At 45.8% G+C, this 288,358-nt stretch overlaps 2 protein-coding genes across 5 annotated transcripts; one reads left to right on the top strand and one right to left on the bottom strand.

Moving 5' to 3' along the window:
- Positions 1 to 77,462: 77,462 nt before the first annotated feature.
- On the top strand, positions 77,463 to 210,213 carry FGFR1 (fibroblast growth factor receptor 1). Of its 2 annotated transcripts, none has more exons than XM_084804050.1 (18): positions 77,463 to 77,924; positions 117,311 to 117,545; positions 153,092 to 153,355; positions 159,528 to 159,611; positions 160,501 to 160,676; positions 165,113 to 165,236; positions 172,876 to 173,066; positions 176,792 to 176,936; positions 186,668 to 186,864; positions 188,606 to 188,751; positions 189,847 to 189,968; positions 192,918 to 193,028; positions 194,126 to 194,316; positions 195,818 to 195,940; positions 198,732 to 198,802; positions 201,054 to 201,191; positions 206,726 to 206,831; positions 207,565 to 210,213. In XM_084804050.1, exons 2-18 carry the CDS (start codon positions 117,455 to 117,457, stop codon positions 207,739 to 207,741), a joined length of 2,457 nt encoding a protein of 818 aa, XP_084660176.1. In that variant the 5' UTR covers positions 77,463 to 77,924; positions 117,311 to 117,454; the 3' UTR covers positions 207,742 to 210,213. The 2 variants fall into 2 exon arrangements, with proteins under 2 accessions (XP_084660176.1, XP_084660175.1); XM_084804049.1 differs by lacking the exon at positions 176,792 to 176,936 and adding an exon at positions 175,569 to 175,719 and having other exon boundaries at positions 77,516 to 77,924.
- Positions 210,214 to 256,345: 46,132 nt separating this feature from the next.
- Positions 256,346 to 275,954, bottom strand: LETM2 (leucine zipper and EF-hand containing transmembrane protein 2). 3 transcript variants are annotated; one of them, XM_084804045.1, is made up of 11 exons: positions 275,797 to 275,954; positions 273,932 to 274,011; positions 272,536 to 272,983; positions 270,326 to 270,469; positions 269,490 to 269,627; positions 265,265 to 265,468; positions 263,715 to 263,834; positions 262,091 to 262,201; positions 261,355 to 261,441; positions 260,138 to 260,212; positions 256,346 to 258,021 (listed from the first exon to the last, which is right to left on the bottom strand). In XM_084804045.1, the coding sequence occupies exons 2-11, from the start codon at positions 273,976 to 273,978 to the stop codon at positions 257,971 to 257,973; spliced, it is 1,425 nt and encodes a 474-aa protein (XP_084660171.1). In that variant the 5' UTR covers positions 273,979 to 274,011; positions 275,797 to 275,954; the 3' UTR covers positions 256,346 to 257,970. The 3 variants fall into 3 exon arrangements, with proteins under 3 accessions (XP_084660171.1, XP_084660172.1, XP_084660173.1); XM_084804046.1 differs by having other exon boundaries at positions 275,849 to 275,954; XM_084804047.1 differs by lacking the exons at positions 273,932 to 274,011; positions 275,797 to 275,954 and adding an exon at positions 273,749 to 273,805.
- Between the last annotated feature and the right edge of the window lie 12,404 nt (positions 275,955 to 288,358).

Raw genomic sequence — 288,358 nt, 5'->3', positions numbered from 1 at the left:
GGGATTGTTTAGCTTGGAAAAAAAGAGGGTCAGGGGAGACCTGAGAGAGGTGTACAAAAGTATGCATGGTGTGGAGAATGAGGACAGGAAGGCATTTCTCTCGATCTCTCATAATACTAGAATGAGTATTATGACCATTATGACCATTCTTCATGGTCATCCCATGAAGCTGATTGGTGGGAGATTCAGGACAGATAAAAGGAAGAACTTCTTCACACAGCGCAGAGTTAAACTATGGAACTCACTACCACAGGATGCAGTGATGGCCACCAATTTGGATGGATTTAAAAGGGGGTTGGACAAATTCCTGGAGGAGAAGGCTATCAATGGCTACTGGTCCTGATGGCTGTGTGCTACCTCCAGTACCCAAGGTGGTGGGCCTGTGTACACCAGTTGCTGTGGAACATGGGCGGGAGGGTGCTGTTGTGCTCGTGTCCTGCTTGTGGGTTTCCCATGGGCAGCTGGTTGGCCACTGTGTGAACAGAATGCCAGACTAGATGGACTGATCCAGCAGGGCTCTTCTGATGTTCTTATGTTCTAAAGAGATACGATGCACAAGTGGGTAGAACGTTCCAGAGGGAGAGGGCAGATGAGCCATTGGAGTGAGCGGCTACCATCACTTGCCCAGTTCTTCCTGCTGAGAGAAGGAGAAGCTGAGTGACTGTATGAAGGCAGCAGCTGCTCCTGCAGGAAACAGCTACTGCCTCTCTGCAAGGCACGCTTTGGGGGGCCGGCAGGAAAGTGTGCAAGCAGGGGAAGGTAGAGGCTGCTCCCCCCGCCCCCCGGTCTTTGAGCACTATGGCAGGGTGGATTGGGCCTGTGGTACTGCCTTTGGAGACAGCACAAGCAGCCACCTCTGCCAGCTCCCCCCTCAGGGTGTGTGGCGTGCACACGCGTGTGCAGTGTACAGGATTGCAGTGGGGCCTGGGGGCTCCTATGTTAGTCGGATGGTGAATCTGCTCCGGGTTTCAGTCAGAACCAGTCAGAACTCTAAAGGAGCTCTCCAAGGTGACTTTATACAAACAGACAAGAGAATGTGGTTTTCTCCTTCTCACCCAGGTCTTTGAGAAAAGCGGGTTCACATGGTTGCAGCAATAGGAAGGGCCATAGCTCAGTGGCAGAGCATCTGCTTGCCATGCAGAAGGCCCCAGATTTGATCCCTGGCTTCTCCAGGCAGGGCTGGGAAAAATCCCTGCCTGAAACTCTAGAGAGCTGCTGCCAGTCCGTGTCAGCGGTCTCTGACTCAGTAGAAGGCAGCTTCCTATGTTCCTATGAACAGAAAACTCTAATAAAAATAGGAGTTAAATTTTGTGGGGTGTTGGAAGCGAGATAAATCCTGCTCACTTGTACAATCCTCTGTATGTATACTCAGAAGTAAATCCCATTATGTTCAATGTACTCCCAGGGAAGAGTACATAGGATTTCAGCACAAGTTACTTTTGCAGAGAGGTTTGCTGCCTGATCTTCTGCATGTTTACTCAGAAATAAGTCCTGAGTTGTGAACGTGATACTGCAGGCTTAATAAACTGCCCACCTGATTCCAATCCATGAAACTGACCACCCTCAGCTCAATCCTATGCATGTTTTGTCATTTCTGTTTTTTCCCCCCTTTTCTAATGGACTCTAGTTTCAGTGATGAGGAAAAGGCACTTAGTACATGCTCAGAGTTTCTCCATAATTTAGCCCTAGTTTTGAAAACAGACTCCGCTGAATCCTGGTGGAGTCTTGGCACAAATTAAGTTATGGGGAGGAGGAAACAATAAGAGCTTGCACATAACAAAGAGGAAGTATAGGAGAGTTTCACAAAACAAAAAAATCTGTTTTTATAATGAGTTTCTGGAGGATGGAAGAATGAGGGATTGTTGTGTGGAGAGGAACAGAATGGGGAGGGGGAGGCTGTTAGGGCTCACTGGTGAAAGAAACGCATTCTGCATATGCTCAGCAGCACTCTTTATTTTACTTCTATTTTGCTAAGATTGGTGAAATGGAAATAAATTCTAGTAATTCTAAATTTGCATGCAGATATATAATATTAGGGATGGGCACTGAATCTGGACAAAGTCTGAAGCCTAAGCAGAATTGGGCAGACTTTATGTCTCAAAATAACACATTTTGGTTTAGTTTCGCTGCAGGAGAGGAGTGCCAGGCCCCCATCAGAAGATTCGGAGGAGGAGGAAGCGTTAGTGGCCCCAATGGAGGAGGATGCACAGGCCCTGCCAGGGCCTGTTCCACAACAGGGGCCCGAGCCCAGCCTGCTCAGAAGGCACGCCCCCCAAGTCCCAGGGGTCTCCAGCACCAGAGGAGCCAGGCCTAACTCAGAGAACCTTGAAGAAGGGCCAGGCTCCAGAAGAAGTCTACTCAGGAGGAAAGGGACTCTCATGAGGAGAGGGCCTTCCTCACGAGAAGGGCTCTCTGCAAGAGACATTTCTTTTCTTTTCTTTTTTTATTTTTATTTTATTTTTCTTTTTTCCCATATGTGCCTGCCCGGACCTTAAGATCATCATCAGCGGCCCTTCTCTGTGAACCCCTGCCAAAGGAAGTGAGGCGGGTGGCTACTAGGAGGAGGGCTTTTTCTGCTGTGGCGCCCCGGCTCTGGAATGAGCTCCCTACTGAGGTTCGCCTGGCGCCTACATTGTATTCCTTTCGGCGCCAGGTGAAGAGCTTTTTATTTTCCCAGGCATTTTAGCTTTCTAAATTTTTATCTTTGCTGTTTTAAATCTGTATTTTAAACTCCTGTACTTCTGCTAGGTTTTATTGTGGTTGTATTGTTATATTGTGGTTTTAATGTTCTGTATATTTTAAATTGTTTTATTGTGTGTTGCTTGGATTTAATTTTTGTGAACCGCCCAGAGAGCTTTGGCTATTGGGCGGTATAGAAATGAAATAAATAAATAAATATTGTGGTTGTTTTATTGTGGTTGTATTGTTATATTGTGGTTTTGATGTTCTATATATTTTAAATTGTTTTATTGTGTGCTGTTTGGTTTTAATTTTTGTGAACCGCCCAGAGAGCTTTGGCTATTGGGCGGTATAGAAATGAAATGAATGAATGAATGAATAAATAAATAAATAAATGGACTGCAGCTGAGGCTCCGTCAGCTCAGGGATAAAAAGCCCAGTAGAAGCTTATAGAAGCTTCTGTGGAAACAACGTCTGTAAGTGGGATAAAACATAATTGTCAAGATGACCTGGATGGTATCCAAAGAGACAATGCTTAGTTAAAGCCCCTTGACTTGGGCCAAAGATCTGAGTAATGAACAGGTGCGAAACTGTATTATTCCAGGTCAGATGTGTATGTCTGTTTTTAAATGTTTTTAAAATCTTTCTCTCAGTGCCTCTAAGCATGTAAAGTGTGTCTTTCCTTCAATCAAATGCAAAACTGCATATGGCCAGTATTTCTGTTAAATAATAATGCAAAAAATAATTTGTAAACTGGTTTTTGTTTGTTTTCTGCTAACATACCGGGATGGGGTGTATTAGCTGTTGCATAGCATGGAAGAGGGGGGAATGGAGCACGTCCACATTCCTGGCTTTGTTACTTTCTTTAGACAGGCTCTCATCTCCCATATCTTTTGTTTCCTTGTTTGTGAAGGCCTGGTTGTTTCTTGGCTGGAATCTTATGCACAGACTTCAGAATAAGCTCTATTGAATACAGTGGGAGACTTACTTCTGAGTAAATGTGCATAGGATCCAGTAATACACATTACTGTTTAAGAGGAGGGCCTTGAACGACCTTTAGCGGGGACTAAAATTACCTAGCTGCACTATTGAGGCAGGAGGTTTCTTTTATGTTCCCCCATGTAAAAACAAAAAACCTTGTACGTAAAAAAAGTAGTGCATCAGGAAAGTTTTAATCTAGCCCTAAACCTGCTTTACTAGTTTTCTACTTGCATGGATGTTTGTTTTATTTAGGGCTTCATAGAGCACGGCTCGTGCTGTTCTATTTTTTGTATGTTGGTCGGTCAGCTAATACATTTGGATGATGATGATGACGATACTTAGGGCTTCTGCATGAATCACTGATCTAGATGTTTCTTCAGGAGAGGGACTGCAGCTGTGTGGTAGAGCACATCTGCTTTGAATGTAGAAGACCACAGGTCCAGTCACTGCCATCTTCAGTTAAATGGATCAGCATGCGTACATTTGAAAAATGTGCATTTAAAAAATCACACTCTTGAAAAATGTATACAAATACACTTTAATCAATGGGAGAGGAATGCATTCATTTCAAAGATGTGCACAGTTGATGCATACATTTGGGAAAAAATGCATGAATACGTATGGATTTTCATGTGAAAAGAAAAAAGAACAGCTTGCAATTTGATATGGACTCGAGTTGGAACAAGCTCTGAGATGGAATTCAGAGAACTTGGGCAAGCTGCTGATTTGCACATCCCTACAGGTAGAGCATGTAGTCTAAAAGTAAACCTTTAGCGGTATAAAAACAAACTGTCTCCAGTTTTAATTTCTGACGTTCTGGTAGGGAAGAGTGTTCTTCAGTTATCAGAGTATGGAGTAAACTGGCATTATTGGGGGAGGGGTCTAGAAACCTGTGCAGGTGATGGTACCCAGGCACTGCCCCTGTCCTGAGACGTCCCCTTGTGATTTATGGGGAGCTTTACAACAGCTGTAAAAAGGCTGTAAAATACAGAAAGGGAATGAATTAGGCACGGACCCCTTCACTGACCATAAAGATCTAAGGCCCCCATTTCATGAGGCGGAGAGGAGGGGGCACCCAGACTAATTCAGTGAGCATTTAATAAATGAGTCCTTTATCTAAATGGGGCTAGCTCTCAGGGAAGACCAGAATTAGGACAGGACAGCGGAGCCTGGGGGGATGCTAGAGAAGATGGGGAGCTGCCTTATACAGAATCTGACCTTTGGTCCACCTAGGTCAGTATTAGGCTGGCCACTTATGGAAAGCTAAAAAAGAGGAAACACTTCTCCAAAAAAAGGAGGACAAAAAGAAGATAGAGACAGATGACAGATGCAAATGTATAAATCATGACTATAATTTAAATAGATCTACAGTACATCTCGCCATCGTGGGGAATACAGTGGCCAGGTGAGATCTGTCTAGTTTGGTCTGCTGTCCAGGTGGTAAATATTGATGAGCAGCACTTCTTACGGTTCTTGATCTTTAAACCAGAATTGGCCAGGACAGCCCTTCACATAGGAGATGGTCCTCTGGCAGCTCTTCCAATGTAAAAGGGGACACTTGGCCACTCAAGTTCAGAAGCTGACTGGCAGCCCCTCTATAAGATTTCTGGCAGGGGTCTTTTCTGGTTCTATCTGGAGATGACAGAGATTGAACCTGGGATCTTTTCCACGCAGAGCAAGGAAGTCTGCCAACAAAGTGCCCTCTGTTTGGACTCCTCCTATGTTGGTGGGGCCATGGCCTAACCAGGAGCAGTGGTGGATAGATACAAGTCACCATTTTGAATTTTCCACAATGCCCTTGATGTAGTATTGCTCTGAAGTATCATGAGAATTTAAAATGGTGCACACACACACACACCCATTGTGGGAAATTAACCTGGGATTTCTTGGTTCACAGCCAGTCGCAGTCGCATAGCCAGAAATGTTGTGGTGAGAAGGCTAACAAGGCTGGGGAATCCTTGCAATACAGCAGAATGAAATGCAGGTGGCATACATTTAAAGTTATTTAGGGAGCAATCGTATGCCTGTTTAGGCAGAAAAAAAGTCCTACAACTCCCAGCATTCCCCAGCTATCATAGCTGGCTGAAGAATCCTGGGAGTTGTAGGACTTCTTTTCTGTCTAAACTTGCATAGGATTGTGCCCTTAAGGCTGCAATCCTACTTAATAGAGAGTAAGGCCCATTGAAAACAATGGGTCTTACTTGTGGATAAATATGCAAAGGATCTGCACTGCACTTGTATTACTTCTTAGTAAGCATTTGGGTAGAACACTCCTTATGTGCTTCCCCTTATATCGCCAGAACTAAAAGGGCTAGAATAGTTTTCCCCAACCTAGAGGTCTCCAGATGTGTTGGATTACAGCTCCCATCATCTCACCTCCCTGGGGATGATGGGGGTTGTAATCCAACATATCTGGCTCCACTCACAGCTCCTATTAGCCCAATCTAGGAATGGGTGAATCTTTCTATTTCCAGTCCATGTCATTTTCGCATGAAAATGCAAACAGAATTACTCATAATTCCACTCTGTATTGTTTTGCATTAACTTATGATTTTTAGCCCTCCCCAAATACATAGTTCAGTATGTATTTCAGTAGTTTTTACATGTGTTTTTCTCTCCAAATACATATTTGAATGTGTATTTTCTCTGAAAATGGGCATTAAAATGCATATTTTTATACATTTTCAACTGCTGAGAACTCCATTGCAAAATTCAGGGAAGTGCAACATTTGCTGAATAGCCGAGTTCCAATCTGCTCCTTAGCCCAAGAGAAGCAAATCAGGTCGTTTCATATCGGGATTTGCAAAGCTTGAATTCTTCAAATACCCCTAACTTGGTTGTTTTCAAATTCTGTGACAGAGCTTGATAGTGTGCCATGAGAGAGAAATGAAATAATTACAGCAACACAGAGGGTTTTGCCTCCTTAAAGACGAACATATTTATTATGGCATCTTTGCAGTGCATCGGATAAACTGGATTATAGTCCATGGAAACTTATGCCATAATAAATGTATTAATTTTAAGGTGCCACAAGACCCTTTGGGTCACTTCTATGTACGTTTAGACAGAAAAAGTCCTACAAGTCCCAGCATTGCTGGCTGAGGCATGCTGGGAGTTGAGGGACTTTTTTTCTGTCTAAACATGCATAGGATTGCGCCGACTAATGTGGCTACCCCTTTGGTAAATATTTATTTATTTATTTCATATCCCACCGTTTTTCCTCCAAGGAACCCAAGGCAGCATACATAATCCTCCCCTCCATTTTATTCTCACAACAACAACCCTGTGAGGTAGGTTGGGCTGAGAGTCTGTGACTGGCCCAAAGTCACCGAGTGGGGATTAGAACCTGATCTCCCGGCTCCCAGGGCTGATCTACATTGCACCCGCCATTGCAATGAATTCAGTGTCCTGTCGGGTTAACCGCTCTCACATTAAAACGTGATTATCCATGCTCACCCATTTTCCCCATTGCGGTGCTTCATCGATTGCGTGAGCTCAGTTCACACTCGAGTGCTGTGCTGTTTTCCTGCTCTTAAAGATGGAGGCTCTCATTGGAGGATCAGAAACTCTTCTTGTTTCTGCTGATTCCACGCCCACCACGCTCACAGCTCTCAACGGCCCCATGTCGTCTTCCGGCTACTGATTGCATAGCTTCCTGAGCACTCAGTGTTTCCTCAGCAACAAGCAAAGGGCTGGATGTGCATGCACTTGTCTGATCTTGGAAGCTAAGCAGGGTCGGCGCCTGTCATTAGTTGGATGGGCAACCGCCTGGGAATCAGGCTTCCTGCATTGAGCAGGGGGTTGTTCTATCCCTTCAAATGAGACTAAGTTTTACCCCCTTCTATCCCCCGCTTCGGCTGTTTTATTTTTAATTGAGGAGTTACCTTCGGTGAATCGTGGCTTCTCCGCGATTTTTTTTTCTAATTCAGGCATGATCTTCGAAGATTCAAAAATTTGAAGAGTTGAAGCTTCAAATCTTTGAATTTTCGAATCTTCAAAGATCATGCCTGAATTGGGGAGGGGGAGTAAAAAAATTTTTTATTATTTTTTAATTTAAAAAAAAAAAACAGCTGAAGCTGAGGATAGAAGGGGATGAAACTTAGTCTCATTTAAAGGGATGGAACAACCCTCTGCTCAGTGCAGGAAGCCTGATTCCCAGGTGGTCGCCCATCCATCTACTGACCAGGGCCGACCCTGCTTAGCTTCCGAGATCAAACAAGCATGCGCACATCCAGCCCTTTGCTTGTCGCTGAGGAAACACTGAGTGTTCAGGAAGCTATGCGATCAGTAGCCGGAAGATGATATGGGTCCATCGAGAGCTGTGAAATACAAACAGCGCTGTATATAGACAGGCAGGGGAGAGGGCTATGGCCAGATACGGTAGCGAAGGCGGAAAATTAGAGCACATTAAGAGGAAATACTGGGATATCAGGGTATTGAAGGCGGGAGCACGGAAGTGGGAAATTCCGGTTCCAATTCGAGGCGGGTACTACATAGTGCGAAAGACGGGCGGTGAAACCTCATTGGAAGCGAAAAAACCCGTTAAGTGTAGATCAGCCTCCAGTGTAACACTCTAGCCACTACACCACGCTGGCTCTCATAATCAAAGGCTTCCATGTTTTACTCCTTCCAGTCAAAGGCTTCCTGAGGGTCAAACTGGGTGACCGCTTATGCATTGCCAGAAAGAGGACAAAAGGGGACACCGATTTAGATAAAATGTGCATGTGCTAATTTATATATAGAGATGCAAATGTAGAAAGAATTGCTATAAATTAAATAGTTTCTCTAATAGCAAAAACTGTGACCAGGTGAGCTGGGTGCTGCCTTCTCAGTCTGCTGTCCAGGTCTTAACTGTTGATGAGCAACTTCAAGGCCAATGTTCTCCTTTTTTGGGATTCTTTGTCTTTAAACTGAACTTGGATTGGACAACCCTTCTAATAGAGGGCAAATTCAAAACAGAGGACTGTCCTCAGAGGCTTCAAATAAAGGACTGTCGTCTGTAAAATAAGATACATGGCCAACGTAGGGCCAATGTCAGCACCTGACATCCTTGGGCAGCTGTCAGGGTCCAAGCACCCAAGGAGGATCCACTAATGAGGCTTGCTTTGGGCTCCCCTTTAATAAAGCAAAAAGACCCACCCTAGTGCTACAAGCAGTCCCAGGAAGCTGGGCCTAGCCACCATTAAAATTTCCCACAATGCCTCCAAAGTTGCATCACTCTGGGGCCCTGTGAGAAATTAAAAGGGAACCTGTCCTCAGAGGAGACCTTGAATGTGCCTCTTTCTAATAGCCTTTAATTACTGTTCTTTCTTGTTTGTTGCCTACCTTCTACCTTCTTTCCCAATACCCTCTTTCTCTGTTACCTCTGCATACAGAATGTCCACATTTTGAGCAACAGGCTGTTAAACTGTATACATGAGAATCCATTAAAGAACAGTTTGACCCTAAAACAGAAATGAAGACATTATATTTGTTTTAGCCAAACAAATAGACAAGACTCAGTTCTTATGGGGGGGATATCCTGTACGGTAAACAGAGGTAGAACACACATGACTTATTTATGCCTCTCTTTAATGAGTTACCCGTTACAGTAGCATTGTAATCTATACTCTGGGGGGCTTATAGACAAGGTGGACTTTTAAGGGGAGTCCAAATGATGATGTCTTCAATTTGTAGTCCTCCCATGTTTTCCCACCATTTCTTCGGTCTTTTTGTAAGATGGTAAAATGCACTGCTGGACCCTGTAGCTACCTGAACTTCCCCTGTTAGTGTAGAGTTCAGGAGGATTCCCAGGCTACACACTTTGTCTTTTAGGGAGAGTGCAACCCCATCTAAGACCAGTTGTAAATCTCCGTCCAGGGTAGTTGGTTTCCCAACCCACAGTACTTCCATCTTGTCCGGATTAAGCCTCAGTTTGTTCCCGCACATCCACCCCAAAACAACCTCCAGAAACTGGCTCAAGAGTTCTACAGCCTTCCTAGGATGTGTAGTTAGAAACTAGAGGTAGAGCTGAGTAGCATCTGTATACGGAGTATACAGTTCTACTCAGAGGTAGAACTCAGTATCTTCAGCATACTGATGACACTTCAGCCCAAACCTCCGGATGACTTCCCCAGTGGTTTCATGGGGGGCGGGCAGGATGGAACCTTGTGGTGCCATACAGACTAATGGCCATGGGGTGGAAAGTTAAGTCCCCTAGTACCACTTTCTGAGAGTGCTTCTCCGGGAAGGACCAGAACCACGTTAACACCATGCCTCCTAAGCCCAACAAGATAAGAGATCCAGAAGAATGCCATAGTTGATTGTATTGAAAGCTGCTAAGAGGTCCCAAGGAACCAACAGAGTTGCATTCCTCCCATCCATTCCCTGGTGTAAGTAATTAGCCAAGGTGACCACGGCCGTTTCTGTCCCATAACTACCTCTGAAACCTGATTGGAATGGATCATAGAGTCATAAAATCATAGAAGAGTAGGGTCGAAGTGGCCTATAAGACCATCAAGTCCAACCCCCTGCTCAATGCAGGAATCTAAGTCATCCCTGACGGCTGTCCAGCTTCATCTTGAATGTCTCCAGTGTGGGAGAGCCCACTAGCTCCCTAGGTAATTGCTTCCATTGTCATATTGCTCTAACAGTCAAGACATTTTTCCTGATGTTCAGCCAGAATCTGGCTTCCTGTACCTTGAGCCTATTATTCCATGTCCTGCACTCTGGGATGATCGAGAAGAGATCCTGGCCTTCCTCTCTGTGACAACCTTCAAGTACTCGAAGAGTGCTATCATAACTCCCCTCCTCTTCTCAAGGCTAAACATGCCCAGTTCTTTCAGTCTCTCTTCATAGGGCTTTGTTTCCAGTCCCCTTATCATCTTCATTGCCCTCCTCTGAACCTTTTCCAGTTTGTCTTCATCCTTCTTAAAGTGTGGTGCCCAGAACTGGACACAGTACTCAAGATGAGGCCTAGCCAGTGCTGAGTAGAGGGGAACTAGTACTTCATGGGATTTGGAAGCTGTGCTTCTATTAATGCAGCCCCAAATAGCATTTGCCTTTTTTTCAGCGACATCACATTGTTAGCTCATATTCAGCTTGTGATCTACAACAATTCCAAGATCCTTCTCACTTGTAGTGTTGTTGAGCCATGTATCCCCCATCTTGTAACTGTGTTTTTTGGTTTCTTTTTCCTAGGTGCAGAACTTGGCATTTATCCCTATTAAATGTCATTCTGTTGTTTTCTGGCCAGCACTCCAATCTATCAAGATCCCTTTGAATTTTGTTTCTGTCTTCCAAAGTATTAGCTATCCCGCCCAATTTTGTGTCATCTGCAAATTTGATCAGCATTCCCTGCACCTCCTCCTCCAAGTCATTAATAAAAATGTTGAAGAGCACTGGGCCCAGGACTAAGCCCTGCGGTACCCCACTCGTTACCTCTCCCCACTTGAGAAGAACCCATTGAGAAGCACTCTTTGAATCCGATTCTGTAGCCGACTGTGGATCTACCGGATCGTTGTTTCATCTAGCCCACTGTGAGCTAGTTTACTAATCAGGATATCATGGGGCACTTTGTCGAAAGCTTTGCTGAAGTCTAGGTATATGATGTCCACAGCATTCCCACAGCCCACAAGGGAGGTTACCTGATCAAAAAGTGAGATCAAATTAGTCTGGCAGGATTTGTTCTTGACAAATCCATGTTGGCTTCGAGGAATCACTGCATTGTTTTCAAGGTGCTTACAGATGGATTGCTTTATCATCTGCTCCAGAATTTTCCCAGGGGTTGATGTCAGACTGACTGGTCTGTAGTTCTCAGGTTTCCCCTTTTTGCCCTTTTTTGAAGAAGTGACAATGTTAGCCCTCCTCCAGTCATCTGGCACTTTACCCATCCTCCATGATTTCTCAAAGATAATAGACAGTGGTTCTGAGAGTTCTTCTGCCAGTTCCTTTTTTACTTTAGGATGTAGTTCATCTGGTGCTGGAGCTTTGAACACATTCAAAGTAATTAGGTGTTCCTTGACCATATGCCTATCGATCTCAAGCTGCAATTCTGCCCCTTCAGCCTGTGCTTTGCCTTTGCCAGGGGGGTCATAGACCGTCTTTTAGGAGAAGACTGAGCCGGAATTGAGCACTTCTGCCTTTTCTTTGTCATCTGTTATCATTTTGCCATCCTCATTTAATAGCTGAACCACCATTTCTTTCCTCTGTCTTTTACTATGCACGTAGCTGAAGAAAGCCTTTTTGTTGCTTTTAGCATCTCTCGCTAGCCTCAGCTTGTTCTCAGCTTTAGTCTTCCTGATGCTATCCCTGCAATTCTGTGCTACCTGCCTGTATTCTTCCATTGTAGCTTGACCTTCCTTCCACTTCCTGTCTGTGTCCTTTTTTTTTGTTTTCAGAGCATCTCTAAGCTTTTTATAAAGTCACATTGACTTCTTCTGATGTCTTCCACCTTTTTTCTTGTTGGAATTGTTTGTAATTGTGCCTTTATTTAGATTTTTTTAAAGGAAATTCTAATCAGTGTCATCCATCAGTTCCCAGATGCAGTGGTGGTGGAGAACTACCACTGCATGGTAGTGGTAGTCACTCTGGGTGGGGCCCTGTGAGAAAATAAATGGTGGGTACATCCAGCTGCCCAATGCTATTGGGGGTTCTGCTTCCTACCGCCAGGTAAATTATCAGGGTCCACCAATGGAGGAGAGGGCCTTAGCCCAGGGCCCTTTAAACCTGGAGTCAGCCATAAGCCCCCTACAGGGGCAAGTCATTCCGCTGGGTCCCTACAGGGGAATTCACTACATGATCTGATGGTGTACAAACATACCAGAATTACCCACTGTCAAAGATAGCCAGTTCCTGCCTCTGCATGAGTTCCTGATCTGATCTCGCCACCTTCCAATCAGGAAGCACGGCCAGAACAGCAAGCCACACAGTGACATGATAGGTGGTCTCTTTCATTCGATCACTTCCAACGCAGAACCCTGGCAGAATTACCTGTCCTCAGAGGAGACCTTGAATGTGCCTCCTTCCAATAGCCTTTAATTATTTTCTTGTTTGTTGCCTGTCTTCTACCTTCTTTCCCAACATCCTCTTTCTCTGTTACCTCTGCATACAGAACGCCCACATCTTGAGCAACAGGCTGTTGAACTGTATTCATGAGAATCTATTAAAGAGCAGTTTGACCCAAAAATGGAAATGAAGACATAGTATTTGTTTTAGCAGAACAAATAGACAAGACACAGCACCATGGACTCTGCTCTTATAGGGGGATATCCTGTACAGTAAACAGAGGTAGAACACACATGGGTTATTTACTCCTCTCTTTAATGAGTTACCAGTTAACAGTAGCTTTGTAATTGACAAGGGGGGGGGCTTAAAGCCAAGGTTTTTATTATGCAGTTGCAGAGTTTTACAGGGAGTCCAAATGACGATGTCTTCAGTTTGTAGCCCCAACCATCTCAGACTCTTGTCAAAACAATGACATCCAAGTTGGCACGAGTGACTTTATCTGCAAAATGTCCAGCCAATTGTTCACAGTAGGCCACTGAGGGCTCACGCTGTTGTGTTCTTGAGCCTATACCCAAGAGGTCTTTAACCACCCCAAAAAAGCTCCACTGGATGACATTGAACAGATGCAGTGGTGGTGGTGAACTAAGATATTTAAATGAAGTATTTTATTGCATTTTCATATGAGCAATACAAATTCAAACAACAACAAGGAAACACAGAGGAGTAAGATTTCTTCACCACCTTCACTGCCACAGACTAAGATTGCAAATGGGTTCTTATCTATGTTTGATCATATTCATTACAAGTCTTCTGCCATTTGTGCTGTTTTGTCAACTATTTGACAATTGCTGTCAGGGAACTGATGTGGTTCTATGTCAGGATCAAGGGTATTTGGGAGTGATCATATCGATAGCCCGGGTTATCCCTCATTCCAAACAGACACAAGAGCCTCAGCAAGACCGCCAATGAAGCCTGCTGGAAAATCCCCAAGAGACCCTGGAAATCACCATCTGGGGGTGGACTATCAAACCTGGTCCCCCACCCCTGCAGAGGTTACTGATCTGTCCACACCAATGGAGTCACCACTGGCTCAACCACCCACAGATAATTTTCTCCCAATCCAGTACAGAACATCAGGTCCAAAGTGTGCCCTGCCACATGTTGGGCCAGATATTATCTGAGACAAGCCCATGGCTGACATGAAATCTTGAGCCGTTCCTGATGTAGCTTTGGCATGAATATTAAAGTCCCCCAGGACCACAAGCCTTGGGGTCGTCATAACCACACTGAGGACCACCTCAGTCAGCTCAGGCATGGAGACTGTTAGGCAACTGGGTGGCGGTATAGCAACAGAATCCCAATCCTGTCTCAGGTGTCCAACACCAGCTACAGGCACTCAAAACTGGCTCACTGTTGAATGGGGTATCTGTAGAGCTGTGCACAAATGGCCCCTCGAAATTCTCCAGCTTATTTGTGGGCAGAAAAATTTGGGAGACAATTTCACTGAATTTCACCAGGGAGAGGAGAAATTCTCAAGAGTTTCTCACAGGTAAGGCTCCCCAGTGGCAGGCTTGTAGCACAGTTTCGTTTTTGGTAAGTGTTTTGGGGGGGTTTGTGCTGCAACAAATCAGTTGTCTTGGTAGGCTGGCCCCCAGTTTGCATCCACCACAATGCAAGTGGACTGGGGGCGGGGGGTGGAGGAGGCTGTTGTGTCTAGCTTCAGGGATGAGGTGGAGTTAGTGCTCTGCCAAATCTGTCCTCCAATTTCCTGAAAGTTTTCTTCCCCCATGAAAGGGGCTTCCATTGTTTCGCCTCATCCAGGATGTTTTAGAATATATTCTTTGTGATGCTTTTGAGCTTACGTAATCACAGCTAGAGGGAGAAAACGTGGAGGCAGTGACAGACTTTGTCTTTCTAGGCGCAAAGATTACTGCAGACGCTGACTGCAGCCAGGAAATCAGAAGACGTTTACTTCTTGGGAGGACAGCAATGACAAATCTTGATAAAATAGTTAAGAGCAGAGACATCACACTGACAACAAAGGTCCGCATTGTTCAAGCAATGGTATTCCCCGTAGTAACCTATGGCTGCGAGAGTTGGACCATAAGGAAGGCTGAGCGAAGGAAGATAGATGCTTTTGAACTGTGGTGCTGGAGGAAAATTCTGAGAGTGCCTTGGACTGCAAGAAGATCAAACCAGTCCATACTCCAGGAAATAAAGCCAGACTGCTCACTTGAGGGAAGGATATGAAAGGCAAAACTGAAGTACTTTGGCGACATCATGAGAAGACAGGATACCCTGGAGAAGATGCTGATGCTAGGGAAAGTGGAAGGCAAAAGGAAGAGGGGCCGACCAAGGGAAAGATGGATGGATGATATTCTGGAGGTGACGGACTCGACCTTGGGGGAGCTGGGGGTGGCGACGGCCAACAGGAAGCTCTGGTGTGGGCTGGTCCATGAAGTCACGAAGAGACGGAAGCAACTGAATGAATAAACAACAACAAATCACAGCTAGCCTCCAAACCCAGCCCATGAGAATTTCTCCAAATTTTCTTCAACATGGAATTTCTTTTCAAAAGAAATTTATTTTCTATCAAATTGAATGAGAATGGTCGAAAAAAATGTGGGAGAAATTTTCGGCACAACACTAGGTATCTGACTAGGGAAATGGATACCTCCTGGTTGAGTTTGGTACTGCACAAAAAACCCTGGTAGACAGGGAGAGGTTAACTTCTCCCCCTTCATCCAGCCAGGTTTTGGTGACACAAACCAGGTTGGCATGCTCTTCAACTATTAGGTCCGAGATGACACAACCTTTCCCATTAACTGACCTGGCATTCTTCAACGGTACCTGCAGACAAGCCACTCTGATTATTGAGGTTGGGAGATAGACCAGAAGAGGATACAGCATGCAGATATCTCAGTCCTTTCCCCCTCAACCAATGTCATCACTTTCCATCACCATAACACCCCCTGCCCTGTACTTCATTTGTAGCAGTCCCAACTTCCTCTGCACCATGAACATGCTGCAAGCCTTAATTGACTCCAGAAAACTCACCAAAAATGCAACCTCACCCAGCTGAACTAATAGAAATATTGACCAGCAGCTTCACGCACTGCCTAGATATTACAGGAGAAAACCCTTAAATACACACCCTCTCTGTCCTACTATTTTACCAGAGGCTCCATCTTCCAAAATCTTGGCCCATGGTCCTCCCCAAAGAGACAACCCCTTTTGTGCTTCCTCTGTCCTACAGCAGCGTTTGCATCCTGGAAGAGGCTAAATGGCAATATCTCCAGCCAGGAGTAGAAACATGGGAAAGCTGCAACTTCAGCAGCAGGAACATCTGCTTCCCTGTTTTCCCATGGCTTCTTCCATCTATTTCCTTAGGAGAAAAAGTCTGTTAAGGAAGAAAAATGGAATGGCTACACAGTGCCTTTGAACTGACTCTCCACCTACACTGGAAATGCAATCTTTGTAGTAAACTATAGCTGGATTCAGGCATTGACCAAAAGTAGTAAATGCATCATGTGAGTAGCACCGTCCCTTATGTCACATGTGCCATGCTGCTCTGCCCTCAGGCACCTGAGTATACAGCATGGATGTCAGCAGTGGGCCCGAGGGCGGAGTTATACAATACGTGCAATGTCAGGGGCAGGGCTCCTTGGTATGGCCTCATTCCTGTTAACTACAGGCACTTACTACTTTTAGTTGAGACCTGAATACAGCTTATGTCAATAAACTAATGTAATTGTTCAACACCCCTGCTCCAATGCCTCTCTCAAGGCACCCCTAACTCCCAGTTTAATGACGACTGGCCTAGAATCTTTGGGAGATAAGACCTGCTTAGGCACAATCCTATGCATGTTTAGGCAGAAAAATAGTCCTACAACTCCTGCATGCCCCAGCCAGACATGCTGGGCATGATGGGAATTGCAGGACTTCTTTCTGACTAAGCATGCTTAGTATTGTGCCCTAAGAGATGGAAACTTCCCTCCTGATGCACATAGCATGGGGGGGGGGTGGCAGAGGGGTTCCCCCTACACCATGTTCCTGATGCAGACTAGGGGCTCTCTTAGCTGCTATTGACTAAAACAAACCCCGCAAACCATGGCATTTACTAAGGGTGCAATCCTATGCATGTTTAGACAGAAAAAAGCCCTAAACCTCCCAGCATTCCCCAGCCATAGGATTGCACACTAATTGTGAGAATAACATCATGACTGTTTTGGCCCTCGGGTGGGGCATAGGTGCTTGGTAATCATGCCTTTGGGTTGCTTAGCAGCATACTGCTTCCAGCAAAGGGTGGCAGCCATGTTGTCTGAGAGCAGCAGCCAAAGTTAGAGCAGGCGCCATAAAGGAACAGGGTGGAGAGGGGCAGAAAGCCCAAGTCCGGCGTGTACCAGGCTGACTCTGATGAGGCAATGTGTGTATCCACAATGCTGATGTAAAACTGGAACTGCTCAAATTTAAATGCAAAACAAAAACTGTCTAGCCAATCAAAGGAACGGCCCAAACTATTGTTTTTGTTTCCATTATTAGATATCTGACAGCATCCCATCAGGAGACCCATCTCTTTCCAAAGTGAGGCGGGGTGCAGTGAGACGTGGAGTGAGGGGGTGGAAGGAAGGGAGGGAGGGAAGGAGGGAGGGAGGGAGGATGTGATTTATCTCAGGGCAGGAAGGGTGGTGAGGTTCCTTGGTCCTGAAGCTATAAATATTTCAAGCAGGGAGCAAATCTCTTGGCACCTGACCAGAGGCGCATTTACACACAAATGGATGCCGATGAGGCAGGCTTCTGTCTGCTCCTCAAAACCATTTGAGTTGATTGTTTGAGGCACAAGAGTCCATCAGTGGATCATTCAGAGCCATAAACTCTGGCAGTGAGTTCCATTAAATATGAAGTGTAGTTTGCATTGAAGAGGAGAGAGGGAGTGGGGAAGGGATGGTGTGCTCAGAGACTGTGGAATTTGCTAGTCTCACAAGCGGGGTAGACAACAGTCCCCCTGGGAACACACAGGGAAACCAAAACGGTGTACACACACACACAGACCCACACATTTAAAATTGTGGGGGATTATAAGTGACAGCCTACAGATTCTGAATTTTCCCACATATAGAAACAGATTGACACAGTGAGCAGAGTACTGGAAAAACCTGGAAAACCTAGGTTTTTTAATCCCCACTCAGGTACAAAGCTCACTCCCTTGTGCAGAGCCACTTTTTTTTCAGGCTAGCCAACCTCCCTGGGTTGTTGTGAGGATAAAATGGTGGAGAGGACAATGTTCACTGACCTGAGCTTCTGGGACGAAGGGTAGTATAAAAATGTGATAAATAAATAAAGGTTCCTGTGGCAACCCAGTTGTGGAATGCCCTCCCCTTGGAGGCCTGATTGGCATAGACGCTGGTTTCATTTCGGCACAGAGTTAAAAGATGGCATTTTACCAAAGCCTTTGAGGGCTAATTGGATTCCCTGAGTTTGCACACTGTTTTAACTGTTTTATTGTGTTAGATTTTAAATTGGTATTAGCTCACTTAATGATTTAGTATCTTTTAGGTATTTAAATTATTTATTATTTTACACTGTTTAAACTGATTTTATCTGTACATTGCCCTGAGATCCTAATGATATAGGGCGGGATACAAATGTTTTCAATAAATAAATAATATTCAAATATTATGTCCTGCACATGGATGCAAAGCAGGCCCAAAGATGGGTAGGTGTGCCCATGGTCTTCCTTCCTCTTGTGGACATGTGAAGGCAGAAGGTGGCAGGAGGAGGCTACATGTAAGAAGAGGAAGAGAACCTGGATGATTACTCATGGGGAAGGGAAAGAACAAGTGGGTGTGACTTGGGAATCATTGACACAAGGGAGAGACAAGAAGAATTTATTTGCAGCTCTGCCTTTAGCTGAAAGAGGACTATGTCAAAGTGTAGTTTGCAGCCCTCTTCCCAATATCAGAGGCCACACAGATGTCATGATGGTTCCGGATGGTGAGATAATAATTGGCAGTTGCTCCCAACCATCTCCACCCACACCCACATCCACTGCACATATATTCTGTGGACCTCAAGACATATATGAATAGAACTTAAGGTTGCACTGAGTACAGTTGCCCCTTTGTATCGTCATTGTGACCTTGATTTTTTTTTCTCCAACAAGCCACCTTGAGAATCCATGAATTGTTGTTCAGGGTGGTTCAGGGTGGTTACCCTGCATGGTTAATAAGCCACCCTGCAGAAAATGGCCTGAGTTCAGACAACACACTATCCCACAGTTCAAGAAACAACCCACGCTCAATCACTGTATGTGGGTTAGCATGTTGTGTGAACAGCCCAACTGCCTGTTCATCTGCCCTCTCTGAGCACACAAACAGTGACAAGAGTGAGGAGATACAGCCGCTTCCAACATTTGCTTTCTGCTCTCCCTCTGGGTGGTGGTGGTACAGACTGGGCTCAGAGGAAGAGGTAGGGATGTACGAAAGTCACTTACCTTTTCGCGGATTGATTCACAGTGAGGGGGGAGGCGCTCTGTCCCTCCCCCCGGAATCCTTGACGGGGGGGGGAGGCAATCCGGTCCTCCCCCCCGGAATCCTGCCCGGCCGGCTCTGCTCCGCAGAAGCTCCGCGGAGCAGCTGGCCAGGGCCATCCGCAGCCGGAGTTCTGGCCGCGGACTGGCTGCTGCAGACACAAATGGCAGCCGCCGTAGCGGCCGCCATTTGCATCCAGCTAGGCTGCCGTGATAGGCTACGTAAGTATTTACGTAGCCTATCATGGCAGACAAACAAACAAACAAAAAACAGCGTACGCAAATGGCGGTGTCTACGGCGGCCGCCATTTGCGTTCCATATTTTTCGCCCTTTTAGCCTACGTAAATATTTACGTAGGCTATTACGGCAAAAAAAAAAGGGGGGAACGCAAGTAGCGTACTGGGCGCTATTTGCGTTCCTTTTTTCCCCGCTGTTTTAGCCTATGTAAATATTTACGTTAGCTATTACGGCAAAAAAAAAGGAATGCAAATAGCGTCCACTACGCTATTTGCGTTCCCTTTTTTGTGTGTGCCATAATTGCCTACGTAAATATTTACGTAGGCTAAAATGGCAAAAAATAGGGAACGCAAATGGCGGCCGCCGTAGCCGCAGCCATTTGCGTACGCTGTGTTTTGCTTGCTGTGATTGGCTACATAAATACTTCCATAGCCTATCATGGCAAACAGCAGATGCAAATGGCAGCCGTGGCAGCCGGTCGAAAGACCAACCGCCGCCGGAGCCGCCGCTGGAACATCCGCCCCAGGTAAGCTTCGTCCTGGGGGGAATCCGCGGGGGGGCGGGAGGCCATTCTGCCACAGATTTCGGGGGGCCGAATGCCAGTGCATTTGGCCTCACTGAAATCCGTGGCGGAATTCTCCGCCATCCCTAGGAAGAGGGTAAGTGAATAGGCAGCATGGACAGAAGTGAGGAGGAAGTGAATCCATTGAGGGCATCTTGCCCAAGCCCCCCTAAAAAGCCTGGTAGCTGGTACTGCCACTCCACTAAATAGGGATAGGTAACATCACACCTTTGATTGGCAGGCAGTACGAACTCCCTGGATTGGCCAGGGCAGGTATAAATAGACTCCAGCAGCTATCTATGGTTACCCTGGACAAGAGAACATATAATCTCTGGGTCTGGCTTCTACTATGGCTGCTCATTACCCTAACCTGGACTCGACCTTGGTTGGCCGTGCATCTCACTTTACAGAGGACAGCCCTCTGTTTGAGGGGCTGTCCAGCCTCAAGTCTGGTTTACAGATAAAGAGCGATCAGAAGGGACAGCGCCAGGTGCCTTGAAATTACCCAGCCACAGTTAGCAACTGGACAGCAGACTGAGCAGGCACACAGCTCACCGTCTTCCCGACTAGGATGAGAGGCATGTATTTCCATTTAAATTATAATAAATGTGCATCTCTACATATCCATTAGAATATGCACATGTTATGCCAATCTCTGTTGTCTTTCATTCTCTGTTTTCAAGATGCATTTCCTCTTTTTTGGAGATGCGTAAGTGGCCACCCTAACTTGGGCATTCCAAGTGCCAGCATTTTTAAATGGGGGTGAAAGGATGACATGTCTTATCCATCAACCACGGTAGGACCCAACAGCTCCTTTACAATACAAGGGGCTCAGCCTCCTCTGAAAACTACATAGGGCAGATACCCTTATAGGAATTCCTAGCTCTATGTTTACTAGACAGCTTTCAGGACCTTTGAGAGGATCTTCTCTCCCAGACCTGGTGCCAGCACTTGACATCCTCAAGCATTCCCAGTGGCCCAGCAGTCTGGGCAGGTCCAGTGTTGCACTGATGCCTGCCCTAGGGGCCCCTCTGTGCTGGGTCTGGGAGCTGCCCATTATTTAAATTTCCCACAATGCTCCAGCAATGTAGAGTTGCTCCGGGCCAATGTGCGAAAGCACCTCTCTAAACCACCTTGTTCTTATTGTAGCACTGCTGCTGCCTCCTCAGCTTGCCATGGCTCATTGACATAGGAGGGGAACTTCTAGAAGGTACTTTGGATCTCATCAAATGTGAAACCACCCCAAGGAACATAGGAAGCTGCCTTATACAGAGGCTTTCTTCACACGGAGCTTTTATCCTGCGATTTGAGATAGCTCCTTCACAGAAGTTTGCGGGCTCTTTACGTGATGCTGTGATCATCCAAGGCGTCTCCTGCACTAAATGCCCTTTGTTCCGTTTTAAATAGATTGCAGATAATGAGCTATCAAATATCCCCGTTGTGTTCCGCTTGAGTTCCCTCTGTGAAAAGAGGAAAAGCGGCAAGAAGAGGAGCGAGATCAATGAAAGATCATGGAAGACTCAGATACGGGGAGAAGGAGGGGGAAAGGGGAGGGGGGAAAGGAAGTGGGTGAAAAAGGGAGTCGTTGTGATCCTGCATTTACAGCGGAAGCAGAAAGCCCTGTTTTAAATGCAGGATTTTAGGCTGGTGTGGAGATGCCCAGTGTCAGACCATGAGTCCATCTAGCCCAGTATGTCAACACTAACTGGCCATGGCTCTCCTGTGTTTCAGGCAGGAGTTTTTTTAGCCCTACCTGGAGATGCTGGAGATTGAACCTGTGACCTTCTGCATGCCAAGCACATGCTCAGCCACTGAGCTGCAGCCTTGCCCTCTCCCACCCCACCAAAGCTTTTAAAAGGGCTCGGGGGGGGGGGAGATTCTGGCTAACAGGGGCTGCTGCAGTATCTACTTCCATCCAACCTTCCTTTTCCCAACCCCACAATATTCTTCTCTATTGATCATGGGAAGAGCCATAACTCAGTGGTAAAACACATGCTTTGCACACAGAATGTCCCAGGTTCATTTCCTGGCGTTTTCTACAGAGGAAGGGTCCCTATCAGCAAGGCAGAGGAAACCCTGCCTCAGGCTGGCCACAATACACAGCACTGGGTTAGATGAACCCATGTGTCACTGTAGGATAAGACATGTTCATATGGGTTTCAACGCTGTGTAACTTTTAAAACTCTGTTGGGCTACATGGAACTTGCTAGAAACCTAAAAGCATATATCATCTGATGGACATGTTCTTCCTCATTTGAGCATTTTTTATATAAAGAATGGCAGGTGAGTAAATCTTCCAGTGCCCTTCCCAATTCGTGTGGCAACTTGAACTCGTGCTGTTCTGGGGGATATTAGAAATGATCCTGCCTGGAAGCATCCCAATCGTTCTTAGCTCATATAGTCTCTGCTGGTTCTGGTTCCTCAGCCCAGTGCTATTCAGTCTTTGCGGGGGGGGGGGGCATTGTTTCCTGCATTGCAGGCAAAACCAGGGAAGCTTCTCCATGAAAAAATATCCTCTTTTGAAATTAATGCCATTCCCAGAAAACCACAGGGTTATAATTTATGATGATGATGTCTATGTCACCTGGATAACTAGTCATTGTATATTAATTTCCTTTTTATTTTCCCAGGCATTTTTAGCATTTTAGCATTCCAGTTTTTTAGCTCTGCTGTCTTAAATCTGCTATTGTGTTTTAAATATCTGCAATTATATTTTGTATCGTATTTTCTGTTGTATTTTGTGGTTTTAATGTTGTGAACTGCTCAGAGAGCTTTGGCTATTGAGGGGTATAAAAATGAAATTCATACATACATACATACATACATACATAAAAACAAAAACAGAAGACCTGCCGTCACAGTTACAGTATAAGGGCCAAACTAACAACAGTGGGGCCAGCCATGTGTGTGTGTTCATACTGTCAGGGCCAGAAATATTGGAACAAGGATAACTGTTTTGGCAGTTGGCCTCTGTACACCACCATATTGAAGTTGAAAGGAAACATACCCAGATGGGAGCGAAGTCAGGACTTTCAGCTGTAATTCAAGGGGTCTGACAAAAGTAGGGCACTAACCATTCAGGAAGTACAGCCAGTGGCATACACACACACACCCATCGTTGATGGCTCATAAGTAATGGAACAAACCAACATCATTTCAAACATAAGGATCGCCTTTAATACCTGGATGAAAATCCTTTGCAGTCAATGACTGCCTGAAGTCTGGAACCCATGGATATGACCAAATGCGGAGTTCCCTTCCTCGAGATGCTTTGCCAGGCCTTCACTGCAGCTGCCTTCAGCTGCTGCTTGTTTGTGGGTCTTTCTGCCTTCAGTCTTGTCTTCAGTAAGTGAGAAGCATGCTGTATTGGGTTGAGATCAGGTGACTGACTTGGCCATTGAAGAACATCCCACTTCTTTGCCTTGAGAAACTCTTGGGTAGCTTTTGCTGAATGTTGGGTCATTCTCCATCTGCAATATGAAGTGGCATCCTATCAGTTTGGCAGCATTGGGTTGAATCTGAGCAGAAAGTATAGCCCTATACACTTCAGAATTCATCCTGCTGCTTTGATCAGCAGTCAGGTCATCAATAAACACCAGTGACCTGGTTCCATTGGCAGCCATACACGCCCATGCCATAACACTGCCTCCACCATGTTTGACAGATGATGTGGTATGCTTTGGATCATGAGCTGTTCCTTTCCTTCTCCATACTTTTCTCTTCCCATAATTCTGGTACAAGTTAATCTTGGTTTCATCAGTCTAAAGAATCTTATTCCAGAACTGGGCAGGCTTTTTTAGGTGCTTGCTGGCAAAGGCTAATCTGGCCTTTCTCTTCTTGAGCGTAACCAGTGGTTTGCACCTTGTTGTGAAGCCTCTGTATTTACATTCATAAAGCCGTCTCTTGACTATAGATGTTGACAATGACATGCCCACCTCCGCAGGAGCGTTCTTGCCCTGGCTAGATGTTATGAAAGGGTTCCTCTTCACCATGAGCAGAATTCTACAGTCATCCGCTTTAGTTGTCTTCTGTGGTCTTCCAGGCCTTTAGCTGTTGCTGAGCTTGCCAGTTAATTCCTTCTTTTTCAGGATGTTCCAGACTGTTGTGTTGGCCACTCCCACTGTTTTTGCTATCTCTCTGATGGGTTTATTTTGTTTCCTCAGCCTAACGATGGCCTCCTTCACTCGCATGGACACCTCTTTGGGCCTCATGTTGGGGGTTCCAGTGAACAGCTACCAAATGCAAATGTAACACTCAGAACCACCTCCAGGCCTCTTATCTGCTTGATTGGTCATGGGGTTCCCAGGAAACAGGCCACACCTGGCCATGCAGATGCTTGTCAGCCATTCGTTCCATTACTTATGAGCCACCAACGATGGGGGGGGGGATGTCTATGCCACTGGCTGTCCTTCCTGAATGGTTAGTGCCCCACTTTTGTCAAACCCCTTGAATTACAGCTGAAAGTCCTGGCTTTGCTCCCATCTGGGTGTGTTTCCTTTCAACTTCAATGTGGTGGTGTACAGAGGCCAACTGCCAAAACAGTTATCCTTGTTCCAATCTTTCTGGCCCTGACTGTGTATCTACTGCACAAAGCGGTACAGGGTCAGCCATGTTGAGAGGAAAGTGCCTGGAATAAGGGAGCATGGGGAGATATATGGGGGGATTCAGCTCCCTTTGCCCACATTCCCTTTTTCATGGAACAATCAACCCTGTTAAACAGAATCAGCTCCAGGTTGGGTGGGAGGGCTGGACAAGGTGCCCTCCAGAGCCCCCCTCTTCCATTAGTGGGCCCTGGAGCACTTACTTGATGGCAGCAGTTGACAGTGGCAGCTGCAGCCCTCCAAGCAGCACTGAGCAGCTGGGTCTAGACACCATTTTACTTTCCCAGAATTCCACAGAGTGACACAGTAGGGGCATTGTGGGAAATTTAAATGGTGCCTGGAACCAGCTGGAAACCCATTTTAATAGGAAGGCCCAGGGCCTTGTTAGCAATGGGCCTTGTCAGGGTGGTTGGACTCGGACGGTTGCTTGAAGATGCTAGGTGATGACACTGGCCCTGCCTTGATACTTGAATGAGAGAGACATATGAGGAACAAACATGCCTACCCTCATCATGTCTAGTTTGGCCCTCAGAGACCAGACACAAAAGGGAACGTCAAACAGGTGCAAAAGATAGAAGGAGATTATTTTGAGAATGCCAAAGTGCCCTTTTAACAGGTATTTAAGCCCAGTCCCTCAAAAGCTACACACCTGAAGCGAACAAGACTGGTGTCTAGAAGACTGGGGAGGGAAGCTTTACAAGTGTTCACCCCCCTCTTCTAATATGCCACAAATTTTTATTTTGTTTTCATTTCATTACATTTCTTTACCGCCCAATAGCTGAAGCTCTCTGGAGGTTCACAAATATTAAAAACCTTAAAATACAATATTATACATAGTATAAAAGCTATTTATATACAGACATATAAACAGACAGTGCACAGACACATATAAGAAATTTTAAACAATCAATAATAAGAAAAATCCAGGACCTAATTAAAACCCCATCATGTGATGCCGGATGTGTGAGAGTACAGGATGGTCTTAACTTGGCACTGGAAAGATAACAATGTTGGCACCAGGTGGACCTTGTTGGGGAGATCATTCCATAATTGGGGGTAACCACCAAGAAGGCCCTCTCCCTTGTTACCCCCCCTCTGAGCCTCCCTTGGAGGAGGCACATGGAAGAGGGCCTTAGATGATAAACATAGTGTATGGGTGGGTTCATGCCACGAGAGGTGCTCCATCAGGCATTGCAGTCCTGAGCCATGTAAGGTTTTATAGGTCAAAACCAGCACCTTGAATTGGACTCAGAAACATACAGGCAGCCAATGCAAGCAGGCCAGAATTGGTGTTATATGTTCGGACCTTCTTGTTCCTATTATCAATCTGACCACTGAGTGACTGATATACGTGGGTAGGAAGGCTAGTAGTTTTTGTGTGCTTATTTGCAAGGCTGATTTAAACATATAGCAGAGTCCTATCTGGGAGAAGCCAACTCCCTGAAGCTGTAGGTCTTCTGATTGCTGCCTGGGGATGAGGGAGCATTCTGTTTCCACCTTGATAAGAAATGACCAAATCCACATTTCCCAAATCAGTACGCAAACCAGAACACAGTTATCCTTTGGTATTTACACTTCTCAGAATGTTGTGATCCAAATAAAAAATGCATACAAAAATGCATATATTTGCAGAGAGTGTGCTGAAAAAAGAGCATATTTTACTGGGGGAAGGTACCTCCAAAAAATTATACGGGGAAAATGTTTGGAAAAAAATGCATATATTAGGAAAATGTGCCTGAAAACGCAAATACATTTTCTTGCACAGTTTTATTTTTAAGTTGCAGATTGATGTGGAAATAGAAGGAAATGAACTGAAGTTGGAAAAATGAGGATGGACAGAAACTGAAATTGAGACTTGTCCATCCCTTGCCGGAACCAGGCTGATCTAATCCCCTTGCTGGATGTTCTTATGGGAAGGGAGTACAATCTTCCCAAACTGTTTGATCATAAGAACATAAGAAGAGCCATGCTGGATCAGACCAAGGGCCTTTCTAATCCAGTATTCTGTTCCCTTTGTTCTGTAGTCACAAGGCAACTGATTATAGTGAGGAAAGGAGTGGGTTACACACCCTGGGAGTTCCCTTGGTGTGTAAACTAAGTGGGTGTTGATTCAGAACAGTAGTCCTTGAACCTGTATTTCAACTCAATGCCAGACCTGAGTTGGGAAACTCATGGGTCTGAAGATACCTCATAAAAGGTCTATGCTGGGCACCTATAAGAAAGCAATGTTGGAACCAGGCATTCGTTTTTATTGTGGTTTTGGCTTTGGGTTTATTTTATGTATATTTTATTGTTATAAGGCACTTTTGGTGGTGGCAGGGGAAAGCAGGATATAAGTTTTGAAAATAAAATGAAAAATAAATAAGCTAGCAAGCAAGATGCTCAGGACAGTGTATGCTTATGCCCTAGACAGAGACATCTACAGCCAAAGAATGGAATAAGTGCAACATCATCTCCAGTGATTGGCAGGCAGTATGAGACTGCTGGATTGGCCAACTCTGATCTAAAAGCTTAGTCAATAGAGCCTGCCTGTGGCACCCCAATGCCAGCCACTGGCTGCAGAGACCCTGGACTGTAGTGTATATACTACAGGTCTGCTTCCTGGTACAGCTCCCCTGAGCCATTGTCCCGGTTCACACAATCATGGTGTAGTTAACAAGCCACGGTGTCTTGTTAACCCTGCCGTGCATGACAGCTGGATTACCCTTGTGGGTGTCGCTTGCCATCTCGTCCGAACCCAGACAGCATGGCTTGTTTGACGGGGCAGCAACCCGTAAATAATCCATGGGCTGTTGTTGGGTTATTTGAGGGTTACTGCTCCTCCCCGCCCCAAAACAAGCAAAATTATAACAGATGACAAAGAAAAGTCAGAAGTACTCAGTTCCTACTTTGTCTTCTCCCAAAAGAGGGTCTACGACCCCCCTGGCAAAGGTGAAGTACAGGCTGAAGGGGCAGGATTGCAGCTTGAGATCAACAGGCATATGGTCAAGGAAGACCTCATTACTTTGAATGAGTTCAAATCTCCAGGGCCCGATGAACTGCACCCTAGAGTAATAAAGGAACTGGCAGAAGAACTCTCAGAACCACTGTCTATTCACTTTGAGAAATCATGGAGGACGGGTGAAGTACCAGAAGACTGGAGGAGGGCTAATTTTGTCCCTATCTTCAAAAAGGGTATAAAGGAGGAAGCTGGGAACCAGTCAGTCTGACATCAACCCCTGGGAAAATTCTGGAGCAGATGATAAAGCAATCCATCTGTAAGCACCTTGAAAACAATGCAGTGATTCCTCAAAGCCAACATGGATTTGTCAAGAACAAATCATGCCAGCTGAACCTGATCTCATTTTTTGATCAAGTAACCTCCCTTGTGGACTGTGGGAATGCTGTAGACATAATATACCTCGACTTCAGCAAAGTTTTCGACAAAGTGCCCCATGGTATCCTGATGAGCAAACTAGCTCACAGTGAGCTAGATGAAACAACGATCCCGTGGATCCACAGTTGGCTACAGAATCGGACTCAAAGAGTGCTTATCAATGGGATCTTCTCAAACTGGGGAGAGGTAACGAGTGGGGTACTGCAGGGCTCGAAGAGGTAGAGGAACTAGAGATCAAATCGCCAACATTCGCTGGATCATGGAGAAAGCAAGAGAATTCCAGAAAAACATCCATTTCTGCTTCATTGACTACGCTAAAGCCTTTGATTGTGTGGATCACAACAAACTGTGGCAAATTCTTAAAGTGATGGGAGTACCAGACCACCTTACCTGTCTCCTGAGAAACCTGTACAAGGGTCAAGAAGCAACAGTAAGAACCGGACATGGAACAATCGATTGGTTCAAAATTGGGAAAGGAGTACGACAAGGCTGCATATTGTCACCCTGCTTATTTAACTTATATGCAGAGTACATCATGAGAAACGCCGGGTTGGATGAATCACAGGTCGGAATTAAGATTGCCGGGAGAATTATGAACAACCTCCGATATGCAGACGATACCACCCTAATGGCAGAAAGCGAAGAGGATCTCAAGAGCCTCTTGTTGAGGGTGAAAGAGGAGAGTGCAAAAGCTGGTTTGAAACTCAACATTAAAAAAACTAAGATCATGGCATCTGGCCCCATCACTTCCTGGCATATAGAAGGGGAAGAAATGGAAGCAGTGACAGATTTTACTTTCTTGGGCTCCAAGATCACCGCAGACGGTGACTGTAGCCATGAAATTAAAAGACGCTTGCTCCTTGGGAGGAAAGCTATGGCAAACCTAGACAGCATAGTAAGAAGCAGAGACATCACCTTGCTAACAAAGGTCCGTCTAATCAAAGCTATGGTTTTCCCAGTAGTAATGTGTGGCTGTGAGAGCTGGACTATAAGGAAGGCTGAGCGCTGAAGAATTGATGCTTTCGAACTGTGGTGCTGGAGAAGACTCTTACGGGTCCCCTGGACTGCAAGGAGGTCAGATCAGTCAATCCTAAAGGAAATCAACCCTGACTGCTCATTGGAAGGACAGATAGTGAAGCTGAAGCTCAAATATTTTGGCCACCTAATGCAAAGAGAAAACTCTCTGGAAAAGACCCTGATGCTGGGAAAGACTGAAGGCAAAAGGAGAAGGGGATGACAGAGGATGAGATGGCTAGATAGCATCACCAATGCAATGAATATGAACTTGAGCACACTCTGGGAGAGAGCGCAGGACAGGAAGGCCTGGCGTGCTATGGTCCATGGGGTCACGAAGAGTCGGACACGACTGAACGACTGAACAATAACAACTGCAGGGCTCAGTCCTGAGCCCAGTGCTCTTCAACATTTTTATTAATGACTTGGAAGAGGAGGTGCAGGGAATGCTGATCAAATCTGTAGATGAACCAAAATTGGGCGGGATAGCTAATACCTTGGCAGACAGAAACAAAATTCAAAGTGATCTGGATAGACTGGAGCGCTGGGCAGAAAACAATCGAATGATATTTAATAGGGATAAATGCCAAGTTCTGCATCTAGGAAAAAGAAACCAAAAGCATAGTTACAAGATGGGAGATACGTGGCTCAACAAAACTACAAGCGAGAAGGATCTTGGAATTGTTGTTGATCACAAGCTGAATATGAGCCAACAATGTGATGTGGCTGCAAAAAAGGCAAATGATCTTTTGGGCTGCATTAATAGAAGCACAGCTTTCAAATCCCGAGAAGTGCTAGTTCCCCTCTACTCAGCACTAGTTAGGCCTCATCTTGAGTACTGTGTCCAGTTCTGGGCACCACATTTTAAGAAGGATGCAGACAAACTGGAGAGGGTTCAGAGGAGGGGAACAAAGATGATCAGGGGACTGGAAACAAAGCCCTATGAAGAGAGACGGAAAGAACTGGGCATGTTTAGCCTTGAGAAGAGAAGACTGAGGGGAGACAGGATAGCGCTCTTCAAGTACTTGAAAGGTTGTCATAGAGAGGAAGGCCAGGATCTCTTCTTGATCAGCCCAGAGTGCAGGACACGGAATAATGGGCTCAAGTGACAGGAAGCCAGATTCCGGCTGAACATCAGGAAAAGCTTCCTGACTGTTCGAGCAATACAACAATGGAAGCAATTACCTAGGGAAGTGATGGGCTCTCCCACACTGGAGGCGTTCAAGACAAGGCTGGACAGCCATCTGTCAGGGATGCTATGACCTGGATTCCTGCATTGAGCAGGGGGTTGGACTTGATGGCCTTGTAAGCCCCTTCCAGCCCTAGTATTCTGTGATTCTAAGCCATGCTGGCTGGGTTCAGGAAACATGGCAAGCTGCACCAGAGAGGGTAATTAGGGAAAGCTGGGCAGCACGTGACCAGCACATGTGGTGGGGGGAAATAAGCCACCACAGCTTAGTTCCCTCATTGGAATCATGCAAAACGACTGTGAAATAACCTCAGGCATATACACATTACAAAAAACTCCTCTGTGGTATGAGATCAGTGAGCCCTATCCTGGTTCCTCTGCCTTCTCTCTAAAGCTGTTTATTAGAGGGTTATTGCTCGCTGGTGTGTGTTTATTTATAGAGTACAATCAATATGGAAACAACAAATGGGAAGAATATGTGATTATTTCAGGAACATCTACTTAGCTTAGTTATAGTAAGGCATTGGTTCCCTCGCCACCTTACACAAAAGAGACAAAAATTACTTTAATACTATTATTACTTCATTTGAAGGCAAGTCCATTTTTCAATTCCCCATTGTCATTTTTAAAAGGAAGAATAAATGCACCCAAATGCACACATACGTGGTGCACACATATGAAAGAGAGCGAATCCATTTAAAATCAATTAAATGGCAACCTTAAAAGTAGTCCTGCTGGCGGAGGAATTAACAGATGCTCAGTATTTCCTGCTGATATAGGATGCGGCTAGCCAAGTGGCACACTGCTGAAAGGGAGTAATGAATAACTTGAGAGGGTATGCAACTAAGCGTTCCAGGCAAGGACTTCAAAGTGCATGTGGGCCATTTGGAAAACATAATGGATTTCCGGCTCCACCCATAATCCTGCAAAGTAGCTTCGAGACCTCATTCCAGAGCACTGTGGCAGCAGAGCACTGTGGCAGCAAGTCATGCAAACTGGCGATATCTTCTGCATCCTGAGCCAGCTCCCATTGACAGCACATGAACTCACAGTTCTGCCAAGATGTGTTCCTTCCCATGTAATCTAGATGCCTCCACCCCAAGCCATGCTTGAAGTAAAAAAAATAAAGCAACAAAATTAAGATCTGGTATTGTTATGGATGGATTTATTGAAATAAACATCCTAATGCAATTCTAAACACAATGTGGTATCCTTGCAGAGGGCCACTTCATACATCACATTTTCAGGAGTACCCCCGGGGGGTTCTTTCTGAGTCTGCAAACACATGCATCGAACATATACACTCATGAAAGAGCTGTGATTTGGCAACTGAGGCCACACCTGACACTGAACCGAGGTTGATCTTTGTGTAATCTGGAAATTAATGAACTGAGGGGCTGGTGTCAAGGGTCAGCATTGTCGGGCATTGGTTGCAGCCCAAGTCACAGCAGGGGCCCCCTCTGGCAATCCCCAGAGCCCCCTGCTCCTCATTGTCACTGTCTGTTCACCTGCCCTCTCCAAGCAGCGACGACCACAAGGAGAAGCAACTTCCAATCATCTTGCCCTCTCCTTCAGGGCCAGCTGGATATTGGGGCGGAGGTCCAGGACACCACAGTCCTGGGGGGCCCAAATCACCACCCAGAGAGCAGGGCAGCAGCAAACAGATCAGCACCTGGGCTGGCCAACTGCATTTTATTCCTGTAGTCATGGTGGTGCCATGATTTAAGCGAGATTAATATGTGAAACTGAACACGCTCAGAGTCTTTTTTTTCTTTTTTAATCAGGGTTGGCAAACAGTTTCTTGCAGTTGTTTTGCTCTAACAAATCAGGAATGTAGACTCACTTGTAAAGTATGGAATGGCAGACGGGGTTGGTGTGTGTGTGGGGAGAAATGTTAATTGTGTGCTTCACAACTGATGTAATACACGTGGCTTTCTAAAGGTGCACCCCCCTTCCCTAAGACCATTAAGTCCAGGGTCTAAAGTTACCTACCTGCACCACTGCTCTGGGCATTCATGCAAATTGGGCTCAGAAGGATAGGGCAAGTAAGAGGGCAACAGCAATGGCAAAGGGGAGGAGGTGGGTGTACTGAAGGTGCCCCCCAAAAGGTATCTTGCCCAAGGGGCTCCCAAAACCTGGAGCCAATACGGAATGAACAATGCATTATTAATTATCTCTTCTTAATTTGTGTGTGTGTGGTGGGGGGAGTGTGTGGAAGAGGGAGATGTGCCTGGCTGAAGGCTCCCTGGAAGTTTTAGTCTCTGGCCGAGAAATCTTGTCACATAATCCCAGGTGTGTAAAGATGAGATGTGGTTACTCATCAGCAGTAAGAGAAGGACACTCTTTATACTCTTAGAAATAGTCTGGGGCTGTGTTTCCACCAGCGATTTACTCCAGCCTGGCTGCGTGGTGAGGTCTCTGTGTTTCCATGAAGTTGTAGCCGTTCAGCACCAGCCCCACATTTTAACACAGAAAAACTGCTTCTTCTGAGACTGGTTATAGTCTGACTTTTCCTGCTTACTTTGGCTCCATCACTGACCTGTTTTCACGACTACATTGGGTTCTGTATCCTGGTCCTGCCCATGGGGCATGTAGCCCGGCCTCTGTGGGTGTGTCACTCTGACCTCAGTGACCCAACCCTTTCCCTCTCTGTTTTCCGGAAGTTTCATCACTGTTTTGGAGCAGGAGCAACTTTTAAAACATCATTGAAAATAAGCACCAGAACACAGCCCTTGACCCCAGTCAAGGGGTGTTTCCTCCCATTGTGCTGAATGAGGCTTGCCCTCTCAATGACCACAGAAAAAACAGAGAAGCCCCTCAATTGACAGGCATATATCAAAGCCCAATTCCTTAAATGCGATTAAGTGTGATCTCGAGGCTCCAGTCCATTGTTTTAGGTCATAACTCCTTCACAGCTTCCATATAGAGATCATGTGCATTAAAATGGCTGCTGGTTTCCATCTCTTTCCCCCAAGAAACCCATTAGTGTCTCCTCAGAAGTAACTCCCATTGCGGTCGACGAGGCTTGCCTTTGAATGCCCTCATCAGAACTTACAGAGATTCCCCCTCAATTGAAATAGCACACTTTAAAGCTCAATTTCTTCAGTGCAATTAAGCAACCACGCAGGACGAGGCTCCAATGAATTGCCTTAGGAAGATAGTACTTCACAGCTTTCGTTATAGAGATCCTGCAGGTTGCAGTGGGGGCTGGTTTCTGTCTTTGTGTTTACTGCTCTCTTTCCCCCAACAAATCCATTACTATCTTGTCAGAAGTAATTCCCATTGTGGTCAGTGAGGTCCTCTGGGTTAAAATGGGGGCTGGTTTCCCTCTTTGTGTTCTCCCCTCCCCTCCCCTTCCCAGCACAAGCATATGTGTGCCTACTCAGAAATAACCCCCACTGTGCTCAATGAGGCTTGCTCTTGAAATGCAGGTGCATCTGGACTTTCAGGGGAAAGGAGAAAGTGGGGAGAGGGGGGAAGCCTCTCTTCACAGCAAAGCTGATTCCTTTTTAAAAATCCAGTAGTCCTCCATTAGCTTCTCCTTCCGTTGTCCTAGAAACACAGCCGAGGAGGCAGGAACACTGATGAGGTAATCAGACCCAACCCAGACTCTACCCAGCCATCAAGAAAATAATTCCATTATTGCTCAGTGGAAACAGTGCAGAGCCCCAAGCTACAGCAATGATAACCCGGGTCATTAAGGGCTGTGGAAACAGGAAAAGGAGAAGATGTGATTGGGGAACATCACAACAAAGTTGCAAACAAAGTGAAGCGGATAGCATGGAAACAAACCCTGGGTTACTTCACAGACTGAGCTCTGGCAGATATTGTGTTTGAGCTCCAGCTAAAATTTAAGTTTCTGTGTTATATTAATTAACTTGCTCAGCAGTGAATTCTTTCAAGGAGCTTGGCTTGAGTCTGGCTGGTCAGGTTTGGCAAAGCTTGCAAAAAAGATGGTTTCCTGGCAATAGTTAGTCTTGTTGTCGTTATTTCAAAAGTGAAAAAAAGAGCAAGTCCTCGTGGAGATGGGTCCCCAGGGAAGTACAAAGTTTGCAGAAAATACACAGCGGGGTGCCTCATACTAAACATGAAGGATGAAGGACTGGACCTCCTGTATTATACTGTGAAAATGGGCAGGAAGATACTTGGCTAGGCACGGAGTATCGGTGAAGCATGTGCAATCTCAAAAAAGGAAATGTAGCAGTGGTACCCAGCTACCATATTCGTGGTATCAGCATTAGGGATGTTAGAGAATTCCACCACAGATCCCAGGGGGGCCGAATTCCAGTGAATTCGCCCCCCACGGAATCCATAGCGGAACAGAGCCCCCCACCCCTCCACCCCGTGAAATCCCTGCGAAACAGAGCCTCCCTGGCTACAGCTACGGCGGTGGCGGCAGCTCCAGCCGCTGCCAGGCTGCTGCAGCCGCAAAGGGCAGCCGTCGTACTGGCCGCCATTTGCGTCCCTACGCCGGCCCCATGATAGGCTACATATATATTTACGTAGCCTATCACGGCTAAAGCAGGGACGCAATGGCGTCCTCTACGCCATTTGCGTCCCTGCTTTAGCCATGATAGGCTACGTAAATATTTACGTAGCCTATCATGGGCTACCATAGGGACGCAAATAGCAAACCCTACTCAGGATGCCATTTGCATCCGCACCAGCCCGGCAGCAGCTGGCAGCCCCGCTGTGGGTTGGCCCGGCCGGTGGCTCCGTGGCCTGGCCATGGAGCGGAGCTGGCCAGGCAGGATTCCGGGGGGGAGGAACAGATCGCCTCCCCCCCCCGTCGAGGATTCCGGGGGGAGAAACGGATCGCCTCCCCCCACCTGCGGAACCCGGCAGAGCCAGGTAAGCGGGGTTTCGTACACCCCTAACATAGCAGTTTGGGAGAGAGGAAAGCTGCTGGCTTGTCTTTGCTATGCTACAGAGCCATCACTGCAGATGGAAAGGGGTGGTACTGCAGTTATTAGCTCAGCAGCAATCAGGTGACCCAGGGGGCCAACGGGGTTTTACCTGCCCATATAAAACTGCTGACTCTGGCCTGACTCCACATTCTGAGTAATATGTCACTCAGGGTCAAGCTGTATGTTACGTTACCGACATAGAGTGCAGCTGCCCCTTCTCTTGCTTTCTTATTTCAGAGTAACTTCATGAGTCCCTGATTCAGATTGGGACCAGCATGCACCAGGATAGGATTAAACCTCCCTGCCCAGCTGTTTGCTTTCCAAAATCACCTCCCACCCTCATTGCTTGTGCAGGGGTTTTAAAAAGGGGGAAAGTCTCCATTGAAGCCACAGCAGACAATTGTGTACTACATGGAGTTTGATCCAGTATAAGACAGCTCCCTATGTTCCTAACTTCTACTCCAGAGATCCACAAACTTATTCCATCACCCCCAAACCAAATTTCTAATTTTTCTCCCTTCTCTCTGAATCCAAGAATCTATTCATCATTTTAAACTGTCAAATAGGCCTTCCACATACGCTTTTAAAATTATTTTAACCCCATTTAATTTCTATTATGTCCTATTTTTAGGGCTCAGGGCCTTAAAACAAACAAAAAATGAAATATCTGTTTGCCTACAAAACATTGACCTGGTTTGCACGATCATTTTCAGCCACAGAACCCATGGGCTTGCTAACCACGTCAACAATACCCACCCTCACCAGGTTTGGATGATATGACAACCGAGGAGTGGCGGTTGGATTATGGAATGGGTGCCTGGCATATGCCACAAACCACACTGGCTTATTTAAGCCGCGATGGCTGAAAATTATTGTGCGAACCCACCCACTGTGTGCAAAAATATGTTAAAATCCTCTACAGTGCCATTTTCTGGCTTTCCCTGGGGTTTGCAACAGCACTGAAAGAAAAGTTCCAGAGAGGTTTCTTCCTGGCAGACCACAGGACCAGGTTAAAACACATTGGTCCCCAAATTTAAACAGGAACATCTGCCCAACCCCAGAGTTCTTGGTTCTCTCAGCTGCACAGCTGTGAGCTCCTAAGGAAATGGTGTTCCCCAACTCTTGGTTTCAAAGGGCCTAGTGCCAAACAAGAAAACATGGTGACGCTGTAGCCTTGAAGCTGTTGTTTCTGTCAACATGCTGCACTTTAAATCACCATGGGCCTGCTGCCTGTGGTGGGAAGGGGGAGTCATTTTAGGATTGCCAAGTAGCTAGAATTTCACTGGCCCGGACAGAATTTCAAACTCCCAGCCAGTTGCAATGAGAACAGGAGGATGTAAAGCTAGAGTGGGGAAAAAAACACAACCCCACAGACACACAGTTGTGTGCTCAATGTTTTCATTACCTCTCTACTTTGAAGAAGGAGCATTAAAAGGAAAATGATATAAAATGAAGGAACCCTTTGGCCTTAAAAGTTGCCCACCCTCTGGAAAACACGTCCCCATGCATTTTGGGAGGTAGAAAATGTATGTTTCAAACGCCTCCTGAAAATGCACTTGTTCACCGTGGCCTTGCCTGGCTTGTAAATAATTGCAATTAATCATATGCTGCTCCATCTTCCTGCGCCTTGTACTGATCCGTATTACTATTGTAGTTTTAAACCGTTTTAATAGTGTCTTTAAATGTATTTTTAAAGATTTCTATGCTATCTGCATAGAGACGTTTTTATGTTAAGCAGTATAAAAGCTGTATAAATAAATAAATAATGCTGTTGCTCAAAGTAAAGGCACTTCGTACATGCTCTTTGAAGTACTCAGCTTGAGAGAACCAGGATTTTTAAAAATGAAATGGAACCAGGCCAAAGGTAGCTGCTGCTGTTACTAGCCTGGGCCCCACAACCGCCTCACCTTGGCTTCATGGTGTGTCAGAAGTGGAGGGAAACGGTAGTATGAAAAGGGCATAATTTGCAGGGGGCAGAAAACATGTGTGGTTCAGGCCTATGACACCAGCAGTAGGCCTCAACCAGGCTAGGCCTCTCTCACCAACTTGCGGCATGAAGAAAAAGGATTGGCTGCCCATTTAGAGAAGGGGTGGATGAGTTGTGAGTGTTTTTAAAAAAGGTTTTATTAAGATCAGGTATATCTAATTGTTTATGAAACGTTTATAATTTCATGTTTTACACAGCCTTTGGGAACTGAGGCGGTGCTGTCTGTTATATGACTGCAAGGGCCTACTGAGGTGAGATGTTTTGTAATGTTGTAAATTAATGTGAGGATTTGATTGTGCTGGGTTTTAAACGGCTTATTCCTTTTTAAAAATTTGATTTATAGCCCACTCCATCTCATAGTCTATTGGCTGATAACAATTAATCACAAAAGTCCAAATTACACTGAGTAAACACTCCACGTCCTACCAGGTCACCAGACCTGATGAAATAAAACGGTTTTACCCTGCTTCCAGAAGACAATCCTACCCATGTCTACTCAGATGTAGGGTGGCCACTTTCCTGTCACCAAAAAAGAGGAATTGCCTCACCCAAAAAGAGAACAAAAGAGGGTACAGATTTGCATTAAATTTGCATGTGCTAATTTATATAGAGAAGTGCAAATTGAGAAATATTTGCTATAATTTAAATAGTAATGCAATACATATCAGCAGAGTAGGGGAAACAATGGCCAGGTGAGCTGTGTGTCTGCTCAGTCTTCTGTCCAGGTAATAGCTGCTGATGGGCAATTTCAAGGCCGCTGCTTTCCCTACTTAGAATTCATTATCTTTAAACTGGACTTGGACTAGACAGCCCTTCAAGTAGAGGACAACTTTAAATAGAGGACTGTCCTCTGTAAAATAGGGCATATGGCCACCTACGTAAGGCCCATTGAGTTCAGTGGGATGTACTGTAACTCGGGTAAGTGAGCATGCACACATTCTACGGCAGGTGTGGACAACTTGTGGCCCCCCAGATGTTGTTGGACTGCAACTCCCATGATCCCTCACTACTGGCTATGCTAGCTAGGGCAGATGGAAGCGGCAGTCCAGCAACATTTGGAGGGCCACAGCTTGGCCACCCTTGTTCTAGGGAGTAATTAGACATGGGGAGCTGTTTTAAACCAAGTCTTCTAAGGCTGCAATCCTATGCACACTTATGTGGGAGTAGAGCGCTATAGAACACAGTGGAACGTACTTCCATGTAAACAATCATAGGATTGTGCTGCACGGCTGTAATACTAGGCACAGTTAAGTGAGAGTAATTTCCATTGAATACAACAGGGCTCCCAAAGGAAACATGCACAGGATTGCATCTTTCTTTCTTTCTTTCTTTCTTTCTTTCTTTCTTTTCATGGTATCATGAGCCTGGTTGGACAGAAAGAGAAAGAGTCTAAAAGTATTTTGAATAAATATAAGGAAGTGCTTTATTTAGCATGTATTTATTCATCCAGCAATGACGCCATTAAAGGCACAAACAGGGCTGTTGCTATTCCTGCTTGGCTGTACAAGGAAGCCTGTTGCTCCCTTGGAATGATCTTGCTAAACCCTACAGCTTCGTCATCTTATCTCTGCCCTAGATCACACTCCTCATCCACCTTGAGAATGAGGACAGGTGTCTTGTGTTGCTGGCTGCATTCCAGTTTATGGCTAGACTCTGCGGCTTAAGTGGCAGATATCTTGGATTCTGCCTGCTAGCTAAGTAAGTGACAACTGTTTTCAGCTGGTGCCTAGTGGACAAACATTGTCATTATGATATGAGTGACAGAAAGAGGCATCCCCCGTACTTGCACAGCCTGGAATGGCAGGGAGTGTGGTTGAGCTTTCAAATTTCTTCTGGATAATACTAGCCCTATTTTCTTATTTAATCATAATTGTGTCAGTCTCCACCTTCCTGTGCTGCTGCTGACTAATAGGAACAATCCAGCACCCTCTATTAAGCCTCCCTGCACATAGAAAACTAGCATGTGAGAGAAAGGGGGGTTGGTTTATCTCTGACAAGCTATATTTCTGCATGCATGGAGCTGTTGTTTTTCTCCCTGCAGAAAAGCAGAAGCCTTACCCCTAGATTCTGGTGAATGTATAAACTGGCCCGTAGGGAAAGACAGGTAGGGGACAGAACAACCTACCCCCCCCCCCATGTTGGGAGACTGGGAGCTCTGAGGCCTACTGTCTGAGGTGTCCAGAAGAGAGGGCACTAAGCAATCAGTCAGGGCTGGCCCAAGACATTTTGCTGCCTGAAGCAGAGCAGCAAATGGTGCCCCCACTCAAAGTCAAGGTTCATAGTGCCTCTGAACATGTACAAAACTGACTTTAAAGGAACATTTTATTTTAGATCAGTAGAAAGAGCAAACATAATCCATACTACTATGCATCTTGCCTCCTCTTTCCATAGAGCTAAAGATATTGCCCTGCTGCCTCAAATCCAAAGAACTCAGGCAAGGCCAGAGATAAATATTTACAAAAAAGGTACAGGTTATCCTATGGGGTTAGGGACATAGGAGGAAGCTGTCTTATACCATTGTTAAGTATAACAATGGTCTTATACCATTAGACCATTGTTCCATCTAGCCCAGTATTGTCTACGCTGACTGGCAGCAGCTCTTCGGGGTTTCTGGTGGGATTCTTTTCTAGCCCTACCTGGAGAAGCCAGGGATTGTACCTGGCTTTGTCATCCCCCACCCCCTTTTTTGCTGCATTTACCCATGAGGAATTATTTCTACAGCCTGATCCTAGCCATATCAGGTCGGGGGTGGGGTTCAGGAGGAATGGCTGGTCGGGGTTGCTGCCGCTGCCACCATCCTTAGAATCTACCACCTGAGGCAGCTGCCTCACTTTGCCCAATGATAGGGCCAGCCCTGCAGTCATTCCCTCAGGAGGAGAAGAAGGAGGCTGTGAAGATTTAGGGGTTTTTAAAACGAGATTCCACTTTGTAGCATATAACATATTGTCAGAAGCACACCTTCTGAGGAGTAGGGAAATATTAGTTATTGTTGTTACCTTGAGTGTGCTGCCCTAAACTTTCCTCCTTTTTTTCATAAATCCTGAGTTGCAAAAAGCTATTGAAAGGGCACCACGTTTTGTCAGTTGTAATGCTTTAAAAAGAGAGAGAGAGAGCAAAATAGAGCAGCAAGCCAGCATAAAGGCCTGAGAACGTATATCAAGGAGGACGAAATCAACAAATGACAAAAGAGGGCAAGGGCAGATTCACAACACACAGAGCACAACTTTATCTCACAAAAAGTGTTGTTGATCATGATAAACACAGAGCAGGCTCACACACCTCCCTTGCACCGGATGGAAGCCCAGGCGGGGACTTTGTCCTGACCAAGGCTGCTAGGATGCAAGAACTGAGGCAGATACAACAGCCCACCCTGTTACAAACAACCTGTTCTGAGGTAAGCAGAGACTGCATGCAGAGCTGTCCCTTGCCATCCGCATCTGCAGCTGGCATTCAGGTCTCCCAGTTCCTATCCAAGACAGCAGCAGTAAATCTGGGATCTTTGCAGGAGACGCGGAGGAGTACATCTGAAGATCATTTTCAAAGTGAACTCCAGTAAAAAGGGCACCATCCCTATAAATCTGTCAACAGGAGCTTCCTGAAAATCCTGTATTGGCTTTTCTTCCCCTTCCATTCTCTTTGGAGAGACTCTCTGCTGCCACAATAGAAGCCAAAGAACATTTTTAATGCAGGTCCCAGCGATTCGTCAGCTCATGCCCCAAGATCCTTCTCTGTACAGTTCAAATGCCAAAATAAATAAATAAAAACTTTCTCCACCAGAAGTCTCAAACTAGAGAGAGACTGATGCTTTAAATAAAACTTCTGAAATTTCCACCAAATGTGGATGGCAAACGTCTGATAGCTACGAAATATCCCACCCCCCATTAAAATCAGAGGAGCGCTTCACCCTCTATGCCCAAAAGGTTTACTTTTAGAAGCATGAATAGTTAAGCATTCGTACCTTCATAGGAATCTACCTCCTATGTTTCTGCGTGAGTCACTTTTCTAATCAAAAGGAGACGTGCACACAGCAATGACTCATGTAGAGATGCTACGAGCAGCCTCCTTTGGGGATGGGTAATACCGTTGCATCTCTGTACAGGAAACTATGGAATAATCAAACCATGCCCAATATTCAGTTATCTTGAGAGCTTCCTGTCTTAAGGGAGGGACTATAGCTTAGGGGTAGAGCATATGCTTTACATGTAGGAGGTCTCAGGATCAGTTCCTGGCATCTCCAGTTAAAAAGATCCATTCACAGGTGATGTGAAAGGCGTGGAGAGCAATTGCAACTCAGAATAGTCTCTCCCACTGTCAAAATGTAGATTGTAGGCTTCTTGGGGCAGAGACTTGTCTTCTTTTTGTTTATGTTACTCTGCGAGGTACCATGTACATTAATAACATTGCATGTTCGTTTGTACATGTGAGTCCATGCTCCTGTCATGTGTGAGGACATAGAGACTTTCTACATACATTCCAACTGTCCCTATTTAGCGCAGACGGTGCTAAATAGTATTCTGAAAAATCACTGTCCAAATTTTGCTAATGCAGTGCTTTGTGAAGATTTTGTTTGTGTTTGTTTCCAGCATTGTGAGTCTTCAGGGCTCAGCAGCCTTCCCAGGGTCTCTAGAAACAACATCCTTGTGAATGGATGGGTGGATCCATGCGCTTGGACATTAAGGCACCATGCAGTGCACAGCCTGCTGTTGCAGCTGCTGAGGTATATTTTGAACACTTGATAATATATTGTAGGACAGTTATGTTTTTCTAGTATATTTTTTGCCTTTAAATCAATGGAAGACAGGGTTATTGCAGAGCAAACAAACTCATATAGCATATAGCGGGCAGTCAAGAGGCTTCAGCAACATGTAAAAGTGAACGTGGAAATTGTGAAGGGATCTTGATAAGGATGTTTATAAGGATATCCGTATTTTCATCGGTGAAATGTTGGTGGGGTTGTTTGTAATGCTGGAACACACATGTCAAGAAGCAAACGTGGGGCTCATCATACTCAGCTTTGAACTTGCTTCCCCAAAACATAATGTGGGAAATATTTGGCATGTTGGAGGCCAAAAAATCTACAACATTAGTTGTTGAATGCTTTAAAACTTGCCATCATGCCTCCCCTGGAGGTATCCTCATTGAAGGATGAAGTGCAGGTCCCTGAGCCGAATGTCCCAGACAAGCAGACTGTTTCTGGAAACCCTGGGGATAATCAGGAGGACCCTGCACCCTCAGGAGTAACGGTAATAGATCCGTCTCAGGATGATGAGAGCTCCCCTTCTGATTTTTTCCAGCCCTACCCGGGGATGTCAGGGATTGAACCTGGGACCTTCCACATGCAAAGCAGGCACTCTCCTACCATGCCTCGGCCCCTCCCACCATGACATTCTTACATGGCCAACCAGATGCCTGTGGGAAGCCCACAAGCAGGACATGAGTGCAATGGCCAACTTCCTGTATTCCTAAGCGGAAGCATGAGATGTTGCTCATTTATCTAGCTGTGACTCTGCTAAGAATAACTCATAAGATGGATAAATACAGAAAATGTACCCCTTAAGACCTTTCTTCCCTGACATCTTCCATATTATCATTTTTAGCACAAAAATGTGCAGCTGTTGGTTCAGTTGTTGTGGAGGATCCAGACATCTGCCCTCAAAGCAGCACAGCTGTTGGCTCAGTTGTTGCAGAAAATCCAAATGCCTTCCCCCAAGGTAGTGCTTCTGTTGCAGGGAAATAGCCTTTCCACAGCATGCAGACTGCAAAATGTTGGTGCTGGGAATATGCGATTTCCTGCCCAGAGCGAGAGTGCTGCAACTGTCAGTCCATTGTAAGCTTTTGTCATGGGGACTTCTTGAATTCCAGGGTAGGCAGACCTGTCTGTATGCCATGATACTGCAAGAGAGCAGAAAAAAAACTCCGAAATGTTATAGTGGGTGCAAAAGGCAGCTTCCTGAGAACCTATCACTGAACAAAATTCTAGCCCTTATGACTGGGAAAATATGCTTGAGGATGTAAGGACAATAGGGCTCATCACACAAGGCTGAAATCCCACATCCTTACTGGGTCTTTCTGCTTCCGGATTCTTTGCGGGATGAAGATCAGCTCCTTTATACCGGCTGACACATGCTTTGAATTGAGGACTTCCTTTCTTGACAAGTTCTATATGTCTGTATATTTAATTTTACAGCCACTAGATGGCGCTGTGGTCATTGCTCAACACTGTCATTACACACAGCTGATAGGATTAACATCCCTTATTGCGTTATCTCCAATCTCTTTAAAAGCAGGACAAAAGTCATAAACCACAGGAGGGTCTCTGGAGGTTGATGACATCATGTAAAGCACTCACAAACTTCCATGAGCAGCCAGTCTTGATCTCCATGATATAAGCACCGTGTGAAGAAGCTCAGTGTCTGCTGAAGTCTCATCAGTCCTCAAGGAGGTGGTGTAAGACCACTGTTAAAGAAACCCTCCTGCATCCCTAAGACTTGAACAAATTTTGCCTGGTCTCAAATCTGCCGTTTGGGGGCAAGGTGATTGAGTGGGTGGTGGCTTTGCTGTTGCAGGCACACTTTGAAGAAGCCGATTATCTGGATCCATTTCAATCGGACTTCAGGCCTGAGTTCAGGCCCTGGGTTCAGGCTGGGTTCAGACCACTGAGCAATGCTCCCTTTCCATGAGTGTGTTTGTTTACTTGTTTACTTTTAATGTATTTCTTAGCCACCTTTCAAGACTACTGTTTTATGTAATAACATCTTTAAATTAAAACCCAAAGAAAAATAAGTTGAAGAAAACTATGTTTTTATTCCAGACGACTAGCCATGTTAGTCTGTTGCAGTAAGAACAACAAAGATTCTTGTGGCATCTTAAAGACTAGCACATTGCCACTCTAACTGCTATACTACACTGGCTTTACCCAGGACAGACCTCTGTTTGAAGGACTATCTGGTCCAACTCCGGTTTAAAGTTCAAGAACCATCAGAAGGGAGAGCAGGAGCCTTGAATTTGCTCAGTTACCGTTAGCACCTGGGCAGCAGAGTGAGCACACAGGTCACCTTTTCACAGTCTTGCCCACTATGGTGAGATGCATTGTATTTCTGTCAGGATTCCATCCTTAACTGGGACCTCTTGAAAACGACTTAAAGATCTCTTGCCTCCTTAAGAGTCCCACCTTCCTTCTTTTACCTTCCCCTTTCCAATAATGTGGGGTTTCGGCTGTCGGCATGGGGTGATTGACACTCCAGACACCACACCAGTTTACTGGTAACTCGAAGCAAGCAAATTACAACTAAAGGTATTTACACTATAGGGCTGAGTGATACACAAGGCATTAAAAGAAAATAAAGTTGCAACACGCAAGTTCCTTTACCCTAGCTGTACTTAATCTTCTCCAAGCTGCTTTTTCCTGCTCCCTCTTCAGGCTCTGGTCTCCCCAGCTCTGCTCTTACTGGCTCTCCTGCTCTCTTTATATACCCTCCTCCCTCAAAACTGAAAGTACTGCTTCAAACCTGAAGAAATGAAACTTAACTGTGGGACTGAAAATGAAACTTAACTGGGGAAATGAAACTGCTTCTCTCAGGGATACCCCCTTCCAACAACAACAGCAAAAAAAACCCAGGCCTCTAAGCCTGACATTTCCCCCCCTTTGTCTCTGTAGGCCTCAAACCTTCACAATTTCTATTGAAATTATCTAAATTTGCACCTGTACATACAAATTTGCACATGTAAATTTATGCAGATCTGTTTCCTCTTTTCTTATTGTGTATTTCCTCTTTTTTGGCAATGCATAAGTGCCCACTCTACCAAGAACACTTCTCAGAATCCACAGTGATGCTTCGGGAGCTCCCTTGCAGACATGGAGATGTTCCTCAGCAGATGAGTTATTGTGGGAAGGATTCCCTGAAGGTTGTAAGTGAAAACCACTCCCTTATCTTATTCCATCAGCCTCCTCATCCCTCTTCTCTGTTTTTTTAATGTTCCAGTATGAATGGGAAACAGGATTCCTGAGTCACATCCCAACCCCCACTCTCAACACGCTTACTCTCCACTAGCCTCACTCAGTCCCAAGAACAGGTTGGGCTGCTGCAGTCACTGCAGGGAATGTTGGACATTCCTGAGCGGGCAGGGCTGCCATATTGAGTGACATACAATTGCTCAACTGTCACTCCCCCAGGCCAATTGCTGGGCCACAGAGCTTGGGTTACACTGGACAAGGGATCTTGGACACACAGAACTAGCACCTGAAAGCTTTCAGCAACAGCAGCTGAAAAGGAATCAGTTGCTGGCAGATGGAGGGATGGAGAAGCCAATTTATGGATAGTAAGTAATCTCTACCTTTCCTTTTCAAACCAGAAAAAAGAATAGTGTGTGTGGCCTCCTCAGCCTGTGCAACTTTTGTGCCTTTTAACACCTGCTTGATCTGCAGAAATCAGCAGGTGATGCTGCTTGGAGAAAAATATCATCACTTGCTAACACTTGCTGATGAAGGCACAGCTTACAGAGGCCAGTTCTAAAGTTTGCAATCCAACATTTGAGTCGATACACTCCCAAATCTTTAAGCACAAGGTCATTGCCCTATAAGACAGTCTGGGAAGGACTGCAGTATCTTTCTGAAAACTGAGTGAAACTTGGTTTGAGTGAGGTCGTGTCAGGTTGCGGGGGAGTATTGGGAACTTACCTCCTCACTACGTGTTCATCTGATTGTCTCTGTACAGAACCTATGTGCATTCAGCTGGTACATGTTCGGCTTTGTACCAGTGGTGACAGCAGGGCAGGACTTTGGAGCAGAAGCCCGGGGACCCACTTAGAACAATGAGCAGGGGCTTGTCTGAAATCTCTAGATCTCTGCTCCTGCACCAATCACCAAACTACAATTCCCAGGAGTCTCTGAAGGAGGCCATTTTTTTTTTTTTTTTTTTGCCACAGCCTGGTCTGTGACAGATTGGGATCTACTGATAGATGTCTGGGTGATTTGCAGTACATCAGGAAGGGTTTCTGATTCCCAATTGTTTAACAGTAGCAACAACAATAATACTTTCCCCACTAAAATTAGGCTGCTGGAATGCAGAATCCTTGGGGTAACCAGGAATGGACTTTTGCATGAAAGGACTGGGACCCAGTTCACGTCTGATACCAAAAGCAAACTCCTAGGCTCAGGATATGTGCGCACTCTAAAGCATCCTTTAATTCTAAGTCTTTTACACTTCCTAGTAGACTTCCTAGTAGATCGTGTCCTGTGTTAATTGGTGGGAGCGGAGATGCCATTTGGATTTTTCCACATCTGGGAGCAAAAATGTCTTAGGCCAGCTTAGTTGCTGATGAATGAAAAGCACAAAAACAAATTCCTAGGCTCAGTATATGTGCTCACTCTGAAGCATCCTGTTATTTAATTCTTTTGCACCTGGCTCTGCTTGATGGATCTTGGGGTTCTACTAAAACGACAACAACAACAAAGTAAATCCAGTAAGCCTAAGGTCTGCCCACCCCTGAGTTAAAGGCGCAGAAGGCTGTGTCTGAAAAGAAGTTGGCAACAGTTGCTCTGACAGGTTGCTCTGCACAGCTCATCTCTAATTAATATAGCTCATAATCACTGGAGTACTCATCTGGGCCAACTGTGGAACCTCACCTGCCAGGTTTCTGAAGTTCCTAAAGCCATCAAGTCCCGCAGCAAAGACTCCAGAATTCTTCGCTGTTTGTTTTTGTCTTGTTGTCATTTTAACCTTCAAGAAGAAGGTCCTTCCTCCAGTTGTTTGATTGCTTAGCTGTGGTTTTTCCTCTATAAATATCCGAGGGTGGTTAGAAAGAAAAGAAGGAAAAAAGCCCACTCTCCCGCCAGTGGGAGAGAAATCATAGCCCAGGGGCAAAGACACATAATTACAGTCTTTCTCCTGATGAAAGGAGCAGCCAGTTGAACTCTGAAATGACAGTGTGCAGAAAAGGCTATTATCAGATTATCGCGCAATGAAATCTTTGCAACTGCAGGAAAATAGTAGGATGCTTCCATTATCTGAATTCCAGAACTCAGCAAATGAGTTTCTCTCCATGGTCGACAATGTTGACTTCTGAGGCCTTTAACACTGGTCCCCTGGCATGATCTGTGCTCAGCTTCCAAGTTTCCAGTCCTCACTGTTAAAACTTTCTGACTTTGACCAATCATCTCTTGGCTGGCTCTCCTTAAACATAAAGAGAACTGCTGGATTGGACAAATGGTCCATCTAGTCCAACATCCTGTTTCCACAGTGACCAGCCACATGATACCAGGAAGCCCAGAAGCTTCCTGAAGGCAATAGCCAAGGCTGGCACCAAAGGTAGGCACCTGCTGAGGGCCCACACCCCAGCAGGGGGCCACTGACAAGAGCCCCCTTGGATTTGCTTCTCCTCTTTACCATTGCAACCTGCTTGTTCACCTCTCTCTGTCTCTGTCTCTCGCTGGCGCAGTCAACAGTTGTGGTCAACTCCTCTGCCTGCTTGCCCCCTGGCTCTCTGTCTGCCAAGCAAGCAAGTGGTAGCAACGAGGAGAAAGAGGATGAGGAGAAAGAGCAGCTGGTGACAATGGTGGTGAGAAGGTGGACTCACTGAGAGACAGGAGCCACTGAGGGTGTCTTGCCTTGTTGTTGTTCAGTTGTTCAGTCGTGTCCGACTCTTCGTGACCCCGTGGACCGTAGCACGCCAGGCCTTCCTGTCCTCAGCTCTCTCCCGGAGCGTGCTCAAGTTCATTGTCTTGCCTAGGGAGCCTAAAAAAAAACAAAAACCTGGAGCAGCCACTGGCAATAATTCTCCTCCACTGTTGCCCCCAGCAACTGGTACTCAGTGGCATAATGCCTCTGAAACTGGAGAGACAATACCTCTTTCTGTGCCCTCCACTAACCCTCTGTTCATCCACATCCACCCACTCTGCCTCCTTCCTCCACTCCCAGGGCCAGATCAGGCTATAATGCAGCCCTAGCTGGCTAAAAATGAATGTGGCTACCCCCTCTCCACATCTTGCTTTCTGCACAAGTGGAGGGGAGGGTTTATATTATTATTATTATTATTATTATTATTATTATTATTATTATTATTACTTTGCCCTCCCTTTCTGCTGGTCCATAAGTGAACAAAGCAGGGGGAAGGAACTACATTTGGGGAAACTGTGCAGAGTGGGATACACCTGCCTTGGATGGCGTGTTTCAGCTAGGAGGCAACTGTGCCAAAGCCCACTCCTTGTGGGTTTTTCAGAGTAGACTGGCACCTCTTGAATTCTGACACCCCAAGCAGCTGTCCGTACTGCTTATTGCAGCCTGGTGCCCTCCAGATAGTTAGATTACAATTCCCAGCATGCCCCCACCAGGACAGATGGCGGGGGCATGCTCGGAGTTGTAGTCCAACACATCTGGAGGGTGCCGAGCTGGGCAAGTCTGGCTTATTGGGTGGAGCTGGCCCCGCCCACTTCTCTATTATGCTGATCCTTATACCTAGGAACACATGGAGCTTCCTTCACCAGATTAAGATATTTGTCCATCTCCTCCAGGATTGTCTACTCCAGCTGCATGCAGCCTTTTCAGCCCTGAGGGCCACCTGTGATGCCAGCTCAGGCAGGGAGTATGCACACACACGCACACTTCCCAGCAATCCCTGTGAGGATCTCTCGGGGATGGAGTAGAGAGCCTTCTCTCCACTCCCTTCCCTAGTGATCCTGATGCAGGTGTCTCTTTCTGATCCTGATACAAGTGTCTCTTTCTTCGCTTCTAGTAGCGGTGGGAAAGACCGCAGAGGAGGCTTGTGGGTCTGATGTCAGTGAAGCAGTGAATCTGCTCCAGGTTTCAGTCACCAGAACTCTAAACGAGCTATCCAAGGTGCAAAGCTATCCTATAGAGTTGTGACTGAAAGCCGGAGCAGATTCACTGCCTCACGGACATCGGAGCCACCAGCCTCCACTGGGAAAGAGTGATCCATGTGAGGATTTTGGTGGGAGGGCATGGAGAGTACAGGCAGTGGGAAATTTGGCAGTGGTGGTGGGGTCAGGGCACCCTTTGGGCTTTGCATTAAAGGCCTTGGGTGGATGCAGGTTATGCACCCTGGCAGTAGCTCTCCAGAGTCCCAGGCAGAGATCTTCCCCATCACTTGCAGCCTGATCCTCCTAAATCAGAGATGGCAGGGACATAACCAGGGAGCTTCTCTAAGCAAAGCATACATTCTTCTACCACTGGTCCCTACCCTAGGACCGTTTCCTCAGGCCCAGCATCAGCATCCAGCATGCTCAGGCACTTGCTGGGGCCCATGCACTGTGGCAGGGCCTGCCAGGGCTGATGCTTTGCATGGCTCCAACAGCCACTGCTGCATAGGCCCACCCAATGGCACTCCTGTAGCCACTAGCCTTAAGGTGGCCACTTATGTATCGCCCCCAAAGAGGGAACATATCACCAAAAAAAGAGGACAAAAGAGGGCAGCGATTTGCATAAAATGTGCATATGCTAATTTATGCGTATAGATGTAAATTTAGTAACAACTATTATCAAAATTTAAATATAAATACAGGATATCTCACCATAGTGTGATAGACTGTGACCAGGTGAGTTGTGTGCCTGCCTGTTGAGTCTGCTGTCCAGGTGCTAACTGTGGATGGGTAACAATTCTTATGGTTCTTTAAACCAGAATTGGACAGGACAGCCCTTCAAAGAGAGGACTGTCCTCTGTAACAGAGGACACCTGGCCACCCCAGCAGCCCCCTGCTTGCCTCACTGCTACAGCATTGCTGTGATTGGGTAATCATGCACACAAGTGTGACGGTAAGGCTGGCGGCTGTCCCACTTCCTCCCTTTAGCACTCCCAAGCAGGCTTTCCTGGTAGCAGTAGCACTGTAATGAGCCTCTGCTGCCACCAGGTAAGCTCACTCAGGAGGGGGATGTTAGAGGCTGCTGCAGCAGCAGCACGACTGGGGGCTGAAGTAGTGGCAGGTTCAGAGGGCGTGGTCAGCACTAGGGGGAACCACCGAGGGCAGCCTGCCACGGGCATCCTGAAAGCTGGACCCAGGCCTGCACTTCCTGCTCATCTTTTACATCTTTGATCAAAATGTCAGAACTGCTTCTCGACCTGACCAAGGACCATCTAGCCCAGTATCCTGTCCCCAGTAGAGGCCAACCAGATGCCATCTACAAAGTTCACAGGCTTAGCAAGATGGAGAGAGGCCCCCTCCCCCAAAGGTGCAATTACAAACCAACAAACAAAAGATGTAATCCCGTTTCACAAATTATCTCATTTGGCCCACAGTCTCCTGCAGTGGAGGCTGGTGGCTCTGATGTCCGTGGGGTGTTGAATCTGCTCCAGGTTTCAGTCTGAACCAGGGTGCTTCACAGCCTGGATAGCTCCTTTAGAGTTTTGACTGGTTCTAACTGAAACCCGGAACGGACGCACCACCCCACGGATATCGGAGCCACCAGCTTCCACTGGTCTCCTGTAGTTTTCCTCCTTTTTCTTTCTTTCTTGTCCAGGGTTCAGCCATGGAGGGCAGCAATCTGCAACACTACTGGTGCCAGGGTGCCGTGGGGAGCGTCTTAACCCTTTCCCCCCTGACAGCTTTTCTGCTAAAATCTGTCCAGCTGCTTCTCCTCTGTAGGATCCACCACAATATCCTCTCACTTCTTCCACTCCTGTCAAGATTTTATGTATGCCTTGAGGAGGGATGGGGAAGAAATTTGTTTGGTTTGCTTTTTAATACAAACCAACCTGATTTGCACTTTCCAAACTAATACGGCAACGAGAGTGCAATTATCCTTTGGTTTCCGCACTTGTCTGAATTTTGTGATGGAGTTCCGAATGCATTCAAAATTGTGCCCACTGTGGAAAATTGTGTACAAAACTGTGTCAGTTAGGGAAAATATATAAAAGAAAGCATATATCAGGGGAAACTGCTGGCAAAAAAATGTGTGTTCATGGGAAAACTGGGGTGGGGTGTGGGAATGCATACAAATGTTTGTGTGAACTTAAAAACAAACAAATAAATGGAACAAACTTGTGCTTGAGAAATTGTGAACATTCTAGAAAGCAGAGTGGATAGATTCTTCCATCCCTGGTCTTGAGCGGGTCAAGGGACTGGCGCTACCTTGCCATCCTGAACAGAGAGAGCGATGTGGCTCACCACTTCTGTTGCCTGAAACTGCTGATGTGTCATTGGACCATTCCCCGATTTTTGCAGTGGTATTTGCTATTTGTATCCCTTTTCCATTAGTGTCCCTGGCCTCATGCCTGGGACAAGAGTGAGCAGTGCCAGCCAAATAATTTTTGAGTTCATCCACTGCCATTAATTTCAATGGAGCTAAATTGACTGAAGTTAAAGCACTTTGGCTTCTGTGAAATGTAGAACGGGGTTAATAATAATTTCCTTTTCTTATTGGCTGGCTCAAATATATATACAGAAAAAAATGACCATACAAAGAGTTTTAAACACTTTTGTTTTAAGCCTGAATGTATTTTATTATTAAAAACAAAAGCAGGATAGTGGAGCTCCAAGTGGAACGAGAAGAGCGCCAAAGGCATCTCTCTGCACTGGGTGAATGAACGACAAAATGGCAAATTAGATTCAGTGTACGTACGTGTAAAGTGGTGCACATTGGAGCAAAAACACATACATGCTGATGGAGTTTCAACTGGTGGTGACTGACCACAAGAGAGACCTTGGGGTTGTGATGAACAGCTGAATGGAAACATAGACTGAGTGTGCAGCAGCTGTGAAAAAGGCAAGTCCCATGCAAGGGATTATTAGGAAAGGGGTAGAAAATAACCATTCCACAAGTGGGACATGCAACAAAATGTTGCAGTGTGGAGCACTCCTGCCTTCCTGGATCAGACCAATATATTCCAGTGTTCTAGCTCCAATTATCAGCCATCCAGATTTATTTTTATTACATTTCTATCCCACCATTTTTCCTCTTGCAAGGAACCCAAGGTGGCTTACATGGTCCTCCTCCTCTCCATGTTATCTTCAAAACAACCCTGTGAGGTAGGTTAGGCTGAGAGTCAGCGACTGGCCCCAGGTCACCCAGTGAGCTTCATGGCCGAGTGGGGACTAGAACCCGGATCTCCCGAGTCCCAGTCCAGTACTCTAACCACTACACCACACTGGCTCTTCCCAGATGCTTCTGTGAATCTCATATGCTTGGACTGAAGGCAATGTTCTTCTCTTGTCATTTGTCTCCAGCATGTGGTATGCCAGCCTGGGGGGAACATAGTCATGGAAAGAGGACTTGGTCAGATGGAAAAAGGCTGAGCTTCTTCTCTTGTGCCTCTTTGATCAATGCTTCCACCCAAACAAGCATTGTGCAAGGTGGAATTATGAGGAAGAAGTGAAGGGAGTGCATGACACTCAGGCATCCAAGCCGATTCTTGCCATAATTAATTTCCTTCTGCAAATCAATGAGAGGCCAGAAGTCAGGTTCATCTCGAGCAGAAAGTACACTGCAGTGAATAATTATCCCCAGGGATTCAAGCCATGGAACATGTATCCAAGAGTTCACTGCTAACCTCAGAGTAAATTAAAAAGACTCCTTCGGTGCTCAATATGGATGGGGCCTGGAGAGGGCTGGGCTGAGGCAATGAATTGTTTGTTACAGTAATGAGGCAGGATATATTCAATTGTCCAGAGGAGGCTAGGGGAGCCTTTGAATGCCACCCACCCTGTTCTTTTGGATCAGATCTTTCACATGCTGATAACTACTACAATTGTAGATTGGTATTGCTGAACTGGTTGCAAATCTCATCCTGGTACAGAGCCCACTATGGGCACATCCACATTACAGACTGAAACTGGTTTAACTATAATATCCTCTCCCCACCCCACCACTTCCCAGAGCCACAGGAATTATCATCCTGTAAAGCTGGGAGCAAGGGATTTCTAATAGACAATCCTTAACACATCTCCAAACTACAGTCTCTCTTGATTCCTTGGAAAAAGCTGCTTCAGTTAAAGTGATAGAAAACTTATATAACTTTGTAGCATCAACAGGGTCCAAGACAGGGCTGACCCCACCATTAGGCAGAGTGAGGTGGTCACCTCAGGTGGCAGATGCTGGGAGGTGGCAGCAAGGTGTAGGTGGAGAGAACTGGGGCCCACGTGGCTAAGCTAGCCTGCTGCCTTCCGGTGTGGTGGAGGACGCTGTCCCTTTGCTGGTGTTGAAGAAAGATTCAAACGCCAGTCCAGTTGGTATTTTTGTACATGAAATGGGAGGGGGCGCCATCTTGTCATTCACCTCAGGCAGCAAAATGTCTTAAGCCAGCCCTGGTCCAAGATGAGCCACTTCTATCAATCATCTCTTGCTGGCTGTTTCTCTGCTTTCTGTTTTCTCAACTCCTACCAGAATCTCAGTAATGTCATTGCTGGAACTCTTCCACAGAAACAACAGATTTTATTGGCCAGGAGAAGGGAAAGTAGCGTGGTGAATGAAAAGACCTAGCCTAACTCACTGTGCATTAGAGGACCTATCTGCACAGCATGCAAAATTCAAAGCCCAGCCTTTCAGATGAGTGTGCATGGTCATTTTCAGAACGTCGGTGCACATGCTCATGATCTGTGTGTGGGGGAAATGCAGCTGGACAGGGCGAGCAAGTCTTTCCCCCATCTGCTCATCCTTCCAAAGAGTTGTCAGGCAGTTCTGAACTAGACTTTGCCTTGTTGGGACTGATGGAGGCCCGCACACCTGATGATCTCAAAACAATGCAATGGAATAAGGAAGATAAAAATGTGTGGGTCTGGTCAGCAGCAGCAGCAACAGCAGGCTGGTTTCAAGTGTGGGCTGGAGTGCTAAATCAACCCCCTGCCCAGAGCCTGAACGCCATCTTGATGGGTCCAAAGAGGGATAATGAACATTTAACACTGCTGCGGGAGAGGCAAACAGCAGTGTAATAAGTGGCTCCCCTCTTGGGCACTTTAGACTGGGAGAAGAGCATTAAGTGTTGGTCTGGCTACAAACACCGCCGTGTAACTGTCTGGCCTGATTGTTGTCTGCAGACAATAAACCATCATGTGATGTTACTTAATGAGCTCCTTGGTATGTGACAATTGCAGGCTAGCAGCTCTATGCCGAGCGGGCACCCCGTCTCCCGCCTGGCCAAGCTGATTCCTGTTCTCTCTTTGCATTGTTTGCTTTTGCTCTGAGGCCAGTGGTTATACCTGGCTATTTTCTTCCCCCTTCCACAGGCAGATCCTTCTAGAACACACTACAGTAATCTAAGCTAGAGGTTTCCATGGCATTTATCATGGTGGCAACGTCTCTCAAGAGGCTGTTGTCTGTCTTGTTCTTAGAGATGGGAGGGAAATTCATTCAGTTCACATTTTAATGTGAACCTACTTAATGTTGCACTTTTGAACCAGTTTGTGAACTGAAACTCAGTTATCCTTCGAAATCCACTCTTTTCTGAATTTTGCAATGGAGTTCTCCAATCAAAAAACGTATGCACAGATGTCTATATTAGGGGAAAGTGCACCCAAAGATGTCTATATTAGTGAAAATACCATTCAAAAATGCATCATATTAGGAATACTGCTTACAGAAATATGTATATTAAGCAAAATTGTGTATAGAAGTATATGCATTAGGAGAGATGTGCACAAAATGCATAGAACTGTTCATCAGAACTTTTAAAAAATCTCAGTGTTTGGGATGAACTGAACATAAGATTGGAAATAATCCTAAAATTTGGGATGAACTGAATTTAAGACTGGAAAAATGAGAAACAGAGAGAAACTGAAACTGACAGATACTTCTACCCCTCCTTGTCCTATCAGGCCTAGTGTCAGCACCCTGCACCCATGGGCAGCTGCCAGTGTTCCAAATCTGGCAGTGCCCACTGGCACTGATGCCTGCTGTGAGCCCCCCCCCCCCAGCTGCAAGCCTAGCTGGAGGCAGACAGCCATTTCCATTTCTAACAAAGCCCTGGCATAGGCTCACTCTAGGGCAGGGTTAAGCAACCCGGTGCCCTCCAGTTATTTGGGACTACAACTCCCATCAGCCTCAGCCAGCATGGCCAATGGGAGGTATAGCCCAAAACTTCTTGGAGATCCCAGGTTGGCTATCCCTGTTCTAGAGCACTGTGGGAAATTAAAACGCCCCCAGCCACAGAAGACCTCTTTTTAAATTTCCCACAGTGCCTCGGACAGATGCTCTGTGGGAAATTTAAAAAGCTGTGCACAGCTCTCCCTGCCTGGTAAAGCCATGGCTGGGGAGCCACTGATGTAGGAAAGAGCACACCAGAAGGCACTTTGTCAAGGCCCCCCTCAAACCTGGAACCAGTCCTGTGAGAAAGAGAAAAACTTATCTGCTGCTTCTTTGAATTTCTGATCAGGTCCAGAAATGTGGGAAGATTTTCCCTCTCACTTGGCAGGGTGATAGAGATGACTGGCTTAAATGATCAAATGCCTACATGCACACAGCGGTAAGTTGCTGCCTATATTTATTCTTTCTCCTTCAAGTAGGTGACATTTCTAAATGGATTTTTAAAATCCAGCTTCATTCTACAATGTTTGGATTCTATTCCCCTTCTTTCTGGGTATCAGAATGACTTGGAGTTGGATCCAGCCTTAGTCATACTTAGAGTAGACCCATTTAAATTAATGAGCCTTAAGTTAGGCATGACTAACTTCAGTCCCATTGATTTCAATGGGTCTGTTCTAAGTAGGCCTACAGCTGGATCCAACCCTAGCATATTCTGGATCATCCTATACTTCTAATCCTAGATTTGTGGGGACTTACCCAGTGGGGAGAGTGCATGTGGGAGAACCATGTATTCTACCCAAGGTGTCCATGCGTCCTAATTTACAGAGGACAAAGGCATCCTCTGTTTGATGGGCTGTTCATTCCAAGTCCAGTTTAAAGCTAAAGAACCATAAAAATGGAGAGCAGGGGCCTTGAAGTTGCCCATACAGAGTTAGACTAAACAGCAGCAGACTGAGACAGCACACAGCTCACCTGCTCACAGTCTTCCACAGTATAGTAAGATATACTGTATTTGTATCTATATTATAATAATGATTTCTAAATTTGCATCTATGCATATCCAAATGTTATGTAAGTCTCCATCCTCTTTTGTCCTACCTTTTGGTGATGCATTTCCTCTTTTTTAGTTACCCATTAGGTCACCCTAATGTTGCCTTGAGCTACTTGAAGGAACTCTGGGACATACACAGACACACATTTACACACAGCTGCAATAGAACAGGTATTGTTCCTGATGAATAGCCACACAGCGATATGGTGGCTGCTTATGAATTGCCAAAGAAAGAGGACATGCCTCACCCCCAAAAAGGACAAAAGAATACAGTGATTTGTATATGGTAATGTACATGTATAGGTGTGTCAAGGTTCCCCATATGACCTGGACCCCCTGAGCAACTCCTTAAGGATCTCTTGCCTCCTTAAGAGTCCCACCTTCCTTCTGTTAAACTTCCCCTTCCCAGTAACGTGGGGTTTAGGCTGTAGACATGGGGTGACTGACACTCTAGACATAGGGTTTAACCACAATGGTTTATTAGTAGATTTAAAGCAAACAAATTACAGCTAAAGATATTTACACAATAGCATGATACAAAAGGCATTAAAAGAAAATAAAAGTTGCAAAACACAAGTTTCTTTATCCTAGCTGTCCTTAGACTTTCCTAGGCTTCTACTTCCTGCTCACTCTTTAACCTCTGCTCTCACTTCAGGCTCTGGCTGTCTCTGCTCTTGCTCTGGCTGCAGCCTGTTCCTTTACCCTAGCTATTCTTTCTGATTCTCACTGGCTCTCTCCCTCTCTTTATATACACTCTGCCCTCAAACCTGAGTCTGCTGTCCAGGTGCTCACTGTGGATGGTCAACAGCTCTTGTGAATGAATGAATGAATGAATGAATCCTTTATTTATAATCAACTGACCACAAGCAAAAGATACAAAAGTACATAACAGTAAAATATATTGATCTACATCATAAAATTAAGTCACAGTGCCATAGAGGCTCTGGTTAAAATAGCGACCTAAATCATATCCCTTATGAATATACAGTGGAGGTGATGAATAGATTTAAGGGATTAGACATGATAGACAGAGTGCCTGAGGAACTATGGACGGAGGTCCGTAACATTGTTCAGGAGGCAGCAACGAAATCCATCCCAAAGAAAAAGAAATGCAAGAAAGCCAAGTGGCTGTCTGATGAGGCTTTACAAGTAGCCGAGGAAAGAAGGGAAGCGAAAAGCAAGGGAGAAAGGGGAAGATATATCCAACTGAATGCAGAGTTGCAGAGAATAGCAAGGAGAGACAAGAAGGCCTTCTTAAAAGAACAATGAAAAGAAATCGAGGAAAACAACAGAATGGGAAAGACTAGAGATCTTTTCAAGAAAATTGGAGATATCAAGGGAACATTTTGTACAAAGATGGGCATGATAAAGGACAAAGAAGGCAGGGACCGAACAGAAACAGATGAGATTAAGAAGAGGTGGAAAGAATACACAGAAGAACTATACAGGAAAGATCTTCATGTCCCTGATAGCCATGATAGTGCAGTCACTGAACTTGAGCCAGACATCCTAGAGAGTAAAGTCAAGTGGGCCTTAGGAAGCATTACTAACAACAAAGCTAGCGGAGATGACAGTATTCCAGCTGAACTATTTAAGATCCTAAAAGATGATGCTGTTAAAGTGCTGCATTCAATATGCCAACAAATTTGGAACACTCAACAATGGCCACAAGACTGGAAAAGGTCAGTTTACATTCCAATTCCAAAGAAAGGCAATGCCAAAGAGTGTTCAAACTATCATACAATTGTGCTCATTTCACATGGCAGCAAGGTTATGCTCAAAATTCTACAAGCTAGGCTTCAGCAGTCTGTGAACCAAGAACTACCGGAAGTACAAGCTGGGTTTCGAAGAGGCAGAGGAACTAGAGATCAAATCGCCAACATTCGCTGGATCATGGAGAAAGCAAGAGAATCCAGAAAAACGTCTATTTCTGCTTCATTGACTACGCTAAAGCCTTTGATTGTGTGGATCACAAAAAACTGTGACACATTCTTAAAGAGTTGGAAGTACCAGACCACCTTACCTGTCTCCTGAGAAACCTGTACGAGGGTCAAGAAGCGACAGTAAGAACCAGACATGGAACAACCGATTGGTTCAAAATTGGGAAAGGGGTACGACAAGGCTGTATATTGTCACCCTGCTTATTTAATTTATATACAGAGTACATCATGAGAAACGCTGGGTTGGATGAATCACAGGTCGGAATTAAGATTGCCAGGAGAATTATCAACAACCTCAGATACGCAGATACCACCCTAATGGCAGAAAGCGAAGAGGATCTAAAGAGCCTCTTGTTGAGGGTGAAAGTGGAGAGTGCAAAAGCTGGTTTGAAACTCAACATTAAAAAAACCAAGATCATGGCATCTGGCCCCATCACGTCCTGGCATATAGAAGGGGAAGAAATGGAAGCAGTGACAGATTTTATTTTCTTGCGCTCCAAGATCACCACAGACGGTGAGTGTAGCCATGAAATTAAAAGACGCTTGCTCCTTGGGAGGAAAGCTATGGCAAACCTAGACAGTATAGTAAGAAGCAGAGACATCACCTTGCCGACAAAGGTCTGTATAATCAAAGCTATGGTTTTCCCAGTAGCAACATATGGCTGTGAGAGTTGGACTATAAGGAAGGCTGGGCGCCGAAGAATTGATGCTTTCGAACTGTGGTGCTGGAGAAGACTCTTACGAGTCCCCTGGTCTGCAAGGAGGTCAAATCAGTCCATCCTAAAGGAAATCAACCCTGACTGCTCATTGGAAGGACAGATACTGAAGCTGAAGCTCAAATATTTTGGCCACCTAATGTGAAGACAAAACTCCCTGGAAAAGACCCTGATGCTGGGAAAGATTGAAGGCAAAAGGAGAAGGGGACGGCAGAGGATGAGATGGCTAGATGGCATCACTGATGCAATGAATATGAACTTGAGCACACTGCGGGAGAGAGCGCAGGACAGGAAGGCCTGGCGTACTGGGGTCACGAAGAGTCGGACATGACTTAATGACTGAACAACAACAAAAATTTAGCAATTTGCTTGGTGATTAATATGTTGGATCCTTTGAGTAAGATACACATAAGAGATTCTAAAGACCAACCTGGAAAAGACTGAGTAATTGGAAGTATCAGGCCATCTGTGACCCCCTGATAGTAATGGCAATTAAACAACACATGTATTACAGATTCCATTTCAGTATTGTTACAAGGGCAACATCCCTCATTTACTGGTGTTTTGGAATATCTTCCAGCTAAGAGCTTAGAGGGTAAAACAATAAGCCAGGCCAAAGAGGATGTGTTCCCATATTTAGGAATGGATAGCCAGTTTAAATAAGCCATTCTGTCTTTGGAGAAGGAGCCTGCGAAACCCCAAAATATGGGGGAACACGGGCCCTGCGCTGCACAATAGAGTTCTTGGAGGTCAATATCTTGCAACCTCTGTTTAGTTAGAAATTTTGCGCTATCCCAGTCGAAACTAAGTAGGAAGGGGACAGCCCGATTGAATTAACTTTCTGCACCACTTCCTTTCTCCAAAGTAAGGTACAGGAATCAGTTACTGCCAATGATGCAAAGGGGGTTGAAGGGAGCACAAGGCAGCAATGGAGCCAGAAATGAATGGAATATGTCCATGCCAGACACTTCAAAGAATTAAGGCCAGCCTCCAAATTAAGAACAGCTCCCACAACACTCCTGGGCACGCCAAATATAGATCTGAGAAAATAGGATTGTACATCTTCTAGAGAGCATTTATCAGTCAGAGACCAAATTGGTGTCCCAAAGAGTGTCTGAAAGACAATTTTAGCTTTATAAACCTGGATGGCTGATGGAATGTGTTTTCCACATTTAGTAAAGAAAAAACAGACTATAATATTCACATTTTGTTCGGCTTCGGCCTTAACAGATTTCCCTTACACTCTCCAATTTACAGTTTCATAAAACCAGATACCTATATATGTATATGAATCTGCTTGCTCAAATCTGTTATTATTTAGAGTCAAGGAGTATCCTTGACCTTCCTTTAGACAAGACTAAAACTTTAGATTTTGGATAATTAATAGTTAGAAGGTTTTTCTGATAATAATCAATGAACCCAATCATCAATCTCTGACGGCCCAAGCGTGTCTGAGAAATCGGAACTGCTTCATCAGCATACAAAAGGACAAAGATCTTTGTGGATCCAAGCTTAGGTGGATGGGAAGGTAATGAACCTAACACAGAGGGAAGGTGGGCCAAATATACATTAAATAAAATCGGGGCAAGAACACACCCCTGCCTAACTCTGCTGGTAGAGGCAATATCCTTTGAGAGATGGCCAACATTACTACATCGTACATTTGCAGACGTATTATAGTACAATGTAACAGTTCGTGTGGTTTTTGATCTTTAAACCAGAATTGGGCAGGACAGGTCTTCGGACAGAGGATGCCTTCAAATAGAGAACAGTCCCCTGTAAAAAAGGACACAGGGCCACACTGCTCAGTGAGCTGCTTTGTAGCTGAACTGCGATTTAAACCCCAGAATCCTGATCCAAGACCAATATTTTGTCCACTGTGCCAGAGAACCAGTGTGGTGCATAGACACTGTCTCTCAGCCCAACCTACCTCAGAGGGTTGTTGTGAGGATAAAATGGTGGACGGAAGCATGTATGTTGCCTTGAGGTGCTTGAAGGAAGGGTGGGACAAAATTATAACTAATAAATATGTGACTTTGTATTCGAAGACCTTTGAACCCTCCACAGGGCAATACAATGGGGTGTTATTGTTCTCGCTGGTTTCTAAATGCAGCTTGGAGTCACCTGGGCTCATTCCTTCTGCTTTCCCTGCGACAGGCTCCTGCATGCAACTGGGCACTCTTGGAATGAGGCCAGAGTTAAACCAAGGAACCAGCCAGCTGTTTAAGGGGATGCCCTGCACACTGACGGCCCCAGCCTTTTCGAGGAAGCAGCAAGCTGACTGTCTCTTTTGTCATTCTGATCTTGGGCATGTGGGGAGGCTTTTGTCGCCTGCTGCCCCCTCTTCCAAAATGATCCTCCATTTGTCCGCTTTTGTTTTTTAAATTCCAAATTAGGGGATTTGAAAAGAGCCTTCTAGCAGAACCCTTCCCTGGGCAACTTAAGGTCAGGGAGGAGGAGGAGGAGGAGGGGAAAGCAGTTCTATTGTCCTGGGATTCTCCTCTTCTTTGCAGCTGCTGCCTTGTTCTTCCAGGGAAAGGGTGTTGTTGGGAGTGAGGATCCTTCATGCTGCATGGTCTTCTCAGCAGAGTGGTTTGGGGACTGGGGGAGATGATGACATTAGGGGGCGAGCAGAGTGAGACAGTTTTGTGTCAGGCAGCCCACGAAGCCTTGTAAAAAGAAGAAGCAAGCATTACAGGGGTATAACACTATATCCCTATAATGCTATAATGCTGATTTAAAAAAAAAAACACCATTAAAATTAAAACCCTTTCTAGCCACCACCATTTATCACCTGGCTAAAGTGTCGGTGACTGGAAAGGGTCCTCCTGCCTAGATCTATATCTATCTATATATCTATGTCTATATCAGAAAGACAGACTAACAGAGTAATTTCAAAATTTATTTCAAAATATTCTAAATATATTTTGAAATTACCCTGGGCCCCATCTACATGGCACCGCTTCGCCCCCCCATCACAACTGCGCAACAATGCGGCTTCTAATCACCATGCCCTGCGATACACTCACGAAGTACTGTGTGCTTCCCTAAGAGACTCGCCGTGCCCTTTCTTTTTGCCATTATACTGAAATGCGCAGCTGTGCAGTCCCATGACTGTGGGTGTGTGACACTTCAGTGGCTGTTTTATATCTGAGGGGCTCTGCTGTGTCTTTCTGATCCTGTTTTAGGTAAAAAATTGGTATTTTGTGCTCCTTCATTTCCGCAGCATCAGTTTTTCAGTTCCCCAGCCCGAGACTCTCACGATGGTTTGCACTCACAAGCATGAGCCCTATGTGCCTAGCCATCACTCCGAAATGGTGACTGGAGTGATGTTGGTCCTCTCCCAAGACACAGACACACACCCCCAGCCCTTGGGTACTGAGTCCACAACCATTGCGAAGATACGAAGCTGCAAAAATGTGTGAAAGTGTGATTAAATAAATTAAAACGCCCCTCTGTGCCTCTGTAACTGCGCAGCTGCAAAGGGATGGGGGAGCAAAGGGGTGTCACAGAGTGATGCAGGCACTATGCACGCCTACACCACACCCACTGTAAGATGCAAAGTCAGTTCAGGGAAGGAACAGATGGCCCGCAACCGTGGGGAACCTGCAGCAACCCCCCAAAATCGCAGTACAACGACTCCTTGGAACTCCGCTTTTTCTGGGTGAAAACCACGGATGTCTGTGAAGTCACAACTGTTTCATCTATCACAAGGGACCTCAACTAGCCCCCACCCCAGAGTAAAAGCCCGGTGTAGATGGGGCCCTGGTGTTAGTCTATCTGACTTTCTTAGATATTTTAGCTTAAGACTGACGGCATCCACAGTGGATCTAGAGCCTCCCTGTTGCTTTTCTTTTGTGCTACTTTATACCGCTGTCTTTCTTCTCTCTCCTCTCTCTCTCTGTCTCTCTATACAAAGACAAGGGAGGTGTAGGGTATCACACTATAGCACCTTTTAAGTGGTATTTTCCTATTTTTTAAAAAATTAAAATATAGCTAGAAAAGTGTTTTAGCACTACTTAAATTATGTGTGTGTGTGTGTGTATACACACACACACACATTTCATAAGAGTTAGTTGGTCATCCCTTTTTGACTGCCTTCCCATTGACTGATTCTAATGAAACACACTTCATTGGAAAGCTTTTGACACACAGATTCCACGAATAACAATTTTCACTATCATTCAAAGTCAGGAGTTTATTAATGTCCATAAAGCCAACTGCTTTAGTTAGTTTTGCTTTTTCTCTGTGCACTGTGTTTGTGGGTAAGCAACTGCTTGTGTGTGTCTGGGGTGTGTGTGTGTGATTAAAATGGCACCCACTACAAAGCGTATTGTGTGTGCTCAGCTGTGATGCATCTGCCTGATAAGTCACTACCCACATCAAACCCCTGTTCCTTAAAAAAAAAAGACAGAAGAGCAGTGCTAAGGGCACAGGTGTGGATGGAACATACCTGGATGTACACACAGACAATGCACACTATCCCCCGCTGGTGTGGAAAGTCCATTGCAATTCCACTTGTAGCTTCCTAGTGCTAGCAATCATCTGCACCCTTGGAGCCAAGGACTTATGCGGCTTCAACCACGTTCTGACAAAGTTGGCCCCACCAGTAGGTAAGGTGGATATGTGGAACTTTTAAGGGTGGCAGAGTGGAAAAGTCATCCAGATTTAATTGACAGGGCACAATCCATTGGAAAGACCTCCTGTGCAAGCCTGGTTGAAATGAATAAGAGCTGCACAAGACCAGTGCTGTACCCATTCATTTCAATGGAGCTTGTGCAGAAGGACGTCCTAGTAGATCGTGCCCTGAGTTAATTGGTGGGAGTGGAGGCGCCATTTGAATTCTTCCTTCTCTGGGAGCAAAAATGTCTTAGGCCAGCCCTGGTTGCAGGTGGCACTGAATGAAAAGTGTAGGCTTGCTCCCATTCAGTAAATCAGTAACCATGATAATTAGCTGTCATATAAATAATGTGCCAAATTAGTATTATACCCACATCAAAGGAGGAGGATATGGCTGGAGGCCATTTCCCTGCGCAGTGTTTACTTTTTCCAGAGTTGAACGTGGTTTGAAAAGAGGGACAGCCAAACTGGACTTTGAGAGCCCTTACAGTTGATACAAAGAGAATCAGACTTCAAGCCTGGAAGGATAAACACCCACCACCCATCTATCAGTCAGTGGTCCAAAGATCTTATTGCTCTTGCTGGATTTGAGTGCATATCCTACACTCGTCAGTTTCATTTGGGTGCTTATTTAGATATATGGATGGCTTATATTAATGTATATGTTTTAAATAAAAATGTCAACTCTTTCTTTTTATCAATGGTGTTGGGAATCGTTATTGTCAATGGATATGCTGTTATGTCAATGTTCTTTTTTCTTTCTTTTGTTACTGTTTTCTCCCTTTTTTGTTATATTGCAAATAAAAACAAGAAAAAAAAGTGTGCTTTTGGTGCGAACTCCCATCCCACTTTTGCTTCAGATCAAACAGATTGTGAGGGTTTTGCATTGTTTCAAAAACATGCAAAACCCATTTGACCATAGGCAAGAGTAGAAGAAAATAAATATATGTGAACACACTGAGAAGTGAAACCTCCTTCAAACCACATTCAATGCTCTTATGAACGATTCCTTTTCTCCAGCCTAAGATCATTTCATTCAGCCTAAATTCTTCAAAGAATGATCCCTTCCCTCATTTCATATCATTTATTATATTTCTTTACCTCCCCATCGCTGAAGCTCTCTGGGCGGTTCACAAAAATTAATAAACCGTTAAAATATATTATACAAAGTACAAAAAAGCATTTACATAAAACATATAAACAGCATTCACAGAGACAACATATGTCTAAAAACAATTTTTAAACAATCAGCCAAAGACGAACCAAGATCTGATTAAAACCTCATTATATGCTGCCAAATGTCTGAGAGAAGAGGGCTGTTTTAACCTGGCGCCAAAAAGATAACAATGTTGGCACCAGGCTGGCCTTGTTGAGGAGATCATTGCATGATGGGGGGGGGGGGCACCACTGAGAAGGCCCTCTCTTTTTTTGCTGCCCTGCAAGCCTCCCTTGGAGGAGGCACCTGGAGGAGGGCCTTGGATTCTGAACATAGTGTACGAATCAGTGCATGCCAGGAGAGGCCCTCCATCACCAAGGCAAGACCACAGTAGATTTAAAGTAAATTTTAAGAGCAACTGTTATCAGCCAGAGGCTTAGCAAATCTCTCTCTCTCACACACACACACACACACACTTTGTCAAAATATCTCAAACAAAACATGAGCAAACCAGACAATATGACTAATGGAATTAATGAAGACTACAGTACAGAGGTGTTAACTGACCAGAAAAAAATGTCCTGGTTTGCTGCTGAGCCTTTAACAGCAACTTGATGTGCAGGAACTAACAGCGGAGCTTCTCACAGCATGGTGGTGAGCATTATTTCCTGCTAATATCTGCAGATCAAACTTCTCCTAAAGGCACAGGAGCAACAACTGGCAAAACAGTGGGCAACGCTACTGCAGTACTGTAAGGGAAACAGCAGTGCAGAAGATAAGTAGTCTGAACAGAGACAGCCCTACCACAAGGTAAGCTGAGGCAGCTGGCTGGCTCAGATGGCAGAGGTTGGGTGCTATGAAGGATGGCAGAATGGGTGAGTTTGACCAAGAGAGTTGACCGATGGGTCACAAACCATGCAGAATAAGATGGTTTTTGCTGCATTTCTGTATTGTGTGTAATGCCATTTGGACTTTGGGCCAAAATGACTTCTGGCTGGCCTCAAGTCAGGTAGGTAGATATGCAGGTCAGCAGCCCTTCATTTGTGCTGGGGGTCCAGAGCTCCGTTTGCCAGCATATAACTGGAAGATTCACGTTAAGCCCTCGTAATTCCTAATGAAGTGGGAGATGAAGCCTGGGGGTTCGTTTCCTGCTGGTTCTTCTTTCATGCTTTTGTCCAACATACTCTCCCGCCTCAGTGCTGGCTCCAGGTTTTTGAGGGCCTTTGGGCAAGATATCCTCAACAGGCCCTACCTTCAGTGAGTCTATCTTCTCACCACCATTGTTACCAGCTGCTCTTGCTCTGCATCCTCTCTTTCATCATTGCTACCACTTGCTTGCTTGACAGGCAGAGAGCCAGTGAGCAACTAGGCAGGGGCATCTCCTGTTCCTCCCTCTCACTACCTCTGTTATCTAGGCTGGCATGAGAGGCAGGTGAACAAGCAGGTTGCAAGGGTGAAGAGGAGAAACAACTCTGGGGGGCTCTGGGCAGTGGGCCCCTGCTGGGGTGTGGGGCCTCAGCAGGTACCCAACCATGCCTACCCTTAATTAATTAATTACATTTCTATCCCGCCTTTTTCCCCTCCTTAAGGAACCCAAGGCGGCGTACATAATCCTCCGCTCCATTTGAGCCTCACAACAACAACCCTGTGCGGTAGGTTGGGCTGAGAGTCTGTGACTGGCCCAAAGTCACCCAGTGAGCTTCATGGCCGAGTGGGGACTAGAACCCGGATCTCCTGACTCCCAGTCCAACACTCTAGCCACTATACCACACTGGCTCTCCCTTGACGCCGGCCCTGCCTGGAGTCCGGCTCGCTGCACAGCAGGCAGAGTAGGGAGTGCACGAAAAGACCTGGGAAGGAGTAGGGGAGCTCTTTGCATCCATTTCAATGGAGCCAGCCTATTTTGCATGTGTTTCAGCCATGAGATTGCAAACAGTTCAGGAGAGAGGGTTGGAAACCCTTTGTAGTTATTTGGAGCTTGCTTTTTCAAAGGGCAGCTTTTTCCAGAGGAACAAACAGCTCACAATGTTTCACAGGAACTGATGCTTTTACTTCTGCCCGTGGCTTCTAAGTTCTCCTTTTCTGCTGACTATTAGTTATTGAATTATGTCAAGCTGTACCCAATTTGTAAAGGGTTGAAAAACAGCCGCCGGGGGGCAATTGGCATAGAAAAGCACAAGTTGGCAAGGAAGCAGACGCGTTAACAACTCTGGCACTTCTTGACATGTTGCTTCTTTTGGCTCAGCTTTTACGAGCATGTGCAAATTACCTGGGCTACTTGCCTTAAGAGAATTGTGCGATCATACAGGTTCGTACAGGTTTGTTTCTTATCATGTGGGTTTCTTGTTGTCATACAGAGGGGCTTTCTTTGAAAATGGCCCAGAAACTTCAACTGACACAAAAAGCTGGGGCCCACCTGTTAACAGTCGTGGGCCGGCCTGAACGTATTACTCTGCTTCTAAAACAAATCTGTTTCCAGGGCCAATTCACAGTGTTTGCTTGGACACTTGAGCCCGGCATATCTTATGTTGCAACCCTATGCACACTTCCCTGGAAATACACCCCATTAGACACAATGGAACTTACTTCTGTGTAAATATGCATAGAATTGTGCTTTTAAGGAGCTCCTTCCATATTTATTTATTTTAAGCCACAATCCTATGCATGTTTAGACAGTTCAGAGTTGTAGGGCCTTTATTCTGTCTAAAAAATAATATTATTATTTAGGAGCGCACCCTTATTTCTTTTGTTCATTGAAAAGATTTTTACCCCACTTTTCAGCTCGGGAAGCCCCCAGGGTAGCAAATTTAAAACCAAACAGTTTTATCAGTTGGAAAAGTTCCACAATCTCTGGCAAAGCTTTCTGGAGCTCTTTAAAGTCTAGTAACAGCACGTGGGCATCATATCTACTCTGCTGTGTATAAAATGGCAAAGACAGTAGTTGTGTATGTGCATGGTTTCCTCTTGTTTTATCCTCTTCTCCCGTTTCATTTTTTTAAAAGGTTGATTAGTCCTTGAGGACTGGTAATCCTTGGGGAGGAGGGACGGGGGAAGCTCCTGTTAAAAAAAAAAACTCTGAAAAGAGAAAGAGAGGTGGTGAGAGTAAGTGGACATCACTGGGGCAAACAGAATGTACCACTGAAATATCCATTTGTTGTGTTTTATTTTACAAATTAATACAGGTTCATGCAAGTTAATTCATACAGGTTTATTTCTTATCATGCAGGTAGCGGTGCAGTCAGGGAAGGCCTTTGGGGCAGACATCTAGGGCCCCACTCCACAGAAGGGCCCCCAAATGCAACTGGGCTGGCTTTTGATCTTCTGAAGTAAATGAAGCACTACACTATGCCATCTAAAGAAGCACCCACAGCCCCATAAAACTATGAGGACCAGAGTCTAAAAGTAGAGTCTAGTGGTACCATTGTAAATTTCAACTGAAACAAACTAAAGGAAAAGCTGTTAGTTTAAAAAAAAAAAAATTAAGGGGGCAATCCCATGTCCCCTAGACAGCATCTGGGGGACATAGGATTTTTCGGTTTCCTGGCTCTGCACTCAGAGGCTCCGAGGTCAGAGCCAGGAAACTGTGCTTCCCTCCCCCTCGTAGCTGGCATGCAGAGAACCACGCCAGCTGCCTCTTTGCGCTCGGTAAATGGAGCGTGGGGACGGGGGAAAGGAGGCATTCCTGGGGGCGAGGAGGGGACCAGTGCGGCTGGCTTACACCTTTTCCTATTACCGCCCCAGCCTCCTCCCTGACCCCCACCGAAGCCTCTGCTAGACAGGCAAAAGTACCCATCTAGCTAAAATGCAGTGCGGGAGGCATGAGGTGCCTCCCTCTCTGCACAGGATGCCTGTAAGCCTCCAGGTTCAAGGGCTTACAAGTACGCAGGGCACAAGACATAGGACTGTGGTCTAAAACACCAGCAAAATACAGAAAACCAAGCAGGCTTTCCAAGCGATACAGAGCAGAATGCTTGCCAAAACAAGTTTTTGCCCTTGCTGAAAGACGAGGTGGCATCGTTTGGATGGGCCTCAGGAAGGCATCCCATGAAACCATGCTGGGGATGAAAAGGTCCTGTTTCTAGAAGAAGGCAAGACGATCCAGTGCTGATATGAGCACATGGACAGGTTCATGGGGCAAAGGCCCTCATTCAGAAATAGGGATGGAGGAATCTGTCTGGTTCTGATCTGTGTCAGTTTCATACGCATTCAGTCATGTCTATTCTGTCCAATTTCTGCATTCTTCTGCGAATTAAAACAAAAAAAGCATGAAAGTTTGCATTTATTTTCATATGCAGCTTTCCCTAACATACACATTTTGTACACGATTTCCCCTAATATGTGCATTTGTGTATGCAATTTTCCCCAATATGCACATTTTTGTATCAAAATTTGGTACACAATCTTTGAACCAAGAATGAATGAGTGAGCAATCCTGTGGCCCCTAGAAAAGAGTCTGGGGGGGCCATAGGATAGTTTGGATTCCTGAATCAGAGGTCGGAGACATCTCCCACCTCGGACCCAGGAGTCTGAGCTCCCCCCCCTTGCAGCAAAGGTGACCTGGGAGGGAAGTGAAAGGGAACGAGCTGGTGAGTGAAGAGGGGAGGTCTCACGCCATCTCCCCAGCCTCCTTCCCTCCCCCTCCCCAATGCCTCAGCTGAATGGGCAAAAAAGCCCATCTAGCAAAATGGCAGAGCAGGAGCTGCGGCAGAGGCAAAGATTGCCTCTGCCACACCTCCTGCTCTGCACTGGATACTCGCAAGCCTCCAGGTTCAGAGGCTTACAAATATCAAAGGCAGATTCAACGGGATTGCACCCTGAGTAAATGAATAGTACATGCAGCTGCAGCATTTACTCATTTGCACAGCCATGAAAGGTGCAGGAGCCCCATCCTCCTTTCTACCTTGTCACCTGTTATAACCTTTCCATTCTGTACAAGCCCGTCTATTGTTGGCTCCAGCCTTACAAATCCAGACTTTGGACTCCAAGGGATATTGTGAGCGCCTTGCTCTGGATTTTCAGATTTTATCGACAATAAAAAGTAAAGGCATATTGACATTAAAAACATAAAGCTGTTTTATACCAGTTTAACGTGCATGACTTACCCTCAAAGTATTCTGGGAATTGTAACTACTTGGAAGTGCTGAGAATTCCGCCAGAGATCACGAGACACTCACAGTTCCCAGAGTTGGTTGGAGAGAGGGAATGATTACTAGACAGACTTGGGCAAATTTATCAGTTTTTGTTTTGCCCAATTTCTCATTTTTCAGCCCATTTCTATATCAGTTTACAAATTTGGCCAAAAAAGACCACAAAAATGTGTATGCATTTTTGTTAGCATTTCTTCTAAGATACATACTTTTGTATACACTTTTACTTGCTTGTGTGTACGTGTGTACTTTTTGTAAGCAATTTTACCCTAATATAATGCATTTTTGTGTGCATCTTTCCTTAACATACACATTTTTGTGCTTATTTTTTTTAGTCATATCTTGCATCGCAAAATTCTAAAAACTGCAGATTTCAGCGCATTCTGGTTTGCATACAGGTTTGGGAGGCATGAACTAGGTAAGTTTCTATAAAAATTTAGACCAAATGGATGTCTCATCCATCCCTACTACTAGCTCAACTTGTCACTGGTGCAGATATACCCTATCTCTCTAGCTCATATGTTTTTGACACTGAAGAAGAAAACATGCAGACAGCATTCTATCCAAATGCTCAGGTGAAACTGCTCTAGCCTTCCAGTGTTAGGCCAATGAGTAAAAAAAATTGCACTTATTGAAAAACGTGTGTATGTGCGTGCACACATGGAAGACGCAATCCTATTGGGATAGGCGGCCACCTCCGTACTCAGAGGCAACCACCTATCTAATGCAGGGCAGGAGCAGCCACCCTACATTTGAGGCTAGGCAGCTGATTTCTGCTGTCTAGCTGCGGGAAGTTGGAGCGGGGGGTGGGAGGCCAGACGACGCATAGGAAGCATTGGAAAGGCACTTCTGCCCTCCCCACCCCGGCCTGGCTCCAGGAATGCCCCATTTTCACTGTTCTGTGCTGCTCTTACAAGCGCAGAGTGCGGGGCCAATCCATGCTACCTACAATGCAGCGCGGGAGGAGGTGGAGGTCAGTTCTCGGGGAACCGACCTTGGAGCACAGGCTCCGAGGTCGGTTCCCAAGAACTGACCTATCCTGTGGCCGTCTAGCCATTGACTAGCAGCCACAGGATCACACCCTTAATTATTTAAATAAATGTAATTCAAAGATATGAGTCTACTTGCATCTAGTTTTTATAGGCTGAAGGTTCCAGCTAGAGTTCACAAAATTTTTCTGCAAGGTGAGATCCACGCAGAGCTATGCAAATTGGTTCAACAGGTTCAACCCAAGACATTTTGTTGTCTGTTGAAGAAAATGCGAATGGTGCCCCTTTCTCCCTTACTAACCTGAGGCACAATCTACCATGAAGTTCATCTATACAAGCTTCACTGAAAGGAACAGATGCTGAGCAACAGCTCTTCCTCTGGCCCACATCCCATTCTGCCTGACATTGCCAGATCACAACCCAGAGATCCACATCATGCCTTTAAAACCACTGATCACAAGAGATGAGGCAGCTGCAGATTCTCTGCCCTGTTACTCCTTCTTGCTGTTTTTTCCCCCTGTACCCTACGGAACAGGTGGGAGAAGTCTTCACTACCAAGTCTTCTGCTTCTTTGTTGACTTTAGAGGCATCCTGCAAGGCCTGGTCCCTGCTTCCCTGGCTCATCCCACCTGGCCTGGGAGGGCAGAACCCTGACTGACCAACTGCCTGAAGCTACAAAGGTTGCTGCCCTGTGGTTAATTTTTCTATTTGGATTAGTTTATTTCTCTTTTGTTTGACTTTAGTATAATTATTATTGGACTATTTAATCCTAGTCTGTATTTATTAATGGGAGATGCTTTTGTGTATGACTATTTAAACTTCGTTATGATTTGTAATTGTTTATTTAGAAAAGTTTCTATATTTTATGGTGTAAACTGTTGATGTTGTTGTGAACATGGTTTTACCACAAAAAAGCGGCATACAAATACACATGACAATGTGAATCTCTGGGTTGCAACCTGGCAACCAAATTCTGAAACTCTTAATTATGCCAAAATCTGCCACCAGAGGCAGATGTCTCATATAACCTCATGTTTTGGCAGCCTCCAGACATGAGACTGGCCACTTTGGCCACCAGTCGTCCCCCCTCTCCAAAAGTGGCTGTAGAATTAATTGGACAGTGTTTCCCTTTGCATGACCAGTTTGCCCAAGAATCCCTCTGGGCAGCAACTGCAACGTTTGGCTGCCTTCATACGCAGTATGACATACTTAGGACTTGATGAATCAGGAACAGTTTTTATAGCTTTGCTGATTTATGTCTATTGATTTTCTTTTTTTAAAGGGAAGGAAGGGAAGGACAGTGTGCCAGATAAAAACTGCAGTATTGGCTCAGCAAATGCTTGCAACAATCCCCTCCACCCCTGTGTCGACCCCCCAAAGCACTGGCCAAGGATGAAGTGAAATACAGGCAAGTCAGTTTCATCCTGCAAGGAATTCCTAATTGGGAACCATTTACCCTTCCAGAAAAAATAGGAAAGAGTGTCCATCTTCTTTTTTATTGTGCTTTCTTTTAACAGCTGTGCAACAGGCAAAAATTCGATGGATCTTAACGTTGCGCTAGTCTGGAAATGCAGCTGACCAGAAAAGCTTCACCTGTTATATTTTGGCCTGTTGTACAGCCATAAAAGGCATAAGAGCTTTCCATCCGCTCCCCACCTCACTCCAGGTGGCAACCTTAGAAGAGGAAGTTTGGTGTTGAAACACATTGAAGTGGCAATCTAGCACACACTCACAGGTCTCGCTAAATATACAGTGGATAGGGCTGCTTACGACCCCCCCTCCCCCAGGGAGCATCAAGGCTTAGCCCTTTTCTCAGTGCTAGAGTTCAAGCCCCCAAGCCTAAAGAACAATCATAAAGGCAGTGCCTTTCAGCACATGCAAAGTGCCTTCCCTTTATCGCTGACCAGCCTCCATACATCTGGGATTAAGAGAGAGAACTTCAAGAGTATGTTGTAAACCATTTGAGTTAAGGAGAAGTGGGGTGGAAATGTAATTCTAAATACATGCGTACAGCAATGCTAGGCAGCTGTCAGCTTCACCCAGCACCTGCCTTTGGGAAAATTTCCCCCTGGCTAACTGGTTCCAATCTTTTTCCTATAGTAAGATTTGTTCGTAAACATGTTTGTTTGGAAGTAAGGCTTATTGAATTAAATGCTATTTGCTTGCATGGGAGTTGTTGTTGTTGTTCAGTCGTTCAGTCGTGTCCGACTCTTCGTGACCCCATGGACCATAGCATGCCAGGCCTTCCTGTCCTCCGCTCCCTCCTGCAGTGTGCTCAAGTCCATATTCATTGCATCGGTGATGCTATCTAGCCATCTCATCCTCTGCCGTCCCCTTCTCCTTTTGCCTTCAATCTTTCCCAGTATCAGGGTCCTTTCCAGGGAGTTTTCTCTTCACATTAGGTGGCCAAAATATTTGAGCTTCAGCTTCAGTATCTGTCCTTCCAATGAGCAGTCAGGGTTGATTTCCTTTAGGATGGACTGATTTGACCTCCTTGCAGTCCAGGGGACTCGTAAGAGTCTTCTCCAGCACCACAGTTCAAAAGCATCGATTCTTCAGCGCTCAGCCTTCCTTATAGTCCAGTTCTCATAGCCAGATGTTGCTACTGGGAAAACCATAGCATTGATTATACGAACCTTTGTCGGCAAGGTGATGTCTCTGCTTCTTACTATGCTGTCTAGGTTTGCCATAGCTTTCCTCCCAAGGAGCAAGCGTCTTTTAATTTCATGGCTACACTCACCGTCTGCGGTGATCTTGGAGCCCAAGAAAATAAAATCTGTCACTGCTTCCATTTCTTCCCCTTCTATATGCCAGGAAGTGATGGGGCCAGATGCCATGATCTTCGTTTTTTTAATGCTGAGTTTCAAACCAGCTTTTGCACTCTCCACTTTCACCCTCAACAACAGGCTCTTTAGATCCTCTTCGCTTCTGCCATTAGGGTGGTATCGTCTGCATATCTGAGGTTGTTGATAATTCTCCTGGCAATCTTAATTCCGACCTGTGATTCATCCAACCCGGCGTTTCTCATGATGTACTCTGCATATAAATTAAATAAGCAGGGCAACAATATATAGCTTTGTTGTACTCCTTTCCCAATTTTGAACCAATCAGTTCTTCGTTCACATACTGCTGAAGCCTAGCTTGTAGGATTTTGAGCATAACCTTGCTGGCATGTGAAATGACCACAATTGTACGGTAGTTTGAACACTCTTTGGCATTGCCCTTCTTTGGAATTGGAATGTAAACTGACCTTTTCCAATCTTGTGGCCACTGTTGAGTGTTCCAAATTTGTTGGCATATTGAGTGCAGCACTTTTAACAGCATCATCTTTTAGGATCTTAAATAGTTCAGCTGGAATACTGTCATCTCCGCTAGCTTTGTTGTTAGTAATGCTTCCTAAGGCCCACTTGATTTCACTCTCTAGGATGTCCGGCTCAAGTTCAGTGACTGCACTATCATGGCTATCAGGGACATGAAGATCTTTCCTGTATAGTTCTTCTGTGTATTCTTTCCACCTCTTCTTAATCTCATCTGCTTCTGTTAGGTCCCTGCCTTCTTTGTCCTTTATCATGCCTGTCTTTGCCCAAAACATTCCCTAGACATCTCCGATTTTCTTGAAGAGATCTCTAGTCTTTCCCATTCTGTTTTTTTTCCTCGATTTCTTTGTATTGTTCATTTAAGAAGGCCTTCTTGTCTCTCCTTGCTATTCTCTGGAACTCTGCATTCAGTTGGGTATATCTTCCCTTTTCTCCCTTGCTTTTTGCTTCCCTTCTTTCCTCAGCTACTTGTAAAGCCTCATCAGACAGCCACTTTGCTTTTTTGCATTTCTTTTTCTTTGGGATGGATTTAGTTGCTGCCTCCTGAACAATGTTACAGACCTCCGTCCATAGTTCCTCAGGCACTCTGTCTATCAGGTCTAATCCCTTGAATCTATTCCTCACCTCCACTGTATATTCATAAGGGATATGATTTCGGTCATACCTGAATGGTTTAGTGGTTTTCCCTACGTTCTTCAATTTAAGCTGAAATGTTGCGATAAGAAGCTCATAATCTGAGCCACAGTCAGCTCCAGGTCTTGTTTTTACTGACTGTATAGAGCTTCTCCATCTTTGGCTGCAAAGGACATAATCAATCTGGTTTTGATACTGACCATCTGGTGATGTCCATGTGTAGAGTCGCTTCTTGTGCTGTTGGAAAAGAGTGTTTGCTATAATCAGCGTGTTCTCTTGGCAAAACTCTATTAGCCTTTGTCCTGCTTCATTTTGTACACCAAGGCCATGCTTGCCTGTTATCCCGGTGATTTCTTGACATCCTACTTTAGCATTCCAGTCCCCTATGATAAAGAGGACATCTTTTTTTTGGTGTTACTTCTAGAAGGTGTCGTAGGGCTTCATAGAACCAATCAACCTCAGCTTCTTCGGCATCAGTGGTTGGGGCATAGACTTGAATTACTGTGATGTTGAATGGTTTGCCTTGGATTCGTACTGTGATCATTCTATCGTTTTTGATATTGTAAACCAGTACTGCTTTTCCCACCCTTTTGTTGACTATGAGTGCTACTCCATTTCTTCTAAGGGATTCTTGCCCACAGTAGTAGATATAATGGTCACCTGAATTAAATTCGCCCATGCCTGTCCATTTTAGTTCACTGATTCCCATGATGTTGATGTTCAATCTTGCCATCTCATGTTTGACCACCTCCAGCTTACCTTGATTCATTGATCGTACATTCCATGTTCCTAAACAATATTGTTCTTTACAGCATCGGACTTTCTTTTCACCACCAGACACATCCACAGCTGAGTGTCCTTTCGGCTTTGGCCCAGCCGCTTCACTCTTTCTGGCGCTACTTGGAAATTCCCTCTGCTCTTCCCCATTAGTATATTGGGCACCTTCCGACCTGAGGGGCTCATCTTCCAACGTCATCTCTTTTAGCCTTGTGATACGTTCCATGGGGTTTTCTTGGCAAGAATACTGGAGTGGGTTGCCATTTCCTTCTCCAGTGGACCACATTTTGTCAGAACTCTCTGCCATGACCTGTCCGTCTTGGGTGGCCCTGCACGGCATAGCTTATGGCTTCCCTTGCATGGGAGTAGGTCTTGCTGAACACAGTGGGGCCTACCTCTGAAGAAACATGTGCAGGATTGGACTGCCACGGAAATAGGGACCACACTGAGTTCAATGAGGGTATCCTCATGTAAGTATCTGCACAGGAAAGGTAGTTCCACCGGAAGTTAGTTCGAATGTCCAGGACTCCCACAGCCCAAGGGGCCCACCCAAGAGAGTGGCAAGGGCAGAAGCCAACTCCATTTTATTTCTGTAGTGCTATGGTTTCAGTGAGTTTAAAATGCAAAACTGCACATGCTCAGAGGCTTGCTTCTTCTTGTTTTAATCAGGCTTGGGAAACAATTTTGTTTTTGTTGTTCTAACATGTCAGGAATGTAGAAGCAGTTTAAAGGGTGGGGAGAGAATGGCAAGTTATGTGCTTCACAACTGAAGTTGTATTAAAACCTGCCCCGCCCCTGCCAAACCATTAAGGGTGCAATCCTATGCAGGTTTAGACAGAAAAAAGTCTAAACCTGCATAGGATTGCACCTTAAGTTCAGGGCCTAAAATGACCCAGCTGTACCACTGGCTCCATAGCGTAAAAACAAAACAAAAACCTATCTGAATACACATACCTAGGAAGGAGGGCTGCAGGAGTTGCAAATGCCGTATGTTTACTTACCTTTCCCCAACCTGGTGCCTTCTCTTACATTGAACCACAACTCCCAGCATCCCCAGCCAACATGGCCAATGCTGCCTGGGGGCGATAGGAGTTTCATACAACATCTGAAGGGCACCAATTTGGGGAAGGCTGTGATCACTGCCATCACCATTTATATATCACCATCATGGATGTGCTTTACAATAAGACAGGTCTCTGCCCTGAGGGATTTACACTCTCAGACAGCAGGGAGGTAGTAACCCTGGGCGCATTTGAGAGTAAATCCCATGTAATTCCATGGGGGGGGTCTTACTTCTGAGTAATTCATATGCATAGGGGTTGGCCCATAGCCAGGAGTGGGCTGGGAGTGCCTGCCCCCCTAATTTTCTCTGCCTCCCTTTTTTTCCAAACGATTAAAAAACAATTTACAATTTTGTCTTTAAAAGGCCCGCAAACCAGATGAACTGCCCCCCCCCCCCATTTATAGATCACCGTAATGGATGTGCTTTACAGTACGAAAACAGGTCCCTGCGCTGAAGGATTTTAGCAGGGCCTATTTGAGAATAAATGAATCCCATTTCATTCCATGGGGAGCGGGTCTTACTTGCGAGCAATTCCCGTGCATGGGGGTCCAGCCGGGCCCGTACCCAGGAGTGGGTTGGGGGGCTGCCCCCCTAAATTTTCTCTCCCGCCCCTGATTTCTTTTTACAAACTTTTTTCTTTCTTTCTTTTTTTACAATTCTGTCTTTGAGAGGCCTCAAAACCAGATGATTCCCCCCCCTTACTTTTTTGGTCTCCCCCCCCCACACACCCCGAACTTTTGGGCTGGCTACGGGCCTGGGTCAAGCTACCGGGGAGGCGCAAGCCTCTGTCTTGAGGAGAAGCGCCGTGGAATCCAGGGGGGTTCCTCGCGAGAAAGCGACGCGCACAGGCTCCCGCGGAGAGGGGCGGGGAGAGGGAGCCTCCGCCGGCCAAAGCGAGCGCCGGACAGACCCCCGTCCCCATCCGGCCGGCGGCGAAGGAGCAGCCCCGGCACTGCGGCGCGGGAGAGCGGGAGACGGAGGCGCGAGCGGGCGGGGCCAGGCCAGGCGAGGCGAGGCGAGGCGGGGCGGGGCCGGCCTGGAGGGCTGGGTGGGACTCCAGCCGGCTCGCTCGCTGCTGCCGCCGCCGCCGCCGCCGCTCTCCGGCTCCGGGCAGGAAAGCGCTGCGCCTTGGGCACCGGCTGCCGGAGCAAGAGCCAGAACGCACGCCGGAGAGCCGCCGCTGAGCGCGCCCCGCCGCCGCCTCGGACGCGTCGCCTGCCGAGCCCGGCCGCCGTCCAGGGCGGGGGGAGCGCGCGCGCCCCTTCTGCGAGCCGGTGCTGCGCGTCTGCGGCGCCCATGGAGCCGGGGCTGTGAGCCGAAGAGGACCGCGCGCCCGCCCGCCCATTGTCTTCCCCGGGCTGCGCTGCGTTTGGGCGCTTCTGGCCGATTCGCGGGGCGCCCCGCGGGACCTGTCGGGGCTGCGGCCGCACTCGCCGGAGGCAGCGGAGAGGGCGGACCTCCCCCCCGGAATCTCCCCCCCGGGCGGGGCCACGACGGCGCGGTAAGTCCGGCTCCTGGGCGCGCGGGGGCTGCTGCAGCGCTCGGCCGGCGACGCCTGGAGAAACTTTCCCCCAAACTTTCCGCTTTGGGCTCTGGGGCGCGTGGGCCGGACCCCCCAGTTTCCGACCAGCCGTGCCGGGACGCGCCCCCCCCCCCAGTTTCGATCCGGTCTTTTCCCCGGGACATGTTAGCCGGGGGGGCGCGGGAGAGGAGGCACGCGGGGGAGAAAAGCTGGCAAACTTTCCAGCTGAGCCAGGGCCTCTCCATCGCCCCCGGCGTCTGGCGCCTGGCGGTGCAGCCAGAGCGGGCGGCTCTGGGGCCTCTTGGAAGCCAGCCACCCCCGCTCCCCGCCTTTCCCGGCGGTTCGAGGGACTCGGCGGCGGCGGCGGCGGCTTCCTTGCGCCAGTCTCCTGGTTCTCCGGTGCGGGGGAGGGAGGAGCGGCGGCGGCTGCTGCTGCTCGGATCTGAGTAGGAGCGGGGCTGGGGGGACGGGACGGGACAGAAAAATGCCTAGCCCTGTCCAAGCGTGGGTGCATGTCTGGTTGAAACGGACGTATGTTGGAGGGGGAGGGCATATTGGCTGGATTGGCCTTTCCCCAACCTGGCGCCCCCCAGAAATGTTGGACTACGACGCCCATCACCCCAGCCGTGGCTGATGGGAGATGGAGTCCAAAGCATCTGGAGGGCTTTGGGGGAAAGGCATGGCTGGACCCAATTCTTGGGGGGTGTATCCGATGCGTTGCTTGGGCGGTGCGGACACTCCCGGCACCCACCCGCCGTCATTGTGGTCAGAGTGGTGAAGAAGGACGAAGCGGGGAGGGGGGGCTGGCCTCTCTGCTTGGCACTTGGCTTCTTTTCTTGGCTTACAGCTGATGAGCTTGTGGTGCTTTGAAGAGAGGGGAGGGCACTCTCTGCATGCCCAGAGGCACTCTTTTACTAACGCTCAACCTGTGTTTGTGGATTAAGTTGCTAAAATGGGGGGAATAAAAGATGCGGTATTTTCTGAATTTTAAACAGAAATCCTAATGAGTGACGTAGGGGGATGTAATGTCCATCGAAGCCTTTACTTTCACAGTTAAACAGTAACTCCAGTGAAAAGGAAGTGGCGATAACTGTCTTTGCCTTACATGTGTCTCTTGTTACCTTTGCCTTGTTCCTTCCCTCTGCTGTCTCTTGTCCAAGATCAGAACATAGATTGTAAACTCCTCGGGGGCAGGGGTTTGCATCTTCCTTTTTTTATTTAACTTTGTGCAGCAGCCTTTCCCAACCAGATGCCCTCCAGATGGGCCAGACTACAACCCCCATCATCCCCAGCCATGCTGTAGTCTGGCCTAGCTGGAGGGTGTCAGATTGGGGAAGGCTGTGTCCAACAGTACCATCAACCCGCTTGACGCTGTATAAGTGCTCCTGGTTTGTTGTTATTGACAGCATTACTGGGTGGCTGTTGTTCTGGATTAACTAACCCATTAGCTAATCCAGAACAAGAAATATGTGGTCTTGTGTATGCGGCTGGTGTCCAGGAGCCCCCAGGATCACATCCCCTCCCCATGAATACCTGTTGCCTGCCTGCCTGCCCACCCACCCTCCTAGTTGCTGACCTGAAGGCAAGTAGGGTGCATGGAAGGAGTGGTCACTGTGGCAGTGGGACTTGGTGCTGGTCCACTCTGCCACACAGTGAGGGCTCTAGACACCAGGTTGGGGGAATTTCCCCTGGTTAAACCAGTTGCTGATGAAGCTCATTGATGCTGTATTGCTCATTGTGGCTGTGTGTGCTGTTTGTGCTGATCCAAGAAATGGACTTTGCGGCATGCTGACACCTGTTAAAATTTAAAGTCTGTTTGCCCTGGAGGGGTGGGGTGGGTAGCGGTGCATGTCTGTTTACAAGACAGTGCAGAGTATGCGTGAGGAGGCATCAAGGCACCCTCTGATTCCTGTGTCTTGCTGAGCAGCGGAAGAGCAGACTCTTAAGGCTGCTCAGAGGATGGAGTGCAGCCCCTTCCTTGCTGCCTTCCACCACGCTTGGCTTGAACGGCACGCCAGGCTTGTGCAGGCATTTACGGGGAGGAGAGAATGTTCTCGTTGTTCAAAGAGCAAAAAGCCTTGTGGCGCCAACGGATTCGTTGTGACATTGTAAGCTTTCGTTGACTGCAGCAGCTTTCCTCGACATGGTGCCCCCTCCAGATGTGTTGGACTGCAACTCCCATCATCCCCAGCCAGCATGGCTGTTGTAGCATTGCTGCCTAGGAGCAATGGGAGTTGCTGTCCCAACACATCTGGAGGGGGCACCATGATGGGGAGGGCTGGACTTGAGCCACTTCCATCAGCTGCACACAGCATCATCCTCAATGTGGGCTGTGAGCGGGGGCAGAGTGCAAAATCCGTGGGGCCCCAAAGCCATGAAATGGAAGGCATACAATAGAATCATAGAATAGTAGGGATGGAAGGGGCCTACAAGGCCATCGAGTCCAACCCCCTGCTCAGTGCAGGAATCCAAGGCAGAGCATCCCTGACAGATGGCTGTCCAGCCTCGTCTTGAATGCCTCCAGTGTGGGAGAGCCCACCACCTCCCTAGGTAATTGGTTCCACTGATAGGTCAGTGTCATTTGAGTGTAAAGCCCAAATATGTAAGAACAGAGTGGGCTTCTTTATTACCTTTATATCCCACCTGTTTTCCTCTTGCAAGGAACCCAAAGTGGCTCACATTTTTCTCCCTTTCCTCATAATACTGGAACCTGGGATCATCCCATAAAGCTGATTAGTGGGAGACTCAGGACAGGTAAAATGAAGGACGTCTTCACCAGTGCATAGTTAAACTGTGGAATTCGCTACCACAGGATGTAGTGAGGGCCAGCAATTTGGATGGCTTTAAAAGGGGGTTGGACAAACTCCTGGAGAAGGCTATCAGTGGCTACTGCTCCTGATGGCTGTGTGCTACCTCCAGTATCAGAGGCAGTGAGCCAGTTGCTGGGGAACATGGGCGGAAGGGTGCTGTTGCAGTCGTGTCCTGCTTGTGGGTCTCCCGTCAACAGCTGGCTGGCCACTGTGAGAACAGAATGTTGGACTAGATGGACCCTTGGTCTGATCCGGCATGGCTGTTCTTATGTTCTTATGTCCTCCTCTCCATTTTATCCTCACAACAACCCTCCGAGGTAGTTCATGCTGAGGGTTAGTGACTGACCCAAAGTCACCCAGTGAGCTTCATGACTGAGGGGGGATTAGAATTCAGATCTCCTGGCCAGCACTCTAACCGCTGTACCACACTGTCTCTCTTTTGTCCACAAACGCTTGTGTTGCAATCAATCTGTCAAAAGTGCCGCAAGGCTCTTTGCTGCATGAGGCTTGGTGCCACTACCCCTCTGGAGCTGTTTACAGACTGATGGCTGTTCCTTTGGGCATGTGCCTCATCTCCTAGATGAGGCACGATCACGTGTTGTGCAGATGTAAGTCAAAAGTCAGTCAGTCCTGCTGAGTTCACCAGGACTGACTCTAGTATATGTGCATTGGAATTCAGCCTCAGTCCTGCATCCTCTGCCATGGAAAGGAGCACTGGACAAGTAACTAGCAGGTGTCTTAATACTATTTTGTGCTTCCCTGTGTCGGGCGTTCCAGATTGTTGCTGCCTTTTATAGGATCAGTTTACTTGTCGTGAAGGAGCACTGGAGATTTATGTCATTTTTGTTATATTGGCTTATTAAAAAAAAAACAACGGGGAAGGAGATACACACTGGGCAGACGGTGCTATTTAAAGTTGCACCAGTTCTCCTCAAAAGCAGGGATTTGCAGCCTCCCCGTCCCCAGACTGCTTCTTGTCGGCTAGCTGCAAAAGCCTGTCTGCTCCTGCTACAACAACACTTCCCTCCAGCTCCCGTTCAGGCTGGTGTGTTCTGTAGCTAGTGACCAGCAACCATCAGTGCCTATGGAAGGAATCCCCTGAGGTCCATCTTCCCCACATCCTCTCCAGATGTGTCAGGACTGCAACTTCTGTAATCACCATACTGGCTGGGGGGTGATGGGAGTTGGAGTCCAACACGTCTGGAGAGCACCAGGTTGGGGGAAGCTGCTTTGGATCATGGCCTGGGACAGCCAAAGTACCATTATTGCTAATGCTGCTGTTTTTTTCCTGTTTGTGGCAATCTTTCAGTGCTAACTGTACAGTCGGTGCTGGGCAGAATATCGACACAATGAGATCCTTACCCAGAAAAGCTATGGTAGACCTCCCCAGCCTAGTGCTCTCCAGATGTGTTGGACTACAAATCCCATCACCCCCAGCCAGGGAGTTGTAGTCCAATATGTCAGGAGGGCGCCAAGGTGGGGAAGACTTTACCTGTGGGGTGGGAAGAGCCTAGCAATTGACAAGCAAGAGGGTAGGACAAAGCTGGTTTGTGATGGAGCAGTAAAGAAAGCTGAAGAGGTTCAGGGGAGACTCTGAAAGGAGGCCTGGTGGTGAAGGAAGGGACATCATAGCACATTGAGAAGGGGGGCTCCCCTCATTCTTAAGGAACGGAAACCAAAACTGGGGTGGTGGTGGTTAGAGCTGGTGAACTCCGGCCCTCAGATTATAAGTCAGTTGGGAGTTGTGCTGAGTTTCTGGATGAAGAGCAAGCATCTCTGGAAAGCACTGCTTGTCCTTTAAATGCTGAGATGCAGATACTGCTGCTAATTATATGCTGTCTATATGCCCCTCTTTCCTGTGTCCATCAAAAAGCTCAGAGCCAAACATTTATGGAGCAGATGACACTCCTGTTGAACTTGTTTATTTTGGTGGAAATAGTATGTAGTACTCAAGCTTCTGAATTAGATAGTACTCCCTCTCTCTCTTTCTGGCAGAATGGGAGAGGTAGCTGTTTCCTAGTTCTATACAGATTCAGACTACTTTGAAAAAAAATTGAGGTTGAAATCCAAACCCATGAAAGTGAGCTTAGTTTTAGATCAGTGGGGTTTCCTTCCAAGTAAACATGTCCAGGGTTTGAGCTTTAGTCATCGAAGGTGCTTAGATGGTAGTCTGGTGTAAGATTTTGCAAGAGAAGTAGGGTTTGTATACAGTATATTAGCCAGCTAAGGCTTATGAGCTGTTGCAACATCTTGCATAAATTGAACATCTCCTACATTTTTCCTTTCTGTGAGACAAAAACCTCTCTGGATATTTCAAAGTTCCCCCTCTTCCATTGGCATGTATTGCTCCTATAACAACTGTGCCAATGCCCATTTTCTAGTTTTCCTATTCTTGGAATCAAAGCAACAACAATTCTCTTTACTGCGGGGGAGAGGGTTGTGTGGCCCCCAGATGCTGTTGGACTGCAAGCCTAGCCAGCGTAGCCACTACTGAGGGATGTTGGGAGTTGCCGTCCATCTCTGTTTCACTGGTACCTTGCAGGTTAGTTTTGTTTTCCCAGCCAGAACAGATTGGTGTTGTTACTTTCTCACAAACAGCGAAGCAGGGACACAAGAGATGCTCTCAATCAAGGCTCCTGTTCCAATTGAAATGGATTGTGCAGGGTCCTCATTGTTCAGACATGGTCACCTGGTAACTTGGAGCGCAGCTGCAGAAACAGTGGTACTTAGAGCTTTTTTACATGAGACATTTGTGTGCTCGTCATTCTCTGCTCATGGTTGTGTATGGGTTCTTTATACGACGTCCTAAGCCTCTAGTTTTACTTCTCTTTGTAAACAAGCACTTTCCGCAAGTTTTTTTAGAGCAGGGGAAATGGTTATTATTTCTAATTGGCAAAAGAAAGTGTGATGTCATTTGGTGTATTTGCGCCATTCTGCTATACCACAATGCCACCTAGAGGTTATGTAGCAGAAAAGCACAAAAGGAAACGCTGCTCGTGTAATGCTCAGAGCTCAGTTCTGCGACAAAACCGGAAGTAGATGTGGCAGATTAGCAGCCTTGTGTAGAAAGACCTTTAATATCCCTGCCCAATTTTAATCAAGGTGTTATTGCTCACAGTTTTTCATATCACAAAAGAAAGCAGTGGTACCTCTGTTTGTTTCACCTAAATATTATAATATCGCTATCCGACATGGCCTGTTTCTCTCTGTCCTGCTACTGTTGGCAGCATATTTGGCAGGAATGCATGAGAGAACCTTCTCAGTGGCTGCTTCCAGATCTGGAACCCCTGGCTGAGGGAGGCCAGGGTAGCTCCATTTTCATTGTCCTTCCACTTGCAGACAAAGTGGAGTTTTTATTTAGACAGGCATTTGACTTTTAAGCTAAAGTAGTATTTAGCAGGTGGGTGCTGTTCACTTGTTTGATGGGTTTTTAATGGGTTTTTAATTATAATTTTGTATTTTATCTTGCTTGTTATTGTTCCTTAAGCCCTATTTTGTAGTGGAAAGGTGGGATTATAAATAAGGTAGCATCATCTGCGGGGCCATAGGATTATTTGGAGTCCCCCTTCCAAGGTCAGAGACAGTGCTCCAACCTCAGAACGGGGAGTCAGAGAACTACCCCCCCCCCTGCCACCTCCTTGCAGCTGGCTTGGAAAGAACTGCATTGGCTGCTCTCCAAGGTCCAAAAAGCAACCTTTGAGAGGGGAAATGGGGGTGTTTTATGGGCAGGGCGGGGAGGAGACTGGAGAGGTCACATGCAAGCTATCCTGAGGCCTTTCCAGCTTCCTTCCCTCTCCCTCCAAAGCACCCCAGCTAGACGGGCAAAAAAGCCTGTCTAGCAAAAAATGCAGGGTGGGAGGACGGGGAGGCAAAGGTCTCCTCTGGTGCTTCTTATGCCCTGCATTGGTTTGAGGGCTTCCGATCATTGAGGACGCGATCAATAAGATTGCACCCTAAATAAATAAATTCTAGAAGGGCAGAGGACTAATCTGCCAATCTGCCTCATTTTGGGGAGACTTCTCAGGAAGCAGTTTCTTCCCTAGTCCTTCCCTCCTGTCAGTGACCTCGTACCATCCAAACATGCAGTTCCATATCTCTGAAATGCCTACTTCCAAGTGATGCTGAAGTTATTATAGAGTTGTAACCTTCTGTGAAGGGGCTGGATAGTTCCAGTCACCTGACCAAGGCCTCAATCCTATATCCACTTACCTGGGAGTAAGCCCCATTGAACTCAATGGGACTTACTTCTGAGTAGACATGCATAGGATTGTACTGCATTTCTAAGAACCAGCTGGCCCCTAAGAATATAGGAATTGGCTGGGTCTGGTCTAAACTGCATGGGTTTGTCTATGGGTCGAGGAGGCTGGCAGACGGACTCTTCTGCTTCTTGGCGAGGGGTTTGTTGGCTTGGTATGCCTTTTTAGTTTCCTTCTAATTCGAAGCTTCTTCTCTTTGCAAGTGACTGGTTCAGACACACACGTTCATCGCTTGGTGACCAGCATCAACATGGTAAGTCTCATGTCAATGAGCCATCCCAGGTCATAGAATCATAGAATAGTAGGGTTGGAAGGGGCCTACAAGGCCATCGAGTCCAACCTCCTGCTCAGTGCAGGAATCTAAGTCAGAGCATCCCTGACAGATGGCTGTCCAGCCTTGTCTTGAACGCCTCCAGTGTGGGAGAGCCCACCACCTCCCTAGGTAATTGCTTCCATTGTCGTATTGCTCGAACAGTCAGGAAGTTTTTCCTGATGATCAGCCAGAATCTGGCTTCCTGTCACTTGAGCCCATTATTCCGTGTCCTGCACTCTGGGATGATCGAGAAGAGATCCTGGCCTTCCTGTCTGTGACAACCTTTCAAGTACTTGAAGAGCGCTATCATATCTCCCCTCAGTCTTCTCTTCTCAAGGCTAAACATGCCCAGTTCTTTTCGTCTCTCTTCATAGGGCTTTGTTTCCAGTCCCCTGATCATCTTTGTTGCCCTCCTCTGAACCCTCTCCAGTTTGTCTGCATCCTTCTTAAAGTGTGGTGCCCAGAATTGGACACAGTACTCCAGATGAGGCCTAACCAGTGCTGAGTAGAGGGGAACTAGTACTTCCTGAGATTTGGAAGCTGTGCTTCTCTTAATACAGCCTTTTTTGCAGCCACATCAGATTGTTGGCTCATATTCAGCTTGTGATCGACAACAATTCCAAGATCCTTCTTGCTTGTAGTGTTGTTGAGCCACGTATCCCCCATCTTGTAACTGTGCCTTTGGTTTCTTTTTCCTAGGTGCAGAACTTGGCATTTATCCCTATTAAATGTCATTCTGTTGTTTTCTGGCCAGCGCTCCAGTCTATCCAGATCACTTTGTATTTTGTTTCTGTCTTCCAAAGTATTAGCTGTCCCGCCCAATTTTGTGTCATCTGCAAATCGGATCAGCATTCCCTGCACCTCCTCCTCCAAGTCATTAATAAAAATGTTGAGGAGCACTGGGCCCAGGACTGAGCCCTGCGGTACCCCACTCGCTATCTCTCCCCAGTTGGAGAAGGTCCCATTGCGAAGCACTATTTGAGTCCAATTCTGTAGCCAGCTGTGGATCCACTGGATCGTTGTTTCATCTAGCCCACTTTGAGCTAGTTTGCTCATCAGGATACCATGGGGCACTTTGTCGAAAGCTTTGCTGAAGTCGAGGTATATGATGTCCACAGCATTCCCATGGTCCACAAGGGAGGCGACTTGATCAAAAAATGAGATCAGATTCGTCTGGCAGGACTTGTTCTTGACAAATCCATGTTGGCTTCGAGTAATCACTGCATTGTTTTCAAGGTGCAAGGTCAAGCACACAGAAGTAACTTTCATATGCCATCTTGCATTTCCTCAAAGGCAATGCTTTTGAATGGCATCATTTCAGACGTTCAGTGCGAGTGGACTAGTACTCATACACCTTGACTAAGCAGGATGTGAGTCTGGGGCCATGAGTAAGATGAAGTTTAAAAGGAATATGTGACAAAGATTTTCCTCAAGCTCTGTTGGGCTCAAATCTGAGAGCTTCCTTTACCATGATCACCTTGAACTGGGCTTTGTGGGTGTGGGTGGGTGTTGCATGCAAAAATGGAGGATTCATAGGAGACAGCGATATACTGAGTCATGCCATCGGTCCATTTACTCCAGTACTGCCTTATCTATCTATCTATCTATCTATCTATCTATTTATTTATTTATTTCATTTCTATACTGCCCAATAGCCGAAGCTCTCTAACCGGCAGTGTCACTTATAATGGGAGATGCTGTGGGTGGGTTATTGGATCTTCTGAGTGCAAAGCATGTGCACTACCAGTGATTTTCCTCCGACATTTTGAGAAGCTTAGGCTGCAGTCCTATATACACTTACCTGGGAGTAAGTCCCATTGAACTCAGTGGGGCTTCCTTCTGAATAGACATGCCTAGGATTGCAGTGTTAGTTCTGTTTCTTTAAGCAAGTTTCCAGTCTTTAAGGCTGCAAAGATAAGCTGGAAAGTGTATGTCCAGGGTCTGATGTAACCTCAAAACCCAAAGGGGAGGGTTGGGTAAGATTTGTTCCCCATGGTCAGGGGTGAGGCTTTATTGTCAAGCAATAGTGTCTTGCCCCTCTCTAATAGAATTATGCAAAATAATTAAATAATATATGTAAGTATTCTTCATAAGGTTGCAATCCTCTGCTCACGTATCTGGGAGTAAACTCCATTGGACTCAATGGGACTTACCTCTGAGTAGACATTGATTGCAGTATAAGTAAATTTGTTTAATTTATATACTTCATACAGATTGTAATTTAGTTTTTCTTGGGGTAAAATTTGTGTTATCTTGGCACAGTACTACATAGTCCTGGGCTTAAGAAACTGGATGCTGTGTGCCTCTGTGAGTTTTTTTTTTTTTTAATGCAGAAGTATAATTAAAATTGGTGTGTGTTTTTCAAAATGCTGGATTCAAATCTTCAAGCTTTTTTCCTCCCTGAGCCCATTTTATTTCCATATGCTATGTATAACTTTTTCAAAATGGGTATTATACAATGCTGAGAACTCATAAGGAAAGATGCCAGGTACCATCAGATCATAACTCTGATTGTAAATATGTTACCTAGAAATACATCCCATTGATTTCAGTAAGACGTATTTCAATTTTAAAATGTTGGGAACAAATCAAATGTTAATTAGCCATCTCTTCTTTTAAAGTTTGCCTTTCTGCAGCATAAGATTATGTCTTAGAACATTTTATGAGGCATGTAAATTTTGTAGAAGTGGATTTTTAGTTCCTTTAAATCTCTCTTTGTTTAATTCAGTCAGGCTTGATTTGTTCATTTCTTTAGCTCTTGAAATTGTGAAACCATTTTAATTTTGCTTGACCAGCGTTCAGATATTCCTGGAGGTTTTCTAGATCATCTTTGACTTGCCCCATGTGGCTCAATGAATAAAGGTTCAGGCACTGGGGGCTGAGGAAGTACAGCTTGGGAAGCTTGTGTAAAAGTATGGGGGGGGCTATTTTGATGCCTACCCATAGGGCTTCAATGTTAATTAAGTTATCGATGTGCTTTGCAAAGCGAAAAAGGGGAGAAGCCCAGCTCCTTGACAGGACTGGTCAAAGATGGGCATTTCCTCTAGAAAGGGGTCTGAAAACAACAGCTGTCCCAGATAAATCGAGAATTCCGTGGTGGTGAGTCCAAGGCACCCATGGTTGGCTGCAATTAGGATCGCAGGACGTTGCCCTCGTACTGAGTCAGACCTTTAGTCTGCCTAGCCTAGGGATGTTGGAGGAATCCATCCAGAGGGTGGAGCTTGCTGATCTTTCATCTGCTCAGCTCCCCGGACTTCGGCTTGCTTTCCCACAAGCTGGGGCAGCTGAATGTGCATCAAGTCGGGCCAGTTTGTGGATTTGGGGGGTTTAAAAAATTTGCATATATAGCAATTTACATAAATTGCAGTTACAATCTGTGCAAATTGCAGCTGCAAGTTGTGCAAATTGCTTTTTACACTAATTTTTAAAAAACTGAAAAAGTTCCCAGATTTTGGGAAGAAACCCTCAACTCAGCTTGCAAATGCAAGCCAAGTCGGGGGCATAACAGAAATCTGGTGAGCCCAAACAGGGCCATATTTCCCAGCAATGGACATCCTTAATCTAGCCCAGTCTTGTTAACACTGATTGGCAGCAATGGCTCTCCGGGGTTTCAGGCAGGAGTTTTTCCAGCCCTACCTAGAAATCCCGGGGATTGAACCTGGCACCTTCTGCATGCAAAGCAGGGGCTCTATCGCGTAGCTAAAGCCCTGGGGCCCCCATGAGCACACCTGGTCTAATCACTATCCCCACACTGGCTTGCTCAGTCTTCTGCATATATATAGGTCAGGCCTTATTTGTAGAAGTGGTGGTCCGAATAGTTTGGGATTAGGGTGTATATGAAAGAGAAGGTGATTTTGCATTATGGGATGGTAAATTTCCTTTATTGAAGTTGTTTGTGTGGGGTGGTTCCATGGCTTAGTTTCAATGCAGATCGCCAAAAACTAGGAATGGTGGAGAAATCTGTATGGTTTGCATTTTAATATGAACCAACCTAATTTGTACTTCCTGAAGTTTTGTATGAACTGGGACACAATCATCCTTCGGTTCTTGCACTTCTCCGAATTCTGAAACAAGTTCTTAAATCAGAAAATGCATACATACATTCAGGAAAAGAACATACGAAAGGGTATATACTTGGGAAAATTGCTTGCAAAAATGGTTATATTCAAGAAAAATTCATACAAAAATGTATACAAATTTTTGTGTGGATTTTTAAAAGAAAATTTGCAAACTGATGCAGAAACGGGATCAACTTGTGTTTGAAAAAGCATTGTAGAAAGCATTGTAGAAAGTGAAACAGATAGATTCATCCATCCCTGTCAAAAACAACTGGGTCTTCTGTTGTAGAAAAGCAAAATTATAAAGAATTTTTTGTAAGAGTTTGACCTTGTTTGGGTGTTACTGAGGTGCTGGCAACAATTTGTGGGTTAATTAACCCACAAACTGCGTGGATGTGTGCTACGTGTGAGCCACTTCCAGTTTACAGCAACAGCCTACAAATGCCACATTTCTAGGTTATTATTGTGTCATCCAGTCTCGGCCACTTGGGTTGTTCATGAGTTAAACAAGCCCAAATTAACCAATCGTTTTTTGGGGGGTTAACTCACAAATTGACCCACAAATTGCTGCTGTTATGTCCGAATGGACCCTTCCTCCCCCTCCTCATTTCCACTACAATCCTAAACTAATCTTAAAGCACTTTAATTGTCAGGACTTCCTCCTCCATGGGACTTGTACGTTTGTAAGGGAGCTGGACATTCGGATGCTTCTGATGATCTTTTGTGCTTCTGTCTCTTGGTGGGAAGCCCTGCTAATTCAGATGTCTAAAGGGCATAGTGTAGGCAACTTTCTTTGGAGAGACTTGGCACTCCTGATGCAACACGCATTCCCATCATCCCATTTGAATCCACTGGATTGATTTTCATGTAAGTGAGTTGAGGATTAGGCGATAATACTTGGGGAGTTTTTGAGTTTTTCAAAGCACTTCACATACACTACCTTGTTATCCTTACAACAGCCCTGTAAGACAGGCCAATATTATTATTTCCAGATTGCTGATGGGAGCTCACCTAAAACCACCTAATGAGTAAAATTTGAACTGGAGGGCTTCCCATCTTGGGTTCTGGTATGCCAATAATTCCATGCTATGAAGGAAGTGAACAGTAAAATTAGGGCAGTGATTTTCAGATGGCCTTACCTTAGGGAACCGTTTCCATATTGATTTTTCTGCCACGGAATTTCTGCACATTGCAGAGAATTTTGGGAAGCAATTCATCTCTCTCTGTCTCAGTTCATCTTCTCAGTTCACACAACGTACCAGCCAAGCATACTGGGCCTCAGCATAACCTCACGTGAACTGTGTCCTGGAATGCACCCAGCCTTTCTCGGGATCTGTGCAGTCCAGTGGAAGGTCTACAGAGATGGGCCAGCTGTCGTTTCAGAAAAGCTTGTCTGCCATTACTGAGTTCCTCGCTTAGGGACCTGCTACGTTTCTGAAGCAGCTTTCCCCAACCTGATAACATCCAGAGGTGTTGGACTACAATGTCCATAATGCTATCTGGGCATGATGGGAGTAGTAGTCCAATATATTTGGAGGGAACCAGGCTGAGGAAGCCTGCTTCAGAGAAGTTCCTAGGGATGCAGTCTGAAAATGACTTGGTTTGGGATGGGAATGGAGCAGGAGAAAAGAACTTGCCAGGTGGCTAGCAACGCAGGCGTGTATTTAGGCCTGTGGAGATTTTCCTGAACCTTACAAAGACATGAGCGCTGGGAAAATTCTACTGATTAGTAGAGTTTTATGGCTGGCTTTAATGTCAGGTGTCACCTCAGGTGCTTTTGGTCAGAAAGGGGACCTATAAATACCATAAATTAGATATTTTCTTTTTTTAAATAACGGTGGAGGCAGCCCTGCAGGGTGGAGAGGATTTGAAATGCATAGTCAAACTTGAGCAGACACATTATTGCAGAGTCTTTGCTTCCCTCAGTCCTGCTCAATGTAAGTGATTGGGCAGAAGAGAAAGGAAAGAGGAATGGGGAGCTTGCCAAGTCTTGGCTCTGTCGAGGCCTGTCACATATTTCTTTGGCGGGAGGCCATCTTCCTCCCCCCAACACACACACACACACACACACACACACACACGAGCGCTTTCCTTCCGTAATCTCAGGGGTGGTTGGCATGCATTGGTGCCCCTCCATTGTTGTCTTCAGAGAGGATTAAATATATCAAGACAGTCTGAGTGGAATAGAAAAGAAGCCGCAGCTTGGGAACGAGATGTTGGCTGAGGGAGAGAAGGCAGGAATCCTCTATTGCGTGCGATTCCTGTTCCAACCGAATAAGGGGTGCTGGGCCTAGCTCTGTGATAGAGAGACCTCTGAAGTTTTCAGAAGAGTTGGGATCTTTATTACTCATTTCTGCCCCTCAGTCATTTTTCCATTCAAAAATTGACACTGATTTGGAACTTGTTTTGGACACAGCCATCCAGACAGCCATGTTGGATGACATCAGTGACATCAGAGCGGGAGTCAGACAGGCCTCTGCTCTGGAGCAGAATCCATCTGGAAGTTCTCCTGCACAAGCTCTGTTGTTAACGGGAACTGTGCAGGAGCATAGGAAATGCCCCTTCGTTTCAGTGGAGTTTTCTCAAGAGAACTGTTAAACCGATTGTGCCCCTTGTTAGTGAGGAAGAGGAGGGCAGGCACCATTTTGGATTTCCTCCTCTCCAGTCACCCAAATATCTTTGGCTGGCCCTGACTTTTGCCTTCTAGCTCAGCCAGTTGGGTACAAAGGGGCCAGGTGAGACATCACAACCAACTGTGATCTATTGTGATGGGGTCAAGCTGCACTTGAGTCTCTGACTCTCTCCCCACTGCTCATGCGCTCGCTCTCTCTCTCTCTCTCTCTCTCTCTCACACACACACACACACACACACACACACTGTAAAGCCATGAGAAGGACATTGCAAGCTTTCATTTCTGTTGTTGATTAACCACAGTTCAGCATTCCATGTCTGAACCCTACACTGGTTAATCTTTACTGTGGTTTGTTTGAAGCAGGCCAGCTTCATAATGCATGGATTGAAATTGGCTTGTTTCAAACAAATCATAGTTAAGATTAACCTTGGTTTGTCAGGTTCAGATGAAATGACAGGCTACAGTTAAACAAAAATGGATGCCAAGCTCCTACTCACGACCACATTGGAGGGGAGGAGTGCAATGCATGAGCCCAGTACTCGCTGCAACTTGGTCCTGTCGTGATAATTACAGGGGTGGGCAACTTGTGGCCCTCCAGATCTTTTGGCCTACAACTCCCATCAGCCCTCACCACTGGCTGTGCTGCCTAGGGCTAATGGGAGTTGTAGTCCAACAGATCTGGAGGGCGCCAGGTTGGGGACGGCTGGCTGAAGGAGTACTGCAGAGTTGACTGCTCTAATGTCCTTCTCAAAAAAGTTCTTTGTCTTCTCCCTCACCATCTCAACTTTTATTAAGCCTGGTCAATGCAACTTTCCACTCATCTTCCCCCCACCCCCTTTTGTTTTGTTTTGTTTTGTTGTATTTGCAAATAATATTTTTTTAAAAACTAAAGCAAAAAACTGTTCACCAGTCTCTGCATCTCCTGTGTGGGCCAGTAGGGCACAGAAGAAGCCATATGAGAACGTGCTGGGAGACACTCCTCCACTGGAATGTCCCAGATGCTTTGGGTGGCCAGACAGCGGCTTAAGGCCAGCCCCAGCCTCAGCAGCACTGTGAAGACACCTGGATGCGTGTGGTAGAATCCTCTCTCCTCCGGAAGCAATCAAGCTGTTCCTTGGGAGGCCTCTGCATTATTATTATTTTTTAGAATCTGTGCTAGGTGGTTCTGTTCCCTGTTGGGCCTGTGTACACATCCCTGCGAGGAGGATCTTGGCTGTGGTTTGCATACCTGGATGTTGACTTTTCTGACTCTGCTTTAACCATTAATCAGTGTGGTTTCCTTCCTCTCTCCCCAATGCAATTAAATATGTTTTATTTAAGCAAATTGTTTCTGCTCTGACGCGCGAGGGTGCACAAAGCCCTCAGGGAAGTTTTTTTTCCCCCCTGACTTTTTTTAAAACCAGCTTGCTGAATGATCTGTAACTTTCTCCCAAATGTCATTTGTACTTTGCAGAATCAGAGATGTCATCTGGTAAATCTCACCTCTGTCACAGACAGACTCGCTAAGGCCACAATCCTATGCAAGTTTAGACAGAAAAAGTCCCACAACTCCCAGCATGCCCCAGCCAGCCATGCTAGACTTTTGCTGTCTAAATGTGCATAGGATTCTGCCCTAAGTGGCCTGGGGCAACTAATGCTCTTTCTCAGCCTGCCCTAGTAGAGGCTGGCGGCTCCGATGTCAGTGAGACAGTGAATCCGCTCTGGGTTTCAGTCAGAACCAGTCAGAACTGTAAAGTTCTAAAGCTTTGCACTTTGGATAGCTCCTTTAGAGTTCTGACTGGTTGTGACTGAAACCCGGAGCAGATTCACTGCCCCACTGACATCGGAGCCCCCAGCCTCCACTGGCTTACCCCCTCTTTTTAGTCTGTGTGTGATGATAAGTCAGGGAGTTTCCAGGTTCTCTTCCTCCCCTATCTTTAGGTTACTTGCCTGCCCCATAAAGCCACCCCGTGTATGGACAGAATACCAAGGGAAACTTTATTTGGCTATATATCATCTCCTTACATTGGGGGGCCTTGGTGGAGTTATTTCTGCTATCCTAAGGTTGGTGGTGCCCTGTTTTTCCCAGAGGAGCAGATATGGCAGGGCTTGTTGGCAGCCTGGCTAACTGCCAGGAAAAATTGTGCTCCTGGTCAGGTTGGGTGTTACCCCTCTGCTTTCTCTTTAAAAAATTGTTATTCGTATTATTCATATTGACACAGAAATCCAATGGAGGGTGGTGGCTCCGACGTCGGTGGGGCGGTGAATCCACTCCGGGTTTCAGTCAGCACCAGTCAGAACTCTAAAGGAGCTATCCAAGGTGCAGAGCATCTTGAATAACTTCTTTAGAGTTCTGACTGAAACCTGGAGCGGATTCACTGCCCTACTGACACTGGAGCCACCAGCCTCCACTGGCCTCCCCCCCCCCCCTTTGCGTATGTGGGTGATGATAATACTGACGTGCCCTACAGGGCTGATGTAAAGACTGCAACAAATTAGTCCTTCAAGTACTTGAAACTCAAAAGTTTATAAAGGTTTGTTGTGAGCCTTCATTGTGCCATTGTTGTTGTTGTTCAGTCGTTCAGTCGTGTCCGACTCTTCGTGACCCCATGGACCATAGCACGCCAGGCCTTCCTGTCCTGCGCTCTCTCCCGGAGCGTGCTCAAGTTCATATTCATTGCATCCGTGATGCTATCTAGCCATCTCATCCTCTGTCGTCCCCTTCTCCTTTTGCCTTCAGTCTTTCCCAGGGAGTTTTCTCTTCGCATTAGGTGGCCAAAATATTGGAGCTTCAGCTTCATTATCTGTCCTTCCAATGAGCACTCAGGGTTGATTTCCTTTAGGATGGACTGATTTGACCTCCTTGCAGTCCAGGGGACTCGTAAGAGTCTTCTCCAGCACCACAGTTCGAAAGCATCAATTCTTCGGCGCTCAGCCTTCCTTATAGTCCAGCTCTCACAGCCATACATTACTACTGGGAAAACCATAGCTTTGATTAGACGGACCTTTGTTGGCAAGGTGATGTCTCTGCTTCTTACTATGCTGTCTAGGTTGGCCATAGCTTTCCTCCCAAGGAGCAAGCGTCTTTTAATTTCATGGCTACAGTCACCGTCTGCGGTGATCTTGGAGCCCAAGAAAGTAAAATCTGTCACTGCTTCCATTTCTTCCCCTTCTATATGCCAGGAAGTGATGGGGCCAGATGCCATGATCTTCGTTTTTTTAATGTTGAGTTTCAAACCAGCTTTTGCACTCTCCTCTTTCACCCTCAACAAGAGGCTCTTGAGATCCTCTTCGCTTTCTGCCATTAGGGTGGTATCGTCTGCATATCGGAGGTTGTTGATCATTCTCCCAGCAATCTTAATTCCGACCTCTGATTCATCCAACCCGGCATTTCTCATGATGTACTCTGCATATAAGTTAAATAAGCAGGGTGACAATATGCAGCCTTGTCGTACTCCTTTCCCAATTTTGAACCAATCGGTTGTTCCATGTCTGGTTCTTACTGTTGCTTCTTGACCCTCGTACAAGTTTCTCAGGAGACAGGTAAGGTGGTCTGGTACTCCCATCACTTTCAGAATTTGCCACAGTTTGTTGTGATCCACACAATCAAAGGCTTTAGCATAGTCAATGAAGCAGAAATAGACGTTTTTCTGGAATTCTCTTGCTTTCTCCATGATGCAGCGAATGTTGGCGATTTGATCTCTAGTTCCTCTGCCTCTTCGAAACCCAGCTTGTACTTCCGGTAGTTCTCGGTTCGCATACTGCTGAAGCCTAGCTTGTAGGATTTTGAGCATCACCTTGCTGGCATGTGAAATGAGCGCAATTGTGCGGTAGTTTGAACACTCTTTGGCGTTGCCCTTCTTTGGAATTGGAATGTAAACTGACCTTTTCCAGTCTTGCGGCCACTGTTGAGTGTTCCAGATTTGTTGGCATATTGAATGCAGCACTTTAACAGCATCATCTTTTAGGATTTTAAATAGCTCAGCTGGAATACTGTCATCTCCACTAGCTTTGTTGTTACTAATGCTTCCTAAGGCCCACTTGACTTCACTCTCCAGGATGTCCGGCTCAAGTTCAGTGACCGCACTTTCATGGCTATCAGGGACATTCAGATCTTTCCTGTATAGTTCTTCTGTGTATTCTTTCCACCTCTTCTTAATCTCATCGGCTTCTGTTAGGTCCCTGCCTTCTTTGTCCTTTATCATGCCCGTCTTTGCACAAAACGTTCCCTTGAGATCTCCAATTTTCTTGAAGAGATCTCTAGTCTTTCCCATTCTGTTGTTTTCCTCGATTTCTTTGCATTGTTCATTTAAGAAGGCCTTCTTGTCTCTCCTTGCTATTCTCTGGAACTCTGCATTCAGTTGGGTATATCTTCCCCTTTCTCCCTTGCTTTTCGCTTCTCTTCTTTCCTCAGCTACTTGTAAAGCCTCCTCAGACAGCCACTTGGCTTTCTTGCATTTCTTTTTCTTTGGGATGGATTGAGTTGCTGCCTCCTGAACAATGTTACGGACCTCCGTCCATAGCTCCTCAGGCACTCTGTCTATCAGGTCTAATCCCTGAAATCTATTCCTCACCTCCACTGTATATTCATCAGGGATATGATTTAGGTCATACCTGAACGGTTTAGTGGTTTTCCCTACGTTCTTCAATTTAAGCCGAAATTTTGCAAGAAGCAGCTCATGATCTGAGCCACAGTCAGCTCCAGGTCTTGTTTTTACTGACTGTATGGAGCTTCTCCATCTTTGGCTGCAAAGGACATAATCAATCTGATTTCGATATTGACCATCTGGTGACGTCCATGTGTAGAGTCGCCTCTTGTGCTGTTGGAAAAGAGTGTTTGCTATGATCAGCATGTTCTCTTGGCAAAACTCTATTAGCTTTCGTCCTGCTTCATTTTGTACACCAAGGCCATGCCTGCCTGTTATCCCGGTGATTTCTTGACTTCCTACTTTAGCATTCCAATCCCCTATGATGAAGAGGGCATCTTTTTTTGGTGTTAGTTCTAGAAGGTGTTGTAGGTCTTCATAGAACCGATCAACCTCAGCTTCTTCGGCCTCAGTGGTTGGGGCATAGACTTGAATTACTGTGATGTTGAATGGTTTGCCTTGGATTCGTACTGAGATCATTCTATCATTTTTAAGATTGTACCCCAGTACTGCTTTTCCCACCCTTTTGTTGACTATGAGTGCTATTCCATTTCTTCTAAGGGATTCTTGCCCACAATAGTAGATATGATGGTCACCTGAATTAAATTCGCCCATGCCTGTCCATTTTAGTTCGCTGATTCCCAAGATGTCGATGTTCAATCTTGCCATCTCATGTTTGACCACCTCCAGCTTACCTTGATTCATTGATCTGACATTCCAGGTTCCTAAACAATATTGTTCTTTACAGCATCGGATTTTCTTTTCACCACCAGACACATCCACAGCTGAGTGTCCTTTCGGGTTTGGCCCAGCCGCTTCACTCTTTCTGGCGCTACTTGGAAATACCCTCTGCTCTTCCCCAGTAGCATATTGGACACCTTCCGACCTGAGGGGCTCATCTTCCGGCGTCATCTCTTTTAGCCTTGTGATACGTTCCATGGGGTTTTCTTGGCAAGAATACTGGAGTGGGTTGCCATTTCCTTCTCCAGTGGACCACATTTTGTCAGAACTCTCTGCCATGACCTGTCCGTCTTGGGTGGCCCTGCACGGCATAGCTTATGGCTTCACTGAGTTACGCAAGCCCCTTCGCCACAACAAGGCAGTGATCCATGAAGGGGTCATTGTGCCATGCCAAATGACAAAGGTAGGAATGGGCAGTTGGAGTTATATAGCAAGCTGAATTATGTTTTTAAATGCTTGTGGGTCAATCAACGCCCCGCTTTAAATTGGTGGAAGAATAGGTGCCGCTTTCCAAGTCGGACTGCAAGCCAACCCTTCTGTCCCAGTGTTTCCTCCACCTGTTTAAGCATGAGTGGTGGGGAGAAAGGGGTCCTAAGTATACTTGGCTTACTGTGCACTCCCCCCTCCCCTCCTGGCATTGAACCATGAATTTCACAGGTGTGTTTACAGAGGTCTTTGCACCCAGGTGTGTGGCATGCTGTGGCCTGCAAAGTCCTGTGGATTGGGGCACCAATCCAGTGCTAATACTAGAAGGAAAATAACAGGGTATCTTCAGTCTTATCCCGAAACCATGCATAGGGACATATCAGAACAAACCTGTAGCTCCAAGGTCTTATATTTTGCCTTAACAATGTGATGGAGCAGCGGGGGAGTTGTATCACCCACATGCGGTATAGAACAGGGGTGCAAGAATCTCAGGCTTATGGACCAAATTCAGCCTGCCTGGGGACTCAATCTAAGGCTTAGTTACCAGCAATACGAGCTTTAAGGCAGAGCTGTACGCAAATGGCCTCTTGAAATTCTTCACCTTACTTGTAGCTAGAGAAATTTGGGGGACAATTTCACCGAATTTCTGCAGTGGGAGGAGAAATTCTCAACTGTTTCTCTCAGGTAGAGCTCTCCATCGGCAAGCCTTGTCACATAGCTTCTTTCTTTTTTGGTAAGAGTTTTGGGGGCTTTCGTGCTGCAACAACATCAACTGTCTTGGCAGGTTGGCCCCCAATTTGCATCCACTGCAGTGCATGTGGGGGAAGTGTTGTGCCTAGCTCCAGAGATGAGGTGGAGTTCGTGCTCTGCCAAGACCTGTCTTCCAATTTCCTGAAACATTTCTCCCCCTGCCCCCATGAAAGGGGTTTCCACTGTTCTGCCTCATTCAGGGTGTTTTATAATTTATTTTTGTGGTGTTTTTGAGCTTACCTAATCACAGTTGCCTCCCAGGCTGCCTGCATGTCCTGATTTGAAAAAGCACCGTGGGAGGAACTGTCTCATGGTGCCTTAAACGGGGCTTTAATTGAAGTGCGGGAAGCTGAGGAGGCTACAGGTGGCCAGAAAGAGGACTGTACAGTGAAAAACAGGACACTTGTGCTCACTCCTCGGCCACCTTCTAAGTAAGGTAAGCCCAAGAAACCCAACCCCAACCCATGAGAATTTCTCCTAAATTTCTTCACCGTTGAATTTCTTTTTGAAAGCAATTTCTCGTCTATCAACTTGAATGAGAATGGTTGAAAAAAAATGTGGGAGAAATTTTTGGTACAGCACTGCTTTACGGTGGTATTTTTGCTATTTTGACCCTGCCCTGTTTGCCTTCGGCCCCACCCACCACTGGAACGCAGCCCTTGGAAGCGTCTCTGAAACAGAATTAGACCCTATCTATCTATCTATCTATTCATTAATCGCCCATCTGACTGGTCACCCAGCCACTCTGGGCGATGTACAATAATAGAAACAGTTTAAAACAATAAAATTCTACATTAAAAACATCATATAAAATACCCTAACCCACCCCAAATGCCTGCCTGAACAACCACATTTTTAATGCGTGGTGGAAGCTCATTAAGAGGGGGCATGGCGGAGTTCCCTCGGGAGTTCCACAGAGCGGGGGCCACCACAGAGAAGGCCCTCTCCCTCGTCCCCACCAGTCCAGCTGTCCTGGCTGATGGGACAGAGAGAAGGCCATCCAAGGCTGATTTTGTTAAGCGGCCTGTCTGGTGTTGCTGGAGGCGCTCCTTAAGATTGCCTGGGCCAGAACCATATAGGGTTTTAAAGGTCAAAACCAACACCTTGAATTTGGCCCGGAAAAGAACTGGTAACTAGTGCAACTCCTTCAGCACCAGAGTGATGTGATCATGCCAGCGGCTGCCTTTAATCAGGCGAGCTGCCGTGTTCTGTACCAGCTGCAGCTTCCGAACCATCTTCAAGGGTAACCCCACGCAGAGCGCATTACAGTAGTCTAAACGAGAGGAGACCAGGGCATGTACTACCGATGGGAGCAGATGGTCGGGAAGGTAGGGGCGCAGCTGCCAATTCAGATGGAGTTGGTACAGCGCTGTCCAGCTCACAGCTGACACCTGAGCCTCCATGGACAGCTGGAAGTCTAAAATGACCCCCAGGCGACGGACCTGGTCTTTCAAGGGTAGCCATACCCCATTCATCACCAGGTCAACATCCCCCAACCTCCTGTTGTCTTCCACCAAAAGTACCTTGGTCTTGTCAGGGTTCAGCTTCAGCTTATTCCTCCCCATCCAGCCACTCACTGTCTCCAGACATTTGGACAGGGATTCTACAGCCAACCTTGGTGAAGTTTTGAACAGTGAAAGAGGTTCAAATACCCCTGGTGTAGATGAGGATGTATGAACCCCCCACTGTCCGGTCTGGGGAGGGAGTTTGTTGTGGGGCAATTCAGGCCGCTTGGGGCCCCTCAGAGTCCTCTGGAGCCCTCCCTCGCCTGCTGGAGTTAGCAGGGCGGTTCTCTGGCTTCCTATAAAATTCGATACGCTAATGGCGGCTGTCATTAGCCTATTGCAGGAAAATTACAGTTGTCAATGGCGGTTTTTACGCCTTTTGCGGCCGTAACGCACTTTAACCTAAATTGCAGCTTTTTACGGCTGTATCTAGGTAAAAGTAAGTGCTTTACAGCTGCAAATGGCGTACAATATGCCATTTCTGGCTATAACTTTCCTACGATAAGCTAATGGCAGCTGCCATTAATGCATCATGTTTTATAGGAAGCCGTAGAGCTGCCTCGCAGGAACGCCTCCAGACGCGGAGGTGAGTGTGGCCAGTCTGCCGCAGACTCAGGAGGTCGGATTCTTTGGAATCTGGCTTCATTTGAGTCTGTGATGGATTTCTCCAGCACCCCTAGGTGTAGACCAACAAAGGTCCTTTCCCAGGGGGCCTTCGGCTCTCTCAGTTCTGTATTGGTGAAGGGTCTACCTTCCTCTTCCCCCCTCAAATGTCATGCACATGTACCCCATCTCTCAGTGCCCCTCCAGGTTTTGGAGTGCCTTTGGGCAAGACATCCTCAGTGGGCCGCCTCCTTCAATGAGTCTACCTTCTCACCTCCATTATCACCAGCCGCTATTGCTCCCCTTCCTCTTTCTCATCATTGCTACCACTTAACAGGGAGCAAGTAGACAGAGGCTTCTCCTGTTCCTCCTTCTCACCACCACCATTGTCTGGACCAGAGGGAGATGCAGGTGAGCAAGCAGGTTGCCATGTTGAAGAGGAGGCGCAATTCCATGGGGCCGTTGTCAGTGAGCCTCTGCTGGGATGTGGGCCCAACCATGCCTGCCCTTGACACCGGCCCTATCTCCCCCATGAGGGTCCTACCTCACAGTTTGAGAACCTAGACTCTAAGCTGAAAGTCCCCGTCCACCCACCCCTGCAATTCCAAAATGTACTCAGTCTGGCTGTGGTTCCTCAGTGGGGGCTAACATATAGTTAATTAGGGAGAATTGGCTGCCACAAGATGTGATGGTCGCTACTTGCTTAGACAAATCTATCAGTGGCCACCATTCATAATGATATGGAACATCCAGGTTCATAGAATCATAGAATAGTAGGGTTGGAAGGGGCCTACAAGACCATCGAGTCTGAATACCAGATACTGTGGAGCAGTAACACGAAGGGGGCTATTTTGTCCTCACGTCCTTCTTGTGGGCTTCCCAAAGGCCTCTGGTTGGCCACTGTGGAAACCAGGATGCTGGATTAGATAAACTGTGGCTTCATCTTTGGTGAGAGAAATAAAAGCTATGCATAATCAGAGGTACTTTTCTTTTGGACCCATGCTCTGGTCATGAGAGCTTGTGGGTAAGTAACTGGCAGCAGATGTTAAGAGACAAAAATACAATCCAAGGAGGTATCTATGGTGTGTCTGTAGGCTCCTTTCGTCCTCCTGTTCACCCTCGTTTTTACCTCAGAATATTCTTAGACTTGGCTTTTGTCCTGTGGTAATTGGCATGGCCTTATTTTAGGTTTCCTGTGGGCCTGTTTGGAAGTCTTTTTTTTTTAGCACAGCGTCAGATAGCCAAGCCCATGGAGCAGGCTGATGACATAGAAAGAGCCAGGTGGTGAATTAAAGTTTCCATTGTAGCTGAATCACCCCATGGCCTTTCTTCGATTTATTTTGTTTTTCTCTTTCCACCATCTACGTGAAATATTGAGAGCTAATTCTGTAACCAAACAAAAGCAAGCCTCAAGGCTGTTCGTGTTCAAGGGTACATGGAGGGACTTGGCAGTAGAAGTCAACTGGATTTATCTGTTTTATATTCCTGTTTTTGCTCTGGAGTAGAGATGAGAAGTATCTGAAATGGTCTTTTTGTGCCGCTTGGAGCTTGTGGCAGAGCTGCTGGCCCTGAGTTCAACTAGAATCTTTTTCTGTCCAAAAGAAAAATGCTCTTGAAAAGCTTCCAGAAATTTCAGTTGTTCTGAAATGCCACTGCCAACCTATTGTCTGGCATCAGATGGGACAGAGCATATAACTCTGGTCCTGTTTGATCTGCATTATTTACTTGTTTCCAGGCTCAATTCACAATTCTGGTTCTTGCTCTTAAAACCATAAATGGCTTGGGATCTGAGTTTGCTCTTAGTATATGGCATCCTTCCCCCAACCTGGGGCCCTCCAGATGCTTTAGATGACAACTCCCATCACTCCTGCCAATTGGTCAGGTTGCCTGAACCTGATGGGAGTTGTAGTCCAAAGCATCTGGAAGGTACCATCTGCAAGGGCCTGCATTGGGGAAGGCTGGCATATGTTATATAACTCCTGCCCAGAGAACTTGCAGTCAAGTTAGAGTCAACAGAGAAGAATAGATGCATGTGCTCCATCCACGGCTGTAAAATTGGTCAGTCGCATCGTGTGTCTCAAAGGAAGTTTCTAAGGGTCAAACTACACATGATGCTCAGGCTGTTGAATGTTTTTTCTTGGGTTCTTGGCGGTGTTTTAAAACCCCAAACAGCTGCGAGGAGCTACTATCAGGAGTTCACGCAAGGGAGTGGGCATCTTCACGTCTTTCTTTTTTCTTATCAAAATCTCCCCCTCTGAACTGCTTTTCACCCCATTGGGGGGGGGGGGGAATGCAAGTCTCTGTATACTTTCCCACATGGGATGAAAAGCAGCTTTGGGGGCGGGGAGCAATTTTGATAAGAAGACTGGCCTGGTAGCAAAGAGAAAGGCCACTTTTATGGATGTTCAGTCAGCTGCTTTAGGTTTACAAAAACAATGAAACCCTTAGGGAAAACATTCGTACAACTGCAGAAATGTCACTGATGCCTGATCTCCTAAGACTTTGGACATCAACATCTTGTGAGGACAGCAGAAATGTGGGTGATTTACAAGTCCGCTTTTCATGCCTCTGCTGTAACCTGGTGGTATGTTTAAGTGTTCAAAGCTAAGAGAGAGAGAGAGAGGCTTGCCTAAGGCCAGCTAGGAAGTTCATAGCTGAAGCAAGACTCAAACCTTGGACTTCTTGATTCGTAGCTCGGTCTCTTAGCCATTATTCCACGCCAAAGTCACAGATCCTCCTCTCTGGTGCGGCGTGTGAGCATGGAAACATGGGTTCCAGTTCACATATCTTGCTAGGAGGTGCGAAGCTGCCAGACGTTCCTCTGTGGCTATTACCGCAGCAGTGCAGAAGGTCAATCTGTTAACGCTTTATTTGCTAAAACAAAGGTCGTTGCAAAACAGCATGGAAAGCATTCACTCGAGTCGCTCACATCTTTTTTTCTCTCAGGAATGTTGTTCTGTCTGAAGCTGCTCAAAGGATATATCTGCCCCAGAAACTTAAAATGGGTTTCCTTAATCCATCACCCCAGGGAACCACGGGAACTGTAGTTCTGTGGCAGGTAGATATGAGGGATCTCTAACAGAGAGACGCTGGCATCTCCACCAAACTATAATCCCCAGGATTTTGAGGGGGAAGCTATGACAGTTAAACTGGTTCCATTCCACCTGCGAACGGATGTGGCTTAGGAGTGGGCAGGTAAGGAAGGCAAGGGCTATAACCTCCTCTTTCTTTGCAGTTGCCTTCCCCTTACCATCACCCAGCTGAGGAAATGTACTTCTCAGCTGAGGAAAATGCCCCAACGCCAGTGGGATGTTTTGCGGAGTCCACAGGATTGCGCTCTATCTGTCCGCACCTCAGATTTGTAAAGGTTGCCAGGGGCAAAAAGCACATTGCTGTTAGCAAGCAGCAATCTGTTTTCTTCAAGAACTGTCTGAGGATCTGTTCCAGTACTTATGTACATTGGTGCCAGTGTTTTTCAGTAGTTTCACAGTGGATCTTCCTGGAAATGCCAAGATTTATGAGAATTCTGTGTACTTACTATGTGTACTTGCGTATGTGTGTGTGTGCGCGCACTGGAGAAATTGGCTGGTGTTCTGCCCATGTGCTGTTGGGTGCGCAGGACCCTTGCCTCGTCATATGGGAAGAGGAGAGGAGAAGCTGTGGTGGCACGTGTCTCAACCAGCTCTTGGCATTCTAAAATGTCTGCAGAATAGCCGAAGTCTTTTATCAAGGAGGATGTGCCGGGGTTGGGTGTGAGGGGATGGGGAAGCAAGCTGGAGGTGAACGGCAAGCAAGTTCCCACACATGGGAAGGAAGGAACTGAAGGGCAGCTCTGTTTGCGTTCCAACCCTGGGAAATGAATGGTGGCGTTGTCCAGGTTTATATAAAGACTGTGTAAATACCAAGAAGAGCTGCACCTTTATGATCCTGCAAGTATCCTTCGAGTTCATTTGCGTCTTCTGCAGGGCAGGCTGGAACGCAAGAACGGGAGGGTAATGGTGCCTGTGTGTTTTTCCCTTGCTGTATTTGGGGCATATTTCCTGTATTTTTCCTTGCTGTATGAGGGGCCTTTGTTCCCAATGGGAACAGCTTAGCAGCAGCAGCAACCTACAAAACAGCACCCCATCACTCCGCTCAAAAACCCAGGTTAACAATATCTTTTTAGTTGGCAGAGTTATTTGGTTAGATCAGTCTTCCCCTAGCCTGGTACCCTCCAGATGTTTGGGGCTTCAACTCCCATCCACCCCAGCCAGCATGGCCAATGGTCAGGAGTTGCTGGGAGTTGTAGTCCAAATGTTTGTTGGACACCAGGCTGGGTTAGAGGAATTGACTAAAATGATGCCCCTTATTACTCTGAAGGGCAGCAGATCTTTCATTTTTAAAATGTGTGTGTGTGTGTGTGTGTGTGTGTATTTATATAAATCCTAGTCCTTATGGGGGGCAGGTGGAAGCTGCAGGTGACAAGCACCGTCTCAGTCCTTTCTAAGATGGTGTCTGTTGTGACGTGTGCGCACCATCTCAAAAACAAAACAAGTATGCATTTTTCTGTAGAACATTTTGTGTTTCCCTCATATGCAAGTTTCTGAAAACCTAATGATCAGGTAAGATGTCTTTGATTGGGTGACAACCCCAATACCTTCTAGAAATGCTGGTGCTGATGCCCTAGATCAGAGGTGGGGAACCTTTTCCATTCAAGGGCTGGATTCCAATCTGGGAAAGATCTTGGGGGCCGCATTCCATCTGTGGATGGGCTCAAGGCAAAGTGGGTGTGGCCAATGGCAGCATAGATGGAGCCAAAATGTGACTCTTGCCTGTTTTAAGCCTACTCAAAAGCAAGCAGGACAGGCCTCTGCATGTCTACTTAGACGTAAGCAGGGCAATCACCCAGCAGCACTTTCAAATAGCATCAAAATAGGCCTCTGCATGTCTACTCAGAAGTAAACATGAGCAGCATGTCTACTCACAAGTAAGTAGGACAGAATCACTCAGGAGCTTCCTCCCTCTACCAGGCAGGGAAATGCTCTTCTCCCTGATCAGCAGCTAATCGGGGAGAAGAGCTTTTCCCTGCTGAACTCTGAAAAACGGAGAGGGAATGAGGCCTGGGGAAGGAGCTGGCAACCTGGATGGGGAACCTCTGCAGGCCATATTTGGCTCATGGCCTGGAGGTTCCTCATGCCTGCTCTACATGCAATGTATGCTAGATGGAAAACCAAAGGATTTGAATGAGCACTGGAGTCAGGGTCGGCCCTATCATTGGGCAGAGTGAGGCAGTCACCTCAGATGGCAGATGCTTGGAGGCAGTAGAAAGGTATTGGAGGAGAGAGCTATGTGCCATGCAACCTGCCCAGAACCCCCAAAGCTAGCCTGCTGCCTTCAGGTACAGTGGAGGACACTGTCCCATCTACAGTATTGAAATAAGATTCAATTGCCGGTCCAGTCGGCTTTTGTGCATGGAATGGAGGGGGCCACCATCTTGTTCTTTGACTCAGGTAGCAAAATGACTTGGGCCAGCCCTAACTACAGTCAAACTCTTAAACCCTCTTAAGATGTTCAAAGTCTATATGGTGAACATGCATGGGGGACGGGGACACAATTCCAATCCTGAAGATCAATTTTGGTGGAAAAGTGGGACAGAAATGAAGATTCTTGTGGGTAGGCTCCATTCGAACTTATGCATATCCACTAGACCAGGGGTGGGCAGAAAGTAGATCTCCAAGTGTTTTGGACTTCAACTCCAAGCATTGCTGACCATTGACCATGCTGGCAGAGACTTCTGGGAGTTGAAGTCCCAAATATCTGGAGATCTGCCTTCTGCCCACCCTTGCTTTAGACTGTCAGCCTGCTTCTCTGCCCTTGGCCCACATTCACCATACGTGCTTTGACAATATAAAGCAAACTGATCTCCTGGGAGCTAGGAGGGGTCCTACGTTCAGTTCTTGCCATTGTCACTTAAAAGCATCAGGTATCAGGTGATGGGAAAAGACCTCTGCCTGTCTGAGGCCCTGGAAAGTTGCTCTCAAAGTAGACAGTATTGGTCTAGATTGACAATAGTCAGAGCTGATGTAAAGCAGCATTCTCTGTTTTGGACTGTACCACTTCAGACTGCAAGTGGGGATCAAATGTTTGAATTCTCCCTTCAAGCCACCCCCACCCTCCCAACTGCCTGCACATGCAAAAGCTGGCATGTCAAAAAGACAGTTCTAATCTAGCCTTCCCCTGGCTTGAGAGTTTTGAATATGTATAGGTAAGCTGGTTTTGTTTTAAAAGGAAGCGTGCAAACACTCGTTTCCCCCACTTGCAGCCGTAAGTGGACCAGTCCAGCAACAGGTGCATTCCATGAAGATGTGGATGGCAGCTTTTGTCCCAAAGGCTCCGAAAACCAGAAGGGGTTTCCAGGGACATTTACACCCTGCAGACTACTCAGATGTAAGCCCCATTGTAGGCTTATTTCTGTGTAAGTGTGCATAGGATTGCAGCTTAGGAGCTTTAGACCTGTCTCTCTCCTGTCTCGCTCTCTCTCTCTACATCTCAGCATGATGTAGTAGTAATGGGGGACTTCAGTTTCCCCGATATTTGTTGGGAGACAAATTCTGCAAAACATGGCCCCTCCAGAAAATTCCTGACTTGTGTGGCGGATAACTTCCTCCTACAAAAAGTAGAGGAAAGAACTAGAGGATCGGCTATCCTTGACTTGATCCTAACCAACAGAGATAGCTTAGTGGATAAAGTAGCAGTTACAGGAACACTGGGGGAAAGCGACCATGTTCTACTTGAGTTCTTGATTCTAAAGGAAGCAAAAGCTGAGTGTAGCCAAACCCATACCCTGGATTTTACGAAAGTTGATTTTAATAAACTCAGAACAATGATAAGTAAGGTCCCATGGCAAGCGACTCTTAACGAGAAAAGGAGTCCAAGATGGGTGGGAGCTTTTAAAAAAGGAAATTCTCAAGGCACAATTACAAACAATTCCAACAAGAAAAAAAGGCGGAAGTCAACAGAAGAAGCCAATGTGGCTTCACAAAAAGCTTAGAGATGACATGAAAACAAAAAGGACACATATAGGAAGTGGATAGAAGGCCAAGCAACAAAGGAAGTGTACAGGCAGGTAGCACAGAATTGCAGGGAAGGTGTCAGGAAGGCTAAAGCTGAGAACGAGCTGAGGTTAGCGAGGGATGCTAAAAGCAACAAAAAGGCTTTCTTCAGCTACGTGCATAGTAAAAGTCAGAGGAAAGAAATGGTGGTTCAGCTATTAAATAAGGATGGCAAAATGATAACAGATGTCAAGGAAAAGGCAGAAGTGCTCAATTCCTACTTTGGCTCAGTCTTCTACCAAAAGAGGGTCTATGACCCCCCCTGGCAAAGGTGAAGTACAGGCTGAAGGGGCAGGATTGCAGCTTGAGATCAATAGGCATATGGTCAAGGAACACCTAATTACTTTGAATGAGTTCAGATCTCCAGGGCCCGATGAACTGCACCCTAGAGTAATAAAGGAACTGGCAGAAGAACTCTCAGAGCCACTGTCTATTCTCTTTGAGAAATCATGGAGGACGGGTGAAGTGCTAAATGACTGGAGGAGGGCTAATGTTGTCCCTATCCTCAAAAAGGGTATAAAGGAGGAACCTGGGAACTACAGACCAGTAAATCTGACATCAATCCCTGGGAAAATTCTGGAGCAGATGATAAAGCAATCCATCTGGAAGCACCTTGAAAACAATGCCGTGATTCCTCGAAGCCAACATGGATTTGTCAAGAACAAGTCCTGCCAGACGAATCTGATTTCATTTTTTGATCAAGTCACCTCCCTTGTGGACTGTGGGAATGCTGTGGACATCATATATCTTAACTTCAGCCAAGCTTTCGACAAAGTGCCCCATGATATCCTGATGAGCAAACTAGCTCAAAGTGGGCTAGATGAAACAACAATCCAGTGGATCCACAGTTGACTACAGAATCGGACTCAAAGAGTGCTTATCAATGGGATCTTCTCAAACTGGGGAGAGGTAACGAGTGGGGTACCGCAGGGCTCAGTCCTGGGCCCAGTGCTCTTCAACATTTTTATTAATGACTTGGAGGAGAAAGTGCAGGGAATGCTGATCAGATTTGCAGCTGACACAAAATTGGGCAGGATAGCTAATACTTTAGAAGACAGAAACCAAATTCAAAGGGATCTTGATAGACTGGAGCGCTGGGCAAAAAACAGAATGACATTTAATAGGGATAAATGCCAAGTTCTGCACCTAGGAAAAAGAAACCAAAGGCACAGTTACAAGATGGGGGATACGTGGCTCAACAACACTACAAGTGAGAAGGATCTTGGAATTGTTATAGCTCACAGGCTGAATATGAGCCAACCATGTGATGTGGTTGCAAAAAAGGCAAATGCTCTTTTGGGCTGCATTAATAGAAGCACAGCTTCCAAATCCCGGGAAGTACTAGTTCCCCTCTACTCAGCACTGGTTAGGCCTCATCTGGAGTACTGTGTCCAGTTCTGGGCATCACGTTTTGAGAAGGATGCACACAAACTGGAGAGCGTTCAGAGGAGGGAGCAAAGACGATCAGGAGACTGGAAACAAAGCCCTATGAAGAGAGATGGAAAGAACTGGGCATGTTTAGCCTTGAGAAGAGCAGACTGAGGGGAGACAGAATAGCGCTCTTCAAGTCCTTGAAAAGTTGTCACAGAGAGGAAGGCCAGGACTTCTTCTTGATCATCCCAGAATGCAGGACACAGAATAATGGGCTCAGGTTACAGGAAGCCAGATTCCGGCTGAACATCAGGAGAAACTTCCTGACTGTTCGAGCAATACGACAATGGAACCAGTGACCTAGGGAGGTGGTGGGCTCTCCCTCACTGGAGGCATTCAAGATGAACTGGACAGCCATCTGTCAGGGATTCTTTGACTTAGATTCCTGCATTGAGTAGGGGGGTTGGACTCAATGGTCTTATAGGTCCCTTCCAACCTTACTATTCTATGCTTCTGTGATTCACTGCAGTGCAAAAAGCAATTCAAAAGTGCGCGGGCGCACGCTCGTGTGTGTGTGTGTTTGTGTGTGTGTGTGTCTGAGAGAGAGAGAGAGAGAGAGAGAGAGAGAGAGAGATGCTCATGTGTCCCATGTTCTTAGCATACTACCAAGGCAAGTGCTTGGAAGCGGTGCTTAAGTTTTAATCATGGATCTGCTCAGCCCCAAGGATGTATGAGAGCCCTGCCATCTTCATTCTGGGGGTCTAGAGCCCAGCTACACTTGCTCAATAGTGAGGAAAGGTGACACTGTACATCAGGGGTAGGCAACGTGGCACCCGTGGCACCCTCAAACACCTTTCTTGGCACTTGCCAGGATGCTCTATGCCTCCTACTTTTAATTTTATTTTTATTTTAAATAAATTCTTACTGGGATCGATTGCGTCAAAGCAAAATGAGGGCTTCCAGCCACCACCAGCTTCATTTCACACAAATGCCTCTGGGCCACACATGGAGATCAGTAACATTCTTCGGAAATTAAGATGGCAGGTGACTGCAGGATGATGCTTTCATCTGCAGAGCATCCATTTTGTGGTGATGCCCAGGACAGTTTCTCAAATTCTCAAATGTCCTCACAGGCCCCCAAACTTTCCCTGCTGCACATGCTCTATGGTACTTTTTAAGGTTACTTCATACCAGTTGCTTTTTTTAAAAAGGAGGGAGAAGGCCAGAGGTGAGATGGGTGGTGCTAAGCCAGGGTTGTTAAAGGAGGGAGTGAAGCTGCAAAGCCAAAACCGGGCCTTGTTTCCACTGTGGGGTAGTAAACCTGGGTCCATCTTGCATCTATACATATAATTAGCATGTGTAAATGTAATGCAAATCTTTTGTCCTCTTTTTTTGGTGAGGCGTTTCCTCTTTCTTAGTGATGTGCAAGAACCCACCCTACAGTACCCAGAAGAGATTCCCTCCGCACACCCCTTAACACTGCTGTTTCCTTTGATTTGGAGACACCATAGGTCTCCAGAATACTTCGATAGTGAGGTTGCAATCCCATTTCTACTTGGGGATAAGTCCCACTGAACCCGGTGGAACTTACTTCTAAATAGACACAAATATAGGATTGCACTGTAAATCCCTTTGATTTATGTAGCGGCTTTACTTTGCTTGTTATTTTCTTAACTGTTAATCTGTTTTGTACAAAGTTCAAAATGCTGGGGTTATTGGGACTTTGGGGATAGCCGCATATTTTCGTTAAAATCAACACAGAACCTCCCCCCCCCCCCGCTATTTGCTAGGATGCCATGGCTTGCTTTTTTCTTTCTTTTTCGTCCTTTCTCCCGCTCCAAAACTCCCTGTTCAATTTGGCTCCAAACTGCGTGTTTTCCTGCTGACGCCACTTCAGCGTCTCCAGTGCCTCTTTTCTGTGCTGCCCAAAGGACAGATGCATCACCCGCTCATGACTTGTCCTTGGGATTCATGCTGGAAATATGAACCTGGCACTCGAAGAAGCCAGGACGGGCTTCCCCATGACTTTTTCCTGAGCCATCCTCGAGGTGTTTCAGGGAAGAAGAATTCAGGGGCTGGAGCCAGCCTTGAGCCACTTCAGCAAGCTTTGCTATTCTTCGCCTCCCGCTTGGCAGTTTTCTTCTAGAAAAGAGTGATTGTAATGAGGAAAGTTTCCCCGTTAGCCTGTGTCTCAAGTAGTGCATGGGCTTGATTAACATAACCCTTTGGAGATGGGGCAAACGTTTCCTGAAAATACCAAAGACTCTTCAGCCAAATATTTAGCTCCTTAGTGAACCGTTTTAACATTTGGTTAACTATTTTAAAAATGTGTTATCCAGGCCCTGCCACTGCTCCCCTCCTCCGAGTCTGCTGCCAGTGTTTGTTTAACTGCCTGGAATGGTACACAAGACCCAGGCGCCGTGGTTTTTGATAACTGAGTTTTGTCAGCTATCCAGCTAAGCATGGCTTCTGCCCAGGTGATTTCCAACATCTCTGTACCTTTACAAGGTTGGCGTGGAACCCAGGTACCTGGCTCTCCTATCAGCCTGCCCGTGAATGGAGGTCATCTCGTGTTGCTCTCCTTCAAGTGCCCCCGCTGTGGGTGGCAACCGGGAAGAAGGCATTTTCAATTGGGCCCCATTCGGTGGGACTCTCAGGGCAGATGGCCCAGGGGGCCTCAGCAGAAGGCGCAAGAGGGCTCCCAAATGCAGCAGGCTTGGCTTCCCACATTTTGAAGTAAATGAAATAATACATGGTACCAGTGGAGGCCAGTGGCTCCGATGTCAGTGGGGAAGTGAATCCACTCTGGGTTTCACTCAGAACTCTAAAGGAGCTATCCAGCACTTTGGATAGCTCCTTTAGAGTTCTGACTGAAACCTGGAGCGGATTCACTACCCCACTGACATCGGAGCCGCCACTGCACACTGCCCTCTAAAGGTCCTGCTCCTCCCCCCCCCCCGCCCAGACACACACACAGCAAGATCATGAAGTCCATCTTGCTGCACTACTGGCCCTGTTTAACTCATTCCCCGGAGAGATTTGCCTGAGACCTACTCTGTTACCTTTTGGTGCCAGGTGAAGCCCTCTTTATTCTTCCAGGCTTTTAACACTGTTAAGGCTTGTTTTTCTGCTGCTTTTAAGTTCTATTTTATGGTTGTTTTTATTTTGGACTCTTGTTGTTCTTGTTGCTTGTATGATTTTTTTTTAAACTGAACTGCCCAGGAAATGTTAGTTGAAGGGTGGTATGGATATTTCTAAATAATTAAAGCCAGGAGCGGAGCCTTTTCAGTGGTGGCAGTTCCTGTGTTCCTGTTAGGCATGCTTTCAAAAGGCTGGCAAAGACTTTTTTTTAAAGATCTTTGGGGAGTATTCTTATTTTGGATTAACAGTGGAATTGGATTGTCCTTTGATGTCATATTAATTTTTGGGTTTTGGTTTTGTGAGTGGCCCTGAGGACTTATTTGGCTGTAGGATGAAGCATAAATAAGGGTATAATTTAGGATGAGGCATAATAATTAATAATAGTAATAATAATTCAAAGCTTATAGACCAAGGCATCTATAATAGTAATGCTCAGGCTGTAATAATAGTAATAATAAGGCAGTAATGTCCAAACTCTGTACAACAGGAAATAAATAAATAATAATATTTAAATTTAAGGAATCTGTGTGTGTTGGCATGATTGCTCTACCCTGTCCTCCCTTCAAATCCACCCCACCTGGTTATTCTGCTGTGCCATATATGACTGGATTGTTCAGTCACTCCCTAGCTTTTGCTTTGGTCCCCGGCAGTGGGGTTTGGGCCCTCTGCAGGAGCCTAACCATGCCTACCCTTGGTGCTAGCCCTGGTCCCAGAACATGGTCTGAGAGCTCCTAGAGCTGTAACTGTGCTGAAGCTAAGGAAGTCTGGGTTTGGACAGTGCCTGGATGGGAGACGACCCAGTCTATGCTGCCTTCAGTTCCGTGATGGAAGAAAGGTGGGGATGTAAATATACTCCATCATAAGTAAATAAATATTTGAACCACTTACTGGCCAGGGCAAACTTTGCAGCAGTTCACAAATAAGTAGCATGGTCTCTTATTTATTTATTTCATTTCTGTATTGCCCACTAGCTGAAGTTCTCTGTGCGGTTCACAAAAATTAAAACCACGAAGTACAACATAAAACAATATAAAATATGATAGCTTAAAACTACAATATAAAACTACAACCAGAATAAAACCTAGCAACAAGGCAGAGATTTAAAATATAGATTTAAAATAGCAGAGCTAAAAGACATGAGTGCTAAAATGCTGGGAAAATAAAGAGGTCTTCACCTGGTGCTGAAAGGAGTACATCGTAGGTGCCAGGCGAACCTCTCTAGGGAGCTCATTCCAGAGCCAGGGTGCCAGAATACCAGTAGGCAATGGGGCTCTTTTCACAGTTTTTTTCATTAAGTATTCTCAGGTCTTCCAGTACAGGATAATCTAAAATTCCATCACTTCCAAATTAGATGCCAGAAGTCTCTGGCGTTTTCACAGCTCCATCATAAACAGAAATAATCCCTTCCAGCACCTGTCTGAGCTCTTGTGAGGAACAGTGTCTCAATCCACATGAGATACCAAAGGCTAATGACTTCGCATGACAGTTCTCTAAAGCAGGGGTGGACAGGAGGAAGATCTCTAGATGTTTTGGACTTCAATTCCCATCAGCCCCTGCCAGCATGGCCAATGGTGAGGAATGCTGGGAGTCCAAAACATATCTTTCTGCCCACCCCTACTCTAAAGTAGCCTTCCCCAATCTGGTGCCCTCTAGATGTTTTAGACTACAACTGTGACTGATGGGAATTGAAATCCAAAACATCTGGAGGGCAGCAGCTTGGGGAAGGCTGCTCTGAAGTGTCTGCAAATAGATTTAACAAGTTAATAGATTTAGTCAGTCCTGATGTATTTTCCTGTATATTTTTCCCTATGTGTTCTCCAATTACTATCAGGTTTAATATTTTATATATGGTTGAGATCAATCCTTTTGAAGAATAAATATTAGCACAGAGGAAGCTGAAATGAAGTTCACCCTCTATTCACCTGTTAGATGATAGTATCATTATGCAAAAAAGCTGGTGCTGCAAATGTTGAAACTTTAAATGGCACATATCTTCAATCCTCCCTTGCTACTTAATCCTTATTTGGATAAGATGTTGACAGAAAATCTCGTTGTTTGCAGCAATGCTGTCTCACCTATTTTCATTAAGTCAGTCTCCCATTTATGTCTTCCGTTCACTTTTGGCCTAAAGATTTTGTTTTCATTTGCTTGGCCAGTTTTGACTTTAATTTTTTGGAGTTTTGCTTTCACTGTATCGTACACTCTAGTGATAGTGCTGCATCTAACTTCACAGCCAAGTGTTACATGATCTCTCTTGTTCCCCAACTTGTGATTGCTGGTTGAGAATGAATGGCATGTTTTATCTACAATTCCACCTGTAGTGGATCATCAGCTGGCATTGCAGTTGCTTTCTGCAAGCTCTCCACTTACTTTGATATTTGGCAAACAAGATGGTTTCCAGTCTCAGGAGACAACAGCCCGGTTCAGATGTAACAGCCATGGTTTATAACAGGGTGCAAAACTGTTTTATGGTGGATGGGTGGGTGCGGGCACACTCACTGCCCATTTTAGCATTCTCTATGCTGAGAGGCGTGGCATTCTGCCCATCTCTGAGCATGGCAAAAGGGGCTCCCAGCGCCGCCTGTGTCCCCAGCTTTAAGCAGCACCTGGTGTCCCTGAAGCAGCTCAGCTGCTGTCAGGAAGTGCAGCCGTTTTTCCCAGTGGTAGCCAAGTCCCTGGTTTTTGTGCAGTTCCACACGAAGTGACTTGAGGAACCCTAGAAATTCTGTGGGCCGGATTAGGCCCACTGGTTATGCACGCCTAGTTTAGCGATCCATGTGCAAGCAGCAGTGAGCTTCAGGATTCTCACACTCCCCCTCTTCTTCTCTGGTACAGCACTGAAAAGGAGATTGAAAGCATTCACTTCCTGTTTTGAACTAACCAGAACTGTGTATATGAAACTGGTTAGTTTAAACTATGGTTTGTTCAAACAAGCCAGGATCATAAGCAATGGTTTGATCCTGGCTTGTTTGAACAAACCATACTTTAAACCACGGGTGCAGAATCCTTTTCAGCCTGAGGGACGAATTCCATTTCAGATAAGCTCTTGGGGGCCATGTTCCAGTGGTGGGCACAGCCAAAGGCAAAATGGATGAGGGCAAAATCCCAAAAATACCAGCATATATTTGCTTAAAGCTCACACTGCCAGTAAGCCATTTGTTAAGCCATTGTTACTCCCAACCTTTTAGGTTGGGGAAAAAGTGCACAAAACCCAGGAAACTACCAAGTGATTGGTGGTAGGAAGAAGGGGATGTGGTCATCTGGGGAACCCTAGAGGGTGGGATTTGGCCCCTGCCTGAGGTTCTGCACCCCTGCTTTAAACTAATCATAATCCCATTTGAATGTAATGGGAAACACAGATTAGTTCAAAGCAAGAAGTGAAGAAGGGGATTGTGCAAGCCTGAGGTTCACCACTGCTTGTGGATTTAGTGCTAAACTATGGGTTAGCATTGCATCCCCCCAAAAAGGTCCTATAAGTGTTTTGTGCTTAAGAGGATATCTGCACAGCTACTCCTAGGATCAGGTTGAAGATAAGAATTTATAAGTTCTGTTGCTTTTAATTTTTTTTTTTAAGTATTTTTTTTCATCTTCCATAAAAGACAATCTCGCCAACATCACATCATTACAGTGGATAAAAGCAATTTTAAAAGCAGATAAAATCATAACGAACTAAGTGGTTAAAAGACAGGCATATACACAAAAATACATAAAAGGAGGAAGACAGTGACTTCTGATTCTGCTGAATTGAAATAGCCTAGTTATCCCAACTGATCTTTCCAAAAAGACACATGACATTTGTATTGTGGGTTTGTCAGTTTTGCTTCTCTTTAATGTGGCTATAAACGATTGCCAGAAGATGTACTGAAGAAGTTTTGGTTGGCCAGTGGAGATCTGCTGCACCTGGGGAAAACATGATGAGAGTCTTAGGGCTTGTTTAGCATGCATCCTTATCACACGATGACTGAAACATCAGATGATCCTATGTGTAAATAGGCCGTTAAGAGATGAAACAGCATTGATAAATAGCAGGCGGCTGTGTTGGTCTATTAAAACAGTCCCAAAGCAACAGTAATGTAAGGTTTATGTTTGTTTATGCAATATACCTGATTATGTGTAGGTTGAGGATTTACTTTTATTTGGTCCTAATAAAGGTTATATGTCACTGTTACTTATTGATAGAACTGAGACAGTGCGCACAATGGGATGCCAGTCATTATTTTAACTGAGCTGGTACATGCGATCAGATGCCAGTGATTATTTTATTCATCATGGATTCTCCCCAAGAATTCTGGGAATTTAAGTTTAGTGATGAGCTGAGAATTCTGTTTAGAGATTTATAGCCACCCCTCGCAGAACTGCAATTCCCAGCATTCTGTGGGAAGAGGGAATGGTTATTAAAAGTTTTAAGTCTTCAGTGTGAATGTGCCCTTTTGTGTCTCAAAAATCCAAGGTGTGTCGCACTGTTAATGTGTTGTAGCAAACACTGCACAGATTAGGGTAGCCATGTCTCCTCTTTTACAGGGGATCATCCTCTATTTGAAGGTGTCCTCTGTTTGAAGGGCTCTCCTCTCCAATTCCAGTTTAAACATAATGAACTACAAGAACTCTTGCCCATCAACAGCGGAGTAAACAGGCAGGCAGGCACATGGGTCATCTGGTCCGGCTTCCACACTATGCTGCGATGTACTGTGTTACTATTTAAAATCTAATAATTATTTCTAAATTTGCATCTATGCACACAGATTAACATATGTAAATTTTATGCAAATCAGTGCCTTCTTCTGTCCTCTGTTTTGGTGATGCGTTTCCTTTTTCTTTTGGGGGTGGCAGTGATTTATAAGTTGCCACCCTAGTACAAATAGTCCTGGTCTTTCTGAAAATAATTGAGATATATTGTAGAATAGAATCATAGAATAGTAGGGTTGGAAGGGGCCTACAAGGTTATCAAGTCCAACCCCCTGCTCAATGCAGGAAATATTTGATATTTATATTTCAAATATTTGATTTCCTGTACATTAATTCTGTTGTTTTCTGATTAACAGCATTTGAAGGCCTGCACCTTGGAGAACAAGTGATCGAGGAGAACCGTTGGGGCACACACCCCTCTCTCGGTTAACAGGCACCCAAGCTCCACACCCTCATGGAGTCCGAGAGCTCAGTCACCAACCAGTAGCAGCAGAACTGGGATGTTTATGTGGAAGCGCCTCATTCTTTGGGCTGTGCTGGTCACAGCCACGCTGACCATTGCAAGACCAGCACAAACCCTGCCAGAGCAAGGTAGGAAGGCCGATACTTCTTGCACCATTGCTGAGCATAGATTTGCTTCCATTCTCATCTGAGTTGTATTCCTGTGCTGTTGGTGAAAGGAACTTTGTGGAGCAGTTTCTTGCCAAGTCTGTTTTCACAAGAACAAAACTGAACTGGCTTAGTGCCTCCCCAGGAATGTTCAGGAATAAATTCTTCTCTTTTCTGCTGTATACAAGTGTGTTATGGGTAAATGCACTCTTCAGAAATAACGGAGGTAGTTTCAGAGTTGATATTTAGCTCGATTGACAAGCTCCTCTTTAGAAGAGATGTTTTTCGCCTTCTCTTTTTAACACCCCTTCTCTGAAATGGGATTTGGACATGCAGCTTCTAACACTTACAAAGTTTTGAAAGGAACTTTAGGGTCTTAAAAAGAAAAACACCAACCAAGCCATTTGCTTTGGCAAACTGTTATCGTATGTGTAGACGTGCATGAAATTAATGCCAGGTGAATTTGATCTAGTGGAAGGGTGCTGAAGGCTTCTTCCACCTGCCTATTTTGAAGAGTGTGGGATGTGGATTTGTTGCTGTGATTCATTGATCCCGTTTCCTACGCGTGTCCTTCAAATGGTACCATCGCATCTGGTTTGGAATAACGGATTCTTTTCATTAAGGAGGCTGGCAGGCAGTGGAGGCTGGTGGCTCCAGTACCAGTGGGGTGATGAAACCACTCCAGGTGGCAAAGCACCTTGGATGGCTCCTTTCAAGTTCTGACTGCTTCTGACTGAAACCTGGAGCAGATTCAACGTCCCACTGACATCAGAGCCACCAGCCTCCACTGCTGGCAGGGGATTGCACCTAGATGGAATTGATCCAATTTGTCAGAAGCAGCTGGGTCTGTAGGCAGCTGTGCCTGAATCCTGACCTGAGTGTTCTTTGACCTGCGGTCAGTGGCCTGATTAGAAGCTTGAAATGCAGCAGGCAGAAGCTACTGTTCTGTTGACCAGGCAAAGATAGGAAGCTATGAATATAATTGCCAGCTATAAACTGCTCTGGAATGGACAGATGAACTCGATTCAAACATTTATAGAGCAAAACAAAAGTGGATTCCATTTATTAGCTATTGGAATAGATATGGATCTGACGAATTAGTGACTTCGTATATATTGAATTTGAAATGAATGTTGTGTATTAGTAGACTATGTATTGGAGCATCAGTAATAATAAAATGTTTTTAAAATTTAAAAAATAACTTTAAAAAATATAATTAAAAAGACTCCTGTTTAGCCAGGCTCTTCATCAAAAAAAGGGGGGCAATACTGGCCAATCCAGAGGTGCCGTACTGCTTGCCAATCAGAGAGTCTAATGTTGCACACCCCTGTTCCGTTCTGTGTCTGTAGAGGGCGCTGAGGCATATGAAGTACTAGGTAGCTCACTAACCAGACACGAGCCAATGAGGTTCCTGATTCAAGCCTTACTCCCTAATAACTTAATTGCTTCTTGTTTCTTGGTTTGTTTCCAATATTTATATGCTACCTTTCAGGGCAAAGCCCTCCTCAGGCAGCTCACATAAGCAACAATTAAAAATATAAAATACAGCTAAAACTATCTCATTACAATGTCAAAACGAAAAAAAAACCCACACCAGCAGTCTAGAAACAGTGTTCACAGTGTACAGCCCAGTGCAGCAATCCCAATAAAATAAATCAAAACAAAAAGCAGCAACAGTTTAAATGATTGATTACTCAGCCCAGCATCTAACAATATCTTCTGATTCTAAGGATATTGGATGACGTTGCATTTACAAGCAGGCCTTTGTTTCTCAGCTCTTACATATGTGTTTCTGGGGGTGGGGAAAGGAGCATGGAGCTCAGTGGTAGAGCATCTACTTTGCATGCATAAGGTCTCAGGTTCAGTCCCCAGCATCTCCAGGTAGGGCTGAAGAAAAACCTTATCTGAAACTCTGGAGAGCTGCTGTCAGTCTTTGTCAGCAATACTAGACTAGATGGACAATGGTCTGACTCAGTATAAGGCAGCTTCCCACGTTCCTATAGACTGGGAGGCAAGCACCAAAGTATGGGGTAAGGAAGAAAGGAGGTTCCCCTTGACTGCTTCTGTTACTGATCTCTTCCTTGCAAAAAACATCCAGCACAGAATGGTCTTGCTAAGAGCCCATCACCTGCTACTGGGCTTGTTCTCTGCTCTGTGGCCCTGTGGTAAACTCCACTTGTCAGAGCAAAAAGAAAAGGTGCAACCCAGCAATGTGTGTTCGATTCATGGCCTTAGTGGCCACGCTCTTGGAATGGCCCCAGCACTTCACCATTTTAAAGAAATGGAGTCTGCTTATCCTGGAGATGGAGTGGCTCTCAGATCTGCATACAGGACAGAACACAAGCCACACATCTATTATTGTTGTTATTGTTGTTGTTGTTGTTGTTGTTATTATTTCATTTCATTTCCATACTGCCCAATAGCTGAAGCTCTCTGGGCAGTTCACAAAAATTGAAACCACAGAGTACAACATAAAACAATATAAAATATAAAAGCTTAAAACCACAATATAACAATACAACCAGAATAAAACCTAGCAATGCAGAGATTTAAAATATAGATTTAAAACAGCAGAGCTAAAAGATTAAGAAGCTAAAATGCTAAAATACTGGGAGAATAAAAGGGTCTTCACCTGCCGCCAGAAGAAGAACAACGTAGGCGTCAGGCGAACCTCTCTAGGGAATTCCACAGGCGGGGGGCCACAGCAGAAAAGGCCCTCTTCCTGGTAGCCACCTGCCTCACTTCCTTTGGCGGGGGCTCCCGGAGAAGGACCCCTGAGGATGATCTTAGGGTCCAGGCAGGCACATATGAGAGGAGGCGATCCTTCAGATAACCTGGCCCCAAGCCGTTCAGGGCTTTGAATGTTAATACCAGCACTTTGAATTGGGCCCAGAATAGGACTGGCAGCCAGTGCAGCTGGAAAAATACTGGCGCAATATGATCTCTTTGGCCGGTCCCTGTTAACCATCTTGCTGCCCCATTTTGGACTAGCTGAAGTTTCTGGACCGTAACTCAAAGCAGTAACACAAAGGTCATGTACAGATCAGGTACAGAGGTGGCCCTCCCATGAGGCAAGATGCAGCCTCAAGTGCAGAGGGGACAGATCTGAACCATGTTTCTCTGCTTCTGGCCTTTTGAAATTAACAGGAGCTGCACAAGCTGCTACAAGGTTGTGCTGCAGATGTGCAGGGCACTCCTGCACAGGTTCCTTTCATTTCAGTGTGAGACAGCACAGGAGAACTTACTGGTGGGCTGTGTGCCATGTTAATGGAAAGAGAGGTGTCTCTGGCAGTCACTGATTCTCAGCCTAGCCTACCTTACAGGGTTGTTGTGGAGTTAATATGGAGAGGAGGAGAACGATGTAAGCCACCTTAGGCTCCTTGCAGGAGGAAAGGTGGCAGGATATAAATAATGTAGTAGTAGTAGTAGCAGCAGCAGCAGCAGCGGCGGCAAAAAAATAATAATAGAAAAAATATTCAGGCAGAATGGGGGTTATCTAGACTGCTTAAACTCAGAAGCTATAGGCAGAGGATGAGAAAGGAGGTATATTTTATTGGACTAAACCAGGGTACACAACCCATGGTCTGCATGTGCCCTCCTCCCAAGGCTTTTGCCACACCCCTCCATGGTTGCCCTGTCCCCCGTCAAATTCCCCCCGTCCAATTTCCTCCCACCACACACTGATTTCCCCACTGCCCGTACGCTCCACTCCCTCCCCAAGAGATCCTTAAGGTCGGTATTAGGATAGGTGGTGTGTGTGTGTGTGTCTGTGCACGCATGTGCGGGCCCTGACCCAGCATCATATGCAGCCCCTAGAGCTGAAAAAGTTGTGGTGGATTAACCATCCATGTAACGATGTGGCTGCAAGCTTGTATCCCATCACTGCCCCTCTTTCTGTGGGTCCAGCCTGGCCACCCATTCCTTGGAACTAAAATGGACTATTAAATATCTGGATTCTTGAGCTCCTAATCCCAAGATTCGGGTGTATTTAGAATAGAGCTTCAAGAATCTAGATAATATAGGCATGTGAAAATAAAGTTAATCTCTTCTGTGCATGGCAGCAGTGAGTAGAACCAAACGCTGATGTTTCACATGCCTGGGTTATCTGGCCTCTAATCTCAAGATAGCGAAACCTTCAAATTGGCACCTCAAGATTCCAGATAAGCGAAGCATGTGAACATCACAGCTACAATCTACCTGTCACTGCTATGCGCACAAGAGATTAACTTTAAAGCAAAGGGGAATAATGGTGATAGAGCATATGATTAAAAAGGCCATGTAAAGTTTGTACTCAGTGCAACAAGAGATTAGATCAGCCTGTATGTGGGTAAGACAGCAATTTCAGTCATGGCCGTGGGACTAAAATCAGAACTAAGTTGGGAAGGGTGCGGTAGTAGGTAACAATATAACCCAATAGTTCTGTTGTCTTTTTGTTGCTCCTATTCATTTGCCTGGCTGGCAGGTTTACCCAGTTGGTCTGGGGAAAGAACCTAGCCTGTCCTGCTCTTGTCCTTTGAACAGCAGCTGGATCCGCAGAAATCTGCAGGTGAAGGTTTTCACACCACAGAGATTGGCATGATCACCTGCTAATATCGGCAGATTAAGCTGCTGTCAAAGGTGCAGCTACAGAGGCTGTTTGAAAAGTTGTCAGCCTTCATGGGCAAGAGCTGTTCCCTTGTTGAAGCGTACTCTGAGTGGCTCTGTGAAATGCCGAAAAGCGGCCAACCCAAAATGTTTGGGGATTTGAGGCGTGAAGCTGAGCCAGCAGCGCCTTCCCTCTATTTAAGCCGGGTTGCCTTGCTGGCACCCAGATCAGCCACCCGAGGCAGCCCCCTCACCTTCCCTTGCAGCACAGTGAAAAGCCTGCCTTCCTGAGCGCCCCCCCCCTTCTGCATGCTAAATGAACGGCTTTACTTCCTTCTGCTTCCACCTTCTGCAGACTTGCACTCCAACAACCGTTTAAGGAGTGAAAGGTTGACTGGCTAGCAAATCAATTTACATTGCTTCCTTCTCCCGCTTTTCCCTGCCACCGCTTCCCCACAATGGCTGTGTGTGTGTGTGTTTGATGTGCCAGATCGGCTATTTTCTGGACTCTGGATGGGTTTGCTGGATTCTTACACTTTCCTACAGTCTGTTTGCTTATATTTAGGGTGGTTTTCAGCTTTACTGATTGATTTGACGTTTAATTTTTTTAAAAAAATTACCCTGCCCATTCCCCAAGGAGCTCACACACACACTGATTTTATGCTCACAACCAGCCCTGTGGGAATGGGTTGGGCTGGGTTGGGGGATGGTGGCTGGTCCAGGAAAACCCAGTAAGTTTGTGGCTAGGTTGAGATTTCAGCCTCAGTTTCCCCGGTCCTTGTCTTGTGCTCTAACTACCATTCAGAGCAAGTCCCTTTGCAAGACCTAATAATTTGAGGCTCTTTCAAGGAGAGGAGAGCCCCAGAATGATTAGGTCTCCAGGGCTGTGGGGTGTTAAGTTGGCAATGGGTGCAGGGGCTGTTCTCTATACTCCTCTTCCTAAGCAAGCCAGCTAGTTAGAAGTTTGGCTTTCTTCTGTTTATTTACTTTTGGTAAATGTATGTAACAAGTGAAAATGCTAAGGGGTAGTTGTTGCATTTTACAGTAGCTGAAATTTTGAGGTAGCAAATAGGCTGTTAAAGAGAGAAGTCAGGGAGTTTCCAGGTTCTCTTCCTCCCCCAACTTTAAGTTACTAGCCTGCCTTACAAAGCCACCCTTTGTATGGAAAGAGAACCAGAGGAAACTTTATTTGGCTACATATCATTTCCTCACATTTGGGGGTCTTGGTGGAGTTATTTCTGCTATCCTAAGGTCTGAGGTGCCCTGTTTTTCCCAGAGGAGCAGATCCAGCAGGGCTTGTTGGCAGCCTGTCTAATTGCCAGGAAAAATTGTGTTCCTGGTCAGGTTGTGTGTTACCTCCCTGCTTTCTCTTTTAAAAAGTTATTATTCATAGTATTCATATTCACACAGAAATCCAGTGGAGGCTGGTGGCTCTGATGTCAGTGGGGCGGTGAATCCACTCCAGGTTTCAGTCAGAACTCTAAAGGAGTTATCCAAGATGCTGCACCTTGGATAGCTCCTTTAGAGTTCTGACTGAACCCGGGACGGATTCACCACCCCACTGACATCAGAGCCACCAGCCTCCACTGTGGGAAATCCATCTTAACTTGAAATAAAAAATAGTAAAGAATTACTTCATAATGAACGTACAATATCACTTGATGTAAGGGCTGAATTATTCCACTATTCTATAAACTAACTCCATGGCAAGGGGGTGGGGAGGAATTATTCCACTGCCTTCCTTCTTTCATTTCAATAAAGTTAGTTTTGCCTTAAAGGCATATTCATACATTTTATTTCCCCACTCTGCTACTTTAGGAATGGTGGTAGTTTTCCTTATGTATGTGTGTATGTATTTGTAGTCTTTTAATCCTGCACTTCAGTCAAACAGGCTCCTGGAGTGGCTCGCAAAGTTGAGAAACAAGTCCTTGCTCGCGGGCCTATGACACAACAGGAAAGGATGTTAGGAGGGAGGAGGAAAACTGCAAATTCAGGCACTAAATTCTTAGTTGCAGAGTTCAGTAGCTCATGGAGCTGGGTCCATCTACAATGGAAGGACTGCTACTTCCTCTTCCTCTGAAGTCCTCAGCAATGGCATTTGGAAGCAGAAAGGAGGGGGACCCTCACCTTGAGCTCTATCCAGGCACGATAGAGGGTGGCTGACTGCTGCTTTCTCTCCCCCTGATGGCCATATTCTAGCAGCTGTTCCCATATATAAATACCACTAATTCTAGGTAGAGAAGAGGAGCTGATGGAGAATGATTTAATAAAAACAACAAGGGGCCCATTTCAAGTTTTATATTATCACCTGTATTAAGAACATAAGAAGAGCCATGCTGGATGAGAGCAAAGGCATATCTAGCTAATCCAGCATTGTGTTCTCATAGTGGCCAAACATATGCCTATGGGAAAGCTACAAGCAGGACATGAATTTTATTTATTTATTTAATTTATTTATCAAGCTCTTCATAAAATAGGCATTTTACAATTTAATGCAGTAGCACCCTCGTGCCCATGTTCCCCAGCAACTAGTTTATGTAGCCATTTTGCCTCTGATGCAGGAAATAGCATTTAGCCATCCTGACTAATAGCGAATGATAGCCTTGTCTTCCATGAATGTGTCTAATCCCCTTTTAATGTCGTCCAACTGGTGTCTGTCACTACATCTTGCACTAGCGAATTCCATGGTTTACCTATGTACCACGTGAGGAAGGTCTTGCTTTTATTTGTCAAAATTGTGTTTTTAATTGATTTTTAACTTTATGTTTTAAGTGAGATTCTGTCTGAACAATAACGACATTGTTTGCCACCTGGAGTATCTTTTTTGGTGGAAAAACAGGATATAAACTTAATAAATACATAAACAAATAAAATAAGCTCTCACAATTTAGCTACATTGGATGACCCCAGAATCTAGTATCCACTGTCACTCACCATGCATAAGTTCCTTATCATGTCGTCCCTTACTCACCATTTTTTTAAGTTAAAGAGCCCCAAACATTATACTCTTTCCCCATAGTAGAGTTGGTCCAGTCCTTTAGATCATTTAGTTGCCATTTTCTGTATGTTTTCCAGCTCTACAGATATCCTTTTTGAAGTGTAGTCACCAGAATTGTACATAATATGCCAAGTGTGTTCACACCATAAATATGAAGAAAGGCATTATGAATAATATTGATAGTTTATCTCTGATTCCTTTCCTAAAGACCCCAGCATGGAATTTGCCTTTTTTGCAGCTGTTGCACACATTTTTGTTGAGCTATCCACCAAAACTCCAAGATCCCTTTTCCGGTCAGTCACAGCCAGCTTCAGACCCCATCAGTGTGTATGTGAAGTTGGAATTATTTGCCCCAATGTGCATATTTTATGCTTACACTTGCCATTTTGAAGTACATTCCCCCAGTTCAGAGAGATCCCTTTGGAGGTCTTTTTGTTTCGACCACCATAAACCATTTGGTGTCATCAACAAAATTGGCCACCTCACCCCTAACTCCAGATTATTTACATTTTTAAAAAAAGTTTTAAAAGAGCACTAGTCCCAATACAGAACTTTGGGGGACCTCACTGTTTATTATCCCTCCACTGCAAGAACTGGCCACTTATTCCTACTCCATGCTTTCTGTTCTTTAACCAGATACCAATCAATAAGAGGACCTCTCCTCTTATCCCATGACTTCTGTCTGCTCCAGAGTCTTTGATGAGGGACTTTGTCAAAAGCCTTTTGGAAGTCCAAGCAAACAGTGTCTACTAGACCTCCCCCTATCCACATACTTGTTGACATAACTAAAAGGTCAGTGAGATAGGACTTGCCTTTGCAGAAGCTATGTTGATTTGTTTTCAGCAAGACTTGTCCTTCTGTATACTTGATGATAATGCTGTCTACCAATTTTCCCCAGAACAGATGTTAAGCTAACCAGCCTGTAATTTCCTGGATCCCTCCTGGATCTCTTTTTAAAAATTGCTGTTAACATTGACCACTTTCCAGTCCTCTGCTACAGAGGACTATTTTAGGGACATGTTACATATTTATGTTAGAAGATCAGGAATTTTACATTTGAATTCTTTAAGTACTCTTGGATGGATACAATCTGAACCAGGTGATTTGTTTGTTTTTCATTTTGTCAATAAGGCTTAGAACTTCATCTTTTGTCACCACTGTGTGCCTCAGTTCCTCAGACTCCTTTCCTGAAAGTATCATTTCAGGCACAAGTACCTGCCTTACATTTTCTGTGGTGAAGACAGATGCAAATAATTCATTTCTGTGCAGGCCACTTGCCTTGATCACAGCACTGCAAATCTTACACAGCCACCACTCTGGCTTCTGAGATTTCAGCAGACAATTCTCAGAAGCACACCAATGCATAAGCACACCAATTCTCCATGGTGTGCTTATGCTTCCAAGCATAAGCACACCATTATAACCATAAGGGCTAGAAACTTGTTCTTTTTTTCTGAATGAAATCTGAGATTCTGAGGAAGGTGAAATCTGTATCCAATCCCCCCTCCTGCCATTTTTTAATTCTTCCATGGAACTGCAGCTCACACACAGCCTTGGCTGCAAGATTATCGAACATCCAGGCAGCAGTTGCTGCTTAATGATTGGCCATTGTTCCTTGCCCACCACAGTGGTAGTTCCTCTATCTTTACACATGGGTTCCAATGTAGCTGGTTACATGGAATGCTTTGTGAGGCCAATTGGAAGGGTTGATTTTTAGAGCGTTAAAACGCTCACATCTTTCTAAGAGCTGAAATTCTTTGGGTGGCTCCTTTGGCAGGGAACTAGCTACTTTCCAGTTCTTCTTGGCAGAACTCTGTGTAACTTAAAAGTCTGCTGGTCTTCTTTGCAAATAGGTGTCTCTCCCCACCTACTTCCAAAATCTGTACCTCTAAAGATCTAAGCAGAGATAGTAAGCTTGGTCTCTGGAAATAAACGTTAGTAATACATTTTGGGAGGGTGGAGCTGGGGGTGGAAAACATCAGCTAGGCCGAGGATAGAGAGCATCAGTTACTGATTTGTGTTTGATGCTGTGATTAATTACTGGGTTGTGGTCAGGGGAGATGGTAGATGTGTGGAAGGGAAGCAGTTACCAAAGAACCTAAAGGTCAAAGATCATGCTTAGCAGCTGGGGCAATGTTTTTACAACTCCTTTCCCCGGGGGGGAAGCAGAGGTATTGCATTTATACTATCCCTGTGCTCTTGGCTGAACTTTTGCAAACAAACAAAAATCTCCTTCTTTCCTCCAGTGCAGCCCCCAGCCAAGACAGCAGTAATGACAGCAGCAAGTGAGGCTTTAGAAATCTCACCCTCAGAAGAGTCTAGAACCAACCTCCATTTCTCATACGATTAGATCATGGCATCGTCCCATGAAGCTGATTGGTGGGAGATTCAGGACAGATGAAAGGAAGAATTTCTTCACACAGTGCATAGTTGAACCACGGAACTTGCTACCACAAGATGTAGTGATGGCCACCAACTTGGGTGGATGGCTTTAAAGGGGGATTGGACAAATTCTTGGAGGAGAAGGCTGTCAGTGGTCACTAGTCCTGATGGCTGTATGCTGCTTCAGATATCAGAGGTGGTATGCCTACAGACACCAGTTTCTGGGGAACATGAGCAGGAGAGTGCTGTTGCACTCATGTCCAGCTTGTGGGTTTCCCACAAGCAGCTGGTTGGCCACTGTGTGAACACAAGGCTGGACTAGATGGACCTTTGGTCTGATACAGCATCACTCTTATGTTCTTAATAGATCCTGTCATAGACTCATAGAATAGTAGGGTTGGAAGGGGTCTATAAGACCATCGAGTCCACCCCCCTGCTCAATGCAGGAATCCAAGTCAGAGCATCCCTGGCAGATGGCTGTCCAGCCTCATCTTGAATGCCTCCAGTGTGGGAGAGCCCACCACCTCCCTGGGTAATTGCTTCCGTTGTGGTATTGCTCTAACAGTCAGGACGTTTTTCCAGATGTTCAGCCAGAATCTGGCTTCCTGTCATTTGAGCCCATTATTCCATGTCCTGCACTCTGGGATGATCAAGAAGAGATCCTGGCCTTCCTCTCTGTGACAACCTTTCAAGGACTTGAAGAGCGCTATCCTATCTCCCCTCAGTCTTCTCTTCTCAAGGCTAAAAATGCCCAGTTCTTTCAGTCTCCCTCCATAGGGCTTTGTTTCCAGTCCCCTGATCATCTTTGTTGCCCTCCTCTGAACCCTGTCCAGCTTGTCTGCATCCTTCTTAAAGTGTGGTGCCCAGAACTGGACACAGTACTCCAGATGAGGCCTAACCAGTGCTGAGTAGAGGGGAACTAGTACTTCATGGGATTTGGAAGCTATGCTTCTATAATTGCAGCCCAAAATAGCATTTGCCTTTTTTGCAGCCACATCAGATTGTTGGCTCATATTCAGCTTGTGATCTACAACAATTCCAAGATCCTTCTCGCTTGTAGTGTTGTTGAGCCACATATCCCCCATCCTGTAACTGTGCATTTGGTTTCTTTTTCCTAGGTGCAGAACTTGGCATTTATCCCTATTAAATGTCATGCTGTTGTTTTCTGCCCAGCGCTCCAGTCTATCAAGATCACTTTGAATTTTGTTTCTGTCTTCCGAGGTATTAGCTATCCCGCCCAATTTTGTGTCATCTGCAGATTTGATCAGCATTCCCTGCACTTCCTCCTCCAAGTCGTTAATAAAAACGTTGAAGAGCACTGGGCCCAGGACTGAGCCCTGCAGTACCCCGCTCATTACCTCTCCCCAGTTTGAGAAGATCCCATTGATAAGCACTCTTTGAGTCCGATTCTGTAGCCAACTGTGGATCCACATGATCGTTGTTTCATCTAGCCCACTTTGAGCTAGTTTGCTCATCAGGATATCATGGGGCACTTTGTCGAAAGCTTTGCTGAAGTCGAGGTATATGATGTCCACAGCATTCCCATAGTCCAGAAGGGAGGTTACCTGATCAAAAAATGAGATCAGATTAGTCTGGCAGGATTTGTTCTGATGGACTTTCTGCCTATCCCTGCTCTAGAATATCCCAAACATTGGGAAAGATCTGTAGTGGTGGGCCAGCTGCCTCTGAGGGATCTCCTCCCTTGTGTCACTTTAAAGTGTGGAACTGTTAGGGCCACGGAGGTTACCTAGTAGGGCTAGCATCTCCAGTGGCTTACTAGCTTGCTTGGGTTTTGGAGCTGTAGTCCAAAACATTTGGCGGGCACTGGGGTTGCCTAGCCCTAGACTAGAGGATGGTTTACCTGGAGGCAGGTAGGGTGGAGACATTGCAGCATCCTGGAGAACTTGAACTTTTGATTCATGCATTTAAAGAGAATATTCTATTTTCAGTGCTATATTATGTAGATTTGGGGAAATATTGTACTTTCCTTCATAATACGTATTTTTTCATGTCAGTTAGCACTCCTGCATCTTATTGTATGTGGAAATACTTTCACTTTAAGTAAGTGCACTTTATAGAAATATAAGTGTTTATAATAACTATGTATTCCCCTTCTTCTTGTGCTGCCCCATTTTAAAAAGAATACCCCTTTCTTCCTCCTCTCCTTATTTTGGCATGGATTCAGCAGGCTGTGTGTGGACTTGTGCCAGCTGGTTTCTGTGGCATAGGCATATGCCAGGTGGGGAGCTGGGGCAGAGGGTGTTATGTTTACAGTTCTTGCATAGTAAATATTTCTCCTGGCCTGGAAATTTGAGACTGTGCAGAGTCTGGCATGCTTCTGCTGTCAGTAGGCTTATTCTCTGCTGGATCTTTACCGTAGATTTATAGGGAGGGGGGAATTATCCCTAGAGTTATAGCGGGGAGAAATTTGGTCAGTTCACAATTTAATGTAAACCTATCTACTTGGCACATCCCAAACTGCTACCTGAACCGAAATGCAGTTATCCTTCAATATTTGCACTTCTGTGAATTTTGTGATGCAATTTTCTGGTCACAAAATGTGCACAAACATGCGTGTATTAGGGGAAAGTGAATTCAAAAATGTGTGTATTAGGGATAATATACAAAAAATGTGTAATATTAAGGGAAGTTGATTGAATAAATGTATGTATTAGGCAAAGATGTGTATATTAGGAGATAACCACAAAAATGTGTATGCACTTCTTGTTAAAGTGATGTGGAGACAGGATAGTACAGACTGAAGACTGGAAAAATGAGAACCTGACAGAAACATATATTGACAGATTTGTCCATCCCTGGATAACTCTGTTCCCAGATCTCTCCAAGTGATTAGGGATGCTTAGCTGTTTCTAAGCCTAAGGGATATCCAAATACAGTAGCTTCCTGCTATCATGCGAAACCAGAAATACAAAATGTGCATTGGTAAAGAAGGTACAGTTCTTCCTTCCCTCAAATTTGGGGTGATGGCTGTACAGCCTACAATGTAGGCCCTACATGGAGGGACCAATGCAGTGGCAGTGCTTCCATGCACGGACAGTGCAGGGTTTGGGAGCGTGAATCGTAGAACTGCAATCATTGCCATATTGTTGTGAGATTTGGGCTACATGCAGTATTGCTTTGTCATTTAAATGTGAACCGTGCTTTTTGTGTGGTTAGCGGAGGACGGGAAAGCCTGGCGTGCTATGGTCCATGGGGTCACGAAGAGTCGGACACGACTTTAACAACTGAACAACAACAACTTAAGTGTCTGTACCCAAATCCAGACCTGGAGTGTGCCCCGAGGTCAGTTGCACGAGCTGGAGGCTTGGGTGGCTTCAAAAAGGAATTCGACATATTCATGGAGCTACATCTGTCAGTGACTGCTGGTCATGATGGCTATATCCTACCAGGTTTTGTGGCATCTGGTTGGCCACTATGGAAAACAGGATGTTGGATTAGATGGACCATTAGTCCGATCCAGCAGCAGGGCTCTTCTTACATTCTTAGGAGGTTGAAGCGCAGCAAGAAGAAGGAGGTGTTCTGTTGATTTGGATCCAGGACGTAATAGCTATACTGGCCTGGCTAATCTGGAAACTATATACTATAGATAGTCCAGTAATTTCAGTTAGTGCAGAACAGAGCAGTGAGGCTAGAGATGTGCAAATTAGCAAAATCCGAACTTGACCAAGTTCTCTGAATTCCATCTTGAAGCTCGTTCTGTCTTGAGTCTGTATTAGACTGCGAGTTTTGCTTTTTGCTTTTTCTATGCAAACCCGTGTGTATTTTCATGTGTATTTTTTCAAACATACACATCAATTGTGTGCAATTCTTCTCCCATTGATTAAAGCATATTTGTGTACATTTTTCAAAAGTACACATTTTTTCATGCACATTTTTCCAATGTACGCATGCTGTCTAACACACTTTTGGGGCTTGGAAATGTACAGACTTTGGCCGCAGATTCCGTCTGAGTCCGTGTTTGGTCCAGAAGGTGCGACTGTGTAAATCCTGATCAAAAACTAACTGAAATGAATTTCTCATACATCCCTAAGCAAGGCTACTTACTGGGACTGGCCCTTTTGAACATACTACTGCAGTCCAGCATCAACTGCACTGGTTGCCACTCAGTTTGTGGGCCTGGTTCAAAATGTTGGTGCTTACCTTAAACGTTGTAAATAGCTTAGGAGTAGTCTACCTGAAGGAACACCTTCTCCCATATGCCCTTGCCTGCTTGCTAAGATTGTCTTTGGAGGCTCTTCTTTGGGTTCAGCTGCCCACAATGGTGCAGCGGGCGGCTACCAGGGAAAGAGCCTTCTCTGTAGTGGCCCCTGTCTGTGGAATACCCTTCTCAGGGAGATCGGCCTGCCATCTTCACGGTATATGTTTACACACTTGGTTAAGACCTTCCTCTTTAAGCAGGCATTTAATCTTTAAGCTGTTGCTTTTAAAATTTTTACTACTGGGTTCTCAGTGTTTTTAATAAACTTTGAAATGTTTAAGATATTATTTTGATATTTTTGTTGTATTATAATTTTTTACATATTTATTTGGTTATTTTGTTGACATCATTTGCTTCATTATTGTAAATCGCCCCCATTTACAATACTGCGTGCAGATCACAAGGGGCCAGTGCTGCACACTTGAGTTCCCTTCCTAATAAGTTTCTAAGGCTAAGGACTGACCATCCCTGGTAGCTCACTGGCCATGCCCCAGGCCACAAGGCTCCCCATTTAAGCTGCTGAGTCCTTTGCAGAATCAACTTGTGCAGTAGCTCAGCATAAATTCTCACAGATTTCCCCGCCAACTTTCTAAATTACATGCCTCCCCCCTTGAGTTACCAGCTGCCATTGCTGAGACCATCAGAAAGAGTGGAAGCTTCCATTATGCTTAGATCCATCTCCATGACCCGCTGAACTTTGTAACTAAGAACTAGTGCCTCAGTTTGCTTCCCTGCCCCCACTTCTCCTTCCCAATCTCTTTTCCTTTTGTGGTGTGTTTCTTACATTGCAAGCCTAAGGACAGTGACTGGCTTCTTATTGATCTCTGAAAGCTACCCTAGGAGCCTTTAAAAAAAAATGCGTTGAAGAGAGGAATAAAAATGCTTTAGATACATTTTTATATATGAAAACATCTTGCTATAATAAGCAGTAATATACAATGAAACAGGTAATTGAAATCATGCTTCTGTCACGTGTCTCAATGAAATCATACATGAAAGCCATACAAAAAAGAATCACAACACCTATAGAGCATTCAAATCATGGACAATACTTGTTGCCTTTCATTTTCCCTTGGCTTAGTTCAATTCCAGTGGGAAATACAAGGCTGGCAACGATCTGGAAATGTCTTTACTGTGAATGTACAGTGATTTTCCTGAGCAGAATATGCCGGACTGTTCTCAACCCATTGGCCCTTTTTCTTCATTGGTTTTGTTTGTATGCCGCTTTTCAAGCCAAAGGGTGCCCAAAGCAGTAAATAGTACAGTAAAATACAATAAAGTATTTAATAAAAGTAGGATAGATCAATCAAAACAATATAAGATGGCAAGATCACATAATCAGGGATAAGAATAAAAGGAAGCCATCCCAAACTGAAGGATTAAGAAGTGCCCTCACTAACCCATCATTCCAAGTCCTTTCTTTCTTTTTGCCATTTCCCAGTGTTGTAGTGGAGCAGAAATATGGGGGGAGCGCCGCTCCAGTACTTTTTTCACAGCAGGACCAATGACATCCTCTGCAGCAGCAGTATTTACCAGTGTTAGAGATTTGGAACATAGGACATGCTGTCTTCATTCATTTACCTTGCCAGAACCTTTCCTGCACTATTTTAAAAGACACGAAGGTACCTGTTCTTTACATTAAAAATGTGCTAGGAAGTAACACCATCATCCTACAGTCTGTTACATAAACTGGTCAGAATTAGCCTTGCTAGCCCGTGAAATGGCAGGCTGTGTGCCAAATGGTACTTTATCCTGGCTCACATTTATATTCCACCCTTCCTCCATTGAGCTCAGGGTTGCAGACATGAGTGTGGGTTACCCTTACCCCACTTTTATTTTCCTAATAACCCTGTGACGTAGACTAGGCTCAGAGAATGACTGGCGCAAAGTCACCTGGTGATCTTCATGGCTCATCAGGGATGTGAACCCAGGTCTCTCCCCAGGGAAAGTTCAACCTATACTAGCCTTTATCAAGCTACACTATTCCTAGGGTTTCCAACGTATTGCCCATGGGCACCTCTCTTGGCACCCACCAGGCTCCCTTCCCATCCTGATTTTTTAATTATTTCTTAACATTTTTATTTTTTAAAGACGTTTTTAACTAGGAGGTTGGCATGCTGCAAAGCGAGGTGCTGCCCTCCGGTACTATCTTTATTTAGGTTCATAAGAGTGGTTTTCTGTTTTGGAGCTCAGCCTCCACCTCTGCCTTGTACTTAGATACTAGCGCAAGATTTATTTATTTATTTAGTCTTACCAGTTTGCTTTCTTGGAAATGAGTCTTTTGTGACTGGCCATGCCCACTGTGGTAACCATTATATGAATATGCAAACTCCCCCCAGATATTTTGTGAGAGTGCCCACAACATTGGTTCAAAATTCCAAATGTGCCTACTGGCCCCAGAAAGGGGATGTGTATTCTATGGCTGTCAGCTGATCCAAATAATGTGGGCATTATACTGTGTACTACTGCTTTTGGGGATAATAACATGAACCAACACAGTTGCCTGCATTTTGAGACTCTTCTTGGACTATGGGGGCTGTAATGATGAGTCCAACAACCTATTTCTCCCAGTGGCAAACAAGATGCCCCCAGGAAGCCCATAAGCAGGGCATGAAGGCAAGAACCTTTCCATGCTGCCTCCCCCCCTCGACAATTGGCATCCAGTGGTGTACTGCCTCTAAACCTGGTGGTTCCATATAACCACTGTAATTAGGAGCCATCAATAGCTTTGGCCTCCATGAATTTGTTTAATCCCCTTTTAAAGCCATCTAAGCTAGTAGCCATCACGCATCTCATGGCAATGAATTCCATATCTTTTATTACGAATTTTGAGAAGAAAGTAGGCCTCAGATGGAGTACTGTGCCCAGTTCTAAGCACCATAGTTTAAGAAGGATATTGTCAAACTGGAATGTGTCCACAGGAGGTCAGCAATGATGCCTGGAGACGAAGTCCTATGAGGGAAGGAGTTGGGTATGTTTAGCCTGGTGAAGAGATGATTACGAGGCAGTATCATAGCTGTCTTCAAATATTTGAAGGGTTGTCCCATAGATGATGAAGCAAGTTCTGTTGCTCCAAAATGTATGATCCGAACCAGTAGGTCCAAATTACAAGAAAAAGGATTTCGACCATATTAGGAAGAATGTCCTGATGATACAAGCTGTTCAACAGTGGAGCAGCCGGGTTTGGAAGATTATGGGCTCTCCCTTGTTAGAGACTTCTCAGCAGAACCTGAATGGCCACCTAGTCAGGATGCTGTAGTGGTAGACTCTGGGTCCCTTCCAGCTGTTTGATCGTAAGCACTAGGCATGTTGCTAAAGGGCGCACTCTGTTCACGCAGGGCGCCATACTGGTCTCACTGCTGAACGAAAAGTGTGTGCTGCCAACGTACCCAATGCTCCCATGTCTGCACATTGCAAGAGTCACGGTAGTGCTGGGCAGATTGTCTCTCAGGGAGGCTTGTCTGCCATTATTGGTCTTCTCATGGAGGAAGATTTCCTCACCCACCACCCCTGCAAACAGTTTAAAGATTTGTTTATATAATAATAAATTGGTTTGTAGAAGGGAGCCCCCCCCAATATAGGTGATCTGAAGGAATAATGCATGATGGGAGGGGGAAGTGCTGCCCCCCATGTCCTCATACATGACTGCCTGGTCAGATCTGAACCCCCTTTCCGAGTGATCCATTCCAGCATAATTAAGACCGTCCCTCCAGCTCCAGCTCTTGTAAACGTCTTGGAGCACAAACAGCTCCTGTTGTTGCTGCGCTCTCTCCTGTGTCAAACCACTTCCCTTCGTTAATGTTTGGCAGAGGCTGGAGTTTATAAACCAGACTGAAGTCTGGAACTTATCCATGTTAAGATTTGGGTGGGTGGGGGGCTGCTTTGAGAGGGAGTGGAGGGAAGCAGCCTCCCCACCCACAAGTAGGACGGGTTCAACCACTGAAACTGTTTGCCATAACGAGAAACAGAAGCGCGTGCGCATGAGGTGTGCAAAAGCGTGCAGTAGGTGACTTCGGGTGGGAGCGATTTGGATAACACCCTCAGCAGCCCCTCCTCAGCAAACAGATCATAGCCAGTCTTGAGGAAAGGCCAATTGGGTGGGGGGACTTCCCACTCCCCCCCCCCCATAAAGAAGCCATTCCCCAGAGGCCTGGTAAGCGCTTCCTGTTGGGATTAGCAGAGCTGTTGGGCATGTGTGTGCTTTTTCTTCAGGAAATACCTTTAGTAAGCCCTGGTGGGGTTTCCATGGCAACCGGCAAGGGGACCTGCTGATCTCAGCCATTCAGCTCTTTATTGTTCGCTGCATCTCTTTGTTGGCTGCATTATTGCAATCTGGCCTGGCAAATAACAGCAGTTTGCACTGTTTTGTGAGGGCCCTGAATGCAGAAAGGGTGTTTTTTCTTCTTTTTTTTTTACATTCAGATGGCCTAGTCTGGCAGAGGGCCATTTGCATGCAAACCCCTTTCCTTAAAAATGCCAGTATTGAGGCCCTAGATGAATACCAAAAGACTAAAGGTTAATCTGTGCTGCTCTTTCCCTCCCCGCAATTTTCCTTCCAATAAGGTCTCCACTGCCTCACTCTTTTTTCCCCCCACCCGGAGCTGGGTTTAGGCTGAGGGGTGTGGGAAGGGACATCTCTCTCTCTCTCTCTCACACACACACACACACACACACACACACAGGAATTTCTCTTTTTTTCCTGCCTCCTCCCCAGATTCTTGGGAAGCTAATGACAGCTCTAAGAACCTGTTGAGTTTTGCCATCTGGCCTGGCCTTACCAGACTAAACTCGGGCTTTTAATTCCATTTTAAAGCTGCAGTAAAATTCGTCAGAGCTGCAGCAGAGAGCTTTTGGACGTTACATCATGCTTGTAATTTTTCAAGCTTGTTTCAAAACCATTATGTAATGTTCCTGGCAGAAGTGGCCTTGTCATCCAGCTCTGGACTGGCTCTGAGTGCCCCCCCCCCCCCGCACACTCCGAGCAGGTCCTAAGCTGGAAGTCTCATGTTACAGCCTCAGGCGCTGGGTATTAAAAGATACTCTCTTTCAAATCCCTTGAGGGATGCAGCGTGGATGGGGGTTTTGTGGTTCCCATCAATCATCTCCGTTTCAATTTCTCTGTCACTGAAATATGTGTATGCAGCCGCAAATCACATGCGACAGCATGCTTGTTTGCCCCAGGGTGACTTTTCTTAAGTGTTTAGTTTATATGGATAAACTGGGCCTATGATCCCTGCATCTGGGGGGAACTGGTTGGCAAGAACATGTTCTGTGCTGCCTCTGGACCATCACACCCTAATACAGAGTGAATACAGTGAGATGAACCTAACAAGAGAGCAGTTGGATCAGACCAAAGGTCCAGCATCCTATATGCCACAGAAGCTCACCAGATACCATGAAGAAATTTGATTGCCTCACTATGGCCGGCCATGAATGGAGTTGAATAGGGGAAAGACTGTAGCTCAATGGTAGAACACCTGTTTTGCATGCAAAAGGTTACTTGGTAACTCCAAGTAATAGTGGAAAGACGCTGTCTAAAACACTAGATGGCTGTTGCCAGTCAATACTGAGCTAGATGCATCAGTGGTGGTGTACTGGTGTACACACACAGAGCCAGTGTGGTATAGTGGCAAGGGTGTTGGACTGGGAGCTGGGAGATCCGTGTTCTAGTCCCCAGTCAGTCATGGAAGCTCACTGGGTGACTTTGGGCCAGTCACACACTCTCAGCCCAACCTACCTCACAGGGTTGTTGTTGTGAGGATAAAATGGAGAGGAGGAGGATAATGTAAGCCACCTTGGGTTCCTTGCAAGAGGAAAAAAGGCGGGATATAAATGCAATAAATAAAATAAAATAAATAAGTGGTCTGATTGAGTTAGCTTCCTATGCTACTCATTCTGCCTCCAAGGAGCACTTTCCACATTGATTTTTTCTGGCATGGAATCACTGCATGTTGCAAAAGCCTGAAGAATATTCTGGGGATGTGCTTATTTCACCTGGGGCATCAGCTAAGCAAAACTGAGCTGCGAGCTGGGACAATTATTTAATGTATTTCAAGTGTTCAGAGTGCTTTGCTTCATTTACATTAGCTCAGTAATGGGTATAACAACCGTATAAAGTGGTAGACTACTGTGATTGTCCCAAAAAGAAGAGAAGAGCCACAGCTACAAATCCTGTAGCCTATTGTCTTAATTGTTTCAGCTGCTATACAATTCTCTGTTCCTTGTTTAAAAGTACTTTATATTAATGTGTTGTTGCTTTAGTATCCCGTTGATCCAACACGTTGGAATCCTGAGCTTTGTGAAATAATGATCATATCAGTTACTATTATCAGCTGGATTTTCTTCTTCAGGTTGGGCTGATTCATACATCATGGTAAACCAGATTTGTTTTTTTCATTCTGCCTTACCATGAAGGAGCAAGCATGCCATTGTGTACTGCTTAATCACTCCTGCTTGGCTCCTCCTGCCAGTGGGAGCAGTTAAACAAGCCAAGGACTCTCTGTCTGTTGTTTGTTTAGAATGACGTCTGAACCTGAATCTCTGGCTTTTTCCTCTCCTAACAAGCCAGAGTTGTAAGTTAGGATTTGTCCTTAGCACGTCACTCTGGCATGTTGGGAGAGCAACAACCAAGAGATCTTGGTAAGCTAGACCATATATTTTTTAATGTTTTTATTTGAAGCATTTTTATGCTGCTCCTCAACCAAAAGGGCTCCCAGAGCAGCTTACATATGATCAGCTAAACAAAACAGATTCTGGTTTATCATGATGTGCAAGTCAGGCCATTTGCACCTTTGTGGTTTGTCTTCCTCCTCCTCCTTCTCTTTTGGTGCAGTGCTTCCCTTCTGTTCTCTTTATTATTATCTGCTTTCACAGAGGGCTGAGACTAAGGCTGCAATCCTGTACATGCTTACATGGGAGTAAATCCCATTCGACATAATGGGACTTGCTTCCAAATAAACATGCATAAGACTGTGTTATAAGTGACCAGTGGCTTGCCTGAATTCACCCAGTGAGTTTGTGGCTTAGATGAGATTTCAGCTCTTGGCTGCTGTGCTTCAGGAACTATTCCCAGGGCATGTATCAGAGGTCAGCGTCATTGGGTGTATGTCATAGTCCGTATGCTCCAAAAAGGGCCCTACTTTCAACCTCTGGCGATGCTGTTTCTCCGTGCTTGTTCCTGCTTATTCACCTACCTGACGCCAGCATTGGTGTTGTATAGGTAGAGGGAATGACTGTCCGACTCAGCAGGCCTCAAACACAACTGTCTTTTATTTATCACACACAGAACTGCCGAATTTAGCAGAAGCTTCACCCACTGCTGCTACTCCCAACTGTACAGGAGCTGCCAAGGTTCAAAACAATAGCTAACCCACAGTACCCCCTGCCCCAAGAATACATAACAGTTGAAGACCAGCATGCCCGAATAGGGAACCCATTATCAGTCACTGGAGCCTCCTCTTCCTCCTCATTGTTGCTTCCCATTCACCTGCACTATCACAGCAAGCAAGCAATGAAAGCAGCAAGAAGGAGCAATAACCGCTGTGTGCCTTATCTGCTCCCTTTGGGAGGTGGTGTGGATTTGGCCCAAAGGAAGAGGCAAGCACATGGGCAATGCAGACAATAATGAGGATGAGGTGGGTACATTCAGGAAAGAGGCCCAGCAGAAGCATCTGGCCCAAAACCTAGAACCAGCACTGCATTTGCCTTATCTGAGCGAAGACAAGAATGACCTCTTACTTCTGTCTCCCATCCCCTTCTACGAAGCCATGTGGATTGGGCCCAGAGGAAGAGGATTAATGAATGAGCTGCAGTGGCTGGGCTTTGGCTGGGCTTCCCCTGACGGCATTACCCAGTGCCATGTCGTTGGTCCTCTCAATCTGGAGCTGGCACTATGTATATTCCATTATTGCCTGCAGCTAGCAGCAGTGATATCCCACAGATAATTTGTTAAAATAAAAACTGTTGAGAGTCTTCTGTCCTCCCCCCCCACACACACTTCCAAAAAAACCCCTCTGGGAATGAAAGAGGACTCCCGCCTTTTGCCCAGTGTTATGGTAATTTCCTGGATGCGAACTGTTGGTGATTACCAGAGACTCCATTAAAGACTGAAGCTTTTCTCAGAGGCCTGGAACTGCCCCAGGCGTCTCTGGGGTCTCTCTGCACAATAGGAGCAAACACAAAGGGCCGCAGAGATCATCTGGCTTATTAAACATTTGTTAGAAATGGGGAGGGGGGGCTTGCTCAAGAGCCACCAGAAGACGATCTGCGCCTGGCCTGGTGTCGATCTGCGCCTGGCCTGGTGTCGGGCCTGGTGTCCTCTCTGGCCGCCAGTTGGCCCTGCTCTGATCGGAGCTGCACCTGGTCTCTGCTTTAAGTTACAAAAGCCTCAATGTGGTCTGAAAGAGACATTTGAGCCTGACAGAGCCCAGTGATCAAACAGGGTTTCCCCTTAATTAACATGCACAAGCGACAAAGCGGCAGCATCACTCGCGGGTCAGGCCTGTCTCAAAGGAACAGAGAGTGTTTTATTGTGTGTCGGGGAGAGGAATCTCTGGGAAGGGGTGTTTGCGTTCACTCGCAACGTGTTAGCGTGTGTGCAGTCTGGGCCCGCCCCAAAGCACCTTTGGTTCCGGCCCAGCTCAGGTGTAGGATTGGTGTCTCAGTGAAGAGGAGGCCCATTGCCTAGGCAACCTGTAGAGCAGGCCAAGTCTGCATGGGACGAGACTGGGCTCTAGTATTATAAGAGAGGGAGAAAAACCTCTCCCTATCCACTTCCTCCACAAAATGCATACTTTTATACTCTGTCACATCCCCCCTCCCACCTCTGTCACATCTCCTTGCCTTTCTCTAAACTAAACAGAGCCAAACATTGTAACCTTTCCTCATAGGAGAGTTCCTCCGGCCCCTTGGTCATTTCGGTTTCCCTTTTCTGCACCTTTCCAGCTCTACAATATCCATTTTGAGGTGCAATCACCAGAACTGTACACAGTATTACAAGTGTGGTTGCAATACCCATAAGGGCATTATGATATTGGCAGTTTTACTTTCAATCCATTTTCTGATTATGCCCAGTTGGAATTTGCTTTTTTCACAACAGCCACACGCTGAGTCGATGTTTTCATTGCACTGTCCACCACAGCCCCAAGATTGCTTTCTTGGTCAGTCACCGCCAACTTAGACCCCATCAGCGTATATGTGAACTTAGTATTTCTTTCCCCAGTGTGTGTGTCATTTTACACTGCTTCCATTGAACCACATTTGCCATTTTGATGCCTATTGCTCCAGGTTGGAGAAAACCTTTGGAAGCTCTTTGCAATCCCTTTTGTTTAACCACCCTAAATAATTTGGTGTCATCGGCAAAACTGGCCACCTCACAGCGCACCCCTAACTCCAAATCATTTCTCCAGCAGATCTCCGCCTAACATCCTGGAGAACCACTGCCAGTCAAGAGTAGACAATAGTAGTCACAAGTAGACAATGCTGTGCATACGGCAGCTTCCTATACATGTATGAAACGTCACTGCGTTTCAGTCAGTGCGCATGTCTCACTTCCGGTCATCCAGTGTACAGTAATTAAATATAGAGAAATCCAGTAGTTTACCTGCATGTGTAAACTAGGGCATGGCTTTATTAAATCTGGGCTGCTTCCCTGTAGCTAAGACAGTGAGGTTATGTTTTGGAACCGCTAATCAATTTAAGACACCTCGGGGATGCACCTTCTGGCTTAGATTGTGTTGTCTCCCCTTTCATGGAGGAGCTAGCAAAGTTGGATATGGTCATTAGCCTGTGAATGCATTCTCTCCACGTTCCCACCGTGCCTCTTTACCAGCCTGTGCTCTGGGTTACCAAAGGCCAGCGGCCTGCCTTTGCCCTCTGACTTCCTTCTCTCGTCAGCTGGGGCTGGGAGAGAAGTCCTGTCTATCACAGACAGAAAAGCATCTCTGCACTTTGAGCTTCCATTGGTCATGGCAGTTTAATGCAGAACAGTGCCGGGAATGGAAGCATTATTGACTTTGAAACGAGATGACCCTGCCTGTGCTCTTTGAGCTGAGGTCTTAAAAGTGCTTGCTTCTTCCATCTTGGGACACAAAAGCAAGTGGAAAGCCTGCAAGCAGAAAAGTATGCATCCAGGCAATATTAGATGTGCCAAGGTGTCAAGTAGTTAAGCTTTCAATAGGAGGCCTTGGAATATTAACAGAGCAGTGGAGAGCAATTCATGAACTTCTGGGAGGGACCCTCTTTTCCAGGCATGAATCTGTGGGTCAGAGAGATAGATATACTAACAGCTTTGTTCAACGAGAACTTAAATGGCACCTCCATGTACACAGGCAGTATACATCTTTGTGACAGATTCTGGGGATAAATAGAGCAAGGCCCATCACCTTCATATCCTGTCTTTGAGTGCCCAGAAGCATCTGGCTGGCTGTTTTTGGAAACAGAAGGTTGGACTAGATCAGAGGTAGGCAACATAGTGCCCATGGGCACCAATGTGCTTCTAGACACCTTTCTTGGTGCACACCAATATGCTTTCAGACAGGATGCTGAAAGAGCCAATAGAGGAAACAATTGATCAAGCAAAGTTAACCAATAATAGTAATATTAATAATAATGCCATCAATGCGCTCCATATTGTAAAGCAGAAAGAAAGAAAGAAAGAAAGAAAGAAAGAAAGAAAGAAAGAAAGGCTTACAGTCTAACTGTAGACAGAGGGGATAACAAGGAGTTGGGAGAAGAAAGGGCAACTGGAAGAATATGTGTAAATGCAGTTTCACATACGTAGGGTTCGTTTTTGGTTGGGGTAAGATCTAAGGGGTTAAGACAAAGACTTATGGATAAAGGAGGTTTTGAAGAAAAAGAGAGGGTGGAAGCTAGTACCATGCAGATATTCTGGGAGAGATCTCCGAGTATAGGGGCAGCAAGGAAATAATTGTTTACAAGAGCAAGAGACTTGCAGGAGGGTTGAGGGTGAAAATTTCCCAGCAGGGGTATAATGGGAAATAATGGCAGAATGGAAGGTTGAGGCATCACCATAGAGAGTTTTGAAGGAACCAGAGTTTGTGCTGGATGTAGGAGGGGAGGGGAGGGGAAGCATGTGTAGGGATTTCTCAAGATGTACAACAGAAGAAGGGAGGAGGAAGGAAGTAGTAATAGTAGTAGTAATAATGGTGCTCTTTCTGCAATCAGGCCACATTCTGTGTGAAAGGTACTGTACAGAGTTTGATACCATCTCTATTTTTTGGATCTCATAGTTTACAGGGGGATCTCAGCTCCCTTTGTAATGTTAAAATGCATACATGTCTGTACTGATTGATTTGTTTGTAAGTTATCTATGGATAGTTTCTCATAAAGAAGTTTTTAAAGCATTTAAATACAAAGTAAGACATAAAAAATGAAAAACAGCGCACATACAGTAGAAAATAAAACTGACAGCAACCCCAGCTTTAAAGCACAGATCTTAAAAGTGAGTTAAGACAAAGATAATCATAATCTGTACTGCTTAGTATTGCTTTGAAGATCAGGGCCAGGAAGGTCACAGCAGGAGACAGGGATGTTGGGTGGGGATGACACTTTCCCTCTCCTTCTCAAAGTGGCCCTCCTGTGAGTCTTGTTGCTAAACAGAGAACAGGGAATAATAGGGTAAAATCAACCTTGTAGGGAAAAATCAACCTGGATTGCAGTTAGGAAACAACTTGTGACACATTTCTAGCTTGTGGCTGGGACAGAGCCGGGTTTTATAAAGATGCATCTTTCCACATAACTTAGAAATAATATTTTCTTTTCCCTTCTTCCAGCATCAGCTTTTAATTTTGAGTTTCTGGTAATAGTGGGGAGGGGGGAGAGGAATGAAAACTGTAACTATTGAGGCCAGCATTCAGCCTTAGGTATCCCTTGGGTGACCAATGGGACAGCGCATGCATGTTCAAAGCTGGCAGCTGTGAGCACAGCTGACTGTCCTCTTGAGATTGTTTTCCGAACATTTTTGCCACACATACCCACCGACCCTCCCACTTGGCACGTTGTCATTTGGTCAAGGATGGGATGATTTAAAGCTTCCCGTTTTTAAATCACGATAATCTTAAATCACAAAATCAGAACAATTTAAATTCTTTCCTATTCTGAAGTGCATGTAATCCCTGAACAAGGATGCATACTAATTAGCAGCTATAACAATTAAAACATATTGGTTTACAGCTAAATTGAGCCTTTTTTCTTTCTTTCTTTCTTTCTTTCTTTCTTTTTTTTTTTTTACATCCTAGGAGTATAATCCATTACTGTCATGCAGCACAATCACTTCAGAATTATAGCTGCTCAGAGACCAGATTTTTGTGTGGTTCTACCTACACACATGGAAGGGCACTAAGCAAGTTCAGTTACTTGAGGGCTGAGGTTGCATTCCTGTGCACACATTACTGAACAAAGTGGGGCTTAGAGCCTGATCCTGCTACATGTTTAAAGGTAAAGGTGTCCCCAACCAGTCATGTCCGACTCTAGGGTGCGGTGCTCATCCCCGTTTCTAAGCCGAAGAGCCAGCGCTGTCCGAAGACGCTTCCGTGGTCATGTGGCCGGCATGACTGAACACCGAGGCGTACGGAACGCTGTTACCTTTCCCGCCGAGGCGGTACCTATTTATCTACTAGCAATTTCTTGCTTTCGAACTGCTAGGTTGGCAGAAGCTGGGACTGAAGACGGGAGCTCACTCCGTCACGCGGCACTCGGGTCTCGAACTGCCGACCTTCCAGTCTGCAGTTCAGCGTCTTAACCACTCTCAGAAGTAATTGTCCAGAACTTCAAGAGTTCATACTATATACTGGGGAAAGTAAGCAAATGTCCATGCTACTTGGTCAGCATTGTAGTCATAAATCTTTATGATTTGAGAACTGGACACACTGCGGGGCTCAGGTAGTTGGAAGTCATAAATAGGAGCACAAGATAGTTATTTATTTAAAATTATTTTTAGACTGCCTTTAAAGGCAAAACCCTCAAGATAGTCCACATGAACTCTGTGGATTGACCATATGAAGCTCCACTGAGAAGCTGGAGGAGTCTATGGAAAGACTGACAGTCACAGATAGGGTGGGGAGGCCTTACAATTCAGCATAAAGTCAGAGAGCAAGAAATGCTTTGGCATGAAGAAAGGAAGGAATAAGAGAAGGAATGATCAAGAATACAGGACCGGTGTAGTCCATTTACTTTCTCTTAACTTGGAATTTGGAGATTCCAGATTCATATTTCTAAATTTTAAGCACTCAACAAATATGCCTTTTTTTATTATATTTCAGGTCTGCCGGGGACTTACTAGGTGATGTTGGGATACGTTGTTGTCTTTCAGCCTCAGTTCCACATCTGTAAGACAGTTGAGACCTGTCCCACAGGATTATTCTATGGATAGATGTTACAAGAACAATGGTGATGGTTCTTGATGAAAAATACTGGGGGGGGGGGACATCCGCATAGATAAACATTCACAAGTATCTACATGACTAAAACACTATCTATAAAGAAAACCTGTAAGCTTTGATTCCTAATTATGTGTACATTGAGGTATATAGAGGTCGCAACTCTGCAGTGCATTTTGAAATGCTTATTCATCCAAACAACCTTGTGATCTTGGTCACTGTTCTAACGTTTATAGATCAGGAACTAAGGCCTGTGTGAACTGTCACTTGCTTTCATACCAAGTCCCTTTTGCCTTCAGTTTGGTCTCAAAAGTAGGGCATGTAAACCAAGTGTTAATCAGTGACAATTTAACAGCCTAAAATTTGATTAACAAATTCTAATTGGTAAGGTTGCAAGTTGGTTGTTGTTTTTTCAAGTCTGTTTTGGTCGTAGTATGTTACTGTAATAGTGGATGAAAAGGGGAGTATTAAAAATGGACCTTAAATGTTCTTACTGTGGTGAACCACCTGTCTGAGTATTGATCATTATATATTAACTGCAATTTTTACACATCGCCTTGCTGCCCACTTTAGAGAGGCTTTTAGCAGTGTGTGTGAAACCATAGTCTGTGCTTGTGCCAAAGGAACAGGATTTATGCAGCATTTTCTGGATGGAACGAGGGTGAGGGTAAAGGTTGTGGTGTGGGGAAATCCCTTAAAAAAGAACGAGGAAAGGGGACGCAGAATGAAGAATGCGTGTACAGTCCCCTAACTTATTGGTGTTGGGGGACTTCAACGTACATTCAGAGTCTCCGGGAGACCAAGGTTGTTGAGTGCATGTACTGGAGGTTGGGCCCGAAGGGCAGTCTGGGGATTCTGCTCGTGTACCGTCCACCCTGCTGCACAACTGACTCACTGGCCGAGGTGCTTGAGGTGGTCTCTGATGTGCATGTACAGTCCCCTAACTTACTGGTGTTGGGGGACTTCAACGTACATTCGGAGGCCATCCTCACAGGAGCACCTCGGGACTTCATGGAGACCATGGCCTCCTGGGAGCTGCACCATATTCTAACTGGGCCCACCCATGTAGCCGGTCATGCACTAGACCTTGTGTTTGTTTCTGGAGAAGCGGGGAGTGATCTGGAAGTCGGGGGTATATCCACCACCCCCTTGTCATGGTCAGATCACTATCTGGTGATGTTGGACTTCTCGGTTCCACAACCCCTCCGCAGGGGTGGAGGACCCATTAAAATGGTCCGCCCCAGGCGTCTTATGGATCCAAATGGATTCCTGAATGCGCTTGGGGATTCTCTGGGGCATGCCAACGGCCACTCGGTCGAGACCCTGGTGGGTGGCTGGAATGCCGCAATTACTGGGACATTAGATCGGGTGGCTCCGAAATGCCCTCTCCCCCTGAACAGGGCTCGGACTGCACCATGGTTCAATCCGCGGTTACGAGCTCTGAAACAGGAGGTGAGATGGCTAGAGCGCCGGTGGCGGAAGTCTCGCTCCAAAGACGATCAGACACGGGCTAGAGCTATATCTTCAGCCTATCACGTGGCGGTGAAGGCAGCAAAAAAGGAATATTATGCTGCCTCCATCGCGTCTGCAGAGTGCTGCCCCAGGAGGCTGTTCCAAGTGGTCCGGAGCCTGGTCGGTCCTGTGGCTCCGGAACCACTGGAGCATTCTAAGGCCTCCTGTGAGGCTTTGGCAAGGCACTTTGCAGATAAAATTGATCAGATTAGGTGTGTTACTCTGCACACTGTGGATACAGTTAGTGAGCAAGAGGCAGCCTGTGGCAAACCGGTTTTGTGGGATCGGTTCTAGCTTCTTCCTCCTGATGAAGTGGACAAGGTGCTTTCATCTGTAAGGCCGACCACCTGCTTACTTGATCCTTGCCCATCTTGGCTCATTATGAGCTGCAGAGAGAGACTGGGTGAGGGGATCAAGGCGGTGGTGAACGCCTCCCTTGAGGAGGGAGTGATGCCATCAGCCCTCAAGGAGGCAGTGATAAGACCGCTCTTAAAGAAGCCCTCCTTGGATCCTCAAGTTCTGAACAACTTTCGCCCAGTCTCAAATCTGCCATTTTTGGGCAAGGTGATTGAGCGGGTGGTGGCGGTGCAGTTGAAGGCACACTTGGAAGAAACCGATTATCTAGACCCATTTCAGTCGGGCTTCAGGCCTGGGCATGGGACAGAAACGGCCTTGGTCGCCTTGGTGGATGATATGAGGAGGGCTCTGGATAGGGGTGAATGCTCCTTCCTTGTTCTCCTCAACCTCTCAGCGGCTTTTGATACCGTTGACCACGGTATCCTCCTGGACCGCCTGGAGGGGTTGGGCATTGGAGACACTGTATTGCGGTGGTTCCGGTCCTTCCTCTCCGGCAGGTACCAGAGGGTAGCACTGGGAGAGGAGGTTTCGGACCCGTGGCCACTTACTTGTGGGGTGCCACAGGGTTCCATCCTCTTCCCGATGCTATTTAACATCTATGTGAAGCCACTGGGGGCTATCATCAGGAGGTTTGGGGTGCAGTGTCATCAATATGCGGATGACACGCAGCTCTACCTCTCATTCAAATCTTCACCAAGGTTGGCCGTAGAATCCCTGTCCAAATGTCTGGAGACGGTGAGTGGCTGGATGGGGAGGAATAAGCTGAAGCTCAACCCTGACAAGACCGAGGTACTTTTGGTGGGAGACAAGAGGAGGCTGGGGGATGTTGACCTGGTGTTGAATGGGGTACAGCTACCCTTGAAAGACCAGGTCCGCAGCCTGGGGGTCATTTTGGACTCCCAGCTGTCCATGGAGGCTCAGGTGTCAGCTGTGAGCCGGACAGCGCTGTATCAACTCCATCTGATACGGCGGCTGCGCCCCTTCCTTCCCGACCATCTGCTCCCATCGGTAGTACATGCCCTGGTCTCCTCTCGTTTAGACTACTGTAATGCACTCTACATGGGATTACCCTTGAAGACGGTTCGGAAGCAGCAGCTGGTACAGAACGTGGCGGCTCGCCTGATTAAAGGCAGCCGCCGGCAAGATCACATCACTCCAGTGCTGAAGGAGTTGCACTGGTTACCAGCTGTTTTCCGGGCCAAATTCAAGGTGTTGGTTTTGACCTTTAAAACCCTATATGGTTCCGGCCCAGCCTATCTTAAGGAGCGCCTCCAGCAACACCAGACAGGCCGCTTAACAAGATCAGCCTCGGATGGCCTTCTCTCTGTCCCATCAGCCAGGACAGCTAGACTGGTGGGGACGAGGGAGAGGGCTTTTTCTGTGGTGGCCTCCACTCTGTGGAACTCCCTCCCTAGGAAACTCCACCATGCCCCCTCTTTAATGATCTTCCGCCGTGCATTAAAAACGTGGTTGTTCAGGTAGGCATGTGGGGTGGGTTGGGGTATTTTAGAAAACGTTTTTATTGTAGAATTTTATTGTTTTAAACTGTTTTATTATATTCTGTACATCGCCCAGAGTGGATGGGTGACCAGCCAGATGGGTGATTAATAAATTTAATAAATAATAATAATAATAAATAAGAATTCCTGTCTCTCAGTTCAGAGCACTTGTAGTCTCTGACCTTTCTCTTTCATGAGGGATAGAAACTTTGATTTAAAAAAGAACGCGGTGAAATGTCAGACTTCTGAGGGAAGAAGAAACTGATTCCATAGAGCAGGGGTAGGCAACCTGGTACTCTCCAGATGCTTTGGACTACAACTCCCATAAGGCCCAGGCAGCATGGCCAATGGTCAGGAGTTATGGGAGTCATGGTCTTAAACATCTGGAGGGCACCAAGTTCCCTCCCTTGCTATAGAGCAGTAGCAAGATCAGGCTGAGTGGATTTTTACACAATAGTGGAATTCCTCTCCCTCTTCCCCACCTCACTTGTTTTTCTTACTGGGTTAGAGAGCAACCAGCCAGGCTGAGGGCACGCAGAGCCAACCAAGCTGGACAGCCATGGAAGGAAAAGAAAAAAAGGATCTTTGTGCTCTCCAAACAAATGTTTGGTTTTGAGGCAGCTGCTTTCCTTCTCTGTGAATATATTCTCGAGCTTGGAATTCTCTGGACGGCACCTAATAACTGGACACTCCCCTAAAGCTGACCCTTCAAAAAGCAATGGGGCTTTTTATAAAGATTTATTGCTGTGGCTGCAACTTCTGTATGGTACAACTTGAATGAGTTGTATTGTCCAGATACACTTGAGATAACATGCTCAAAAGAGATTGGGGCCTTGCTCTGAAAGTGTACTTGCAGATTGATGGGGACTAGGTCTCGCTGTTGCATGCTCCCTCCGTTGTTCTCTTCACTGGAATAAACAAACTGGGAAGTCCAGCATTGCAGGTTCTCTCCCAGTTCATTTTATTCACATTTCTTGGAGCTGATGGGGATCAGCACCAAGCAAGTTCAAGGGCTGCTCCCCATCTCCCTCTGGTTACTTTTCCAAGGGCAAAGTATTGTGCAAACTGCCCCCAAGATGGGCCAAGGCAGGCCTGGTGTCAGCATGTGGCATCCTCAGGAAGCTGATTTGTCCCCACTGCCCTGGCAAGGCTCACCACTGACACCTGCCCTGGGCGCCCATTTAAGAAAACAGCTGGGCCCAAGAGCCACCATTTTAATTTCCCACAATGTTTCTGATGTTGTGTTACTCTGGGACATTGTGGGAAATTTAAATGGCAGCTCCTGGCAATGCCACCATGAACACATAAGCTGGAGCGGAGCTACCAATGTAGGATGGGCCTAGGTTGCCAAGCACGCCCTCAAACCTGGAGCCTGCCTCAGGGGTTACATCTTGACCACCTTTAGACCACCCAGTTGCAATTAAACAGTATTCTGGCCTACTAGATTATTCATACTAGGTGTAATATTTAATCATATTGGCAATGGGAGCTGGTGTGACAGTGGCTAAGAATGTGAACTGTATTTGGAATGTTCTCAATTCAGATATCTCCTTAATTGAAATATCACCACAGTTATTAGCTTGGTAGGAGGCTTTAGGCAAGTCACCATTCTCCCAGAGCTTACCTACACATTATGTGTTGTTGTTGTTTTAAGTTGTGCACCGAAGTTGTTTTAAAGCAGGGGTCCCAAACCTCTTTAAGTTGGTGGGCGCATGTGGAATTTTTAGAGTGTTGTGGGTCCTCTCACAAAACGGCTGGCACAGGGGGACCTTTCACATTCATAAAATGGCTGCCATAGTGGGCAGGGCCAGTCACAAAAACGCTCATTTCCATGCAGGCAAACTGGTGAGACTAACAGAAAAGTAACTTGCCCAAGAACCTAACAAGGCAGAGGTAGGGGGTCTGACCTTCAAAACACAAAACGACTCTTTTGAACTCAAATAAAGATGGCACTGAAAGGCAGCACCTTGCTTTGCACTATACCAGCCTCCCAGTAAAAAAAAAGCCAAATGAAAAGTCTTAAGAAATAAAAGAAAGATCAGGAGGGGCAGGGGACCTGGTTGTGCCAAGAAAGGTATCTGCAGCCACATTGCTCCCCACAGGCACCAAGCTGGAGACCCCAGTTTTGAAGTATACATCTGAGAATGCTGTATGGAAGAACAAGTGGTGTAAACCTTTGCTTTCAAACACATATATTGTTATGGCCCTTTACACATTACTCACTGTAGCCCAGTTCACATATCACAATAAAAATGAGTGATGCATGCTGCTTGTTGGTTCCCACTTGAAGTAGGAGCAACTAGTAGGAGCAACAAAGCAGGGACCTTCCATCTGTGGTTTAGCTAGCGTTACTTGTGAACCAGAAACTCTGGCTTGTCTCTTCCCTGACAAGCCAGAGAAATAGCCCAACAACAGTCAGTGGGTTTCTTTGGCTTGTTGGGGGAGAGACAAGCCAGAGTTTGTGGTTCGCCTGTTGGCTGCTCCCACATGCAGAATTTGTTTTAAAATCTGGGTTATTGTGACTGTGTGAACTGGGCCATTATGTGTGGGAGCAGCATTTCCTGCAGTGATATTTTTTAATTGCTTCTCTACAGGCATATGCATCTTTCTGAACGCAAGGGGGAGGACTGTGGCATTCAAACTGAATGTTGTAAACACTTCCCCCTCCCATATCTCCTTTTTTCCCCCAAACAGCTCCCTGCTCCCAGCCAAACACCAATTCATTCTGCCTTTCTAGTCTTTGCCAACCAGTCAAACTGAATCCATGTGGCTTGTTGACACCTGTTTTAGTTAAATCTGTTTTGAAATTCTTGAAGGTTACAGTTGCACCGCTTGGTAAATCTTTGCCTTTGAAAATGAGAGCTCCGAATCTGGGCAACCAAGATATGAATATAAGAAGCTGCCTTGTGCTGAGTCAGACCCAGTATGTAGACCTCTTTACTTTTGACTGGCAAGGGCTCTCCATGATCTGGAACAGAAGTCTTTCCCATCCTTGTTACCTGAGATCTTTCCAGCTGGAGATGCCAGAGAATGAACTGGAGACCTTCTCCGTGCAAAGCGTCTGCTCTGCCACTGAGAAACTCTGTGGCTGGCTCTCTTTCAAAATGGTTGAGATTGGAGTCTGAGTCCAAGCCAAATGACATCCTTTCTCCTTCTTTTCTCAAAGTGCTCTCTTGGGTCAAATAATTTCGGTATACATTCCAGCCTGGTATGTTGCCTGCTTTTTCTGTTCAGCAGGAGTTATTTAGAGTTGTGTATATTCTAGGGAAGCATAGAATTCAGTGCAGGGTGCAGGGTTCATTATCCCAAGAATCACAGATTTAATATCTTTTACCAATCAAGTTTCTAGCCCTTATGACTGAAAAGGTGGGTTACACGAGGAAAAGGACCTATAGGAGAAGCTTTGTTTGCATATGTTTGGTCTTCCTTGGGTATTATGTCTATTGACTGTAGTAGGTAAGAATGCTTTTAGGCAGCCAAGCAGGCTGAGATTAATGATCCTGTAAGCAATTGCAGGGTTTCGGCTGTCTATGGGCACGTTTCACAGTTCTGTAAAGAAACAGAGCAAATGACCCAAGATGGTAAAATGAGTGTTACAGTCGCAACCCCATGAATTCCTTTGCAAAATTCTGTTTCTTGCAAGTAGCACATGAGGTATCAACACTCAGGGCCGGCATCAAAAGTCGACATGGTTGGGCACTTGCCGAAGGCCCCCACCCCAGCTTGGAAAACCTCCATACCTCCAAAACCTGGAACCAGCACTGGTAATGCTGTTGTTATACTGTACCACTGCGGACAGAGGGTGGGGTTGCAAGAGCAAGAGCCCATGAAAATATTTCCCTGCATATGCCAGTGCTAGAACTCTTCTCCCTGAAATCTAGTTTTCAATGTACATTGAACTGATTTCACGGGGGAACATTTAACCTTGCAACCTGCCCCTTTACCCGTGGTCTGAAGTGGGACAATCCAGGAACAGCTTTACCATGTGGCGAGCTGTTTGTATGAACTAGCCCAGATACAGGGCCATTGTGACTATGTAAGCAAGCCATGAGCAGTGCTGAAATAATTACTTAATGGGGAAGCCCATGCAGAAATGTGGATCATGCCAGGACAGAAGGAAGAGCTTTCATCCTCCTGCAGTCGCTTTTAACCCTTGCCTCTTCTTCGCATTCCCTGCTCTGAAGGCTGCTGAGCTTCAGGTAGGTGCAGCTCCTGCTGGAGTTGGATTTCTCATCTCACTCCGCTATTTTGTCTTTGGCTTGGCCAGATGCAGCCACTTCCCCGTTGTAGCACAATGCTTTGTTGCTGCAGTTGGTTTCTAATAACATATTAAAAGGCCAAGCACTGCGTACATTGATGGCACTGTGTCAATTGAAATGAAAATCCCTTCTCCAAACTCTTGCTCCCTCTGCTCTTCCCAAAGACCTGCATGGCAGCTGAGGCCTGCATCTTACGACTGTAGGAGGACACCCGCCCTCCGGTGTTTGCATGCTGCCAGAGTAATGCATCTGCAATAAACCACTCACACCTTGCTTCCCCCTTGTTTTTCCCCCTCTCTTTGTCTCCCCTAACATTTCCAGTTCTGCCCAAAACAAGCATTGAAGTGGAGTCTTACTCAGCTCACCCTGGTGACATCCTCCAGTTGCGCTGCCGGCTGCGGGATGATGTTCAGAGCATCAACTGGGTACGAGACGGGGTCCAGCTGTCAGAGAACAACCGGACGCGCATCACAGGGGAGGAGGTGGAGGTCAGGGATGCTGTACCTGAGGATTCCGGGCTTTATGCCTGCATGACCAACAGCCCCTCGGGAAGCGAGACCACCTACTTCTCCGTGAACGTCTCAGGTTTGTAGCAGGCTACCACAGAGATGTGTTGATGTCAAACCCCTAGGAAGTGGTCTGGTTTGGCTGTGGTGGAACCCAGTTTCAGGTTCCCTTTTTTGTCATTTGCAAGTCTCCTTCTTCTCAGCCTTACCTGCCACTCTCTGGATTCTTGGGGGAAGAGCTCGATTCTTAAAATGAGGGGTGCTTGGGCACACTTCTGACTCATACTCTCTGACTCGGAAGTCCTTCCTCTGGTCCTAGATGTCTGTGGTAAAGAGAAGGCACTCTTTATCCTGCGTAAACATAGTTGTATTCTGTAACTCTTGAGGTGAAAACTGATTGGGATTCAAATTAAACCCTGCCTCTGGTGGGCATAAGATAATGCTCCCTGGGCCCTTGGCATAGGGTAGAGAAATAAAACTGTATAGGTAACTGCGTGTCCTTTGGGGCTAGCTGTTACTGTCTGTCATCTCTGAATGCCTTCCTTTCGATATTGGCCTGATAGTAAATATTAAATTTATCCTTGGAATTCTATGCCAATATAATGAAGAACCATGGACAGTTTTGATGGCCTCTTTGGATGGTGGGGATAGGAGGGAATGGACCATACAGTTGCCTCTGGTCTTGCTGGCAGATCATGAAATAGGAACCCAATAGGTGAGGGATGTCAAGGCCAGGCACATGCCGACCACGTCTTAGATCAGGGCCTCCATCCCCGGCATGGCTTTGTAACTTCATGCAGACCCTTGGAAAGGTGGCTTCCTCAGACTCCTTTTTTGTGTGTGCTTCTACTCCTTATTGGTAGACACATTGGATTGTATCCCGTGTTAGTCCTACTTAGAGTAGACCCATTGAAATGAATGGGGGTTACCTAGTCATGACTGAGTTAAGTCTCATTCATTTCAGTGGGGTCTACTTTAAGTAGGACTAACATTGGATACAACCCATTAGTTCATTTTCATTACACCTGGAGGCTCTTATAGCACTGATTGCAAGAGGCTGTGTTAGACACCATTTTGGAGTTATAGACTGGGGGCCTCCGTGGATCTCCTCCGGTTAGGTTGGCTGTTCACGGATGGAGCTAGTGGAGGTGTGATCCTTTAAAGCCAGCACAGGCTTTAAAAGCAGTGCTCAAACTGCTCTGGATAGTGTTGAAGAGTGTGACTTACCATGCCTATTATTCAGTAGATGCCCAGGACAGTCACACTAAAATGAACACAGATCTGTTGCACCACATAGTCACTGCGTTTCTGAAAGGGAGTGTTCCAGCTTTTCCCATGTAATGTCTGAAAGTGTTACAGAAACAAGTAAACCCATTTTGACCAGAGGCTATGGTGGGGCAGAAAAAATGAACATGTTATGCGGGCACTGACAACTATAGTACCATCTCAAAGTCCCTCCAAAGCTCTGTGTGTGCTGCAATTCTGTGTGGTAGCACTGAAAAAGTCTAGGATGCATTCCATCGCCTGCAGAATTCAGTTTCTTGAGAGAATCTTGGCTTTCATTTTTTGAAAACAAGTTTCTAGCCCTTATGGCTACAAAGATATGATTGAACATGTTTGGGCAAAGCCTGCTGAAATCTCAGAAACCTGAGGGGTAGGTGAATAAGATTTCCAGTGGCTGCAGGTGAAGCCTCAGCACCTTGCACAATTCTTTGCTGGTCCCCATGAGTAATTCCTTGCAGAATAAATTATGCAAAATAAGAAATTACACAGCTTTGCTCAATTGGCATAATGTACGGCAGGGGTGGGAAACCTGGTACCCACTAGATCCGAGGTGGGCAAAAAGCAGATCTTGGATGTATTGGACTTCAACCCCCAGCATTCTTGTCCATTGACCATGCTAGCAGGGGCTTGTGGGAGTTGAAGTCCATCTAGAAATCTACCTTCTGCGTACTCCTGCTCTAGATGATGTTGGACTCCAACTCCCATCAGCAAGAGCCAGCATAATCAATGGTTGGGAGTGATGGCAGTTGTAGTTCAACGTGTGGAGGGACACACATTCCCCATCCCTGATGAATGGGGTACCAAATTCCATGATTCAACTACCTTTATAAATTGAAAGGGTGGGAAAATCCACTCTTCACCAACACTCATTGTGATTATGAAGTTGTGTTGAGACAGAATCATTTATCACAGGATAAAAAAATTTCCTGGACTATACTACTTCAGACTGCAGATGGACAGGATCATATATTTCAGTATACCTACATGTTTAAAGAAAAAGATCTGCAGATAAAAAACAGATATTAAGGAGAAGTATCCTAGGCATCTCCTGAGGTGCTAGATTATACGTATGTGTGTGTGTGTGCGTGTGTGTGTGCGTGTGTAGGGATTCTCTATTTTTTTCTGTGGTGAAGAAAGGCAAATGCTATTTTGGGCTGCATTAATAGAAGTATAGCTTCCAAATCCCATGAAATACTAGTTCCCCTCTACTCAGCACTGGTTAGGCCTCATCTGGAGTACCGTGTCCAGTTCTGGGCACCGCACTTCAAGAAGGATTCAAACAAACTGGAAAAGATTCAAAGGAGAGCAACGAAGATGATCAGAGGACTGGAAACAAAGCCCTGTGAGTAGAGACTGAAAGAACTGGGCATGTTTAGCCTTGAAAAGAGAAGACTAAGGGGAGATATGATAGCGCTCTTCAAGTCCTTGAAAGGTTGTCACAGAGAGGAAGGCCAGGATCTCTTCTCGATAATCCCAGAGTGCAGGACACAGAATAATGGGCTCAAAGTTACAGGAAGCCAGATTCCGGCTGAACATCAGGAAAAACATCCTGTTAGAGCAATACGACAATGGAAGCAATTACCTAGGGAGGTGGTGGGCTCTCCCACACTGGAGGCATTCAAGATGAAGCTGGACAGCCATCTGTCAGGGATGCTTTGACCTGGGCTGAATCTACTCATAGCAGTTATACTGTTATCATACCATTATCATAACTATTGGTACACATGACATCAACGGGCACCAATAGTTATGATAACGGTATGATAACGATATAACTGCTATGTGTAGATTCAGCCCTGGATTCCTGCACTGAGCAGGGGATTGGACTCAATGGTCTTATAGGCCCCTTCCAACCCTAATATGCTATGATTCTATGATTTATTTTCTTATATTTATAGAAAAATTTATGACATGCCATCTTCCATCTGCCATCTGAAGTAGTATGGTCCAGACAAATTCTACCATGTGATGAGCTGTTGTAGGGTTGCTAATCCATATGAAGTGACAGACCAAATCAGCCTTCTCCAACCTGGTGCCCTCCAGATGTTTGGGGCTACAGCTCCCAGCATTCCTGACCATTGACCATGTTGGCTGGGGCTGATCAAAGTTGTAGTCCAAAACCTCTGGAGGGCATCAGGTTGGGGAAGGCTGGACTTGTTGTTGTTGTTCAGTCGTTCAGTTGTGTCCGACTCTTCGTGACCCCATGGACCATAGTACGCCAGGCCTTCCTGTCCTGAGCACTCTCCCGGAGTGTGCTCAGGTTCATATTCATTGCATCGGTGATGCTATCTAGCCATCTCATCCTCTGCCGTCCCCTTCTCCTTTTGCCTTTAGTCTTTCCCAGCATCAGGGTCTTTTCCAGAGAGTTTTCTCTTCGCATTAGGTGGCCAAAATATTTGAGCTTCAGCTTCAGTATCTGTCCTTCCAATGAGCAGTCAGGGTTGATTTCCTTTAGGATGGACTGATTTGACCTCCTTGCAGTCCAGGGGACTCGTAAGAGTCTTCTCCAGCACCACAGTTCGAAAGCATCAATTCTTCGGCGCTCAGCCTTCTTTATAGTCCAGCTCTCACAGCCATACATTACTACTGGGAAAACCATAGCTTTGATTAGACGGACCTTTGTTGGCAAGGTGATGTCTCTGCTTCTTACTATGCTGTCTAGGTTTGCCATAGCTTTCCTCCCAAGGAGCAAGCGTCTTTTAATTTCATGGCTACAATCACCGTCTGTGGTGATCTTGGAGCCCAAGAAAGTAAAATCTGTCACTTCTTCCATTTCTTCCCCTTCTATATGCCAGGAAGTGATGGGGCCAGATGCCATGATCTTAGTTTTTTTAATGTTGAGTTTCAAACCAGCTTTTGCACTCTCCTCTTTCACCCTCAACAAGAGGCTCTTGAGATCCTCTTCGCTTTCTGCCATTAGGGTGGTATCGTCTGCATATCGGAGGTTGTTGATAATTCTCCCAGCAATCTTAATTCCGACCTCTGATTCATCCAACCCGGCATTTCTCATGATGTACTCTGCATATAAGTTAAATAAGCAGGGTGACAATATGCAGCCTTGTCGTACTCCTTTCCCAATTTTGAACCACGCGGTTGTTCCATGTCCGGTTCTTACTGTTGCTTCTTGACCCTCGTACAGGTTTCTCAGGAGACAGGTAAGGTGGTCTGGTACTCCCATCACTTTAAGAATTTGCCACAGTTTGTTGTGATCCACACAATCAAAGGCTTTAGCGTAGTCAATGAAGCAGAAATAGACGTTTTTCTGGAATTCTCTTGCTTTCTCCATGATGCAGCAAATGTTGGCGATTTGATCTCTAGTTCCTCTGCCTCTTCGAAACCCAGCTTGTACTTCCGGTAGTTCTCGGTTCGCATACTGCTGAAGCCTAGCTTGTAGGATTTTGAGCATCACCTTGCTGGCATGTGAAATGAGCGCAATTGTGCGGTAGTTTGAACAGTCTTTGGCGTTGCCCTTCTTTGGAATTGGAATGTAAACTGACCTTTTCCAGTCTTGCGGCCATTGCTGAGTGTTCCAAATTTGTTGGCATATTGAATGCAGCACTTTAAGAGCATCATCTTTTAGGATTTTAAATAGCTCAGCTGGAATACTGTCATCTCCGCTAGCTTTGTTGTTACTAATGCTTCCTAAGGCCCACTTGACTTCACTCTCGAGGATGTCCGGCTCAAGTTCAGTGACCGCACTATCATGGCTATCAAGGACATTACTATCATGGCTATCAAGGACATTAAGATCTTTCCTGTATAGTTCTTCTGTGTATTCTTTCCACCTCTTCTTAATCTCATCTGCTTCTGTGAGGTCCCTGCCTTCTTTGTCCTTTATCATGCCCATCTTTGCACAAAACGTTCCCATGAGATCTCCAATTTTCTTGAAGAGATCTCTAGTCTTTCCCATTCTGTTGTTTTCTTCGATTTCCTTGCATTGTTCATTTAAGAAGGCCTTCTTGTCTCTCCTTGCTATTCTCTGGAACTCTGCATTCAGTTGGATATATCTTCCCCTTTCTCCCTTGCTTTTCGCTTCCCTTCTTTCGTGAGCTACTTGTAAAGCCTCATCAGACAGCCACTTGGCTTTCTTGCATTTCCTTTTCTTTGGGATGGATTGAGTTGCTGCCTCCTGAACAATGTTACGGACCTCCGTCCATAGTTCCTCAGGCACTCTGTCTATCAGGTCTAATCCCTGAAATCTATTCCTCACCTCCACTGTATATTCATCAGGGATATAATTTAGGTCATACCTGAATGGTTTAGTGGTTTTCCCTACGTTCTTCAATTTAAGCCAAAATTTTGCAACAAGAAGCTCATGATCTGAGCCACAGTCAGCTCCAGGTCTTGTTTTGACTGACTGTATGGAGCTTCTCCATCTTTGGCTGCAAAGGACATAATCAATCTGATTTCGATATTGACCATCTGGACTAGATACTCCTAAAAGGCTGGTGAATGGGCAACTTGACCATTTAACTCTGCCTCTCCCAAGGGAGAGGGAATGGCCCTTGATTGTGACATCGTGCTGTGTGTTGGGGTCATGCTGAGCGCCTCTGAGGCCCACTGTGAGGCTCAGAAAGCAATAATATGTCTCAGAAGTTCAGCATGAGGTCAACAAAATTGCCTGCTCTTCTCCAAACTTGGATCTCATCTGAATGAAAAGTGCACTTGCCAGTGGCAAGTGCATTTGTGGACCGGTGCTCACCTAGATAATCCACACTTGTGTCTTTCATTTATCCTTCTGCTCTTCTATTCCCTCTTATTATTAGACCATGTACAAGTGGGCTAGCACATTCTTATACTCAGGACTAATTTTCCTAAGATCTTTGTATCTTTGGTTGAAAAGAGTCATGGTTGTACTGTGAGCTGATGGAAAGGGAGGTGCTGCTGTGTCTACTTCCCTTCTCCTTCATCATTGCAAGCTAGCAATGTGCCAGATCGAATCTGATGCCAGCTGTTTTCCCCCCCAGATGCTCTTCCTTCTGCTGAAGATGATGATGACGATGACGATTCCTCCTCGGAGGAGAAGGAGGCCGATAACTCCAGACCAAACCGTATGTCTGAGATGAATCTGTTTCAGTAACTTATCAGCTGCTGGCAACACCTGTACAGTTTGCAATTCTACTCATCTTTTCCCTTGGTGCCCTAAACTTACTCAGTCGGCAACTCTCCCACCTCCTGTAGGTGACCATTTAGAAGGAAGTACTCTTATACCTCATTTTCTCTTGGTGGTGGAAATGGCAGCTGTCATATTTGCAGCCATACATAACTAGGGACATACGAGAATTTCATTTAAATTCACTAATCATCAAAACTTGCTCTGTTCGCAACCCCAAACACAAATGTAAAGACATTCTTTTTTAATGCCTGCACATTCTCAAACTTTAAAATGTACATTTTTCAAAAGATACACATTTTCACACTGTAGTCAGTTGGTGTGGGGGGGAGGGCAGTTTTTTAAAAATGTGCACAGAATTATATACTTTTCCCTTTTGAAATGTAGACTTTTCCTGTTCAAACAAAAAGAAAAACAACCAGGCGTTTAGATTAGTGTTGGAGATAGTGACCTCCCTCAACAATAGATTTTCCATTAAAGGGAGAGCGACAGAGCTTTATAGTAGGCAGTGGCACGGGATTTGTTCACCAATGTCACCTGATTTCCGTAACCAAGAGGATTCTGGGCAGTGTAGACGCCTCCAAGTTTGAACTTCCTGAAGTTGCTTCCTTTAACCAGGAACTCAGGTGGTGCAGAGAGCTGGGAACCTGTGCGTAGCAGGCAGGGATCCCAGTTCAGGTCCTACCACATCTTATAGTGATTCCTTTGAGGAGGGAGGTTTGTCCTACTTTCTGGCTATGTGATATGTTCTTCCTGGTGTCATGTTTCCCTTTCTTTCACCCTGAACTAAACATTGCATAATAAACTTATTTTTGGATCTCCTTCAGAAGCCATTCCACCTTATTGGACGTACCCTGAGAAGATGGAGAAGAAACTCCATGCTGTTCCTGCTGCCAAGACAGTAAAGTTTAGGTGCCAATCCAGTGGGACACCCACCCCTACGATGCGTTGGTTGAAGAATGGCAGAGAGTTCAAACCTGACCATCGTATTGGCGGATACAAGGTAGGAGTCTCTGTGGTCTGCCCCCTGGAATCGCCATTTAGAGAAGAGAGAAGAGAGCAAAATGTCATTCCTGCTGTGGTTTTCAATCTCTGTTGTGTTGTGGTGTGCTGTTTTGGTCTGTTTTTCCTTTATGATCTGACCCTTTTTCTTTTCTTATGACCATCAAAAGCTTCTGCATTAGGGATCAGTTGCTGGACTTGTTCACAATGTAGGGTTTCTTTGAAGTTTCCACCACAGGTGTTTGTGCTGCTGAAGAGGCAAGCTGCTTTTTAGTTGAAATGGGTTGTCTCTTCAGCATGTAGTGGAAACTTTAAAGAAACCTCCAGCTCTTAAGTATTTGGTTTTGTTAATTTCACTGTGGCTTTAGAGGCTACATGAAAATGCATCAAATCCCACTAATATCCTCGTAGTCCACAGTTTATGACCCCCCCGCCAGTGCTCTAGTGTTCTTTAAATTTAGGGCACTGAAAATCAGCAGGGCCACAGCACTATGATTTTGAGCAAAGTTTTAAGGTCTTTCCAAAGATCATGTAAAAATGTGCCATAGTTTTTCTCTGTAGTAAAGAGGTAGATGAGAAATGTACATAGGACTGCATCTGCTGGTGGGGAGAACATGCTGCGTCTGGGTCATTCAGATGAAATATGAAGGTACTGATAAATCAGAAGGGCTTCCTCTAGGGCTGCAACCTTTTAAATTTGTTTATTCAGGTAGCTTATTTAAAAACTAAGCAACACAGCAATGGGCCGTCTCTGTGGTGGTACCCTCCTTCTGGAATGACCTCCCCGCTGCAGTATGTCAGGCACCAGCGATCATGTGCTGTCGATGATTACTAAAAACGTATTTGTTCTCCCTGGCTTTTCCCAGCCATTAAGTTATCTAAATGCTCTTAGGCTTTTAATGATGTATTGTTTTGTAGTATGTTGAAGACTGCGTTAGGATTTTTAAAATGGGAAGCTGTATATAAATGTTCTAAAATAAATAAATACATGGAGACTGGAGGAATGGTAGCTGATGTCAGAATGGCACTGATTGGTTCCTAAAGTAAGAAGAAGCAGTAATATTCCCCTATGACAGTCTTTCCCAACCTGGTGCCCCTCAGACACGCTGGACTGCAACTTGCATCATTCCCAGCCAGCACAGGCAAGCAGTTCCTAGGAGAAAGGGACACGGAAGATTCCCTTAGGTTCTGGGGTGCAGGACCTCTTTCAACTCAAGGGCCAAATTCCATTTTGGAGAAGCTCTCGGGATCCACATTGCAGTGGTGGGTGGGGCCGAAGGCAAAGGGGGCAGGGCCCAAACCCCCCAAATACCAACATTTTGTCGCTTAAAGCTTGTGCTGCCAATAACTAAGCCTTAGGAGAGGCATTTCAACCTATTTGAATGGGGGGGAAATTGCACCAAAAGCTGCAAAGCCACCAGACAATCAGTGGGTGGGGAAAAGGGGGCTGAGCCAGGAGAAGGGGGAATTGGTTATCTGGGGAAACCCAGAGGGCTGGATTGAGATCCTTACAGGGCCAGATTTGGCCCCCTGAGCCTGAGGTCCTGCTCCCCTGCCTTAGGTGAAAGGCTTCTGATTCCCCAAACACAGTCTTATTACCTTCCACTCCATCTCTGCTTTAAGGCTATAACTATCTTGCTCATCGCAACAGGGTAGTTTGGGAGGAGAAGGCAGACACCCACATGCGTGGGATGTCATATAAGATTTAATCAACGAATCGGTGATTTAATCAATGAATCGGTGATTTAAAAAGCAGTTGACTAATCCACCAAATGCCACATCTGCTGTGTTCATAGATGAATTCCTGTCATAGCTGGAAAAGTATCCTCGGCATTTCTTGCAAGCAAAGCCCTAATGCCGCCTAGGTACGGTTTCATCAACTCTGGACCTCTTCAAAACCAAGTGGAGGCGTTTGGCTGAATGTGCAGCAACACAGAAGTCATCCTGGCACTTGCTAGTGGATGCTCCTGACTTGCCTTGGATGCTTCATCCATTCTCCTCCAGTTAGAACAACTTGTTTCCGTCCGGAGTGACTCACGAGCACAGTGTGGCCTCTACACCTCCCACTGCTAGCATAGTCCAGGCCTCTGCGTTAATAATAAACCTCCTTTAGCAGCAGCCACTGACACAGACAAGAGCCATCCTGTCCTACTTTTCCCTTTCTGAATCTTTATGTCTGGTCAAAGAAGCTTTGCCTGAGTAATCAATAGTGGCTTTCATGAATCAGATGGTTCTTATCATTTTTCTCCCAGGCTTGAAGCATTTGAGCAGCAGCTCCTTGTCGCTTCCTGAATCGGATCCCCATTTCCAGCAGGAGTCATGTGCCAGCTCCCTCGGTTTTAACCTGGCTGTGCTTTTGCTGCTCTTCCTTTATTAATGTTGCCGCCTCGCTAGCCTGTAGACTTGGCAAACGATGGTGGCAGCTGCAGTGGGAGATGTGTCACAGCCCCTCAGCTGGCAGGGTCCTCCTCAAGCTTTCCCTTAGAAAGGGGTGTTGCCCAAAGCCATTTAACGTCATAGGAAAAAAAACACAGCACAACAAACTGCTTGAGTCAGGATCTCAAGCACTATGAGGAGAATATCCCGAGGCTTTGTATATCTGGGAGTGATGCTAGCTTAACTACTGTTAGCACCCTCCAGACTGGAGGACCCATGGCAAGAGTCATTTTAAATGGGAAGGTCAGGCCGGGAATAAGCTTATTCAGTTGAAACTGATACTTCGATTGTGGTCAAATGTATCGCTTAAGAACCGAAGGCCGGAAGCTCTCTTGGCTTGGTTATAGGGTGGCCACTTGTGCATTTCCAAAAAAGAGGAACCACATCACCAAAACAGAGGACAAAGATTTGAACAAAATGTACATGTGCTAATTTATAGAGAGAGATTTAGTTTAGAAAGAATTGTAATAATTTAAATAGAAATACAATACATCTCACCATAGTGGGAAAGACTGTGACCAGGTGAGCTGTGTGCTTGCTGAGTCTGCTGTCTGGGAGCTAACTGTTGATGGGCAGCTTCAAGGTCCCTGCTGGCTCTCCTTTCTCATGGTTCTTTATCTTTAATCCAGGATTGGACTGAATAGCCCTTCAACTAGAGGGCTGTCCTCTGTACATTTGGCTACCCTACTTGGTTAAGGTTTAGGCATGGAGTCCCTACCTATCAGCAAGCTGGGAACTAGCATATGAGAACGTTTTCCCATCAAAATAACACTCTACGTATAGACCAGGTTTGAATTATCAGCGAGGGAAACACCGAAGTATTGTTTATTTTCCCCGGCCCTGCACGTACTGATCACGCGATTGGAATTACCCTAATTACCCGCTCTGCATTGTGAGTTGCCATCTCATCTGAACCCCAGAACACGGCATGGGCATAGTGATTTTTCACCCACCCTACAACCCATGGCTTGCAGTAGGGGTTGTAGGGTGGGTGAAAAGGCATTATACCTGCACCAGGTTCAGATGATCCTGCGACATGGCGCAGGTAATTAGGGTAATCCCTCCCAGCTGCGCAACCAACACATGCATGGGTGGGGGAAACAACCAACGCTGCATTGTTTCCCTGGCTAATTGTCTGAACACCATCATAGAAAGCTAGCATGGGAAAAGAGGAACATTCAGCCTGCTGTGTAATTTTCTTTGTATTTTCTCTATTTTGTTTGTTTCTGTGCCATCGTTGGGCATGGTCCACACACATTCAAGTGATTCTTTGCAAAATGCAAGGTTTACATTTTTAGTTTGTTTTTGTTTTTTTAAAAAAACAATTTTGTTCCGCCTAGCTTTTTAATTGAATCTCATGGTTTTGGGCTGGCTCCGTTTTTAGCTGCTGCTGTTTTTAGTTGTTTCAACTTACTTGTCTCTGTGCTTACATTTTATTGTTCGATATATTGTATTTATTGGCTGTTTCGTAAGCTGACTTGCAGGGGTTTGCATCCTTAAATGCAGTATATAAATACATTAAATACATAAATACACATTAAAGATGGGAGTGTCCAAATGTCAAATTCTATGTCAAATCTGGTGCTTGTGCAAATTAATTCACATATGACATATGTACTCTGCGCCACCCTAGTTAGACTTGGGCAAGTGACCCTTCCTTTGTGTGGGAGAGCAGCTGGAGTAGTTTTGAGACTGGTTCCTGTGCTGGCAAAGAGAACTCGTCCCACTCGTCAGTAATGCCATTTTCCAGATGTAGCTCACTCTGTGGTCAGTCCTCCAGCTGGCAGCAATTACTCCCTCAGGATAGCAAAAGGGGGAAACATGACCTCAAACTGCAATTACGTGCAATCTAGAACACACAGCACAGGAGCTGGTGGGACCTTTGGCCTTGCTCTTGGATGAAAAGGCAAAAGGGGACAGAGCTGTTACTTCCATCCTATCCCACCAGCCATCGGTCAGCAAGTAACCTTGATTGAGCTGTCTGTGTCCTCTTTCTCACAGGTTCGTCACAACACCTGGAGCATCATCATGGACTCAGTTGTGCCATCAGACAAAGGCAACTACACCTGCCTTGTGGAGAACAAATATGGAACCATCAACCACACCTACCAGCTCGACGTAGTCGGTAAGGCAAGGAAAGGGATACTCGGAGCCTCGAGAGGGTTGTGGAGTCCTTGGCATTGTTAGCTTGCCCAAAAGATGAACACACTGTGCAGAGGCAAGAATATGTTCACCCTGAGCTTCTGCTTTTATGGTTGCAGCAGTCCCTTCTTTAGACAACTGGCTGTGATTCCCACCCCAGCCCCTGCATGCCATATGGGTGTGAAATAATTCTGCTGCTGTTGCCTCTGCAGCCTTTATCGCTCCAGCGCCAACAACACTGTTGGAGATTCTGGGCTAGGGGTGTGCATAGAGAAGATGGTTGAAGCAGGAGTAATATCAGCTTCAGAGTTCTCAAAACAGGCCAATCGCATCATATCATATGCCTCCATGAATTCTTATAGAAAGAGTAGTAACAGGAACCATATAGACTGTGTGTGTGTGTGTGTGTGCGTGCATGCTACACAATCCTACATACTGCGATTAGAATATGTATTGCAGAATTAGGCAATTTGCCTAATGCCTTGAGTTGTATGGTTTGTGGAGGATGGGGAGGAGAGGGTTGTACGTTTGAGCATATATACACAAGAAGCTGTCTTATACTGAGTCCATCTAGCCCTGTATTGTTATGCTGACTGGCAGAAGCTCTCCAAGATTTTTGTCAGAGGTCTTTCCCCACCCTGTTACTTTTTAAAAATTAACTGAGATATTAGGGGTTGAACCTGTGACCTTATGCACGCAAAGGATGTGCTTTAGGATGAAGCTGTCACTCCTGTTGAAATGACATCATGATTCTCTGAGTATTTACTTAGAAGTAAGTCTCACTCTGTTCAGTGTGGCTTATTCCCTGGTAAGTGTGCATAGGATTGCAGCCCAAAGACATAAGAATCACCTTGCTGGATTAGATCAGGATCCATGTAGTCCAACATTCTGTTTCCAACAGATGGATATTAACTTGATATATTAAAAGTTATGGAAAATACATCTATCTGTTAGTTACCAGAGAGCTAAGTGGAACTTCCATGTACAGAAGCAGTATACCTCTAAATATCAGACCCTGGAGGCAAATAAGATGGGAAAGCCATCACTTTCATGCCCTGCTTGTGAACTTTCCAGAAATTACTAGCCCATAATAATGATGATGATAATAATAATAAAAAAAAAATTACTAGCCCACCTGCTCATATATGTCTGTGCTAGCCATACAGGCAGGTACAAGAGACACGGCCCTTTCTGTAGTGTAGCCTTCACCGATCTTTTTGCCATAACTCACATTAGCCCCAGCCAACATGGGCAGTAGTCTCAGAGATTATGGCAGGTTTATGTTTTATTTTTATTTGTAGTGAAAAAACATTAGAAGGGACCCAGTTTTAGGATGGCTGCTGCAGTGGCACATACATTGTAGCACACCTTCCTGTAGAGCTCTAGCAGGCTTCTTCTCTTCAGGTGTTCTAGGCAGGCACTAAAAACTTTCAGTTTTTAATGGCTACTGTGTTGGAACTTTTAACTGATTTTATTTTAACTGATCCCTTTTTTAATCTGTTGTAATAATTTGATCTGTGTCTTAATTGTGAGAGTGTTTTTGGATGCCTGCATTTTACGCTGTGGTCTTTAACCACCATGTTAACTGCTTCGAATAAAAATAATATAAAAGCAGGGTAAAAATATGTAAAAATAAATACAATAAAATTGTGGCATATTGATAGCATGAAAGACAGAGACAGTTATCCTCTGATTCACATACGCTCCCCTGTTGTTACTCACCACTGGTGACAACATAGGTGGGTGCTTAGAAGCTCTAATGAGATGGATCTTGGTCTGGTATAGTAACGTGGTTTTTAGGTTCTTGTAGCAGAGCTATTTATTGTTGCCACTTCCTTTGCTCCTTGATAGGTGCTTGGATTGTGTAGACAGGAGTTCTCTGTAAGTAGCCAGATGCATATGGCAGAGGGTCTGGAAGGGAGAAGAGAAAGTGGTTGGGTGACTGTTACTTTTTCAGCCTTGGCTTGCCTCTTTGCCCAGACTGTGACTGTTCGAAGGTGTGCTCCGTTTTATTTGTCTCCACGCCAGCTTCTCTTCACTGAGTGGGCTCAAGAGACTGCCTGTGTAGCCCAAGCATGAGGCTTTACATCATTTTTCCTGGTACGTGTATGATAATTATGATAATTTAAGGGGCCAGATAGAAACTCTCTCTCCTCTTCGCCACCCTCCCCAATTAATCTCCTTATTAGCCTTAATTCCCAACCCAGGCAGGATGATCTCTGCCGTTCCACTTGTGGAGCTGCTCTAAATGCCACTAAATGAACCATTAAGAATGCAATTTAATTTGATTACACTGAGCAAACTGAAGGGAATAGTCTGCAAGGAGGAACAAAGGGGTTTGTTAATGCTTGCTCACCACAGTGCCAGGCTCTTTGTTAATCGGCTAGGCCCTCATTAGGTTAGTTTGACCTTTGACCTCCAGTGAATAGGTAGCCATGTTTACTACCTTCCCCGCCCCCTGAACCCCAACCCCAGTGCCATGTCAAGAATTTCACCTGTCCAGTTCTTCTTGACTGCCATCAATTCTCCTTGACTGCCATCAATTGCGTGTGTGTGTGTGTGTGTGTTGGGGGAGGGGGGCTGTTTTCAACTGTGATTGGGGGACCATTCACCAGGATAGGTAGCTTGGGATGCAACAACAGGAACATCCTCACTGGCAACTCTAGCATTTCAACCAGGAACTTTATGGTTTGCAGCTAGACCATATCCTGGTAAACTCCTTAGACCCTATGTGCCTAAGCTTTTTGGAGTCTTCTTCAGGCATAGAAGTGATTAGAGGGATGCACTATGATAGTGACTGGCAAATAGTATGAAACCTCTGGATTGACCTTGCCAGTATAAATACTTGAACCGTAGTATACTGCCCTTGCCCAATCAACAAAGCAGTTTCTTCTGCCCATGGTACATTAGGCTTCTGCTCAGCACCTCAGCTCAGGTTTCACCAACCCTGTTGCCCTGCAGATGTTTTGAACTTCAACTCCCATCAGCCTCAGTTAGCATGGGCAATGGTCAGGAATTCTTGGAGTTGTGGTTCAAAACATCTGGAGGGCACAAGGTTGGAGAAAGCTGCCTTAACGTCAGCCTGGTTTGGAGAACATGGTATTGAGGTCTGGATATAGCTGGCCCTGCCTTGGCCCTAACAGGCCTACAAAAGCTTTTGAACAAGAAGGGTTTTAGCTTGCCCCTCAGTTCAGCAGAAAGGCCAGGCCGTCTTCTTCAGAAATCCATAGGCTTCAAGTGTTCCTCATCCTCTTGCTGCTGTAACCCAAGGCAGGGCCAGCCCAAAACATTTCTCTGCCTGAGATGAAGGACAAGATGGCACCCTCTTCCCAGCCCACATGCAGAAGCTGACTGGACTGACATTGAATCTTAAATCTACCCTGGAAATGGGGTAGCGTCCTCCATCACACCCGAAGCAGCAGGCTAGTTTAGGGGGCCCAGGGCAGGTTGTGTGGCGTACACAGCTCTGTCCTTCAGCAGATGGGAACCGCTGCAGAGGTCATGAGGAACAGCCTGGAGTCTGCCACTGTCGCCCCCAGCATCTGCTGCCTGAAGCATTCACCTCACTCTGCTTATGATAGGCCTGCATAGGGTTATGTTTCCAAGGTAAATACAAACCCAGAATGCTGGCAGGGGTAAAACAGCTGAGGTGGGAAACAACTTGGGTGGGGGGAGAGCAGTTGGCAGGGGAAGGGTTAACCACTCCCCTCCCTTCCCAATACAAACTGCCCCGCCTAAGGGTGCTTTGCAAGGAGAAGGGCCACCCAGGCTTTCCCGACTGCAGGGAAATGTGTAGCTCACCCCTCACTGACAAAATTTTGTCTTTTGACTTGCTGTGTGCAGTTTTCAACTTGGCTGCAGAGCTTCATGTTGGTTCCTTGCATTGGCAGTGCAGCCTGAGTTGGAAAGGCTAGCAGAGGGGCCTGAGCTGTGGCCGTCACTCTGTGGGAGAGGAGGATGAAAGGCAAAAGCCCACATTAAGGGCTCAGGGCTGCATGGGCTTCATCCATGCCAGTTATCTCTGTTGTGCTCAGAGCACCTGCAGTACATTGCCCTTTGCACTCCATTTTACACTACTTAGAACCAGGGCCTGTCTTTCCCTGAAAATAGCCTGTGTTTTGATGCAGTGGCTCCCTTTCCCCATTTCGGTTCCACAGAGCTGCAATAAGACCAGCCTTACAAACAAGTTTGCAAAAGTGAATGGATGTCAACATTATTTGACATGTCCATGCAGGCTTCTTCAGTGAGGGGCCAGAACTCGGCAGATGAGCACATGCTTTGCATGCAGAATGTCCCAGGTCCAGTCCTTAATGTCTCCAGTTAAAAGGACCTTCGGTAGCAGGGCTAATTTTCTACATGCAGGGAGTGTTTTGCTTTTTGTTTTGTTTTTTAAAATATGGACCATTTAGTCATGAGATTATTGCACTGGCAGTCTGAAGTGGCACATTCCAGGAACAGTTCTTCTAAGGAAGAAGGGTCATCACTCAGTTTTAGAGAACTTACTTTGCATGCAAAAGATCCTAGGTTCAGTCTCCTGCATCTCCAGGTAGGGTTGGGAAAGACCCCTGTCTGAAACCCTGGAGAGCTGCTGCCAGAGGGACCAATGGCCTGACTCTGTAGAAGGCAGCATCCTACATTCCTACCACCTCCACTGCTGCTTTTCCATGAATTTGCTGTGGTTCTCTACTTTGGATTCCAGCTGCCACCTCTTTGCTTCTTCATACCTCAGCTCCATTTGAAGTGTCAGAGCTGCCCTTTCAGAACTGCCTTTCCCAACCTGTTGCCTTCCAGATGTTTGGGGCTCCAGCTCCCATGAGCCCCAGCCAGCAATGGCCAATGGTCAGGAATGCTGGTAGTTGTAGCCCAAAACATCTGGAGGGCATCTGGTTGGGGAAGGCTGTTTTAGGGTATTATAATTCAGACTCTGAAGAAACAATGGAAACCTAAGTAGCTTTTGACAAGCTGTGGGGAGCGTAGTGTAGCCTATTCACTCTTACTGGCTGTGATTGACCTGGATATTTTCTGGGTCAAATGGAGTTAAAATTCCTCAGAACCTTCTGCAGCCTCCTTGTCAAACAGTAACCTGGGTCAGTTGAGCCCAGGTGGCTAAGGTTTCGACAGAAGATACATGAAATAAGACCGCTTGTGTCAGGCTCCCTTGGTGCAGATGAATTGCCCTTTGGTGCTTTTTTAACCACCCCATCATACTCAGAGTCAGGGCAGTGAAAGGACAGATGACTTCTACCTTTTTATTACAAGCAGGGAGCTGAGGTAGGGATTCTCATCTGTGTCGATGACCTGAGAGTACAGAACAATGGAGTCTTGCGCTCTTACAAATATAATTCACTTAGAACACAAGGGTGTGATTAGGGCCAGATCTACACCTTGTGTCATATCACTACGATCCCATCGTGGTAACACTATATCCCTTTGAGTATTTATACCTCGTAGGACACACAATGACATTTGTTGCGGTATATTGAATAATATGGAATAAAAAGCAGGAAGTAACACTACAAAAGCGGTATATCAAATGTATAGTGTGCCCAACAGTTATCAGTGCCCTTCAATACTGCTATAAAGCAGTAGTGCAGATCTAGGCCTAAAGTGGCAGTGACTCTTATTTCAATATTTGGCCTCCCTTCTTTTCACAAGTTGAATCTCCTGAAGAAAAGCAAAATACTCCCCAAAGGTGTAAGTGTATCTCCATATATTGATGTCAAACATAATAATACCATTTCACAATGTATTGTTTTTATGAATAGACCCTTTGAAATTTAATTGGGGGATTGTTTTGTGGTAATTTTAATGAGTGATAAATAGGCTGCAAGTTTGTTTGATCTTCTAGTTATACAATTTGATTTATCCAGAAGTTAATTGCTAGATAAATTGTGTTTTGTTTGGTGACTGTTTTCTATGTACGATGGGTGTTAATGTGAGCACATCCTTGACATGTGAGGGTTTTTTTTGTATTTTGGAAAAACGGATTAATCAGAATGGCGTTTTCTTAAAAAGAGAGAGATCTTGTGTGTTTGGCGTTGGCCTTTTCCAACATGCAGCAGCTTAGGCCCTCTAACTAGGCCTCAAGCATCCCTGGAGGGACTGGAAACATGGCAGGGCCTGTTCCTGACTGGATCAGGAGAGCACTATGAAGCCCTGCAGAAAGGGGACTATAGTTCAAGGCAGCGAGAGGCTTTGGCAGAGGAAGGGCTGGTCCTGTGATATTTACCTCAGGAAGTGGAATATGATTTTAGGATACAGGGGCCCCCACTCATCAAGGATCCTTAGTGAGAGGGATTAGAGGACGAAGCATTCCCTTTGCATTTTTAATAAGTGACTGGCTAGGATGAAAAAAAAGATCTTGGCTTCAGCTTCTTACAGTGAAGGATTAATAATAACTTCTTAATCCCCACTTTGTCACATCACAAGTGAAGATGTAAGGGGCGCAGACGGCTGCAGGGCTTTCCTTTCCATGCACACCTGCCTAATTCTCTTCGTTTCTGCAAAGCTTGTGTTCAACATCTGATCTGCAACATTTTTGTTTATTTGTTACATTCATATCCTGCCTTTACTCCAAGGAGCCCAAGGCAGCATACGTGGTCCTCCTCTCCATTTTATCCTCACAGCAATCCTGTGAGATAGTTTAGGCTGAAAGTCACTGACTGGTCCAAAGTCACCCAGTGAGCTTCCTGGCTGAGTGGAGACTTGAACCCTGGTCTCCCGAGTCCCAGTCCAACACTTGAACCCCTACACCACACTGGTTTAGGGCCCAGCAATATGGCACGTGTTGCAGTATGACTCCCTCATATGTTATCGAGGTGACTTTGGAAGCTCAAACCCAAATGGGGGTGGTGGGGCTCCTTCCAAGCCAATGTTGCCCGTCTTGGGAACCGGGGAGAGGATAATGCAGGACGTAGCAGTGTTGCTGGCAGCTACTACACAAGTTGAGATTTCCAACCTTGCCTCAATAACATCTGAGGTAGCCATGCCTCAACAGCTCCTTTGCCACTGACACAGTGTCAGAGGGCACTTCTTCGAGTTCCTCCAACCAGGTGGCTCTCTTTGACCATGCTTAGTCCTTTGGGCCCCCTGAGAACAAATGAAACCTACACTTCCCCTCTCCCCTCAGGTGGTTGAGGAGCAGGATTCTGCCTGCTAGGCAATTGTAATATTCTTACCCCCTCCATCAGACTAGTAAAATGGCTTTCTGTATGTAGGGGCAGGGCTAGGGGAAATTGAAGTTCAGAGATATTAGTGAAGTTAGCTTGAGGTGTTTGCAAGCACACAGCCATGCAAGCACCATCTGAGGTCAGGAGGTTGTTAACTGTGGAGTGAGTAAGCATTTGGTGCTTACTTGGTTATCTTTTGCTTTCCAAGACTTTTAAAGTCTGAGCTTTATTGTAATCTGCTGTTTCAATCACTAGTCTTATTGATTGTTTTACCTGTTTTTAAAATTGATCTTATTATTTCACGTTTTTTGTAAACCGCCCTGGGAAATGGCTGGTTGATGGGTGGGATATAAATGTATGAAATAAATAGGCAAATGGGTATTTATCTCTCCCACTGTTCCGGGTCCAGTTTGTGGAGTCTGTCTGAGACCATTTTCTCCCTATCTCTTCCAGAGAGGTCACCTCATCGGCCTATCTTACAAGCTGGGCTCCCAGCAAACAAGACCGTCTCCTTGGGTAGCAACGTGGAATTTGTTTGCAAAGTCTACAGTGACCCTCAGCCCCACATCCAGTGGCTGAAACACATTGAGGTCAATGGGAGCAGAATTGGGCCAAGTAACTTGCCTTACGTGCAGGTTTTGAAGGTAAAAGAACCACCGTCTTGGGTGGCATGACATTTTTGTTAATATGGGACATGTTTCTTCAATGGGGGGAGGGAGGCATATGAGGTTGTGCATGTCAGTTTGGGACTGGTGGAGAAATAAGTTTCCAATTAAACTAGTCTGGTTGATCAGCCAGGCTGATTTTCAGTCTGCTAAGTCCTTGTTGTGGAATTGTTCCAGCAAAGTATGGGAAAGGGAAGTGGTGGAAGATACTGATATCCACTATTCCTGCCCAAAGCAGTTCTGCTTGGAAACAGTTGTATTAAAGCCCAACACAAACTGTCACCCAGAAAGCCAAACTCAGCTACCAGCCATGTATTCCTTACAGTGACCTTTAAAATGGGTGTTGATTGGGCAGCTGGGCATCCACAACCCATGGCTGCATTTGGTTTGGGTGTGTCACAAGTTGTGTAGGCCTGCTGCTCACTCCTGGGTGAGATGGGAGGTGTGGCCAGGGAAGAATTTATGGCAAGCAACAACTTCCCTGAGTTAAAAAGAGCAAATGTGGTTTTGCTAGTGGTAGGGGGTGTGTGTTCAGGTTTTTTAATTCAGAGAACAAGGACATTTCATTGCCAAAACTCAGCATTTGCCCCCTGGCCTTGCTTGACCATTTACAGCTGTAAATGGCCCGGGATTCTGACAGTGAGCAGAATCATATTTGGTAGAGATACTAAAACCTGCCCATCGTACAACTGTGGTTTTTAAAATGTGCCTGGTGGAATATTTCTATGCCCTTTTAAGAGGAGGACTAGATAAAAAAAAACTGTGGAGTACCTTATTATTGGACCAATTTATCTCAGCAAGCACGGCCTAAATAAGACAGAGAAAAGGATGTATGAATAGTGGCCTCTGACTCTTTAGAACAGCCATGGGGAACCTCTGGCCCCCAGACCTAAGTCAAGCCACAAGGCTCCTCAGTTTGGCCTGCAAGGCCTTTCCCCATGGGAATCCCCCCTTCCCAAACCCAGAAACCTGGAGAGGGCTTCACCTGTCTTCCCCTGTCGGGTTGGCAAATAGCTGCCGAAGCCAGCTCTGGATTCAGCCAGCACCTCAAGGAATTGCTCCTCCAAGCGCCAGCTGAGAGGGCTTTGCAAGCTGCTCATTTTTCCTTATTACCTTCCCTGAGCATATTGACAAGGATGGATCCCTGATCAGGGAAGGTGAGAGGTGGATGAATCCCACTGTAAGTGAACTATGTGTGAGTGAAGAAGGGACAATCACATCAGGGCCACATGCCATCAGTAGCTGTGGCCTTGCCTACTGCTGGCATGCGGCCCCCAATGCTGGAGCCTATTCAGCCCTTGAATGGAAAGTTTCCCCACCCCTGATTTAAGCTCCACTAAAATGACATTATAATAAAGGTAAAGTTCTCTATAAATAGTTAAATACCAGCCACGTCAGCATGTTGACAAGCATGGAGAATAGATACATGAGGAATGATAGGGAAGGGGATGGGTTTTCATTTTTGTTTGCTTTTATAAAAATGTATATAAAATGCATGTTTTATTCCATTACACAAATGGAGTATAGTTACTAGTCTTCTATATATATCAAAATTAATAAATAAAGGGTCTTTCTTCCTTTTTTTAATTTAGGCAGGTTAACGTTCATCTTATCCTGGAGAGAGAGAGAGAGAGAGCGCATCTGATGAACTTAGCCCTGCCACAGAGGCATTGAAGTACAGCCTTCCCCAACCTAGTGCCCTCCAGATGTATTGGACTATACTGGCTGGGGATGATGGGAATTGTACTTCATCATGTCTGGAGGGCACCTGGTTGAGGGAGGCTGCCTTAAAGTAATACAGCTGTTCATTTAGTATCAGCAGTATTTTAGGCAAGACATGGGAGGGGTGCACTTTGTGCCCCTGGAGCAGGGATGTCAAGAGGTATCTGTCAAGGGGGTGAAGTTCACCAAGCCTTCATCAGCTCAACCCCCCGGACTTCCGCACACTTCCCTGTGAGCTGGCCCAACTCGATCTGCATCGAATTGGGCCATCCTGTGGGTTTTACAGTTTGGGGTTTTTCTCGTAAATAGAACGTTGCACAAATTGCAGCGACGATTTGCTTGATTTGCATAAATCGCAGCTGTAATTTGCTCAAATTAAGCAAATTACGGCTGGAATTTGCGCAAATTGCAGCCACAATTTGCACAACTTTCTATTTACAAAGGGCGGGAGGACTAAAAAAATTCCCGAGTTTTGGGGAAAGCCTGTGGTTCCGCTCATGAATGTCAGCCAAACCGGGCAGCTGGTGAGAATCCATCAGGCCTACGAAAGGGGCAGATTTTCAGACATCCCTATCCTGGATGAGATCTCTTTGAAATGAGATATTCCAGTTCTGGTTATGGATGTACCTTGACGGGGTCAAATGGGGGTGGAGGGAGGGCCCCATCCCTCGCTTAATGTATCTGTTGTTATTGATCTCGGAGCTGTGATGCCTGTCCACCGGCCGCCCAGTGACTCCTGTGTTGTTGGTCTTGTTCTAGCACTCGGGAATTAATAGCTCCGATGCGGAGGTGCTGACCCTGTATAATGTGACAGAGGCTGAGAGCGGGGAGTATGTTTGTAAGGTTTCCAATTATATTGGTGAGGCTAACCAGTCTGCGTGGCTGACCGTCACCAGACCCATGGCTGAAGGTAAACGGGAAGAATGCCACTTTGGGGGCTCTTGCTTGGACAGTCAGTCCTTCGTGGTGGAAAACCAAACTCTTGTGGCTCTCCTGTTTCTGCTCTGTTTCTGGTGCCATAGCCATGGAAAAAGCCTTGGAAGGGGCTGATCAGTTCAGTTTCGTGCCCTCCTCCCTGTTCCTCTTCCTAACAGGTCATTCTCTTGCTTGTCCTTTCTTAACCTTCTCTCATTGTTAATTAAATAAAATTGAGAAATCAATTCTTCTGCTTGAATATCAAGCTGAGGGTTTTTGTTTTTTGGCTTTGGCTTCCATATATTTTTCGTGCTAAGGCTGCCAGAGAAATGCTTTAATTGTCTGATTTGTAACTGGTTAAATAAATCAATGTAAATATTGTCAAAACATAAATATAATTTTCCTTTTGAGACAGCAAAATCAAAATGGCATTTAAAAAATGCACATCTGTGCCCTTTAAATGTTCACACTGACCATTTTAAATTGGCTATCACCAATTAATTGATTGTTCTACCAATTAAACCCATCAAAACTTGTAAGCACTACTTTTTGTACATCTGATTTTGAGTCCCTGGGCTATCCTTAGTCTACCCTACAAAGCAAAATTGCCATTCCCCTTGTGTATATCTCTGAAGCAGCATGACCTTTCTCTTCTTCTAGTAGCATGTCAATTCTTTATCCAGACCATTTCTCTTTTCTTGTGCTCCCATCTCCATCCATCATTTTGCCTGTTCACATCCCATGAAACTAAGCTGGTCCTTCCCCCCACCAGGTCAATTTTTCCATGTGGCCCATCACCAGCATGTTCAGATGGGCAGGGAAATTCAGTTTGGTGAAGGGTTGTTGTTTTTTAACACCGCCTCTTTAGGCCTGCCTGGATCCGAGGTTGTCCTAAGGCTCTCTGTTAAAATAGGTCTGCAGTGGTGTCTGTGCTCCTTAGGAGGTCTTGGGGGCATGTTATCCCCTTCCCTCCTCCTCCTGCACCTTGGTTTCTAAAGGGGTCTTACGTTTGCTCGTCCTATTTTCCTTTTCCTTTTTTGTTTGCTTCCATTTTTTCCCTTTTTTAGACGGCTGGTGTTAACACAACTGACAAAGAAATGGAAGTTCTTCACTTAAGGAATGTCTCCTTTGAGGATGCTGGGCAGTATACATGTTTGGCGGGTAATTCTATTGGGATCTCCCACCACTCTGCATGGTTGACGGTTCTGGAAGGTATATACTGGTTCTATTCTTTTCTCAGCCTCCTTGCTGTCCCTTCTAAGTTTGGTGATTAGTGTGCCGTGGTTTGCAAGAGCCAGCCCTCCTAGAGGCCGGGAGTGGGGAGTGGCAGAGAGCATCCACAAATTGGTTCCCTCCTAGGGAAAAGAGTATTGTTTAGCAACAACTCTGATTGGAGCTTGGGCAGCTGAAACACCCCTGAGGTACCAGTCCACATTCAGAGTAAGAAACTTCTTTGGTCTTGTCTGTAAGCCTCTGCTCTTCTTTGATCCCTTTCATCCCCTGTCAAATTGGGACAGTCCATCTCCTAACCTGGTGGCTCTTGCAGGCCAAGCAAGGCATTCTGAATTTCCAATTTGGGGTTTAAATGGAGATCTGGGTCCAGGTTTTTCAGTAAGGCTGATTCCATTTTCTTAGGCAATGTCAGTCATCCTCTCCATGCTTTTTTCTTCTTCTCAGCAAAGAGGAGTGGAAGCTGTTGCACCTGCTGGTTCTAAAACAGGATCCCCCTTGCTGTGCACAGAAAGACCCAAAGGTTCAATTCCAATGGCTCTGTGTTGGATGGATTTGGGGAGATCACAGGCCACCCGCACTCTGCACATTTAGAAACAGGTCATAGCCTGGAGGGTTTTTGAGATCCCAAGTTTCCAAAGTGAGAGACAGGCATTTGTATGCGCAAGCTCTTCTTGAACCCCAACCCATATTTCGTGAATCTTGCAAACAGGGTTAAAAGGTAGCTAGTGGGCTGCAGTCAGTATAGCAGGGGTAGCTATATACTCCCTGAGTAGGCTTATTTGGTGGTGCTGAAGATCAGGGGTGCAGTCACCCCCCTTTTTTTCATAGAGCACCTACTTGCACTCTCTTGCATGTGCCCACACACACACACACACACACACACCTGTGATGATGACATGTTCGGCCAAATGATTTTTCTCTGTTTTGGAAATGTTCAAAACTTTGCTCATCTTAATGAGACTCTCATGCTAGGAAATCCTAATGTTAGATTGAAGGCTTGTGCAGTTACCTTGAGGTAGCTGCCCTTTTATCAATACATCCATGTGAAGCAAACAGCTGCCGTTTACACAGGCATGAACACACTCCGATGAATTACTACCTTATCTCCTGGCCACAGGAAGGGATGATAGAAACTGTAATCCAAAATATCTGGAAGGCACCAGGTTACCTACCCTTGATGTAGGTGCTGTCTACAGGTATGTTTGCATTGACGTAGTGGTCAACACCACTGTTCCTTCTAGGTCACTGCAAAAAAGGGGATAAAATGATGCATGCAAGAGCCTTGAAGAGCTTGAGTGGAGATAGCCCTTTTCATACTGGGCTTCATCACCATGCGAGGTGGCTGTAAGAAAATGGTTCCCAATCCCCACTTTGGTTCCCAATTACCACAAGAACTGAGAATAGGAAATGGGCTTCCAAAGATCTTGTTTTCCCATAAGATCCCTGTTATGGCTTTTGTTTCTCCATGGCCTTGCTCTGAAAGGGAATGGAATCTGGCTTTTGCTGAGTGGAAGTCTCTGCTGTTGTTCCTGCATTCTCTTTGGGATTATACTCTGCATGAACTTCTGTTTTGTGGGCTCCTGCTCAGCTCTTCTTGGTTGATGCTGAGCTTATTTTTCAGCCATCAACAGCTGGCTGTTTTTGGGTCATGTGCCATTGGTGTGAGTTACACACATACATGAAAAACGCTTCTGTGTTACCAGTCCTTTATTTTCCTTCTCAATCAAAGTCCTGTGATCTGAGTAAGATGGTGATAGTTTCTTTCTGATTACATGTTTAATCCATCTCTGTGATGCTCATTGTCCTTTCTGGGAAGTGGAAAACAGGACATTCAATTTCTCTCTGTCTCTTTAAATTGCAGCTTTCTATACTTATGCATAAAAAGTAAAAGAAATGTGTATTTATCACAGTACCAGTGTGATGCTTTCTTGCCTACAGTTTTCCATTAAAGCAAGGATTAAGCTTTGCTACATGTATAAGGGCCTCAGGCAAGGAGTTATTGCCATCTTGAAAACACTTCATACTTGATGTGGCTGCTAAGAATATTCCTGGGCAGGACCTGCAGAAGATGGTCCAATAGAGCAGCTTATAGAAGCTGACATGTTTGGCTCATCATCTGCTGCAGGCCTTGCCCATATGGCTTACAAAGTTTTGATTTGGCAGCTGTGATGTGATCCTCAACGCAGCATGGCCTTTCCCCCCAAAATGGGGTGGGAAGTCACAAACAAACTCAAGGTGCTTCCAGACTGGACCCTTCTTGCGAGGTTCAGCAGTTGCTTTTCCATGTTTTCTTGCTTGCAGATTTGCAACCTGCAATCCTGCAACCTGCAAGAAGGAAGAGCCAGGTGTGTTTTCCTGGCATCACATTATATTCCATCCTCATGAGGGGGCAGTGCCTGACAGGATGTTTCCATGTGTAGTTGGCTTGTCCCTCCCCTTTTCTCTCCCACTGCTCCAAACCCACAGCCCCAGTACCTTTTCTCCATTCTGGGCATGCATACATGTAGGTGAATATTGCTCTTCTGTGTACACTCCTCCATTTATTTTTATTTTTTTTACTGAAAGTGCTATTTTGCTAGCTCTTAATTTTGAAAAATGGAGCCTGCAGCATGCCTACTTTTCTTAAAGTTATACATGGAGATATTCATTACGGTGTTGTCTGTTACCCTTAATCTCTGCAATGCCTTCCTCTGGAACATGAGAAGGCACTGGAGAAGGCAAACGCTGCCCATGGTCACCCAGGAACGCATGTCTCGACCTAGGCTTGCAATCCTCTGGCTACGAAGAACTGTCCCAAGGACAACCAGATAGAGTATTGCTGCTGTGAGTCCAGGAGTGCCACGTCATTGGTGGATCTATCCTAAAAGCAGACATTGGTGTTTGTGATCAGAATTTGGGATGATGAACAGTAGATTTGCCACTTCTGAATGAGAAGAGGCAGCATCTCCAAGCTTGCCAGTCTACTCTGACTACAGCTTCAGTGGCAGAAAATGAGCATCTAAGAAGTCATTTCCATTGAGGAATGCATGGCCATCACTGTATGGTGACTATGCAACCTTGAGTGCTACCACGAAGTAGACACACATTTGGATTGGGCAGATCCACTGTTGGTTAGATTGTGCTGGAGGTGTGTTTCACCATTGAACATCTGCTTCTTAAACAAACTGTACAATTGGGAGAATATTGCAAGGAAACTTTTCTATTTATTCTCATTTGGCCATTGCTCATCTTACAGGTCACTACTGGTGCACATCCCCACTCATCCTTTGATGACTTTCTGTTGCACAGCTTCTGACAGTCCATAATAGTCCATCATTAACATGTTTCTTACCTATGAGCTAAGATGATTTCCTGCTGAGATGCATGCTTAGTGGAAGGACCACTTTTTCTGAGAAAGACCACATGGATCGCAACTGTACATTGCTACTAATGCACAAGCTTTTATGGGACTTCTGAGAAAGCTTTAAAAAAATTCCTGTCTTATGGAATTCCTGTATAAGATATCTAACATATCTTTGATATGTTACTTGTTCATTCCCTGCAGAACATGGACAGTTTTGCAAGGAGGTCTTCCCTCATTGTGTGGGTACTGTAGACAGGGCCTATATCCCCATTTATGCACCCCTAGCCTTGCAGAAGAATATATAAACAGGAAAACAACTTATTCCATCCTGCTTTAAGGAACTCAGACATTTCATAGATGTAAAGATTAGATGGAGCGGAGGGAAATATGGTGCATTTGTATTAGAGAACTTGGCCCTCTGCCAGGCCATGGATGAGGGTGCCTTTGTTCCAGGACACACAGGCATTACTGTACGAGGGGTTCAGGTTCCAACCTGTGTCCTAGCAGACACTACCCCATGAGGAAATGTCTGATGAATCCCTGTTGGGGATATCTTGACAAGAGAAAGACAATCTATAATGAAACTTTGACCCATTGCCAAGGTGGAGAGGGCGTTTGGGAGACTGAAGGCATGGTGGAAATGCCTCACCCTACCAATGGGTGAGGAGACTTTGGCTGTTGTTGTCTCAGCCTGCCTGGTCCTCCACAACATCTACGAGTCAAAGGGACATGCTCTGCAAGAAGGGCTTGAGATCCCTGAAGATGTTGTCTTGCCACCTGTATGAGGAGGAGTCCTGTCTGTATGACAACGGGGGACGCTCTGGCACACTGCCATCTCCCACTTCCTAATGGACAATTTCTGACTGGTAACCTAACATCCATCAGTCTTCCTTAGGAGGAACATAGCTTCCATTTATTTTCATTCATAATAAAATTGTATTTTTAACCCAAAAAAGTTTATTATTTTGATACATTGAACTAACACAATACTGCTAGGAGAACTCAGCAGAGGGTGCAGTGGTAACCTCTGCCCCTAGCCATTGATCATGTTTTTCCAAAAGTTCCCAAAACAATCTGTGGCTCCCCAACCTCTGCTGGGTTTCCTACCAAATATGGCTGCCAGAAAGAGAACCTGTTGGTGAATGGTATTGGTGGAGCAGCTACTGGATCTACTCCTGGAAACAGAGCCAGTAGACAGGATCATGGCTAGCATTCCACTGACTACTGGTTTTCAGAAGGGTTACGTGTTAGCTAGCAGACGCTGGTTTTAGGAGCACCATTGCCAAGTGCAGTCTAACTTGAAGTGTGTCAAGGCTGATTTCTTCAGTGCCATCGACTGCTTCAAAGGGAGGGTGCCCCCTGCCACCACCCTCCTTATTCCATTTGATGAAGGGTTTGTGGAGAGGAGAAGGCAGTCCCAACTGGGAAGACTGCCATCCCCCAGTACATTAGGCAGACAGTAAGGCATAAGGGGGTCAAACTGTTGGCTCGATCACTACGTGTGCATGCATTGCGGGGGTACGGAATGTTCCTCTGAGTGAGTGAGTGAGTGTGTGTGTGTGGACACACAGGCGACAAAGGCACAAACATGCAACTTCTTCCTCGGTTCCTTACACGCAGCACAGAGAGCACCTGCCCCACATGAGGAGGAGGAGGGAGCAGATGTGCAGCCAAACAGGGAGATCCCTGCTCTGGTAGAGGGAACATCAAGATGTGGAAGACCCTGCTCCTGGTCAGTGCTCAGTTCTTTAAGAACACTCAGTAGGGAATATTGAAAGCAAGCATACAGCACCAGTCTGCCAGGCCCTTCATTGCAGGCTTTTAGGAAGGCCCTGAAAACTTACCACTTTACTTTGGCCTTCCCCTGATTATGTTTTATCGGAATAGGTTGTAGCTGCAGTTGTAGGTTTTGTCTCATGCTGCTGTTTGTTGTTTTTTAGAATGTTTGCTGTTTTTATTACTGCAGTGGTTTTTGTTGTGCAAATTTTACTTTTGTATGCTGCTTTGGAAGGGCTCCTGCCCTGAAAGGTGGATACGCAATATTTTAAATAAATAAATTGCTTTCCAGTTAATCCAGAGATTGGGGTCCTGTGGCCCTACATCTGTTGCTTTACTCCAATTCCCATCACTTGTAGTGGTAGTTGTTGAGAGCCACAGTTTACCCACCTCTACTTTGAGTAGAATGTCCTTAGCACAGTGGAAGTCACATGGTGACTTCTATTTCTCTGTTACATCCAAGTCAGGTGTGGCTGTGCATGACCTGGATGAGGGCCAGCCGACTCAAATTGAATCCTGGTAGGATGGAAGCTGCGTGGGTGGGGGTTCCCGGGTCTGATAAATAGCGAGGACACTTACACAAGCATGGCTGCCTTGGTCAAACAACAGCTTCACGCATAATCTGTCAGGACACATTCAGAATGCATAAACAAAAGTGTTAGACAATATTATATTGAGTATTGCTGTATGGGTTGCATGGGGGATGGCACTGGAAGTTTGAAGGGTACATTTCAATTTCAGTTGTTGCCCTTAGGGACTCATTACCGGAGGCGGTATCATGTCTGGGTTTCACTGTGTGGCCTGATCTTAGAAGCAACAGAGTGGAATTTAGTGGATGGACTAGCAGTTCTGGTAGTTGTGAACCGTGGCGTGTGTGAGCTCTGGTGTTTGCCAGCAACGTCCGTGTGCAGTGGCCTTTTAGAATTGCTATGTTCATTGTCTTATCTGCCTTGTCCTAAGCATTACTTGACTGGCCTTCAGCAGGTGTAATGGGGCTGCAGGGGATACTAGCAACAAATGTACTACAGCCACTGTTGTGAGGACCACTATTATAGTGGTCCCCATATGGCCTCAGGGTGTTGTCACTGCTCCTGCTCTGTCAGAGCATTCATCCCAGTAACTAAGGTGCTCAATGGGCCAGGGGTAACTTCATGAACTCCCTTCTCTCCTGCCTTCTATCAGCATCATTCTGCTCAAAGACCTTCAGTAAATCTTTGGGAGAATTGCTGTCCTGGTCTATCCTTGCAAGGATTTCCTCTTGTTTTTTTCCTCATTTCTTCCTTGATTCCTCCTTGGAATTCCTTCTTTCTACTTGGAAGTAGTAGGCATTATATGATATACAAATCCTTACAACAGCCTTGCCAAAGTTGGTGTCCTCCAGATGCTTTAAACTTTGACTCCCATCAGCCCCAACCAGTATAGTCAATGGTCTGGAATCCTGGGAGTTGTAGTCCTAAACACTAGACTGGTGAAGTCTCTCTCACCGTGATGTTCCCGGCTGCCTTCCAAAGGTACAAATGTGGTCTCTGGATGCACTTCCTTCTCTGCCATGTTCTCAGCAGTGTGCTAGTCAGACACCGCTGCTCATTCTGAAGGTCATGGTGAGGAGACTGGAAAGTTAGCGGGAATGCAGGCACCCAATACAGGGAACACAAAACTAAAGTTCACAGGGAATTAAACCCAGGAACATATGGCCCCCTGACCACGGTAAAGCAGTGTCCCTGTCAGGTCTGCTATTCGCGTTTCAGTACCAGTAGTGGGTGGTGGGAAGACGGGGGTGCCTGAGTCCACTAACACACATTTGGTGGAAAGAATTTTTTTCCCTATCTAGTTCTCCACCACACAAGATGAGTTGCTGCTCCAATGCACCGCACACCTACAGTACTGTGACATAAAACCAGATTCAGACAAGAAGTCCTCACGCTCCACCCCTTTGGAATCCCAAACATGATGCCTGAAGATGAAAACCACCAACAGCAGCAATGCAAACTGTTCCCCATGAGGACTAGCATTGAACACTGTTGTGACCTTGCAGCAGTGTTTGGAGCACTGGAATTACTAACTAGTACAAGACCTGCATGCTGGAATTTTAAAAAGGAAAGGAGAAATGGACTTCCGAAAGACCCTACTGGATTTTTATTTTCATTTTTTATTTTTAAAGGAAAATTATGGGTACTTAGCAGAGGTATTGTCCCAGAGCACCTCAGAGATTAACTGTACCCAGATCATGCGGAAAGAGCTCCTCAGAACAGAGATTTGGTGGCAAGCGATGCAGCTCTCAGCTTCTATCAGTGCACTTCAGTGTAACACTGGCATCACAACGGAGAATATGGTGAAGCTGTTAATAGAAAGGAGTGAGTCTTTCTATTATAACTGGACCTGGAGTTGTACACAACAATCCACTTGTCCTCCAATCTTAGCATATTCATTTTAGACTGGCACTCCAATGTGGTGCAGAGATGGCCGCAAGCAGGCATCTTATGAGCTGTGCTCTTGAAGGTACCTATGTTCTGGTGGCTACTGTGTAGCATATCTTGTATATTCTGTTACACACGTATGTCCACCACAGCCATTTCAGGAATTGCCTGCTCCTGCACCGCTGGTCACAACTATCAGCAAAATAAAAGTAAAGGTATTCACAGTACAGTTTGAGGGTGGTAACAAAATGGCGGAGGGGTACTCACCTGAGGAGCAAGCAGAAGTGTGGTAGTGTGTTCGGCCATATCTGCAGCACTGTCATAGGAGATGTCACAAACCCCACCCACAACATTCATGGGAAGGTAGCAGCACAAAGCAGCTACACATATAGGAGCATGCAGGACTGATCCAGTATTTTTCTCCTTAATGGATTATCTGTGTTAAGAAAAAACGTGTGTGTGTGTGTGTGAGAGAGAGAGAGAGAACCTGGAATTACAGTGCATTGAGCGATGGTCACAATACTGCGGTGACCTCGCATAATATCTGGGTAAACGATTCATGTCTGGAAGCACCCTTCAATTTGAGCAATATTTATCTGAGCATTCCTTTTGTGCACATTCTGTTTGGGCTTCCCCTTTGATATAGCCACTTTGCCATACCTATCCCCTGCACTGTACACACACACACTCCTTTGAAGCCTCTTCTTTAGAATCCATAGTAGCCACAGTCTTCTCTGCTCTCTCTTCAAGGGTCTTCAGTAGCACCCATAAAAGCAGATGCATCACACTTCTTCAAGTTCCAGCAACATTTCTCTTCAGTTATCTAGTATTTGGGGAGGAGGAGTTATGAAGGACATGTTTGTTTTCCCTCCAGCACCCAGGTGGATCAGGCCAAAGCTTACTCCACTGAGGATTAGCACCTTCTAAAGGAAGTGATGTAGTTCTCGTATGAAGTCATAGAATCATAGAATAGTAGGGTTGGAAGGGGCCTACAAGGCCATCGAGTCCAACCCCCTGCTCAATGCAGGAATCCAAGTCAGGAAGGATAAGGAGCCCGCTATCAGAATGTCTAGAATTTTGTCCTCAACCCAACACGGACAACAAAAACTCTGAGACCCCATTCTGGTTGCAGACTAAGGGACTAGAATATGGAAGGGTTATGGGTGCTGGACTTGCTGTAAACTAAGATTACAGTGATGGGAGGGCACGAGGAAGTGTTCAGAGTGCAGACGTCCCTCTCCCTGGTCCTCCCTTACATTTGTAAGCCTTCCGTGGACATTAGCTTTCCTAATTTTAAACATTTTCTTAGGAACTATGAAGGCTAGAAACTTGAGGCTAAGCTCAATGTGATGTGTGAGATTCACATGAACAGAATATCCCACAGTTTTAAATTTTTGTTTTAATCTAAAAGTGGTCATGGTAGGAGAATGGATAGATTCACATTGGGATTGTGGCGCTGGTGTGAGCGATTATCACTCTTCCTTCCCAAGATGCTGTTTACCCTGTGATGGTGGTACCCTTTAAAACAAAAAAACCCAGGAGATTCTGTTCACTGATCTCTCATATATCTAGTTTGCCTTTGGTCTGTGGAAGCAATGCTTCTTTGTGAGAAGAACGTAGTGCATCTTTCCCTAACCTGGTGTCCTCCAGGTATGTCAGACTAAAGCTCCCATCATCCATAGCCAACATGGCCATTAGCTATGCTGGCTGGGTATGACAGGAGTTGTAGTCCAAACATCTGAGGGCCACCAGGTTAGGGAAGGATGCACTAGATTCAGTTCTGGAAGCCAAATTCCATCTGCCTCTGGTGAATGCCAGTTTGTTTCCAAAAAGAGACTTGGATCCTAGAGGAGGCAAAAAGTCCTTGATTTGGGCTCCCCCTTTTAAATGCAGACAAGCTCCAAGCAGAGGACATGGGAAGCATCAAGGAATAGCTTCATGAGAAAGAGGACCTGCCTGTCCTTCTGTACCTGCTTTGGCAAGGTCATTCAGTCGACTTGTACAACCATTGCCCTCCTGTGTATTTGGGAGAACATCAGGCTGCCCAAGAAGTGGGCACCTTAGAAGAGAAGAGCGGTGCTTCCACCTTGTTCTTTCCCTTTGACCCCATAGCTTTTTCTAATTGTTGCTGGTCGGATGCCTTGTGTGCTAATGCCTTTTTTGCACTGATCCAGCTATTGAAGACAAGCCAGCTATGATGACCTCCCCTCTGTACCTGGAGATAATTATTTACTGCACGGGGGGCTTCCTCATCTCCTGCATGGTTGTGACTGTCATCATATACAAGATGAAGAGCACCACAAAGAAGACCGACTTCAGCAGCCAACTGGCCGTGCATAAGCTAGCCAAGAGCATCCCCCTCCGCAGACAGGTAACAGAAAGTAGATAGGGGGTTTGATTGCACCCTACTGCCCCCACCCCCCGAGCGTGGCCTGCATATTTAGTTGCATCTAAATCAGAGGCATTTCTTTTATAGGCTTTCTAGGTCTGGAAAGAGGCCATGGATATGGCAGCACTATTTGGGTGGTGATGTCAACATAGATTATAGCCGGGCAGGCTATGGCCTGTGAGACTCCGGGTTAGGTTAAAGCAGGTCTGCACGACTTGTGACCCATCAAGATGAATGGCCCATTATGGCAGCCCAGTAGGAGCTTGATTTTAAACTTCCTGGTTTTGCTTTCTGCCTGGGGATGGCAGAAATGTGGAGGTTGTCAAGCAGTTGGCTGGTGGACTGTGTTTGGCTTGGAGAGTGACAAGTTTCCAGGCCTGCATTAGAGACCTTGGCAATCTGCTGCAGCTCCCGGGCAGTTCAACCATGGCTCCTGGATTCCTGAATAAAGCGGACAGAATTGGAAACCAGTGTGCGTGTGAATCGGGGGCTATTACAAATATGCTGTTGTCTCTGCCCAGCCCTTTCTCCCAGCCAGTTTGGGACCCAGGAGAAACAAGTAGAGCCAAGGGGCAGAGGAGGCAATGGCTTCTGGAAGGAGGCATGAGGCAGAGGGAAGGCTCTTTTGCTCTTGAATCAACTTGCCTCCAGGCACCTTTCTTCAGCAGCACACCTGCTCAGTGTTCCATGGCACACTAAGGTGGATTGCACAGGTGGATCCATGAGGTCTGCTGGGCAGCTCATCCTGCATTTAAGTCAGGTTGGGTTAGAGAGCAACCAGCCTTTGGGTCACTTCCTCATTCTGTAATGTGCTTGGGTTATCGGGCACAGCTCTGCTGCTGTGAGAAAGGGAGGTCACAATTGAGACTGGTGAAAGAGAGAGAAGCAGTAGCTACCGGACTTGTTTCCAGAGGCAAGCACAGAGCAAATAGGTCGAGGCTGGTAGGGGGGTTAAGAGGACACAAAAGCACAAAGGACAGGGAGCTGTTCCTTGGCATCCTTCAAGCTTTTGGCCATAGAAGTTCTGGCCATCCTCAGCATAGTCACTGTTGTGGTTGTAATGATTTATGCTGCCATTTCAATAGGCAAGTGTGCTGCTTTTGCAATCTTGACCTTCATTAAGTGATTCTGAATCCTTTGGCCTGTATAAGTAATGTGAATTAAACCAATATGGATATTTCCCCCCCCCCCGCCGCCACCCCCAATCTACTGGAAATACTTCCAATGCTGCCTCTAGTTTCCCAAATTATACCTAGCATTGTTCACATACTTTCAGGCATCTTTTTTGCAGTCATAATCACTAGAAGTTTGTTCTTTTAAACGCGCATACGTGCACGCACACCCAGCTGAAGATTTTCAAGATGCTGAATTTGACGCCTAGTATTTATTTGTTTGATTTGTACCCCACCTTTCTACGAAGAAAAATGGTACTCAAGGCAGCTAAATTCCACATTTTCACAGCGCGGACCCTGGAATACAGGCAGCCCTGACAACTGGGCACAACTGATGGAGGTGTAGGAGGGAGGGCTGGAACATGTCCAGGTATCCTGAATAGGTCTGGGGAAGTACCAAGTTTGTTTACAGCAGCAAGGACTTAGTGTCCAGGAAGGAAGATATGGTCTGCTTGGAAGCAGGCAGCTCCTTTCCCCATCAGAGCCAAATTGGCCTGCCCCTGGGGTCTTTGCCAACGATAACCCCCACTCTCTTCCTCCTTCCGCTGCAGGTATCGGCTGACTCAAGTTCCTCTATGAACTCAGGTGTGATGCTCGTGCGCCCCTCGCGGCTTTCCTCCAGTGGTACCCCAATGCTGGCGGGGGTCTCTGAATATGAACTGCCAGAAGACCCCCGTTGGGAGCTGCCGAGAGATAGGTAAAAAAAAACAACAACACCCTCCTACTCTGGAGGGGCCCAGCCAAACTGGCATTTCTGATACCTTTTCTGATCAAGGACTGCCTTATACTGAGTCCATCTAGCCCAGTATTGTTGACGTCGACTGACAGCAATGGCTTCTCCTGGGTTTCAGGCAGGATTTTTTCCAGCCCTACCTGGAGATGCCAGGGATTGAGTCTGGGACCTTCTGCATGTGCTCTACTACTAATGCACAGCCTCTAGATGTCAGTGGGGGACAATTTTGCATCCATTGGTCTGACACTCATCCCTTTCTTTCATTGTGCTAGTTGGAACAAGGTGAAATGCATGTCTGAGCATTTGACCCTCTAAGGGAAGGCAAGCATGAAATCCTTTCCCCTGGAGAGAGGTGAAAAATCCCCATAAATTTCAAAAGCAGGGGCAGGGAAAAACTCCAGAAATGTTAGATAAATGTAATCATCTATAATTGGTAGCTACTTTCAGAAATGTGTCTACTTCTCTTAATAATGCATGACGTGTTATTACTGGAGAATTTAAAAGCTCGGTCACTATTTTTGACATTGATTGGTCCTAAAAAGGGTATTGCTTGAGTGTGGATTTTGGAACAGATGCTTCCAGTGGCTACCAGCAGGGTAGTCCTGGCTGCATGTGCGCAGGCCACCTTAAGCTATCCCTCTACCCGTTTAAGTACAGTTAGTCTCTGAAATATCCACTCATTGATTCCAAACATTTGTTGTGATGACCACTGGGTGCTCCAGAAAACTGAAGAACTGAAAGAAACATCTCCAGTCTCCAAAGCTGCACTATTTTCAAAAGGCGAAACATACCACTGTTGTGTGTCTTGATGGTAACGTTTCATGCCAATCTCAGACCGTTAGGCCCAGAACTACCTGTAAAGACTCCCCAAGAGGAATATTGGAGGGATTTCTGTTGGGTGTGCAGCTGACATAATTCAGCAGAAATGGAAAGAGAGAACTCAGAACCACACATTCAGGCAAAATGTTGCAACTGGCCAGGCAGTATCCGAATTAGTGTCTTTGCGGATGTGAATGGTTCCCTTCCTGCCATAACCTCCTTTCTCTTTGTCCTTTCTAGGTTGATTCTAGGTAAACCATTGGGGGAAGGCTGCTTTGGACAAGTAGTGCTGGCTGAGGCAATAGGCCTGGACAAGGACAAGCCAAACCGAGTGACTAAAGTGGCAGTGAAGATGCTAAAATGTAAGTAAGGGCCTTCATGTGCCTTCTCTCCAGGATGCTCCAGGTTTCCTTCCAAATTCAAAAGAGCTGTACTTCCCCTTCATTGGGGGTGGTTCTGGAAGCACAATAGCTGCCTTGTTGCTGTTGCAGGTCTTAAATATGAATTTTAATGTTTGGAAATACTTTAGGCTGTGGGCTATTTTACACCTGTTATGGTCATCACTTGGTGATTGCAGCAGCAGATGATAACTTCTAATTACCCTCTCTCAAAATGGATTTCATAGAACTGGAAAATGCACATAAGAGAACCAGTAATAATCAGGTAGTTGGGGTGCCGTCCTTAAGAAGTACAGCGAAGGTATCATGTGGCTTTTTAGTTTAGGGGAAAAAGACCACAAAGAGGGAGATACGATAAAGGTTTATGAAATGTATGAGTGGTGGACAGAGAAGTTTCTCCCTCTGATAATACTAGAAGTGAAGCAGGTGACTACTAGTGTGAGAGCCTTTTGGTAGTGGCACCCCCGTTTTGGAACAGCCTTCCCAGAGAGGTTAGCCCAGTACCATCTTTGAGGTCTTTTTGGCACCAGGTGAAGACCTCTCTGTTTGCCAAGGCCCTTTAAATAACTTCTATAGTCTGGGCCTCTCATTTTAAAAAGCAGTGTTTTTCATTTAGGGATTGCTCTAGGTTTGGTTTTGTTGCTGTATTTTATTATTATTATTATTTATTACATTACTATACTGCCCTATAGCTGAAGCTCTCTGGGCGGTTTTATGTTGCTTTTGGTTTTATGTATTTATGGTAGTGGCATTTTGTATTTTTATGTTTCTTTATTGTAAGCTACCCATAGAATTTTGTTATGGGGTGGCATTCTAAAGTCCTGTATGAATGAATGAATGAATGAATGAATGAATGAATGAATGGCACAGTCCTATGCATGTTTAGACAGAAAAAAGTCCTGCAACTCCAGTATTCCCCACCAACAGCAACTCACGGTTCAACAGCAACTCACGGTTCAACAGCAACTCATGGTTCAACAGCAACCCACACTCAACCCATACTCTGCCTTCGGTGTGGGTTGTCATGTTGTGTGAACCCAGCTACTGAGTTCAGAGACTCTTACTCCCAGATAAGTGGGGATAAGATTGTAGCTGTAGTCTCATCCAGCAGGGCAATTCTTACGTTTGGGGCAATGTGAATGCTGTAATTCCAGAGGAGCACAGAATGTGGCAGTGCACATAGAATTCAGCTTCCTGGGAATCTCAGTTTTCATTAAAAAATAGTTTCTAACCTGTGAAGTTATACTTAAAAGTGTGTAGACAATATCTGCTGAAATATCAGAAGCTGGATAGAAGGCTGAGTAAAAATTTCCACAGTTGAGGGCAGCCCTTGCTCCCCACCCCCCACCCCGGCCCTGACCAGCAAAACTAGAATGTTCTGCAAATTTGTTCAATTGACCTGATATATGCAGGGTGCAGAAGTCAGCTTTTCTTGGAGCAGAATTTGGATTACCAGGATGCATTTTTTCTTTCTTAATATGCATTAGATAAAACCCTATTTACATTCTTAGGAACATAGCAGCTATTTTTTTTGTTTATTTATTACTTAAATGTATATACCGCTTTCCACAGAGGTATCAAAGTGGTGAACATAAATTCAGTGGCATCAGAACAACAATAAAATATAACGATATAAACAACACAGTACAAACTAATCAGCAATAAAACCACACACTCTGCTGTGCACTACAAAACATTGCTGGTTTGGTCACACTTCAGGGAAAGTCTGTGTGAAGAGATGGGCTTTGAAAAGATATCTAAATGTCAGAACTGTGGGGACCTGTCTAATGTCAATTGATAAAGCTACACATCTTCAAGGTTTGATAAATGAATAGATGTACATCCATGTTTGAAAATGTACTTTAATGTTTTAATTTTTGTGTTGCAAAATTTTGGTTACACACACCTTGAATCTTAAGGGACAGGATAGCATGGAATTCTTTTGGATGGCTGGTCTATGGGAAACATACCATATGCTGCAGTCCTATGCACATGCACACTTGAAACTAAGCCCTAAGTCCAAATTGGAATGAAGTGAGACTTATTTTGAGTAAATGTGGTTAAGATGGAGCTGTTAGAGTATTTTAATAGTAAACAAAGGAGGCAAAGCTTCAAATTGATGCTCAAAGTGGAGAAAAGTATTAGAAAATGCAGTATCTCCAGTATGTTTTGGAGTATGGCCTTCTTTGGGGCACTAGGAAAGAAAACAGCATCAAATTGACCTGGTTGGTTCTCATGTAACATCAGTTCCTGGCTTGTTTCACCCATGAATTGTTGGGGCTGCCCCAGAGTGAGCACACTGCCTCTCTCGCACTCAGAACTTCCACTTTGTGTCAGCTTTCTCAAACAACCCAGGAATGCCACATTCCTGGGTGTTCGATGCAATGTCCAACCCCGGAACTCTGGGTTATTGCGGGGCAAACAGCCCAGAGTTTTAACCCAACAACAAACTATGGGTTGTTTGAGGAACCAGATGCAAAGCAAAAGTGAGTGGGAGGCTGTGTGTTCGCTTGCTTCTGTGTGGCCCCAACAATCCATGGTTTAAACAACCCATGGGTTGTTGCTACGTGCTAACCGGGCCGCTATATATTAAGGCTGCAGTCCTATTCCACTCACCTTGGCATAAGACCCATTGGACACGGTGGAACTTACTTCTAAGTCAGCATATAGGATTGTGCCACATGCGTATGAAATACTAGAAAATGCACTTTTATCAAATTGTGCATAGCATCTACAATAGCAAAACAATGAGAAAGTGCTATGATAAAAACAGTTTTGAGGCTGAAAATATAATCTCTAGGTAGGCAACTGTGGGGGTGGGGGAGATTTGGCCCAGAGAATTTCAGCTGCTGACACCTTCTTGAGCTGTTTTCAGTCCTGAGCTGCAAGGACCTCTGTTTTTTTCTTCCCCAGCCGATGCCACCGAAAAGGATCTGTCTGACTTGATCTCTGAGATGGAGATGATGAAGATGATTGGCAAGCATAAGAACATCATCAACCTTCTTGGAGCGTGTACTCAGGATGGTAAGGAGGACTTCACGCTCCTTCTTCCTAGGGGCAGGATTATAGTGGTAGATCGCCTGCCTTGCATGCAGAAGGTCCAAGGTTCAATCCCTGGCATCTCCAGTTGAACAAATCAGGTAGCAGGGGGTGGGACAGTTCTTTCTCTGCCTGAGACCCAGGAGAAGAAACAGTGCCAGCCCAAGTAGGCATTTCTGGGCTAGAATGACTAAAAGTGCAATCCTATGCATGTTTAGTTGCATTTCCCAGCCAGCCATGCTGGCTGGGGAATGCTGGGAGTTGTAGGACATTTTTCTGTCTAAATAGGCATAAGATTGTGCCGTAATAGTATGATCTGATATAAGGCGGCTTCCTATGTTCTTTCCCACTTGAGAACAACCAGGGGCTGCAGGAAATGGGGAGGTGTACGACCTATTATTATTCCAAAGGCAACTAGAAAAGCACTGAGGAGCAGAGAAATGTTTGTGTGGTGGATTTGAGCTCTGTGCAGAAAGTTCTTACAAGGCATAGGAGGGCAGGTTACCATAGAGCAGGGGTGCTGAACTGCTTTAAACCTGAGCGCTGGATTCTGTTTCAGAGAAGCTCTTGGGGGCTGCATTCCATGAGTGGGTGGGGTCAAAAGCAAAAGGGGCAGGGCCAAAAATACCAGCATATTTTAGCTGTCTTACTGCCTTAGGAGAGGCATTTTAACATTTTAGAATGGGAAAAGGAACTGCACAAAAGCTGGGAAACAATCGGTGGTCGGGGGGAAGGGGTAGGCCAGGGGAAGGGGCCATGGCCATCTGGGGAAGCCGGGAGGGTTGGATTTGGCCCCTGGGCCTGAAGTTCTGCACCCCTGCCATAGAGCTAAGAAAAGACATATAAACCCTTCTTCCAGTAGCAAATTGAAAAGCTATTCTTGGTGGCCAGGACATGCTGCATACAAGGAGAGTCATTCTATCCCTGCATCTCTCTGGTACAAATCCTCTCTGTGCTGGCATTGGTCAGTACCACTCAAAATGGCCACATTCAATTAGATACCAGAAGTGCTAATTAGATTGTATTGGGATTGGGACCACGTTGCTATCCGATCTAAGGCCTGTTTCCTTTCTCTGTGTCAGGCCCGCTCTATGTGATAGTGGAGTATGCATCTAAAGGGAACCTGAGGGAATACCTGCAGGCTCGGCGTCCCCCAGGCATGGAATACTGCTACAACCCCACCCACATCCCAGAAGAACAGCTCTCTTTCAAAGACTTGGTGTCCTGTGCGTACCAAGTTGCTAGGGGCATGGAATACCTGGCATCCAAAAAGGTGAGCGATCGCTGCAGGAAGAAATAGTAGAAGTGGTTAGAAGGTACGGACTTACAGGAAGAAGGTGACAGAGGGATTGGTGAGAGGTCTGCTGTTTTGTGAGGTGCCTAAAGAACATATGTTCTCCTGTATCTTCAGGAGGGCAGTCCACATGTCTGGGTTAGCCCCCTCTGGCCAGCCTACAGGGTCCAATAGCGTTGATCTTCTCCAGAACATACATTTGGGGGCAGCCTAGATCAAAACTGTGTGAGAGCCAATGTGGTGAACTGGCTAGAGTGTTGGACTGGGAGCTGGGAGATCCAAGTTCTAGTCCCCACTCAGCTATGGAAACTCACTGCGTGACTTTGGGCCAGTCACAGACTCTCAGCCCAACCTACCTCACAGGGTTATTGTTGTGAGGATAGAATGGAGAGGAGGACGATTATGTACACCGCCTTGGGTTCCTTAAGGAGGAAAAAAGGCAGGATATAAATGTAATAAATGAAATGAATGAATGAAATCGTAGAATCATAGAATAGTAGGGTTGGAAGGGGCCTACAAGGCCATCGAGTCCAACCCCCTGCTCAGTGCAGGAATCCAAGTCAGAGCAGAGCATCCCTGACAGATGGCTGTCCAGCCTCGTCTTGAATGCCTCCAGTGTGGGAGAGCCCACCACCTCCCTAGGTAAATGAAAACAGCAATTTTGTTTTGTTTTTTAAAGCAAGATATTTTGGTGCCATTGAATTCTGAAAACTATCCCCTGCAAAGGAGGGTTGTGCTGACATTTGGATACTGTATTTTTCGATCACAGACATGTAGAAATGTAATGCCCCTTGGCTTTGCTTCTGAATTGCCCACCTTTGATTGGGCTTTCAACTGTATGTAGGGTTTTGCTATTGCTATAGCCAGGGTTGAGTGAACTCCAGAATTCTGTGGAAGTGGAGGCAAAACTGCAGAATGTGGTAATTAGGCAGAGAATTCAGCTTCCAAAGAATCTTGGTGTTCATACTACTAAAAACCAAGTTTCTACCCCTTGTTGTTTGTGAAGATTTGCTTGAAAGTGTGTGGGCGATAAGATTTCCTGTAGTCAGAGGGTGGGGCCTCAGTGCTCTGAGAAGTTCCTTGCATGAGAAAAGTTGTACAGATTGACTTGGTTTGCATGGAATGTACAGGCTGTAGCATTTAGATTTATCTTGGCACAAAATTTTGCTTTACAGTGTGATTCCCACTATTTACTTAAGCCTTCCCCAACCTGTTTGCCCTCCAGATGTGTTGGACTGCAACTCCCATAATTCCCAACCAGCATGACCAATGGCCATGCAGGCTGGGAATTATGGGAGCTGCAGTCCAACACATCTGGAGGGCAAACAGGTTGGGGAAGGCTGATATATTGATTCAAAGCATTTTAAGCTTTCTCCTCAGCTGAAAAAGGCTCTCATGTTCCTACGTTTAGGGATGTGACAAGGCCTTCCTAGGCTGCTTCATTCTTGGAGGTCCCTAATGGTCTGTGTCTCCTCCTTAGTGCATCCACCGGGATCTGGCTGCCAGGAATGTTCTGGTGACCGAAGACAGTGTCATGAAGATAGCTGACTTTGGCCTGGCTCGAGACATTCATCACATAGATTACTACAAGAAGACAACAAATGTGAGTGGCATGTTCAGGAGGGGCAATCCAGTTATGCTGAGCTGTGGTCATCATCTTACACTGGGATGGGTGACACGTAGGCTGAATTTGCAGCTTCCAAAAGCACATTTCCACTTGTAAGCAAGTTGCATGCTTCCCATGCACCTGGTTTCCTTCCTAAAGTGACGCAATGTTTACCACTGCCGTGGCAAATTTGGCAGAGTTAAGGATTTGGCCTCCAGTGGGGTCAGTGTGCCTCCCCACTCCTGGCCACCAGAAGTTGCCCCACCCCAGACCTAACAGGACCATTGTGCAATCTGTAGTGAAAAGGTATGGAAATTTTGTATTGGCATTTGTTATGCTGCAGAAACTTTCTGAAGCTAAGCAGGTCTGAGTCTGGTCAGTACCTGGATAACAGATAGCGTATGAATGTTATGTACGCTGCTTTCAGGATTAAGAAAATGTGTGTAGGTTAGCTTAATTTCCACAATTTACTTTGTTTCTGCCAGTCACAGAGAGTGGGACGAAACAGAATTGGCTACAAAATTCAGCATCTGAAGCATCTCAGCTCCCCAAGGAATGCAGAGTAGGAGCCGAATAAAATGTTCAGTTGGTGAGCAGGTGGGTCTCAGCACCCTACGGCTCTTTCTATTCCCTGTGACTAGCGGAGGCAAATAAATTGTGGGAATATATGCACATTTTCTCAATCAGTGTAACTGACCCAGGTCACAGAATCCAGCTCTCCTTGGACACAATTAGGGCACAATCCTATGCATATTTAGACAGAAAAAAGTCCTATAACTCCCAGCATTCCACATCATGACTAGCTGGGGAATGCTAGGAATTGTAGGATATTCTTCTGTCTAACCATCCATAGGATTGCAGCCTTAATTCACTTCTAAATCCTGCCTTTCTTCTGGAGAAACTCAAGGATGTGCATGGGGTTCTTCCTGGGCGATCTCCCATGCAGGTGCTGACTAGACCCAGACCTGCTTAGCTTCAGCCAGGTTGCTGCATCACGTGCTTTCAGACCATAGGATAAAGTGCATGCAGTTCTCAGTATGATAGGTAAGCAATAGCTGGATGGAAAAGTAAATGAGTGCCCTCTAATGTACATCTTTTTTTTAGAGATGGATGTCTTCCTAGGTTATGGGGCACAATCTCAGAATAAGTGCGCCACAGAAAGGCATCACTGTCCATTTGAATTGCAAATGCTACAGAATATAATCCTTATTGTCAGTTCTGGGTATCCCCAGAGAGGACACCCTCTGTCCTTCCCAGAACAGGGTGAAACCAGGATACCTCCCACTGTGATGATTGTGCACATATGTGTCTTTAAGGTATTTTATTAAAATTCTGTCCATGGAAGAGCATAGATTGCCTAAACTGTGCCTCGAGAAGCAAATTTCAAAAAGCACCTCGAAAGGGGATACTTGGTGCCAGAGGAAAATTGCTTTAATTCAATCTTATGGGTTTTCTCATGCATACTTGACTGGCATTAAGCCAGCCACAGCTGAAGCACAGTATTAAAATGGATTGAAAGATGTATTGGTGCAATCTGATGGGAAGCCTGCACCACAGCACTATATGTTTAAATTGATTAATGGTTATGGAAGGTTTTTTATTGAAACTTCCTAAGTATCCAATTAGTAGAGCAACAGACGCTTCTTGTGTTTCAGCAGATGCCCTTTCCAATATTGGATGGCTGATTCAAGGAAATTACTTTTGAGATATTGCATATGTGATTAAGGTGCTATGGAAAACTTACCATGTTACTTGCTGTAATGTCCTGTCTATAAGGAAACAAGATTTTAAGTTGTTGGGATATCATCTCAAAAAGGGCTGCAAGTCAAAGTAGTTTAAAGATGTTTTTTTGCTAGCCAACAGAGCTAGACATGTAGTCAAGAAGATTGCTTCCTATGCCTTTGCAACTTGTGCCACATTTTTTTAGTTGTGCACATGGTAAATTTGTTTTTTAGAAGTGAATTTTGTCATGGGTTTATATTGCTTTCGCGTTATTGCTTTGCCCTAGGGTCATGAGAATCAACTTATTCTGGTTCTAATTTCAAATTGTAGAAAGGTACATGCAGAGCATGTAGCTTCAGATGACTCAAGCAAGTGAAACAAGTTGCATACTTCACAGCAGGCGTGGGGAACCTCTGGCCCACACAGGTTCTCCATCCAGGCCCCCGGCCTGTTCCCCAAGCTGGGAAAAGCTCTTATCTCCAATCAGCAGCTGATTAGAGATAAAAGAGGTTTTCCCTGCTCGGTACTGAGAAAAGGAGATGAGGAATACCTTTCCTCCTCAGCTAGTCTGCATGGATCAGCTGAGGAGAGCGGGCTGGGAAGGATGTGCATGAGTGTGTGGATGGGGTGTCTGTGTGTGAGTGGTACATGAGAGTGAGGTAGCCATGTCCACTTTGAGCTCTGGCCATATCCACTGTTGGCATGCACCCCCAAGGAAGTTTTCTGGCTGGTAATGTGGCCTTCGAGCAGAAAAAGATTCCCGCCCATGTGTCAGGAAAAAACTGAAAGTCCCCTAAGATTTCTAGCCAGTTTGGCCTGGGGAAAAGTTTCTTTCCTAACCCTGTAAGTGTAATCAGTGTACTCTAATATAGGTACATGGGACAAGCTTACAACAGCGGGCAAACCTGAAGCCCCTTGCTGAATCTAGAGCATCTGCAAATCCTAGTGTCCCAGAACCTCTGTCTTGCCTTGCTTTCCACCTTATTCTGTCATTATTCACATCCCCCTTGTGCCCCACTCTTCTCCTTAGCTTTGGAATGATACATTGGTCTTTCCTGCTTTCTAGGGTCGCTTGCCGGTCAAGTGGATGGCTCCCGAGGCTTTATTTGACAGGATATATACCCATCAGAGCGACGTGTGAGTATATCTCTGGCTACTTGTAACATGAACATACAAAGCTGCTTTAAACTGAGTCAGTCCATTGACCCACCTAGCTCATCCTAATATGACTGGCTGAGGCTCTCTGAGGTCTCAAACCAAGTTCTTTCCCAGCCTTGGTCCTTTTTTCAAACTGGAGATGACTGGGATTGAACCTAGGACCTTCTGCAAGCAAAGCAGGTGCTCTGCCGCTGAGCTATGGGCCCTCTGCTCCCACTAGCCATCTGCTGAACCCCCAGAGGGGGTCACTCTCTGGGTGTGCGTGTTGGGGTGTGTGGAGGCTCTGGGGGCCCATTTTTCCTTCCTGCCATCAGCTTAATTCGATTTTGTCTGCTGTGCTGGGCTTTCATTGCCACTGCATTTACAGCTGAGCTTCAAGACGCCAACTGTTCTGGCAGCCTCGCTAACTTGCGTCTCATTATGCTTATTGCTCCCCCTTGGAGTGTGTCTTTACTTAAGGCCCGGCTTGTCTGATTTCAACCACATCCTCCTAAGCTTCCCACATTCTTCCCTCTTGCTCATTTGTGTGCAGATAGTAGCCCCTTAAGCCTCCTGGCATCTCCAATTAAGCCTGGTATGTAGGGTATGATTCCCAAAGGTGAAATAGACCAGATGTGATTCATCTTAGCTTAATAAAATGCTAATTACTATAAGCAAGAACAGTATTTTCTGTCTGCATTATCTGGCAGCGGGGCTTGTTTGTCTGAACCCTCCTGCCAACTCCAACTTTACTGCCAATACAAGCTCCTCCTTCCTTCTGAGAGTTTTAAGCTTTTGGTTGAACATAACTTCCATTTCAGTTCCACAAGAAAATGTGTCAGGGGGTTTTAAGGATTACTGGGCCAATTCGTGAACGGATCAACAGCTATGAGAGCTTGATGGAACCTCCAGTTAGACAAGAAGTCTACCACTGAATATCAGATGCTGGGGACATACAACAGAGTAGGGCTGTTCCCTTCATGCCCTACTTGTAAGCTTCCCAGAAATATCTGGTTGGACACAATTCGAAACAGAAGGTGGACTTGAGAGACTCTTGGTATGAGCCTTCAGGGCTCTCTATCTTAACCAACTAAGTAGAGCCATTTACACAACTGCTGCAATTACCCAACATAGGAACACAGGAAGCTGCCTTATGCTGAATCAGAGCATGGGTCCATCTAGCCCAGTATTGTCAGCACTGACTGGCAGCGGCTCTCCAGGGTTTCAGGGAGGGTTCTTTCCTCTCCCTACCTGTAGATGCCAGGGATTGAAACTGGGACCTTCTCCATGCAAAGTAGGGGCTCTACCACTGGGCTACACCTCCTCTCCAATGTACATGTAGAATCACTACTGGCAAATTGTTTGCAGTCTTTATTGCTTTGCAGCCTTTTGCATTGCAATCTTTTATCGGTTCAATTTGAATCCTGGGCCAGGGGTGTGTGTTTACCCCCACCCATGAAGTCCCTAAAGTGGCTCACAACATTCGTACAATAAAACCATTCCACTGGAGGAAAAACCTTTAGATGATGATGATGATTCCGGACCGAACATGGGGCAATATCTATTGTTAGTCCTACATAGAGTAGACCCATTGAAATGATTGGGACTGAAGTTAGTCATGACTAACCTGAGTCCTATTCATTTCAGTAGGTCTACTCTACATAGGACTAACGTTGGATATTACCCACGGACTCACACGCAATCTGTGGTCAAGGTCCGCATATTTCCGAGCTTGCAGTGTGATTCGCAGACCACAAAAAATGCATTGGTACATTTGAAAAGCATGCATGAAAAGATGCGTACTTTTGAAAATGCATGCAAACATGCTTCAGTCAGAGGGAGAAGAATACATACATTTCAAAGATGCATACAACTGATACGTTCATTTGGAAAAATGCACACAAAAATATGCACAGATTTTCATGCAAAAAGAAAAAAACAAAGCACACAATCTGAGACAGATCTGAGTTGGAAGAAGCCTCGAGATGGAACTTGGAGAAGTTGAGTGAACTCGAGTTTTTCTGATTTTCTTGGGAGCAGCCTCTGTAGCTGGAGTCGGTCAGGTGGAAATGAGCCAGGAAGAGGAACCAGGTCTGTCCCTGTGTGGTATCTGGAATCAGTGCCAGGCTTTCCTGCCAGATAGATGTTGGGGGATTCCCCATGGGACTGCAGGGTTATTTTACTGGGTTGGGGAAAGGGAGAGAGCGAACTACTCATGTTCTACTATGCCATGTGCTTGTTCCTGGGTCAGGTGGTCCTTCGGTGTTCTGCTGTGGGAGATCTTCACGCTGGGTGGATCTCCATACCCGGGAGTGCCAGTGGAGGAGCTCTTCAAGTTGCTGAAAGAGGGGCATCGAATGGACAAGCCCAGCAATTGCACCAATGAACTGTGAGTGCCAGTTCCTGAGAGAAGGGCGGGCAGGCTGCACACCCAGCTTTCAAATACATGCAGTTGTATTGGCATCTGCTAAGGGAGGGGAGACAGGGTGTTTGCAGCCCCCTATTTTCAGCTGCTTCCAAAGTGTTGAAAGCACAGTGAGCTGCCAGCAATCTGTAAATGTGGAAAGCAAACTTGCGGTTCCTACAGCTTTTAACCCCTTGCTAGCTCATCAAATGCTATAGCTGCTTTGAACTGAGGAGAATGTTTCTGTGAGCAAACTGCTCCAGCTTCCTGTAGAACCTGCTGGAAAGCTTAAGCAAGGTTTTTGCTTTGTCAAATTGAGCTCCATGGGAACAGAAATCCTGAAGGTGATTACATCTGATCTTCTCTTCAGTAATAATTTTAGGGGCTATCCCCTTGCGCCTGACCTCTGCTTCATACCCATAGGGTGGATTCTGCATTGGATTGCTTGAGAGATTATTTCTTGCCTTTCCCTTGCACCAAAAGCATGATGGGTTCCTTAAAACAGAATGAAAACTTTATTACAGCAAATTAAAACACAGCAATAACATTTCAGGTTCAAACCGTGTATATCTAAATAAGCCCCGAACACAACCAATCCCTCCAGCCCAAATGCCAAGCAAGTAAGTATGCTTCCACCACCCCATCCCTGCTGAAGGCTAGGAGAGATGTCAGTTAACAAACCCTCCTCTAAGAGACCATTCCACAGCCTTGGGGCTACAGCTGTGAAGGCCCTGCCTCTACAGATGTGCAAACTTCCCATGGCTAGGGCATGTGGAGTAGGGCCTTAGTTATAAGGGGGAGGTAAATGAAAGAAGGATCATCTGTCCACGTGCTACTCTGAGTCTCAAGGTCAGCCTGTTGTTTTTTTTTACACAAGTTCCCCTGAGATGTTTTTCATTGCCAACTGAGAGCAAGAGAGAGACCACGTTGAAAGCCCCATCAAGCTCAGCAGCCTGGCACAATGTAACAGGACCCCTGCTGACTGGCAGATGCGTATTATGGTAACTGGCAGGAGTTCAGTGTTATTTTCCCAGCTCTGCTGAAAGCTGTGCTTGATAATAAACCAAGACTCCCTTTCCTTTTTATTTTTGTTTTTCTCAGCAGGAGAGTATCCCAAATTGACCCAGGGTAAGGCTACTTCATCTGGGACTAACTCAGTCTTTTGTATTCTAGCCAGTCCTGCCGGTGGCTGTTTTCAAGGGATTCTCTTCCCCCCCACCTTTTTAATGAGAAGGATGAGTGCTCAGCCCTACAAAACGGCTCACGCAAAGCGCAACCAGCTAGCATCGTCACAGGCTTCAAAAAACACATTTTTGGCATGGTTGGCATGCACAGAAAGCCTACCTGAATGGTCCAACAATATGACAAGCTGTTTTTTTTTTTTTATTAAATTGGAATAGATTTCAGGGATTAGACCTGATAGACAGAGTGCCTGAGGAACTATGGACGGAGGTCCGTAACATTGTTCAGGAGGCAGCAACTCAATCCATCCCAAAGAAAAAGAAATGCAAGAAAACCAAGTGGCTGTCTGATGAGGCTTTACAAGTAGCTGAGGAAAGAAGGGAAGCAAAAAGCAAGGGAGAAAGGGGAAGATACATCCAACTGAATGCAGAGTTCCAGAGAATAGCAAGGAGAGACAAGAAGGCCTTCTTAAATGAACAATGCAAAGAAATCGAGGAAAACAACAGAATGGGAAAGACTAGAGATCTCTTCAAGAAAATTGCAGATTTCAAGGGAACGTTTTGTGCAAAGACGGGCATGATAAAGGACAAAGAAGGCAGGGACCTAACAGAAGCAGATGAGATTAAGAAGAGGTGGAAAGAATACACAGAAGAACTCTACAGGAAAGATCTGAATGTCCCTGATAGCCATGATAGTGCGGTCACTGAACTTGAGCCGGACATCCTCGAGAGTGAAGTCAAGTGGGCCTTAGGAAGCATTAGTAACAACAAAGCTAGCGGAGATGACAGTATTCTAGCTGAGCTATTTAAAATCCTAAAAGATGATGCTGTTAAAGTGCTGCATTCAATATGCCAACAAATTTGGAACACTCAACAATGGCAACAAGACTGGGAAAGGTCAGTTTACATTCCAATTCCAAAGAAGGGCAATGCCAAAGAGTGTTCAAACTACCGCACAATTGCGCTCATTTCACATGGCAGCAAGGTTATGCTCAAAATCCTACAAGCTAGGCTTCAGCAGTATGCGAACCGAGAACTACCGGAAGTACAAGCTGGGTTTCGAAGAGGCAGAGGAACTAGAGATCAAATCGCCAACATTTGCTGGATCATGGAGAAAGCAAGAGAATTCCAGAAAAACGTCTATTTCTGCTTCATTGACTACGCTAAAGCCTTTGATTGTATGGATCACAACAAACTGTGGCAAATTCTGAAAGTGATGGGAGTACCAGACCACCTTACCTGTCTCCTGAGAAACCTGTACAAGGGTCAAGAAGCAACAGTAAGAACCAGATGTGGAACAACCGAGTGGTTCAAAATTGGGAAAGGAGTACAACAAGGCTGCATATTGTCACCCTGCTTATTTAACTTATATGCAGAGTACATCATGGGAAATGCCGGGTTGGATGAATCAGAGGTCGGAATTAAGATTGCTGGGAGAATTATGAACAACCTCCGATATGCAGACGATACCACCCTAATGGCAGAAAGCGAAGAGGATCTAAAGAGCCTCTTGTTGAGGGTGAAAGAGGAGAGTGCAAAAGCTGGTTTGAAACTCAACATTAAAAAAACTAAGATCATGGCATCTGGCCCTATCACTTCCAGGCATATAGAAGGGGAAGAAATGGAAGCAGTGACAGATTTTACTTTCTTGGGCTCCAAGATCACTGCAGACGGTGACTGTAGCCATGAAATTAAAAGTCGCTTGCTCCTTGGGAGGAAAGCTATGGCAAAGCTAGACAGCATAGTAAGAAGCAGAGACATCACCTTACCAACAAAGGTCCGTCTAATCAAGGCTATGGTTTTCCCAGTAGTAACGTATGGCTGTGAGAGCTGGACTATAAGGAAGGCTGAGCGCCAAAGAATTGATGCTTTCGAACTGTGGTGCTGGAGAAGCCTCTTACGAGTCCCCTGGACTGCAAGGAGGTCAAATCAGTCCATCCTAAAGGTAATCAACCCTGAGTGCTCATTGGAAGGACAGATACTGAAGCTGAAGCTCAAATATTTTGGCCACCTAATGTGAAGAGAAAACTCTCTGGAAAAGACCCTGATGCTGGGAAAGACTGAAGGCAAAAGGAGAAGGGGACGGCAGAGGATGAGATGGCTAGATAGCATCACCGATTCAATGAATATGAACTTGAGCACGCTTCGGGAGAGAGTGCAGGACAGGAAGGCCTGGCGTGCTATGGTCCATGGGGACACGAAGAGTCGGACACGACTGAACGACTGAAAAACAAAACAAAACAAAAAAATAATACATCTCCTTAATAGTTAATCTACAAGTTAATAGGAGAAATTCTACTTAACTTTAACTCCTTAGGAAATCTTGACCAGCTATGGTTGTTGCTTATTTGTACTCTATTTATTAAAATAACCAAAAGTTAACAAATTGTTGATGTTGATTTTCAGTAGTTTGAAAAACTATATAAAATCCTTCAATAAAAATGAAGTTTAAAGCATGCAAGCGTATGTGCCCCTGGGAGCCAATTGGTCTACCTTAGGCACAGGCAAGGTCTGAAGATGGGAGGAGGTAATCAGTGGGATCTTCTCCAGCTGGGGAGAGGTAATGAGCAGAGTACCGCAGGGCTCAGTCCTGGGCCCAGTGCTCTTCAACTTTTTTATTAATGACTTGGAGGAGGAGGAGGTGCAGAGAATGCTGATCAAATTTGCAGAGGACACAAAATTGGGTGGGATAGCTAATACCTTGGAAGACAGAAACCAATTCAAAGTGATCTTGATAGACTGGAGCACTGGGCAGAAAACAACAGCATGAAATTTAATAGGGATAAATGCCAAGTTCTGCACCTAGGAAAAAGAAACCAAATGCACAGTTACAAGATGAGGGATACGTGGCTCAGCAACACTACTAGCGAGAAAGATCTTGGAATTGTTGTAGATCACAAGCTGAATATCAGCCAACAATGTGATGTGGCTGCAAAAAAGGCAAACGCTCTTTTGGGCTGCGTTAATAGAAGCATAGCTTCCAAATCCCGGGAAGTACTAGGCCTCATCTGGAGTACTGTGTCCAGTTCTGGGCACCACACTTTAAGAAGGATGCAGACAAGCTGGAGAGGGTTCAGAGGAGGGCAACAAGGATGATCAGGGGACTGGAAACAAAGCTCTATGAGGAGAGACTAAAAGAACTGGGCATGTTTAGCCTTGAGAAGAGAAGACTGAGGGGAGATATGATAGCGCTCTTCAAGTCCTTGAAAGGTTGTCACAGACAGGAAGGCCAGGATCTCTTCTCGATCATCCCAGAATGCAGGACACAGAATAATGGGCTCAAGTTACAAGAAGCCAGATTCTGGCTGATCATCAGGAAAAACTTCCTGACTGTTCGAGCAATACGACAGTGGAAGCAATTACCTAGGGAGGTGGTGGGCTCTCCCACACTGGAGGCATTCAAGAGGAGGCTGGACAGCCATCTGTCGGGGATGCTCTGACTTGGATTCCTGCATTGAGCAGGGGGTTAGGCTCGATGGTCTTGCAAGCCCCTTCCAACCCTACTATTCTATGATTCTAAGATGGAATGGAATGGCAGCATAGCTTAGCCCAGAGACCCTGTCAACTGTTTGAAGGCATATGCTGCAGCCATCTTACAGAAGCTAAGCAGGTCTGGGTCTGGTCAGTACCTGGATGGGGGACCCCTGGGAATCCCACATACAGAAGGAAGGTAGGAGGTAACAGTACTAAATAAATCAACCATACTCCATAATAGACTAAGAGTAAACAGCCCCATGTCAAAGGCAATGGGCAAAGAGCTGGATGTGGATGTGAGGAACCTGGTTTCAAGCTCCTCCACCACCAGGATAGAGGCAGAAGTGGGAGGTAGAGGTAGAACGCTGGGGATAGTAGCATGAGGGGCGATATGAGCAAGTTATTGAGGGACTATGCAGAACTTAAAATCCCCCCCCCCCCATAAACCAAGACCCACTGGAAACTCCCTCTGATTTTTGCACCTTTGTTCTCATATTCTTTCTTTGTGACAATAAGGGCTAGAAATATCGTCATTTATTATGATAGCATGGCATCTGGTAATCTTTCCAGTGGAAGCAGCTGAGTCTTATTCAAGAGGCTGAACATCTGTACTATACAGCAACAGAAGCGTGCGAAGTGCTACACAGAACTTGGAAGCAATATGATCCTTCTCCTAGATGTGCTACAGTCTGTGCTATTGAGCAATAGATTATCCAGTCATGGCGCTTAGACTTCATTCTAGCTCATGTTTCTGATGTGGCTTTTGATCTCTCTCTCTCTCTCTCTCTCTCTCTCTCTCTCTCTGGGTTCTAACTGCTTTGTTGCCTGGAGACATACAATTCATTCATTGTTCTCTGTTCTCAGGTACATGATGATGCGAGATTGCTGGCATGCTGTTCCCTCCCAGAGGCCCACATTTAAGCAGCTGGTAGAAGACTTAGATAGGATTGTGGCCATGACCTCTAACCAGGTAAGACACCAAAGACCAAAGTCCCCCAAATCTAAACATAGTGGTAATTTTGTATTCGTTTGTTTGTTTGTTTCCAGCATTTATATACCACCTTATCTGCCCAAAAGCCATCAATGCTTTGTACAACAGTTTAAAACAATACAACCTTGCAATAATTTAAACACATTTGAATCTTATAAGCTACAAGGCTGCTTGTTTCTAAGTTTTTGGTTCAATGGTAGGTTCTCAACCCCTGCACAGAACAGTGGGGGCTTGAAATCACTGGTTTTGGTGCCTAGTGTGTCGTCTTTCTGGCTTTGGGCCCTGAAGTTCACAACTCCCACTTACCTTGGAGGGGAGGTTCCAGTTTCACATGGAGATCTTCACAGGAACAGGCTCCATTTTGGTGCCTTCAGGCCAGCTTTTCCCAACCTGGTACGATCCAGATGGCCATGCTGACAGGGAATTATGGGAGTTGCAGTCCAACACACCTGGAGGGCACCAGGTTGGGGAAAGCTGAGTTAGGCCCACTTTTCTTTGGGCTTGGCAAAATTCAAGTTAAATTATCCCCCTGTAGTTTCTATTCCAGATTCTCCCTCCCTCCCTCTCTCTCTCTGACCCTTTTGACAACATCTGTCTTTTTGGGCTTCACACCACTTTCTCCCTGGCTCCAGTCCCTGGGCTGAAACAGGTGACTCCCACTCAAGCTTCCCCTCGCTAAACAAAGCCCTCATGATTCTTCCATTCCCTTTAGGAGTACCTGGACCTCTCCATGCCTCTGGACCAGTATTCTCCCAGTTTTCCAGACACCCGCAGCTCAACCTGCTCTTCAGGAGAGGACTCTGTGTTTTCCCATGATCCCCTTCCCGATGAACCTTGCCTTCCCAAGCACCCGGCTCAGCTTGCCAATGGCGGACTCAAGAGGCGCTGATCCTGCAACTTCCATGGGACATTTGCAAGCCCTCTGTGCATACGAGCGTGGCATGCGTGTGTTGAGTGAATCTGCGTGCGTCTGTGTGCGCGCTTCCCTTCCAGCTGGACTGGTGGCAGAGTGCCGCTTGGGACAGCCATCCAAGTCACCTTTTAGCTGTTGTATTAATGAACTGCAGAGATTCCATTCCGAATAACCAAACCCACCACCACTGTCTTCTTCTCAAAGCTGCCATTATTGCAAGCCCTCAACCTCCGGAAGAGGCGTTTTTAGGGAATCTGTGCTTGAATACTCCCCGTGGATTAAAGTTGAACTATTTTTTCCCCCCCTTTTGGCCAGTGGCTAAACAAAACAAGGAGACCCAGATGCTGGTTCCTAGACAGCATGTTACTGTCACTTCTCTGAGAAGGAGTCTGGGAAGAATAACATTCCTATGAAGAGGAGGGTCTTTTCCTACTCTCTTTTTCTTACTTGCAAACCCAAGAAGCCCAACCTCTGACAGCTCAATAAGCTAACAGCAGAGCTCAGGTGCTGTGGCACCAGGACAGCTGTAAACTGGAACGTCTTAATGCTTGAGTGCCTGTCGGTATACGGTACCAGCCTGGAATCCACACCTGTGACCGCTTCCTAATTCCAGTCCTCTTACAGCGCAATCCTATGCATGCTCATTCCGAAGTTTCAATGGGTCTTACTCTCAAGAAAGTGCGCATAGGATTGCAGCCTTAATTTGTGCTTTGCTGACCAAACATGGAAATGACCAGGTACAACATAGAACATCTTCACAGCACTGACATAAAACTTAAAAGTAGGCGGCCAAATGAAACCAGTGCTTAGAAGATAAAAGCAAAATAAGAATATTGTGTACATAGCTGCAAAATGTATAAATATGAATTATATATTTACATGTCCTTTTTTTTAATGGTGGTTACCAGAGATAATATCACTTTGGTAGTAAGTTACTAGTGGCTGGTAGGTATCAGTTGCTATAAAAACAAATCATATATTTTGCTACTTTTGCTGGTTTTGTTTTTTTTAAATTATGTTCTAAAATTTATTTCAGTTTAGGTACTTCAATAAAAATTGCTGCTGCTTCAGTTTTATATGGGGTTATATTAAACAGTGATTTTGTCGGCAATGTTGATGCCTTTTGGAAAGATGTTGCCATGAAATAATCGTCCCCTCTCTTCTACACCCACCCCGCCGTTAGCCTCTGCTCTGGCCCCCTCTAGTCATCGAGGGACTCAGCACAGCCCTTGGACTTGGGGCCCACCACATTAATGTGAGAAAGGGGCGTGCCAATGATTTCATTGTTAGGTTCAGAACACCTAGAGGTGGATGTGGCTCACGCCCTTTTGGGAAGCGGTGTTGTCAGAGCGAGCTGTTCACAGCTTATCCTCAACAGCCTTTTGCTTTGGTGGCCAGGAACCAAGAGTGAGACAAGCTTGAGTTCCTGCCAGTTCTGCTCTGGGCTTCTGGTGCTGCTGTGTTGGCATCAGCTGTTCGTTTCTCAAGAGGAGACAAGGCTAATGCTGCCTTTTTGTAGCTTTGGCCAAGGAAATCTTACCCCTCCCCTGGGCAGTGCCAAAGAGGAACTCTGTGAGTGCCTTATAACAAGCTGTGGGGGACCAGCTTGTCATCCCTGTTTTCCACTAGAGGAGTAGACGTTGCAGGGAAATCTGCTTTTCATCTTTAGGATTTCTCTTTTTCCTTCCCGGGCCAAACAATCAGTATTTTCCCTCCTGTTGTTTCCTGCTACTGTTTTCGACCCAAAGATGTAATGGGGTCTTCTCCAAGCTGCAAGAAGCACTCTCCTCTTTCTCCTTCCCCAGTCCTAACCCCAACCATTGATCTTTCCCTCTTTAAAAGCCTGAATTAAAACGATACAATTTGAGGTGGAAAAATACTTTTCCCCTTGGCAATGCTTTGATCCAGCACTCACTACATCAGCCTTCCCCAACATGGCGCTTTCCAGTGATGGTGGACTACCACTCCCATCATCCCAGCCAATATCTGGGGGTGATGGGGGTTGTAGTCCAATATGGCTGGGAGGCGCCAGGTTGGGGTCAGCTTCACAACGTCTTCACCTCTCTGGAATCAACATTGAGTCCAACTATGACATCCAAACTCCCACGTGCTCTCTTTTCCTCTTCTCCCACCTCTTCCAAGATAACTCCCCGGTCTAGTCTATGAAACAGAGAGTTCCCTTCTTGGTATTGTGGAGGCCAGCGCCGTGCCATTCATACTTGAAAGCTTGTCCTGCCTTTGCATGGAGGCGGGTTATTGTGTTTTTTTAAAAAATCTGTAATGAATTTGGAATTCTTGTAATTTATTTTTTTTAAACAAAGATTTTAACTGAGAGCCCTGGAATTCTGACAATAACTGATATTCCTGTTGCCTCCCTTTTGTGTGCCTTTTTCCCCAGAATCGTATGGGGGAAAATGAGAATAAATCATACACATTTATGTCAACTTTAGATCTTTTGTTTGAAGCTCAGAATATGTGTGTTTCAGCCTATGGACTTGAGCATCCTTAAATTCACAGAGCATTGTATGCTGAGCTGAAAACGGAGCTGCCATTTGCTGGAGTCCTGTAAGTCAGGAGTGGGCTGGCTTCTGGCTTGCGGGACCAACTCTTTTTTCTCTCTTTACCAGAGCTCCAGGGTCCACTAGCCAGAGCAAACCATAAAGTGGTGGCTCAAGGATAAAGTCAGTAACCAGTGGAAAGCCTGTGGGGTGGAACTAGTCACAAAATGGCAGCTGGGGGGAGGGGCCAGAGTGCATATAATGTTCTGATTTTAGGGCTCTGTTTATTGGTGTGGAATTACTGCATGCAATTGCCACCAGGCAGCACCCATCCACACATGATATCAAGCCGCGACAGATCAACCCAACACAATCCACACCACAACCATGTATATTATTAAGGACATAAACATTTAGAAGGCATTCCAGAAAACATTTACCTGTTTTACAAGAGGAGAACAGTAAAGATGGAACTAGTCCCAAGCGCAGTCACTGGATCCATAGTAAAGAACATGCAGAGCAGATAACTCAAAAGTGAGCCAAGCCACAGACCACAGGAGGCCATGTAAACTAGAATTTTTGCTTGTGAGGCACCACTGTGCTGATACGTTTTGAAACTCAATCTGTGCTCTGGGGGTACATGCTAATTAATACAGTGCAGTATCCACCATTTTAATAACACGACCGAGTGCTGTGCACAGTGTTGTAATTGCAAGAGAAGTTTGAAAACTTTCATGTGTTTTATCATTTGTGTATGTCGTGTAAGCACATGCCGTTGGCCTATACTGTGGTAATTGCAGGAGAAATGGGAGGGCATGGTGCTATTTGTTTGCTCGTTTTTTCGGAGTCCACTAACGACATGCACACCTTCAATGCTGCACAGGAATTGAGGTTTAAAAATGCATTGGTTATTCAGAGCTGTACAGTGGCGTAGGTGCACAGTGAAAAATAGTAGAAAAACCACAGAAGAGCAAGAGAAAGATGGTGGGGGGAGGTCATGGTACATTGGGGGGGGGGTAAGTTCAGTAACTGCATGTACTTTTGCAGCTGTGCAAAATAGTGTAAAAATAAATTGTGTGGTTATTCACAGCTATGCAACTGTGTAGGTGTGCAGTGAAAAATAGCCACAAAAAATAACACTGATTCCTGCCCATAAATCCCATGAAAATCAGTGCGGAAACAAAATTAGAAGTGAGCAGTGTGGTGGCAAATTTGCTGAAGTCACCAAATTATTTAGGGTGGTTAAAACAAATTATTTAGGTGGTTAAAACAAAAAGGGATTGTGAAGAATTTCAAGAGGATTGGGAGAGCAGGCATTAAAATGCAGTCCAGTGCCCACAAGTGTACATTGATGCACATTTGGGCAAAAAATCCAAACTTCACATACCTGCTGATGGGATCCGAGCTCCTTGTGACAAAGAAATAGATCTTGGGGTTATGGTGGACAGCTTGATGAAAATGTTGAACCAGTGTGCAGCTGCTGTGAAAAATGCAAATTCCATGTTGGGCATTATTAAGCGAATACTACTTGGAGTACAGTTCCGATCACCTCACATAAAAACATATACTGTAAAGCTGTAAAAGGTGCAGGAAAGGGCAACCAAAATGATCAAGGAGCAGGAGCAACTCCCCTATGAGGGAAGGTTGCAGCATCTGGGACTGTTTAGCTTAGAAAAAAAGGTAAGTACGGGGAGACATGATAGAATCAGAGTTGGAAGGGGCTATTTAGGCCATCAAGTCCAACCTCCTGCTCAGTGCAGGAATTATAGAGGCGTACAAAATTATGAATGGGGTGGAGAAAGTGGAGACATTTTTCTCATTAGAACACAGGGTAATTCCATGAAGCTGACTGGTGGGAGATTCAGGACAGATAAAAGGAACTACATCTTTGCACAAGATGTAGTGATGACCACCAACTTGGTCTAAATAGGCCTTTGTTCTACAGCTTTAAAGCCCCACCCACCAGGAAGAGTTATAATACTGCTAATACAAATACATCTTTGTAGCACACACAGACTGCAAGCATCAGACAAGTGGACATAAAAGTAGTTTGGGAAAATACAGAATATTGAGGGAGAAATGTGCCATTTACCCCTTGTATGAGCCAAATGTTAGACTACCAGGATAAAACACTAGTGTAGATCTTGCCCAGGATATGCCTGCATTATATGTGGCCAAGGAAGCAGTTAAGCCGCAAGTAAGCAGGCAAAATCATAAACACGTACATGACCTGGAGAAAGACCCTCCTCGCATATGAGCCACGCTCAAATCAGACCAAAGGCCTATTGTTGAGCATTCTGTTCCACATGCATGGTTACTCACACAGGAGAAGGCCTAGAGGCAGCACCCACAAACACGTCTCGCACGGGAGAGGGGACCCTGGGCCTACCGATACCTTCAAAGATTTCTCCTCTGAGCTCATGCATCCATCCTATATCTATTGGCCTCCAGAGCAGTCAGCCACAGACAGAGTGATGCCAAATGGGCTGATGAGAGGCGGAGCACAGCATGAATTCAAACACTGCGCCTGGGGCACCTAGCCGTGGCCAGCAGTAAAAGCACTGAGCAGGGAGGGTGGTGGGTGTGGAGGCAGCAACAGCGGAAGGCAATATCGCTGTATCTCTAGAACCCCCACCCCTGCACTGAATTGGGGCTGAAGCTGCTAGTCTACCCTACAGTGTCATGCTAGGAAAGGGGAGAGTGAGCCAACGTACCCTGTCCCCTCGGGAAGACTCCTCTTCGGAGGATGACCTGGAGCCCCGGAGCCAAGCATGGAAGAGCCACCACTCGCAACCTAGTCAGCCCCTCTCAGACTTAGAGGCCACCTAGTCCCAGGGTGCATAGATGTCTACTGTGAACTGCCCAGATTGCTTCAGCTGTTGGCTGGTATAGAAATGAAATTAATTAAAATAAAATATAATAATAATAATGGTTCAAGCTCGGCCAGCTGCTGGACGTACGTACACATGCTCACCTGAGGAATAAGGTCATGAGTAAAGGTATACAAGGGGCCGCGGTGGCTTAGTGGTTAAGACGCTGAACTGCAGACTGGAAGGTCGGCAGGTCAGCAGTTCGAGACCCGAGTGCCGCGTGACGGAGTGAGCTCCCGTCTTCAGTCCCAGCTCCTGCCAACCTAGCAGTTCGAAAGCAAGAAATTGCAAGTAGATAAATAGGTACCGCCTCGGCGGGAAAGGTAACAGCATTCCGTGCACCTCGGTGTTCAGTCATGCCAGCCACATGACCACGGAAGCGTCTTCGGACAGCGCTGGCTCTTCAGCTTAGAAACGGGGATGAGCACCGCACCCTAGAGTCGGACACGACTGGATAGGGACAACTTTACCTTTAAAGGTATACAAAGCAAGGCCCTGCTCATGAGTAGACCATTCCTCAGGTGGCACTGATTGCTTGCAGCTGTATTCTGGGTGGACCCAAGCTTAAAAGCCTTCAGTTCTTGGCACAGGGTGCTGGAACAGCTTCTGTCAACCAGGTTCCAGACTCCTGCCTTGTATTTCCCAGTTACTGAGCTCTTCTCTGGGATACCCTATATTTGGACTGCCTACTCTCCTTGCCTTTGGTACTGACCCTGACTAATTCCTTGGGGCTATATCCCACCCTATCAGAAGCAGGACACAGTAGCTGCAGGCTCTAAACCTCAGTAGGAGAGAGAGAGCTGGGCCCTTTTAAAATTCCGGGCACATCACTTTCCTAGTCTCCCTCACCCAGCTGAGATGCAACAACTGAGATGGCAAAATCAAAGCAAAACACCCTGAGCTGGAAAGGAGTGTGCATGTAGAGGCAGGAATCGTCAGTGCCCCCCCTCCCCCTGGACCCAGCCTGATCAGCAATGTGCTCACTCTTGAAATAAGTAGTGTGTTACATGAATGCACACCTGATGGCGCACCTCCTGCTCAGTGCAGGTCCCCCTGCCTTGCTCTTTCTGCTTTTTCGAGTGCCAGTTGAACTAGTCCCCAGTTTCCTTTGCACCTAAACAAGAGCCGAATCCCAAGGCTTCCATCAACCCCTGCGGAATGAATGTGTATAAGGGAGGGACACTTCACACACCAAGGCCTGGTTTCATACATGCATGCTCATTCCTAGAGAGCAGCAACCCCAAATGATAACCTATTTTCACATGGGAATGGTGCATTAAAGACAATATGTGGCTCGTAGGACTTGCTGGGAAGGTCCCAATGGTATCCAGACAGTGCTGTTTATGCTGCACTAGCGAAACCAATGGGCGTGTAACATCAGTAGCACAATGTACATAGCACTAGCCATTGGATCTTTCCCTTTGCTTCAGTCACCATACTTCATCAGTGGCATTGGTTCATTCATTCTGCTATGCTGCCATTTCTCAAATAGAAAGAAATCAAGTATTGTACACGCGTTTGACCAGCCCTGGGAATATCTTTGTACAGAAAAAAAAATCTGTGTACGCCCATGTCTGCACACACATTAAAATCACATGATTGTCTTATGTTGCCATGACTTTCATGCCTTTGGAAGCTGTGGCATGTAAAAGCTTCCAAGCCCTTGTAAAATAGTGCCAAAACAGATACCACAGATTTTCTTGCATGATGGAGTATGTGACTATATGCATGGGCGAGAGGAGGATGAGTGAAAGTTAGAGCTGGTGGCCCTGGAGGCGGGGGCGAATGAATGTGTGAATCTGCCCTTAGTGTCACTGTTGTGAGACCTGTGCTGTTTGGGTAGCGTTGGACCAAACTAACAGTGTCATCGTTTTGAATGCAGAATGAAAACTTACAACTGACTCGAAATGGGAAATGCTGAAATGCGATTGGTTTATCTGCTTTTAAACTGATGTGGGGTCTGCTTTTAACATCTGATGTCTGTCTACTTTTAACTGATGATGGGGGGGTGTTTCTGCTTACAGCGTCAATTGCTTGTCAGTAGTGAAAGTAACATTTCAGAGTATGAAAAATAAAGATTCACTGAATGTCCAAAATTTGCAATTTGAAGATGTCACATTCAGAAAAAAAACAGGTGCAACAGAGGTGAAAAAATATAACTGAGTGGGCATTGCACCATAAATCTCTGGACAACCACTGTCAGAGAGTGAAATCCTGCAAATTGATTAGATTCTGAGTTGTATTTAGGGACCGGGCAGGGGCTGGTTTCCAACCTTGAACTATCAAGTACATGAGTTTTTTTCCCAGTGTAATCTGCCTCTAGAAGTTTTTGACAGAACTTAATCTCCACGTTGCATCTGTTTGCCTATGACCGGAGCTCTGCTGTTATGCCAGAGCAGGCCTCAACACTGTAGCCACTGTGGTGGCTTCGCAGTTATATTTTCACAAACACTTCCTGTTTATTCCCCTCCAAACTTATTCCGCCATCTCCCCCCTGACGAACTTCGGAGAATGTTGGGCCTTGGCCAGCTCTACAACCTGTTTTGTAGGACTGCCTGTACTCCTCAGTTTGGCATAAATGTCCATAAGGACCAACACCGCCATCTGTATTGTTCTTATGGGATGCATCCGATTTACACCCCTGTCAAAGCTCTGCGGAAAGAACTAAGTCTCCTGCGTTGCTTCCATCCACCAGAGTCTGACCCTCTGGTTGTTTCAGCAAATGTAAAAAATTAGCCATGGGCGCCGAAGGCCAGATGTTTTGGCAGTGCCTTGTGTGTTGCTTTTCTCTCATGAAATAGCTTCACATCCCCAGGACAGCTGGGTTGTAGTTACATCCTGAAATGTGACCAATTGAGCATGGGACTTTAACTGCATCCCTGCTGGACTAGAAGGCATATACCTCCCAGGGTAGCGGGCCTTGTGTTCCCAAACCCTTGGGCTGAACTCACAGGAGACGTCTCAGCTGGCTGCTCAATTCTTCTCCTCGGTGCAAGCGTTGTCATATGGATGTTTTGTATCTGTTGCTGTTGCACAGATGGGTCCTCTCCTTCATTCTTGACTGCATTCCTGGGCAGGACAAGCTGTTTCTCCTACTGCCACCCACAGTCCTGGAACCCGAATCGCATCCCTGCAAGCTTTGGACTCTTCATCAACCAGTCACAGATCCAGAATGTTACACAAACCTCTCACAACAATGACAACAGCCCCCCATTTTTTTCTATCAACCCTGCAGCTGAGCAGTAATGTGAGAGTGTGTGTGTTTGTGTGTTTAAAAACAAAAGAAAATGGAAATATTCTGCCCCCAGAAACACTGGATTCTGTGATCTGTATAAGCTATGCAAATTAAATAGGCATAGATTGCCATAGCTTGAATAACTTAATCCAGGGGTGGACAGAAAGTAGATCTCCAGATGTTTTGGACTTCTGACTCCAACTACTGGCAGGGGCTTCCAGGAGCTGAAGTCCAAAACATCTGGAGATCCACCTTCGTTCCAGCTTTTTGAAGGCCCTTGGGCAAGACATCTACCATGGACACCCCCCACCCCACCCCCAGTGAGTCTACCTTCTCACTGCCATTGTCACTGATGGGATGATTTAGTATTGATGCCTCCTGTTCAGCAGTGAGCGGAGAAAAACGAAAAGGCAAAACAGAGCATTTACCGGTCCCACATGCACACAGGGCTAAAAAGGAGACCACACCCTTCTTCGTTGAAAGAAAGATAAAGTAATTTACTCACAATATTCTTGCACATAAAATACAGGGCTTCTTCAGTCCATGTTGTGTTCTGTAACACTGGCAGGAGCGTGAGAGCAAACACAGGCGCTCCCAGCAATGGGGGGGAGGGGGGGAGATGGAAAGGGAGGAGCAAAAGGATGAAATCGCAGGAAACCACATCGTAGGCTATAGAGATCCTGAGGCTAGCTGTGGCCTGAATTCCCATGAACTAACTAACTGCAACACTGCGCCCTTCCAGTAACTTGCAGACGAGGTTGCAATATTCCCAACAGTCACCAGCTGCTATGCTGCTCGTCCTCTTCCTCATCCTTGCTGCCACTCGCTTGCTTGACAGGCAGAGAGCCAGGGAGCAAGCAGGTCGTGGTGTCTCCTGCTCCTCCTCCCCATCCCTGTTGCCTGGGCCAGAGCAAGAGGCAGGTGAACAAGCGGATTGCAATGAAGGAGAGGAGGAGCACCTCCAGAGGATCTTGTCAGGGGCCCCTGCCAAGATGTTGACCGTCAGTAGGTGCCCAGCCATGCCTGTCCTTGACGCTGCTCCTTGACCTTGTCAGGGGCCCCTGCCAAGATTTTGACCTTCAGTAGGTGCCCAGCCATGCCTGTCCTTGACGCTGCTCCTTCCACCCTCCTCCCCCGAATCTGTCGGTCATGAAAAGGAGCCATTGGTTCGTCTAGCCCAGTCTCGTCTACACTGACTAGCAGCAGCTCTCCAGGTGGTCAGGTAGGGAAGGGTCTTTCCATCACCTTTTAACTCAGGGGTGGGTGACTTGTGCCCCTCCTGATGTTGCTGGACTGCAACTCACGTCAGTTCTGGCTAGCCAGCAGCATAGCCAATGGTCGGGGATGATGGGAGTTGCAGTCCAACAACATCCGGAGGGCCACAAGTTGCCCACCCTTGTTTGAACTGGAGAGGCTGGGGATTGCAAAGCAAGGGGTTCTGCCACTGAGCTATGGCCCTTCCCCTGTCTCTCCTTCAATGTATAATAAAGTTTCTGCTGTTGCGCACTTAAAAAATAAAAGTGCACAGGAGGGATACCCTTGGCTTGGGGGCGGAGATGGACCATTCCTTAGTGGTAGGGAACATATTTTTGCCTGGCCACAAATGAAGAGAGCAGAGGACAGGAAGGCCTGGTGTGCTATGGTCCATGGGGTCACGAAGAGTCGGACACGACTGAACGACTGAACAACAACAACAAATGAAGGTAGAGTGCCGGACCTGCATGGATTGTAGGTACGGTAAGGCACTTATTACATTGCTCTTAAGGGAAATCATTAAAGCCAAAACTGAAGTACTTTGGCCACATCATAAGAAGACAGGATACCCTGGAGAAGATGCTGATGCTAGGGAAAGTGGAAGGCAAAAGGAAGAGGGGCCGACCAAGGGCAAGATGGGTGGATGATATTCTGGAGGTGACGGACTCGACCTTGGGGGAGCTGGGGGTGGCGACGGCCGACAGGAAGCTCTGGCTTGGGCTGGTCCATGAAGTCACAAAGAGTCGGAAGCGACTGACCGAATAAACAACAAAAGGGAAATCCTAATAAAGTGTGTGTGTGTGTTCACAAATCTCTCTCCTGAGTCCTTCTGTCCTGGTTGCTCTTGACACTGATCTGTCTCATGGGTCTTGCTCGCAATCCATAAATTAAACTGAGCTCCAAGAAAGGAGCTGTGTGCAAATCTTCGTTCTCCATGGGAGTTGCTTGTCAGAGGCAATATCTCTGTGGACACCACTGTATCCCGCTCCTGTGTGCTCTCCAGCTTATTTGACACCAGTGCTCAAGAGGGCTGTTAAATATGCTAATTGTCCACTGGCATCACAATGCCACTCTCTCACACAAAGTATATTCCTAGGGGGGAAATAAATCCTTCAACGGAAGGTGCCAAATCGCTTTCTTATCAGCTTGCCCCATCCTTCTAAATGTGTTGGGTAAACCCCTCAGGATGAAAATCAACCTTGTTCCATAAAGAATAGTAAAATTCTAGCACTGTATTCATCCCCAAACAGTAGAATCTAGGTGCTTAAGGCATTTGAGCGAAAGCAAATGGAAGGAGGTGGGGCAATTCCAAAATGTTGAGTATGTTCACATATGACTCTAAAGGCTGATTCACAAGCGATCTCTTGGGACAGCCCTCCCACAATGCCTGGCTCTAAAGAGCTACACCTGCCACTTTCCCCAGCTAATGCAGCCCACCCTCCAGATTGCCCTGAGAGGATCCTCAGGACAAGCGAGAGGGTAGGTGGCTGCCCCAGAGAGCCCTGCCAGTTGCTCTCCCTCAACGACATTTGCTGCAGTGAAAGTGGTTCCAGTGGCATTCCCCAGAGCACCTAGTGGGGGCCCTCTTGGCAGAGGAGGAGCACACAATTTGCTGCTCTGTGACCTGAGGCAGGGGTTTCACCTCACCTCATGGGAGGGCCGGCCCTGCAATTGGAGGATGTCTTCTAACAGCAGACTGTCCTCTGACCGCCCTTATTCCAGTGACGATTAACCTGAGATCTTCTGCTTAGAAAGCATGTGTTCTACCACTGAGCTATGATCCTTCTCATTAAGATATAGCCGTGATATGTTGCCACCCTTGAGCAAGTACAACAAGAGACTTGGGGTGATATGTAATAATGGCCTAGAATATGTACTGGGTGGGTGGGTGAGGGTTTATACCGGGCAATTTCTAAGCAGCTGCCATGTATTTTCTCATTCTTCTGAACTGTCAAAGAAGCCAACAGTGGGCTGAACAACAGCCACGGAGCTGGCCCCATGGTGAGGGGAAAGAGCCAAGCCATGTCACATACAGCCAGCAGGCAGAGATCTGAACCATGGGGAAAGGTGTCCAAACAGATTGGGTGAGCGAGCTCTGATGCCAAGAAAAGGACCTGTAGGAAACTGCTTTTAGGGATGGGGCAAACTCACCCCATCCCGCAGCATGCGCCAAGCTGCCAGGCAATCCACATTCCCAGCAAGGGGCACGTGGCCTCCCACTCCTCCGAGGCATCATTTTGCGCAAAATGGCAGCTCGGCCTTTTCCGTAAATCATGATTCTGCACAAATGGCAGCCATAAAGAGGCCTGTTTACGCAAAATTACAGGCGTAAATGATCTAAGTTTGCATGAATGGGCCTCTTGACGGCTCCCATTTGCGCAGAATCGTGATTTGTGGAAAAGGCTGAGACATTATTTTGCACAAAATGGCGTCTTGGCAGAACAGTGGGGACCACCGCACTTGTCCAACTCAACGTGCGCTAAGTCAGGCAAGCACAGGGGTCTATGGACTGGCACCCAGGGAGCTGAGCTGGCGGGAACCCCCCTAACCCAAGCCCCAAACGAGATGCTTGCAATATCCCCAGCTGCCTTATAAATCTGACCACCTAGCCCAGTATTGTCGATACTGACTGGCAGTGGCTCTCCAGGGTTTCACGCAGGTGTCTTTCCAACACTGCTTGGAGATCAAACCTGGGACCTTCTACATGCCAAGCAGGTGCTCCACCACTGAGCTGCGGCCCATCCTCATTGCCAGAATGACAATACCAAGCAAGTCCACGTGCCAAGCGACAGGGAGAAGAGCAGCGGCCTGGTTTCCCAGTGGCTCACCCATCTTCTTTTTGGGTTAAGTCCTGTTTCAAACTTTTCCCTGTCTCTGAGCAGCCCTCAGGCCCAGCACCAGCACGCAGCATCCTCGGGCAGCTGCAGAGCTACGACACCCCAGGAGAGTTCATTGCTGATGCCCCCTGCTGTCACCATTAAAACCAGCAGTAGGAGGCTGCCTTTTAAATTTCCCAAAAAGCCCATGCCATAGCTCCGTTCCAGGGCATTCTGGGAAATGTAAAAGGCACTGGTTGGAGAGTTGCTAGCCACTGCTGCCACCAGGCAAGCCCAATCAATGTAGCATGTGGCCTGCCAGAAGGCGCTTGGTTGAAGCAGCCATGCTGAGGGAGGGCAAAGGGACCCCCTTAGGACCTTGGCCAGGCCAACTTTTCTCTCAATAAAGTCCCAAGCTGCAGTTTTTGGCATTGGAAACCACATGGCCAGGAATGGCTAACCATCATGCTGGATGAGCAGCACTTCTTGGGACAGACGTCCCCACAAGCAATGCCTGGAAACATCAGGATGTCTTGGCGGGTGATGAATTATTCACAGGTCCTGAAGCAGCTCTTTAGAGAGACCTTGCAGTCCGTGCCCAGCTGAGCCATTTTGCCTTTCCACGTTAGCTACAGTGACTGGTACAGAGGTAGAGGTTGCTGGATGCCCCATGGAGCTTAGAAGGGCACTCCAAAGGACCACAGTAAGCCTGGCTCCAGGCAAGGAGACAACATCATCTTTGATCAGCTCCTTCTCCTGCCTTACTATTTCTCGGCGTGTGTAATTCCCCCACTTAACTTGGGTGAAGCTTCTCCTGCCCAAGGAAAAGGAATTCGTTTGCAACCACAAGACTGCTGCAGCCTCCCGGCGGTCATGAAACACCACCTCAAAGAGACAGAAAGACGTCCATTACGCGGAGATGAGCACAGCCCAACACAGGTAAGACAAGTACAGAGGGAGCTATACTGAGTGGCTTCATCATTGCCTTGCTTAATTAGGGGTGTATGAGACATTCTTTTCCATTTGCTTTTGAGCAGAATGTATCCAGTTCACCCTTCCCAGAAGTGAACATGGACCCAAACACAATCTGCGGTCAAACTTTGTTCATTTCCAAGTTTGCGATGCAATTTGCAGAATGAAAGATATGCATTAAAAAATCCGTACTTTTGAAAAATGCACAAAAGCACACTTTAATCAATTGGAGAAAAATACATACATTTAACAAAAGGGCACTGTTGATGCATATGGGGATCTATTGGGAGAATTTGGGGGAAATTCTCATTAATTTTCATGAGAAATGAAAAAAAGAAAGCTTCTAATCTGATATGGACTCGAGTGAGAATGAGCTTCCATGCGGAATTCAGAAAACTTCGAAGAGCTCACGTTGTGGTGATTCGCACATCCGTCCTTCCTTTGCAGCCATGGTGGTAAGCAGGGACTGGGGCACAGGCTGCCCTTCCCCCCACCCCCCACCCCCATTAAAGCTAGCTGTTGTTTCTCATTGCTTGGCCTTGTGGTCTCCCGATGTGGTGTACCCAAGTGCTCACACACTAGCAAAGCCTGTGTGATCAACTGCAGTGGTGTCCAACACAATCATCAATGCGATAGGAGGTGCAGGCATCACCAAATTGGAGCAAATTTGGAGACACCTCCACTTCTTGTGTTTCCTCGCCATTTGACCCCAGTGTTTATTATTTTTTCACCCTTGGAAAAGTTTCCCAGATCCTTGACCTGCCAACTTTGGGTAACACTTTATGTATCTTCCATGAAAGATAAATCCGTTAACTTTTTAAGGCAGACTTCCCCACCCTCATGCTCTCCAGATGTGCTGGGCTGCAACTCCCATAACTCCCAGCCAGCATAATTCTCAGCCCCATCAGAAGAGTTGTGCTGGATCAGACCAAAGCTCTATCTAGTCCAGCATTCTGCTCCCACAGTGGCCAGCCAGATGGCTGTTGGAAGCCCATCAGAGGGATGTGAGCACAATAGGCTCCCCCAGGAGGCACCATCTGTCCTCTTCATTGTAAGAGGTGAGCGAACAGAGATCTGCCTGTGTCCATGGGACTGGTTACCAACTCCTTTTTGGTTTGAATGGTGAGTTGGAAGCTGGCCCTCTGCCCCACTAACCCCTCCCCAGTAAATCTGATTGCTGACCAGTGTTAAAAGAGCCAGCTTTTTGAGGGGCTCCTCCCTCACTGAGTTTACCTTCTCACCACCATTGTCACCAGCTGCAATTGCTCTTCCTCCTCTGGCCATTTCTATACAAGGCATTTATCGCGTGCTCATGATCGGCCACTCACGGAAGTGTGTGGGTCCTTTACATGGCGGCGTCAACCTCCAGGGCACATCCGGTGGTATTTCCCGGTTATTCCGCCTTAAAAAGATCCAGGGACAATGAACTATTTAAACTGATTGCGGGTTTTCCCCAGTGTGTAAAGTCGGCATTGCACTATTAAACAGGCACTAGATGGTACTGTTTCAAATTGAAAACTTCCCCTCTAGGCAATCACGTGGTTGCTGTTGGTTGCCGTCGGGGAGCCTGTGGTAAACGCAGAAAGACTCCGCAACAAAGAAAGCCTGGGAGGACTGTGGGTTTTTTCTCTAATGTAGAGGCGCCTTCTTTCTCATCTTTGCTACCACTTACTTGCTTGAGAGGAAGACAGCCAGGGAGCGAGTAGGCTGTGGCATCTACGGCTCCTCCTCCCCCTCACCTCCACCATTGTCTGGCCCAGGGCGAGAGGCAGGTGCACAACCACGTTGCAATGGTGAAGAGGAGGAGCATCTTCAAGGTGTTCTTGTCAGTGGGCCCCTGCTGAGGCGTGGGCCCTTGGCACGTGTGCAACCATGTGTACCCTTGACACTGGCCCTGTTCCTTGGCTAGCTCTGCCCATTGATTAAGTATCGGAGACAGATTAGAGTGTGGGTGATGGGTGACAGGTGATAAGCTCTGTATGTGTGGGACTGCATTGGTATGGGGTACCTTCTGTGTGTGACACCGGCAAGGAAAAGCTTGGCTTACGGTGTAAATTGTGTGCATTTTTAGAACGTGTTACAGTTTAGGATCCACGTGCCAACTTTTTTTCCTAGCAGTGTTCCTCTGCTTTTAAAAAGGTAAAGGTAAAGGTGTCCCCAACCAGTCGTGTCCGACTCTAGGGTGCGGTGCTCATCCCCGTTTCTAAGCCGAAGAGCCAGCGCTGTCCGAAGACACTTCCGTGGTCATGTGGCCGGCATGACTGAACACCGAGGTGCACGGAACGCTGTTACCTTTCCCGCCGAGGCGGCGCCTATTTATCTACTTGCAATTTCTTGCTTTCGAACTGCTAGGTTGGCAGAAGCTGGGACTGAAGACGGGAGCTCACTCCGCCACGCAGCACTCGGGTCTCGAACTGCTGACCTGCTGACCTTCCAGTCTGCAGTTCAGCGTCTTAACCACTAAGGCACTGCGGCATCGCGATGCACCTCTGCTTTTAGTAACCGCTTAATAGCCATAAATTCAGCACAGTGATGGGAAATGCATCACCTATTGAATTTTCTACCTCTTATACACCTTTTAAAAGCACAGGAGTTCTGACAATGTGGGGGAGGGGGGAATGGGCACCCCTACCTTGCCACAGTGTCTCAACAACCCCAAATAATTATTATTCAGGTAAAGGGTTCCCAATATGTGGCATTTTATGGAACCATGGGGAGCGAATAGCATTGCTGGCTGACAGGGCCTTGCTCAGGCAGGTGGAGCCGAACATGAAGCGAGACCCTCCAGGAGTCAGTCTAGGCAGAGGGTCAGAAACGAGGCCTGTCAGCAGCGATGACAGAATCAGCGGCCTGGTGCTCTGCCTGGCCTGCCTGTCAACAACCCGCTTCCCCGATCCCTGTCAGGCAGAACAGAAACATCTCTGAACACACAAGCCTGCCTTTTGAATAGCAGCCCCAGTTTCTAAAATGCCAGGCTGCACTAAAAAGCACCATGAAGAGGGCAGGGAGCTAATGGTCCTGAATTTCAGTTCCCAAGGTGTGTGTGTAATCTCACTGCCAGCTTTGCAAACAAAGAAGCGGGAGGTAACCCAACCTCAGCTAAAAGCACCACCTGGAACATTCTCGAAAGTGTCTCCATTTACAGCCATTTTGCAAGCTGTTGGAGTAAGATGCAGATGTGTGAGGGAATATATCCCACTCTTTCCCTCCCATCCAAACATACCAAACACATACACGCACGCACGCACGCACGCACGCACGCAGAGATTTACATGTTATGAGCAGAATTTGAAATGTTATTGTATAGAGCTGTGCACAGCCTTCCTTGAAAAAAATAACTGGAAAAAATAAAGATAAGGAAATGATGACAATATGAAATATAGAACTGGTATAGTGGCTAAGAGTGGCAACTGGGGAGTATGAGGGTCGGGTCTTGCTTCAACCACAAATGCACAAGGCAGCTTTATGCAAGTCACCTTGTTGGTCTCCGTTCACATACGCAAGATGGGAAGAATATTGCCCTACCTTAAAAGGTTGTTGTGGTACAGAAGGGTTGTAAAGGTTACTGAGACAATGTGAAGAGCCTTGAATACTGTCATGTGCCATAAAATGCTAATTTATTGTTAAATCCTCCATATGCTTGGAACTGCCTCCTTAACCATCTCCCCCCCCACCCCCCGCCACAAGCTATCCTCAAAGCCCATCCTTTTCATGAATCCTTTGGCACCACTTCTTAGTCCTCATCATTAGGGTTCTTCAAGAATTTTATTTCAGTTCATTAAATATCAGAACTTGCCCTGTTTGCACCTTCCAATGTGAACATGAACACATTTTGGGGGCAAAGCTCGTATATTCTCCAGTTTGCAGTCATGTTTGCAAAATGTGTTAGAAAAATTTGCATTTAGTCTCACTGATTCTCTGGAAAGTGGCATGAACTTTGAGGACATGCTCTACATCGACATGCTTTTTTGTTACAGGAAGTTGGACAGAAAAATAAGAAGACCCAATGATAGCGCTATCCCTTAGAAACCTTTATGGCTAATCCCAAAGGTGTGAGAGCTAACTGTGGCGGCTTGGTGAAAAGGAACTCTGCTCATGAGCAAAACACTTTGCTAACGTTTTATAATATGGCTGGCAGGCCTGAGGTGCAACGCCCCTGCTGTAAATGAACACCAAGAAATTGCTCTGGTTCACTTCTGTCGTACTATCCAGTAGGGATGGACAAATCTGTCAATTTCGGTTTCTCATTCTTCCACTCTTAAATTCATCTCAAACTTTGAGAATTTTAAATGCGTGTGAAAATTTTAGGCATTTTTGTGCACATTTCTCCTAATAAACAATTTTTTGTATGCGATTTTGCATAATGTATACAGTTTTTGCAAACAGTTTTGTAATATAATGCATTTTAATGCTTTTTCCTCCTAATGTATGCATTTGTGTGTGCACATTTCCCTAATTAATACATTTTGTATGCATTTTTAAACTGGAGAACTCTATTACAAAATTCGGAGAAGTGCGCATTTCGGAGCATAGCTCCGTTTCAGATTGGGTATTGGTTCAAAACTGCACAATTATGTACGTTCACATTAAAATGTGAACTGAGTGAATTTCTCCCCCATCCCTACTATCCAGGGCTGTCTATGGCTAATATCAGAGACTAGTGGGATGGATATAGCAGTCCTTAGGTTCTTAGTTGATGTGTTTCAGTTAGCCCTGAGGCTTGTGATCCAGAAGGCATTTTGCTGAGATGGTCCCAGCTCAAAGGCACTTTATTTATATTAAACACCCTTCACATGCAATACAGGTTGTCCTGGAAAACATCATGGTGCATGCATAATGCTCAGGTAAGTTAAACATGGTAAACTGGGGTAGAAATGGAGGGTTAGGGCTGCGGGATGGCTTATGCTCCAGTTGTTCTTATTTTCCAGGGACAATCATGGTAAATCACATAATTAAGGTACGCAGTTTGCTACCACAAGATAAAGTGATGGCCACTAGCTAAAATGCCTTGAAAAGTGGATTAGATCGGTTCATTGAGGGAAAAGTCATAAGAACTTAAGAAGAACCATGCTGGATCTAGTCCAGCATTCTGTTCATGCAGTGGCCAGCCAGATGCCTGTTGGAAGCCCACAAGCAGGACATGGGTGCAACAGCACCCCCACCCCCATTTTCCCCAGCACCTGGTATGAAGAGGCATTTCGCTCCTGATACTGGACGTAATCTATAGCCATCATGACTAGTAGCTATTAATAGACTTAGGGTGCAATCCTATGCATGTTTAGGTAGAAAAAAAGTCCTACAACTCCCAGCATTTTTTATTGTCTGAACATGCATAGAATTATACCTTTATCCTCCACTCATTTGTCTAATCCCCTTTTAAAGCCATCTAAGATGGTAGCCATCACTCCATCTTGTGGAATTGAATTCCCCAATTTAACTAGGTGCTCTGTGAAGAAGGACTTCCTTTTATCTGTCCTGGATCTCCCACCATTGTTTCCTGGGATGACCCCAGGTTCAAGGATTATGGCAGAGAGAGAGAAATGTCTCCCTATCCACTTTTTCCACACTATGCATAATTTGGAGTAGATGCTGGAGTAAATGGATCTTGGGTCTAATCCAGCATGGCTTTTCTTATACAGTCTCTCTTTTGCCTTATGTCTATGGCTTGTGTATGAGGATGTTGCTGGTGTGAATAAGTAGACTTGTCATTCTTGTTCAGTTTGCCCCATTCCCCAGGATGTGTGCAATGACCACTGATTTATTATGTATTATTTTATTTATTGCATTTATATCCTGCCTTTGTTCCTCTTGCAAGGAACCCAAGGCGGCTTACATTATCCTCCTCCTCTCCATTTTATCCTCACAACAACAACCCTGTGAGGTAGATTGGGCTGAGAGTGTGGGACTGGCCCAAAGTCACCCAGTCAGCTTCCATGGCCAAGTGGGGACTAGAACCTGGATCTCCCAGCTCCCAGTCCAACAACTCTTGCCACTACACCACACTGATAAGAGAATCAAGATGTTACTATGGGAGAATCTCCTTATTTCCACACTTGAAATGTTGGGGCAGGGTGGGGGGTGAGGTCAGGGCCAGCCCTACCATGAGGCAGAGTGAGGCAGTCACCTCAGGCAGCAAACTTGGGTGTCATAAAAGGGCAGCAAATTATTAGTCATTTACCTTGTTGCTATTGTATTTCTACTGCCAGGAGGGGAAAAGGTGCTTATGGAATTTTCTACCATGTAAGAACATAAGAAAAGCCATGCTGGATCAGACCACGGGTCCATCTAGTCCAGCATTCTATTCACACAGTGGCCACCCAGGTGGCGACAGGAACCCACAAACAGGACATGAGCGCAACAGCACCCTCCCGCCCATGTTCCCCAGCGATTGGTGTACATAGGCTCACTGCCTCTGGTACTGGAGGTAGCACACAGCCATCAGGACCAGTAGCCATTGATAGCCTTTACCTCCAGGAATTTGTCTAAACCCTTTTAAAATCATCCAAATGGGTGGCCATCACTACATCTTGTGGAAGTGAATTCCATAGTTTAACTATGTGTTGTGTGAAGAAGTCCTTCCTTTTATCTGTCCTGAATCTCCCACCAACCAACTTCTTGGGATGACCCCAGAGCGAGAAAGATGTCTCCCTATCCACATTCTCCACACCATGCATAATTTTGTACACCTCTCTCATGTCTCCCCTTACCCTCCTTTTTTCCAAGCTGTTGGAAAACAATCCCAGCTGTTGTAACCTTCCCTCAGAGGGGAGATGCTCCAGCCCCTTGATCACATGTACCAAAATAATTCTGCTAACTTTGGGTACTATGCACTTGACTTGGGAGGATGAGGGGAACCATTTGCTGCTCTGCCTCAGGCAGCAAAATGTCTTGGGCCAAGCCTGGGTGAGATGGAGCTGAAGCTGTAGATGAGTAGTGAGGAAAGGAGGGAAATAGTAGGCAGATGTGTGTCAACATGACTCACTTTTAATAGAAGGTTTTATACACACGCACGTGCACGCACACACAACCTTAATGTTATAAAACAAAAGGGGGAAATGTGACACCGTGATCTCTATAAATTTTGACTCATGTAGTAATAGCTAATGGACATGCAGGAGATAGTTTATGGAGTCGCCACGACAGGAGTTAATCAAGCACAGCCTGGTAGTGTTTATGTCAATAAAATCAATACCTACCCATCCCACGTGGCAGCTAGATTATACGCACAGGTGATTAACAACAGTGAGCCATGGCCTTTGGGGGCTGTTCCTGGGAAAATTCAGGCGGCCCTCAGTCTCCTGGCTTCTCTCGCTGCCCTCCTAGAGCCACGCCAGCAAAGATGGAAGCCCCCTGCAAGAGAGGCAAGGTGGCTCCTGCTGCGTGGTTTCTGGCAACACCTTTTCATCTTCAACCCAAGCTCAACACAGCAGCTGAGCAAATGCAGACGAGCTGCTGCAGATCTCGTTGCCGCGTGGGCAGAGCAACGGCACGGAACACCCTCTCCCGCCTGGGCACTGGCTCGTGATGGCCACGACGGGAAGTCACGACAAGGTGAAACAGATGGCAAGGCGAGAACAGGGTTGGCACACCCTTCTCATGGAAGAGGGAATTTGGGCAGCTGCAGCTTGCAGTGCTGGGCTGAGAAAAGCTGCCCCAAGATGAAAAATCCTGCTTCTGCACAGCTGTTAAAGAAACAGGAATCCTGTCCACCTTTGCATCTCAATGCTCTAGGGAGACAGCTAGTAATAAAATAAAAGCAAGGGACCCAATGTTTTGGTAATCAGAGTTGGCCTTACCCAAAGGCAAAGTGAACTACTGCAGCCTTCTCCAATGCATTGCCCTCCAGACATGTTGTACTTCAACTCCCATGATGGGAGGGCAGCAGGTTGAGGAAAACCGCTTAGAGTGTGGCTCGGTCCAGTTGTGGGGCATGGCAATGCACAGCTTGGCCCCACCTCCTTAACATTTTCACTCCTCCTTTTCTGTCCTTCCCATTTTGACTTGCCTTGTTCTTGTAGATCAGCTTTCCCCAACCTAGTGCCCTCTAGACGTGTTGGACAGCAACTCCCATAATTCCTAGCCAGCATGGCCATGGAGAGTGGTGAATGATGGGAGTGGCACTCCCCACAACTGCAGGGCACCAGGTTTGAGAAGGCTTGGCTACTGCCTCCAGGGTAGTTTTCTTTTTTAAAACAAGCGCTGCCCATGGGGTTGCAGAGAAGGCACCTTCAAAATGGCCCTGGATTAACAAAGCTGGATTTCTCTGAGCAGCCAGTCAAGGAGCTCAACATGCAGGGGATATGCCTAGTGTCAGCTAAGAACAGCCTTCCCCAACTTGGTGCCCCATAAATGGATTTTACAACTCTCATCCTCCACAGCCAGCATGGTCATTGGGGAAGATGAGGGTTGTAGTCAAACACATCTGGAGGACACCAAATTAGGGAAAGCTGCCTCAGAAGTTCTTCCCCATCAGAGAAGGAGGCCCCTCAAGACACCCCATTGGTTTCCTGAACTTGTGTTCACATTGGAAAATGTGCACTTGTACAAATGTGCACTTCCAAAAATGCACAAATCCCTCCAGAATGCACAAATCACCAAAATGCGCATTTTCACATTTTAGCCTATGGGGGAAGAGGTGCATTTTCAGTTGGTGCTTGTTTGTTTTTCCTTTGCATACTTTTCATATTTTTGTGCAACTAAATTTTTGTACAATTAGGAAAGTAAAAAAAACAACCCCCAAGCCTGCACAGCTCAGAAAAAGCCGGTCTACTGCAGAATGTGTGGGTCACATTCATAGGAATCCAAACTCATGTGAATCCATTGTGGATTTCTCCGACATCCCTAAGGTGATCTGGGCTGCACAGGCAGGAAACCAGCTGTTCTTTCTCAGGGACTAGAGTTGGGCGATCATGGGAGCCAATTTTAATCAATCAGACCTTGAGTTAAGCAGCTTCCCCCAGCCTGGTGCCCTCCAGATGTGTTTGGACTACAACTACCATAATTCCCAGTAAGCATGGGCTTGGCATCACTGGAGTGGACCAGGTTGAGGAAGGCTGAATTAAGGCAGCACATTTTAATGCTGTTTTGGTTCTGGTATATTTAATGAACAAAAGTTACCCTGCCCTTCAATATCTCAAAAGGCGCCTATGTTGAAGTTATGGAAATGTGCAAATTTACTCAACTGATTAAAAGGCAGATGATTAATCAACTAAAAATTATTTCAGTGACTGATGGCCTTGGTTGCTAGTCAATGCAAAACAGGCTCAGTAACTATGGAATTCATAAGGAATGACTGTTAAGATAACCTCCTTTAAAAGTTCCATTATTTCAGTCTCTTCTTATAGCATGATTTGACAAACAATAGGTTATTTTGCAACCAATTCCCAGCTCAGACACATCCATTTCTTGGGCTTTATGCCTCCAGTGAACAAGGCCGACGTTATTCAAACATAAAATTGTAATATTTTAAGAATACCAAAGAACCGGGATTTAAGTTTCAGATTGTTGGTACATTTTTTTCCGGCTTCTCTTCGAGAAACAGAGCAGAAAATTACTGAGATAATATCCTTAATTTCCTGCACAGGGATAAGGTTGCCTTGAAAGCTTAGAGAGTGTTTAGATGTATCTTAAGAGAACATCTTATCCCATTTAATGCAGGATAATGGAAGAGGACAAGATCTCTACACAAGCATTCAAGGGTTTGTCTGTTATGGCCTCTCAAATTAACTTGAGATGCTCTTTCCTGAGCAGCTCGGGCAACTGGCCTGGCGGTGAGCTTTAGGGAAATTTGACCAAATAATTGTTCTTTCAGCACCCTGCAGATCCAGGCCAGAGTGTTTAAACAGAGGCAAATCAAGCAAAAATACTAATAAGCAAGCCCTACGCAAGCCTTCCCCAACCTGGTGCCCACCAGATGTGTTGGACTACAACTCCCAGCACTCCCAGCCAGCTGGGGGAGTTGTAGTCCAACACATCTGGAGGGCACCAGGCTGGTGGAGGATGCCATACCCTGTAAGTGATGCTTGGGGCGTCTTTCTTTTACAACACAAAACACAGAAATGAACTAGGAATTCCAAATCCTTGAATTCGGGAAGCCTTGCCCATAGGCAATGGTTCTCTGCACACGCAGCAACAGTGAGGCGCAGCAGGTTTGGGGGCTGATGTGCAGGTGTTCCTCAGCAGACTGCTCAACATCAAAAGAAATTCCCGGGTGAACGTTTAAAAACTGCCATGGTAGGAAAATGAAAGGGGACTTTCCCTCAGTGTGCCTGTCTGGGAAATAGCCACACAGCGTCCGCTCTAGATGCACCCCGTAGGCAGGGGAGTTCCTTGCCGCTGGCACCAATCTGCAGCACTGCCAGAAGGAAGAGGCAAGCCGAGCGGGGGCTGCTGCTGCTTCTCCTTGCTTTTGTTACTGCTTGCATCGCTTGGAGAGGGTTGGTGAACCGGCAGCAACAGCGAGGAAGAGGAGGAGGTCAAGGGACAGGACGTTCTCAAGATCCGCACTGGGGACTCGGCTGCAGTGTGGTCACAGCAGGTGCCCCTCAATGCCGACCCTTGGCGCTAGCCTGGAGTCCACCAAAGCCTCGTCTAGATATACACCCCTGGGCAAGCTCAGTCAGAGGAAGGCCACTAGGGATAGCTGCTGATCCAGGTATCCAAACCCACCTGGTCCCTGTGTGCCCTACGGAGCGAGAGGGGCATCTGCTTGGATATCTGGTTCTGGCTCCTTCCTGTCATTTGTTCCAAGAGGCAGCTGCTAAATCATCTCTCTCCAGAGAACAGCTTGCCAGGCCTGGAAGACTTCCTTCCTTCCCAGCACAACTCTAACACTCTCTCTCTCTCTCTCTCTCTCTCTCTCTCTCTCTCTCTCTCGATGGGGCAAACACAGACCTCAGTTTGAACTCTGGGAAATCTGTACAGGGAGGAGGCAGTGAAACAGAGCAGCATATGGTTGCAGAAGCGGCTTCGAAGAGTTAATTCCCAGCCATTCCTCCAGACAGAGGCCGCTGACTAAGAGGCCTAGCTATCTGCCTGTCGGTAGGTATGGGGCCATGGCTCAGTGGCAGAGCACTTGCTTGGCATGCAGAGGTCCCACATTCGATCCCCGGCATCTCCAGGCTGGGCTGGGAAAGTCACCTGCCTGTAACCCTGGAGAGCTGCTGCCCAGCAGTGCAGACCAGTCTTCTCCAAGCAGGTGCATTCCAGATGTGTTGGACTGCAACTCCCATCATTCCCAGCCAGCATAGCCATTATGGGAGTCACAGTCCAACACTTCTGGAGGGCACCAGCTTGGGGAAGGCAGCTGCAGCCAATACTGAGTTAGACGGACTGATGGCCTGGCTTGGGATAACACAACTCCCCATGGTCTTAAGTGCCAGAGGCAACTCGCACCATTTACAGCTGCCATTTTGCATAAATGGCGCTATTTACGGATGCCATTTTGCACAAAATGGCAACCTACGTAGAAAGCTTACCTGCAGTTTTCTGCAAAATGGCAGCTCGTGGGTAAGCAGGATGCCACATGCCGCTCACTGGGTGCCTGTGGACCATCTGGCGGCTCACACCACAAGCTGAGCAGGCTCAGGGGGTCAGCAGTGTTCCAGCGAGTGGCGTGCGAGGCAACAGCGGGTGAGTTCAGCCATCCCTACTCGCACTGCTGCGCCACGTCACCATGGCCAGAAGACCAAGGTCCGTCCTCCGTGGAAGTGGAATGGTGTCATATCGGCAAATCCTGCCCCAATGCCTGTAGCTGTGAAATGCTATTGAGCTGCTGCTTCGGCTTGGCGGTTCCGATGTCACCGTGCTCTCGGGCTTCCTTTTGAGTTGCTATAAAGTTAATCTTCCAGCGATGTGGAGGCTGTGCTGTCCTGTTGGTGACTTCTTTAGGCCATCTGATTGGCCACTACCATCCCAAGGCACTCACTATCATCCCGTGCAACCTGATGCTGAACTAAGGTGGCCATGTGTCCTCCTTTCCAGAGGACAGTCCTGTCTTTGAAGGGCTGCCCAGTCTAGATCCAGGTTAAAGATAAGAACCATAAGAAGGAAGAGCAGGGGACTTTTATTTATTTGATTTATTAGTCGCCCATCTGGCCAGCTACCCGGCCATTCTAGGAGGCATACAATACTAATAACAAATTTACATAACCGTCGATAAGCAACTTTAGCACCTGGCCAGTGGACAGATTATGAGCAGGGGGCGCACAGGTAGGGTGCATAGCAGCGGTAGGGTGGTAAACGTTGAAGTGCAGACACTCATTATGACAGTCTCTATAGTTGCACCCACAGGGAGAGTCCAAAAATGCAGGCAGTCTGGTTGATCCATATCAGCCAACCAGTTCTAGCCATTTTCATCTCCACCAGGAGCAGGTCTTTTGTGCAGCTAAGGGGTCTTAATCGCCCATTCAAGACCAAGCCAGCCCCAAATATTTCCCGATACAACAGGGAACAATATATTGATGGCAGGAAATCCATTTTCGCCCCAGCTACTGCGAGGATTGCAGCTAAACTCAAGAGAAAACGGAATTCTGAGGGGGGTGCCAGGTGACATCAGTGTCCCTGCTGATCAAAAAGTGCTGGCACTGCAACCCTGCAAGGCCTGACTCTGCTACATCACTGAGGCACCGTCTTGCCAACTATGGTGAGATGTATTGCATTTCTATTTAAATCAGCGGTGTTGAACCTCCTTCAGCCTGATGCCGAATTCTATTTCAAAGAAGCCCTTCAGGGGCTGCATTTCAGTGAAGGCTGGGCCGAAGCAAAAGGGGCAGGGGCAGAGACAAAGGAGGAGGAGCCAAAAATGCCTGCATATTGTAGTGTAAAGCTCTGACTGCCAGGAACGAAGCCTTTGGAGAGGCATTTCAACCTTTTTGAATGGGGGGGAAAGCTGCACAAAAGTCAGGAAACCACCAAAGCATCAGTAGTCAGGAAAAAGGGGATGGGGCCAGGGGAAGGGGGCATGGCCGTATGGGAAACCCTAGGGGGCTGGTGATCCCCTAGTGATCCCCTTCATGATCCCCTTCATGGATCACTGCCTTGTTGTGGCGAAGGGGCTTGCGTAACTCAATGAAGCCATAAGCTATGCCGTGCAGGGCCACCCAAGACGGACAGGTCATGGCAGAGAGTTCTGACAAAATGTGGTCCACTGGAGAAGGAAATGGCAACCCACTCCAGTATTCTTGCCAAGAAAACCCCATGGAACGTATCACAAGGCTAAAAGATATGACGCCGGAAGATGAGCCCCTCAGGTCGGAAGGTGTCCAATATGCTACTGGGGAAGAGCAGAGGGTATTTCCAAGTAGCGCCAGAAAGAATGAAGCGGCTGGGCCAAACCCGAAAGGACACTCAGCTGTGGATGTGTCTGGTGGTGAAAAGAAAATCCGATGCTGTAAAGAACAATATTGTTTAGGAACCTGGAATGTCAGATCAATGAATCAAGGTAAGCTGGAGGTGGTCAAACATGAGATGGCAAGACTGAACATCGACATCTTGGGAATCAGCGAACTAAAATGGACAGGCATGGGCGAATTTAATTCAGGTGACTATCATATCTACTATTGTGGGCAAGAATCCCTTAGAAGAAATGGAGTAGCACTCATAGTCAACAAAAGGGTGGGAAAAGCAGTACTGGGGTACAATCTTAAAAATGATAGAATGATCTCAGTACGAATCCAAGGCAAACCATTCAACATCACAGTAATTCAAGTCTATGCCCCAACCACTGAGGCCGAAGAAGCTGAGGTTGATCGGTTCTATGAAGACCTCCAACACCTTCTAGAACTAACACCAAAAAAAGATGTCCTCTTCATCATAGGGGATTGGAATGCTAAAGTAGGAAGTCAAGAAATCACCGGGATAACAGGCAGGCATGGCCTTGGTGTACAAAATGAAGCAGGACAAAAGCTAATAGAGTTTTGCCAAGAGAACACGCTGATCATAGCAAACACTCTTTTCCAACAGCACAAGAGGCGACTCTACACATGGACGTCACCAGATGGTCAATATCGAAATCAGATTGATTATGTCCTTTGCAGCCAAAGATGGAGAAGCTCCATACAGTCAGTAAAAACAAGACCTGGAGCTGACTGTGGCTCAGATCATGAGCTGCTTCTTGCAAAATTTCGGCTTAAATTGAAGAACGTCGGGAAAACCACTAAACTGTTCAGGTATGACCTAAATCATATCCCTGATGAATATACAGTGGAGGTGAGGAATAGATTTCAGGGATTAGACCTGATAGACAGAGTGCCTGAGGAACTATGGACGGAGGTCCGTAACATTGTTCAGGAGGCAGCAACGAAATCCATCCCAAAGAAAAAGAAATGCAAGAAAGCAAAGTGGCTGTCTGATGAGGCTTTACAAGTAGCTCACGAAAGAAGGGAAGCGAAAAGCAAGGGAGAAAGGGGAAGATATACCCAACTGAATGCAGAGTTCCAGAGAATAGCAAGGAGGGACAAGAAGGCCTTCTTAAATGAACAATGCAAAGAAATCGAGGAAAACAACAGAATGGGAAAGACTAGAGATCTCTTCAAGAAAATTGGAGATCTCAGGGGAACGTTTTGTGCAAAGACGGGCATGATCAAGGACAAAGAAGGCAGGGACCTAACAGAAGCAGATGAGATTAAGAAGAGGTGGAAAGAATACACAGAAGAACTATACAGGAAAGATCTGAATGTCCCTGATAGCCATGATAGTGCGGTCACTGAACTTGAGCCGGACATCCTAGAGAGTGAAGTCAAGTGGGCCTTAGGAAGCATTACTAACAACAAAGCTAGCGGAGATGACAGTATTCCAGCCGAGCTATTTAAAATCCTAAAAGATGATGCTGTTAAAGTGCTGCATTCAATATGCCAACAAATCTGGAACACTCAACAGTGGCCACAAGACTGGAAAAGGTCAGTTTACATTCCAATTCCAAAGAAGGGCAGCGCCAAAGAGTGTTCAAACTACCGCACAATTGCGCTCATTTCACATGCTAGCAAGGTGATGCTCAAAATCCTACAAGCTAGGCTTCAGCAGTATGCGAACCGAGAACTACCGGAAGTACAAGCTGGGTTTAGAAGAGGCAGAGGAACTAGAGATCAAATCGCCAACATTCGCTGCATCATGGAGAAAGCAAGAGAATTCCAGAAAAACGTCTATTTCTGCTTCATTGACTACGCTAAAGCCTTTGATTGTGTGGATCACAACAAACTGTGGCAAATTCTGAAAGTGATGGGAGTACCAGACCACCTTACCTGTCTCCTGAGAAACCTGTACGAGGGTCAAGAAGCAACAGTCAGAACCAGACATGGAACAACCGATTGGTTCAAAATTGGGAAAGGAGTACGACAAGGCTGCATATTGTCACCCTGCTTATTTAACTTATATGCAGAGTACATCATGAGAAATGCCGGGTTGGATGAATCAGAGGTCGGAATTAAGATTGCTGGGAGAATTATCAACAACCTCCGATATGCAGACGATACCACCCTAATGGCAGAAAGCGAAGAGGATCTCAAGAGCCTCTTGTTGAGGGTGAAAGAGGAGAGTGCAAAAGCTGGTTTGAAACTCAACATTAAAAAAACGAAGATCATGGCATCTGGCCCCATCACTTCCTGGCATATAGAAGGGGAAGAAATGGAAGCAGTGACAGATTTTACTTTCTTGGGCTCCAAGATCACCGCAGACGGTGACTGTAGCCATGAAATTAAAAGACGCTTGCTCCTTGGGAGGAAAGCTATGGCCAACCTCGACAGCATAGTAAGAAGCAGAGACATCACCTTGCCGACAAAGGTCCGTCTAATCAAAGCTATGGTTTTCCCAGTAGTAATGTATGGCTGTGAGAGCTGGACTATAAGGAAGGCTGAGCGCCGCAGAATTGATGCTTTCGAACTGTGGTGCTGGAGAAGACTCTTACGAGTCCCCTGGACTGCAAGGAGGTCAAATCAGTCCATCCTAAAGGAAATCAACCCTGACTGCTCATTGGAAGGACAGATAATGAAGCTGAAGCTCCAATATTTTGGCCACCTAATGCGAAGAGAAAACTCCCTGGAAAAGACCCTGATGCTGGGAAAGACTGAAGGCAAAAGGAGAAGGGGACGGCAGAGGATGAGATGGCTAGATAGCATCACGGATGCAATGAATATGAACTTGAGCACGCTCCGGGAGAGAGCGCAGGACAGGAAGGCCTGGCGTGCTATGGTCCATGGGGTCACGAAGAGTCGGACACGACTGAAGGACTGAACAACAACAACAACAAGGGGGCTGGATTTGGCCCCCTAGAGCCTGAGGTTCTGCACCCCTGGTTTAAATTATAGGAATGATTTCTAAATGTGCATCTCTACATGTAGATTAGCACATGCCATTTTTAAGCAAATCTGCTTCTGCTTTTGTCCTCTTTTTTGGTGATGCGTGATGCAACAATGCAAGGCTCCATGTTAAGGAGAGGCAGGCAGTTGCTTAGAGTGGAGGGTGCCTCCCTTAGTCCCTCTTTTGCTGGAATCAGGTACATCCTTTGTCCTTTGCAAAGAAAAGAAAAAAAGGTCAGAAACTTTTCAAGTCAGAGGTCAGGGAAGAGAATGACACTGGGTTATCTCTTTTACTTTTGCAGCATGTTGCACTTGAGGAGGCCCGCTTTAGAGTTTGGCTTATGGAAGACACGTCAAGAAACTTTCTGAGCTCACTAAGTCATTGTTCCAACCTGCTCTGGAAGTCCTGAGGTTCGCACAGCACTGGGAAAAATGAGCTAGCAGACAGAGGCAAAACTCTGCATTTCCAACACCAACAAATAGCAGTTAAATGTTTTGTCTGTGGGCTGGGAATGTTAAGATGTGACTGCAAAAGAAACAAAATGGAGTGTGGCAAAGGAAATGAAGAGGGAACTGCCTGCCCAATTTCTGCCCACATGTTGGAAACTGTGATCTTTTCCGAGCTTATAGGGAGGAGGAGGAATGAGGTAAATCTCTACAGATGACTGTCTGGTTGCTCGGCTCTTAGCAAAAGTTTCTAGAGAAAACAAAGACCTCGACTGAGTTTACGCAGGCTGCCAGCAGTGGAAAATAATAGCACATGTCCGATTGGGAATGCGGAAAAACACAAGCAGTAATATGATGCATTCATAGGATTTTGACTGATACTAGCATTCAAACCTTCCTTTAGACAGGACTCCTAGAGGGCAAATTAGGGAGCAATCCTAGGGCCATAGGATTTTCGGTTTCCGGGCTCTGAAGTTGGGACAAGGGCTCCAACCTCGGTTCCCAGAAACCACCGCCCCCTCATAGCCGGCGCAGTTTGCTCCATGCCAGCTACGTCTCCATGCTTAGAAATGGAGCATGAAGACGGGGAAATGGAGGCAGTCCAGGGACGAGGAGGGGAGGAGGCCGCGGAAGCCACATTACGCAGCTTCCTATGCACCACATGGTCTCCTGCTCTGAAGCTCCCCAGCTAGGCAGGCGAAATCACCTATCTAGCCAGAAATGCAGGGCAGCCGGAGCACGGAGGTGATCCATAGGATTGCGCCCTTTGTTTGTCTAAAGTATTTTAATTTCACTCCTCAGTCAGAAAGGCTCTTCAAGTGGCTTCCATACAATCCATAAAACAGGAGGGTCCCTGGCCACAGGCTTATGATCTAAAAAGTTATGACATACAAGGAAAAAGGGATGAGGAGGGTAGAGGAAAAAAATGAAGTTGTCTTTCAGCAGGGCTGGTGGAATGGCCCTGCTTCCCCCTCGCATCTTTCCCTGTACAGCTGCTGGAATGGCTGTTGATGATTAAAATGCAGTTGGTATTTTAATGGCCAAGCTGATAATGCGACAATGCATTTTGCCTGCTTGCCTGGGGCAAGTGCAGCCGCCCGTCCCTGCCCCAGGTAAGCAGCTAAATGGCACAGGCACCTGACGTCCCACTACTGCCCACTTGTGTGGCTCCTGGTCTGAAAGCCAACGTATACACTCAGCCAGCAGACTCAAGCACTAACGTTTACTCCATGTGTTCCATTTCAGGCTGGGTTGCCTGTTTCAGTGCTTCCCCCGTTGAGTGGAGCTGCCTGTACAGAGAAGACTAAGCTGCCTGTCAGGGAGAAGACTAAGCTGAATTATCATCCCTGACATGCTAGTTTTCTACATGCTGGGGAGTAATTTTTGCCGGGGTTGTGGAGCATTCACACATGCATTCCCCTCACCTTCTCTTCTGGATCATTCTCGGGCAGAGGCTGAAAATGCACACTGGCTTGCAAGGAGCCGGCAGCGGGTTCGGAAGTTCAAACCATGTTGTTCGTTTCTACTTGGCTGGAACCGTCCGCAATGATGTAGACCCGCAGTCCTGGCTTTGATGCTCTGGGCTGCGGCCTCCGACACAGAGCACTCAGGACCGTTTGAAGTTTTGCCGGGACAGAAAACATTTAATTATGCCGCCCACTAATGATCAGCATATTGGGCAGCTTTGAATTCCTAAGCAAGGTTCTCTTCCAAAATTTAAAAAAGACCCTGTCAAGAGCGTGTTCATTTCTGGGGAATGTTTTGCATGCCAGTTCTTAATGACTCCTATGAACTGAAATGATTGCTCAGTGACACGCTTTTTCCTTTTCTTTTAACGCACACCACTTGCGCTGGTATTTCCTTGTAGTGTCGGTGAGGATAGCCAGGGCTCTACCCTCCTTGTGGTACACGGTATTGCATAAGTCAGTAGTTTTCAAACTACCACCCCCACCCCGCAGACAACTTGAAAATTGCTGGTGTCTCGATGGACCGCTTAATAAACGACTGCTTCTTGTTGTTCTACATACATACGTAACTCGGGTTGGATCCAGATTTACGCTGCATCAATTACAGTGGTTGGAAGTGGACTTTCCTGTCCCCTCCTTCCCACAGTAACCCCTCCAGCCCCCTGAAAATACTACACAGTGTGTCAGGAGACCCTGCTGCATGGGGTGAGCTCCGGTGTGTGTGTGGGAGGGGGGATCCCCAAAGATCCAGTGGAGGGATGGTCCACAAGTGGAGCCCTTCCTCGCGCAGAAAGCAGATCCAGGATCTAACCCATTATGTGTTATGGTGCAATGTTATGCATGTTTAGAGAGAAAAAAGTCTTACAACTCCCAGCATTCTCCAGTCAGCCTTGCTGGCTGGGGAATGCTGGGAGTTGTAGGACTTTTTTTGTAGGACAACTCCCAGCATTCCCCAGTCAGCCTTGCTGGCTGGGGAATGCTTGGAGTTGTAGGATTTATTTCTATCTCGACGTGCATAGGACTGTGCCCTTAATATCCTTTTTTTTCAGCACCATCACCATCATCAAAACCAGGGCCATATTAGGAAAATCATGAACTCTAGGCCAGGCTGCTGAGAAGGACCCCTTTAACTGGTACATTGGGCGGGGGGGGGGGATTATTTGGCTGCAATAGTGCCATATAATTTTGAGTACTTGGTTTTAATGTGTGTTTAAATAAATGTTTTATTATAATGTATTTTCTTTGTCAACCACTTAGAGATATTTTAATTATGCTAAGTGGTATATAAATCTAATGAAGAAAGAAAGAAAGAAAGAAAGAAAGAAAGAAAGAAAGAAAGAAAAGAAAAGAAAAGAATGGGCTGTAGGCCAGGGCCTTGTAAGCCTCCCTGATAATCTGGCCCTTGTCAAAACAGTCTCAGTTTCCATAAACAGAAAACTTAAATCAAATGGTGGATCAATACAGATATTCTCAACCGTTCCACAACCTTTCTGCAGAGCACCTGAATGGAACTTGCAGCCCACGGTTTGAGAACCTCTGGCAGAGCTGGATCTGAGAAGGGAGGGCAAGGTAGAGGGGTGTGCATGGCTTTTGGGCCCTTTCCCCTATCTACGACTCATTTCAGGTTTCAAGGTCTCTGTTCTGAAGGAGCTTGCAGTTAGACAGTGGGGAAGAGACTGCAAGGAGTGTGGGACAAGAAAAGAGAGAGGTAAGAAGAAAGACTAAAAGCCATTGTCAGCTGATAAGAAAATAGCCGCAACTCTATGCACACTATCAGAACCCACACCAATACTGGGTCTTAGGGTGGCCATATGTCTTCTTTTACAGGGAACAGTCCTCTGTTTGAAGGGCTGCCAGAGGACTGCCCCTGTTTTGAAGGTGTCCCCTGTTTGAAGGGCTGTCCGGACCAAGTCCAGTTTAACGACAACCATCAGAAGGGACAGCCAGGCCCTGAAGTTGCCCATCAGCAGCACCTGGACAGCAGACTGAGCAAGGCACACATGACACCATTCTGTGGTGAGATGTACTGTATTTCAATTTTAAATTATAACAGATATTTCTAAATGCGCAACTATGCATATAAATGAGCATATGCAAATTTCATGCCAATTGGCCCGCTCTTATTTCCTCTTTTGGGGCGCTGTTCTCTACGTGGGGCTGCCTTTGAAGATGGTTCAGAAGCTGCAGCACTTGCAAAATGCAGTGGCCAGATTGATAACAGGGACAAGAAGGTCCGAACAGATAACACCATTTCTGGCCCACTTACGTTGGCTGTCTGTATGTTTCCAAGCCCAATTCAAGGTGCTGGTTTTGACCTATAAAGCCTTACATGGCTTGGGACTGCAATACCTGATGGACTGCCCCTCCTGGCATGAACCCACCCGTACACTACGTCTGTCATCTAAGGCTCTCCTCCAGGTGCCCTCTCCAAGGGAGGTTCGGAAGATGGCAACAAGGGAGAGGGCCTTCTCACTGGCCCCCCAATTATGGACTGATCTCCCCAGCAAGGCCTGCCTGGTGCCATTGTTATCTTTTGGGCACAAGGTTAAGACCTTCCACTTCTCTCAAGCATTTGGCAGCATATGTTGGGTTTTTAATCAGGTCCACGATTTTCCTTATTGTTGATTATTTTAAATGGTTTAGATAGATGTGTGCCGGCCTCCCAGCCTCGCTCCCCAAAGATGGAGAGAGAAAGTTACAAAGATGGGACTGACATCTTAGAATCATAGAATAGTAGGGTTGGAAGGGGCCTACAAGGCCATCGAGTCCAACCCCCTGCTCAGTGCAGGAATCCAAGTCAGAGCATCCCTGACAGATGGCTGTCCAGCCTCGTCTTGAATGCCTCCAGTGTGGGAGAGCCCACCACCTCCCTAGGTCATCGGTTCCATTGTCATATTGCTCTAACAGTCAGGAAGTTTTTCCTGACATTCAGCTGGAATCTGGCTTCCTGTCACTTGAGCCCATTATTCCGTGTCCTGCACTCTGGGATGATCGAGTGTTATGCACTCTGGTATGACTCTGGCATGGCCTTCCTGTCTGTGACAACCTTTCAAGTACTTGAAGAGCGCTATCATATCTCCCCTCAGTCTTCTCTTCTCAAGGCTAAACATGCCCAGTTCTTTCAGTCACTCTTCATAGGGCTTTGTTTCCATTCCCCTGATAGTCTTTGTTGCCCTCCTCTGAACTAGGGATGTACGAATCCCTTACCTGTCTCCGCAGTGAGGGATCTGCGGTGGGGGGAGGCGCTCCGTCCCTCCCCCCGGAATCCTCCCTGGCTGGCTCCGCTCTGCGGTGGCTCCGCAGAGCCGCTGGGCTGCTGCGGCCGCAAATGGCGGCCGTCGTAGCGGCCGCCATTTGCGTCCTGCCAGGCTGCCGTGATAGGCTACATAAGTATTTACGTAGCCTATCACAGAAAGAGCAGCGGCACAAACGGCGTAGCGGCTGCCGTTTGTGTCCCTGCTCTTTGCTGTGATAGGCTACGTAAATACTTACGTAGCCTATCATGACAGCCTGGCAGGACGCAAATGGTGGCCGCTACGATGGCCGCCATTTGCGGCCACAACAGCCGGCCGAGAGACCAGCCGTCGCCGCTGGAGCCACCGCAGGAGCCGCCTCCGCCTCTGCTCCAGGTAAGCTTTGTCCCAGGGGGATTCCGTGAGGTGGCGGGGGGTGGGAGGCCGTTCTGCCACAGGTTTCGGGGGGGGCGAATGCCAGTGCATTTGGCCTCACTGAAATCCATGGCAGACTTCTCCGCCATCCCTACTCTGAACCCTCTCCAGTTTGTCTGCATCCTTCTTAAAATGTAGTACCCGGAACTGGACACAGTACTCCAGATGAGGCCTAACCAGTGCTGAGGAGAGGGGAACTAGTACTTCCCGGGATTTAGAAGCTATGCTTCTATTAATGCAGCCCAAAAGAGCATTTGCCTTTTTTGCAGCCACATCACGTTGTTGGCTCATATTCCGCTTGTGATCGACAACAATTCCAAGATTCTTCTTTCTTGTAGTGTTGTTGAGCCACGTATCCCTCATCTTGTAACTGTGCCTTTGGTTTCTTTTTCCTAGGTGCAGAACTTGGCATTTATCCCTATTAAATCTCATGCTGTTGTTTTCAGCCCAGAGGTCCAGTCCATCAAGATCCCTTTGAATTTGGTTTCTGTCTTCCAAAGTATTAGCTGTCCCGCCCAATTTTGTATCATCTGCAAATTTGATCAGCATTCCCTGCACCTCCTCCTCCAAGTCATTAATAAAAATGTTGAGGAGCACTGGGCCCAGGACTGAGCCCTGCGGTACCCCACTCATTACCTCTCCCCAGTTTGAGACAATCCCATTGATAAGCACTCTTTGAGTCCTGTTCTGTAGCCAACTGTGGATCCACCGGATCATTGTTTCATCTAGCCCACTTTGAGCTAGTTTGCTCATCAGGAGATCATGGGGCACTTTGTCGAAAGCTTGGCTGAAGTCAAGGTATATGATGTCCACAGCATTCCCACAGTCCACAAGGGAGGTTACTTGATCAAAAAATTAGATCAGATTCGTCTGGCAGGATTTGTTCTTGACAAATCCATGTTGGCTTCGAGTAATCACGGCATTGTTGTCAAGGTGCTTACAGATGGATTGCTTTATCATCTGCTCCAGAATTTTCTCAGGGATTGATGTCAGACTGACTGGCCTGTAGTTCCCAGGTTCCTCCTTTTGACCCTTTTTGAAGATAGGGACAACCTTAGCCCTCTTCCAGTCATCTGGCACTTCACCCATCCTCCATGATTTCTCAAAGAGAATAGACAGCGGTTCTGAGAGTTCTTCTGCCAGTTCCTTTATTACTCTAGGGTGCATTTCATCTGGCTCTGGAGATTTGAACTCATTCAAAGTAATGAGGTCTTCCTTGACCATATGCCTATCGATCTCAAACTGCAATTCTGCCCCTTCAGCCTGTATTTCGCCTTTGCCAGAGGGGTCATAGATCCTCTTTTGGGAGAAGACTGAGCCAAAGTAGGAATTGAGCACCTCTGCCTTTTGTCATCTGTTATCATTTTGCCATCCTTATTTAATAGCTGAACCACCATTTCTTTCCTCTGTCTTTTACTATGCACGTAGCTGAAGAAAGCCTTTTTGTTGCTTTTAGCATCCCTCGCTAACCTCGGCTCGTTCTCAGCTTTAGCCTTCCTGACGCCATCCCTGCAATTCTGAGCTACCTGCCTGTACTCTTCCTTTGTTACTTGGCCTTCTTTCCACTTCCTATATGTGTCCTTTTTTGTTTTCAGGTCTTCTCTAAGCTTTTTGTGAAGCCACATTGGCTTCTTCTGTTGTCTTCCGCCTTTTTTTCTTGTTGGAACTGTTTGTAATTGTGCCGTGAAAATTTCCTTTTTTAAAAGCTCCCACCCATCTTGGACTCCTTTTCTCATTAGAGTCGCTTGCCATGGGACCTTACTTATCATTGTTCTGATCTTGATCTTTGCTGATGAAACAGGGGCCATAGCTCAGTGGTAGAGCACCCATTGTGCATGTGAAAGGTCCCAGGTTCAAGTCCTGGCATCTCCAAGAAAAAGAATCGGGTAGCAAGTGATGGGAACGCCCCTTCTCTGCCCAAGACCCTGGAGAGCCAGTCAGAGAGCACAATATTGGACTATTACAGCATTGCCCAACCTGGGGCCCTGCAGATGTGTTCAGACTGCAACTCCCATAATTCCCAGCCAGCATGGCCATGGCTGGGAATTATGGGAGTTGCAGTCCCAATACATCTATCAGGCCCCAGGTTGGGCAATGCTGGGCTACTAGATGGACAGCTTTCTATGTTTCTCATGAGGAGAGAAGGTCAGGCATGGGTGGTGTCAAAAACAGCCCAGTCCAGCCCTCTTCCTCCTGGCTTCTCATGCTGAAATGTAATTCCTCCCCTGAAATACCCTTAGAAACTTTGGGTCAAATGTGGAGGTCAGGTGGATAGACAGATGCCAGGCAGGGATGTGGCTTTGCACCACTATCCAATTCTGGCTTGAAGGAGGCAGCCACAGAAAATCCAGATAGGGAAACGTCCTCACACTGATAGGTCACGGCAGGTCAGGTGACACTCCCTGCCCCTTATAAAAACTTAATCTCATTGGCTGAGCAATTCTGGAGGCTTGCCCTTGCTGGCTGCTAGCCCCCTCTGCTTCCATTTGACAGGAGCCAGGCCCCATGCGCATTTACTCGGAAGAAAGGTTCCACTGGACAAACCGGGATTGAAGTCTAAGTAAACGTGCATAGGTTTGGGCTGTAGGCATCTAACTTCTGTTCACAGGTATGTAACCAGGCTATGTGCCTGAATGAGGCCTTTTTGGCCTGGACCATTTTATTTAGTGTTGCATTATGAAAATATGTCCTGTTACACTGAGTAAGTAAATCAGAAATTAATGTGTAGAATGTAGTTTTGCTTTGGCTTTGATGGCTTCTGACAAATGTGTTGATTGATTGTATAGAATACGCTCTGGAAACAACTAAATAATGCTGCATTCAGCTGAGCCGTTGCAAAATGCAGTCAATTATTGGTTAAAAAGTTACTGATAAAACACAGATATACTTAAAATAATGGAAACATTCTAGCTTCCACTTTCATCAGTAACACTGAGCCTTTTAGATTTCAAAACAACTGTAGTTGCATCCTGCCTAGCAGACCCTCCTAGATGACCTCTGTAGTCCCTTCCAACTCTATGATTCTAATGGGCATCTGGTGCCAAGGTGAGGGTGCTTTGAATGGCAGGCGGGAGACAGTTCTCAGGAAGGTGACATATGATATGAGGGGGAGAAAAGTTAAAAATAGGATTAAACACTCACAGGTGAAACGTATGGTGAGTTAAGACCATGGGGTGTATTCAGTGTGTATATCCATAATTCCTCTCTTGCACCCAGGTTCGGATGTTATGTTTTGCTTTTAATTGCCTTCAGTGACACGTCGCAATTCTTATATAAAGAAAGTATATTTTTCCCCAAATGGTTCTCAGGACAAACACTGTATTCTGCTGCCCCCTGGTGAGACGAAATGGCAATGACTGTTGAAACAGTTGGAATCTCCTGCAGTAACTAGGGGCGCAATCCTAGCCAGACAGGCCTATCCAAAGCAGGGCAGGGGAAGCGCGGAGGGGATCATCCCCTCTGCGCTTCAGCCGCCCCGCATTTACAGCCAGACAGCCAATTGTGGCTGCCTAGCCACCAGAGGGCTGAGCAGGGGAGGAGGCTGCTGTACGGCACGTTGGATATGTCGTACAGGCATTTTCGCCCTCCCTGCCCCAGGACGCCCCCCGGGACGCCCCTTTTCAGCCGCTCCACATTCCTCTTGAGAGTGCAGAGCACAGGGCTGTTCCTCGGAGGCAGTGTGGAAGTGGGGGGAGGTCGGTTCTCCGAGAACCAACCTCGGAGCGCGGGCTCTGAGGTCAGTTCCCAGAAAACAAGATATCCTGTGGCCATCTAGCTGCTGTCTAGCGGCCATAGGATTGCTTCCTCCACCCCTTTGCTGAAGAGGGCAGAAACTGATGGCTTAAATTCATTTCATGACATCCTTAAAAAAAAAAAAAATCTCTTTGTATTCTCCTTGAGGGATGCCTAAATCTGTCAAGCTTGATTTCACTCGGGTTCTCATTTCCCCCCTGCTATGTTTGTTCCATCCTGCTTCCATATTAGATTGCAATTTCATATTTTTTAAAATCCGCATGAAAACGTATACAGGTTTTTGTGTGCATTTTTCAAAATATACACATTTTCTATGCATTTCCAAATGTATGCATTTTTTGCAAGCAATTTTTCATTGAATAAAGCATCTTTATGTGCATTTTTCCAAATGTATGCAATTTTTGTGCGTACCGTTTCAGATGTAAGCATTTTTGTGCTCACAGTTTCAAGTGTATGCATTTTTGTTTGCTCATTTTTGTGGGTAAAGTGCATCACAACCTCCAGAAAAGTATGGATTTTGAACTCTCTAACTGCGCTCTGGTTTGTGTTCAGGCTCAGGGAGTGTGGATTTGATAAGTTTAGGGTGCAATTCTATCCTGATGCTTGTAAGTATCTGAACTGGGAAGCTTATGGGCGGGAGAGCAGTGGAGGCAATGTTCACCTCTGCACTCCTCCCTCTCTGTATTTTTGCTAGACGGGCTTTTTTGCCCATCTAGCTGGGGCACTGTGGAAGGGGAGGGAAGGAGGCAGGAGAGGCCTGAGGATACTTTGTAAGCCGGCTTCTCGAGTCCCCTCCCCACCCACAGAAACACCCCCTTTACCTCCTCTCTGAGGTCACTTTTTTTGGTGACATCAGTAAAGCAGCCAGTGCAGTTCTGTCTGTGCTGGCTGCAAGGGGGCGGGGGCGGGGGCAGGGGCAAGGAATGTGGACTCCTGGATCCAAGGTTAGAGTACTGCCTCTGACCTTGGATGCAAGAATCTGAAATATCCTATGGCCCCACAGACACTGTCTAGGATTGCTAGACAATCCCAACCATAGGATTGCTCCCTTATATTGAAATGTGAACCAAACAAATTCCTTACCCAGCCCTAGTCTCCTCCCATATATGGACCTGCCTGCTTTTTTAAGACCTTCAGGAGAGGCTCTCCTCTGCATGGCAAAGAAATGATTGACCTGGGAGACAAGAGAACAAGGACCTCCTGTCTCTTGCACTGTGCTTAGGCCAGGGGCGGGCAGAAGGTAGTAAATCTCTGGGTGATTTGCAGAAGATCAGCAACATTCCCAATAGTTTAGCAATAACAAGTGTTATTGGAAAGTGTTTTCTGAAAGCACAGTCAGATTTTTGATAGGGTGGCATGGGCACTCTCACAAAATGGCTGACATGGGGCACCTTACCCATTCATAAAATGGCTGCCATGGTGGGCAGGGCCAGTCACAAAATCCTCATTTCCCTGAAGGCAAACTGGTGACACTAATAGAAAAGCAATTTGCCCTGGAACCCAAGTACAAGGCAGAGGTAGAGGGCCTGAGCTCCAAAACACACAAGCACTCTTTCAACCCAAAGAAAGACGGCAGTGGAGGGCAGCACCTCACTTTGCAGCATGCCAGCCTCCCAGTTTAAAATATTAAGAAATAAAAGAAAGATCAGGACAGGCAGGAGGCCTGGTGGGTGCCAAGAGAGGTATCTTCAGGCACGTTGGAGATCGCGGTGCTAATCTCTTTGCCTCAGTATTCCTCACCTGTAAAACAGGCATATTCATAGAATCATAGAATAGTAGGGTTGGAAGGGGTCTTTAAGACCATTGAGACCAACCCCCTGCTCAATGCAGGGGACCAAGTCAAAGCATCCCTGACAGGTGGCTGTCCAGCCTTGTCTTGAATGCCTCCAGTGTGGGAGAGCCCACTACCTCCCTAGGGAATTGGTTCCATTGTCGTATTGCTCTAACAGTCAGAAGTTTTTCCTGATGTTCAGCCGGAATCTGGCTTCCTGTCACTTGAGCCCATTATTCCGTGTCCTGCACTCTGGGATGATGGAGAAGAGATCCTGGCCTTCCTCTCTGTGACAACCTTTCAAGGACTTGAAAAGCGCTATCCTATCTCCCCTCAGTCTTCTGTTCTCAAGCTAAACATGCCCAGTTTTTTCTCTCCTCATAGGGCTTTGTTTCCAGTCCCCTGACTACCTTTGTTGCCCTCCTCTGAACCCTCTCCAGTTTGTCTGCATCCTTCTTAAAATGTAGTGCCCAGAACTGGACACAGTACTCCAGATGAGGCCTAACCAGTGCTGAGTAGAGGGGAACTAGTACTTCCCGGGATTTGGAAGCTATACTTCTATTAATGCAGCCTAAAATAGCATTTGCCTTTTTTGCAGCCACATCCCATTGTTGGCTCATATTCCGCTTGTGATCAACAACAATTCCAAGATCCTTCTCGCTTGTAGTGTGGTTGAGCCACGTATCCCCCATCTTGTAACTGTGCCTTTGGTTTCTTTTTCCTAGGCACAGAACTTGGCATTTATCCCTATTAAATGTCATTCTGTTGTTTTCCGCCCAGTGCTCCAGCCTATCAAGATCACTTTGAATTTGTTTTCTGTCTTCCAGGATATTAGCTATCCCTGCAAATTTTGTGTCCTCTGCAGATTTGATCAGCATTCCCTGCACCTCCTCATCCAAGACATGAATAAACTTGGATAATAAACTACTAATTGGTTGTCTTTGGCCAGGTCTTTGTGCAGCTCTGCTGGCTGCTTAGAGAACTTCATGTCAGAATCCCTGATCTACCGTAACTCAGTTGTTGATTTGTGTTTGCATGTATGGTGTTGCTCACGGGGTGCTGCTGGAAACTGAGTAGGGTAGTCTCTTACACATCGCCAACAAAGAGGACAAAAAAGGAGACAGATCTGCATGAAATTTGCACGTACTAAGTTATGCGTATAAATGCAAATTTAGAAACATGTAATTTAATTGAATAGGACTACAATGTTTTTCACCATAGTGAGGAAGACTGAGACTGGCTGGGCTGTGTGCCTCCTGAGACTGTCGTCCAGGTGGTCGCAGCAGCTGGGAAACTTCTAGGCGCCTGCTGCTTTCCCTTTTTCTTAATCTTTAAAAAAAGATTTAAAGATAGGGTGTTTTTTGAAATCTTTAAACTGGACTTGGATGGAGCACTGCTTTAAAAAGAGGAGGTCTTCAAACAGAGGACCGTCCTCTGTCGAGGTCTTTGCATACTCATGAAATAGTCTCCAGGTAAATAGGAAGAATTCCGGTTTAGCTCTGCCTGTGCAGACTTTAACCTGGGGTGTGATTTTCACAGCAATGGCAAGACTCCACATGTTGCTAGACCTTGAAAGGTGCATCGTTCACTTCCTCTCATTCAAACTGCCCATTTAATCCTACCCTCAGCTCCTTCTTTTAGCCAGTTACTAAGCCAAAAGAGGCTTCATCCGTGGCTGCTGTGTTTAAGCATGTTTGGTGTGAGACTTTATCAAACTTGTTTTTTTAGTCCAGTGTTCAGCAGATCATACCACAAATAGAGCCCCTGACATCCTCAAAGACTTTGCAACAGTGAATAGACCAAGTTGAAATTGGTCATTCAAGCACGTCGCAGAGGGTTCATAACACATTGGGCTCAATACAGTGCTTTCTTCTTGCGCACCTGAAGATCTCCTTCCATCTTTTCTCCTGTGATTGGTGCTGTCCTGCTTTTCCTTCTTTTTTCTCCCTTTACCTTCAAGGATCTGGAGGCATGAACAGGGATGTATGGATTTTGTTAGATCTGTTTCGTGGGTAGTCAGGCATCTTTCATTCTGCCATCTGCTTGTTGACAGAATCAGATTTTTTATAGCAGAATTTTGTTCTGCTTGTGTTAATTTTCACTAACCAGTGCACAAGAGCACATTTGCGCAAGTGTGGATTTGCGCTAATGCAAATTAGCGCAACTCCCCTTCAAAAGTGAAAAACTGATCTGCAAGTCCACGTGACTCAGACAAGCTGGTCCGCTGCAGAATTCACATGTCGGATTCATAGAAATCCGAACTCATTTGAATCCGTTGTGGATATCTCCAACATCCCTAGTCATGAGATGAGGCTGTAGCTCAGTGGCAGAGCCCCTCCTTTGCATGCAGAAGGTCTCAGGTTCAATCCCCAGCATCTCCAGCTAAAAGGATCAGGTCGCAGGTGGTGGGAAAGACCTCTCTCTGTGACCTTGGGGAGCCACTGCCTATGCTTCCTATGTTCCTAGTTGCCTTTTTCCCAGGGGCTGGCCCTCACATTAGACAGAATGAGGAGGTTGCCTCAGGCGGCAGATGCTGGGAGGGGGCAGCAAGGTGTTGGAATAGAGAGCTGTATGCCACACAGCCTGCCCTGTGACCACTAAGTTAGCCTGCTGCCTTCAGGTGCAGTGGAGGACTTTGTCCCATTGACAGCAGTGAAAAAAGGTTCACCTGCCAATCCAGTAAGCTCTTGTACATAAAAGGATTATAGTAATTATTTCTGAAGTTGCATCAATACGTATACATGAGCATATGCAAATTTATGCAAATGCCTGTCCTGTTTTGTTGACACATTTCCTCTTTTTTTGGAGGGGGTAGGCAACGTGGTGACTATGGGAGCCGCTGCGCCCACAGAACCTCCCCCTGTGCCCACAAAGTGCTCTACCAATACCTGTGATTTATTTCATTTCTTAAATTAAAGAACATTTTGAGGTGGCTGAGAGTGCTTCAAAGTAGAGTGCTAGCCCCCAGCCATCAGCCATCTTTATTCCCAGAATACCTCTGGGCCGTGGGTGAAGCCAGAGACATACCTGGGAAGTAAAGATGGTGGGCGGCTGCAGGCCAGTGATATGCTCGGAAGTGCTCTTGGACATCTGGAAAAAACAGGGAGAACAGGACAAAGCCCATGCTGCTGCCTAGAACGTGGGGAGGTTTGGGGATGGCAGTGGGGCAACTGGCAGAGCCACCTGGCATAGTGGAAGGAGAAAGCAGGGAGCCTGTGGATGTGGATGAAAGAACTTCAGAGCCGGAAAGCAATGGGAGGAGTTAGGGCAGCCTGTGAGGCAACCTGATGGTGGGAGAGGGAACGAGAGAGATGAGTGACTAGGGTGAATGGATCTTGTGTGATGGGGGTGTGGGGTAAGAGAGAAACTCAATGAGAGACAGAACTGTGGGTTCAAAGGAGTAGGCCTGTATTTTTGGTCTTTGTCCCCATCTCTGCCATGTATTTTGTTTTGGCTTACAATTCCCATCAGCCCTAGTCAGCATAGCTAATGGTGAAGAATGATGGGAGTTGTAGGCCAAAACACCTGGAGGGCCACAAGTTGCCCACCCCTGAGGATCTTAGGCAAGTTTCTTGTCTTTAAGCATGACATTTTTTGTGTGACCGGCTGCGCCCACCATGGCAGCCATTTTGTGAATGAGAAATCACCACAGCAGCCATTTTGTCAATTTATTTATTTTAGTATATTGCTAATCCACCCAATAATTAATGTTCTTTGCGTGGATTAAAACCAGTTAAAAACCTTAAAGGCCAATTTTAAAACACAGTTAAAAATATAAAACATAATGCAAATATTTAAAATAAAAAACAATATAATGCAAAACAATAAACAGCACAGGAATCGATAAAAGAGCCATAATAACCTAGAACTAAGTCCCTAAAATGCCTGGGAGAAAAGGTCTTTGCCTGGAGCCCAGAAGATAACAACATAGGTGCCAGGCAAACCTCTTTGGGGAGTTTGGCTGACAACCCTGGTGGCAGCCATTTTGTGATGGCACCCATTACCCTTTCTCAAAGTTCCAAATGTGCCCACCAACCAAAAAAGTTGGGGACCCTTGCTGGGATGGGCGTTCCAGAATACACCCAGGGGGCTGGTGAGGAACAAGATGTTGGAAACCTGCGTATTGGGCCTGGGAGGACCTCCTGTTATGTGTCAGGGCCTGGAATATTACACTACCCAGGGTGGGGTGTATACAAGTTGCTGGGGAAAACAAGTGGGAGGGTGCTATTGCCCTCATGCCCTGACTGAGCAAGCAGCCCAGGCCACACATCCCATCAGGGATCACATGCGTTGCACTGACTCATGGGATCTATGCTGCCAGTGCATTGTGGCAGTGAGCAGACACCAGCCAAAGAGGTGAACGGCAGTAGTGTCGTGGAGACCAGGCTTGCTGGGATACAGCACCAGCATTTTAGCAGGGACATTGATGTCACCTCCTCGTCCCCTGCGACTTCCTTGTTCCCTTTGAAGCTGCAATCCTCACAGTGGCTGGGGAGTAGGGATGTCGGAGAAATCTGCAATGGAACCAAATGAGTTCGAATTTTCATGGATCCAACCTGCAGATTCCTCAGCGGAGTGGCTTCACCCCTGTCAGGCAGATTACACCAACTTGCGGGCCAGTTTTCTAACTTTCCCGAATTCTGCGCAAATATCACCTTAGAAAAATATGCAAGATGAAGAATACCCTGCCCAAAATGCTCATTTCCCCCCTAGGTGTGAAAATGCGCATTTGGGGAGGATTTGCACATTTCTGCACATGCACATTTGTGCGACTGCACATTTGTGCAAATACAAATTTGCATAAATTTGGAAACAACAAAATTCCAGTTCCGTCGATGGGCAGACGACAGAAGGAAAGGCACCTGACAATCCGCAAAACACAGACAGAACGGATTTTACACAATCCTAATGTGGGAAATGAATTTTCCCAGCAATGATATATTATTTCCTGTTGTAATGAATGGGTAATTAAGACCATTAGCTGTACAAAAGACCTGCTCCTGCTGGAAATGAAAATTGCTAGAACTGGTTTGTTGATATGGATCAACTCCACTGCCTGCAATTTTTGACTTTCCTTGGGAGCGTAGCTATGGGAGTGCCTGCAGTTCAGCATTTAGCACTACTCCACTGGTGAGCTGGCAGTGATGACATCTTGAAGGACGTTCCTGTGTGTTCTGTGCAGTCTGCCCTGCACTCCCTATGCTAGCCTGCTGCCCTCAGGTGTGACTTCGGATTCTGCTCCATTACCAGTACTGAAGTCAGATTTAGCTGCCAGTCTGGAAGGCTTCTGTACGTTGGATGGTGTGTGCGCGCCATCATCTTGTCCTTCACCTCAGGCAGCTAAATGTCTTGGATCGGCCCTGGATCCATGTTGCTTTGAGATCAAAGACTGGGAAGAGAGGGCTGTTGAAAAAATTATGAAGAAACCAATCCCAGACAGGGGTGGGAAGGAAGGGCTGGCACATGCACGTAGAACGCTCTGTGAAATTGGTCCGATGTCTGCATTAGGGACAAATTCTCAGAAGAATTAGCATTGATCAAGGCTGCACAGGCAGGGCCTAATTGCTACAAAAACACATACCCGTAATATATCATGCTAGGAAACGCTTGTTCCGTGGTAATAGTCATGTCAGTTATCGATTGCTGAGGAGGCAGAGACGATGCTTGGCTTAGCTCAGCAAGCAGAGGGGGCTAGACAAGTTCATCAACTGTTGGTTGTATCCAGGATCAGCGGATTGGGCCAGACCAGCTTCTCAATCAGCGTTATCACGAAGAGGCTTAAATAGCTCAGTACTGAGGTGAACTAGGAAGCCTGGCCACTGTTCTATAATTTCAGTGATATTAGGTAGATCAGGGGGAGACCTGCAACAAAATGTTGCTGCATCAGGTGCTTCTGGTCATGGTACCAGCCAGCCACAGCCTTTTCCAACTTATTCCCTTCCCCTCTCTCCCCCGTGGGTTTCTGTTCCCTTCTTGCCACTGGGTTTCTGTTCTCCCCACCACCACCCAAAAGAAACCCAGGGTTATGGGACATTATTTTTCTCAGGGCCAGCACAAGTCATCGGGGCAGGCTGCACCAGACACATAGCTCTCCTTCACCAGCGTGTCTCCGCTCCCCACCCCCACCAGCATCTGCCATCTGAGGCAACTGCCCCATTCTGCCTAATGTTAGGGCCGGCCCTTTCTACTGAATTGGTAGTAAGTTTTGCACTGTATACACAGTAGCGTTTGGACTTATTTTTAACAGTTGTGAGCATTTGTTATTTATAGGTGGTGGTATGCAAAAGGTGGTATGTTCCTTATGGTGTGCACATGCAATCCCACTGCCCCCTCTGGTAAACACGTTTGCCACTTAAAAAAAAAAAAAAATTGCCAAGGGAGAACAGAGAATACAAAAGGATTTTCTTTCTTTTTAACACCAAGGGGCAACAATGCTCCCTTTTACAACAAACATGTCAACTCCCCTAAAAACTATCACTCATCTTCAACCCTTCCTTGAAGACACCCCTGTGTTAACAAGATGGAAACAAGCTCACCTGGTTCAGCAGGTCAGCATCATGCCTCAGGTTATGAGGACAGAGGAGAGTTTATGGTACGTGAGCACATCCAGCCCTCTCTCAATAACTACTGTGCTTATCTACTTACATCCTCCCCTTCCTTCGTCTTGTAGAGCCCTCATGATTCTGGTGTGTAGGAGACAGACCTGACTATGGCTCAAGATGAATAATCAGAGCTTAGGAGAGCCAGCTCAAATGCAGAGAGGAGGGAACCATCGCTAGAAAAGTACTAGCAGCAGGTCAGTCTGGTAAAGCAGACCCTGCAGAGCAGGGGTGGGGAAGCCTCCAGATGTTGGACTACGGCTCTTACAATCATGTCAATTGGCTAGGCTGGATGGGGCTAATGGGAATTGTAGCCCAACAGTAGCTAGATGACCAGTTTCCCTACCTGTGCTGCAGAAGAAGATTCAGAAATTCATAGGCACCAGGTGAACTTTAGCCATCCCAGAGGTGCCACTTTTGTGTAGTAGTTGCCAGCTCAAACTCTGCCTCTTTCCTTCCCCTAGCCAAGCAGCTAGAGCAAGAGAAGAAAAGGCTGGAAACTAGACCAAAAAGCAAAAAAAAAAAGGCTAGTGCTTTACTAGATGGATATTTTGAGCTTATTCCTTCACACTGGTTTACTTTGCAACCAAGTGCAGGAAGGGACTCCAGTGAAAAGCCCCATGTGGTAAGATGATATAGCAGCTCTGCCTGTGGCATTAGTTCTGCAGCGGCTCTTTCATAAATGCGAGCCATTATTTGGTGATGTGTTACGGCCATCAAGGGCTGAACATGGGTGTGTGAACCAGCCTTTTTGAAAAGGTTCAGCTTCAGCAACACAGAGACCCTGAATATCCCTCACCGAAATGGTCCTCAGTGACTATACCAATTGTGTCCACTTCAAGGCATTCTAAGAGGGGCAGGCCCACCTCACCACAGCATATGCCAAACTTGAGGTCACCTTGACACACTTACGCAGACAACAAAATCAGGAGACACAATGGAGCAGCATGGCTGTTTATTGGACTGGCCTGGTCCAAATAAAGCTCTCCCACAAGACTCTTCAGCTATTAAGTCTGAATGTAACTTCTGCAGCACACCAAATGTATTAAAATGTCTAATAAAAAATATGGTTGCTTGCCACACCCTTGAGCTTTGCAAAGAAGAGTCGATCCATAGACCCAAAAGGGCAGCTTGTGCACTCATCAGCCAAATGGATGCTCCGTCAGAAGCAGTCTGGCTTACAAAACTAGCCTCCTCTGCCTAAATAGACAAGTCCTCCTTAAATGGTACAGTAAGCATTTTTAAAAAGCCAAATACAGTATGCCCAGAGAGACACATGGGGGGGTAGGGAGAGGAATAGCTCAAGGGGCAAAAGCTTTTGTTCTCTAGTTCCTTTTGTTCATCTACTACAAGGTTAGATTTCAGGGACAAAAAAAACATATGAAGTTATTAAAATAGAATATTCACTATTAGGACATTTGTGAACTGGCATCTCATATTTTGGATGCAAGCCCCAGCCTGTTCATTGCTTAGCTAGAGGCTTGCCAGCTGCAGTTATGCCAGCAAAAACATGCTAAATTGACCTTTTGAACCCCCCTGTAGCTTTAACTTGCCTTCAGTGCTGGGCAGGCCTAAGAGAAGCAGACAGACCTTTCTTAGAATGACCCTACAGCCCAACAGGAAAGACCTTTCAAGCTCTTCCTGCTTTCTGGAATCCAGGTCCAATAGCCATCTGTCATAGGTTAACTCAACTCACCAAATTCAAAGTAGATAACATTGCTACTGATGGTTATTGGCTGGGCTGGTTATTTACAGCTTAATCCATACTTCAACAGAAACTCTTACTATTTAAACTGATTTATGGCCCAATCCTGCACTTTATTGTAGCGTTGGCCCCTTCTGCAACATGTAAAGAGTCATCGGGAGTGACTGCCTGTTCCCAGATGTAGTAGTGAAGCCAAGAGAGTAGGCTCTACAGGCACTGCAGTGGAAAATGGATGGAGGTTGTATAGGGCTCCACTGTACTTGCATACTAAAGGGGGATTACATGCCACTGTGACAGCAGCTGATGAAGCTACTCACCCCACTGACTCCAGTGAGACTGGCTGCAATCCTACACCCCTATTTGGAAATCAGTCATCCAGAAGTTACTTCCAAGTAAACATGTCTAGGTTCAGGCTGTAAATCAGCTTAAAGTCCAAGTATGTCAGTTGCAGATGCCTAAAATTCTACAGTGACTTTCCAGGAAAGTGTTCAATCCAGGCTCTGATGCTAGTTTAACGTTTGTAAAAATAAAAATAAAATGAAATTAATAATAAATCACTGCTTTACTAAAATTTTCAGAAATACAAATCTGAACATCCGACAATGTTGCATAAGTTTACATATTTACAAAAATAAGTTAAAATACACTGGATAGAATAAATGAAGAGGTTGGCACTATATATAAGGTGCTCTTTTGCCTGGCCTAGATGTGAACAAGATCATCCTGATCAGGACAACAGGGTTTGTGGAGCAGGGGCTGTGCATGGGAAGGAGTTGGTCTACAGAAACTGCCCACATGCTGCAAGATCAGATGAGGAGCTTTTTGTCCTCAAATGCCCGGGTCCTTGCTGGGAGAACAGTCAGACTCCGTTAGCACTGGCTTTGCTGTTCCGAGAGGCTTCTATTTTTGTCTAGAAAAGAGAAAGAGGCAAATATGAGTAACAAAGGAAATCTTGATGTACAGTTTTGGAATACTCATGCAGATGGTCACATCTGGATATTAAACACATTGCACTCACAGCCAAGTCCCATTTCATTTCAACAAGCCTTGCTTTTAAGTAAGTGTGCTCAGGGAGGTACATATAGTGGGCGCTTTATGGCTATATTGTGCCAAATGCTGCAGCAGTTCTTTTGAAGTCCAGTCACAAGATTGCACTTTATTGATTTTGTGCTGGTTCAGTCTGCTTTCAACAGTGTCTAGAGGCTGTACGTTTTCGTCACATGCTTCTAACTGCATTTTCTAATCAAGAGCAATCGATCCCTTTCTGTCAGCCAACAATCAAGTCTTGTAAATCCCCCACCCCGCACACGCTCAGGATTGCAGCCATGGTCCAATCCTGTGAGTTGCCATGGTGAGGCAGGGACTTATAGGACAGGGACTTTACAATGGTGACAGAAGCCAATCCCAGTGCTATTTTGCCGGCAACTCAACACCTAGTTTCTGGCAGTCGACCCTTTGGCTACTTTGTATGTGCTATTCCCTGAGCAGGAAACAGTTTTCACTGATACAAGCCAGTGGTACATGCCACTGTACTTTTCAGAATGCGGTGTCAGGGGACTGTTTTCCTGACAGGAATACAGGACACCACTTTAACTGCTGCACTGCAACCTACAGTTTGAGCTGCAACAACAGAAGCTAATCTATAGACCCAGGCTGTGGTCTCGCTTGCATTTAAGAACATCTGAGTGGGTGTAAAACTTGGGGGGGGGGGGTGGAAAGAGACAGAAATCAACAGGATACCTGTTCATGCAGGAGAAAAGTTATTGGGAAATTCATGAGGAAAATAGTTTTAAATGGATGAAAACAGTAGGCAGAGAAAACTGAGGCATTTTTATCGGATTGCAAGCTTTCATTAGTAGATAAACTAAGTCTCAGTTCAGACATCAAGCCAAACCATGATTTGTGCCAACTGTAGTTTAGAACTCAAAGCATGGTTTGAGATGCCAAATGTGCAGGTAAACCATGATTTACAACTGCCTAGCTGCTTCATTAATGGACTGGCACGATGTTTGAATTCAGCCTAAGGGTTTAACGCAGTGTGGGCAACACAGTGCCCAGAGGCCATATGTGATCCCTTCTGTCCCTTCGAATTTGCAGGTGCAGGCAGCAAAACAAATTGGCAGTTTGCCACCAAATTTTGGTGGCAAACTGCTATGGGGCCTGAAAAAGGTCACATTTTGCTTATTTTGAACTTAAATTTGTCTTTTCTAAGATTCCATAGTGGTTTGCCACCAAAATTCGGCAGAAAACTGCTGCGCTGTTGCCACCATCAATTGTTGTCTCACCATCAAATGTGGTAGTATGGCAGGAGCAGGGGTGTGGCCTACGAGGAGTCTGTGGGTGGCAGTGGAAAGTAGCCTCCAGATGCCCCAAAGCTGTCCACCCCTGGTTTAAGGGGTCAGTTGGTACAAGTACATTTTAAACAGTGGGCAAGATTACACTTGCTTGCCGTTGGGTGCCAGAACCAAAAGGTGATCCAGAATCCAAAAGAAAATGTTGTAGACAGATAAGCCAGTGTGGTGTAGTGGTGAGAGTATTGGACTGAGAGCCGGAAGAGCCGGGTTCTAGCCCCCACTCGGCCATGGAAGCTCACTGGGTGACTTCGGGCCAGTCACAGACTCTCAGCCCAACCTACCTCACAGGGTTGCTGTTGTGAGGATAAAATGGAGAAGGGGAGGACAATGTAAACCGCCTTGGGTTCCTTGCAAGAGGAAAAAAGTTGGGATATAAATGCAATAAATAAATAAATACTAAATAATCCTTCTAAGTATGAGGAGACATTTTATTAAATAGTTTCTTAAACCATTAATTGACATCTTACATTTTCTTCAACATATCAAAAAGCATTACGTTCAGGTTTTGGTAATTAATGTGCAAGTTTAGTCAGACATTTAATAAACTAATTAATCCAAAAGTAGATAATCAACTAGAAGTTCTTTAATTGGTTGGCAGTCTTTGTTTTGTGGGTTCCATTTAAAAATTTACAAGCTGCTGTATAAGTAGTATTCTCTAGAAGTAAAATTCACCTCTCCTGTAGGAGGCTTGACTGATACCTCAGGAACTGGTAATTTCTCTGTTGGCTGCAATATAAATTCTTCACTCTTAAGAGAGAGAAAGAAATGACGTCACTAAAATGTGTAGGCCCTATCCCTCAAACAATTCTGGCCACTGGACAAAGTTTCTTCCCTCCAGGACAGCTCCTGTTGTTGAGCAAACAAAGAAAATGTTTCTCCAAGGGCGACAGGGAGCTGAAGGCCCCAGGGAATCATCTGCCATGTCGTTTTCTAAATCACTGTGATTTTTCTCCTTCTTGCCAAAGCCTCCAGGCAATTCTTTTATTTTTATTTTTAGAAATCACAACAAACATATTACCTGAGATTGAGAAGGAGGGAAAATATTGATGAACCCAAGGAATTTTGTTGCCAAAGCATCCATGTTCCCCAAGAGAGAATGGTTATCACACCTCAGGGCAGGGGCAGGGCATCTATTTTAGACCAAGGGCTGAGTTCAGTTTTTGGAGAAGCTTTCGGGGGCCACATTCCAACTGTGGACTGGACCAAAGGCAAAAAGTGTGGGACCAAAACCTGTCAGCATATTACAGCTTAAAGCTCTTGCTGCCAGTAAATAAGCCTCAGGAGAGGCATCTTAACATTTTAGAATGGGGGGAAACCGGCACAGAAGCCAGGATGCCACCCAATGATTAGGGGTTGGAAGGGAAGGGGTGGGGTGGGGCAAGGAGAATGGGGGCAGGGCCTTCTGGGGAACCCAGGAGGGCCAGAACTGGCCTCTGGGCCTGAGGTTCCCAACCCCTCCCTCAGGGTGTCTGCCAGGAGGCCCTTTTTGCCACAGTGGTGTGTGTGGTGTAGTGGCTAGAGTGTTGGACTGGGAGTCAGGAGATCTGGGTTCTAGTCCCCATTTTCAGCCATGAAAGCTCACTGGATGACTTTGGGCCAGTCACAGACTCTCAGCCCAACCCACCTCACAGGGTGGTGGTTGTTGTGAGGCTAAAATGGAGGGGAGAAGGATTATGTATTCCTCTTTGGGTTCCTTCAGGAGGAAAAAAGGCAGGATATAAATGTAATCAATCAATCAATAATAAATAATTTCACCTTCATGGTGATGGAGTGAATTCAGTAATTCATGGCCAATATGTTATCTAACTAGCTATGAGCCAAATTCTTGTAGAATTAGGCTCAAGAGGGCCCCTAAACACACACACACACACACACACACCATTTCTCACCTTTCTTTCTTGTACTTTGGGAGCAGTATCCAACAAGGTCTCATGATCTTCCTCATCTATTTCTGCAGCATCCTCACTCTTCAGAGGCTAAAGTAAGAACAAGGAGCTTGGTGTCACTCTTCACCTCCTAGAAGCAACACTGCCTTCATCCAAGCAAAATGTTAAGCTTTTCAGCAAAGCTAATTTAGGCTTGCAACACTATTGTCTGAGGACTTGGGGCACACAAGCAAGGAGGAACGTCTGAGCAGTCACACATAGGATTGTGCTGTAGGCTGAACTTCATTGCTAGCGAAATGAATGGGACCTAAGAAGTCATGACTTAACTTGTCCTGTTGAGTTCAAGATGATGTTGTGTTCAACTAACTTGCTCTGCATCCAACCCAGTGTGTATTAACAGCATTTGTCATGGTTACTCCTTTATACATTATAAGTGAGTTGGCAATGTGGCACCATGGGCATCACAGCACCCCCAGGAACCCCTCAGGTGCCTGCCAAGCACCCTTGCCCTTTCTAACTTTTAATTTAAATAAAAAATGAAAGAAGGTTTTTTAAAACCTTCAATAGCTACAAAGCAGATCCCCCACCTGTGGTCTGAAACTGGGGGAAGGACCAGCTCTCCCAACTCAATGATAGCTATGCACTGGAGAAATCTGCTGCACTGGATCTAGCATATCCCAATATTGTCCCACAACAGGAAGCCAGGAGAGACCAGGACTGTTTGAAAGGGCCCACTTACCTCAGCTGGAGTGACTGGAATAGGTTTGGGCTTCACCTCTGTCAAATATAAGGCACGGGAAAGCAGCAAGAGAGAAGGAGGAACATTTTCTTTGAGATGCAGATCTAGCCACTGTGTAGCAGAGAGAGACAAGAAAGGTAACCTAAGAGAGCTTCAATGCAGACTGCGGTGGGGAATTAAGCGTCGGTGGATCTGAAAAATCCAGATTCCAGCTTAGGCAACCACCTTTACACTGTAAAGGGTCTGGGACTGGACCCTTGACTACCTGCCCACCTGCTCATTCCTACTTTAGCATCCAACCTATCCCATGAGATCTGAAGATGTTCCACTTGTTTCAACATCCTGTCTCATTCTCATGTTTCCTTCCCAAGGTAACTTGAAGACAGAATCCAAGGCAAAGGGGGCCTCTACAGATATGGGTTGACCAGTTTGTTCCCACCATCCTGCAGACCCAAGCTGGCCTGAGGTCCAGCCCCAGAGAGAGGACTCTGCAGGCTACCCCAATGGCGAGGATGCCTGACTCCGCCCAGGGTCCCTCATGTGACAAAATGGAATATATACAGCTCTGCCATCTCAACACCACCCAAGGCCCCTCAACTTCTTGCAAGCCCCCAGCAGTGAAAACAAGGGGAACACCAAAAGGACACCTAGTGATGCTGGAATACATGGCTCCAAGCCAGGGTTCTGCTTCTTGAAATGCCTGCTAGCTTGCCTCCAAGGCAGGAGCGCAGAACCCTTTTTCTGTCAAGAACCCCATTCCCTCAGAGATAATCTGCCAGGGGCTGTGCTGGTGGTGAGTATGATCAAAACTAGTGATGCATGGGACCAGACACAATTTGGCCAGGGCCACTCTTCCCCCTGTAACATTCCCTTCTCTTCCTCTGGAAATTAGGGCAAAGGATGCAGGTTACCCACACCTGAGCCAGGGCTCAACAGGCCTGCTTTGCCATTTAGGAGCCCAGAGATGAAGCAATGTGCTTTGCTTGGGGGCGCTCAGAACCCTCAGAACATGACCTAGCCTGTGGAATCTTCTACCAGTATCTGCCAACTAGTGCCAGACACCGGCTTCGGATAATCCTCATTCATGCTTTGCTCAGTGTCCCTTGGGCTCTCAGCTCAGCTGGAACACAATGTGTATGTACATATGTAAAAACTAAACAATTCAAACCAGGAATAAAGAATACTCCAATTTGGAATAGAATCAGTCCAACCGGGATTTGGCAAAGAACTAGAGCCACTATCCCTTACAGAACATAAGAGCCCTGCTAGATTAGATCAGAACATCCATTAAGTCCATTATCCTGCTTCCCATGGCAGTGCACACAATGCCTCCTGGAAACCCCCAAGCAGGGCATAAGGAGAACAGCCCCCTTGCTGTTACTTCCCAGCAACTGGTATTCAGTGGGATAGTGCCTCTGAACCTGGAGCTTGCATATAGCCATCAGAATAGTTCTCTCCTCTATAAATTTGACAAATCCCCTTTAAAGCCACAGAAAAGGAATGCAAACTTGAGTATACACTTCTTATGCATTTTGTACACATCTGGAAGACAAAATGGGCAAACTCTTCAGGATGATGAAGATTTTCTCCTTGGACCAAGTCCCTTCTCTTGACCCAGACTTGCCTGATGGAGTTGCTCTTTCAGTTGCTCCTCTGTGAGGCCCAGTGACCTCATTCCTCTTGCCCTGCATGCACTCTGTAGCTCAGACACACTCAGCCCATTAACACCTTCCTTGGCAATCATCTATGGACAGTAAAGGTATCAAGTTAACATCTCCTAGTTCTTTCAGAAATCAATCCATCATCCCATTCAGCAAGTGGAAAACTCCAAGGGAAAACTATAAACCAAGAGAGTCACTAATAGCGCAAACAGATCTTTTCTGGCAGCGTGGATGCTTAGGCACAATGTTCGAAAAGGAATTCAACATGGCTGTTCCTTCTAATAATGTATTGTAGCTTTTACGTTGTATAAGTATCTTTCTTTTATTAAGTTCTCACATTTCTGTCAATATCTCAAAAGGCACCTACTATTGACATTTTGTGCATGCTTAAAATCAATCGATTGGTTAGATAATCGATTCCCTGTTTGGTTAAGAGCCCTAGTTTTAATCACCCAAAGCTCCAAGTATGCACATGCACAAAATCAATGGACGCTTACAAGTTGCTTTAGTGGCCACAGATGGTAAGGGAGGAAGTGTTTTGGAGAAGTGTTCCCAAAACACTTTGGCTAATTCGGTCTCACAATACCGAACCAGTCTCAGATGAACCCCGGACATCTGATTAACTAGGCTTGTTTAATAGTTTAATATGTTTTTAGGTGTTTAAATTACTTATTGTTCTATACCGTTTAAATTGATTTTATCCGTACACCACCCTGAGACCTTAATGATATAGGGCAGGATAGAAATGTTTTAATAAGTGAAGATAAATACATAAAATAGGCTAAGAGCCCTTGATACAATGGGCTATATTTCCATTCTCCTGTAAAAATGTCTCGCCTTGAAATCTGACCTCTTAACTCCTGCAATTTCTGCCTGGATTTGAAACTCTCTGCCTGTCTTGCCTCTTAATGTCACTGGTTGAGTTGCTTTGATCTCACGGTGGGCCTGTGTTGGGTGGGTGGGCTTCATGTCTCCTGTCACTACCATTGGTTCAGCTGTCCCACAGCCAAAGGGGGCAACAGCTAACTGCTTAATGGGTGTTGGGAGACAGACTAGAAATGTTACAACACAGCAGCATCTACGGCAGGGGTGGCAAATGTATGGCCCTCCAGATGCTTTTGGATTGCAAGGCCCACCAGCCCTAGCCAGCATAGCCAATGGTGAGGGATGATGGGAGTCCAACAACATTCCCCATCCCTGAACTAGGCCATTATTGCATTATATATTAGATAGGGGGCTTGGAGACATCAAAATCCAATTCCAATATCCACAAGCAGCTTCTGTTAAGTGTTGCTGTTTTAACTTTATCTAGACCCCACAAGCTTTCAAGCGGCACCTTGCGAAGATCGACTGAAAGAATTCAGAGCCTACTGATGAAAAAACAAGAAAGCACGTGCTCAGGGCCCTTCGAGTTCAAAGACATTGTTTCGTGTTTACCTTCGCAGAGAGAAAGGACTGGCAGAGAGATGTTAACCGTGTGTGGACATGCAACCATGTTTGTTTGGCCTCTTACTTCATCATCTGCTTTGATAGACCGGAGCTTCATCAACAGCTGGAACCGGAGGAGGTTATTGGTGCCAATGGGCTGCAGTTCAAGCAGTTTGCAGAGGACTACGAGTTGCGGCCTCTCCAAGTGCTCCAGGGTCAGCTCATCTTCAAAGAGTTTAGAAAACTGCACAATCTCCTGTGTACTGGGCTGCTGGCCACTATGCCGAACCTGTACAAAGCAATAGGGATAAGATTCCAGCAGTAACGTGTCCATCCCCTCCTACACTCACCCACAAGCGAGTTGATGGCCTTTTCTGTGGTGGTGCTCAAATTACAGAATTCTCTTCTGGGACAGATTCACCTGGTACCATGTTATCTTTTAGACACCAAGTGAAGTCCATCTTGTTCTCCTCTGCTTTTAATGTTATTTGAGACCTTTAGACGTTTTTCTCTGCTGCTTTTATATTGTGTATGTAGTTTTTTACATTGTGACTGTATTTTACTGGTTTTGTTGCTGTTGTAGGCAGCCTTGAGGCTATTTGCAGCAAAAGGCGGGACATAAAACTCCTATCCAGATTTCAGCCTTGAAAGCTGGGCACAAGAGTTTCAACTACGTTACAATAAGTTTTGCTGCTTCTTTTTAACAGTCTGAGTAGCTCCACCTGTTTGAAGTTACTTCCAATGTCGACAGAAGTTACACATGGCAACTTTGGGGAAAGGACTGTAGCTCAGTGGTCAAACACAGGTTTTGCATGCAAAAAGCCCCAGGTTTAATTCCTGCCTTCTCCAGTTAAAAGGATCAACCATCAGGTGATGGAAAAGACCTCTGTCTGAAACCTTGGAAAGCCACTGCCAGCACCAGAGTAAGTCTCAGCTGGTATAAGGCTGCTTCCTATTCTGTTTCCCTAGGCTTGGTTCATTTGAGAACATAAGATGGGCTCTTCTGGATCAGACCAAGGTCCATCTAGTCCAGCATTCTGTTCACACAGTGGGAACAGAAGCCCACAAGCCGGAAATTAGTGCAACAGCACCCTCCCGCCCATGTTCCCCAGCAACTGGTGTTCCTAGGCACACTGCCTCCGATACTGGAGGTAGCATATATCCATCAAGACTAGTAGCCCTTGATAGCCTTCTCCTCCATGAATTTGTCCAATCCTTTTTTAAAGCCATCTAAATCGGTGGCCATCAAAACATCTTGTGGAAGTGAATTCCATAGTTTAACTATGCTCAGTGTGATGAAGTACTTCCTTTCATCTGCCTTGAACTCCCACCAATCAGCTTCACACAATGACCCCGGGTTCTAGTATTTTGAGAGAGGGAGAAAAATGTTTCCCTATCCACTTTCTCCACACCATGCATAATTCTGTACACCTCTATCATGTCTCCCCAAACTCAACTTTTCTCTAACTAAATAGTCCCAGATGTTGTAGCCTTTCCTCATAGGGGAGTTGCTACATCCCCTTGACCATTTTAGTTGCACTTTTCTGTACTTTTTCCAGCTCTACAATATCCATTTTTAGGTGTGGTGACCAGAACTGTGCGTGGTATTCCAAGTGTGATTGCACCATAGATTTGTATGAGGGGAATATGATCTTGGCGGTTTTATTTTCCATTCCTTTTCTAATTATGCCTAACATGAAATTTGCCTTTTTTACAGCAGCTGCACACTGGGTTGACATTTTCATTGAACTGGCCACCACAACCCCAAGATCTTTTTTTTTGGTCACCGCTAGCTCAGATCCCATCAGATTGTACTTGGAAGTTGGGATTTTTTTGCCCCAAAGTGCATCACTTTACACTTGCTTACATTGAACTGTATTTGCCATTTTGATACCCGTTGTCCCAGTTTGGAGAAATCCTTTTGGAGCTCTTCACAATCCCTTTTTGTTTTAACCATCCTAAACAATTTGGTGTCATCAGCAAACTTGACTACCTCACTGTTCACTCCTTATTCCAGATCATTTACGAACAGGTTGAAAAGCACAAGTCCCAATAGATATCCCTGTGGGGCCCCACTGTTTACATCCCTCCATTAGGATAAGTTACCTTTTATTCCTACTCTCTGCTTCCTGTTCTTTAACCAGTTACTGCTTGAGATGCCTTGGCTGTTCCATGAAACTGTTCCCAGCAATGAATTGCTGAATAAGTTCATTGAAGCTTATTTGCTCCCATAGTCTGCCGGAAGATTTATACAGGGAGCATCCTGTCAAAGAGTTGGATCAGATGATCTTCATATCCATTCTATGAAGTCATACAAAACAAACTCTTCTGGATACTCCCGAAAAATATTAGCTATGCTGTTCCATCCTAGCAAAGTTGATGAGAATATTATGCATAGCTGAATCATGAAAATAGTTTAAAACACCAACTAGGTCTCAAATTTTAAAAAAATGTTTCCACTCCTTTAAAGCCAGGATCTTAGCAACTGCTAAAGCTCTCTTTATTCAGGTGCATACAACTCCAAACTAGGTGACTGGGAAACAAAATGGTAAAAATGGCTCAGTGTAAGTAATTGGAAGTTGATGCACAGTAAGGCAACAAAAAAATTCCTAACTTCAATATATACTGATGGGGACTGTGCTGGCAGTGACTAACAGGAAAGAGATCTTCCCAGTTAAAATGTCCACTGTGTGGCAGCTGTGAAAACTATGAATTCAATGCTAGGGGTCATTAGGAAAGGGACTGAAAATAAAACTGCCAATATTGCAATGCCTTTATACAGATCCATGCTACCATCACTCGAATGCTGTGTACATTTCTGATAGTTAAATCACAAAAAGAACAATGTAGAGCTGGAAAAGGTACAGGAAAGGGCAACCAAGCAATCTGGGATGTAACTCCCCAATGAGGAAAGGTTACAGGATTTGGGGCTTTTTGGCTTAGAAAAAGTGAATAGATTTATATACCGCGGTCCATATTTAAAAATATCTCTAAGCAGTAAGGAGTAAGAGGGGATATGATAGAGGTGTATCAAATTATACATGGTGTGGAGAAAGCAGACAGAGAAGGTTTTCTCCATCTCTCATAATACTAGGACCTGGGCTCAGCCACTGAAGCTGATTGGCAGGGGATTGAGGACAGGCAGAAGGGAGCAGTTCTTCACACATCACATAGTTAACTTATGAAATTCCCCACCATAAGTGGTGGTAATGATTGCTAACTCAAAGGGTGTTAAAAGTGGATTAGACAAATTAATAGAGGATATGGCTATCAATGGCTCCAAGTCTTAATGGTTCAGAAGCAGTATGCCTTTAAATTATATTTACCTGATGGAGCGCCTCTCCCAGCATGAACCTACCCATACATTATGTTCATTATCTCCAGGTGACCCCTCCAAGAGAGGCTCAGAAGGCAGCAACAAGGGAGAGCGCCTTCTTGGTGGTGGCCCCCCAATTATGGAATGATCTCCCTGACAAGGCCGACCTGGCGCCACATTGTTATCTTTTTGGCACCAGGTTAAGACTTTCCTCTTCTCTCAGGCATCTGGCAGCATATGATGGGTTTTTAATCAGGTCCTGGATTTTTCTTACTGTTGATTCCTTAAAATTGTTTTAGATATATGTGTTGTGTGTCTGTGTGTGCTGTCTGTTTATATGTAAATGGTTTTTATAATGTATTTTAAGGTTTTAATCTTTGTAAACCGCCCATGTATAGAAATGTAATAAATGAATGAAATTACCAGTTGCTGGAGAACAACTGGTCTGCTTATGGGCTTACTAGAAAATCTGGTTGTCCACTATGAGAAACAGGATGTTGGATTAGATTGCCCTTCAATCTAATCCAGAAGGGCTCTTCTTGTGCACCCAAGCCTTTGGATATTACCCAGGTAACTGCTGCATATCATAATGTAAGATTTCTAAATGAGGAAGCGGACACAGTGTTTAGGGGAAGGTGGATATAGCAGGAAATTTCTCAAAAGGTGCTGCAACCTGGCAAGCCCAAAACATACATATTAAGGGTGTATCAGACATACTACAAGTCTTGTTAACGGGAGTGTAATCTTAGAAATCTGCTGTATAAAGCAGACATCAAATCCAGTATCAATGTCTTGGTACTGACTGTGAATACAACCGATATATTGCATAAAACCCTTAATAAAGGTTTCTTTTAATGTTGAAGATTTTTCCGTGCTTATATAGAAAGGTGTAGCTTCTAGGATATCTCAAAAACCTACCAACATTTCTGAAATGAAAGGGCTTAAATTTCTTCCCCTAATAATTAGGGGAACTGTAGTTCTAAGAAGTTTGTACCTTTTGAACATAGGAGGAGAACTGTTTAGTGGCTTCTCCTGTGCTGGGTTTGTTTCTTCTGGCCAGCTCTGCAATCGTCTCCTGCAAGAATTTGGCCAATTCCAACTTCGCACTCAGTTTCTTCCTTTGCTTTTCTTCCTTAATATGGATAATAAAAGAAAAATGAGGAATTATTGAATGTTCAAAGCCCTTCTCAGTAATGTTTACAACAACCCTTTACGGTAGGCTAGTATTATCATCCCTTCATTCGCAGCCGGTTTTTCCTCAGCCCCGTAATGAAGGTTATTTTTCATGGCTTTAGTTTTTGGGAGATTAACAACTGAGATAGAAACTGATTCTAGGACTTCCAAGAGGCACTCTTGTGGGCTCTTAATTAGTGTGAATCTTTACAATTGCCTGGGGGAAACTGAAGTACAGTTCACCTTGCTGTTGTTTAAACTGCTAGCTGCACCAACCTACTTTTCTTCTTGTCTGTTTCTTTTTTATTCTATTATTTCATTATCGGTTTACCTTATCTTTCTTCAAAGGAGCTCAGGCCCACCTGCAAAAAAGCCCAGTCAGGATGAGAGAGGGTGACTGGCCCCAAATCTCACCGGGTGCTTTGTGGTCAAGTGGGGTTTTAAACTTAGGTCTCCATAGCCCAAGCCCAACACTCTAACCACCACACTACACTGGTTCAGCTATACCTCCTTCCACAGTTTATGGAGATTAATTTCCCTGGTCACCAACGCTTGTGTCAAAGTTGGAGGTAGATAGTTCCTAACATACTGGCACCAAGCTGTGGTTTGATATGGGTGCAGCAAGACTCAAAAGCTGGGCTGTTTTCAAATACTGACCTTTTTAGATTCAGTTTCGAAGGTTGAGGGTAGCATCTCAGGGAAGAGTTTCACAAATACAGGTAATAGGAATTCCATGAAGGGCACAATGATGAACACCAAGAAGGGAACCAGCCGGAAGAGATCAGCAGATGTTCTCATCAGCTGTAGAGGAAAGACACATGAAGCAAAACGTTACATCGTCCCATTAAAATAGTCAAGAGAGGCCTTGCTCCAAAGACCAATTCCCAAGGAAGACAGACATCAGCAAGAGCAAAGCCCTTATGGAAGTCATTTTGGTACTCTGAAATTTCACCCCCCAGAGAAGATTGACAGTGCACATCCTGACTTATTTTTAGGAAGCCAGTAAAATAATCTTGTTTAGGCAGCTTTTTGGTCTCCTACATTGCTGGAGGACTTTTAGCTAGCTCGCGTTTTCTTGGTTATTATAACACTGGTTTTCATTATACTAAAACTCTGCTGATCTGATTTAAATGTTGAAAACTGCCCCAATGTTACAAAGAAGGGCAAGGAACCATTTCAAATGCATTTATTTATATTTCTCTCCGGGAGAGAGCGCAGGACAGGAAGGCCTGGCGTGCTATGGTCCACAGGGTCACGAAGAGTCGGACACGACTGAACGACTGAACAACAACAACCTCAAGTCTCCAATGTGGTGCCCATGGACACCTTTCTTGGTGCCTGCCAGGCTCCTTGCCCCTCCTGATTTTTATTCTATTTCTTAAGGTTTTTAACTGGAATGCTGCAAAGTCAAGTGCTGCCCTCCAGTGCTATCTTTATTTGGATTCAAAAGAGTGGTTTCGTGTTTTGGAGTTCAGACCTCCACCCTGTAATTAGGTTCTTGGGCAGGTTACTTTGCCCAGTTTGCCTTCTGGGAAATGAGTGTTTTGGAATTGGCCACAGACACTGTGGCAGCTATTTCCGGCTGAACATCAGGAAAAACTTCCTGACTGTAAGTGCAATACGACAATGGAACCAATTACCTGAGAAGGCCCACACTGGAGGCCTTCAAGATGAGGCTGGACAGCCATTTGTCGGGGATGCGCTGACTTGGATTCCTGCATTGAGCAGGGGGTTGGACTCGATGGCCTTGTAGGCCCCTTCCAACCCTACTATTCTATGATTCTATGATCTATGATTCTATTTTGTGAATGGGCAAGTCCCACTATAGCAGCCACTACACCTTCTCGAAATTCCAAACGCATCCGCTGATTCAAAAAGGTTGGGCACACCTGGCCCAGCCAATCTAGGAAGAAAATGTCTAAGACAACAAGACCGCCACATAATACAGGAGTGCGCAAAACCTTGAAAGCATAGAATGGAAAAAGCAAACTCTTGGCTCTTCCAGGACTTAATGGGGAGAAACAGTTAAGACAGATGTTTGCAGTAATAAATGTTGGTACTACATTGTACTAAAAATATATATATTTGTGAAACTAGTATTTTGTCAAAATGAGCCAATCAGAGAAGGTGAAGGGCAGCAAAGCCCTCTGAACTAGCACCTTGATGGGTTTCCAGAGCCAGCTTTGTCCACCCTTCGCAATACTCAGCAGGGGAGTACACACCCAGGCTGACCGAAAAGTGTGCTATACAGCTACAAACATCAGCCCAACAAGCTTATTCTATCTGGGGAGAGAACAGCCACATGGTTTTAGCAGTGCTTACATTGTTTGACACACACACCCTGCCCCCCAGTGAACAAAAAGGTTGATGCTACTATCTGAGAAGCCAGCTGCAACACAGAGACTGCCCATTTCTCATACTCTATAGCAGATCAGCATTTTCCTGAGGTGCATGTAGAACAGAAGAGTTATATTGCCCCTGCAAGAGAGGGGGATCTCAAGTTTCAACAAGGGGAAATGTGGAACATATGACCTAGCATCACATTCTGGGAACAGACAGGGGATAGCAACATATTCATGCCCTTGTTAGGCTGCATTTGGAAACAGATTGCTGGGCTAGATGGTCTGAACCAGCAAAACAAGTCTTGTGTTCTAGACTAGGGAAGAAGAACAAATCCCTTAAGCAGAAAAACAGACTGGGGAGTTAGGAGGTTGTGGCCTGCCTCTACAAAGGGTATCAAAAGCAGACTTGTTTGTTTTGCCCAGTGGGCAGGAACCCACTGCTGAGGAGTGTCCATCCAGGAGGGAGAAACTGGTCAGCTGCACTGCTTCCTGCACTAACTCTCCCCAAAGTTGGCCAGTGCTCACCCTTCGCCTTTCCCTCCTAGTGAGGACTTGCCCGTGTAACAGTCTCCACACCATCCTAGCAGCAACTTTGGTGTCAATCCAAAGCAAGTGGAATCCATTGTAATAGTGCTTCAGTTCATCTACAAGCTTTTGGCGTAACGATCTCTTGGCAATCTCTGTGGCTTGGTCTGCTGGAACCTTTGCCAACTCGGTGTCTGTTTTTACAGTACTTTGGTTAGGCTGAGATTTGTCCTGAACCTCTTGATGCCAGTAAGCTGACGTGTGAAGCATTCGCACGGGCTTAGCAAGCAAGTGGGGTAATCCAATACCCTGTTGTGCATTGCAGAGTAGCTGCTGGCTGTCACAGTCCTTCAGGTATGTTCGGTTAAGGTGGGAATCCACCAACTGCATAAATGCCACTGACGGGGAGAATGGAGAGCAGCTGGAGTGTACAAGCAGATGAGGGCCCCTGGAAGAGGAAAGAGACTTCATCATTGCTGTAACAAAATACTGGAACTACAGTGTGGAGAGGGAGGGCATTTTGACATGCCTTGGTAGTCAGCCAAAATGTTTGGTTTGCTATTGACCCTGATCCTCCTCTGACTTAGGGGAGGGAATGTGGACTTGTCTATGATGTTGTGCTAGGCCTCTGAGGTACTTGGAAACAGTAAGAAAACTTGCTGCTTTCGAGTGCCTCTGAAGCCCAGGGCAACACAGCACAGATCTGCCATTCTCCTGAGTTCCCTAGAGTCATACTGGGCTTCAGAGGTACTCAGAAGTAGCAAGACTTCTCACAGCTTTCAAGAACCTCTAAAGCCTAGCGTGACGTCAGATATGAGCCCCTTCAGCTGCCACTTGTGCTGGGGAAGGGTCTTATCAGATTAAAAGGCAAATGAATTTGTTAACCCTTGTCTATTGCATTTAACATTCTTGCAAGCCAACAGGTTTACTAGGTTGTACATTCTGTTTTGGACTTCCAAAGCACTGGTTGTAATGCTGTTTCTCATTAAGTTAATAATAAAAGCCTTGTTGACTGGGGAAATAATTTGTCATTGCTATTAAACTATAAAATGCAACCTAGATGTTTATATATAATTTTTACAAGAGGGAAATATTATCATGAAGATTGTTATTCCAGTAATCAGCAAAACCCATCTTTCAACAAATATGTCAACCGATATTCCTCCTTTGACTGTTTTATAATAAGAAAGCTACCAGCCAAATCCATTTGTACCAATCCAAGATAGGTGGTCTGGAAGAGATCAGTAATCAGGTAACAAATTCCAAGCTATCTTCCAAAGTCAGATATTTCAGATAACCTAAAAGTGTAATGATTACACATTTCTTTAACATTTAAAGAACTGAAATGTTGACATATTATAATCCACAGAAAGAAAGCAAAGATTTCATTTCTTACCTGGACCTAGCTACTGCAAGGAGTATGTTACAGCTGTAGAACGCCATGTTCACTTGGAGTCACTCTAAGTGGTCTATGGCCTGACACAGAAGGAAAAATAGCATTTTCAGCGGACCATTGCCTTTTTAAAAGGTGATGCATTCCACTAACATGATAATAAACAACTTAAAGGGAAGTTCATTAAACAGGCTAATGCTTTTGGAGTCTTCAACTACAGACATCACAACAGGTTTGCAAACATCCTGGCTGTCACAGACAGAACTTCCAGCTGTTATGATACTTTAGCCAAATACATGGGATTAAGGGCCATTCACAAATTACACAGCAAAAAACAAGTGTTTTCCATAGCCTGTTCATACTGTGGGGCATTCAAGATGAGGCTGGACAGCCATCTGTCAGGGATGCTCTGACCTGGATTCCGGCATTGAGCAGGGGGTTTGACACGATGGTCTTGTAGGCCCCTTCCAACCCTACTATCCTATGATTCTGAGCTCCCCATCCCATCCCATCCCCCAGTGTGGAGAAAACTACATTGGTTGCCTCTCCAAGGTCGCAAAAGCAACCTCAGAGAGGAGGGAAAGGAGACCTCAGAGAGAAGGGAAAGGAGGAGGTTGTGGATGGGGAGGAGACTGGAAAAGCAGGGATACAGCCTAACCCCAGCCCTCCCTGGCCTCCTTCCCTCCCTGACGCCTCAGTTAGATGGGCTACAATGCCCATCTAGCTGAAACAGAGTGGGAGACGCACGGAGGCAAAGATCACCTCCGCACTTCTCCTGCTCTGCATAGGATGCCCAGCAGCCTCTGAGAAGTGAGGCTGATGGGCATTCAGATAGGATTGTGCCCTTAAAAGGGGAGTGGGCCTACTGGGGGTGTCTTGCCCAAGGGCCCTCAAAAACCTGGATCCAACACTGTCCTTAATAGCTCCAGGGCAGGAAGAATTTCAGCAAGTGCAGCTTTCTCCCAGCACTTTGAGTAGGATGCGGGGAACTCTCTACATATCATCTCAAGATTTCTGTAAAAACTGCCTTGCTGCATCCAGCCTATGTTCATTGAATCAGCCAGATGCCCTGAGAAGTTCACAAGCAGGACAAAAGGTGATAGCCTGCCCGTCATGCATACATATTGCGCTGTCCATCAAGCCCAGCATTGCCCATTCTGACAGATCTTCCAAGATCTCAGGTAGGGTCTTTCCCACCCCTGCTATCCAAGAATGAAGAAAATAAGCACAGAACCTTTGGCACAGAAAGCATTTTTTTCTACCACTACCACACCTTCCCCTCGTCTTTGCTCCCAGGATCATCTGCTATCCAGAGATACACTGCTTCCACATACAGAGGAACTGTGGTCCTTGATAGAATCCTCTCCGTCTGGTCTTCCATCCCATCCTCTCTCACCAGTTGTCCTGGCTTTCTGTTACCCTGATTAAGTTATTCCTCTAGCCTCCCTCCTCTGATAGTTGGAAGGTCTGCCCTGGAATATCACCACCTTACATAACGCTTCTGTCTGTCACACACTATTGTACATCTATTATCTACACACCGTGTGTGTGTGTGTGTGTATCACACACATACACACACACACACATATATATATAGACACAAACGCGCGCACACGCACGCACATACGCACACACACAGACACACACACCACACACCACACAGACACCACACAGACACACACACCACACACACACACCACACACACACACCACACAAACTCACACACACATATATACACACACACAGACACACACACATATATACACACACGCACGCACACATATACACACACACGCACGCACACATATACGCACGCACACATATATATATATATATATATATATACACGCACACACTTAATACTCACACTTTTAAGGCAGAATCGATAAGGAAGACCATACATCCCCCATTTCTCTCACCTTCTGCAAAAGGCTGAGTTCCCCCTCCCCACCCCCCACAACGGGCCGCTTCAGCCCCGGCCTCTTCCTGGACATCTGGATGTTCCCATCAGCCCCCGCGAGACACGGAAGAGGAAGAACCGCTCTACCTCCAAATGCCCCCGACTCTATGTTTGCGTATTGGCCCGCCTGCTTCCACTCTCTATCCCTTTGCCCCCGCGAGAAGGCTGCCTTTCGGAGACGCAGCCAATAGGAACGCCGGCCGGGGAAAATGGGCGGAGATTGGTTTCGAGAGGAGGGACCTTCATCCTAACGCGACGGAGGGATGGGCGGGGCTGAGTATCTTCCATGCTCCCTTGAAAGGTTTTCTGTAGCATAGACTTAAAGTCTTAAATAGACTGACACACGAGGAGGTAACTTCCGGGTCTTTTACACTCTTTCAAAAAAAAAAAATTTCAGACGGGAAGCTGCATTGGCTGTGGCAGCAAAACAACAAAAAGTCTGGTGTGGCACCTTTAAGACTAACACATTTATTATTGCATGAGCTTTGGGAACATAAGAATATGTTCCTACGGTCAGCTTCATAAGATGCACACAGGGTGGGAATAGTAAATAGTGAGAACAGAAATGCACAAAATGCAAACACTGATAATTACCTTATTAACAGAATTAGTTTATTAACAGTGGTCATTTACAAAACACTCGTTGGGTGATAACACAGTCATCCTTGCCTGGGTGACCTGATTAAACATGTAATGTAATTTTTTTTTAAACAACAACAGCAGCTTTGTCCCTATTCAAGCAACAGGGAGTAGAGTTGAATCTCTTGATTAATTGTAGTTCAGCAGTTTCGCATTGGAATCAGACTTTAAAGTTCCTTCCTTTGTTCAAGAATGGCCACTTTGAGGTCCGTGACAGAACATTCTCTGAGGGTGAAGTGTTCCACTCCGAATTTGAATATTGCTATTTCTGATTTGTTTTTCTTTTATTATTACATTGAGATCCCACCTTTTTTTCCTCTTGCAAGGAACCCAAGGTGGCTTACATAGTCCCCCTGCTCTCCATTTTATCTTCACAACAACCTTGTGAGGTAGGCTAGGCTGAGAGCCAGTGACTGGCTCAAAGTCACCCAGTAAACGTCATGGCTGGGTGGGATCTCCCAAGTCCATCACTTTAACCACTACACCACACTGGCTCTCAAGATGTAAGATGTGTGTCTATTCATACTTTTGTGTAGACACTAGCCATTCCATCCACCCTGCTGAAAGACCACTTTTTTGTTCCATTTCCATTCCCATCTCCTTTTCCTTGGGTGTCATGTCTTTTTAGATTGTAAACCTGCAGTCAGAAGCTGTCTTGTTTTAGTGATTGCATGTAAGCTGCTTTGGGAGCCTTTTTGGCTGAGGAGTGAGCTAAAAAATACTTTAAAGAATTAAAGTATCATCAATTATCTACGGCCCATCCTGGACAAAGATACTTCCCTCTCACAGGCTTTGGGTAGTAGGCCTTTACTTGCCTACAGACAGCCACCAAACCTAAAATAGCTACTCACCAGCAACAACAGACCACATAGCAAAGATACAGATACAGGAACCAGACCCTGTGGCAAACCCAGATGTCAACTCTGTCCCCATAGCTACTGTGGCAACACCGTTACAGAACCTAAGAATATTAACCATAACAGCCAGGATGTTTCATTCATCTGCTCATGTCCCAATGTAATATATGCCATCATTTACCAACAATTTATTTATTTTATTCTAAAATGTATGAGTCACACTATGGCTTATAATTCTCAAGGTGACAAGTTATACACATCAGAAAGCTTGATATACAGATATCTAGAAAAAGTTATAGACTTAAGATTAATTGGTAAATTTTGAGTATAATCTTCTCAAAGGCGTAATTCAGAATTGACCATATCAAGCCTGAAAGGTGTATGTATAAGCTTTTTTTGTATGCTCTAATTTTTTGGGGGAATGTTTAATAACAATAAGATAATTAAGACTGTGAACCCTAATTTATGGGAAGTAGATTATATGAGCTATGAGGTAATTTCTACACAAAAAAGTATAAATATGTGCTGATTTTAGAATGTGGGAGGAGCATCTTATTAGAAGTTCTCCTGGCCTGTGTACCTGTCAGTTGAATAGCCTATTCAGTATTGAATGGGGAACTTGGTACTTAGAATGAAATCTCTCCTTTTTAAGCTATTAGGACTAGAAGTCTAAGAACAACAAATGTTTAAGAAATTCTATTTCCTGTTGTGCTATTAAGATCTAAGAATCTTTAACAAAGTTCTGTTTAACAACAGAAATGTTTTATGCCATTTTATACAAGTTATGTTTTATGTGATGCTATAAGTATATTTCTAGTAAAAATGAAACATTGATCAAAAAGATTTTCCATTACTAATTCTTGATAGTACAAAACCAAAACTGAATCCACCTAAAATAATTTTTGGTGTACATTTTGTTTGAAGTGTATTGATCAGCTTTAACTGGAAGCCAACAGCTTCCTAAAAACTGGAACTATAGCTTGAAAACACTCAGCAAATGCCCAGATCCATAACACTACCAATGCCAATTCAAATGCAAATACAGTCTATTTCCACCATATGTTGTGTTGAAGCAGTTGTAGTGAGAGGATGGTTTACAGCAAGCAGGCCTGCAGTGTAGACCATTGTTATGACTGGAGGTAACAGTTAGTCTGATTTGGACCTGAAGACCAAAATCCACTGCATAAAAACCTGAATGTTCCCTATCACTTACTAGTGCGAGGATGATAGCATTATCACCAATTACTGCTGTTCTGAATAATCAGTTAATGGAATTTCCACAGACTGACATTCTCGCATTTAATTGCCATTTGACCCAACTGTTTACAAATGTTTTTTTCTTTCTGCTACTGCATCTTTGCATTTAACATTCACTTTTTAACAATACAAATTGCACTTGCAATGCCTGTGATAATTATTGGTATTGCTGCAGTCAGGAAGGGGGCATTTAACTCTTTACTCCCCTGCTGTGATCCTGATGAAAACCACTCCTTAGAAGTTGCCACTTGCATTGGGAGGAAATCTCCCATTGATGCAAAGAGACATTTAATGTTAATTTTGGCATTTGATAAAGTGGACTCTAGTCTGTGAAAAGCTTATGCCATAATAAATGTGTTGCTCCTTAAAGTGGCCCAAGACACTTGATTATTTTTTTTGCTACAGACTAACACAGTTACCCACCTCGATGTATTTAAGTAATGAGATGGATTATTCTGCTGCTTTTATATCTGTGTGGGAGGTGGAAAGATTTTCCTTTAGGGAAAGGAAGATGGGTGTGGTGTCATTTCATTTCCTACGGTCTCATTCGCCTCCTTCTTTTGTATGGTATATTGTTGGTTGTCATGGTGATGGCAGGGGTGGGGGGCGTTCTAGCTAGGCCAGTAATATTCTTGCTGGTTGTCAACTCTAGATCTCAGCCAGCTGTATGCATGGCATCATTTCAGAGATGATTTAGAGTGGAGTGGTCCCATGTATGCAATTGTCCCACTTTGCAATATATATTCAGACGTTAATGTCTGCGCGGCCACAGAGGTGACTTCTGTATAGGAATTTTGTGATGTGCGAATCAATCCTTGTTTAGCCAAATTGAAGGGATGATGGACGTGGAGACTCTGTTAGGAAGCAAAGTGGCTTCGTGATGAACCACATGTTCATCATGATGAACATGACCCACATGTTCAGCTTTTGTGCCACCCAAACATAGCCTAGCACTTCTTAACCCATTTTCAGCCACTTTGTGGTTCGTGTGCGGTTGAACTGTGAGCTAGATGCACAGTGAAGCAACTGCACAATTTGCTTCACAACACAGCAACTTGGCACATTCGCCCAACCAACATGAAAGCACATATAGAAAGCAGAGGGTCAGTATGCCACTGCCCCCACAGTGTCCTTCACTTCAGTGTTTCCTGCCTCCCAATCTGCAGAGGAAGAGGATTGGGGCTGAAAAGCCAAGGGAAAGTATCACTGATGTAGTGCAGTCAGGGCTCGCAGGGATGCAGCCCCGGCACTTTTTAATTAGCGGGGACTCTGATGTCATCTGCCACACCCCCCCCTCAGAATTCCCTGTTTCCTCTGAGCTTAGCTGCGATCCTCACTGTAGGTGTGGGAGGAATTAATTTTCCAAGCAACAATATATTGTTCCATGTTGGAATGCAAAGTATTTGGGATGACTTGGTCTGGAATGGGCAATGAAGACCTCTTTGCTTTACCAAAGACGTGCTCCTGGTGGACAGGAAAACTCCTAAAACTGGTTTGTTGATATGGATGACACAGCTGCCTGAAATTTTTGGACTGCCCTTGAAGACTGTCACAACGAGCTCCTGCATTTCCAAATTTACCACTACAACACCACTGGAAAGTATGGACTAACTTGAAAGTGAGCACAAAATGTAAGACTGTCAAATATGTTTACTGCTGCAGACGTTAAAGTGGTTGCTATAAATTGTAAATTACAATTTAGGTGCTTCCTGATGCATGAGAAAGGAGCACATTAACTCCTCTCTCAAATCTCAGTTGGGGCAGGCAGTGTGCATTTGTGCTGCAGAGAGCATCGGTCTATGCAGTGTACGGTCAGGCCCACCTGCCATCCACTATGATGGCAGGAATTTGCAAGTATATATGAAAGGCAACTCTCATTGCATTCTGGTGTCACCAAGAAACAGAATGGATGGGTGACCTTAGACATGTCTCCATGTATGGGCTTGTCAACTCCCAATGACTGAATCTCATTACTTCCGTTGTTTGACTCATGTATGGTATCTAATAACTATCTGCGTTCAATAGTTTTAAATCCCATTTTGTATAAGTTCTCACCCCACATGCTGGAATTCCAGGTGTCTATGTGTGTATATATGAGAACATGCACAGCATGTTTAATATCTATGCATCTCATAAAGCTTTCAAAACAAAAGCCTACTTCAACCAGTGCATGGGAACGTGAATTTGATTGTTGTTTTTTCTGCAAAGCTGTTCTTCAGTCATCATAAATTAGACTAGACCAGGTCTGCAGTGTGTGCACAATCCTATATTTGAGTTACGCTGGCTGAGGGTCTTTGGGATTTTGAGAGACATAACCCTGCCAAGATAGATACACCAGCAGAATGGCTAAAACAGGATGGAGACATGATTGGCAGAAGGGAAGAGCACTGCCAGGATTGGGCCCAAGCTCCCTAATTTGGTTTCTGACTCTGATTTGGAGAAGGAGCTAGAAGCCCAGCTGAGACAGGGAGTGGGGGAGGAAATTCCCCAAGACTCTTCAGGAGACAGCAAAGAACCTTCCCAAGAGCTTATCGCACAGGAGGGCCAAGCTCAGAGACTGTCTTCCCCCATCCCCATGGGGACCCAGCCTGTGTTGGCAGGGTGAGCGGGCGGAGCATCAGAACTGACAGATGCCAGAGCCCACTGGCAATTAAGTGGGCATAGCTGAGAGGTGTGAGGTGCCCCACCAGATTGGCTGCCTGTCGGAAGTTGGGTCAGGAGGATCCTCCCTGAAGGAGCCCAGAAAAAGCCTGCTAAACATGGCAGGAAACCTGTCCATTGGGTGGAAGGCCACTGCCCTGCTTTCAGGAGCTCTCTTAACAAAAGCACGCAGCTAATTAGGTCCAGAGGACAGGTCCCAGCCTTTGTAGTCCTGTCAGGTGTGAAAAGGTGCAATTAACTGAATACAAGACTTTGTGGATTGCTCTGTTGCCTCACCACTCAGCCGGAGGTCTTGGAATCCCTGACAAGCACACTTATGCAGTATTCTATACCCCATGGGAGCGGGGCCTCCAGCCTACAGGCCTAATCTGGCCTGCAGAGGTTCCCCATCTAGTCCACAGAGTTGCTTCAAATTCCTCTAGGGGGCTTGGCCTGGAGGCCTCTCCATGGTTATCTCCAGTCTGAGACTGGAAATAACAGCAGGGATGGGAAGGCACTGGGAGGAGCAGCCGCTCTGAACAATGCTGACTGGCTCTGTTTGTGTGGCAAGCACTACCGCCATAAAGAGAACATGTGCCATGCGAAGCGAGGGACTCAGTAGACCCTGGGAAGAGAAGCCACTCTTCCCAATATCCGCTGAGTCCCCAGCTTTGCACAACATGCATTATCTTCATGGAGGCGATGGATGCTGTGTATTATATATTCCTGTGTGCTTCTTAGAGATAGTCACCATAAAAAAGTGAATGGTGCCCAGTTTGACTGGTATTGTACCCATCCATTATGTTAATTTTTCATTTAATAAAACAGTGCATTTTTCTCAATGAAAAACTTTCCATGCAAAAATATAGCAGTGGAAAAATGTGTGTTATGGATTTTTTTTTCCACCCTACATAGCTGCATGCATGCTTACTGAGAAGCCCCACTGAATTCAATGGGGCTCACTCCCAAGAACATTAGGATAAGGATGGAAAGGCAGATGGGGAAATCCCAAATAATCTCTTACGTTTATTCCCAAACACAGCAATCCCTCTAAAAGGAAAAATGTCAACCTTTATGTTGTTAATAAGCTCAGCTACCTGCTCAGCATGATGGCGTCAGTAATATCAAGTAATGGGGGCAAACTATAAGGACGGGTGATCAAAGGAAGATTTATCTAGGCAACTCTCATTTTTGATGGCCTCCCATATTTAAATAGAATTGCTTCTAAATACATCTTATTGTAAGCTGATTTCCTCCAAAAACTCAAATAAGACAAACATCTTGTTTATTTGCTTGTGGCAATAGCTGTGTAGTGGAAAACAGAGAAATGTGAAGGTGCATGTTTAGCGTCTGTTGAGCAACTAGTAAAATCTTTCATCTCTAGTCAGATCATTTGTCTCTTTCCCTGCTACTTTATCTTGTTTCATTAGCTGATTATTCTGGTAACAGGCACACCGTTTTCACATTTCCCCCAATCCACATTGCAATGTTTAAAAAAACTGTTGCTATTACTGCATGAAAATACAATTCAGTTTTTTCCTTCCCTCTTGACTTAGATGTAAGAGATTTGATTTCCAAATGTATTTACTTTGGATTTAGGCAAGAGTGCAATGAATTGCAAATGATTTCCTGTGCATTTCCCATCCAAAATATATTAGAAACTATTGGATGTATTCTCAGTCTGATGCCAGATACCAAACCCCAGCAGCTAAAACCAGAACCTGAGACAGATGCTGTAATCGATCCACCAGAATCTGGATTGTTTCCCTGTAACGCATACAATGCGTTAGTAATTAAATGCAATTTATGAGTAATCAAAGATACCCTCTATATGTCACTGGTGTGTGCATACGCTTTCACTTAAAGAGGATTTAAACAGACGTGCCACAGATTAGCCAATCTAAGCCTGGACTTGTTCTCTTTTCTATATCCTATGACAGGTATACATTTCTAATGGTAGCTGCACAAGAAAATCTGACTCATGCATTCAGCCGTTTGCGAGTTTTGCCCTGTTTCAAAATGGCACATATTTTAAATATTTAGCATTACCAGTTACTGCTTTGCTCACTTTAAACAACATTTATTTAGGGTTTTTAGCCTTTTTCGGACCTAGGGCTTTGAGCAGGTTACAACAAATTCAAACACATACACCGGGAAGCAATGTTAACAATTGAGAGAAGAAAATACAGATTACTAAAAGCCTTTACCTCATCTTCTTTTCGACTCTTTTCTATCTGTTGTTCAGTCGTTCAGTCGTGTCCGACTCTTCGTGACCCCATGGACCATAGCACGCCAGGCCTTCCTGTCCTGCGCTCTCTCCCGGAGCGTGCTCAAGTTCATATTCATTGCATCCGTGATGCTATCTAGCCATCTCATCCTCTGCCGTCCCCTTCTCCTTTTGCCTTCAGTCTTTCCCAGCATCAGGGTCTTTTCCAGGGAGTTTTCTCTTCGCATTAGGTGGCCAAAATATTGGAGCTTCAGCTTCAGTATCTGTCCTTCCAATGAGCAGTCAGGGTTGATTTCCTTTAGGATGGACTGATTTGACCTCCTTGCAGTCCAGGGGACTCGTAAGAGTCTTCTCCAGCACCACAGTTCGAAAGCATCAATTCTGCGGCGCTCAGCCTTCCTTATAGTCCAGCTCTCACAGCCATACATTACTACTGGGAAAACCATAGCTTTGATTAGACGGACCTTTGTCGGCAAGGTGATGTCTCTGCTTCTTACTATGCTCTCTAGGTTGGCCATAGCTTTCCTCCCAAGGAGCAAGCGTCTTTTAATTTCATGGCTACAGTCACCGTCTGCGGTGATCTTGGAGCCCAAGAAAGTAAAATCTGTCACTGCTTCCATTTCTTCCCCTTCTATATGCCAGGAAGTGATGGGGCCAGATGCCATGATCTTTGTTTTTTTAATGTTGAGTTTCAAACCAGCTTTTGCACTCTCCTCTTTCACCCTCAACAAGAGGCTCTTGAGATCCTCTTCGCTTTCTGCCATTAGGGTGGTATCGTCTGCATATCGGAGGTTGTTGATAATTCTCCCAGCAATCTTAATTCCGACCTCTGATTCATCCAACCCGGCATTTCTCATGATGTACTCTGCATATAAGTTAAATAAGCAGGGTGACAATATGCAGCCTTGTCGTACTCCTTTCCCAATTTTGAACCAATCGGTTGTTCCATGTCTGATTCTTACTGTTGCTTCTTGACCCTCGTACAGGTTTCTCAGGAGACAGGTAAGGTGGTCTGGTACTCCCATCACTTTAAGAATTTGCCACAGTTTGTTGTGATCCACACAATCAAAGGCTTTAGCATAGTCAATGAAGCAGAAATAGACGTTTTTCTGGAATTCTCTTGCTTTCTCCATGATGCAGCGAATGTTGGCGATTTGATCTCTAGTTCCTCTGCCTCTTCGAAACCCAGCTTGTACTTCCGGTAGTTCTCGGTTCACATGCTGCTGAAGCCTAGCTTGTAGGATTTTGAGCATCACCTTGCTGGCATGTGAAATGAGCGCAATTGTGCGGTAGTTTGAACACTCTTTGGCGTTGCCCTTCTTTGGAATTGGAATGTAAACTGACCTTTTCCAGTCTTGTGGCCACTGTTGAGTGTTCCAGATTTGTTGGCATATTGAATGCAGCACTTTAACAGCATCATCTTTTAGGATTTTAAATAGCTCAACTGGAATACTGTCATCTCCGCTAGCTTTGTTGTTACTAATGCTTCCTAAGGCCCACTTGACTTCACTCTCGAGGATGTCCGGCTCAAGTTCAGTGACCGCACTATCATGGCTATCAGGGACATTCAGATCTTTCCTGTATAGTTCTTCTGTGTATTCTTGCCACCTCTTCTTAATCTCATCTGCTTCTGTTAGGTCCCTGCCTTCTTTGTCCTTGATCATGCCCGTCTTTGCACAAAACGTTCCCTTGAGATCTCCAGTTTTCTTGAAGAGATCTCTAGTCTTTCCCATTCTGTTGTTTTCCTCGATTTCTTTGCATTGTTCATTTAAGAAGGCCTTCTTGTCTCTCCTTGCTATTCTCTGCAACTCTGCATTCAGTTGGGTATATCTTCCCCTTTCTCCCTTGCTTTTCGCTTCCCTTCTTTCGTGAGCTACTTGTAAAGCCTCATCAGACAGCCACTTTGCTTTCTTGCACTTCTTTTTCTTTGGGATGGATTGAGTTGCTGCCTCCTGAACAATGTTACGGACCTCCGTCCATAGTTCCTCAGGCACTCTGTCTATCAGGTCTAATCCCTGAAATCTATTCCTCACCTCCACTGTATATTCATCAGGGATATGATTTAGGTCATACCTGAACGGTTTAGTGGTTTTCCCGACGTTCTTCAATTTAAGCCGAAATTTTGCAAGAAGCAGCTCATGATCTGAGCCACAGTCAGCTCCAGGTCTTGTTTTGACTGACTGTATGGAGCTTCTCCATCTTTGGCTGCAAAGGACATAATCAATCTGATTTCGATATTGACCATCTGGTGACGTCCATGTGTAGAGTCGCCTCTTGTGCTGTTGGAAAAGAGTGTTTGCTATGATCAGCATGTTCTCTTGGCAAAACTCTATTAGCTTTTGTCCTGCTTCATTTTGTACACCAAGGCCATGCCTGCCTGTTATCCCGGTGATTTCTTGACTTCCTACTTTAGCATTCCAATCCCCTATGATGAAGAGGACATCTTTTTTTGGTGTTAGTTCTAGAAGGTGTTGTAGGTCTTCATAGAACCGATCAACCTCAGCTTCTTCGGCCTCAGTGGTTGGGGCATAGACTTGAATTACTGTGATGTTGAATGGTTTGCCTTGGATTCGTACTGAGATCATTCTATCATTTTTAAGATTGTACCCCAGTACTGCTTTTCCCACCCTTTTGTTGACTATGAGCGCTACTCCATTTCTTCTAAGGGATTCTTGGCCACAATAGTAGATATGATGGTCACCTGAATTAAATTCGCCCATGCCTGTCCATTTTAGTTCGCTGATTCCCAAGATGTCGATGTTCAGTCTTGCCATCTCATGTTTGACCACCTCCAGCTTACCTTGATTCATTGATCTGACATTCCAGGTTCCTAAACAATATTGTTCTTTACAGCATCGGATTTTCTTTTCACCACCAGACACATCCACAGCTGAGTGTCCTTTCGGGTTTGGCCCAGCCGCTTCACTCTTTCTGGCGCTACTTGGAAATACCCTCTGCTCTTCCCCAGTAGCATATTGGACACCTTCCGACCTGAGGGGCTCATCTTCCGGCGTCATCTCTTTTAGCCTTGTGATACGTTCCATGGGGTTTTCTTGGCAAGAATACTGGAGTGGGTTGCCATTTCCTTCTCCAGTGGACCACATTTTGTCAGAACTCTCTGCCATGACCTGTCCGTCTTGGGTGGCCCTGCACGGCATAGCTTATGGCTTCACTGAGTTACGCAAGCCCCTTCGCCACAACAAGGCAGTGATCCATGAAGGGGTCTTTTCTATCTACTCTCAGGCTTTTTGGTTTGAGAGACCTCTTTTTGGTCAGAACCAAGGCATAGTCCCCCTATTACCCTCATCCCCAATAACAAAACAACTTGACTGGGGGCAGGGGAACCACTGCAGTATCACTCTTTCCTGTGCCACTGCATTCCCTCACCTGCCTATAGAACATAAGCATGACAGGGAGAGAGCTCTGTTAAACCTTTCTGCCTGATGTGCTAGTTAACTACATGCAGGGAGGGGTGTGTGTGTGTATAAGTAAGACCATTAAAAAACAATACCCCACCTGCAGTTTCAGTCTTTTGCCCAACACCCAGCAGGGAAAACTAGAAACTAGGTGAAATGCTGGGAATTGATTCATCAGAATTTGGAATGGCCAGAACTGTGCACGGCAAAATGAGGTAATAGCAGTTCTGGGTGGGTGGGGCCAAAGGCAAAAGGGGTGGAGGGAAAAGCAAAAGGGACCAGGCCAAAATACCGGCATATTTGAGCTTAAAGTTTTTACTGTCGGTAACTAAGCCACATGAGAGGCCTTTCAACCTTTTAGAATGGAAAAATACATAGCTGGAAAACCGCATAGCTGGAAAAATACCAAATGATTGGTGGTCAGGAAAATGGGGTGTTGACATCTGGGGACTCCAGGAGGGGTGGATTTGGCCCACGGTTGCCTCTCTTTCCTGTAATAGGTAAACCCACAATAGAACCGTAGTTTCTAAGAGACTTTCTACATGAGACATTTATTGTGCACTCGTGTTTCCTCACTCAGAGTAATTTTTAGGTGCTTTACACAAAGCTATCATCCTCCAGGGCCTCTCCCATTCTCTGCAACCTTTATAGTGTTTTTTTTTCTAAAGAGGAACAGCTGGTATATCCATGAATGGCAGCATGAAACCATAGTGTATTTGCACAATTCCACTATAAAAGCACCACTCGTGATTATGTAATGGAACATATAGAAAGGCAGAGAAAGAAACTCCCGGGAAATTAAAAAAAAAAAAAAAAAAGATTAATCAATCTTAATCCCACAAAGAATCTGGAACCAGAAGCCTCAGTAAAGTCACAGGTTAAAACCCTCACGTAGAAAAGCTCCAAATCATTCCACTGTATTCTGCACTGGTCAGTTTTTTTACATGGAGTACTGTGTCAAGTTTTGGGTGCCACACTTTGAGTAGAATATAAACAAAATGGAATGGGTTCAGAGGGCAAATAAAATGATCAGAGATAGGGAAAACAAGCCATGAGAAAATGTTGAAGAAAATTAATAGTTTTGCCTGGAAAAGGCTGAGAAGGTACATGATAACAGTCTTCAAAGATCTGAAGGGCTGTAGCATAGATGAGGGCAAAGACTTGCCCTCATCTATGTTGTTCATTGACTTGTTCCTGACAGCAGGAGTAAATCTAATGGGCTTAGTTACAGGAGGGTATTGGATGGACATTAGGAGAAACTTCTTCATGGTAAGAGCAGTTTAGTAATGGAACTAATTATCTAGGGGTGGGCGGGCTCTCCCTCACTGGAAGTCCTCAAGAAGAGACTGGACAAGCCATTTCTTGGGGATGCTCTAGCTCTGGATTTCCTACATCGAGCAGTGGGTTCATTCATTCATTTATGAGATTTATGT

This window comes from Heloderma suspectum, chromosome 6 (genome assembly GCF_057233095.1).
Source record: "Heloderma suspectum isolate Gila_16-S chromosome 6, 16-S_ref, whole genome shotgun sequence".
In the NCBI taxonomy this organism is placed as follows: Eukaryota; Metazoa; Chordata; class Lepidosauria; order Squamata; family Helodermatidae; genus Heloderma; species Heloderma suspectum.
This window is presented reverse-complemented; position numbering and strand designations above follow the sequence as displayed.

Bases quoted from the DNA above. Each gene is read 5' to 3' on its own strand.
- FGFR1 (XM_084804049.1), top strand. From the start codon at position 117,455: ATGTTTATGTGGAAGCGCCTCATTCTTTGGGCTGTGCTGGTCACAGCC. The intron at 173,067-175,568 runs GTAAAAGAACCA...GTCTTGTTCTAG, and splicing joins CTTACGTGCAGGTTTTGAAG to CACTCGGGAATTAATAGCTC. The intron at 195,941-198,731 runs GTGAGTGGCATG...CCTGCTTTCTAG, and splicing joins ACTACAAGAAGACAACAAAT to GGTCGCTTGCCGGTCAAGTG.
- LETM2 (XM_084804045.1), bottom strand. From the start codon at position 273,978: ATGGCGTTCTACAGCTGTAACATACTCCTTGCAGTAGCTAGGTCCAG. The intron at 269,628-270,325 runs GTCAGTATTTGA...ATCCATATTAAG, and splicing joins TCGAAACTGAATCTAAAAAG to GAAGAAAAGCAAAGGAAGAA. The intron at 258,022-260,137 runs GTGAATTTTACT...TCTCTTTTCTAG, and splicing joins TCAAGCCTCCTACAGGAGAG to ACAAAAATAGAAGCCTCTCG.